The sequence below is a fragment of the Pteronotus mesoamericanus genome, unplaced genomic scaffold (genome assembly GCF_021234165.1).
Source record: "Pteronotus mesoamericanus isolate MK-2021 breed Mesoamerican mustached bat unplaced genomic scaffold, CSHL_Meso_final contig_182, whole genome shotgun sequence".
Classification (NCBI taxonomy): Eukaryota; Metazoa; Chordata; class Mammalia; order Chiroptera; family Mormoopidae; genus Pteronotus; species Pteronotus mesoamericanus.
This window is the reverse complement of record NW_026555078.1, coordinates 35501436-35720387: the sequence shown is the minus strand read 5'-3', so window position 1 is coordinate 35720387 and position 218952 is coordinate 35501436. Positions and strand designations below refer to the sequence as shown.

At 35.3% G+C, this 218952-nt stretch overlaps 3 protein-coding genes and 1 pseudogene across 4 annotated transcripts; 1 reads left to right on the top strand and 3 right to left on the bottom strand.

The window, feature by feature from the left end:
* Positions 1–5362: 5362 nt before the first annotated feature.
* On the bottom strand, positions 5363–6053 carry LOC129065786 (60S ribosomal protein L36-like; annotated as a pseudogene).
* Positions 6054–16526: 10473 nt separating this feature from the next.
* Positions 16527–126696, bottom strand: MAP4K5 (mitogen-activated protein kinase kinase kinase kinase 5). Of its 2 annotated transcripts, none has more exons than XM_054567585.1 (32): positions 126556–126696; positions 126069–126285; positions 106199–106256; positions 89357–89447; positions 88795–88859; positions 85832–85887; positions 79139–79186; positions 79011–79053; positions 78080–78152; positions 75563–75694; positions 73557–73619; positions 71608–71689; positions 70661–70777; positions 64902–64980; positions 54344–54402; positions 53150–53217; positions 51700–51742; positions 50949–51099; positions 49523–49620; positions 49319–49360; positions 48155–48239; positions 45487–45566; positions 45115–45175; positions 42201–42315; positions 35249–35307; positions 32699–32802; positions 32145–32322; positions 28390–28458; positions 25609–25701; positions 22495–22565; positions 20143–20198; positions 16527–18127 (listed from the first exon to the last, which is right to left on the bottom strand). In XM_054567585.1, exons 2-32 carry the CDS (start codon positions 126174–126176, stop codon positions 18040–18042), a joined length of 2535 nt encoding a protein of 844 aa, XP_054423560.1. In that variant the 5' UTR covers positions 126177–126285; positions 126556–126696; the 3' UTR covers positions 16527–18039. The 2 variants fall into 2 exon arrangements, with proteins under 2 accessions (XP_054423560.1, XP_054423561.1); XM_054567586.1 differs by having other exon boundaries at positions 126509–126632.
* Positions 126697–127329: 633 nt separating this feature from the next.
* ATL1 (atlastin GTPase 1) lies at positions 127330–185008 on the top strand. Its single transcript, XM_054567584.1, has 15 exons — positions 127330–127409; positions 138275–138445; positions 151812–152059; positions 154279–154413; positions 154870–154974; positions 156657–156707; positions 158768–158824; positions 170730–170822; positions 171929–172067; positions 177272–177399; positions 178413–178469; positions 179276–179347; positions 180830–181261; positions 182479–182493; positions 184525–185008. Exons 2-15 carry the CDS (start codon positions 138412–138414, stop codon positions 184633–184635), a joined length of 1677 nt encoding a protein of 558 aa, XP_054423559.1. The 5' UTR covers positions 127330–127409; positions 138275–138411; the 3' UTR covers positions 184636–185008.
* Positions 185009–185926: 918 nt separating this feature from the next.
* On the bottom strand, positions 185927–208892 carry SAV1 (salvador family WW domain containing protein 1). The gene is made up of 5 exons (XM_054567583.1): positions 208363–208892; positions 205582–206025; positions 197074–197344; positions 193660–193803; positions 185927–187355 (listed from the first exon to the last, which is right to left on the bottom strand). The coding sequence occupies exons 1-5, from the start codon at positions 208454–208456 to the stop codon at positions 187154–187156; spliced, it is 1155 nt and encodes a 384-aa protein (XP_054423558.1). The 5' UTR covers positions 208457–208892; the 3' UTR covers positions 185927–187153.
* Between the last annotated feature and the right edge of the window lie 10060 nt (positions 208893–218952).

Genomic DNA, 218952 nt, shown 5'->3' with positions numbered 1-218952 from the left:
GTAGTTTATTCCTTTTTTACCACTGAGTAATGTTCCATTGTATGGATGTACCATAGCTTGTTTATCCATTCCCAGTTGAAGACCATTTCAGTTGTTTCCAGTTTTGGTGACTGTAAGCCAAGCCACAATAAACATTCATGTGTGGTCTATTGTGTGAACATGTTTTCATTTCTCTTGGGAAAATAATACTTAGGAGGAGTACTGCTGGGTCATATAAGAAGTATATGGTATTGAACTAACTGCCAGAATGTTTCCCACAGAGACTGTAGCATTTTACCTTTCTGCCAGCAATGTTCTAATTACTCTGCATCTTTGTCAACACTTAATATGCTAGGTCTTTTGATTTTCAACCATTTTAATATGTAGGTAATGGTCTACTGTGGTTTAACTTGCATTTCCCTAACGACTAATGTTGAACAGTTTTTTATATGCTTATTTGCCATTCAGATGTTTTCTCACTTATAAGTTCTAGGAAGTTTTTGGAAATTCCTTGGGATGTTCTATGTAGACAATCATATCATCTGCAAATAGGGACAGTTTTAATTCTTCCTAACTGGTATGCTTTTTATTTCTTTTTCTTGCCTTATTGCACTTGGTAGGCCCTCCAGTGTGAACTCAAATAGGAGTGGTGACAGCAGATATACATACTACCGATTTTAGGAGGAAGGCATTCAGTCTCGCACCGCTAGGTATGATGCTAGCGAGATTCCTTTGTCAATGCTGTGGTTGATAGCCTCTAGATGGCCCTTGATAACCGCTGCTTCTTGGGTAGTCATGCCCTTGTGTGCTCCCCTTCCCTTCAGGGTAGGCTTGACCTAGTGACGTGCTTCTAAGGAATGGAATATGTCAAAAGTAATGTAATACCACTTCTGAGGGTAGGTTACAGAGACTGATTTCCACCTTGGGTGCTCACTTGTGCTCTCTCACTTTCTTGCTCCTGAGGGAATACAGATGCCACGTTGTGAGCTGCCCTATGACAAGGAACTGAGGCAGCCAACAGCCAGGAAGAACTTCAGCACTAGTCCAGTATTCTGTGAGGAAATGAATCCTGCCAACAACCATGTGAATGAGCTTGGAAGTAGACCTCCCCACTGCTCACAACACCCTTACAGTGAGCCTTCCAATGACATTGAGCCCCAGCTGACAAATATAAGTTAATCTTTCGAGAGGCCTTGATCCAGAGATACCTAGCTAAGTCATATCTGTGTTCATGACCTCCAGGAACTGTAAGATAATAAATGTTTGATATTTATGTTTTCAGGTTATTTGTTATGCAGCAAATAGAAGTAATACAGAGGTCCTTTATTTGACTGAAAAAGTTCTTTTTAATTCCAGTTTGCTGAGCGGTGTTATTTTATTTTATTTTATTTTTTATTTTATTTTATTTTATTTCTGTTATCTTTACCCAAGGACATATTTTTATTGCTTTTAGAGAGAGAGGAAAGGAAAGAGAGAAACATTGATGTGAGAGAGAAGCATCAATTGGTTGCCTCCCATTCACCCCCAGACTAGGGATTGTATGCACCAGGACTGAGGATCGAACCCACAACCTAGGTATGTTCTCTCACCCCCAGAAATCAAACCCACAACCTCTCGGTTACAGGACAATGCTCCAACCAACTGAACCACATGTGCTAGGGCAAGAGGTGTTTTTTGTAAATAATGAATTGATGTTGAATTTTGTCAAATGCTTTTCTACATCTTTTGAGATGATTGTATGATTTTTCTTTATCTTACAATTTTTCTTAGTCTGTTGATATAGTGAATTATATTGATTGATTTTTAAATGTTGAACTAGCTTTGTATTCCTGGGATAAAAACCAACTTGGTGATGACATTCTATCATTTTCATACATTACTGGAATTGATTAACAGTACTTTTTTGAGGATTTTTGCTACTGAGATATATTGATCTGTAGTTTTTTTGTAATATCTTTGTCTAGTTTTGGTATCAGGGTATTGCTGAACTCATAAAATGATTGGGAAATGTTTTCTTTTCTAATATTTCCTGGGGGTAGTTATATTAAATTGGTATTATTTATTCCTTATGTGTTTGGTAGAATTTGCCAGTGAAGGAAACTGAGCATGAAGTTTTCATAATTGAAATATTTTAAATTACAAATTCTATTTCTTTAATAAAACATAGGACTATTCAGTATATTTGTTTCTTCTTGAATGAGCTTTAGTAGTTTGTGTCTTTCAAGGAATTTGCCTATTTTATCTAGATATTTGAATTTCTGAACACAAAGTTGCTCATATATAACAATTATACATTATTATTTTTAATGCTATCCATTTGTAATAATGTTACATTATCTTTTTAATGTTTATAGGACATGTAATAGAGTTTCCTATGTCATTTTTGATGTTAGTAATTTTCCCCTTCTTTTTCCTGAGCAGTTTGACTAAGACTTATCAACTGTTTTGATCTTTTAAAGAAACAGCTTTTGATTTAATTTATGTCATCTGTGCTTTTTCTCTTTTTCAATTTTGTTGATTTCATCTCTTTATTATTTTCTTCCTTCTGCTTGCTTTGTTTTAGCTGCTTTTTCTAGTTTTTCAGTTGGAAGCTTACACCATTAATTTTAAATCTTTCTTCTTTTCTAATGTAAGCCTTCAATGCCACAAGTTTTCCACGAAGCACCATTTTAAATGCATCTCAAAATTCTTGATATGTTGTATTTTCATTTTCATTCAGCTCAAAACATTTTTTAAACATTAAATTAAGTGATTTTGATCCATTTTAATTTTTAATATGTATGTATTGATTCCAAACAGAGAGAGAGAGAGAAAAAAAAAAACATCATTGTGAGAGAAACATTGATTGGTTGCCTCCACCCTAACCAAGGATTGAACCTGCAACCCAGGTATGTACCCTGACTGGGAATTGAACCTGTTACCTTTCAGTGCACAGGACAATGCTCCAACCAACTGAGCCACACCAACTGGGCTCAAAATATTTTCTAATTTCCCTCGACACTTCCTGTTTGACCTGTGGGTTATTTTGAAGTGTGTTGTTTAATTTCCAACTATTTGGGGATTTTCCAGATATTTTTCTGTTACTGATTTCTCATTTAATTCCACTGTTTCCAGAGAAATCCCTTTGTATGATTTAAATTCTTTGAAATGTGTTGAGGTTTGCTTCATGGCCCAGAATATGGTGTATGTTGGTGAATGTTTCTTTCTGACAATTAAAAAAATTGTTTTAAAATGAGGTGGGAAAGTCAACGTGAATTCCCCAGATCCACCTTGTCTGAAGTTCACACCAGGCTAAAGTGAGCCTGGAAAATTAACTCTATGGTTCAGTACCCAAGGATCCTGGGGCTGTGCCAAGCCCAGTAGTAGTTAAGGGAGCGAGCAAGTACACCAGTTATTTACGCCTAAGTAGTCAGTGAACCAGAAAGCTAGGGTGTCTTGCAGCTGCACCAGTTGTTTTGTTTGGGGGAGGCTGGATTAAAATAAGAAAATACATTTGAAAAAGATGACGCTTTGGCCTCTATACCATCAAATCACAGCAGTCTTTTTAGTTAGCAGGACTGACATTGGTTTTGATGTCAAAGAATTGTAACTCCTGTGCAGCTTCTCCTTGGGAAGCTGAGGAATGTGGACTCTTTTTCGCAAACAAATGCAAAAGAACCATGAAACAGTATTACTTTTCACTTCCAGTGATCTTTTATTTTGTGCTCTGTGTAATCAGAGAGAATACTTCAGTGTCTTTGGATAACACATACAGTGCTGTGGTATTTTAATCATTTTAAAAAGAAATAAACAGTCAATAGAGTAACACATGGTACGAGAAAGAACCTGGGATTTGGAGTCAGAAGACCAGGATTTCTGCCTTCTCACTGGTATTTGATTTTGTGCAAGATAATGAGTATTGCCTACACAACCACCACCACAATAATTAAATATCCAATATTTCATTAGCGCTTACTTTGTAGAATACAGTAATTTACACATGAGCTTCTCCGCAACCCTGGGAAAGGGGAATCACTGTTAGCTCGAGGCTTCAGATGAGGAGAGTGAGTTGTATAGTACAATGGGTTAAGTAACTTACCTAAGGACACAAAGCTGGCCTTAGTATTAACACAACGGTAAGGTCCTAACCATTGTGTTAATACTACCAAACACAGAGGGGTGATCGTCAGGATTTTTGGGTTCATGTGTAGGGCATTGGGAGTTGGCCTCAAATACTGCTAATGCACAATGCAGTACCCTCCTCCTTTTTAAGCTGCCGGGAAGATGAATCTTGTCATTATGCTTCCTTCTCACAGTAGCTCTGCAACTTCATCTGTGGGTACCCCATCTGTGTTCTCCTGTGTGCAGGAGAACAAACTTCTGTGAAGTTGGGAGAAGAACAGAGGCCTCAAACGAGTGCTGAGCCCAGGGCACTGCTTGGAGCATTTTCCCCACCAATTATGTTTCCTATAAGGAAAAGGGAGGTGAGTCACTGTGATTTTTAAAATGACAGTATAAAGCTGCTTGAGGAAATACTTGAATTTCCTTTCCCTGCTTTAAGTGGATTTGGAAAGGAAAGGAAATAGTTTCCAGGGCACAGAGAGAACACAGTTAATAACTACCATTTAGGGGCCCTTATGTTTCAGGCTCATTAACCCCATTATCTCTAATCTTTATAACAATCCCACATGGTTGGATTTATTCACTGGTTGGGATTATTATGTGACCCATTTTATAAAAGAAGACGCTGTGACTCTGAGAGGCTGGTCAATGTAGACAAGACCAACGTGCTGTCCAGGGCAGAAGGCAGGTTTCAGACCCAAGTCCACCTACGTCCAAGCCCACGGCCTGCTGGTGGGGAATGGAGCTGTGACAACAAAGAACCCTTCTGCCTCAAGAGAGCTGACAGTGAGGCAGAACCACGGGCCCAACCCTGAGACACAGCAGCTTAAAGAGAAGCCAGGTGTCAGCCGAGTTCTTCCTGACCACTGCTAAACATTACAAAGTCACCCGTGTGAGTAACTTTCCCCTTATCTGGGGGTAGTAAAGCGTGGTGAGTCAATGTAAATGTTGGAAAATAAATTTTAAATAAAATAAGAGACTGTCATCCTTGACTTCATACGTGGGCCCAGCCAACATGAAATGTTTCCATCCCTAATTAATATAACCTTGGTTATTTTGTGTGTATTTTTCCTTTATTTAAAGGGAAAAAATGCATTTTATTTATATGTATGGCCAGCCATTCGTTTAAAGCACCTCTTCTTCTAAAAACTTTCCTTTCCTTTCTCAGTCTTCCTTTAACAACCTCAACACTTCTTTGCATTTTTCAGATTTATTTATTTGTTTATTTATTTATTTATTATTTATTTCCTGAACAGGTTTTATTACACAGAGGGGATGGGGCTCAGTCCTTGGCTGCTGCCTTCCTCATGGCTGCAAGGACATTGCTCAGCTCCTCTCTCTTCCTCTTGGCACGGATGTGTGTCCCCACCTTTTTCTCGATGAATTTCAAGGCCCTCCTGTCCTTAGAGACTCTGAGCAGTTCCATGACGCGCCGTTCATAGGGGGGCAAAGCCACACACCTCTCGGATCATGTCCCGCATGAACTTGGTGTGCTTGGTGAGGCGCCTGCCGTGGCGGCTATGCCTTGGCTTGCTCACGTTCTTTGTCACTTTGTGGCCTTTGTTGAGGCCCACGGCCGTGGGGTAGCGGAGGGCCATGGCTGCTGCTCCTCAATGGCTACCGCGGTGGAAGGGCTTCACATTTTAAAACAACCACCCAATACGTTCACCAATGAACCCAAATGCCATGATTCCTCAGCAATATTAACACTAATGCCCTGCAGGGTTTATTACCAGAGGGCGGTGATTCTTCTTTTTGAAATAAGTCTCAGAACCTCAAGGTGTACATCTCTACCACTTTGGACAGTTGATTGTTAACTATACTTACTCATAACACGATCTAAATACATTCCATGCTTTTATGATTTTTGAATCATGACATTCTAGTACAAAGGTAAATTTCTGAGACAATAAATAGCAAAGAACATTAATAACTTTCTGAGCCTTAATAACTTCCTTCAGCCTAAAGCTGTGACACCGAGAGAGCCGTTTGGAGAGCAGACTTTTACTGGGTGCTGACTGGTACCAGACACCATGCTGGGCACCGGAGACTGAGAAATGACTTTCCCAGGATCAGCACACAATGCACAGACCCAGTTCTCCTGCCTCCTCACCCAGGGGGCTTCCTCCAGGAGGGACACTGGATGGGAGAGCTTGGAGGGCTGCTGTTTAAATTGTACTTTTTGTTTTTCAAAATACTTCACAAGGGTCTGCAAAGGAGAGAGGCCACATCTGACATTTGAGGAAACAGACATAGAAAATTTAAACGACTGTTCAGAGTAAAAAAAAAAATTGTTCTAGGCACCAAACAGGTGTGAAACCAGGGTCTCAGTTCTGAGTTGCAGTCTTTCCACGTGCTGTACCACCCTGTGGTTTCAAGTTAGACAGCTCTAACTATGTGGTTAAAGAACACAAACCCACCTCAAGAAAACCTAATATCAAAATAGAAACATTTGTGTTGATGACAAGATGATGAAGGAAGGGAGGAGGGGACAGGAAGTATGATTTGCATTTTAAAAATACTCTTCATTTTAATTAGATTTTTTCATACACGCTGTTTTAGAAATGCATCCATTCCTTGTAGGTTCTTAATACATTTGGATACTAATCCTTTATCAGATGTATTGGCAAATATGTTCTCCCACTCTGTGGGCTGTCTTTTTATTTTGTTGATGTTTTCCTTTGCTGTGCAAAACTTTTTGGTTTGATGTAGTCCCATTTGTTTATTTTTTCTTTGTTTCCCTTGCCTGGAGAGAGATATCTGACAAAAAATTTCTATGGACAATATTCAAGATTTCGTTGCCTATGTTTTCTTCTAGGATTTTTGTGGTTTCTGATCTAACATTTAAGTCTTTAACTCCTTTTGAATTTGTTCTTGTATGTGGTGGAAGAAGATAGTCTAGTTTCATTTTTCTGCACATATCTGTCCAATTTTCCCAACACCATTTGTTGAATAAACTACCTTTAGCCCATTGAATGTACTTCCTTCCTCTGTTGAATATTAATTGACTATAAAGGTGTGGGCTTACTTATGGGCTCTCTATTCTGTTCCATCAATCTGCGTATTTGTTTTTATGCCAGTTGCATGCTGTTTTGATTACTATGGACTTGGAGTATAGTTTGATATTAGGTAGCGTGATTCCTCCAACTTTGTCCTCCTTTCTCAGGACCACTGTTTGCTATGGAGAGCCTTTTGTGATTCCATATAAATTTTTGAAATATTTCTTCTAGTTCTGTTAATACGACATGTGAATCTTGATAGGAATTGAGTTGAGATTGCTTTGGGTAGCGTGGGCATTTTAATGACGTTAATTCTTCCTATCCATGAACATGGTGTGTGCTTTCACTTATTTGTACCTTCTTTAATATTTTTTTCAGTGTCTTTTAATTTTCCAAAAACTCAACACCAAAAAAACAAACAATCCAATTAAAAAAAATAGGCAAAAGACCTGAATAAACACTTCTCCAAGAGGAGATACAGATGGCCAATAGACATATGAAAAGATGCTCAACATCATTAATCATCAAGGAAATGCAAATTAAAACCACAATGAGATACCACCTCACACTGTCAGAATGGCCATCATCCATAAATCAACAAACAACAAGTGCTGGCAAGGGTATGGAGAAAGGGGAACCCTTTTGTACTGTTGGGAATGCAGACTGGTGCAGCCATTGTGGAAAGCAGTATGGAGATACCTCAAAAAATTAAGAAGGGGTCTGACTTTTGACCCAGCTATCCCACTTCTGGGAATATATCTGAAGGAACCCAAGCCACTAATCTGAAAGAACATAAGCACCCTTATGTTCATTGCAGCGTTATTTACAATTGCCAAGATACGGAGGCAGCCCAAGTGTCCATTAGTGGATGAGTGGATAAAAAAACTATGGGACATTTACTACTCAGCTGTAAAAAAGAAGAAAATTTTGCCCTTTGCAACAGCATGGATGGACCTGGAGAACATTATGCTAAATAAGATGAGCCAGTCAGAGAAAGACAAATGCCATATGATTTCACTCATTTGTGGAATCTAATGAACAAACTGAACTAACAAGCAAAATAGAGACAGACCCATAAACAGAGAGCAGGATGACAGCTCTGGGTGGGAAGGTTAGAAGGTGGAGGGATTGAGCAAAAAGGAAAAAGAGCTCAAGGACATGGACAACAATGTGGTGATTGTAGTGGGGAGTGGGGTATGAAAGAGTTAAGTGGTAAAGGAAAAAAATACAATAAAAAGTAAAAAAAAAAGAGAGAAATGAATCCATTTCTTGGAGTTAATACTATAAGTCCTTTCAATTTTTACTTCCCTTATAGCAACTTTGTGATGCTTATTAATTGCTATCTAAATAACTCTTTGTACAAAGAGAAACCGCTGGCACCCTAAGTACAATTCCCATGTCAACCATTGAATTTTTGGGCATCTATTGATCTTAAAGATCTAAATAGTTTTATAAGCTCATAATTAAGCTGTATGCATGCCAAGGATTGAACAAAGATCATAGTTACAACCACATGCAGAAAACCTATTATTGTACAATAAATAGCTTTCACGGGAATGGCTCATTGTCAAATATTAGTAGTGAGATGTTACTGAGGCATCTAAAGCAAACTCATGTGTCGGTCCTTGTAAAGATACTCATTTAAACAACATTCCCCCCAAACAATAAGAAATCCATCACCTTAAACATCAACATAATTTATTTTTCTATTATATCATCTGACCTGATTTTCCGAGTAAAAGCATGAACTCTAGAGCTAGACTACCTAGGATCAAGTCTAGCTCTGCTATGAACTATCTGTGAGAACTAGGGCCAGTTACTGAAACCTCCTCATGCTTCATTTTTGCCATCTGCAACATAGAAATTAATTCTTAAAGCTGTTATGAGGATTCAATGAGTGCTCTATCCATGTTAGCTTTTGTTATCATCATGATAATAACAATTTTACTACACTCAATTTTTCTGTTCAATGGAAATTTCGTTCATTACTAAAATGTATTCCATACTTTACTGAAAACATATGTAAAGTTATAGATTCACTTAAGGTCTACCAGTCAAGGCTTACCATCTTTCTGGTTACTCGGTGTCCTAAGCAACACTCCAGGGTTCTATCCAGGAAGCCAGTGCTACCCACGGCCAGAGCAGCGCTCTTTCCACCACATCACGCTCTTGCTCATGGGACAATCTCTAAGACAGGAGGTAGCATGTGATATAGGGCGAATCAGACTTGGGTTCATATGGGTCCTACCCATTTTTTAGCCCTGTGAAACCAGAAAAATTACTTCCTGTATGGATTTGGATTTTTTTTAGTGTTTTTAAAATTAACCTTTTTATTTTGAGGTAATTGTAGATTCACATGCAGTTCTAAGAAACAACACAGACATACAGTCTTTACACACTTTCCCCCAATAACATCTTGCAAATCTATAGTACAATACCATAAGTGGCTTTTGACATTGACAGAGTCAAACTACAAAAACTGTTCTATCACCACAAGTATCCCTCATGTTGCCTTTCCCCCTGTCCCTGCCTCTGGTTGTGAATAAGTTTTCTATGGGCCTATGTGTTCCCTTCTCTTGGGGAAATGCCTAGAATTGAAATGGCTTGACTGGACAGTATACTTAACTTTCTAAGGTACTGCCGTATGGTTTTTCAAAATGGCCACACCAATTTGCATCCTCATCAGCAATATGTGTGCTGCCAGTTTTTTAATACACATAATGTACATGGCTGCTACAAGATGGGAGTCATAAGAAACTTTACAAAATGAATAGCAGATAAGATTTTGCAGATTGCTTAAGTATCTTGAAGTTCTCCCCTGATATGGGCAGGATAGACGTAGATCCTTACTGCTAACCAAAATGTTACTTCCTTTCTATATTCCATGCTTTGGTTTTACAATCTGATTTACTCATATCTTTAATCTACCATGAGTGCCACAGCTTCATTTTGCCTAAGTGTGACAGAAATAGTCTAAAAAAATACTGTTTGGTACATAGTAGGTACCTAATTAATATCTATTGAATGAAAATGCCAGTTCTGGCACTAGGAGAGGCCTTTAGTGCAATATCCGTTAGCTGGCATTCATTTCCCTAGGTCAGTCCAAAGAAGAATATTCAGAAATCATAAGGATAGGTGTTTTATACAATACCCATTGGGGCACTGGTCTCTCAAAAAACACCTACAAGTCAGGTATAAATTCACAGGAAAAAGATTCTTTGTACATTTGAACTCAATGACAACAAAAGAAATGGAAATTATTTATTGAGGAATGATCTTCTGTAACATACTGTAGATACCAAGTTAAATTAGCACAGTCCTTTCCTCAGGCATTAATTTCAGAAAGGAAGACAGAGACATAAATAATTAAAATACAGTGTGGCAATTCTTAATACAAGCAGGTACAAAATGTGGTATTATATCATTTTAAATTATTTGCACTTTGGAGAGCTATATATGGAAAAATCAGCAATTTAAAAATTTCTTCAAGTTTTCTGTAGTTTGGTCCCACCATTAGTCTCCTAATATCAAGTATAAACAGTTTGATAAAAGAGTTCATATGTGTAAATTAACATGAATGCAGACACGCACCCCCCCCCCACACACATTTCAAGTTGGGAAGACAAGATTTAGCTTTTAATATAATGCAAATCATATTTACTCAATAAATATTAAGAGTATTCAGATGACATTGGCAAGGCATTCTTAGGGAACAAAAGGGTAAACTTCAGGATTGCCAGAACTCGGGGGCTCAGGAAAGACCCACAATGTTCATGCTCTGGCCTCTGAGGAGGGGCTGCTGCCTGGCTGCTGCTGCCTGGCTGCTGCTGCTGTGTAGTAAGGTTGGTTCTGGAAGGGCTAAAAGCAGCTGGAGCCAGGGAGAACTTCCGCGGTTAAGGAACAGCAAGAAGCGGGAAGCTGACTGTTCTCCTTCACCTACTATCCGTTCTTCTCCTAGTGTCTCCAGCTGGTCCAGCCGAACCAGAATGGATTCTTGCTGAGTAGTATTACATAGCACGGATATGGCATTTTGTGACTCCATTTACCAGGTGGTGGGTGGTGGGGTTACTGCCACTCTTTGGCCGTTACAGATAATACTTCTATGGACATTTTCATACAAGTCTTTGTGTGGATATGTTTGTACCTAGGAGTAGAGTTGCTGGGTCACATGGTAAATCTATGGTTAACATTTTTAGGAAACTGCCAGTCTCCCAAAGTGTTGCACTATTTTACATTCCCACAAGCAATGTGCAAACACTGGTTTCTTCACCATCTCACACTCATTTATACTTTTCATTTTAGCCATTTTGGTGGGTGTGTGAAAGTACTGCATTGTTGAATTTGCTTTCCCCTGATAACAAGGAAGATTAAATCATATTTATCGGCTACTTGGATGATATCTTCTGTGGAGTGCCTGGTCAAAATCTTTTGGCCGTTTTTCTACTGGGCTGTTAGCCTTTTTCTTAAGTTTTTATCTTCTAGGTGGGTCTTTTGTGGATATACGCCATGCAAGTCTCTTTTCCCTTCTGTGGCTTAGCTTCTCATTCATGTGAAGGTGTCTTCAGATGAACAGAGTATATTAATTTTAATTAAGTCCTTATGACCTTTTTCTCTTATAGCCAAAGGCTTAATTTTCCATTTAGGAAATCATTGCTTACCCCAAATTCATGAGGATATTGTTTTCTTTTTTAAAGCTTTATAGCTTTGTATATTTTGGGTTTACAATCTACAGGGTATTTATATTTGTTTATTGTATGAAGTAGTTGCCAAGATTCATTTGACTTTCCCTTATCATTTTCCATAAAACGTACTGGAACGGCCATCTTTTCTTTCATTCCACTCAGGCGCCTCCGTCGCACACAAGGGGACTAAGTGGGTGTGTCTCAGGGCTCTTCACTGTATTTGTCTGTCTGTCTGTGCCAGCGTTACACTCTCTTAACTTTATCCCAACTCTTGAAATCTGGTAGCCGAAGTCTCCCAGGTTTGTTTTTCTTATTTAAAATTGCTTTGATGATTCCTGGTCCTGTGCATTTTCTATAATTTTAGAATCAACTTATCAATTTCCATAAAATACCTGCTGGGATCATACTGACTCTTTAAAAATCAACTGACATCTTTCCAATATCAAATCTTCAAACTCACAAACATGGCATAATGTCATTTATTTAGGACTTTAATTTCTTTCAGTGATGTTTTGCAGTTTAAATTTTGCTTCTCATTTTATTTCTTCTTAGATATTTGATAGTTTTCTGTATTGTAGATGGTATCCATTAAAGTTTTTTTTGTTTATTGCAGTTATATGTATAATTTTTATGTTGACAGTGCATCCAGCTGCTTTTCCAAATCTATTTATAATTTCTAATAGTTTATTTGCAAATAATGGCATCTTTATTCCTACGCAAATCTTCAATCTTTTATTTAATCTTTTCATTTTTCTTAGCTTTCTTGGTTAATGGAATTGACTAGGACCTCCGGTACAAAACCGGTGAGATTGAGAATGTTTGGCTCATTCTTGATGTCAATACAGATTTTTAACAAATGCTTCTTACTCTTTTTCTAAGTAAGATCCGTTAGAAACAGTTGAAAATTCTTAGTAAAATTAAAGTGATCTCTTCTGCTAGGGTTGGTATGGGAGTTCCTTGGACCTTTGACACAAGATACATTATTCTTCTAATGAAAAAGCATTTAAGGAACTTGAAAAAAGCAGAATTAAAAAACCCCAATGATAAGTCTGCCAAAGTGTAACATACTGAAAGAACAACTGAAAAATGAAAAGGTATTCATTATGCCCTTAACAAACTACTTGGTGAAAAAGAAAGGTGGCAACTTTATTTTTTCTTACAAGAAACTTCAATGCACTTCTCTCTTAATTCTCCTAACACCCATATGTAGTGACCATTATTTTCAAGACAGATAAGAAGATGTAGACCTAGACACGTCAAGTGAATTGTTTCAGGTAAGTGGTAAGTGCCAAGTGGCTTGGCTAAGTGTCAACTGAGTGTTACATTGAAATGTATCTACATGTGCTATAGAAATTCTGAGAAACAGAAAATAGTCTGGGTTAAGTAGTTAGAGCTGTCACGTAGAATTTACGGCTTGAACTGAGTGCTTTGAGTCAAGTAAATAATTTTAATTTTTGGTAAAAATAAATAAGAATTTTGGGGTGGGAGAGCCATCATGAGTCAAGCAATGAAGGTGGGGCGACCGCAGCCTCTCTGTGCCAGTGTCCCAGGGTGACTGGTGGGGTAGTGGCAGAGAAGGCTGGATGGAAGGCTTAGCCAAAACACGTGGTTTGATATAAATGCTTTCTCTCACAAACCCTTCTGGATTTACTTAACCAGTTCTTCCTCCACCCCAATTACTTTGTCTCCTTCCACATTATGCATACATTAACTATATCAATTAATAGTTATTCCCTGCTATGTGTAAGGCACAGTATGAGAGGCTGAACTAATATTTGTTCATGCTGATTGTAACAAACATGACATGCTTTAAAGTTTTTTTACATGCACAAAATCAAATGGAGGCAGGCACATAAATATGCAAAGTCCTGTGAATTTTGCCACCAAAAAAAAACCACCATACCCTTTCCCCATTTCTCACTTCCCAAAACACAACTTTCTTTTAGCTGGTTATTTTACTTCCTTGTCACTAAATAAGGTATTGATTTTTTTGAGCAATAAACACCTTTATTACATGAGCTCAGATAGGATGGGGGAGGATTGATCATATTGGCCTGGCCTCGGAGTGATGCACACATGAAGTTTGATGGCTAGAACTTTTCCTCTAGAAAACTGCTGATCGTGGCATTCTTTCTCATTTTATTTCTTCTGAATTTTCTTTGATCGTTTTTTAAAATCTCTTCCTTCTCAGGAGTCAGGTTGGCCCCCTTCTTGGAGCGCAGGGTCATTCCACTGTTGGTATGGTATGCTCTCAAAGAGCATGATGCAGTTCTTTACTCAGCGCTTGGTGTGGACAGTGTGTATTGGGTGCATTGAAGACACCACTAATGCTTGTTTTGCACGTACAACACTAGGAGCCCCTGGAGAGTTTGCCCAGGTCCAGCCTCCAGGAACGGTATTTCTAGTTGCCTCCCCACACACAGACTGTGTGTATGTGACGGGGGCCCATCTTCATGCTGGCAGCAGTGTGTCCCAGCTCCTATTTTCACCTCTCGGAGTGGGGCTTTCTCTTACCTTGGTCTTGCAGCGCTTGCGCCAGTTGTCCTGAGAGATGTCCATAGCTTGGAGCAAACTGGAAGAGCTACTTTTTGATTTTTAATTTTTAGGTATTATCCATTGACTTCCTACTGTGGAAGATGGAAGGTTTAGATAACATCTATCTCCCCTCCAAAACACCATGCCCTCTCCCAATATAATTATGTTGCAATTTTTATTAGATTAGTTACTGTTAGGTCATTCAACCACTGTTCAGTTTACTTTTTCTAATACATTTTGCCTTCCTGGAGTGAATGAATGCGTTTTTTGATTTCAATCTTAGATCTAAGTTTTTGCTTAGAAACATGTACCACCACCGATTGATCCCTTGAGGCTTGAAGAACATCCCCTCCAACTACCTGATTTTGGCCACAGGGGCAGTGAACAGTTTAATGTAAGCTCAGATTTCTCTCTTACTCTTTCAGCTTTCCCTACTTGGGAAACGCTCTGTGGAAGGTAAAGTTTTGGAGACCTTGCACAACTAAAAATGTTTTTATTTTACCCTTAGGTTTGTCTGATCATTTATTTTGCTCTAGAATTTTAGGTTAGAAATTTTGAAGGCACTGCTTATACTGAAATTTGAAGCTATTTTGATTCTTATTCTTTGGTATTTGACCTGTCCTTTTTCTTTGAAACAGATCTCTTTGACTCGTGTCCCTGAAATTTCATGTTTTGGTGTAGGGTTTTTCTTTTTCTCTTCATCCCGTGTTTTCATTTAGAATCTGAAGTTCTTCAGCACTGGCAAGATTTCTTGAAATACTCTGATTTATTGTTCCTTCTCTTTGGATCCCTGGGAGATAGATATTGGGCCCCCTGAGCTATTATAATTTTTCCCCCAACATTTTCTTTTTGTTTGACTTTCTGAGAAATTTCCACTTTGTATCTCAAACCTGTTGAATTATTTAGGTATGCTATCATATTTTCTTAGAGCTCTTTTTGTTTTATATTTTATTTTCTTGTAGTTCATTTTTTATTGCATTTTTTTCATTATCACTTATCCCAATTCCCTCTTCTACCTCCACCCGCGCCCCCCATCACCACACTGCTGTGTCCATTCTTTTTTGCTCCATTCCTCCACCCCCCAACCCAAGGTGTCAGCCTGCTCTCTATTTATGAGTCTGTCTTTATTTTGCTTGTTCAATTTGTTCATTAGATTCCACATGAGTGAAATCATATGGTATTTGTCTTTCTCTAACTGGCTTATTTCACTTAGCATAATGTTCTCCAGGTCCATCCATGCTGTTGCGAAAGGTAAAATTTTCTTTTTTATGGTCAACTAGTATTCCATTGTATGGACGGACCATAGCTGTTTTATCTACTCATCTACGGATGGACACTTGGGCTGCTTCCAAATCTTGGTTATTGTAAATAACACTGCAATGAACACAGGGGTGCATATATTCTTTTGAATTACTGTTTTGTATTTGTTTGGATAAATTCCCCAAAGTAGAATCACTGGGTTATAAGGTGATCCTTTTATAATTTTTTTCAGGAAGCTCCACACTGCTTTCCACAGTGGCTGCACAAACTGCATTCCCACCAACAGTGCAAAAGGGAGCCCCTTTCACCACATCCTCCCCAGCACTTGTCGTTTGTTGATTTGATGAGGACAGCCATTCTGACAGGTTGAGGTGAAATCTCATTGTGGTTTTGTGTTTCTCTGATGATTAGGGACGTTCAACATCTTTTCATGTGTCTTTTGGGCAAATCTCCATTTTTTTGTATTCTACTCTTGATGCATAGTTGTTAACATTTTTCTGAAGATATATTTTTCTTGATACTTTCATCCTGCAGAGTCTGTGTCCTCTAAGTGCTTCTCTTGCTCAATTGTTTTTTTTCCTCTTTAATATTAGAGGCTTTCGTCAGATGTTTTATAACTCCTAATTTTTAAATTATTTTTAATAGCACAGGACTAAAAGACTACCTGTAACCTCTGGATGCATGGGGTTGTAGGAGCTTATCAACTATGATTTTCACTGTAGAGTTATCTAGCTGGGCAGTTTAGTTAGGACACCTCTGATTCAGGATCTGTGTAGGTCTTTCCACTTGTACAGGCCTGACTGCACAGGAAAGACTCAGGACTCAGTGAGAAAAGGATGATAGTGGTCTTTGTGTCTACTATGTAAATACTTCCTGTTTTGAGTATAGTCCCCTGCCATCTATTATATCTAGTGTTCTTCAGTCCAAATGCTCCATTTAACATACCCCAAATAAAGAGCCACACACTCACTGAAATAATGTAATATTATTACATTTTTAAAGGACAATACTTTATTTGCATAACATTTTATTGTTTGCGTATTGCATAATGGAAAGAACAGAGTCACAAGACTCATGGTCTGGCTCAACCACTAAACTGCTGTGTGAATTGGGTCTCTTAACCTTGCTAACCTCTTATTTCCTCATCTGAAAATTGCTAAAGGCCAAATGAGAGTTACACTGTTTTTCTCTCAATTGCTCAAAATAAACCTAAAGTTTGTTATTGGCAACCCCTTTTCATTATCTCAATGCTAACTGTCAATGAATGCATTAAGACAATAGGTACCAATGTGATACTTTTAATTTTGAATACTAACAATAGCAAAAGAGAAACAAACTCAAAAATGGCCTTATTATTTCCTATTTTTAGAATACTGGTTTTTATAATACTTTTTTATACTATCCCATCAGGAATTCAATTTAAAATTTTTTTTCTTAAACCTACTCAAAATGAGTACCTACATATGTGAAAAACCCAAGATTACACATGTAGTTGCTTTACAGTGTCCCCTCTGATAATAATATATGTAAATTACATATCATGGGCAGTTAAATAGTTTCATACCCTACATTAGGGATGATAATATATATGAAGATTAATTTCTTATGCATTATCCCTAATGTAAAAAAAAAATCACAGGTATATTATACTGCTTGTCAAGAACACATACACATGGTAGTCACATCTACACATACATATCTCTTCTAACAATATTTCAACCATCATCAGTATCTTCTGGACAACCCCCTAAAGTTATTTGTAGTTGAAAACACAATACTCCCTTTAAGGCAATTCTGGATAATGTTTTATAAAATATTTGTGTTAAACAAAATTGCATGTATGTATCAAACCTCCAAACACACTGCCTTTAACCCCTCTTACTATTCTTAAAAGGTAAACAAAATTTTTATACATTATAAAAAAATTTAAGCTGCTCTGCAACCTTCCTTTACTAAAAGTTAGATACATTACACCACTCCAGCAAGAGATTAATAAATAAGGATTAAATATTCTATTTTACAAAATGATACAGAATGGCCAATGTAAAAGTGAAAGGCTTATTTGGTAATTTCTTTATAAAATTATGTTCATTAAGAAGAAATAAAACATGGTATAAAATGAGAAAATTGTCATTAAATTTACCTCTGAAGATAATCACATGAGTTATCTAGAAATATGGCACCCTTGTTACAAACATTATTTATTTTTTTTTAAAGACTGGGCTTCCTGGAACTATAGGACTATTTATCTCATAGCTTTTATTAAGCAAACTTGATATAACCACCACACAGTGGCAAGAGATAAAACAGCTGTTTCCAGCTACAGAAAATATTGAATTCTATCTTAAAGTACAGATCATTTGAGATGCAACCCATAACAGTCAAAGCAAATCATGGTGTAGTTGTGCTGAATTTCCTTAAGATATTTTTGCTTTCAATGGAATATACTCATTTTCCTGTTGTCTGAGATCAGTTTCTGTTGCTTAGTAACTATTTTCATGTCCAGCCAAAATGTAAAGATTGCTGTGTGCAGTAGGATTTTCTGTTGGCCTACTTTCCAAAACGACAACCCTGCAATTGAATCAAAACAAAAGGTATGTGGTAAGGGTAAAAACACCAATTGCAGACTTCAAATACTAACATCAAACCAGGAAAGAATATCACTGTTTACATTCTCATAGGATTACATAAATATCACAGTCGTACATCAAGTTCAGCTTTACATTTTATAAAAAGCTTAAAAACAAAATTGAGTAAGAATCGATTAACTTATGAATACAAAATATTAAAAACATTTCAGGACAGTCTCATTCTCTTATTCCAACTAAAAGCAAGTTGGCTTATTCATATGCCAATCAAAGCTATTAATAGCTTTAGAATATGACTTAAGGGTGTAGAAGAACTGAGTGAATAAAACAGGATTTCTAAGAGACACCCATTCAAACTGTTAAGATATTTGAAAAAAAAAGTTAAAATAAAAGTATGAAGTGGGGTCAAAATCCTTTGTCCACGGAACAAGGGAGGGACGGAGTTCAATCAAAGGAAGAAAAGTCAATAAAGTGCCATACTACAGGATTTACACTATAGTTGAGGGGTTTGAGAACAGAGTAAGAAATAATGTACGCATACAGAAAATAAAGTCTTGAAGGGGAAAATTCATAAACACTTCATATTTTTCTAGTGTATGAGTCTTCTACAACTAGCATATTATTACTTTCGTAATGAAAACAATAAAAAATAATATATACTTTATAGTATGTATTACATTAAAGAAAGCAAAATAAAATTATAATCCAACTGCCCAGTTAATTTAACTATTATTATTTTTGACATACTTAGACCTTTTTTTCTAGACACAAAAATCTATATTTAAAACTTTTAAAAAATAAGAGAAAACAAAAAGTTATACATCTTAAAATCAAAGAGATGCCTGGGTAAGATAATCAGAAAAGGCAACGGTCTGAAAAAAGAAAAGAAAAAAGGGTAGCTTTTTAGGGTGAATACATGACAGAATGGAGAAAGACAAAGGGAGCAGTTGCAGGAGTAAATTCTGGGGGGCGGGGGTGGAAGGCAACAAGCAACTAAGAGAAATGGCTTGTGAAGCCTGCCCCCTGTCAAGCAGAACTCTCTCCCACTATGTCTCACGGAAGGGCTATCTGCGCCGGGGTCACTGGCTAAGCCACGATTCTTCCGTCGGCCCTTCCTGGGGAGGGAAAGAGCCTCCCATTTTAGAGTCTTTAACAAGGTGGTCCTCAAATTCTCTCTTCTTTGTCTTTTGCAGGACTAACTGCTAAGCTGCCATGCTCTGTGGGCTTGCTTTCTCTACTCACTAGTTGCCATTTTTCAAAAGATGTTTTTTCCCTTTATGAAAGTCTTCTAAAAATTTTTATGGGATCATAACTCCGCCCCTCCTTTCCTTAACTGTCTAATATTTAAGCAATTATTTTGTGACTAGGCTGAATTTGAAGACCAAAAGTTCTCAATCCTCAACTTAGGACTAATGCATAGTATTACAATCGGTTTTGCTGCAGTAACAATTTTTGGTGAGAAAATAGAAAGGAATAGGTATTTTTATTAGTTGTAGAAGTAGGCAGCATAGACCTTGGGGAACAAAAACTACTAAATTTTTTCATAAGATGGCATAGTTCTGGAACTTGTCTTCAGTTTGACCATAGAGACCCACGTAATTGCTCTTAATTTAGACTGACCTCAGAAACTAAGTCGAATAGTGTCTGATATAAAAGCAAATGCCAGGGGGTGCATATTCTGTTGGGTTTATATAATAATAGTTAAGAGAAGGTAATATGCCAGGAAGAAATGATGAAATCAATGGAGCCTGAAATATGTCATAGTACTAGGGACATAAACTCCTGTATTGACACATTTGGTCTTGGCTGAGTTATATCTCTAGAATCAAGATCCTTACACTGACAAAATATTGCTTAATAAAGTAATTAAAATAGTATTCTCTCTTTCAATAAAGTTGCTGAGAAATCCTCTAAGAGTTTTTTTTTTTTGCCTGACAGTGTAAATAAGAACACAACCAACAAACTTGTTTGGTAGTTAAAAACAACCACACTATTTACCTGTCTGATCCTAATAAGCGGAAAACTCTTGTTTCATCTGAAATCTCCTGGGTAACCTATGAGAGAAAATACCTATTAATAACACCTTAGCCCCCATATTATTTAAATAATAGTTTAAAAATCAGCCAGATAGAGCAATTATTAAACAATAATAATTTCTGGTAAGACTCAATTCCTCAAATAAAATAAATTTCAGGAAGTATTTTTTTACTATTAGTAGAAATATAGGGAGGCAGAGACAAATGTATTTAAAAATAAAGAAAGAAAGAAAGAAAAAAAAGAAATATAACATTTATGAAAAATCTATTATGGGTCTGGCACTTTATAAGAACTCTTTGTATTATAATTCCCATATTAATGGTGGGAAAAAAAAACACCCCTGAAGACTCAGAGATGTTAAGTCACTTAAGATTATATAGCTGGTGGACCCTAGATTTGAACACATGTTTGCTGGACTGCACAGCCCCTGGTCTTTCCTATATGTCACAGTGCAGATTTCAGTAGAGCTGCGGTGGACACTCCCATGTGCCAGTGTCTTACACCAGCATATCTGTGGTCCTCTGCTCTGTCTTCTGCAAAGCTGTGTAAGGCACTCAGCCAGGCATAGGTACTATACCGAAATGTGGGGCGTTTACACTTCCAGGGGCAAGCCTTAATCAAGGGGGATAGCAGTGGGTTTCTAAATACACCAGATTTTCCACCTTCAAATGAGTCAATTCTAAGGTGTATGGTACACTGTTCCTCAGTGGTCGGTACAGGATTAAGCCCTGGTTGCCCGTACTGGGGACCAGTTTATTATTGTGCTCTTTATTGGCTTTTTGCCCCTCTCCGTCTTCTTACATTCCTCACTCCATCACTTGTGTTCTGAGATCTACTCCCAAATAAACTACCCACACTTGAGTCCTTGTCTTAAGGTCAGCTTTTGGAGGAACCCAAACTATGACAGTGTGGATATAGAACAAGTATAAATATAATCTGTTATCTATGAATTTGTAATCTAGCTGGGAAGATAGAATTAATAAACTTGAATCAGAAAATAAATTAGGTGCTATACTAGGTAGAGTAATTTTCAGAGTATTAAGTTCAGAAATGGTCCTATCATCATGGACTGGAATGGATGAATATTACTTTACTAACATTACAGTAAGGCCCAAACTGAAGTGTGAGAATATAAGGAGAAAGAAAGAAGTAAGCAAGGTGAGTTGAAAATAGGAAATAAAATTTGTACTTGATATGGTGACAACAAGTATCTTCTATAGATTTCTAACTAAAGGAGTGATACAGTGGAAGCAGCATCTAAGGAAAATTAATATTTTGACAGTAAATAGGTCTGTAGGTTTCATTAAATGCAGGGACCTGGTGACATTTAGTGACATGGGTCAATAACTAGATAAACTGACATACTCAAAGAGAGTGAATTTATGTCATTTTCTCTTTGGAAGCATTCTAATTCCTCAGTCATATAAGACATAAAAATACTCAATTATATATGAATAAGAGTGTGGATAAAACTACAGGTAATTCAAATAAGAGACTTTAAGCTTTAAAATAAGTGCACATATTTGTGAGGCCATGATACACAAGAATTATACAGGTACTCACACAAATGAGAAATAGCTTTGTTAGTATTGTCTTAACTATTAGGATTTATCTGTCAAGGTGGGAGCTCAAGTTCTCATCTCCTGCATGAAATGTATCCTGATTATCTCAGCAAAGTGATCTTTGGAGACCCTTCAAATCCAGGCAAGTTACTTAACCACTCTTCATAAAAATGGGAATATGAATAGCACCTAACCCCAGTGAATTATAAGCCTTAAATAGGTAATACTGGTGAAGTGCCAGGAACACAAATGTTAAAAGGGTCTGAAATTATTTATAATTATACTTCCCTATGCCTTACAGTGCTATAATAATAGTGTGTTGCATGTATTTGGTACTCAATACTTACTAATTTCTTAGATTTTCTTTAGTCCTGTGATTTAATACATACCAATTTAGAAATTTAAATATAATATTTTTAAAAATTCTAGATTATGGAAATACTATATTCTAGATTATGGAAAAGGCTTATTACATTTAGAAAAATTTTGCAAGTTTAGTAACCATATTTAAAAATCACCAATTAGAGGACTGAAATTGTGTCAACTCATGTTTGAAAATTTCTTGTGGTTACTGAGAATTCTATGATACAAGCATCTGAAGGAATAATGCTGGCAATTTTGCTCTACCAGTTCACAGCACTAAAGGCACTAAACATAGTAATGTGGATTCAAAAAGATAATTTACAAAATGAACATTTCAATATTTAATATCTTTAGTGGGAATCACTGGAAGTAATCTGAGAAAACTTACCTCATCTGATTTGAAGCTTTTACCCTGCATTCCATGTTTCCAGAAAGCCAACACACTGTCTTGAAGGCATACTAAAAAAAGATAAGGGAGAACAGAAACTAAAATACAGCACAAGTAATTCATTATACAGTTTCCTTAACTGTCTTAATAAATGATAATGTAAGGCTATCCAAGCGCTTGGTGCAAAATTCCACTGTCTAGACCATTACTTCCCAACATTTTTGTGGCTAAGCCATGCCTAAACTCAAATAATTTATTGAGTCAGGGTTATGTAAGTTTTCAAAGATATACATATAACAGGCATTCATTTAAACATGGGCTAATTTTAAATAAAAAATTTTATTTTTTCAAGTATGGTTGACATACAGTATATTAATTTCAGTTGTACAAAACAGTGATTAGACATTGATATAACTTATGAAGAAACATGGGCTAACTTCTGATGAGTTGATATCAGTATATTAATTTTTCTTAGGTGAATAAAATAATAAAAACATATATAATAGGCTATTTGAATAAAAAATCATTAATTACTGTCATACAAAATTTGAAGTAGTTATAAAGGAAGCATCTTTTATTTATGTTCACATTTTCCCTATTACAAAATTAACCCAAAATTTAACTACATACTTAATATTTATGTTCTTTGAGCCAATTCTTATTTGGAGGGGCTCTCAGTTACAACACTCCCTGCTACAGTCCCCAGTTCCAACCTCCCCACCTCTGCAGCATCCTGGGCCTTTGCTCTGGCCATTACAAGCCCCACCGCCCATACGTGCATTCACAGATTTGAGCCAAGCTTGTCCACTTTCCTGATGGCTTTAAATTCAGGAGTGACCGTGACCCCACAGTATGTCCACCATGTGGCATGCCATAGCCCTTCTGCCCCCCACCCATCTCCCCTGTTCCCCTGGAGTGGCCTAAAGGTATTGGAGGGAAACCTATTTTTGCTGTGCTTTGTCTAGCTCTGAGTCCTGCATGGTGCCAACCACAGATCTGGGCCCAATGAGGCACCCATTTGGGGTCACTTGCTGGTTCAAAAACAGAATGGGCAGGTCCCCCAACTGGAAGAGGCAACAGGGCCCTTCCTGGCTGGAGTCATTAAGGTACAGTGAAGAAGGTAGAAATAATGAGGGAGAGAACACATCTGTTTGTTTGAAAGTTAGCCATATGCCCTACACTAGTAATGGTGATGGGAGAAAGTGATGGAAACTTACTATATTTTTTACTAGAATACTGACTCTGTGAAAAGTTAATGTAAGAATGTCTTGGAAACATAATTTCGCTCAATAAAAAATATTTTACAGTAACAAATCACTCAGTTACTGGTTTATTTTTAAAAGGTGACTTAAAGGGACTCTTTTTCACCCAGGAGGATCCTTGTAATTATTCCAAGGCTCACTGGCAGGGAGAAATGCTAGTCTAGAAGGACACAAAAACTTTTGTGTAATAATTAAACCCTCCCCCCGCCCCAAAATTTGGCACATATGAAAAAGTTGGATGTAACAGTGTGTTTCAGTTAAAATAAAGAGGAACTAGAAAGATCTCCATGGCAGGAAATCTATTGAAAATATTAAATGTTAGAAACTGGCATGAAATATTCAGGACATAAAGATGTAGAGGAAGAAACTAGTTCCAAAATTTCTTTTGTCCTGACATCTACAGAAAGTTTAGGCTTTCTGCTTCAATAAATTAAATTTTTAGTCATAAGCAAATTATATTTATGTAAGATATCTGCAAAGAGGGATGAACACACTTTGTGACAGGGCAAAACTCCAGTTGAAAAACCATTACTATATTTTTTAAAAAGCCTTTCTAAATAATAAGAAATACCTATTTAAAAGTATACCGCCTTGGCTGATGTGGCTCAGTGGACTGAATGCCGGCCTGAGAACCAAAGGGTCACCAGTTCGATTCCCAATCAGGGCACCTGCCTCGGTTGCAGGCCAGGCTCCCAGTAGCGGGTGCTCGAGAGGCAACCATGCATTGATGTTTCTCTCCCTCTCTTTCTCCCTCCCTTCCCCTCTCTCTAAAAATAAATAAATAAAATCTTAAAAGAAAAAAAAGTAAATATACATTTGCCCTGGCTGGGTGGCTCAGTTGGCTGGAGCGTCATCCCATACACAAAAAAGGTGGCAGGTTTGATCCCCTGGTCAGGGTATGTATGGGAGGCAGTGGATCGATGTTTCTCACACTGATGTGTCTCCCTTTCTCTCTGTCCCTCTCCCACCCCACTTTCCTCCCTCTCTCTCGTCAATGAACATATCTATATGGGCAAGGATTAAAAAATAAATAAATAAAAATAAAAGTATATATCTACTTAATTATAAAATACATACTTTTTTTAAGGCCCAAATAAAAATCGCCGACTTTGTTTTTAACTATTTTTGACTTATGGTAGAATCATACCATAAATTGTTCAGAGTTTCCAGCCATGGTATTTTTTTCCTAAGTTCTGTCACCCCCGCGGAGAATACTTACTGACATTCAATGAGGAATTTTTATCATAAAACCAATGGGTATTACAGAGTAAAATACTCACTGACAGGGAAGGAAATTAAAATGGCATATTAGTTTCCAAGTCCTGTGGAAAAGCTATTAATACAGAAATAGATCTAAAAGCAATAACCAATAACACACACCAAGCAGAATCTTATGTTACAAAGAATTACAGCATATTTAATACCATTATTCAGATCGCACAAATATCTTCATGATTTACAAAGAATTGACAGAAGTATAATTTATGCAGAAAGGGGGACAATAAACAGAAATTTAAAAAATTATTTCAAGTTCAAATATTTAGGAAACAACAATACAAGATTTATTATTGTCTATATCCGCACCATCCCATACAATGACAACTAGCCATATGTAGCTATTAACATTAAAATTTAAATTAATTAAAATTTTAAAATTAAAACTAAAATGTAGCACTAGCCATGTTTCAAGTACTTAACAGGTGTGGTTAATGACTACTATATTTAAAAGCACAGAGAACATTTCTATATAAAAGAAACTTCTATAAGATAGTGATGGTCTAGACAGCCCTAGGTATAGAATGAACAAAAAAGTATTAATAGCATTATTGAAAAAGAAAAAAAAAAAACTTACCTACAGACTCAATGCGAAAATCAAAAGTTAGCTCTGAGGCCAGTTTCTTACTTGACTTTAGTTTTCCTTGTAGATTTACAATTTTTACAAATTCTTAAAAAAACAAAACAGTAAGTCAAGATTGGAAATCCAAATCTGTTAAAACAAATTTAACTTGATATGTGGATTTTACATGCATACAGAACAATGTTCTTAATGAAGTTCAACTATTTATCTTGATTCAAGTATACCAAGTGAGAAATTACCATTAATATGTTTTATAATATAGGAGTAACTCCACTGGTAAATGGCAATTCTGCTTTTTTTCTTTTTTATATTATATATATCAAACACTTACATTTTCATTTTTAAGAAAGTACAGTGTTTCCTTAACAGTAGCTACTTTGGAGCCTAAATATATGTAATAGTAAGAACTTTTTTTCTTCCAAACTATATAACATACGGTAAGTATATCTGTACTCATTCTTAACTTCAGTATCAAGTATTACTGTAACAAAAGGGCAGCAAGTAATACTACTTTGAATGGTCACAATTTCTTTATAAGTAAGCCCAGGGATGGGGACTATACCTAATTTTATTTCCCTTTCATCTATTTGTTTTTTAATTTTTACTTCTGACTTGGAAGACACCTTTCTCTGTACTGCTTTCTTATCTGCCTAATGTGATTTGTAATTTCAGGCCTATCTCTACTGGTGCTTACTAAAACTGATTCATACTGCACAGCTGATGCTTAAGTTTTGAAGTCTTACACTGCTCCTTAAAAAGAAAAAAAATCTCAAGAAAGTCAACTTTTCATTTACCATGAAGGCTTAGTTAATCAAAGATTTAAATTTTTTTAAAAATAAAATACATAAATCAACAAAATGAAACTAAGCACAATTTATTTTCCTTGGGTGTGTCAGAAAGTATTAGGGATTTAACATTAAAGGTCAACATTTATAAAATTAAATTTTGATTATCTGATTATTTGGTTAACCAGTATAGAACTTTCTATTTTGGGTCAAAAAAGAATTTACTAAATTGACTTAAGGATAATGGAATAGCATTCCAATCTTACAAGTGTTCAAAGAATCAAAAGTACTTAAAAAAGGAATGATGGGTGAATGAAATCACTTCCATTTTTGGGTTTCTTATCTCTAATATTAAATGATCTTTATTATTCTATAGGTAAATCTACTAAGGTACCCTTCAAAAAAGAAAAATTATGATAGAAACATAGGCAAATTCCATAGCATAACAATTTTTAGAATAACCCTGAATATCTATAGGCAGATTCAGTAATTTAAAAAATATTGGAATGGATCACACAGCAAATACTACCAAGTTTCAAATACAGCTCTAAGTCTATGTGAATTTCACTGCATAAAAATAAGGTGGGTTTGCAAAACTGAACTAATACCTGTTGTTAGGTTTTGTTTCTGTGATTTCAGTACAATAATATTTCTAACAATAACTCTTCCTACAGCAAAAGACTCATAATTAGTAGACAAAGGATGAAATCTATCTACATTAAAATCTCACTGACATGACTCCAAAAATCATGTTATATGACTTGAAGTGACCATAGTTTTGTGTTTCAGAATGACGATTTGGTCACCAATAAACCACTTATACAACGTGGTCCTTTAAGATTATAATGGAGCTGAAAAATTCCTATTCACTAGAGCTGCAGCCATCATAACATTGTAGTGTAACATGTTACATTTGTGGTGATTGTGTAAACAGACCTACTGTGCTGCCAGTCATATAAAGTATAAAACATACAATTATATACAACACATAATACTTGATAATTATAATAAATCATTATGTTACTGGTTTATGTATCTACTATACTATACTTTTTACTGTTACTTTAGTGTACTTTTTGTACCTATACAAAAACTGTTTTCTGTAGAACACCATGCTGTGCAATGCTGGCAGCAGCCAGGTACACCCAATGTTTACAGCCTCTCTTGATTGTATCATTTTTCTCTTGTGCTTGATTTATTTTTTAAAAATATTTATTTATTTTTAGAGCGAGGGGAAGGGAAGGAGAAAGAGGGAGAGAAACACCAATGTGTGGTTGCCTCTCACACACCCCGCTACCGGAGACCTGGCCCTCAACCCAGAAATGTGTCTGACTGGGAATGGAACCAGTGAACCTTTGGTTCACAGGCCAGCATTTGGTCTATTGAGCTATACCAGCCAGGGCCTCTTGTACTTGATTTAGTATCATGTTGTACAGTATGCTGTACAGGTTTGTAGCTTAGAAGCAAGAGGCTATGCTATATAACCTGGGTGTATAGTAGGCTATATACCATGTATGTTTGTACAAGTGCACTTTCATGATGTTCCCACAATGACAAAAACATCTAACACATTTCTTAAAACTGAGTATCCCCATTAAGTGGCACATGACTATATATCATCGATTTTTTCATTAATTATGAGGTATGAAAAAAACCTCTTGGAACAGTTTTACACAGAATTTTATATAGAATAGTTCATACAGAATTTAACCCCAAGGTTATGACAAAATGTTCTTATATAATATTTCCAAGTAGGCCAAAGAAAAAGTCACAGAGAATAGCAATGACAAACAGATCAATTAATTACTACTTACTATATCTGTAGTCAATTTAGGTTATTCATCAATAAAACAAGGCCACTTGAGATGAAAAAAGTGAAAATACTGAATTATAGTTTAATAAAATCACTTCCATGAAAAGATTTGTTGTATCAAGTAGTAAACTCAGAATAAACTTTAAAACTCAAAATAAACTTTAAAATAGTACTTACTATCTAAACACACTAAAACGGTATCTCTCTCCAGCTGTGTGACATGAATGGAATCTAACTGTTGGCTGCCTTGGTGGGGGGAAAAACAAGGTTACAGTTACACAACATGCTTTAAAAACTAGAACTTGGAAAAAACACAAATTCTGACCTTTTCTGTAATTTAAAACTAGTCTGCAAAATTTAACACAGAAACTATATTTTGTAATGATATATTGTTTTTTCAAAAAAATGTAGGTAGGTCAACTTAGGAGAACAAACAGTAAGTCCTAAGCATGGCTAATGAGCTGAGAAAAGCTCACTATTAGTCAATTAATAACTTTGCTAGTTCTAGAAGAGTGAGTTACAAAAATAAAATGAAGCAAAGGGTAAATACATAAAAGAAAGATATATGCTATAAAATGACTAGATTTTACTCTACACTTTACAGTAATCAATGGGAAGATGGAAACAAGATCAGTTTAGGTGAATCACAGCATTCTTGAGATAAAAACAAGCCAGTAGTTAAGAAAAAGCAAAAAAAATAAACTGTAATCAGAGAGAGATTTTTCTGGTGTTGGGGGTGGGGGTGGTGGAGGTGCGGCTGGGGGTGGGCGCGCACACGCGTGCATGCACGTAGGCGGGAGTTCCTTTTTGAAGAGGACACTGAGTAATATAATGAACAATTCTGTCAACAGTATCTTTGCAGGAAGCAACTTCCATCACTTTCCTGATATTTGCAGACCTGCTTCTTTTAATATGTGCATAGATGTGATGGCATTTTTGTATATATGTGTGATGACATCTTTGCAGAACATTTTTAGCAGAACAATTCATTTTAGGCACTCAGATGGCCTGAATGGTCTAGCTAAATCTAAGAAAAGATTTTAGATTAATTAGAGCAGTCATTCTTAACTCCATTTATTTGGGAAGCCCATGGATCCTCTCCCTTAAAAACTGCACATCTAAACATAAACACAAAGTTTTATATGTTATTTTGGGGTGTTTTGGACCTTCCAAAGTTCATATATAGATAAGAATTCAGATCAATAGAAGATATAAACTGTTGGGCCCTTGGGCAATACTGCAAAATAGTTTTTCTCAGTAAACTTATGTTCATGCTTTTATTCAACAAATATTTATGGAGTGCTGACAGGAGTTCATTTTAACCGTTACAACTGTTTCCCACTCAAGGCGGGACAGCGGCGCTCAACAATGAATGCAGCTGGGAGGTGGATCAACAATCACTTGTGGAAACGGAGAAACCTAATAAGGACGACCTCTGAGGGCAATCATCCTCAGTACTGGCTCTCCTTAGGAAGCAATTTTGGTTTTGCATTATTTGTAGCCTAGAAAATGTTCTAAGTGGATAGAATAATACAAGTATTAAAAAAACAAACAAGGAAACCCTCCCTTCAAAACCCCTTGCCCCAAATTTCATGAGGACTCTGACTGTCTAGCTTTGAGCAATGTAACCTAATATGAGGGGTCCCCCCCAAAACTAGAATTTATTTATAAAAGATTGTATATTTATTCCTACATGTTTAAACTCCAGTCACCTTCAAAGTACTCTCCATTTAGTGTAATACACCTATTGAGATGTAAACACTACTCAAAACAGTTTTTGAACTAACTCATCGATTTTGATGTCTTTTAGTGCTTCAGCCATTTTTTGTTTCACCTTTTCCACACTAGCAAAATATTTCCCTTTGAGGGCTTTTTTTCACTGGGGGAAACAAACAAAAAAAAACGTCGCTTGGGGCAAGATCAGGTGAATAGGGAGGGTGGAGCAAAAGGGTCATGCTGTTTTTGGTCAAAAACTGCTGAACACTCAGCATGGTGTGGGCAGGTGCGCTTGTAAATCGCCCATCATGTAATGGGCAAATGCACTGAGTCTTCAAAAAAAATCCACTGATACTAAACATAGCCTCTCACAACAATGCCAGCTGGTGCACTGTTACAGATGGGTACCTAAAACACTCACCTAGCGGGGGGAAGCCTGTGCTACAAGAGGTCTACCCTCCAGAAGATAACTGTGTTTTTGGGGGGACCCCCTCATACAGCATACAGGAGAAAGCTGCAGCCATACATTAGATAACTGTATGAAATGACTTGCTCTATACTATTATTACATACTAACCAGTAAAAAAGAGTTGGGACTGTCTGCCAAAAAGGATTTTGGTTTTTAAATAAACTGATTTATATATATAATCCTTCCTTTTTGGCAGTAACTACATAATAGGAATATATTTGAATGTGGGCTACTTACCTTTTTTTTGCTGTGTAATGTGTACTTTTTCTCCCAAATTTTTTAGGGAAAAATAAGGGTGCGCATTATATATGGCTATAGTGATTACATACCGTGGGCCTAATAATCCCGTGTACAATATGCACCAAAATGTGGGAGGGCATTATACACAGCAAAATAGAGTATGTATCATACTAAAACAATGTCATTTGTACCTTCTGTTAGCTATGCTAGGAGGATATGCACCTAACTCAACCAGAAGTATTAAGCAATAAATTAAAAAGAAATGTGGGGTATAAGTGAAGGTGGGAGGGTACAGAATACATTGGAATTTTATTGTACTAGAAATTATGACTTGGTCCATAAAGGGAGTGACATAGTCCAGTGCATGCTATAACTGGCTTATATTTGGTTCTTAAATTTTCAGGAACTTTGCGAGCCAGATGACATCATGTTGATAGTTTGAAACTGGCCATGGTGAGAGTATTTATACCAGAGAAATAGGCAACTGTTACAATCCAGGTTTTCCGCACCCCAAGAGCCTACTTTTAAATATTTACCAGGATACCACTAGTTCATACTGTTTCTTATTCTGAAAATGACATTAGAGGTTGTATGTTAATTTCAATAGCTGAACTGTATAAAGAGTTCTTGTAATTTAGCCTATAAATAATCAAAAGCTAAAGATATTTAATAAGAAACATCAAATTTATGATACTTGTAACAGACTTCTCCACAAGGTAAGCCAGTAATGGAATAGCTGTAAGTAAAACTTGCTTGACTTCTTGTGCAAAAATGTCTTACTAAACCTGGGGTTACAAATGATCAAAGAGTATACTATCTTTGTTTCAAATAACATATCCCCTTCATGTCACTTACTATATAGATTTAAAAAATAAATTGATTCAGTTGTTCCAATTATAAAGTTTGAAAATAAACTTCCCAACCATTTCTGAACTTTCATTAAGACACATCTGATAAAATCCTAAGCTAATGAACCATTCTCAGAAAGTATAAGAGATATAGCCCTGTATCTTTAAATGGTAAAGCTTGGATGCCGCACATGAAAAGCACTTGAGCTCAATGATTCTAAGAATTGTCGAGAGAAAAGCTGACAGGAAAAAAAAAAAAAAAAAAAGGCAAAGCTCTTCGCTTGAGAAGCTGATAAAATCTGAAAAGTACAGGGGTGGGCAAAGGTAGGTTTACAGTTGCTTGGATGAAAACAAACAAACAAATAAATAATACAAGAATTCATTCTGTTTCAAGTACTCACAACTGCAAACCTACTTTTCCCTACCCCTATATCTTAGGAAACTTAAATTATTAAAATTTTCCTTGGTAAAATGACCTGTATCAAATTGCCTTAAGCAAACAGAGATCATAAAGTACATATACGTGATCCTCTGGGCATACTTGGAAAGCTATGATCTGAGTGTTTATTTGACTAAGCCTACATTGGTTGAAACCATTCTGCTTCTTTCATTTGCAAAAGCATCAACATTTTATATAACATAAGGTAAAAAACACTTACCAGCACCAATTTCTGTAAACCATGAAGATGCAGAATTCAAATTGATTGTCTCAAACTGAACTACCTGATTTGATTCAGTGCCCTTGCTAATAGCTACACAGACCATGGGGTATTCCTGTTCAGGTATTACCAGCATTTCAAAAACATTCAAAGGACTTGGCAGAGGAAAATCAAAGTGCTGCAAAAAATAAACAAGAGAAATACAATTTAGAAGCCATCTCTATTCATATTGTTGCTGAATAAATAAAGTCAATGGAAAGGCTTTCATTTTCTTGATCAATCTAATTTAAAAATGATCATGATAAGGATCATAAAAATCTGTAAAATACGTTTTAGAGAAGTGGCCACATTCAGTTTTATGTCTGTGATGCTTCTGAAAGTTTATTAACATAAGTTAAAGAGGAAATCTTAAGAACAAAAAGACTGCTAAACCAAATTAAGATTTAGTTATAAATAACTGTGAATACGCCAACACTACACAGTAGCAGTGAAATCTTAAAATTTTAACTGTAACTTGCACACTAGTGTTTTCAAGGAAGTAAAATGTAATATACCTTTATCAACATGAATTTCTGCATTGGCTCATACCACTGAAGTAAAACAATTCCAGACTGTAAAGCTCCACAGAGGTACTTGTGTCCTGTGTAAGGGTTTCTGACTGGAAAGAAGCAAAACAGATACAGCTGAGTCACTGAATACCTTTGTATGAAAACATAATTGATTTACGTCTAACCACTATGTTGTATACCTGAATCTATACAAAATAATACTGAATGTAAACTGTAATGGAAAAAATAAATATATTTTTTAAAAGCCTAATTAGATAGCTAAAGGCTAGATTAATCTAAAAGCTAACTCGTCTTTCTTTATAAAGGCAATGCCAATAATACACATGGGGGGAAAAAACAAGGAAATGGGACCTTCCAGGGATGAAGGCAAAACTACCTGAAGCAATTATTTAGCTGATAAAGGAAAATTATTGTTTCTATTCACTAGGATGATAACAGTGAGCAGAATTTTTATTGGCTGTTACCCTTTCTCTTTCATTTTCTTATCTCATTTTAAAATTATATACATTTACTTCTAAACACTTTCAATACACTACATCCTTAAACATTATGAACTTTTTACAAGAACAGTACTTTCATCACTAGAACACCTCAACTAGTGTGTAACTTAATAGAACTGCTTCTTAAGTAAACTGACCAAAAGACAGAATTCAGATAAGAAGGTCTGTGAAGCAACTGAAACTGTGATTTTATTTTTAGTTTAGTTTACAACTACGTACTTAAAGTGAAAGTAACTATTTTACATCTTACTAAAGGTTTAACTTCCTTGATTCAGTTCTACAAAAACTTACTGGTCTTTCTTTATCCGCAATTTGACTTCCATCAAGAATGATTATAAAAGTAGTTATTTGCAATAAGCTCTATCTTAATATATTTATGAGTTTGTATCTTAGGTTTTAAGTTTCTAGACCTTTCTTGAGTCATGTATCTGATAACACATATGAACCTGATTCTGCCCTAGAAAATATGCTCACAAAACCTGCTTACACCTAGAGACTATGTTGTGGAACCATGCAGCATTAAGATTAAACAGGAAGCATAAGCAGGGAGTTAGGAGCTCAGGATCTGAAGTCATGGACAGGGTCTGATCCCAGGTTCTGTTACATACTAGTGACATGACAAGTATCACGGGGTGGTTTTAAAGTTGAGATAAGTATACACTACAGAATGTTACCATCCCCCGCGCCCCCCGAGAGGTCTGCATTTTGTTGTCACTGCTGCAAGTTAGCCTCTAAGCCTCAGGAATGTCATAACTGATAGGAGTATCTTTGTTTGCCTGGGACCTTGAGTCACTGGATAGTCTAACAAAATGATTTAAATTGGGGGTCTGGCAACACTGGGGGAAAATAAAATTATCTATAATCCAACTGCCCAGAGTTAACCACTATTAATATTTTGACATACTTAGGTCTTGCTTTCTAGACACAAAAATCTATATTTAAAGCCACTTTTAAAAAATAAGAGAAAACAAAAAGTTATACATCTTAAAATCAAAGAGATGCCTGGGTAAGATAATCAGAAAAGGCAACGGTCTGAAAAAAGAAAAGAAAAAAGGGTAGCTTTTTAGGGTGAATACATGACAGAATGGAGAAAGACAAAGGGAGCAGTTGCAGGAGTAAATTCTGGGGGGCGGGGGTGGAAGGCAACAAGCAACTAAGAGAAATGGCTTGTGAAGCCTGCCCCCTGTCAAGCAGAACTCTCTCCCACTATGTCTCACGGAAGGGCTATCTGCGCCGGGGTCACTGGCTAAGCCACGATTCTTCCGTCGGCCCTTCCTGGGGAGGGAAAGAGCCTCCCATTTTAGAGTCTTTAACAAGGTGGTCCTCAAATTCTCTCTTCTTTGTCTTTTGCAGGACTAACTGCTAAGCTGCCATGCTCTGTGGGCTTGCTTTCTCTACTCACTAGTTGCCATTTTTCAAAAGATGTTTTTTCCCTTTATGAAAGTCTTCTAAAAATTTTTATGGGGTCATAACTCCGCCCCTCCTTTCCTTAACTGTCTAATATTTAAGCAATTATTTTGTGACTAGGCTGAATTTGAAGACCAAAAGTTCTCAATCCTCAACTTAGGACTAATGATTACAACCATAGTCAATTCTGCTGCAATAACAATTTTTGGAGATTTTGGGAAGCTCTCAAATTTGTGATTGGAATCAGAAGTGAAAGTGTTTGTGTGTGGACTGATTTCTCTGACTTCATAGTTGGCTAAACTCCAGCAATAATAATGTTCATAAAGCACTAAGCAGTAACTGTTAAATAAATGAAAAGTAGAATTAGCAGAGATACATCCTCAGGGACTAGGGTTAAAAAACTTTAGGAACATTATGCTCTAAGAAAGCATTAGGACTATTACCTCCAAGCATCTTTATGCCATGTCCCACTATACATTCTTGTGCTTCAGTGGCCCCTTAATTCCTTATTAAAACAAATATAAAGCCTTCCTTCCTTCATATTTGATACTATAAGTCTCTTCAGATAACTTTAAAGATTAAAGATTAAAAATTCTAACCATCAGTTTGAGAAATAGCATTTACTCACCTATGCAACATTTGTGGCAGCCTTTTGTATCAGGAATCTTTGTAGTTAAAGCAAACTTTCTGAAAACATAAGACAATATAAATATACTCTACTGCAGTGGTTTCCAAATGGTGATCTGTTAATCAGTTGCATCAGAACCAGTTAAAGAGCTCTAAAAAACCTGCCTTGGATCCTGACTCCAAACTATAATTTTATAGGACTGGGGCAGGGTCCAGGAATCTATACGATGAGCGCCCCCCGCCCCCCAAAAAGCACAGTTCTCTTTTGGAGGGTGGGGCCCTTATAGTACAGGCTTCGCCCAGCTAGGTGAGTGTTCTAGGAACCCACCTGTACCAGTCAGTGTATCATCTGGTGTTGTGAAAGGCTGCATGCAGTTTCAGTGGATTTTTTTTTGAAGACTCAATGCATTTGCCCATTTCATGATTTATAAGCTCACCTGCCCACACCACACTGAGTATTCATCAGTTTTTGACCAAAAGTGGCATGACCCCCATGCCCCACCTTCCTCATTCACCCTAAGTGATTTTTTTTTTTTTTTTTTGGTCTTCTAGATGAAAAAAGTCCTCAAAGGGAAGTGTTTTGCTGATGTGGAAGAAGTGAAACAAAAAAACAGCAGAAATACTAAAAGGCATCAAAATCGACAAGCTCAAAAAACTGTTTTGAGCAGTGGAAAAAGACATCTCGATAGGTACATTGAGCATTAAATGGAGAGTACTTTGAAGATGACTGAGGTTTAAACATGTAAGAATAAATATACAATTTTTTATAAAGAAATTCATTTTGGGGGGTCCCCCTCATTTAAAACTTCAACAGAAACAGACTCATAGACACAAAGAGCAGACTGGTGGTGGCCAGAAGGGAAGGGGGCTACGGGACTGGGTATAGAGGTGAAAGGATTAAGAAGTACAGATTGGTAGTTACAAAATTGTTATGCAATAGACAATACTGCAATAACTATGTATGGTACCACATGGGTAGTAAATATCAAGGGCAAACAGGTTATAAAGTATATGATTTTCTAGCCACTATGCTGTACACCTGAAACCAATACAAAATAATATTGAAACTGTATTTTAAAAGTGAAAATAGGGAAAAAAAAGATGGCGGAGGAGTGAATGGGAGTCACGCTGACCTCCCCCCAAGACCAAACTGGAATTACAACTAAATAGTGGAGTAATCACCTGGAAAACAATGGAACGATAGTGGGAGAAGAGCCTTGGAGCTGCAGACAGACAGTGGATTCAACTCTCAACAACCTAACGGGTGAGAAGTGTGGTGGAGGCACAAGAGGGTGGGCTGGGTGTCCATGGGCACCAGCACCAGAGGGACATTGAAATGGCCAGTTAGCTCCCCCCAAGAAGAACGGGGTCTGAATCATAAACAGGGACCTCTAAACTACAGCAGCTAAAACCAGGAAAACACACAGACAAAATGCAATCCCGAAAAGCTGAGGGACGCTCTCTGCCAGAGACAGGTGGCTGGGGATGCAAAGAGACATTTAAAGGGCCAACGCAAAAACTGCAGTGGCAGCCACCCTCCTTGATCTCTGGGTAGAGGCGGCAGCAGAGTGGGCTGGTGCCTGGGAAAAGATTGGTGAGGAAAACTTTATGAAGAGAACTGAGACGGCAGCGGCCGGTGGAGGCCCGGTGATAACGCACCTCCCACTCTGCAGCTACCATCTCGCTCAAGCATAAGGGAATCAATTAACCTGCCTTTTGTGCGCTCCACACACAGCTTGTGCGTGTGTGAGCTGGGGGCTAAGTGCAGACTGGCTGGAAGAAATAAAGGATCCCTGACCAAAGGCTCACACAGCTGCATTGAGAGCCTTGAGGAGAGACTGGAGACGGAGGTGTTGAGGAAAGAACAGGAGGAGGAACCAGGGAGTCCCAACTCCCTCCCCATTCTGTAGTCTCCATTCTGGGCGGGCAGGGCACGCCCCCTCAAAGAGGGAGAAGTGGGGCGCGGACAAGCCAGACTGCCCGCGATCGCAACGCCGTCCGCACAAATAGTGGATCCTTGGCTGAAGGGGTCACAGAACTGCACAGAGACCCCTGAGGTGTTGGGGAAAGAACGGGAGGAGGAACCGGGGAGTCCCGACTCCTCCTTTCCCTAATCTCCATTGTGCAGGAAGAGGCCACACCCCCAAAGAGCCAAAAGCTGAAGAGCACACAATAGACAGCCCAAAACCACCCAGTGCAGGCGCACACACTTGTGCCGACTGGCCGGCGAGGGTTGGCAAGCGTGTGTGTGAACCAGTGCGGGCTGGCGAAGGCTTGCGTGGGCTGGCAAGGCCTCCCACAGGTTGGCACCGATGGGGCCTGCAAGGGAGTGCGCAGATTGGCGAGGACAGGTGTAAATCGATCTGCGCAGGCCCGTGAGTGCAGAGTGGTCTGCAGAAATAGTGGATCCCGGGCTGAAGGGGTCACAGAGAAACTATCAAGAAGACACAAGAGGATATGAAGAATACCATTTCTGAATTGAAGAACCCAGGAGAAGGAATCAAAAGCAGGCTGGATGAAGCCGAGGATCCAATCAGTGAGATGGAGGATAAGGTCGAAAAAAGCTCCCAGAAAAAACAAGAAATGGAAAAAAGACTCAAAAAGAATGAAGAGGCATTTAGGGAAATGCAAGACAATCTGAAACACAATAATACCCATATAATAGGGATACCAGAAGGAGAAGAGGAGCAAGGGATAGAGAACCTCCTCGAAAAAGTAATGATGGAAAATTTCCCCAATTTGAGGAGAGAAAGGGTCTCATGGATCCAGGAGGCACAGAGGACCACACTCAAGAGGGACTCAAGGAGGTCCACTCCAAGACACATCATCATTAAAATGGCAACTATCAAGACAAAGAGAGAATCCTCAAGGCAGCAAGGAGTAGGAGAAAGTAATATACAAGAGGGCCCCAATATGGCTAAAAGCTGACTTCTCAACAGAAACACTATAAGCCAGAAGGGAATGGCAACAAATATTCCAAGTAATGAAAAGCAAGGGCCTACAACCAAGGCTGCTCTACCCAGCAAGGCTCTCAATGAAAACAGAAGGGGAAATACGGAGTTTCCCAGACAAAAGAAGGCTAAAAGAATACATCTCTACCAAACCAGCACTCCAAGATCTGCTAAAGAGACTGGTTTAATGACATGAAGGAAAAGAGTGAGAAAGAGAAAAACACAGGTACAAAGAGAAAAAATGAGTAAGTTTCTATCAGTAATAACTCTCAATGTAAATGGACTAAATGCCCCAATCAAAAGACACAGGATAGCTGAATGGATAAGAAAACATGACCCACACATATGCTGCCTACAAGAGACTCACCTCAGAGCAAGAGACCTACACAGATTGAGTAAAGGGATAGAAAAAAATATTCCAAGCAAATGGGCAAGAGAAAAAGGCCGGGGTTGCCATACTTGTATCAGACAAAGTAGATTTCAAAACAAAGGCCATAAAAAGAGATCTAGAGGGGCACTTTATAATACTTAAATCAAAGGAAGAATCTATCAAGAAGATATAAACATTGTAAACTTATATGCTCCCAATATAGGAGCCCCCAAGTATATAAGGAAATTGTTGGACGACTTCAAAAAAGATATAGACAGCAACACACTGGTAGTAGGGGATTTCAACACCCCACCATCAAAAATGGACAGATCTTCCAAACAAAACATCAACAACGATATTGTGGAGCTGAATGACGCACTGAATCAAATAGACTTAACTGACATATATAGAACCTTACATCCCAAAGAAGAAAAATACACATTCTTTTCAAATGCTCATGGCAGTTTTTCAAAGATAGACCACATGATAGGACACAAAGCAAACCTCAGTAAATTCAGGAAAATTGAAATAATATCAAACTTTTTCTCGGACCACAAGGGCTTGAAACTGGAAATCAACCTTAAAGAGAAACTTCAAAAACTTGCAAACTCATGGAGACTGAACAGTAGACTATTAAACAATGAATGGGTCAATAATGAGATAAGAGAAGAAATAAAAAAATTTCTGGAAACAAATGAAAATGAACATACAACAACCAAAACCTATGGGACACAGCAAAGGCTGAAAGGGAAGTTCATAGCAATACAGGCTTACCTAAAAAAGATAGAAACATTTCAAATAAAAGACCTAACATTACAACTTTAAGAGTTGGAGAAACAACAACAAATAAATCCCAGAGCAAGGAGAAGGAAGGAAATAGTCAAGATTAGAGCAGAACTGAATGACATAGAGACGAAAAGAACAATTCAAAGGATCAACCAATCCAGAAGCTGGTTCTTTGAAAAGATAAATAAAATTGACAAGCCTTTAAGCAGATTCATCAAGAAAAAAAGGGAGAGGACCCAAATTAATATCAGAAATGAAAGAGGAGAAATAACAACTGATACCACAGAAATACAAAGGATTGTCAGAAACTACTATGAACAGTTATATGCCAAGAAATTTGAAAATCTTGATGAAATGGACAAATTTTTAGAAAAATATAATCTTCCAACACTGAAGGAGGAAGAAACAGAAAGCTTGAACAGACCGATAACAGCTGTAATTGAAGCAGTAATCAAGAAACTCCTGGCACACAAAAGCCCAGGGCAAAACAGCAGGATACAAAGTCAATATTCAGAAATCAAAGGCATTTTTGTACACCAGCAATGAAATAGAAGAAGAAATCAGAAAAAAAAATACCATTCGATATAGCAAGAAGAAAAATAAAGTACCTAGGAATAAATTTAACCAGAGGTAAAAGAGCTGCATGCAGAAAACTATACAACATTGAAGAAAGAAATTAAGGAAGACACAAATAAATGGAAGCACATACCGTGCTCATGGATTGGAAGAATTAATATCATCAAAATGTCCATATTACCCAAAGCAATTTATAGATACAACGCAATCCCTATTAAGATACCAATGACGTATTTCACAGAAATAGAACAGACATTTCAAAAACTTATATGGAACCATAAACAACCCCGAATAGCTGCAGCAGTTTTGAGAAAGAAAAACAAACTAGGAGGGATCACAATACCGGACATGAAACTATACTACAAAGCCACTATACTCAAAACAATCTGGTACTGGCACAAGAACAGATCCATAGACCAGTGGAACAGAATAGAAAGCCCAGAAATAAGCCCAGGTTTATATGGGCATCTAATATTTGACAACGGGGGCAGAAGCATAAAATGGAGCAATAATAGCCTCTTCAACAAGTGGTGTTGGGAGAGTTGGACGGCTACATGCAAAAAATTGAAACTGGACCATCAGCTGACACCATAAACAAAAATAAATTCAAGATGGATAAAAGACTTAAATATAAGTCACAACACCATCAAAGTCCTCGAGGAGAACATTGGCAGGAAACTCTCAGATATCCCACGCAGCAATTTTTTCACTTATATGTCTCCTAAAGCAAGGGACATAAAGGAAAGAATAAACAATTGGGACCTCATCAAAGTAAGAAGCTTCTGCATGGCTAAAGAAAACATCAGCAAAATGAAAAGGGAGCCAACCGTATGGGAAAATATATTCGCTAATGATACATCAGATAGAGGTTTGATCTCCAAGATACATAAAGAACTCACTCGACTCCACTCCAAGACGACAAACGACCCAATCAAAAAATGGGCAAAGGACCTGTGCAGGTGCTTTTCCAAGGAGATACAGAGGGCCCAGAGACATTTGAAAGGATGCTCAGCATCACTAACCATCAGAGAAATGCACATCAGAACCACCATGAGGTACCACCTCACACTGGTCAGAATGGCCCTCATAAACAGATCAACAAACAACAGGTGCTGGCGAGGCTGTGGAGGAAAGGGAACACTAGCACACTGTTGGTGGGAATGCAGACTGGTGCAGCCATTGTGGAAAGCAGTGTGGAATTTCCTCAAAAAGCTGAAAATGGAACTGCCTTTTGATCCAGTGATTCCCCTGCTGGGACTATACCCTAAGAATCCCAAAACGCCAATACAAAAGAACCTATGCATCCCAATGTGCTATAGCAGCACAATTTACAATAGCCAAGTGTTGGAAGCAACCTAAATGCCCATCAGTAGATGACTGGATCAAAAAATTATGGTTCATTTACACAATGGAATACTATGCAGCAGAAAGAAAAAAAGAACTACTAAACTTTGCAACAGCACGGATGGAACTCGAGAGCATTATGCTAAGTGAAATAAGCCAGGGGGTGAAAGACAAATACCGTATGATCTCACCTATAAATGGAACCTAACCAACAATACAAAGATGCAAGAAAAATAAGACCAGCAACACTGAAAGGAAAAGAAACCAACAGAGACAAGAGGAAAGGAGGGAGGCGGGGCAAGGGAAAAGGAAGGGAAGGGGAAAGTCAAGGAACATATATCAAGGACTCATGGACAAAACCAAAGGGGAAGAGGTGAGGGAGGGAGGGGGCAAGGGAAAGTGGTGGGGGGTAGGCAGAGACAAATGTATTTAAAAAAATAAATTAATTAATTTTTAAAAAAAGTGAAAATAATAAGCACTAAAAAAAACTTTTATGGGTAACTTCATAGAAATATTGACCTTTTCAATTTTAGATGACATGTGTTTCAGTGTAAACTATCTTTCAAAATTAAGACAAAGTTTTTTTTAATCCTGAGGACATTTTTCATTGCTTCTAAAGTGTGGGGGGAGAAAGAGCGAGGGAGGAAGGGTGAGGGAGGGAGAGGGAAGAAGACAGAAACATGAAAGAGAAACATGGATTGGTTGCCTACAATACATGCCCCAACGAGGGATCAAACCTGCAACCTAGGCATGTGCCCTGACTAGGGATTAAACCCACAACCTTTTGATTTAGAGGACAATGATCCAACCAGTTGAGCCATATGGAGCAGAGAAAGACAAAGTTTTTTAGTGGACAAAAAATAATGGCTATTTTAAAAATAAACACTAATTCCTCTTTCTCCTAGAATAATCAGAATATTTTGTACCTTGGTAGTATGCGGTCTGGAAATCTATGAGTTTGAATGTGAGCAGCTAATCCTGGTTTTTTGGCTTGTTCAAACAAAGCTATCAGATTATGAGAGTAGAGTTGAAAGGTTTTTCCTGTAAAAAAGAAACATGTTATTTTTATTAGAATCATTTACAGCAGAAAAAAAATAATTTTCAAGCGAAAGAAAACATAATTACCTTCTAAAATGAGGAGTCCAGAAATGTTCAAAAAGCCAAGCAATATAGAAAACACATACAAACAAAACAAAAAACCCAGTTAATACTATTTTGAAAGATAACAGATAACATGAATTTTGAGAAAGTAGACAATTGTGTTTCTTAATACACAAATTAGGTATATTCTGACTAACAGGTGATCTGGGTAGGATACACATAGATCTTAATAAAGCCAGCACAGAAACAGAAATTGTTAAATACTGCTGTACAATGGACTGAGTTACAATGATGGGCATGTGATTATTTTAGTATAACATGGAAAATTCTATTGTGTTATTTTTTGGAATAGACCTACTCATTAGCAATTTATCAAAATACCTTGGATTAAAACTGTGAGTGACATCTTTATTTTATGTATTTTAGTCCTCACCCAAGGATGTATTTATTGATTTTTAGAGTGAGAGAAGGTGGTGGGGGGGAGAGAGAGAAACAGAGAGAGAGAAATATCAATCGCCTCCCACACATGCCCTGACAGGGGATCAAACCCACAAACTTTTGGTGTATGGGACAATCCTCCAACCAACTGAGTTACCTGGCTGGGGTGTGAATGACATCTTTATAACAGATTGAAATACTAAGAGAAGTAAAGCAAACTAATATTATATGTCATAAAACAAATATAACAGCAATTATTATGTAGAAATAACAGGAAATATGATTTCCATATAATCAAAACCATAGCTGTCTTAAGTGTGTGGACATAAGGCAAAGATCTTCTCATTTCATGTTATACCTGGTATGGTACTATAACAACACAAAAAGAGAGAGAGAGAGAAGAGGAGGAGGAGAGAGAGAAGGGGGAGGAGAGAAAGCGAGTGAGAGTAGGAGCACAAGTACACAAGAAAGAGCCAGTCTTATCCTCAGCAAAATTCTCTATAGTTTTTCAGAATGCAAACATTCAGCCTAACATTATGCCACTCTTCCTCTCTCCATTGGCTCTATGCACAAGCTAGATACATGGCTAGCTAGGTAGCTAAACACAGAAGTACATGTATGTGTGCACATCCACACAAAGGCCGACCCTTAAGCAGAACAATATTTTCTCCTATTAAGCTCTGCTACCTACTTTTATTCAGTTTTATGAATCATTTTAACTATGATATGAGAACTAATTTATAGGATAACTTTTCCCTATTTTCCTTAGTTATTTTATAGACATACAAGATGTAATCTGTGTGTTTTTAAGCTTATTTCTAAAAACAGGTGTTAAGTAGAGACAAAAGCAGTAAATATTAGAGGAAAGTGTCTATGTATACAATTCAGAATTGTTAAGTGAAGCATAACTGAATTTAAGTTTATTTTCTTAATAATGATAATTTAATATTTTGTTAAACAAAAGTAAATAAAATTTGGAGGAAACATAATTTAAATCAAACAGATTAAATACTCTTTGAGGACCCCCACTTTTTAGAAGCCATTTATGCACAATCAAATAATATGTTCTTTGTAAACAATGTCATTAGCTCAAATACAAAGATTCCTTAAGAATCTCTAATTTGGTGCTGGTGACCAGAAGAGTTCAAGTTACACACACAGTTAAAATTATGAAAATAATATTTCTTAAATTAGGCCACAATTCATAATGATCTACTTATCAATGAGTGAGAATGTGTATTGGTACTGATGCTGTAAAGTGTAAGTAGCTGAAAGGTACACTTAATACAGAAAAGCCTGACAGTACAGTAAATAGTGCAGGAACATAACCCTCATGTAATCTGCTGAGACACAGAGCAGGAGAGAGTATCAAACCAAAGAAGTAAAAAAAAAAAAAAATAAAAAATACTAAAATTATTTAATCATTCAAAGTAGAGAAAGAGATGAATGCAATTTTAATAGTTAATAACATTAGGATTAAATCAATGAACAGAGAAATAATTTTCTTGTACTCTACTATCAGAATGAAAGCAAGCGGCAAATCTCTAGGTAGCCACTTAAGTCTAAAATGTAGAAAAATAAAAAATAGCATTCAGTAGGTAAGAATTTTTTTTAAAAAGCCTAAAATACCACCCATGAATCTACTGCCAAAAACAACCAAAAAAAGAAAAACACAAAAACAAAACTAGAATAGGTTGCTCTGGAACCTGCTTGTTTCTAAAACTTGAAAGCAGCGGTCCAGGATAATTAATATGTGGTCCAGATTAACATGAATTCTACCGGAAATATCTGCAGAAGGCTTCACAGTTCACTAAGCGCTCTGGATATCATCTCATTCCATCCTCAAAGCAACTTCCGGGGCTGTTATTGTTACCATCGTTCTTTTACAAGTGAGAAAACTGAGGCTGCCAGAGGGTGACTTGCTCAAGATAACAGAAAGCAAGCAGCAAGATCCTCTGATTCTTCCCCTTCAACTGTTAATTCTTAACAGAAGGCAGGAATGATAGTGACAGTGGGAGCAGGTGAGTGGAAGGGCATGGCCTCAGGTGACAATCACTGTGATATTCCCCGGGAGTTGAGATCCTGGGCAGATTTGAGAAGTGCTACCTTAACTGAAGATGGGGTCCCTTCTCAAAATTTCATCCCATTCTAAGTTGGTAAAAAAATACATGCAAATATAAAGTTACTATACTAGATTATAGTTACCCAAAAATAACAAATAACATTTTAAAATAATGCATATTAAAATTACGTTTCTCTGCTTATCTATTATTTTTCACATTATTTTCATCATATACATACCTGATAAAGACATTAAAGTATTATTGATAACATAGAGCCAAGTACATTTCCTTGGAAATAACTATAAAAAAAAAAAAGATAATTAAAACTCTCCAATTTTCATTTCCTTATCTCTTAACCTCCAAATTCCAACAGTCTAAAATAGTACAAAAAACAACTATTTTTTCAGTAAATTACCAAAACATAACTATTTTTCAGTAAATTATAGGAAAAAAGCTTTCAACATGAACATGCAAAATGTACAATCTCACTTCTTTAAATGTTTAAATCATACGATAATTAAAAATGAGGCCCATATAAATTGATTTAAAATTAAGATATTTCCTTTACTCAATTTACCCAAACTAATTTGAGTTAAAACTTCTGAATTACCTGTTCCATTGTTGCCTCATGTAGCTCATTGAGATTCAGTGTGTAAATACCATCTTCAGTTCCAAAAATTATGTACTGATCTAAAGTAGTTGAGATAAACCACCAGAATTTACTATCATTTTCTGAAATCATTCACAAAAATAATGGCTCTATTTTTTAATTGTATTAAGAGTTAGCCACCCACCCATTCAAAGAAAAATTATTTTCTAAAATCCATGTCACCTTCTTTACCTCCTTCCCCAATTCATTTCTTATTTTTAAAAGCAGATATATTCTGTTACTCATTCTGGCTTTACCTTACTGTACAATCCTTCCTTTCAACATAATAATTTTCGTATCTTAAGATTTTTTATGATAGCTATATTTTTTTACCAGACATCTCAAATACTCTTTGAATGAGGAAATTAAAAATTAAATAGAAAATATAAATTATGACATACCAGAAACCATGAGCATACCTAATATGTAGGCCCTGGCTTTTAAATATTATTTTCCACTTAAAAAAAAACAACAACAACAAAGAACAGGACTTCTTGGAGAGAGGACTGATTCTAATTCTGGGGCAAGGAAAGTATAGGATGATTCTAGAAATCTTGCTACCCCAGAAAGTAAGGAAGTGCTCAGAAAATAATGAGGACATATTAAACAAAAGAACATACAAGCTCCCATTGCTCAAAAATTTCAACAATTTAAGTGCTAAAATAAATATTAAGTGTGACAGATCATATCTCACAGGATAAAAAAAGGATTCATAAGTTCACCCTGTAAAAATACAAAAATGAATAAATGGAAAAGAAAGGAGATTGACAACAGACATCAACTGAACGTCTCTAATGGATGCTAAAATTAGTCAAAGTCTGAAGAGTAAAAGGATATTTATATAGTTTTAATGTATTTCTACACGTATTACTTAGCAATTATTTTGGGAAATTAATTAATTAAGTAATTACTTAAAACTTAGAAAGGGAAAAATAGGAACTTGACAGTGGAGAAAGGTAGTGAACACCCACCTGAAACAACTGGTCGATATTAATATCACTAGTATTTGGACAGGCTGTTATCATGTGCCTCCAGCTATGATGCACTAAGCTGAGCACAATGACACTTCTGTGCTATTCCTGCCAAAAATGCATATCCTGATCTAAACATCGAACAAACCCAGATTAAGGGATATTCTACAAAATAAGTAGCCTCAAAAATGTCAAGATCAAGAGAAAGATGGAAAGGTGGATAAACTGTCCCAGACTAAGACTAAAAAGACACAGTAGCTAAATGTAACATGTGATCTTGAATTTTGAACGGGGGGAAAAAATGAGGAAGGAAATGATAAAGGACATTATTGGAATAATTAATAAATTTAAGTGTGGACTGTAGATTGAAAAATAGTATTATACCACCGATAAATTTCCTGATCTTTATAACTGTATTGTGGCTATGTAAGAGATAACTCTTGTTACTAGGAAGTACAGATTGAAGTACAAGGAGAAGAGGAGCATGATGTGTTCAACCCATTCTCAAGTGATTCAGGAAAAAATGCATATATATAGTAAAACAAATGGGGCGAAATAAAAACAATCAATGATTCTGAGTTTCTTGAACAACTTTTCTAACTTTTCTGTAAGTTTAAAATTATATCAAAATGAAAATTTACAACACAAAGAAATCCCACTTCCCTACAGCTAAAAACATTTTCTTCTCTCATACTTTGTATTAGTGACATTTAAAGCAGATAACTATATGATATGACCTGTTTTTATGACCGTGAAGTAAAAACAAGCATTTCCTGAACACCCTCTATTGCTTAACTCCTGTTTGCTAATTTCCAGACACCCTGGTAGGGTCCTAACTTCCTTTGGACACGGTGAGTTGTATTAAGGTTTTCTGTTATAAAAGATCATCCCTACAGCAAAAGGTGTTAAGTATCTTCCCTAAGTCACAAAGTAATGACAGAGCAGAAATTCAAACCCAGATCTGTTTGATAAGAAACTTTTGCTTCTATCTATTATGCTTTCTCACTTTAAAAATAGTTTAAATTTTTTAAAAATAAATTTTATTTGCCAACATTTCACACTTGCAGAAAACCTGTGATAGTAGAAAGGATTTCTGAATGTCCTTCACACAATTCCCACATCTGTTAATATTTATCAGTTTGATTTTATCATTCTTTCTCTCTATATACACTTTTTTTTGTCTTCTCAACTTTGTTTTTTTTGTTTCAAGTAAGTTATAAGCACAATGCCCCATTACTCCCAAATGTGTACATTTCTTAAAGAAAAAAAAAAGGTCTTATATAACCACAGCATAGTTATCAAAATCAGGAAACGAACAGAGAAATGATACTATTATCTAGTCTATTGACTTGATTTACTGAGATTATTAACTGTCCCAGTACTGTCTTTTTGCGTAACAGAAAATCCCAAATTATGGTTGCAATCAGTTGTGATGTCTCATTGGTCTCCTTTAATCAGGACCAGTTTCTTTATACACTTAAATTCTAATGCTTTAAACCAAATCTCTTATTTACCTACTTAGGTTGTTGTGGGTACCTACACTATTTAGTATCTAAGTTATATTTATAACGTAAATAGCCTTGGTTCACTAATCATAAAGATCCTTTCCCATAACAAATATTTTATTGGAGATGTGTATAAAACTTCAGAAATTTTACCTTTTGTATCAGGATGTATCCAGGATGTTGCACAATTTATTTTCAAAGGGCAGCCATCAAAAACTTTGGAAAAGCATGCTCCCATCTTATTTATAAAGAAAAAAAAGTTGACTTATTTAAATAATTTATATATTCTTAGAAAATAGCTAAGATTATTATGAAATGTTAAATTGGCTCTATAAGTATGGTTTCATTACAAAACAAAATTCACATTTTGATATAAATTAATTCCTTCTCCCAATAGAAACTCATATTATTTCCTTCTGTAATCTATATTTTAGGGCAAAAATATCAAATTTATCAAACATCTACTTATGTCAATGATATTCTATAAATTTTAAGTCGCTGCTTATCTTTAGGACTAACATTTAATAATGTGAAACAATGGATTATTTTATTGAGTAACACTACTGTGGTTATAATTAAAGAGTTATAGTGAACTGCACTATAACTCTTTAATTACAATAATAGGGAAAGAAACTAATCTTTATGCTATATATTGGACTTGTACTGCATAAAAAGATACAATTTCTAAAGCATCCTATTCATATGACCCACCTTACAGATAGATTCTACTGACGGACTAGAGAACAAGTGTTGGCATAGCTTTCCTGTTCCTTTTTACTGTGTATAGTTCAATGTAAAAATGGCTTCAGATGTAGAAAAATATTTAACCCATATAATGAAGAGGATATAATACCATTAATATCATCACATCAATATTAATTTGGCCTCTGTAGGCTAATCTGAGAACCAAGATGCTTATATTTATGAAATGTGACTCTCCACCCTGGCCTGAGTGGCTCAGTTGGCTGGAGTGTTGTCCCATAAACCAAAAGGTAGTGGGTTTGGTTCTGGGTTATAGCACATGCCTATGCAGGTTCTGTTCCCAGTCAGGGCGTGTACATATGAGAGGCAACAGATAGATGTTTCTCTCTCACACTAATGTTTCTCTCCCTCCCTTCCCCTTTCTCTAAAAAATCAATAGGCATGTCCTCAAGTGAGGATAAAAAAAGGTACATGGTATATCCAAATGCATTTAATGTCTTTGTATTTTATAAATCTTTCCTGTCAATGATTCAAGGTAATTGACAACAAATAAACAACCTTCTCCTTCTAAACACATAAAAACTGGCAAGTGACTCATATAAAAATATTCCTTACCAGCACTTTTGGGGTTGGTGGGAGGCCATTGATGACTGGTTTCTATGAGAAAAATAATTATTCTGTAAGACCTCTTAAGCCTTAAAAAAATTTTATACATTTATAGAAATTCAGTTATTTAAATTCTACAATTAAATAGACTATGCTCCTTATATGAAAATACAGTGTTAGTTACCACTATCACAAAATGCCTGTTACACTTACAGGGAAATCTCGCTTGTCCTTTTTTCGTGGTAACTGTGGTGCTTGTGCGGATCCTTCTGTATTTTCACTAATCAGTTTTGAAATACCATCACCATTTCCTAAAGAGAGTCATAGTTAAAAGTTGAATAAACATTCAAATAAGTACTTTCGTTAAAAAAATAATTTCCCTTTCCTCCAATACTTGCTAAATTTTATTTTTCAGTTACATTTTATAGTCAATTATTGGTTACAGGTGTAAAGCATACAGCATAGTAATTAGACAATTATATACTTTACAAAGTGATCCCCCCAATATCTCAAGTACCCATCTGGCACCATACTTAGTTATTATATTATTGACTATATTCTCTGTGCTGTTATTTACATCCCCGTGACTATTTTGTAACTACCAATTTGTACTTCTTAATCCCCTCACCTTTTTCACCCAGCCTCCCAAACACTCTCGTCTCTGGCAATCATCAGCCTGTCCTTTTTATCTATGAGTTTATATCTGTGTTGTTTGTTCATTTGTTTTGTTCTTTAGATTCCACATATAAGTGAAATCACATGGTATTTGTCCTTCTCAAACTTACTTTATTTAGCACAATATTGGGTAATCCTTTATTGGAAATATTCTGTCCCATGAGTTAAAGTATCTTTCGTGCCTCTTTCTGGATTCTATAGAAGTAGCATAGCATCTTCAGCAGTGGTCTTAATGCATGAAAATAACAAATGTCTTTTCATATTGTGAGAAAAATGAAATCTGACCTATTGATGCTGATATTAAAGGCCTTTCATAATTGACCATCAATCTATCTTTTCAGTCCTATCTCCCAGTATACATCATTTAAAAGCTCACATTTCTACCATACTACTGTAGACTGTATTTCAAACACATTCAGATTTTTTTGCTCCACTGCATTTGTTCATTCTTACTTGTTCTACAAGAATGCCTATCAGCACTGGCTCCACCTAATGAAAGCTTACCACGCTGTTTTATACTCTGCAAGGCCTTGCCTACTCTCTCTTTCCTGTCCCTACTTCCCTCAGAAATCTCTCATCCTCTATTACATATAGTTAATTATTGTCGAAGACACTTATAATACAGACTGTCTTATCTAATGTTATATGCACATGGGTATAACTTTGGCTATAGACCCTATACTTCTGGAGGGCAGAACATTCATTCTTCTTTCTGGATCCTATACTATTTAGTAAGGAATCAAATTAGGGTTGAATTGGACTGAATCTATTTAGAACCCATCCATGTGAAATTTTAAAGATATTTCACAAAGATTTAAATACTACTAAAATTGACTAAAGAAAAATGACATTTTTTAAAATATGAACAAAATGGCTTTCTTTTCAGTTTTCACTTTCATGTATTTACCCGGATCACAGTATCTAGCTACATGCACTCCAGGGCTGCTGATAATGCTAGCCATACCAATAGAGGAAGTCTCAGCTACAGGAACACAACTTGGGCTACTCTGTCTTCTGAGAAGTTGGGGAGGTCTGTTCTCTGAATCAGGGCAACGTTTTATAGTTGATTTTTCTTCATCTAGGAGGTTATCTTCAGGATAACTGTTTATTCTTGGCTAGTGATAAGACACAAAAATAATAAATTTGAGTGTATTAAACAGTAACAGTACATTACCATTATGCATCAAAGACTTTGGGGGGAGGGGATATGCCTTTTTTCTTTCTTTTATGGAGTTCAATTCACTGGGCTAATAGACAAAGTAAGCAAAAGTGGAGTTGCTGTTCCAACACAGCTATGAATTTGCCATGTGATTTTTAATCAACTCTAACCTAAAACTGATACAATTTTTATAACCAGTGAAATTATGTAAATAATTTAAATAAAATATTTAGTACCTAGAAACAAGGAAGGAAATGACTCAGTGAAGTATGACTCTACTGAAATGTCAAATTGTATCAACAGGAATAAATCAGGATTGTAAATAATGAACTGTTTACCACTTCTCCATGCAGCCAAATATTTTCTCAAATGAGCAATAACCTATTTTTCCTCTAATAGTTATTTTACTATATCCTTTACATCTTTATAATCCTCTCTCAAAGAAAACTGTATCTAAAATAAAATTAAAAGAATTTTGAACAAATTCAATTACATTACTTTTAAAATTTAATTATTTAAACAAGTATTTATTGTTTAAACTCTATCAATAGCTCACCTTAGGAGGAAGGGGAGGTGGTATTGCCCGTTTTGAGGTTGATCTAATACAAAAGGAAAAACACAGTTTAGATGGTGATAAATTATCGTAACGTAGATATACTATTAAATGTGCATTAAAATCTGTTTATATTCAGGGGATAGAAAAGACAATTAGATCATGGTACACAGTATTTTAAGAATCTATAGGAAAACCTAAGATCTCATCTGTCAAATTGTATTAGTGTAACTACAGAGATTTTTATACACTAAATAAAAGGTTTTTTTACTTTATGGTTATGCTTTGCAACATTTAATATATAATAAAATGAAATTAAACTCAGTAGTAAAAAACAGAGTCAGAATTTAGAGTTGGAACCCACAGTGAATCACAGATTCAAACGGCTGTATTATCAAGTCCTTTGCTGCTCTAAGTAGGGTCCACAGATCAGCAGCATTGACATTACCTGGAAACTTTCATAAATGTACCTTCTAGACCCACCGAGTCAGAATCTGCATTTTAACAAGATCTCCAGGTGAGCATCCAGACACATCAAAGTTTGAGAATCACTGATCTAGCCCACTAGTTCCACACACTTATCCACAGTTACTGCAATCAATTTGGAAGCTTTCAGGATTCTCAGATTCTAGTCCCAAAGACTATATTATATAAGTTGACACACTTTTTCTGTAAAGGGCCAGCAAGTAAATACTATAGGATTTCCAAACCAAATAGTGGTCACAACTACTTAACTCTTTTGTTGTAGCATGAAAGCAGTCATAGATAATATATAAACTAATGAGCATGGTTATGTCCCAATAAATGTTCATCTATAGACACTGACATTTAAATTTTACATAATTTTCAAGAATAACAAAATATCACGGTTCTTTTGATTTTTTTCATTCATTAAAAAGTGTAAATACCATTCTAGTCTGTGGGCTGTACAAAAAACAGGAAGTGGATAAGATGTGGATTATTAAGTCAGTTTACCAAACCCTAGACCTATAGGCCTCATGTGGGGCCCCAAGACATGCATTTTCAAAAAGCTCTCTAGGTACTGCGGTACACAAACAGGTTTGGAACTACTTTTTTAGGCTATCCCTGTCAATTGCTGGGGGAAGACAGGTCAGGAATATGAAGTAACTACATTGCAGAGATGAAATTGGGGCTTTTTGGCTCCCCCTATAGTATTTGTTCCCATGATATCATGTGTCTAATTTTCAATATATTAGTATTACACACACTACATTCTAATTTAAAGAACAAAGCTAAAAACCTTAAGAATCAACACATGATGCATTTTGGTAATGAAAAAAAGTCAGAAACTTTACATTGACAAGAAGCATAGTAAAACTTTTTAAAGACTATAAAAGAAAACTTATTGGGATAAATAAATCACACCCCCTCCCCCAATACTGTTATTATGTAATCAAGTAAAATAAACTTTTTATGTTAGTAAACAACTTACTTTCCAGTATTTGCACCATCAACAAAAAGATTCCACTGTAATACAAAGTTTGGGTCTGATGATACTCCCTGTGAAGGTAAAAAACATAGAGTTTAAATTGTTACTTTAAAACAGATATTAACCATTTTACTGGAGTCAAACAAAAGTTCAGTCATGATTGTTAATCATCTTGGCTTTCAATCAAACTTCTTAATCTCCAGCTAGATTAGCTTTCATTTGACATATTTAGGTCAACGAGTCATCAGTTGACTAAAACTTAAGAAATTCCGTAACATACTATAATATAGTTTCAAGTAAAACAAGCCCTCTTTACCAATAAGCTAATATATTCCAAAGTAAAACAAAAAACCCCAACTTTTAATTATTTGCATCACTACTTCATTAGCATGGAGAACTAAACATCATATTATCATTAATTTATTGATGCTATTATTTTTTCCCTACTAGTACATACATTGAGAGTTTATTATACAGCAATACACAGGGATGGACAAAAGTAGGTTTACAGTTGTTCATATGGAAAATAATACAATAATTAACAAAAAATACAGGAATAAACTGTTTCATGTACTCACAACTGTAAGCCTACTTTTGCCCCATCCTATACACGGTAAGAAGAGCACTGTTTCCAAGGGTTAAGATGAAGAAATCCATTAACAGAAGACAATTAGTCTAGAAACCATACTTTTATTAATATAAAGTAGATTAAGATAATGTTTAGACTGACTCTGATAATATCTTGCTCTACTACTTCCTTCCTTTCACACAGGGAAACGGTTAACTAAACAGTAATGTCAGAATAAGAGCAATGGTTAAAAGCCTGTATTAACAAATAACTATTAAAAGCAGTAAGGCAATGCAACAATGTACTACAAGCCTAAAAGAATTAGTAAGAAAGAAGATCCTGAGAGCTTAAAGCTGAGCATCAGATTCCATATACAGTACTTAATAACTTCATGTAAGTTTTTCGAGTCTCAGAAGGGTCAAAACAAATGGTTAAAATAGTAAATTACACATTTTACCCTAGGAAAAAATATACCTAACTGAAAGCTTTTTCAAATTTTCATGTGTGAAATACATGATCAAAATTAATGCTTAAAAGAGTATATTGCTTTGTTCTTTAGTCAAAGTACACTTAACTGTAAGTTTTCTTAAATTTTAATGTATAAAATACTTTAAAGTCATAGCTCCTACCATTTCATCCCGTGCTTCTGTTTCTTTTCTCAGAGGTGGTTCAAACTGTAATTTGTCAACTGCAAAATATATGATATAAAATATATGATAAATATTCAAAACTCTATCTTACAGGGTTAATCTAAGAAATGTAATGAGAAGTATGTGAACTGGGGTAGGGGAAAGTAAGAGAGGAGACAAAAACACAAAATCTCTCTCTCTCTCTCTTTTTTTTAACTGTAAGAGTACCCCTTACTTTATGCTTACCAAAAGAAAGTAACAATGTGTTATCTTCCCAACAACTCTACTTAATTCTTGGTATAAGTCAGAAAATTTTTTATGAATAAGAGATTTTTAGAAGCTAAAGTAGATGACAAAGGATTTAAACACACTGATTTTCTCCAGACTGCAGACTCTGTTTTGAGACTAGTTTAAGCTACAATCTAATGGCAGGGATGAACCATATCACCATAATTTTTATAATTATCTAAAAAGAACAAATGCTATTTGTCAAATTAAGTGTTTCAATGCATTCAGGAATCTAATATTATATTTTACTAAATTTGTATTTTATCTGGCCTAGTCAGACTGATTTTAGAGTTATTACAAATACTCTAAGAATTCTTCTTCTATATGAAATATTCTAAAACAGAGATAAGGATGGTTTATCATTTACTCATAAAGGACACAGAATTTTAAAATTCTAAAATCTGCCTAAAAGGCTAAAAAAATTAAAACACTTTCATCATAGACATGCAAGATTCCTAAATAAATTAAACAAGTTCTTTCAAAAAGGACCCAGTTTTTATCTCTAAAACCCAAGATTTGTAAAGCAATATAAAGTACGTACGTAACTCATTAAACAAAAACGTTAAGTCGAAATTTACAATAAAAAACTGGAAGACATTCTATTAAATACTTTATTTTCAAAAATAACCTAACATTAAAAAAACCCTTGTTCATTAGTGGCTTATTTCTTAGCATAATTAAAAAACATCTTAATTCAAGAACCACTACAATAATTCACAAACACTTCATTTGAGATAAAAATAAGCTAAAGCTTTTTTGATCACACCTAGAAATAATACCAAGGAAGTCTAGAGTTGAATTATAAAAGGTATAAATATGGGAAAAAAGAAAGTATCATTTTTTTGACTTCTAGCCAAGATGGAGGCATAGGTAGGTACACTTTGTCTCTTCACACAACCAAAAGGAGGACAACAAATTTAGAAACAAAAAATAACCAGAACTGCCTGGAAATAGAACTGTATGGAAATCCGACAACCAAGGAGTTAAAGAAGAAATATTCATCTAGACAGGGAAGGTGCGGAGATGGGAAGCCAGGGCATAGAGGACACATGGCAAGGCAGTGGCTGGAAGACCGGGCGGTTCTACATTTGCGTGTGGATAAAGCGGAAGGAACAACTGGGGAGTGAGACAGATTACGCAATCCACAGTTCCAGTGTGGGGAAAAGAGAGCATCAAAACCCTTGGCTGTAAAAACCTGTGGGGGATGCTACAGCGGGACAAACTCCCAGACTCACAGGGGAGTTCATTGGAGAGACCCAGAGGGTCTTAGAATGTACACAAACCCACCCACCTGGGAATCAGCACCAGAAGGGCCCAATTTGCTTGTGGGTAGTGGGGGAAGTGACTGGAAGCCCACAGAGAGCTGAGCAAGCGGCATTATTCCCTCTCGGACGTCTTCCCCCCAGACAATGTTACAACACAGCCCTGGGATGCCCGGCCTTGCGGAATACCTAAGCCTCTGCCCCTTCCAACATGACAGGTGCGCTGAGACAAAGAAATACGGCCCAAATGAAAGAACACATCAGAGCTCCAAAAACAGCACTAAGTGATGAACAGATAGCCAGCCTATCAGATGCACAGTTCAAAACACTGGTTATCAGGATACTCACAGTTGGTTGAGCATGGTTGCAAAACAGAGGAAAAAGTGAAGGCTATGCAAAGTGGAAGAAAGAAAAACATACAGGGAACCAAGAGTGAAGGGAAGGAAACAGGGACTCAAATCAAGGACTGGGAGCAGAAGGAAAAGATAAACATTCAACCAGAACAGAATGAAGAAATAAGAATGCAAAAAAATGAGGAGAGGCTTAGGAATCTCTGGGACAACTTTAAACTATCCAACATCCAAATCACAGGGGTGCCAGAAGGAGAAGAGGAAGAGCAAGAAATTGAAAACTTATTTGAAAAAATAATGGAGAACTTCCCCAAGCTGGCCCATGAAATGGAATTCCAGGAGATCCAGGAAGCTCAGAGAGTCCCAAAGAAGTTAGACCCAAGGAAGACCACATCAAGGCACATCATAATTAAGTTACCCAAGATTAAAGGTAAGGAGAGAATCTCAAAAGCAGCAAGGGAAAGGAGATGGTTACCTATAAAGGAGTTCCCATAAGACTATCATCTGATTTCTCAAAAGAAACCTTGCAGGCAGGAAGGGGCTGGAAAGAAGCATTCAAAGTCATGAAAGGCAAGGACCTACAACCAAGATCACTCTATCCAGGAAAGCTAGCATTTAGAATGGAAGAGCAGATAAAGTGCTTCCCAGATAAGGTACAGTTCTAGGAGTTCATCATCACCAAACCCATATTATATGAAATGTTAAAGGGATTTATCTAAGAAAAAGATAAAAAACTATGAACAGTAAAATGACAACAAACTCACAAGTATCAGCAACTGAACCTAAAAAAAAAACAAAACCCAAAACAAAACTAAGCAAACAAGTAGAACAGGAACAGAATCACAGAAATGGAGATCAGAAGGTCGGCGGGGGGGGGGGAGATATAGGGAATAAGAGGCATAAATAGTAGGTACAAAATAGGCAGGGGGAGGTTAAGAATAGTATAGGTAATGGAGAAGCCAAAGAACTCGTATGTATGACCCATGGACATGAACTAAGGGAACGAGGAATGCTGCGGGGTCGGGAGGGGGGAGAGTGTTGCAGGGCAGAGGGGAATAAAGGGGAGGAAAAAACATGGGACAACTGTAATAGCATAATCAATAAAATACATATAAAAGAAGAAAATATCATATTTTAAAAAAGAAATTATTTTCTTTTATCTATAGCAAACTGCAAGACAAAAAGTTCCTAGAGTAAATGAATTTCATAAATTTGGATTAAAGACATAGTAAAATATCAACCACATCCCAGTATCAGTTTCAGTGATTGAAAATGAGAGATTTCATTTATAATAGCAAATACTTAAGATGTTTTATTTTATCATATAATAAAAGTATTACTTAAAAAAATCAAATTCTGACTAGCTTAATGTTACTGTAGCTATGACTTATGGCACAGAATGCCACCACAGTATCATTGTGTGGGATGAACCGCAGGTTGTCTTGTTTTCAAGAAAATCCTGAGAGTACCTTTGGGTGCATCTTTGGCCATGAAAATAAAAAGGCAAAAGGTTTTCTATTATACATTCCTATTTATCTTCAAAAGATCATGTAGGTTCCAGCCACAATAAAGTAACAGGAATTTGACTTACCCTTCTGCTATAAACTACATACATGTAACACAAATATGTGTGTGTATGTACAAAGTACATGAAGCAATAATGGATAATAGACACCACAAGGTTTGAAGGAAGGAAACTACATAGTGGCAAGATCCACATTCACCCTTGCTTTCTGCCCGAACAGAAGGCACTTTCCAAACTAGAGCACAAGACAGTGGAACCCAAAGAGAGAGAGTAACAATCTCACTGGGTGCAGGAAACAAAAGACTGGAGATTCAAGCTGCTTAGGCAGTGGTAATTTGATGGGCAGAGTACCTAAAATGAGAAAGCTGCATAAAGAAGCAGCTCTAGAAATATGCCAAGAAGTCTGTTAAGGCTTTAACTGAATACTAAATTGCCCACAAGCAAAGCAAATTATGCAAGTTATGTCAGAAAAGAGAACAATGCAGTGAGCTAAATGCAGATCCTGGTTATCAAACAAAGGGAAGACATCTGAGTTTCTACCCAAGGAAAGACCTTGTTAAATACTCTGATAAGTGTCTGCCCAGATCCTTTGCCCATTTTTTAATTGGATCGTTTGTCTTCTTGGAGTGGAGTCACATGAGTTCTTTATATGTTTTGGAGATCAAACCTCTATCTGATGTATCATTAGCAAATATATTTTCCCATATGGCTGGCTCCCTTTTCATTTTGCTGATGTTTTCTTTAGCCATGCAGAAGCTTTTTATTTTGATGAGGTCCCACTTGTTTACTTTTTCCTTTATGTGCCTTGCTTTAGGAGACATATCTGTGAAAATATTGCTGTGTGGGACATCTGAGAGTTTCCTGCCAATGTTCTCCTCTAGGACTTTTATGGTGTTGTGACTTACATTAAAGTCTTTTATCAATCTTGAGTTTATTTTTGTGTATGGTGTCAGCTGATGATCACTTTTCCAAAGAAGAGATACAGAGGGCCCAGAGACATTTGAAAGGATGCTCAGCATCACTAGCCATCAGAGAAATGCAGATTAAAACAACAATGAGATACATCACACCAGTTAGAATGGCCATAATAAACAGATCACAAACAACAGGTGCTAGCAAGGCTGTGGACAAAAGGGAACACTAGTACACTGTTGAGTGGGAATGCAGACCAGTGCAGCCATTGTGGGAAGGAGGGTGGAATTTCCTCAAAAAGCTAAAAATGGGAATTACTTCTGATCCAGTGATTCCTCTGCTGGGACTATACCCTAAGAACCCCAAAATGCCAATTCAAAAGAACCTACGCACCCCAATGTTCATAGCAGCACAATTTACAATAGCCGAATGTTGGAAGCAACCTTAATGCCCATCAGTAGATGATTGGATCAAAAAACTATGGTACATTTACACAATGGAATATTATACAGCAGAAAGAAAAAAAGAACTACTACACCGCAACAGCATGGGTGGAACTAGAGAGCATTATGCTAAGCGAAATAAGCCAGGAGGTGAAAGACAAATACCATATGATCCCACCTATAAGTGGAAAATAAAACAAAACAAAGACGTAACGAAAATATGACCAGAAACACTGACAGAAAAAAGAAACCAACAGAGTTGGTGGGGCGGGGAAAGAGAAGGCAAGGGTCAAGTCAAGGTATGTATATCAAGGACTCATGGACAAAGCCAAAGTGGGGAAGGACTGAAGGAGGGAGTTGGGGGAGGAGGGCAGGGGAAAGTGGTGGTGGGAAGGTAGAGACAAATGTATTTGAACAAATAAAAAATTAATTAAAATTAAAAAAATAATAAAAATAAATAAATTCTGCAAAATTGGTCACCCTTAAAAAAAAATACTCTGATAAAACTTGGCATAAGCCTCAAAAGGATCAGGCTGACCTACCAAAATTAATTAACTCTTAAATACTCTTTAAAAATAAAGAGGACAAAATCCAGACACTCAATGCTGTTATCACAACATCCAAGATACAGTAAGAAATGACTAGAGAAGAGAACCCATAACCAGTTGAAAAATAAATAGAAATAGATCCAGAGATGACACAGATGTTGAAATTAGTACACAAGAACTGTAAAACAGCCATTATATATTAAAGAACTGAAAAAATGGACACAGTAAGTGAGCAGATGGAAATTCTCAGGAGAAAATGGGAACTACATATAGCGTATGTTGCCATGTATAATGTGCGCCCACGTTTTTGGGCCAAACTTTCAGGAAAAAAACTTTTTGTTTTAATTTTTTAATTCAATTATTTATTTATATTTAATACTTGTTTTTTGTATTATAAAGGAATTTTTGCACTTATTCTTGAACATATTATGGTGCAAGATATTTTATGTAACAGATAATTATAAAACACAAGAACAGATACAAGGTATTTCAGATACTACCCATGTATAATGCGCATCCTTATTTTTCCTTCAAAAATTTGGGCAAAAATGTATGTATTATACATGGCAAAATATGGGGACATATGTATTATATGAGATCTGTCTGGAAAAAGTCCAGCCATTCTTCATATAACATGAATGGTTTGTGCAACATCGATGCAACCTGGCAGACAGGGATAGTGGACCAGAGTGCGCATATGTGAACAATGATAACTTCACTGTACTAGTCAGTGGGGAGAGCAGATGCCGTTGAGTGAGCATGTGTTACTGTGTGGCAGCTGCATTCAAAATGAGGGAGTAAGAGCAACAAATCTGCATCAAATTTTGCGTTAAGTTTGAATATTCCTCCACAGAAACCACTTGGATAACACAGAAGGCTGCAGCTATGGGCAACTGGTGATTGGCAGCTTCATCATGACAATGTGCCCACTCATGCATCACATCTAGTGCAGAGGTTTTTTTTGTGAAACATCATATCACCCAGGTGACTCAGCCAACATACAGCCCAGATTTGACTCCTTGTGACTTCTGGCTTTTTCCAAAACTAAAATCACCTTTGAAAGGGAAGAGACTTTAGACCATCGATGAGATTCAGGAAAATAAGATAGGGCAGGGTGGCGATTGGGAGAACTGTGTGAGATCCCAAGGTGCCTATTTCTAAGGGTCTGGGGCATCACTGTCCTACAGACAGTGTTTCTTATATCTTCTTCAATAAATGTCTCTATTTTTCATATTACATGGCTGGATACCTACTGGACAGACCTCGCATGTATACATATATCTATATATAAAAATGAAAATCTAGAGCTGAGAAGTTCAATACCTGAAATAAAATTCACCAATGGACTTAAAGAGGAGACTGAACACAACATAAAAAAAGGTCAAAGTACTTGACAGGGCAATAGAAACAAAACTCAAGTACAGAGAACCAAAAAGCACATGTAAGTACATGGAAGAGAACAGAGCCTCAGCAACCTGTGAAACATCAAATGGTAAACATTTAAATGAAGTTCCAAAAGGAGAAGGGAGAAGCTGAGACAGAAAATCTGAAGAAACAGTCACCCAAAATTTTCCAAATTTGATGAAAAAACCAATTCATGGATATACGAAGTATGATGAACCACAAATAAAACAAGGAAAACTTGCACCTAGGCACATCAGAGTCAAACTGCTAACAAAACAAAGTCTAACAAAAGTTTCACAGTACAGTACTTACTAAGGATCCAAGTGATGCACCTGAATATTTTCTATTTTGTGATTTAAAAAAAAATCTGGTGTGTCGAACGTGCGCAGTACTGGGGTGGGTAGAGGTGGAAGAGGGTATAAGGGGAATAAACGGTGATGGGACATATGGGTATGTCATACTTCAGATAATTTTTCATGAATAGTTTTTCTGTTAAGAAAAGCTTTATTTTTGGTTATAATATGTTTATTTCTAGGATGGATCAAAGTTTTGTTAAAAAGCCTTAACTTTAACAATGGCAAAGAAAAGCTGCTGTAGTTTTTTGTTTCCTACCTGGGAAACAGTTGCTATTCTAGTGATGTAAACCTTTCCTAGAACTGTTACTAAGGAGCTTCGTAAGACAACACATCTTACTCAAAATCTCCATTGCCTCTGTGTTCAGGTAAAATAGGAGGGACAAATGGCATTTTCAAACTCAAGTTGGGTGAACTTTCAGAAACTGTTGGAGTTCCTCAACCAAAAGTGTTTGTTTTGGCACAAATGAAGTGAGGTCAATTTCCTCAGGAGCTTATTAACTCTCTCCCAATGAACCAAAAACTGAGCATCTAACACATCTGGGAGTACTGCCCTCAACTCCTGTTTCTACATCATGAACTAACGTAGCTGAGGCTCGTAAAGTACACACAATTTTTAATTCAAACACGTCCAAGAAGCATTTCCTCTGAAATAACCTTTTCATGATTAAAACTTTACCTTCTGGAAAACTGCCCTCTAATCTATTAAATAGAATCCTGCCAGGTACTGTGGACAACTAACACAATACAGTAAAACAGGATTATGATCCTTGTAGTCCTGTCTCTCAATTATAGAGACAGACCAATCTTAAATCAATGCAAGTTCTCTCCATAGGACATCTCAAACTTGAGATGACAAGGAGTCTTCTAAAGCAGATGGATGCAAAAAGAAAAGTTCCCATACAAGTCTGCTGGATTAAGCTGAAGATGACATGAAATTCATTATCTGCCAAGATACATGGAACATGATGATGGGAGACACTGTCTGTCATACTTTAATGTGCATACTACAATTTTCTAACTTTTTCCTCTTTTCTCCCTATATTTTTTTCTTCTTTACAAGTTGGAAGACTTTAGTTTGTTGACAGCCACACTTGTTATCTTTTATATATGATACCTGTAGTGTCCCTATTCTTAATATTGCTCTTTGCAGCCAGGGTCAGTCCACTGTATAAGTTCAATACCTGGCTAAAACTTGTGAGTCAGCTAAAATCATACAATTAAACCAAATGTTGGGGCGTATTTTTTGTGGATCTCTCTCGTCTTCCTTTGGTTCCAATTCCTGATAATCACTTAGTTTCCTAAGTAATTAGACTCAACCACTAAGAAACTTTTCAGATGACAAAACAATTTAAAACAATAGGTAATTTACCTAATACACCCATATACAGATCAGACTGAGAAAGTAATCTGCCTCATCATTCATAAAGCTAGGATGACAGACACAAATCCAAACGCAAACTCAGTAAGAATCAATGTTTTTCCCAAGGGTGTGCTACACATGTAAAGTATCACATAATGATCCCCTCTCTGAATCACTACTGCTTTCTTACTGAGAGAAATACCATTCTCTGAAATCACAGATTGTCAGAAACTCTGCTGCAGGAAATCATACTCACTAGAATAACCGTCTGTTCTTGCCTGGGAGATCTAAGACACTGACAAGAGAGAAGCAACCTCAATATCCAACCTACATAGGGAGCTTCAAATAAAAGGGTTTCTGAATACAACATTACAAGTTTCCAAGGAAACAGTCCTCTGGGTCTGTTTTTATAGTACAGACTTATTGTTCACCCTTTCATATACCTCCCTACTGAGCAAAAAGGAAAAAGACTTATGGACATGGACAACAGTGTGGTGATCACTGGGGGTGGAGTGGTATAAGGGGACTAAATGGTAATAGAAAAAGAATACAATAAAGATTAAATTGAAAATAAAAAAATAAAATCTAAAATAAAAGTATGCTATTGGCACATGATTAGACATATAATGCAACAGAATTTCCACAAAGAGTCTTAAAATATATGTGGTAATTTAGTACATAATACAGGTGGCATATCAAATTGATTGGAGAAAATATTAAATTTTTAATATATAGCAATGAAACAAATGGGTAGTCATTTGGAAAGAAACTGAAGTTGAATCCATATTTTGTACCTTCTACTAAATAAATTAATATCTTTATCAAAGATTTAAGTATTAAAAAATGAAACTATAAAATATAAGAAGAAACAATAGGAAAATTCTTTTATAACCTTAACATCAGGAAGGCCCTGCTAAACATAACACAATACCCAAAAGTTATACAAGAAAAGGTGGATAAATTAGACTACATTAATTGAATACTATACAGCTGCATAAAATAGAACTTTATAATGGAATATCAACTTTACTACTTTTCCATCTGGCATTTGGAGCCCAGAGTTCACTTGGGATTATATAAAATAGCAACAGCATAGCAGTATCACCAATCTGGGACCAACACAGAGTTAAAATCTTGAATTACTGGTTTAACTATGAAGAGACATGATTGAAACAACTGATGTGGGAAGGACATTTTAACTCTCCACTGACTTAGATTTCCAATGCTGTATCCAGAAAGCAAGAAATATTTGGATTCAAGAAAACTCACAATTAAAGTGTTCATATGCAATAATTCTAATTAGCCTAGATACTTAATAAATTATCTTCCTCCATTATGGTTTGTAATTTTTATTTATATTTTATTGTAAACTAATACTTTAAATCTCTTTTGAAACAAGTATGCATGTAAGTCAATATATCCATACTTAAAACTTCTTTGTAAATCTATTCTTCTAAATTACTATGGCTAAAAGGACAAATATTGTTAATATAAAACTCTTATCTGTCAATGATTAATTTACTGAATAAAAATCTATTCCCCTTTTAAAAGATTTTAGAAAACACTCATCTTAGTGTTAAACTGACTAAAAAAACTAAAACCAATCCAACTGTCCAACAATAAGGAACTGTTTGACTATAGCATATTGACCAATATCAATCAATAAATAGGATGTAACCATCAAACATAATGGCTATAAAGACTAGGCTAATATGTGAAATATACATTTGAATATGTTAAGCAAAATTTTAGGTATATTATAAATTCAGTCACTAAAAATATACATGGAAAAGAATGAAAAAATTTCAGCAAAATATCTGCGGGTTAGCACTGGGTGATGTGATTATAGGCAGTACTAATTTTCTAGTTTTTCCCTCTTGCAAATTTTCTGCAATGAACATATATTACCTTTGTAATTAAAAAAATAAAAACTACTTTATTGTAAACCAAGGGAATTCCATCATAAACCAAGAAAACAACCTCTATTTTAGAGGTATTCTAAAGTGTTAAAGTATGTAGACTCAGAGACTTTATTTTTCAAAAAGAAACACATGAATAACCAGCTCAACCCTCCAAAACCACCAATTGAAAATGCATACCAAACACATACAATTTATTTCTGAAGCTGTTCGTTCAGCTCTGGCATTCCTGTTTGTAGATCTAATGGTATGACGAATGATTGCATGGGGCTGTGGATATAAACATGATATACAGTTAAATTTTAAAAATATTTTTCAGTTAGTTTACATTCAATATTATTTTGCATTAGTTTCTGGTGTACATCTTAGTGGTTAGACAATCATATATATACTTTACAAAATGGTCCCCTCAATATTTCAAGTACCCACCTGGCACTATACATAGTTGTTACAGTATGAAGGAGAACCAAAAAATCCCCCAGGAATTTACTTATAAAAAATTGTGTATTTATTCTTACATGTCTAAACTTCAGTCACCTTCAAAGTACTTTCCACTTAATGCAATACACCTATCAAGATTTTTTCCCACTGCTCGAAACAGTTTTTGAAGTTGTTGATTTTGATGCACTTTAGTGTTTCTGCCATTTTTTGATTCACCTCTTCCACACTGGCAAAACATTTCCCTTTGAGGATGTTTTTCATCCAGGGAAACAAAAAAACAGTCGCTCAGGGGTGAGGCCAGGTGAATAGGGAGGGTGTGGCACAGGGATCATGCCATTTTTGGTCAAAACCTGCTGAACATTCAGTGCAGTGTGGGAAGGTGCATTCATAAATCACCCATCATGAAATGGGCAAACATGCTGAAAGAGTCTTAAAAAAAAAAATTCACAGAAGCCAAACTCAGCCTCTCATAACATCACCAGCTGGTACAGTGATACTGATGAGTTCCTGGAACATTCACCCAGTGGGAGAAGCCTGTACTACAAGAGGTCTGCCCTCCATAAGATAAGTCTGTTTTTTCTGGGTCCTTCCTCATATACTGACTACACATATACTCCCTAAGCTGTACTTTACATCCCCAGGACAATTTTGTGACTACCAATTTGAAGTTCTTAATCCCTTCATCTTTAAAAAAAATTTCAATGATAAAGTTAAAAGGCTAAATTTTCTTTTTCAATTAAATGTTCACTTACTGACAAACATGACTACCTAATGATAAATTATAGGACAAAAAAAGAAAAGCACACTAAGGTACTTTAAAAGTTTATTCACTTACTCCATGTCTATACCATATAAAATATTAAAGAGATTAAAAAAAGAAAGAGATCTTCAAAGAACTTATAGTATGGGAAGAAAAGACACAAAATACTTAAAAGATTAGAAAATGGTAAGTGTCACTCATGTAGAAAATTACTGTTAATGCCCTGAGGAAGGAGAAATGACTTTCACCAGAAGGGGTATCTTTCACCAGAAGGGGTAGAGAAGTTCTTCATGAAAGACCTGTAATCTGATCTGGGGCTTTGATGGACAAGTAGGCACTGGTTGTGCAGCCATGTGGGAAATGCTTTCTAGCCAGCAGAAAGGATATGAACAAAGTGAGACAACAAGTAAAGGAAACTGAGTGTGGAGTGTTTGAGGAATTGGAGATGGTTTTTATTTGACTATAATGAAGATTAAGTGAAGATATGACAAAGCTGGCAAGAGATTGAGGAGCAGGGCTGTAAACACACTGAGTGTCAGGCTAGGGCTCTTGATTTTATCTTCTTGGCAAACATATTTTGTGGAGATTTCACAGAAAGGGAGTGGCATCACCAGAGTCATCTTTAAGAGTAATCTGGTAAGTATGTAAGGGGGCATGGAAAGGAGAAATACTGGATGCAGGGGGACTAAGTAAGAATATTATAATAAACCAAGTGAGAAGCATACTATTTCTACTCTCTTGTATATAAGTTCCTGATCCTTTTGAAACTATGTCTTGAGCTCAAGCCCTAATTACCAAATTTCTAGGCACTCCTCATTCACCAATGATTCAGACAGTGGCTCATGTTTTTTCTCTACTTCAAGATCCACCATCATGCCAACAGACTCCAAAAGCCCATTGTTCTAGACTTAGTTTTCTGACCTCTTCTCTAAAGACCTTCTGCCATATTTCTGTGCACTCTCTACTCCTTAGATCACATCCTGGACCCTGTCATCAGCTCTGATTATACGAATTCATATTATATCCAAACTTCTCATCCTTTAAGCTCACTCTCTTATTTACTCTCCTTAAACATTTTTAAACATTATATTAGAATCTCAAGTTCATCAATCCATTACTTTTTCACACTCCATTAGCATTTCTCCTATCTTCACTTTTCTTCCAATCCACTTTAGATCTGGTAGACCACAATTTCAAGCAATCCCATGCCAATATCTACATTCCCTTTGGATTACTGTCCTTCATTACACTAGCATGCCAAAATGACAACTCTGGATGAATTAAAGTGGCTACCTTTGTGCTTACATCTGGGGTACCAATGACTGCTGATGGAAAATTACACAGTACAGCACACTGCAAATTTATTTCATCTGAGGCTTCGGCTTTGCCTACAACAGTTCTCTAGTCATTAAACCCATAAATTCATCACAATACACCTTCTCCACACTCTTCAAACCCATCCACATTCCTTCCCGCTTTCAGGAGATAACCTTGCCACATACTTCAGAGAGAAAACAGACACATTAACTAGAGGACTACTAGCTACACTCTCAGCTATCCTCTCTAATGCCAAGTTAGTAGTGTTTTTTTTTTTTGTTTGTTTTGTTTTTTTATCTCAGATCAAGTCCCTCATCAAAATCTAGATCCTAGCCTCTTTTCTTCTCATGGACTTTGCCTATTCTTCTTGCTTCTTGTGATTCTTTTCTACCTACTAGATCCTTTTCATAAGCACTTAATCCTGTTCAAACTTTTGCCCCACATAAAATACAGTCAATAAATTCTCCACTTCCCTGGCTGGTGTGACTCACTGGACTGAGTGCCAGCCTGCGAACCCAAGGATAGCTGGTTCGATTCCCGGTCTAGGGCACATGCCTGGGTTGCAGGCCAGGTCCCCAGTAAGGGGCACACAAGAGGCAACCACACATTGATGTTTCTCTCCCTCTCTTTCTCCCTCCCTTCCCCTCTAAATAAAATAAAATAAATTCCCCACCAACTCATTTTTCTCCAGCTATCACTCTTGCCTACCCCTCATTTCCCAACTAAATTTTATAAATGAATTGCTGTATTTATCTTTCAAGTTACTCCAGTCTAGTTTCACCTCTACTGTGTGAAAATTATCCTTTTAAGGTAATCAAACACTACCAACTAAATCCAAAGATTTAACTCCTAGACAGTATTCTTGCTGAAACTTTCCTTTAATGTTCTTTATCAATCCTTTGCCATTCTCCTTGGCTTACTTCTTTAAAAAAATTTTTTTAATTTATTTTTTAGAGGGGGGGAGGGAGTGAGGGAGAGAAACATCAATGTAAGAAACACTGATTGGTTGCCTCTCGTACACACCCTGACTGGGGACCATATCTGCAAACTAGGCATGTGCCCTGACCGGGAATGGAACCAGTGACCTTTTGCTTTGCAGGACAACACCAAACCAACTGAGTCACACCAGTCAGAGATAGTTTATTTGATTCTTAAATTTTGGGAAAAATCTCAGGATGCTGTCCTAGGCCCTCTTCTTTTCTCATTCTACATGCTTCCTTTGGGTGATTATACCTACCCCTTAGGTATCAACTATATCTATATCTAATGCTTCTCAAATTTGTATCTCTACTCCAAACTTTTCTCCCCAAGCTACAACCACATAGCTCTCTCTCTTCATGAGATTTCTACATTTGGAAGCCATATGCAATATAACAATTACCATATATAAAACTAAACTTACCTTTCTTCCCAAATCGGGTTTTACTCTAGTGTTCCTATCTCAATAAAAGGCACTTTTGTATTCACCTAGCTGTTTAAGTCAAAATCTGGAATAATCCTTCGCTTACTCCTTAACCCTCGTATCTTCTTCCAATCACCAACTCTCTCATATAAATCTTGAATTAGTCCACTTTTCTCTATCTTTGCTCTACCATCCTAGTCTAAAACACCACTATTTCTTTCTGGATAACTGCAATAGCCTCTTAACAGGCTTTTTGGGATGGGATCACCATTCTGGAGTCATAAAGATCTTAAAATGCGTATCTGATTATGTCACTCCCTCACCCTTTTAACAGCTTCTACTGCCCTTGGACTAAAGCCTAAAATATTCAATATAGTTTGAAATTGGCTAGTGTCTAACTCTTTAACTTCATCTCCCACCACTTCCTTCCTTGTTTTCTGCTCTAACAAGACTAACTTATCTTTAGTTCCTCCATTTCACTGCCTTCTCTCTTATCACCAGGCTTTCAAACATACTATTATTACCTCTGCTCAAAACACTTTTACCTGCTTTCTTCTATTTCCAATTTATCCTTCAGGTTTTCAGCATACATATCACTTCTACAGTGAATTCTTTCTTGTCCCTATAATATTTCCCAGCCCATAACAGTTACCATACTTGTAGAGTGGATTAGGAAAGCCAAGCAAAATAGTATGAGAAATAAAAGAGAAGTTTTGTTATTTACATATCTAGTGAAAGACTAACTGGGGAGTCAAGTAATAGCCAATTACACATTCAAGGTAAAACAATTTTAATAATTTTTGAATTTTTAAGAGATTAAAGTATTATGAATTATTACAAGACTGCATATGATGTTTTAAGTAAAAAATATCTATGTATGGCTGATTTAGTTAATATTTTCAACTATTCATTTAACATTCAACAAAACATTCATAGGGTACCTACGATAAGACTATGCTATATACTAAGCAATGATTCATTTTCAATGATTAGTTTTTAAAGATTGTTTAATAACTATTTCTACTAAGTTCACACATAGAAATGATGGTATATTAACTGAGAGAATAGGCTCTAGAATTAGTGTGCCTAGATCAAAATCTTGGTTCCATTACTTATTAGCCATATGATCTTGGCCATATGACTTCTATTCTTTCTTCATTTCCTCATTTGTAAAATGGGAATAGTAATAATACCTATTGCAAAGCACTGCTCTGAGTATTAGATGAGTTAATATGGAAATTATTTGGCCTAATACTTGGCACACAATGACTACCCAACGAGTGTTAGGAGTTACCAGGATATTTAAATAGTATAATTTAAAACTGAAGAATACAAAGTAGGATATTTCACACAGTAAATAACAACACATAAAGTTTAGTTTTATAGTCTTGCCAAAGATGAAAACAGAGATATAAAAAGAAATAAAGGTACAAAGAGAAATGAAAGAGATTCCGAGAAACACAAAAATAAAAAGGAATCAAAGAAGAGGATAAGGTTGGTGAAAAACATATAGTTGTTATATACAGGTATAAAAAGGTACATGCCAGTAGGCAGGAAGTCCCTCATTCCTGATTTACAAGTTATGTTGTTAAATATGATATATTCAAAATAATCCAACAGTATTTTCACTGACAATATTTTCAGAGAAGGAAAGCATACTCTTAGTTATGAATAGTTCTACATGTAATTATATAAGAAATAATAGCTCTGAATAAGTACTGGGAAGTACAAAATTTCTATGGGAACCTCAACTTAATTTTTAAAAACTCTTTGTATTCTATTAATGATCTGTATAATAAAGAAACTACAAAAACATGGAAAGAACTAGGATTAAGAAATGATTAGGTTATATATATTATACCACAATTTTAAGAAGTATCAGCTGGTAATTATATTCAGGGTAAGTGTAATTTACATTGATAATTAATCTTTGTAGCTAAATCTGTTTTAATTAACTTAAAAGGGGAAATTAGAAAACAAACTGTAAGGCCATATTAAACATTTATTTTCAAGTATTAGACTGCAAATACCTCAAAGTCGTCATCGTCTCCTTCAGTGTCATGTGCATGGTTGTCTGGATTGTTCACTTTGTCCAAAAGTTCAACTGCTAGGGCCCTAGAGAGACCTGGCTGTCCTACAAAAGTATGCTAAGTAAAAACAAAACAAAACAAACCAACACCATGAGTATGCCTTTATACCTATGGCTTATAGAAATGTTATTTGTATTTTCCCATTCAGTAAATATTAGAGACAAACATATGGGAGCGTACTAATACAAATAAATTACAGAATATATTAGCAAAAATATTAATCAGAGAATCCATAATTACATATTATAAAACTAAAGAATCTTTGTGGAGTAATATATTAGGTTGTAAAATTAAAACCTCGGCTATAACAATGACAGTCATTACTTCTATCATTATACTGATAAAATTATGTTATGTACAAAGACATACAATGAAAATTAGACATTTAAATAAAGTTTCCTTAGACTGCTATAATCATTGCTTTTTTGTACTATAAAAGTATTTAGTCAACACATATACACACAGAGCTTTCTATAAATTTACAGAAGCAGCCAAGAAAAGCAATTAATGTTAGATGACAGCAACATTTTTAACAGTTTTCTCTAAGGCAGGGTTTAGCAAACTACATACAGCCCATAGGTAAATCTTGGTGCACTGCCTCTTTTAATAAATAAAATGTATTTGGGTAGTAAAGTCATATCCATTTGTATGTGTTGTCTATGGCTGCTTTTACGTTTAAAGGGCAAAGCTGAATAGTTGTAACACAGGCTATACAGCCCCCAAAATCTAAAATATTTACTACTGGGCTCTTTAGAGAAAGTTTGCTGACCCTTGCTGTAAGAGATCACTATCATTTTTATATTAAAAAACCTAAATGCTTTTATTCTAGTAATATGCCTAATTAAGGCATACCTATAGAAAATTCCCCTATAATTTCAATGACTTACAGTCAGAAGTCTTTCAGCAGTTGGTCTTTTTTTGGGGTTTTTGGTTAGTGCTATTTTGACAAAATTATGGAATGTTGATGACCTTCAAATAAAAAGAGACATGTATAAAAATATTTCACTAATATTAGTTTTTTGGTGTTTCTAAATAAAGTTAACTTACAAGTAGTTAGAAAGTCTGAAACACATGATTTTTTTTCCCCTTGAGGCCTCTTAGCTCTATATACACCAAAAACTAAATCCAAATCACAGTATATTCCTTGAAAAGATGTGTCAGTTTCACCTCTTCAGTAAAATGCAATTAGTTAACAGAGTAGTAATACATGAGCTCTAAAAAAATACACTAAAAAGTAGAAATGCACATCATTTACAGCATGCATAATCTTGTGTTTCAGGAATTAAAGTAATCAAAATGACTTTTTCTCAATGCCTAAAATTTATATGGTATGTAAATATTTTTCTGTACCCAAAGAGATGAATGGCATGGAGATAGGGTGGAAATGTAAAAGACTATTTAAAGCCCTTAAACGTCACTGAATTTGATAGAAACCAGAGCAATGAAAAAGGAGTGATTTTAGCAACCAGAAGAGTTTTCCTGACCTCTGCATTAATAAAGTAGGGAAAATAAAAAGACATAACTCAAAGGAATCATATTTGGATTATTAATTAAAAGCCAAAATTCCACTGAAGGAGGGACTGAGCAAGGACCAAAGAGAATAACCTTAGTTATTCTAAGGTTAGAATAACTAACACAACACAGAGCAGTTCTCTCCAGAGAAACCACATCACTGCATTACATTTGGTGACTTGTGGAGAAGACAACATGGAGTCATAAAGTGCCTGAGATTGGCAAAGGTACTCCAATGGTAATGACTGCTCTAGAATCTGATAGTGAATTCAGTGGTTACAGTCAACAGTCATTCATTCCTGAATGAATATTCAGTCATTCCTGCCATAAAGCCCTCTAGTATCAGCTGCTTAAAAACTTAGGGTAACAAATAGGAAGAAACTCATGTCAATACAAAAGAATACAGCTAGCAGAATATAAACTCCTTCATTTCCACAGTGTGATTTATTTGCCTTTCATGCCTAGCATCATCCCAGAATGGCCTGGCTCCTAAGTAATACTATGCACAGAAGGGGACTAAATAGTAATGGAAAACAAATACAACAAAAATTAAATTAAAAAAAAATTAAACAGTAGTTTAGAACCTGTTTTGGGAACAGGCCTCTTAGAATCTGAAATAAGATGAACTGTCTCATGAGAAAAATGAATATACCTATGTAAAGAATATTGGGGATCCATGGATACTCAAAGAGATCCATGTAATCTAGATGAAAAATTACTGAATTTAAGAACGTGGAAACTTATTTGCATAGTTTTTTTTAAATTAAATGTGTGGGAAGGGATTACCAGAAAAACAATTTTCAATTTTTATCATTCAATTGAAAACATCATTATGAACTGTAACAATATTCAAACTGGTTTACTTTGTATGAGAAAAGATTAGAATAAAAATAAGTAGTAACCTTTTTAAACATTAGGGAAGGAAGGTAGATTAATTTTAAGTGTCATGGTACTTGGGAAAACTTTTCATATCATCTTCCATAAAAGTCAACATGTAATTAATGAAAGTACAGGGTAAAAATATGAATCTCTAAAATCTTAATGTATTTATTTCAAATCCTTTCCTCACCACATCTTTTACCCACGCTGGCAGAACATAAGAATACAATCAGAGTTTTTAAGAGTAATACATTATAAAAGAACACTGACCAGAAAAACCTAGGTCCTTGACATAGCTCTGCAAGGTATCACATGTGTAACTTCAGGTAAAGCAGTTGCTTAAAGCCTCTGGGCTTCAAGTTTCATCTTGTATAAAATAAGAGAACTAAACCTGCATCTCTTTCCAACTGTAAAATTGTATAAATCTATATATTATTTAACTTACCATTTTGTTTTGTCCTTTAGTTTCGGGGGCTGAAAATTACTTTTTGACATTAAGAAGAGGGCCCTGAAATAAAAACTTCAGTTAAAGAGCAATACCAAAATACTTGTATTTACTATATCTAATGATCAGAATGAACATTCTGTAATAAATTTATATAAGATTACTACATATATAGGCACTGATGAAAACTGGTATGAAATATGGAAATTAAATTTTTTTTTAAATTTTGGAAAGCCTATGGAAAATGTCTCCTGGCTACAGAAAGGATCTTTAAATTTCAAACAAGCTCTAATTCACTCAGCAAACCTACCAAATGTTAGAGAAGGGTTTTGTTACTATACTGTTACATATGTAACTAGTATTATAGCTTAACTAAAAGTCTATATAGTTGCATATCATTCTGTATATAGGTTGTATGTTTAACTGAAGATTTGCCTCTACAATTATTTTGGGTGTACAGGAAAATCTTACTTCATAGTCTGTTTTCCTTTTTGGACAATAATTGCCCACATTCTCTCATTATGAATAATACAGAAGTCAACCTACAAGAGGACTTTCTTTCTCTATGATTCTATCTTTAATTCATTTTCTATGGACTATAGGGGCAGAAGATTGGAAGGTTGGAGAAGGAAGTTCTAAAATGCTCTATTTCACTATTTCCTACAAAGCCCCTTCCAGGTTTCTAAGCGAACTCTTTAGTCTTCTTCTTCTTTTTTTTTTTAATACCAAAGAAATTTTCTCCTTTTAAAAATTAAATGATTCATATGTAAAGGAAAATTCAAAAATAAATAAAGGTCTATATTCCTGTAACACTAAAACAGTATTCGAAATTTTCTGTTCCTTTTAGTCTTTATCTTAATAATAGCCAGTTACTGAATCACTATAGTAGGTAATATTATGTTCTGCCTTTTTTAAAACTAATAATCAATTTTCCATGTTGCTTTGGTTTATATATATGTACAAAAGTTGCCCTTAACTGCTAAATAATTTGCTTAACAATTCACCAACTATTGGACATTTAGATTTTTCCCTGTTATCCTGAAATGGTAATTCTTAATTTTTTTCTTAATTATTTCCTGAGTATAATTTTCCAAGTAGTATAAAACACTTAGATGGTCCATAATAAATAATGTCTAAATTATTTTCCTAAGAGCCTGTACTTATTGCCATTCTGCCTAAATGTGGTTACCTCTTAACTTGTATAAATTCAGTTACTTGTGAGGTCAAATGGGGTTCCATGTTCTTTTAGTATCTGATACTTGCTCATAAACAATCTATATTTTGCCTATAAAATCTCTGAATGAGTTCTTTATGCAATATGTATCATTCTATCATATTAGAAGAACAAGTTCCTTATTCTGTTGATTTTCTTTTTAGCTTTAACTATGTATATTAGAAGACCAAGCTCCCCATTCTGTTGATGTTCTAATTAACTGTAAATTTGAAAGTTTAAGTTTTAGCCCAATTTATCTCTTTCCTCAAAATATTAAAAACCCTTTAGAAGTGCCTCAATTTTTTTTCTAGGCAATTTACCCTAAGTGCAAAAGATAATTATACTAAGCACAACTACCTCTTTATCCCTAGAAAAAGGTTAAAAAAAACACAAAACACACACACACACACATACACACACACGCACACACACACACCCCACCCCACCCCCACCCCACCCCCGCCCTCCATGATGAAAGAATGGACAGTCTAATCTGTATTCTATTATTTGTTTATAATTCTACTTAAGACCAAAAAAAAGAAACAGGTTCAATTGATGGAAGAATCAATGTAAAGATTTAAAAATACTTCAGACAGTATGGACTATTCGCTCCCTACTGTTTTAGAATACCAATACAAGAGGGCAGGTTTTAGATGAGATTATCCTTAAGTCCCTAGTAATACTTTTATTATTTTAGAATACTTGATAATGAGCTTGGAATACCCTAGTTATCAGTATCTAACTCTCCAATAAGACTTATTAATAACGGTATAATTATAAATTGTGAGAACACCTCATTGGATGAAGATCAAACATAGGTGGCTGAAGTTCTCCAAGTTCAATTGCTGTTATTCCTACTGCCCAGATATCACAGAGTTGGTTGTAGCCACCATTCTTTTCTACTGCTGCAACTTCTGGGGCCATCCTAGAAGGAATCAGTGAATATATCATTTTTACTTTTTAAAAATGACATAAAATCTGCTACTTTTGTTATATTCACCAGACTTCTTAGAGGAAAAGCAGCTGACAGGCATTTGCTGAGAAAGAAGAAACTTTACTAGAAAAGACTTAAAAAAAAAAACAAACCCATACATACAGAGATGTATGCACTCTTTACATTTATTATTTTAAAATCTTAAATATTCTCCTCTAATACTAGTGCTCTGAGGAAAAACCATGCTGTCTTATTTAGTTTCTGTTATGAGAATCGTGTTATACAATATGTGAAAAGAATACCTAAATCCCCATGGAGGTCAGAGATGTGACCAATGAGTCTGCCACAGGTGAAGTAAGGCAGAGCATGTGCCACTCTTCAGACAGAATAGAACTTACGATAAACACAGAAGACACATATACTAGGGAGTTAATAACTAGTATCTGGAAGAGAGAGGGAACAAAAAAGTGATAATTTTGACTAAGAAGAGTGTTCACAGGGAAGAACAGTCACAGGAAAGAGACAGGAAAACAGGTACGTGATGAACAGAATTTTATAGGCAATGTAACTCACCTATGTTTTCTTCTAACTGTCTTTAAATGGTATTTATTGGTACTTTTTTCTGTTGTTAAAAGTAGTATGTGTTGCCCTGGCTGCTGTGGCTCAGTGGACTGAGCACTGGCCTGCAAACTGAAAGGTTCCTGGTTCAATTCCCAGTCAAGGGCACATGCTTAGTTTGCAGGTCAGGTCCCCAGTTGCAGATGTGCAAGAGGCAACCTATCGATATTTCTCTCCCTCTCTTTCTCCCTCCCTTCCCCTCTCTCTAAAAATAAATACAAAAATTTTTAAAGTGATATGTGTTGATTGAAGAGAATTTGGAATATATGAAAAAATATGAAAGAAAGCAAGTTAAAGATTATCCCACCCAAAGAGAACCACTGTTTCACGTTTTCACCCATAAAACTAAAACACACACGTCTTCCATAAAAATGTTATTAACACTGCATATGCTATTTTTAATCTTCCTTTTTTAATTATCATTGTATCATAAGCCTATCCACTGACCATTCATCTTTTACAACAGGATCTTTAAGACCAATAGTTTATCCCATTGATTTGAAAGAATGTACATAATTTCTTTAACTAACTTTGCATATGCATATACTTCATTTTTCATAAGTATTTGATAAAGCTCTTAATATATATATCTGTATCTATGAAAAATTAATACAAGCAGAATTGAGCCCAGAATATAAACATTACTTAAGGTTTTTGAAAAACATTACTGCCAAGTTATCTTTCAAAATTGTTCTACCAATTTCCCCTGTCATTGTCAAATAGTTACAGCAATAGTTATTATCCAGGATTCCAAATATTTTCCTATTTGATAGAAAAGAATGTCACTGTTTGTTTAATTTGCATTTTTGGTCATCATAGGGGGAAACACTTTTCATATTTTATGATATATGTATTATTTTAATAACTGTCTCTAAGGAAACACTCTTTTTATTAATTTATTAAGAACTTACATATTAAAGATATTAAAACCTAGACTGCCATATTTTAGCCATTACTTCCTGGTTTGTTACATGCCTTTCCCTTTTAAGCTGGTGGACATATAATAGCTTTAAATTTTTGTATAGTTAAATCTATCAAAGTTTCTGTTTAACATTTTATGCTTTTATTCCAAGAAAGGCTTATAACAACTTTTCAAGCAGATAGTCACTGATATTTCTTTTAGTTTTACTTTTATATTTAACTATTTCCATATACAATTTATTTTGATAATAGCATGAGGTACGAAGCTACTTAAATTTCTTCCCAAATAATAAATTAACTAAATAATAAGAAATCCAACCTTTTGTCAAATTTTAAATGGCACCATTTATAATATTCATTAAATGATTTTACATACTGAAATTTATTACTAGGTTTTCCATTATATCTCAATTATCTGTCTTCATTAATAAAAGCAGGGTTTTAGAAAGATTATTTTGTCAGTAATTGGTAGACTGCACTAGGAGGAGGGTGGCTGGTGAAGACGAACGGTAGAACAGGATGCATGAGTTTTAACAACGAGATAGCAAAGTCCTAGATTAAAGGAGACACAATACCAAAAGAAAGGGTAATAAAAAGATAAGAGACTGTAATTTGAGTCTTTCTTTTGAAAATCTCATACGTGTGAGTGCTCTAAATACAAGATCCCAGAGATGGTAGGAATTATTAGCACTTTAACACAGGAAATGCTGGACAGTAAAAATAAGTATCAAAGTTTCCTGACCCAATTAGAACTATGATAGTGTCAAGGAGCATGCAAGCCTTCACACTTTGTAAAGAAATGAAGATGCACAAAATTCAATCAAAATTATGTCTTACCAATAAGGGGTGCCAATGAAAGATTTTCTCTTTGCAATGGTAGCTGTTATTTTTGCAGCTACACCAAAGTCAGCTGGTGGGGAAAAAACAGAACAGAAAATTTTAGTTCTTTTCAATAAAAGCACTAATATCTAAGTTTCACCCTTAGGCATAATTTTACTAATAACTCAGACAGTAATGCTAGGGAAGTATATAAAAATTGAATACCTAAATCCCTTCTTGCTTGGTTTAAAACACACTTAATGAAAAAAGATAATTTATTAGCACTTTACTAAAGTGAAAATGTACTTTATTAAGAAAAAAGTTAATAAAAATATTTTTATTACAAGCACATTTAATTTGGGGAAAAAAAAAAAAGCAAAAACAAAGAAAAACCTCCACCCACCTGAATTCCTTTTATTCTAACACAACCAGGTTAGTATATACTTTGGTCCTACTATAAAAAAGTTGTGTTTTTGAGTGCATCTGGTGGGAAGGAGGGAACTGAGCTTCAGCTCAGCAAAAAGCTTCCTTTTTTCTATGTATAAACATTTTATTGCTGTTGCTAAATTTTGCTGTAGAAAAACTAAATACATGCATAGTTCATTCTGCCATTTAACAGGGGATTTTACTCTTACTCTTCTTAACTAGTAATTTTGATTACTGAATAATGTTCCTTAAGTGGCTTTATCACAACTTAACAATTTTTCTATTGCTAGAATTATATTCTCATTTTTTTATTACATATAGAAATGTTATGATAACTACATCTATAAATATGGGGTTTTTTAATCTTTGGGATTAATCTCCTCAAACTGAGTCTCAGGAATAAAATTACTGGGACAAAAAGTGAACATTATTGTGACTCTTGATATGACTATTAACTTGTATAATGTTAAATTTAAATTTTATTGAAATTTGGAAAAAATGTTAGAAACTTGAAATAACATACCTAATTTCACATCACCATGATCTGTCAATAAAATATTTGCACCCTAAAACAAAAATAGAAACACTGTTTAATTAGCATCATAAAATTCCTTCCAATATTATCAATTTAAACATATTACATAAACTTACTTTGATATCTCTATGCATTTTGCCTTTAGTATGCAAATACGCAAGACCCTAAAGTTAAAAAGGAAAAAAAAGGTAGCATTAACAAAACTGGACGCTTGATGACTAAATTTCCTATTAGAATTCTTTCTGAATAAGAAAAAGGAAAACGTCTCTGTTCTTGGAGCGGAACCCTAGATGGGTTTCTTTTTACTAGTCGATGTTTACTATATTTTAAGATTTCAAATTCATTTTCTGATAAAAATCAGAAATATTTTACTATAACACCATCACTGCAATGAAGAAACATATCCATTGCTCCCAGAAGTTCTTCCCACACATAAACACTAATCTACTCTCTTCCTTCTTTTTCATTAAAATATTTTTTATTACACAAAATTCACATATAAAAGCTGAGTAACAATACATCGAATCCCTACGTACCCATCACCTACCCTTAACAGCTACGAAATCATGGCCAATCTTGTTTCATCCCACTCACTCCCCCTCCACCACATTATTTTTAAGCCCCGTATTTCATATAATTTCATTCACTAAGTCGTGACTTTTTAAAAAACACATAACCACAATAATATTATTATGCCTCATAATTAACAATTCTTTAATATGGTCAAATATCCAGTGTTCACAATTGTTTAGGGATCTAACAAGGTTTGTACACCGCAATATGTTGACATGACTCCTACTTCTTTAATCTATAGGATCCTCTGCCATTTTATTACTTTTTCCCTGTAAGTTTTTGTTAAAGAAAGTGCTGTTATCCTGTGCAGTCTCCCAGTATTTGAATTTTGCCAGTTACATCCTACTGATGTTGTGTTACATGCTCCTCTGACCCTCTCTGTATTACCAGTAAGTGAGCAACTTATATCTAGGTTCTTGATGAAATTCAAGATTACATTCTTTTGGCAAAATTACTTCATGGGAGGTGCTAGGGCAGTCAGAGTCCAGTCGGGAGAGACTGAAAAACATTTTGAACTACAGAACTAAAAAGGAACAAAGAGAGCACTAAAGTATTACAGCGGCAGCAATAAAGAAAGCTGCTATCAAAACTCTAGGACCTAGGGGAGCAAGGGAGAGAAAAGGCTGGAATTATTAATACTTAGAAGCCTGGAAAAAAGAGTTCCATGGAACTGAAATTCAGACTTCTGAGAAGGATGCACTGCTCCATTGCTGCTGATGTCCATTAGAAATTATACAATGTCTGGCTATCTCTTAGTGATATTAACAGCCATTGATGCTGATTTACTTTCTGTCGCTATAGATTATTTCTGAATTTTTAACAGTTTTATGTGAAAGAAATCATACAGTGCACTTTGTCTGGATCTTTCACAATAATTAATGTGACAGTCCTTGTCAGTGTGTGTATCAATAGTTCATATTTCGTTAGTACTGAGTAATTGATTATATGGATATACCAAAATTTGTTGATCCATTCACCTGTTGATAGACATTTGGGTTGTTTCCAGTTTTGGGCTACTACAAATAAAGTTGCTATGAAGATTCATGTACAGTGATATGATTTTTCCCACTTGGGTAAATACCTAGCAGTGTAACAGCTGGATCATATAGTGTTACAAGTTAAACTTCTGGCAACTGCCAAACTTTTCCAAAACAGCTGTGCCGTTTTACATTGAAACCAGCAGTGTATGAGAATTCCTGTTATTCCTCACCAACCTTCCTAACGGCAGTCTTTTTAATTAGAACCATTCTAATTGGTGTGTAGTGGTATTGCACTTTGGTTTTAATACACACTTTTCTAATAACTAATGATGATGAGCATCTTTTCCATCCATATGACTATTTGATGAGTTATCTGGTTAAACCTTTTGTCCCTTCGCTTAATGGGTTGCTGTTTTCTTATTATAGAGTTTTGACAGTTATTTATATACTCTAGATACAAGCCCTTGATCAGATATATTACTTGCAGTTTTCTTCTTTTAGTGTGCAGCTTGTCTTTTTAGTCTCTTAATAGCCTCTTCTTGAAGGGGAGAGTTTTTAGTTTTGAAGTCTAATTTACCAAGTTTTTCTTTCATGGGTCATGCTTTTCATGTTATGTCTGAAAAGGCTTTGCTTAACTCAAGACTGCAAATTTTCACCTACGTATTTCTAGTTTTATGTTTAGGTTCACAAGATTTTTATATATGGTGTGAAGTATGGCTGAAAGTTCATTTGCTTGCACACAGATGTCCAATTATTCCAGTACCATCTACTGAAAACCCTATTCTTTGGCCACCTAATTATCTTTTACACATTTGTCAAAATCAGTAGTCCATACATGGACTTATTTCTTTCTATTCTATTCCACTTAACTACTTATCTACCCTTATGTCATATCACTATGATCTGATTAGTGTAGCTTTCTAAGTATTGAAATTGCTACTGTAGACTTCAAATTTTGTTGTTCTTTTTGTTTGACAATTCCAGGTCCTTTCTATTTCTGTAGGAATTTCAGAATCAGAATTGGCTGTGCCCATTTCTATAGAAAAGCTTCCTTGATTGAGATTGCATTAAATCTATAGGTCAGTATGGGGAGAGCTACCACCTTACTGTATTGAGTTTTTTGATCTATGAATAGGACATAGTTCTCCTTTTATTTTTTTTTTTTAGTTCTTTAATTTCTCTCAGCAGTTTTAGAGTTTTCAGTACACGGGTATTTATGCATCTTTTGTGATATGTGAATATCCCTAAGAATGTCGTATTTTTATTATTATAAGTGGCATTTTTTAAAATTTTAATTTCTGAATGCCTGTTGCTAGTATATAGATATCCAATCGATTCTGTATATTGATCTTGAATTCTGCAACCTTTCTAGCTATACTTATTAGCTCTAGCAGCTACTTTGTAGATTCTTTTCCATTTTCTACATAAACAGTTGTGTAGTCTGTGAACAGACTGTTTTACTTCTTACTTTTTAATATGGATGCATTTTATTTCATCATTTTTTTCTTTTTGCAATGGCCAAAATCTCTAGCACAGTGTTGAAAAGTGGTGAGAGCAGGCACCTTGCTTTGTCTGACAGACCTTGGTGGGAAAGTATCTAGTCTTTAAAATTAAGAATGGCTCAGCTACAGGTTTTTCATAGATGTGCTTTATCAAGTTGAATGAGTTCTGTTCTATTCCCAGTATGTTAAGAATTTTTATCACAAATAACTTGATTTTGCTGAATGCTTTTTTCTGTCTCTAGATGATCATGTGGTTTTTCTGTTTGCTAATGTGAACAGTTACTTGACATGATTTTGGAATGTTAAAACAATACTGCATCCTATGATAATACCCCCCGCCCAACTTGTTCATTAAGTATTATCTTTTTAATATGACATTGGATTGCCTTTGTTAACCATTTAATTTCCTTTTTATGTTTATGAAGGATATTAGCCTAGAATTTTGTTCTCTTGCAACGTCTGATTTTGGCTTCAGATCAATGCTGGCCCCTTAAATGATTTGGAGGTATTCTCTAGTCTTCAGTTTTCTGAAAGAGTTTGTGTAGAATTGGCATTATTTCTTTCTTAAATGTTTGACAGAATTTATCTGTAACATTACCTAGCTCAGAGATTTATTTGTGGGAATAAATACAGACTATTACTTCTAATTGAGTAAGCTTTGGCAATTTGTGTCTCTCAAGGAGATTGTCTATTTTATCTAAGTTGTAGGATTTAAAAAAAGGATTTCACTTATTTTTGCGGGGGTCGGGGGAGGAGGAGAAGGAAAGAAACATCGATGTGAGAGAGAAACATCGATCCATTGCCTCTAGCATACATCCCGACTTGGGGACCAAATGGTAACCCAGGCATGAGCCCTGACTGGGAATGGAACTGGCAACATTTCACTTTGCGGGACCATGCCCAGCCAACTGAGCCACACCGGTGAGGGCTAAGTTGTAGGCTTTATTGGCATAGCTGTTCTTAAAATCCTTGGGTACTAACTGTCCTTGTTATCCTTCTAATATTTGTAGATTACATTGTAATATTGTAATAATGAATGTCTTCATTTATTTTCCTTGATTGATCTGGCTAGGGGTTTATTAATTTTATTAATCTCAAAAAATCCTATTTTTGTTTCATTGATTTTCTCCTTTCTATTTAATTGATTTTCACTCATTATTTTCTCTGATACCTTAGGTTTAATTTGCTCATCTTTATCTAGTTTCTTGAGGTGGAAATTGAGGATATTGATACCAAACCTCTTTCTAAAAGAAGTTAAAAATCTCTTTAGTGTTTTAAACCTTCCTCTAAGTATTGCCTTAGTAGCATCCCAAATTTTGATGTGTTGTGTTTTCATTTCATTTGGTTCAAAATACTTTTTAGTTTCTCTTTTGATTTCTTCTTTGACCCATGGGTTACTTTTCAGTGCTTCAGTTTCCACATATTCGAAGGCTTTCCAGAAACATTTAATTTCGAATTTAATTGTATGTGATCAGAGAATATACATTACTTAAATCTTTTAAAATTTATTGAGACATATTTTATGGCCCCAAATATGGTCTATGTTGGTAAATGCTCTGTGGGCACTTGAAAAGCACATGTATCCCATTGTTGTTGAACTAAAATGTCAGAAATTGGTTGATTGTGTTGTTCAAGTCTTCTATATCCTTACTGATTTTCTGCCTATCTGTTCTGCAAAAGTATTGTGAGCATGGTATTGAACTCTGTATGAATCTATTTCTACTTGAAGTTCTACTGGTTTTTGCTCACTTACTTTGAACCTGTGTTTTATTAGGGGCATAAACATATAGGGTTGTTATGTATTTTGATGAAATGACCTTCTTTAGTAATAGTCTTTGCTCTGAGGTCAACTTTTTCTGATATTAATATGGTCACTCTGGCTTTGTCTTGAATAGTCAGTATGGTACATCTACTTCTTTTCTTTTACTTTCAACCTATTTGTCTTTATAAAAGTATTTTCTTGTAGACAGCATCTAGTTGTGTTTTACTTTTTTAAATTCTGACAGTCTCTGTCCTTTTTTCCTTTAAAAATTTATTTAACAAAATTGTATATATTTAAGGTGTACAACATGATTTGATATACATATACAATGAAAGGATTATTTAAATCAAAGTAGTTAACATATTATTTCCTTATACAGTTGCTATTTTTTTTGTAATGAGAGCACCTGAAATCTATTCTCTTAACATATTTTTAGTATTTAATACAGCATTATTAACTACTGTCATCATGCTATACATTAGTAATCAATCTACATGAGTACAGCTTCATACAATCTTTGACCAACATCACGCCATTTCTCTTCCCTGCCTTCACCCAGTCTCTGGTAACACCATTCTGCATCTGTGAGTTCATCTAGATTCTACAGAAAATGTAGTACCTGTCTTTCTGTGCCTGGCTCATTTCACTTAGCAGAATGTCCTCCAGATTTAACTGTCTTGTCACAAATGACAGGATTCCCTTTTTTATTGCTGAATAATATTCCATCACATGCGTGCATGCATGTGTGTGCATCACACTTTCTTTAACCATTCGTCTGTTGGCAGGCACCAGATGTGGAAGCTAGTGAGTCTTTGGAAAGGATTTTAAAACTGGAACTAATCTTGGAGGTCATCCTTTCCAAAGACTCATTTTATTCTTGGGGAACTAGAAATGTAGAACACATTATGGTCATAGACCAGGGCCAGACTAAAAACCCAAGTTTTTGTTTCCATTCTGTCCTCTGTCCATTATTTATACAAGCAATGAACTCTGGAAATTAAAATGTAAAAAAATTAATCTGTCAATAATTCTCTGCTAAGTGTATGATTGGCTTTGTATTTTATATGGATACAAAAAGATTTCTATGGTATGTGAATATTAAGAAATTATACATACACAAATATATATACTCGTGTGTGTGCACATATGTATATGAAACTTACTTTCATATAGCTAACAAGACTTAATACTGTATATCTTTTAAAGCATGTAGAAACCAATTCTTTTCAAAATGACTAAAGCTTTCTTGAAATCAGGTCAATCTCCCAGTTTCTAAAATATGGAAGAATATATAAAACATCAACTTCACTTCTGAACAAACTACACACCCTTGGAACCGTAGGGATAGAAACATCAATTAACAATTATCTGTGGTAAATTACCAAAGTTTAAAAAAGAAACAACGAAACACAAGCACTACAACGTAATCCCTCTTCCTAATTTAAATGCCTTTGAACAAAATCGTTATTGTATTGTATATGAACAAAATTGTTAATTACTCATTTTCTCAATGAGTAATTCTTTCAGGGCACGGAAAATATAAACAAATTGTGAGAAATGCTGCATACTCTATTCCTATGAAGATTCACAACCTACTCAACATACTAAAAGCTCTCAGAGATCTGAAATAAAGGAATAAAGAAATCCCCGCTTAATACAATGTTTACCAAACTCAAAAAAAAAAAAAGATTTTGCTTTCAAAGACGCTTATTAATATCACACAGAACTATGATTTCCAGATATCATTCTGTGTTATAACTATGCTAAGTTATTTTCTTTTGGGGAGAAATGGAAAAAGACCACTGCGTATACCAGCATCAGCTTAAATGAATTCCTGTGAATCATTCATGAAAGAAATAACTAGGCCTACAGAATTACAATATGGGAAGTTAACAGAAACATTTGGTTTACTCTTTTGGGCAGATCACTAGTTTATAGTTATTAATTGTGAAATCAGAACTGCTTTTTTAGCTGCGTAAGAAAATGTAGTACCTGTAAAGTTTCTCTGCATACATAGGCTATTTGCAATTCTGATAATGGTCCAGTAACTAGAAAGAAAAAAAAATGACCACACTGTAATACATTTGAATATAACAGATTAAAAACAGTCTACTTTTAAAATGACAAACTATTATAAAACAGCTTCTGTTTTATTGTTGGGTGACTTCTCATAATGAACATAAATTATCCTTGTAATCAGAAAACAACAGAAAGGAAAGATGAAAATTAGAAATGTACTTTAAAAGTAAAAAATTTCACTCCATAACAACTTTGGTCAGTGAAAATATTAAGCACCTCCAAAGTGCAAAGCACATTGCTAGGCATCACAGGCTGTTCTATAGAAAGCAACGAACATGATCTAAATCCTGAACAATTTTTCAAAAACAAAGCAAAGAGCCCTGGCCTGCTGGCTCAGTTGGTTTGAGCATCATCCCATACACTAAGAGGTTGCATTTGATCCCTGGTCAGGGTTCATACCTAGGTTGCGGGTTTGATCCCAAGTAGGAGTATGTATGGGGAGGCAAGCGATTGATGTTTCTCACACTGATGTTTCCCTCTCTTTCTCTTTTCCTCCCTCTTCAAAACCAATAAAACATACCCTCAGGTGAGGATTAAAAAAAATAAATAAAGCAAAGAAATGAGAAAAACATATAATTAAATACAGATTACAGAGAAGTCAAGGACCGTAAAGAGACTGGTTATTGAAACGTACTGAAAGAAATCATATACTTTTTAAAAGGTCGAGATATAGTGTATGTCTTTACTATAGCTATCAAAACCAAAGGCTTGATCCAGTACCTTATCTAAAAATTTAAAAAGAAGTAGATCACTTCTGGCAACCAGATCTTTCCCCATTATGAAATACAAAATCCTTCTGTAAGTACTTAACCAGAAGCTTTGGAAATATGTCCAATACCATGAGAGAATATTTGAAATTTGGGGTGGTGTTTGCTGACAGTGAAACTAAACAAGGTACTTACACGTAATTATTACTTAAGAGAAATATTTTATTGCATATTTTAATCACTGGCTTTCTATACCTATTCAGGAACATAAACTTTTGATTTGTAGTAACTTGATGGAATAGTAAAAAAAGAAAAGTCACTCTGTTAACAGTTTATTGTAAGTGTAGATGTTCTTGATTACTATGCTAATATATTATTTACAGAAATTGATACTTCTTAGATTCAATTTAATTAAACAAATATCAGGTTTTACTAAAGGAAAACAGAAATTTCCTGAAGAAATGAAATTAATGTATCAAAACAATTCTTTAAGTTTAACACAAGTAGTAGTAAAAAATGTCAACTATATATTTTTATTATCCATATTCTTCAGTTCTCATTCTGTAAAAGCACAAATGAATAAAAATTATAATTACTGTATAAACATTCTATAGAAAAGATAATTCTTCATAAAATCATGGAAAAGACTTAAAATCAAGAGGTATAGAGCTATTTTATACCAATAATTCTTTAAAAACACTAGGGTGAAATAAAAGAAAACAGTCAGCCTAGTGTAATACAATGCCTAAGAAAATAAAAGACTAATAAATAAGGAAATAAAATTATTTTTCTTTTTTAAAACAAGAGATTAGTTCTTCTTTTAAACACTTCATCCTTTTGCATATTTGTAATATTTATGTGGTATTAAATATTATTTTAAATAAAAAGAGGCCTGAGAGAGACCTCTGTTAACCTGAGAGAGTTTAGACAACACAGCCTTTTCTGTCATGGGTTATTTGTTGTGACAAAATTAGGTAACTATATATTTATTAATGTATAATTAAATATTATACCAATATATTTTCATTGTAATTCAATCTTTTACTTATGAGTGACTTTTTTCCTCCCTAGAGGTAATGACTTACCGATTTGATATATATTCTTTTATTTTAGTGTGCATTTATATGTATACTTTTAAAAAGTCTAAGTATGAGTGATTATATTATACAAATTTCTTCATGACTCATTTTTTCCATTTATAAAAAGTCCTTGGGGAGATATACCCAGGTCAATATAAGTGGAATTACTACTTCTTTTTAAGTGCTTCATGGTATTCCATATTCTAAATGCAGTGTATACTTAAACCACTGCTCTACTGATTCACAATTAAAAAATTCAACCTCTACCAGCTACAAATATTGTTTAATCTGGAGTAGCACTTTTTACATCTACTATAGCTGCACTTGTAAATCTGTAAAATACATGAAATTTCATAAAGCTTTTAATATAAAGATTTCAGCAGAGAAATGTTTAAAAATACATAAATTATACAATGCACAGTTCTAATAGTTTTACTATTCTATATCCAGTGAAATAAAGAAAAGTTATTTCATAAGGATTATGCATAGTTTCATCAACTCTAGAAATTCAAGAAACTGTCAACAACATAACAAACTGGAAGCTAAGCTGTAGAGCCAAAACAAAAATTATTTCTACATATTATTATGAAGCAAAATAAAATTCAACTCAAAAAACTGCCTAACAGAATGAGAAATAAAATACTCCATATTTTAAAAATTATAACTTTTAATACAAAAATATTATAGCAACAACTAAACTGCTTTCTTAAATAGCAAATTAAATTATTATTAAGATGGATATATAATTTCCTTTATGAGAGAGTTACCCTTTGCATTTCAATTCTTATTTACAAGTAAGTTTAGGCAGTATCATATGTAGATGAAATACTTTTCTAAAGGACTACATCTAAAAAGTAAAAGTCGGACTATTCAAGTACTCTAGAATTTCTCAGTTCAGGCTCCAGCAAATTTAACGGAATAACCAACAAAAAATTAAATTTAGATTTCTTTTTATGCAATACTCCAGGAACAGAACATAAGAATGTAAAACAGTAAACTACCTGTTAATATCCTTGGTTAACTAGACATGTCAAACAACAATCATTAAAGCCAAAGTCAGTCTTAAAATATAAAGGCAACTTAATAGTACCATGGTAAATATCCTGAAGTGATCCGCCACCACAGTATTCCATGCAAATCCACAGTTTTTCCCGACTAATATGAAAGAGAAAGAAAAGTACATTAGCTAGTAATTCTCAACCACTGACATATTTGGAAGGCTTTCACTCTTCATCGCACCAAGATTTACAACGGACTGCAGAGTGCAACAGGAAATTACCCTGGCAGTCTCTCTTTTTTCCTTTTTTATTGAATTTACTGGAGTATGTCAGTCTCTCCTCAAGCTACAAAAATACATACTGAATTTAGCTTTGTTCCCATCTTACACGGTTTAGAATATGACCCCTTTTATAAGCTGAAACACTACTTGTAATCATTCATAATAGTTTATTAAAGTTGCCAGATAAAGTTTAACTGTATAAATGGGGGTGTCACTATTAATACAATGTGAAACAGTAAGAAAACCTAAGAAATTTCAGAACTTTAGACACTATAATATTAAAAATGTATACATATAATAACACTAACAAGAAAGGGAGAATGGTAGCAAAGACATAATACACAAAGAGAGAACAGCTTTTTTTATGTTTTACCTGAGATAGCTTCCAAAGTAGGCAACAATGTTGCAATGTTTACATTCTTTAACCATATATATTTCTTGTTGAATCAAAGAAAAATCATCTCCTGAAAAACAAAATGATAATAACCCGGTCACTATGTTACATTTTGAGCCTTTTTAAAAAATATTTTAATTGTATTTTTTTCCATTACCATTTAACACCCTTCTACTCCCCTCCCCCCAGCACCCCACAATCACCACATTGTTGTCCATGTCCATTAGTCCTTCTTCCTTTTTGTTGGATCCCTCCACCCACGCATCCCCTCCCAACAGCTGTCGTCCTGCTCTCTATCTATGAGCCTGTGTGTATTTTGCTTATTAGTTCAGATGGTTTATTAGATTCCACATATAAGTGAAATCATATGGTATTTGTCTTTCTCTGAACTGGCTTATTTCACTTAGCATAATGTTCTCCAGGTCCATCCATGCTGTCACAAAGGGTAAAATTTTCTTTTATTACGGCCGAGTAGTATTCCATCATGTAAATGTCCCATAGTTGTTTTATCCGCTCATCTACTGATGGACACTTGTGCTGCTTCCTTGTCTTGATGATTGTAAATAATGCTGCAATGAATACAGGGGTGCGACATCGAACTAAAAAGTTTTTGCAAAGTAAAGGAGACCAACGAAATAAAAAGACAACCCATGGGATGGCAGAATGTATTCTCTAATACATCTGATAAGGGGTTAATATCCAAAACTTATAAAGAACTTAAAAAACTCAACGCCAATGAAATAAACAATCCAACTAAATAATAGGAAAAGGACCTGAATAGACACTTCTCCAAAGAGGACACACAGATGGCCAACAGACATATGAAAAGATGCTCAACGTCACTACAAACCAACAGTAACGAGAGGGGAGGAGGGTGGGAGTAACGGGGAAAAGAGGGGGAAGGGTTAAGTCAAGGAATATATATAAAGGACCCATGGACAAGGCCAAGGTGGTGGCAGGACGGTAGAGATAAATGTATTTAAACAATAAAAAAAATTTTTTTAATTAAAAAATTACTTTTTTAACAGTCTGTCAATGGAAGGGGTCAATGGAGATAATCCAAAATAGATTATTTTCAGAATAGCATACAGAATATATCTGAAGGAAACAGAAAAAAAAGTAGTTCCCTCTGAGAGCAGGAATAAGCACAGGTAGTTAAGAGAACTTACTTTCCACTTCAAATCACTCCATGTTGGTTTGATTAAAAAGAATAATAATTTTTTAAAAATGAGCATTACTTTAACAAAACATAGTAATCTACTCTGGTAATATTTTTCTTTCAATTAGGTTATTTAAATGTTTACTTTTCTATTAATTACTAAAATATCTGGATACTTAGCTACCTCTTATTTTGTGATTTCTATTGGTTCTACCTTTTCTATGCTACTTTGTCCTTTCTTACCTTCTTTTGCATTGAGTTTCTCGTTTGTTTCTCCACTACACTTGGTAATGATGCTCCCCATTTCTATTCTTTAGAAGTTACCCTAGAAAGTTTAATGTGTATACTTTCCTTAGTAAAACATACACATAAGTCTTATCTTCATTTTCCTCTCAAACAATACATTAACCTCAGAATGCTTTAATTCTAAAACCTCTTCCCAACTTGCATGCCAAAATGTTAGTTCTTTCCTAGAACCTCACAAAATACCATCTTCATTACCATTATTATTTCATATTGGGTTTTTTTTAAAGAGATGAACTCATATTTATCACTTTCTTTGCGCTTCCTTACTTTTTGCATCTCAGCTTTGCCATCTAGGATTGCATTCCTTCCACTTGATGTTTATCTTTTAAATTTCGTTTAGTGAGGGTCTACTGGTGCCAAATGCTATTAGTTTCTGTCTGAAAATGCCTTTATTTTGCGTTCATTATTGAAAGATATTTAAACATTGCTAGTCTTTTTCTTTAAGCTCTTTGAAAATATCTATCCACTGTCTTCTTTCTTTGTCGTTTTGATAAGTCCCTATTAGTCTTAACACATAGTCCTTCCTCTGCAGCTAATGTCTTCCTTCTCTAGTTGATTTAAATATCTTGTGTCTTACATATTCTGCAACTTCACCATTATATATGCACGTGTGCATTTTTTTATATATTCTGGTTGGAATTCTTAAATATCTGGTGTTTTCTCCAAGTTCTGAAAAAGTTTTCAACATAAATGCTTCAAATAATGCCTTTACCAAATTGTATCCCTACTCTGATTGGACTGAGCTACACTTTTTTTTTTAATGTAACTGAATTTTCAGGGTTTGTTTTTTGGTTTTTTTTGCATACCCAACAGAAAACTTATTTATTATGAACCTTTATTAAGTGGCTTACATTTCAGTATAAATCACACTAAAAAAATTTTTTAAAGCTATTTACACTACAGTGCTGACACATTTAAAATGGAAAATAAATTGGTATAAATAAGCTGTATGGAAAAGCTTTAAACTGTTGAAAAAGAATTCTGGCTCATATTACAAAATATATATATATGTTAATGTCAGCTCTATCTTAAAACCTACAACTCAAACAACTTTTTAAAGACTCCATTTCTTTAAACCTGCAATGTTTACAGTGCATTTGGCCCTAAGTGCTTTGATACTTCACAGTTATGGACAGGCATTGAGGAATGTTACAAAGCTACATAGACTATATTTTGTAACAGACTTGGGAGCAAGTCCTTGGCTTGCTTTCATAATTCATGAATCTTTATTACATTATTAAGTTTTTGTTTTTTTTTTTTAAAGAATTTTAAATGGTATGTACGTAATTAGCATCATCTTTTCTATATTGATTTGAATGTGTTGAACTATGTTGCCTTGTATCAACTAGACTTAAGCACAATTCCTCCTTTGAATCTTTGCTGCTATTTTCAAATTTGAAGTCCACGCCAATCTTAAATTCTGTAAATTGAACATGACCCAATTTTGCTTTAACATTCTTGCCATCCATATTATTCGGTGCTCTAGTCTTTTCAGAAACATAAACATTCACAGATTCTTCATTGATTCCTACAGATGCAACAGGTTCATGTTTAATCTGCTGTACTTCATATTTAGAATGAAATCTGTCTGAAAAAATAGACTCCAAAGAGGTTTTGCTTACAGCACAAATCATATTGTCAGTGTGAGATCCAGGAATTGATAATGAGGAATCTGGTGATGTGCCTGTTTCATGAGTAGCTGTATTCTGAGCAGTGTTTTCCTCTGAGTGATATAACTTGAGCCGAACATGCCATGCTAAACTGCGTACAGCTGAAACTGTCTTAAACTGATGAACAACATTCCTTGGAATAAAATAAATGTCATTATCATTCAGCCGAATCCTGGTATAGCGAATGCCTTCCCTCCTCAGTTGATTAAGTTTTGCATCATCAACCCACTGGACACACTGGGACAGTGGAGGTTCATGTAAATCTAACTGCATTCGTTGAACTACTTCTAAGAAATCTTCAGCATGAAAACAAATGACATCTTTGGTTATTCGGGGTTGATTAAGCCACTCTCCACAGTGCACAGACTTCAACACTCCAACACCAGCTATAGTCTGTCATTCAAAATCTTGTCCTATATGATCTGTATAAGCTCTTCTCCTGTCTTCAAAGAGCATCTCACAGGGTTCACTAGTTCAAGGTAGGTATTGCAGGTTTTTTATTTCATTGGTAGTTCTTTTCCTTTTGAAAGGTGACTTTGGCATATCAGCCACAGGGATCATTTGTTCTCCTGGATGTACCCACATGATGGGACCATTATCACTATCTTTTCGACTCTCTAATTTTAGACTAGATAGTGTCCCCCATGGCAGTGTACACTTTAAAAATGGTGAATCTTCCAACATGCCAAGGAACTCAGGGAAGTAATCTCCTACTTCTTCATCAACTGCTCCCACCAAGCTAATCTGTTTCATTGGGCCAGCTCTGTAAGTACCATGAGAATATGTTCTTTTTACCTGAGCATGAAAATTGGACATAGTCGTTGTCTCTATATCCTTCTTTCCCAAAATCTCCATTTTCACTGGTGAATTGGGAAAATTAAATGAAAAGTAGTCTAAAAAGTCAGGTAAATAAGCAGCTGCCCCATGAACAATACCCATTACATAGAAAGCTGCAGTGTTTTCATTTTCACTGAATACTAGACCCACAAACTCTTCTGCAAACCTCTCCATCTCCACAGGAGACAGATGGGTGAGTTCATTACTGAAGGCATGGATAACTGACACACTTCCATTAGGCCGATGCTCAATATGAATGAACTGTTTGAACTCCAAAGTGTCCAACCTTTTGAGGTTATTCTGAACCCGTGGCTCCTTTAATGAGACAAATGGAAACTCACTGTTCTCTGGAATTTTGAAATTATAGTTCTTGGTATCCAAATTCTTTCCACTGTGATCCTTTATGTTATCATTTAGGATGCCTTTGGGTTCTTGATCTTCAACATCAGATAGCAATCCTGAGCAGATGGTTTGAATAGATTTGCTATACATTTTTGGACGCTTCCATTTTTCATTCTCTTTGTGTTTTTCTTCTTTACCTTTTTAATTTGTAAGTCTTCTACATTTGTTTTTGGTTTCTCCTTCCCACTTTTCAGCAAAATCTTGACTTCTCCATTTTCTTTCTTGATCTCATTCATTGCTTTATGCTTCTTTTTCTCTCTCTTTTTTTCTTTACCTCTCTCTTTAATTTTGTCTTTGAATTTATCCAGATGGGTAGGAGGAGCGGAGACAAGCAGCCAGGGTGGAGAGGATCCACAGCAAGGAGGCAGCTGGAGAATGAGGCAGGCGAGGTGATGGCTGGTGGTCCACTTTTCATTATCTTACACTGATTTTATATTCTTTAATATTTTTCATCCTTTTGCTTCTCTGAGCTATATTTTGCATAGTTTATTTATTCCCTCTATATCTATCTTGTTAACATCTATTGAATTTTAAACATAAAATCACTTTTCATTTCTAGAATACCAATTGTTATTTTTCAAATCTGCCTTTCTCTTTTAATAATTTATTACTTTTTACTCATAGTTTCAAATCATTCTTTCATCTAATTATATTATATATAGAATATATAAGTCCAATTTCTGATGTCTTCATGGGTCTCTTCTATTGTTTCTGCTAGCTTTTGCTCAACGCGCCTTAATTCCTTGTGCCTTTTATCATTTTTGACTCTGCGCTCTTATTTCTTGGAACTTTATGTGTGGGAATTCTTCCAAGTTTGAGTTAAAGGTGAGAGACTACATTAGCTTCCGCTACATGGCTGGGTATGACACTCTAGGAGACATTTGCAACTAAAAAAGAAAAGAGGTTCTTAAAGTCACACATATAGTGTGATTCCAATTCAAGACAAGCAATATTTATTACCATTGTTTGCAGATGACATAGTACTATTATAAGGAACCCTAAAAATTCCACTAAAAAACTATTAGAACTAATAAATGAATTTGGTAAAGTGGCAGGATACAAAATTAATGAAGAAATCGACTGCATTTTTATACACCAATAATGAACAATCAGAATAAAAAATTAGGAATATAATTTCATTTACAATTGTATCAAAATTAATAAGTTACCTAGGAATAAGTTTAACCAAGGAGGTAAAAGACCTGTATTCAGAAAACTCTAAGACAGTGAAGAAGAAAACTGAAGACACAAATAAATGGAAGGATATACCCCAAAGAGACAAAACAATATTGAAAAAGACCAAAGTGGAGGTACCATGCTGCCTAATATTAAACTGTACTACAATGCTTAAAAAATGAACTCAATATAGATTAGAGATTTAAATTAAGACTTGAAACCATAAAACTCCTAGAAGAAAACATAGGCTATAAACTCTGACATTGGTCTTAGCAATTTTTTTGTTGGGGGGTAGGGGGGGTGGGATATGTCTCCTACAGCAAAGACAACAAAAGCAAAAATAAACAATGGGACTACATCAAACTAAAAGGCTTTTGTACTGCAAAGGAAGCTATCAACAAATCCAAAAAGGCAACCTACTGAATGGGAGAAGTTATTTGCAAGTGATATATTCAATAAGGGATTAATACATAAAGAACTCAAACAGCTCAACGTCAAAAAGGCAAACCATCCAGTTAAAAAGTGGGCAGAGGACATGAATAGGCATTTCTCCAATGAGGAAACAGAGATGGCAAACTGACATGTGAAAAGATGAGCAACATCATTAATCACCTCAGAAATGCAAATCAAAACTACAGGAAGGTATCACTTCACAGCTGTCAGGATGGTTATTATCAATAGAGCAACAAATAAATATTGGCAAGGATGTGGAGAAAAGGATGTTGATGGAATTGTAAAGTGATGCAACCACCTAAGAAAAAGAGTATGGAGGTTCCTCAAAAAATCAAAAATAGAACTACCATACAATCCAGTAATTCCACTTCTGGGTATTTATCTGAAGAAATCCAAAAACACGAATTCAAAAAGATACATGCACCCCTATGTTTACTGCATTATTTAAAACAGCCAAGATATGGAAGCAATCTACATGTCCATAAGTACACAAATGGATAAAGAAGATGTGGTATATACCTACAATGGAATATTAGCCATAAAAAATGAAATCTTGCCATTTGTGGTAACATGCATGGACCTAGAGGGTATTATGCTAAGTGAAATAAGTCAGAGAAACACAAATACCATATGATTTCACTTATATGTGGAATCTTAAAAACAAAATAAATGGACAAACAGAAAAGAAATAAACTTATAGATACAGAGAACAAACTGATGGGAGGAGTATTACTGGGGATGAGTAAAAATGGTGAAAGGGATTAAGAAGTACAAATTGTCAGTTATAAAAATAGTCAGGGGATATAAAGTACAGCATAAGGCATAAAGTCCATAATATTATAATATCTATGTATGGTGTCAGATGGTTAGACTTATTGGCGTGATCATTTCATATGTAATTTTCTAATCATTATGTTGTATACCTGAAGCTAATATATATCAACTGTAATTGAAAAATAAATTTAAAAGAAAAGACAAGCAATATTTTTTGTAGTCCTTGGGCAAGTTTATTTCTAGTTTACCCAGACAAAAAGCCTTTGGGAGATCCAGCTTTTTGCAGGGTGTTGCCTCTTCAGCTAGGATGGGTCTTGGACTTTATCACCTATCCCTTATGCCCATTGTGAAGAACATAAAAGGCGAATCAGTTTTTTTGTTTTAAAAGTTTCCTCAACATTTAAGCCAGCCTCATTGTTTTGCCTACTTCTCAAGGTTTTAGGATTTGATTATTCCTTACTTTCTTACATGATATTCAATCTTTCAGTATCCTCATCTACAAATGAGGATATAATAAAATTGTAGAGGATTATTCTGAGAATAAAGTTAGTATTTCTAAAATCGTATTAAGTACCACATGATTATGTTATTATTTCTAGTGCACTGGTGTGCAATAAGAAATAATTTAAATTATGTGAATATAGCCTCATTTATTTAACAATTTCATTAAGGTTGGATATTCAAGTTTTGAAAACTACTCTTTAATTAATTTTTTACTGTATTTTCTCCATTACCATTTAGTCCCCGTATACCCCACCCCTCACAATCTCCATGCTGTTGTCCATGCCAACTAGTCCATTTTCCTTTTTGCTCAATTCCTCCACCTCCTTTACTCTCCCCACCTTTGCTGTCATCCTGCTCTCTATCTATGAGTCTGTCTCTATTCTGCTTGTTAGTTCAGTTTGTTCATTAGATTCCATGTATGAGTACAATCATATGGTATTTGTCCTTCTCTGACTGGCTTACTTCATTTAGCATAATGTTCTCCAGTTCCATCCATGCTGTCGCAGAGGGTAAAACTTTCTTCTTTTTTTACGGCCAAGTAGTATTCCATCATGTAAATGTCCCATAGTTGTTTTCATCTACTGATGGACACTTGGGCTACTTCCACATTTTGGGAATTGAAAATAATGCTGCAATGAACACAGGGGTGCTTCTGTTCTTTCGAATTACTGTTTTTTATTCCTTTGGATATATTCCCAGAAGTGGGATCACGGGGTAAAAAGGCAGATGAATTTTTAATTCTTTGAGGTTACTCCATAATGTTTTCCACAGTGGCTGTACCAATCTGCAATCCCATCAATAGTGCACTAGGGTTTCTCTTTCTCTACACTCTCACCAGCACTTGTTGTTTGTTAATTTATTGATAGCCATTCTGACAGGTGTGAGGTGATAGCTCATTGTGGTTTTAATTTGCATTTCTCTTAGGATCAGTAACGTTGAGCATCTTTTCATATGTCTATTGGCCATCTATATGTCCTCTATGGAGAAGTGTCTGTTCAGGTCCTTTGCCCATTTTTTAATTGGATTGTTTGTAAAAACTACTCCTTTAAAAATAAAAATCCAGGAACCCCAAATCTTTGATATCATTTACAATATAAAAAGTACTTTTTAAAAAAATCACCAGAGGATATGTTTATTGGTTTTGAGAGAGAGAGAGAGGAAGGGGAGGGACAGAGACAGATTGGATGCCTCCTGCGTGTGGCCCAACTGGGGATCAAACAGCCTAAGTATGGACCCTGCCCGGGAATTTAACCCACAACCTTTTTGGTGTATGGGACAATGTTCAACCAACTGAGCCACTGGCCAGGGCTAGATCTTTTTTTTCTTTTTTCTTTTGGAGGGGTGTTGATCTATTAAATGAATATTTGCTACACTGAGCAATGGCAAAAGCCTTTTACACTAACTAGTAAGTACTAAATAAATTTCTGAACTTTATGAAACAAAATCAACAGTAAAAATAGAATCCAAAACAGAAAATCAGTTTTACTGTACAGCTAATAAGTTAATAGTATTTTCAGAGAACCAATTAGTCCAATGCTAACTATTCTCTCAGGTCATTTTCAAATGTCCATGAAAATATAGTGACACAATGGTGGCAATCTTGTCAATTTGTTTTGGCTGATAATATGGAAACATGAATTTTTTCAATTGAGCAAAATGAATGTAGGATGCAAATAAGTAGGGCAATCAATTCTAACAAGACATTTTCTTTGGGGTGCCTACCTTCGATTCTGAAAATTGACCTAAAGAGGAAAACCCTATCAGTTTTAAATTCACTAACTTAACACCTGGAATTGGAAGTCATCTTTTTATTACATAGTTACAAAAAATATTTACCATTTCAATTTTATCTTGTGTTCAAAAGCAAATTGGGATCTAACTGAAACATAGTACCCTAATATTATAAGTGATTTTTACTTATTAAATAGCAGAAAATACCTACTTAAGCTTATTAAGTTTTCTGTATCTATTATTTAAAACCAATAAAAGAACACATTTGGTGGGCATTTGTTAATTCACATTAACACTGTCCACCAATTCAGGTCTGAACTTCCAAAGAGAAAAGACAGGCTTCCAATACTTTACTTCACAGATAATTTTTAAAAATCAAAATTATTAGATTTAAAAATATATAAGCAAATACTGAAAAGCAAGAACACAGCACCTAACCAGAATAGCTGACATTTGTCCTATCTGGCAAAAGCTCCTACTTTGGAATTTCTTTTTAGAGCATTAAGAAGGCAAACTAATGGCCGTTCAAATCTTTACAGACTCTAAACTCTTTTAAAAATGTGCTCTTTTGTTCCATGCTTATACTTCCAGGGAACAAGAAAAACAATGAGAAAAGTTCTAAACATCTATCTATTCAAAGATATTTAAAGATTCTTAGTTTGAAAACTGTCTACACTAATGAAATACATTTAGCTTATTATTTTATTTAAACATACTGAACTATTTCATGAGTATTTCAATTTCGCGTTTTATTTTTTGCATGTTGAATTAAATTTATCTTTATTAATTGGAGGAAAGCCAAGAAAATGTCTACAGCCTATTACTATCTATAATAGCATAATCAATGTAGCATTTTAAAAAAGAAAGCAAACAAAGTACACTCATTAATCACCTTCGGTGATAATTTTATTAAACTGGACTCACAGTTTTCAACAAACTATAATTCTCATAACTTTAAAATATATAGTTTCACCATTAAAGAAGGATAGTGGGAAGAGAGAAAAGGAAGGAAGGGAAATCAGGGTTTTAATGATTAACTTTCCCAGGAATCTTGCTCCTGTTCTGGCTGCCTGCTGCCACTAGCTGCAGACTTGTTAGAGAAAAATGAACATCTGTAAAACAAGTTAGAGAGCAAGCTGAAATTGAGACATAGACAGGAAAATATGGTGACAAGCATCATTGTAATACCTGCCTGCTTTTCTAGGGCAGTTATGATGCCTGACCAAAGCAATGGAAAATTATTTGAATTTAATTTTTAAATAAAAATTAAAATGGTACTACTGATATTATTTTCAATACTAATCACTAGCATGTTAAACTTTATTTGAAAAATGGTGCCTATATCTAATAAGCATCTACTATTAAAATGAGATACAGAAATGGTTAAATAATTCTTAGAAATAATCATTTTTGTGTGTGTGAAAAGAGTAACAAAAATATAGGGACATAAGAAGGAATGCTGATTCATTATCTTTTTCAATTATTTCTGTGGATAATTAAAAAAACAATTCTCTGTGCTAATCTACTTTTATTGTTAACGCTAATGTTCACTTTAGAATTTTTATGAGTATCAGGAAAAGCCTCAAAAGCAATTTTTCAGGAAAATTTTAAATATAACATTATAAATTTAAATTGTCAGCAATAAGTCAGTAAATCTATAATAAAACACAGGACTTCAAAATTACTATAGACTTCAATAATTAATTTTTTAACTAGGGTGAAAAGCATTATTAAGTTTACAGCTGTGATTTCATTTACTTAAAAAAGTCTTGTTTATGTTTTATCAGACATAAGGCTTTTTCTAAGTCATCTTGGCAAATAATTATCTTTCCATGTCTAGAAACAATTCTAAACTAGCTCATCTGTTAAATCAATACAAGGAAGCACTTCTGTATTACATTGGCTTTAGTGCAATTTTTAAAGAGCTGAGTACAGTTAAGAATTCATTTCTGAAATACAGCTGTCTCCAGAATTATTTGACATATCTGAACTGAATATTGGGAAAATTAGCATACCATCAGATTTTGACCTAAACATTTCTTAAGTCTGTTCTTAAAAAAATGTGAAAAAGAGCATCTATTTTGGCTTTACTGAAAATGCTAAAACACTATGGTATACAAATCTACGGTCATATAGACAACATTTTTTTAAAGGCAAGAAATAAAAGAAAAACCTCACAAATAAAATGTAATGAAACAACCCAAATGAATAAAATCACCACAAACAGAAGATCAATTCCTCCAATTCTAAGCCACAGATGATGAAAATAAATGAAACTGTTTTCTAAAAAGAAAAGCATATATATTTAAAGTATATAAAAACCTATTTTATTTCTCAGGTGACTAATTTTATAGTTGTTATTACTAATTTTTAAAATTACAATTACTACTGTCCTGGCTAGGTGGCTCAGTTGGTTGGAGTGTCATCTCATAACCTGAAGGCTGTGGGCTTGATGCTCGTCAGAGGACATGCCAAGGTTGCGGGTTCCATGCCCGGTCCGGGTGCCTATGAACCTGGGTCCAGGCACATATAGGAGGCAACCAATCCATGCTTCTCTTCTTGCATCAATATTTCTCTCTCTCCTGTCCTCTCTCTCTCAAAGCAATGAGGAAAAAAATGTCCTCAGGTGAGTATAAAAAAATTAAATAAATTAGCTCTGGCTGGTATGGCTCAGTGGATTGAGCACTGGCCTGCAAACCAGAGAGTCACTGGTTGGATTCCCGGTCAGGGCACTTGCCTGGGTTGTGGGCCAGGCCCTCAGCAGGGAGTGCTCGAGAGGCAGCCACACTAATGTTTCCCTCTCCCTCTCTTCCTCCCTTCCTTCCCCTCTCTGAAAATAATATTAAAAAAAATTAAATTAAATTAAATTTTAAGAAAGACTGAGACTGGATTATAAAATAAAACTCAAATATGATTTGTTATAAGAGAAACACCTAAAAACCAGTAACTCAGAAAAGATTAAAGTAAAATGACAGGTCCAAGTACAGCAGCTCTATGCATTTGTTACATTACAATAGTAAACAAAAAAAGAGGGGATTGTCAGTATCACTGTTTGACAAAGTTATATTCAAGGCAAAAAAGGTCAAAGAAAACTGAAAATAACCTATCAGAAAAACTATGAAAAATTATCAAAAAAAATATGAATTCTGTAAAACTGCTAGAAAATAAATCCAATAAAATCAATGACTTACAAAAATATATACAGTAACCAACTAGAAAGTATAATAGAAAAATTCCATTCACAAAGCAAGAAATACCATAAATATGAAAATTTATGTGGCAAAAGATATAGTATTTTCCTGAAGATCTGAATAAGGAACAATTCTTAATACTGTCAAAATGCCAAGTCTTCTAAATTAACCTCACACCCTTTTTTCTTTAATAAACATGATCTTAAAGTTCTAGAAAATAACTACAAAAATAGAAATAACTGAAAAATAAAAGCAATAAAGATTATAAAATGCAATGAAAAGTTAGAGTAATAAAAAACAGGATAGTACTGAACTACAAATAGGAGTGGAAAAACATCACTGCAACAGAAAACGAAACCCATGTTTACATAGAAATTCAGCTTATGACAACTGAGGCATTTTGCACCTATGAATAAGACAGTTTGTAGTAAACAACTTTGGGAAACTGTCTAGCCATTTGAAAAGAACAGACCTAGAGCTCCCCTTCACCCCTTGGAAAAAAAATGTTCCTGATAATATAAGCAGAGTTCAAAGACAGAAGACAAACTAGGGAAACCTTTTAAAACATATGTAAAGTCACTATTCTCAAAGTGCATATAGCATCTAAAACTCAATAATATAGAAGACAAATAACCTAAACAAAGCATATGTATAGGAAAATACCAGTATAAAAGTGGTCAAACACTAAAATCACATCATCAAGTATTTACTTAACTTTTATGTTATTTTTTGGGAGGAAAGATTTTAAACACTTGTCCATCTTTCTGTATGAGTTGAACTCTGACATAAAGTCAGCAGCTTTTACAAAGCAAGGCAGGGAGAAACCAACCTTTCAAAGAGTCTTAATTTATGGTTCCAGCAATTATTCATTATGTGTTAAATAGTAATATTGTATTTTTCCTTTTTATGGCTTATTGAGAAGTCAGAATCGTAGGATTTAAAAAAATATTCTAATCAATTCATTATATGAACTAAAATCAAAAGTAAGACATATCCTAAGTCAATTAAGCGAAACCATGCTATCATAAGCCCAGTGTACTCACTGAAGGCCGAGAAGGGTTAACACAATCCATTCACTTCCAGGACTATAGCTGTTCCTTGAACATAACTTGACTAAATATTCAAGTGACTCCTCCTAGAGAGGCAAATGCTTGCTTAGTCTTATTATCTTCTACTGTGTTACTGACATATTGGAGATCATTCTAAGGGGGAAATGCAAATAAAAACTACAATGAGATACCACCCCCTCCCACCCATTTAGGATAGATAGTATAACAAAACTTGTTGGCAAGAATGTGGAGAAATTGGAACCCTTGAGCATCATTAGTAGGAGTTGTAAAGTTATTATGTGAAGCTTAGTAAGTGGATTCAAACAGAATATCATTACAATAATTTCTATTAGCCAGGGTAAAAGGATACTATGCCATACCTCAAAGCTTACTGCTACAGTGTATCTCTCTAATGAATTATACCCATAATGATCAAAATACTATATGTGAAATGCAAAACCATTTTAACTGCTAAAATTTAGAAGCTGTTTGGCATAATTATTAGCCACACAATTACTCCACATGTCTAAGTTTATGAAGCAGCAAATAAACAGATCAACTATTCACCTACCTGGTCACAAATTACTAGTCCTCATCCCAATGTCATTTTTTGCAGAACTAGAAAAACCCATCCTAAACTTTATATGGAATCTTAAGGGACCCCAAATAGCCAAAACAATCTTGAAAAAGAACAAAGCTGATTTCAAAACTTACTACAAAGCTACAGTATCAAAGCAGTGTGACAGTGGCATAAAGACAGACATACAGACCACAGAATAGAGCGCACAGAAATAATGGTTAAATATTTCTTGACAAGAGTGCTAAGACCATTCAAAGGGAGAAAGGACAGTCTTTGCACCAAATAGTTGAGAACTGGATAGCATAAGCAAGAGAAGGAAGTTGGACCCTTACCTAACACCACATACAAAAACAAACTCAAAATGGATCAAAGACTTAAATGTAGTACCTAAAACTATAAAACTCTTAGAAGAAAACATAAGGCAAAAGCTTCAGAATGACATTAAATTTAGCAGTAATTTCTTGGGTATGATACCAAAGGCATAAACAACAAAAGAATAAGTAAAAAACTGGACTTCATGAAAATTTTAAAATTGTATGCATCAAAAGACACTATCAACACAGTAAAAAGGCAACCCACAGAATGGGAGAAAGTATCTGCAAATCAGGTATCTGATAAAGAGATTAGTATCTAAAAAACATGTAGAACTCCTAAAACTTAACACCACCAAAAAACAAACAGAACTAAAAAATAGACAAAGGACTTGAATACATATTTCTCCAAAGCAGAGAAACAAATGTCTAATAAGCACCTGAAAAGATACCAACATTACTAATCAGTAGGGAAATGCAAATAAAAACTACAATGAGATACCACCTACTCACACTCATTAGGATGGCTACTATATACAACAAACCAACCAAAATAGAAAAATAAAAAGTATTGGCAAAGATGTAGAGAAACTGGAACCCTTGAGCACTGTTAGAAGGACTATAGAAGTGTACAGAAAACAGTATGGAAAACAGTGTGGCAGTCCCTCAAATAATTAAGAATAGAATTACCATATGATCTAGCAATCCCACTTCCGGGTATATGCCCAAAAGACTGAAAGCAGGGCCTCAAAGAAATACTTGTAGCTCATGCTCAGAGCAACATTATTCATAATAGCTGAAGTGTGGAAGCAACCCAAGTATTAAACAGATGAATAAGTAAGTAAAGTATGGCATATATACACAATGGAACATTATTCAGTCTTAAAAAGAAACCAACATGTGACAACATGGATGGATCTTGAGGAAATTATGCTAAGTGAAATAAACCAGTAACAGATATACAAGTACTGTATATTAAGTACCTAAAGTAGTCAAAATCAGAGACAGAAAATAGAAGGGTAGTTGACAAGGGTTGGGGGAAAGAAGGAAACTTGGTATAGAGTTTCAGGGTATACTGTTTACTGGGTACAGAGCTTCAGTTTTACAAAATGAAAAGAGTTCTGGCGTTAGACAGTGGTGATGGCAGCACATCATGAACATAATTTATACCACTAAACCTGTAATGTTAAAAATGGTTTAGATGGTAAACTTTTATGTAATGTGTGTTTTACCACAGTTAAAAAAAAAAAACCAACTTGGGGGGGAAAAAAAGCTACTACTGCTCTCATTAGAAACTTTTAATTGCAACAATATGGATGGACCTTGAGGATACTGTAAGTATAACAGATCTCACTTACATGTGGAATCTAAAGAAACCTGAAAACTCCAAGCTCACAGATATAGAGAACAGATCGGAGGTAAAGAGTTGGGGGTTGGGCAAAATGGGTGAAGGGATAAAAAGGTAGGAACTTCCAGCTATAAAATAAGTCAGTCATGGGATGTAATGTACAGCATAGTGACTATAGTTAATAATATTGTACTGCATATTTGAAAGTTGCTAAGAGGACATATCTTAAAAGTTCTCTTTGTAAGAAAAAAAAATCTATGTAACTATGTATTATGACAGATATTAACTAGACTTACTGTGATCTTTTCACAGTATATACAAAAATTGAATCATTATGTTGTACATCTGAAACTAATACAATGTCATATGCGATTTCAACCTCAATTTAAAAAAAGGATTATGTTGTACATCTGAAACTAATACAATGTCGTATGCGATTTCAACCTCAATTTAAAAAAAGGAAAAGATATTTACTGACCTAGAAAATGTCCTTTAGGTAATGTTGGTGGGGGACAGCATGTAGGATATGCTGTCTCTATAAAATGTTTACATGTATATATAGGAGAAAAATGAGAGGAAATATACAAAAAGGCAATAACAGTTCTCTCTGGGTGATAAAATAATGGATTATTTTTATTTTATTCTTTACACACTTCTGAATTTTCTATTTTTTGCATTGAACCTGGGCCCAACACCAAGTGTAATACTTCTTTTAAAGATCCCATTGCTAAGAGAAAAAAAAACCAACTTTGAGGATATCAAAATAATAAAAATTGTTTCAGGTGTTATATAGTACTTTTGTTTGCAAAGCAAATTACTCGGTATGTTTTAAAACAGCCTTCTGAAAAAAAAAAGTGTTAAAAAATAAGCATTAGGCTAAGACGAGAATTATTAAGCTTATATTAATCAGTCAGAAAGAGTTGACATATAAAATATCATTATGTTGAATATCACCATATATCTCCCCGAAATCAATGAACACTTTCCTAATTGAATTATCACATAAGTTAATATTAAAGTTCATTTATTTCACTATAACTTAAAAGAAAATTATTTTAACATTGTCAATGTGTCTTCCAATTTTTGAATGTGCACATCTGAAATTTTATTTAGCAACAAAACTATTACATCAACTTGTCTTAAACTAACAACCTCCAATGCAATTTAATCTAACTATATTTGAGACATCCTACTGCCCTAACAACATATAAAGATTTCTTTTGGAAGAAGGGAAACAAGGAAAAAAATATGGAAAATGCTTTTAAGTTCTATATTTATGAACTGCACAAGAAAAGTGTTCAAAAATTGCCTTGAGGGTTTTAACACATACCAGGCTCCAATTTGATAATTTTTACTGCAGCCAGCTCTCCCGTATGTATATTTCTGGCCTAAAATGAAAATGAAAATAAAATGCTTTAAAAGTCTGTTAACTATGTAAAAGTTATTTAGTATTATGTTAATTTGTTGCTTATCAATCATGCTTTTAAAAGAACCAAAAAACAAAATTTCAATAAAATTGAGTATATTCGTTTTCCCATTAAAGAAAAATATACAAAAGATACAGATTCAAAATATTACCTTTAGTTCCACCACTTAAAAACAGTTACTGTTTAAAATGTCAGTGTATTTCTTTCAAGTCTTTTCTTTATACTTAATATTTCTCTAAATTAAAAAATATTTATGAGGAAACTAAACTTCAGGTGCTGAGCATGCAACAGAGTATACAGATGTCAAATTATAATGTTGTACACCTGAAACTAACATATTATTATTAACAATGTGAGACAGCATAGGGATCTGGGCCCATGATCGCAAGGACACGAGACCAAAATACTCCACAGAGCTGGCATTACCCAACGACGCCTCACTGGGATCCAAAAGCTGCCTGATGGCCAGAAAAAAAACAGGCCCACAAGAAGAATGCAACCACTCCTCTGCTCCCTCGGGAAAGTATCTCACTTCTGATCTCTTGCTTCTTGTATCCTGACACAGAAATTCCCAAGCCCCCTCCCCGTTTTAAAAAGCCTGCCTTTTCATACAAGTCTGCTGTGTCCGCAAGCTTATAAAAATAGCTAAGCAGAACCAGTACCTGAGCAAGCTGAAAGAACCTTCCTTTCCTCTATGCTGCCTCTCTTATCCTTGAGTGTAAACTTTATAAAATCTGTCTGGAAACTTCTCTGGGGTTTTCTCTTGATTTCTATCTTGGGGAGCAAGAACCCCAATGACAGGAAAAAATGTTACTTCAATAAATTTAACTTAAAGAATACTCATGGTTGTTACATATTTGATAAATATAGTCATAGGTTATTGAAGGAAAATTTTAAAAAATACTCTGTATCTTAAGACCTGGAGGAAAAAAGTTTAAAAAGTTAACATTTAGTATATGTGTTGCAAAATACTCTGTATCTTAAGACCTGGAGGAAAAAAGTTTAAAAAGTTAACATTTAGTATATGTGTTGCTTTTTTCTGGCCCATGTGTGCATGCATGAGTGCATGTGTTCATGAGAGTGTGTATGTGTTGTAGAAGAGGATGATGCCATCACAATCTTCTACAACAGGGGTTCCCAGCGTCAGGGCCACAAGCCAATTTCCGTCTGTGGCCTGTTAGGAACCAGGCTGCACAGCAGGAGGTGAGCGTGAACATAATGCTCTTGAATCATCCTGAAACCATTCTCTCCCATGCCCTCGGTCTGTGGAAAAATTGTCTTCCACGAAACTGATCCCTGGTACCAAAAAGTTTGGGGACCACTGTTCTACACCATGCTTTGCAATGCTAATTTTCCATTGCTAGAACATGTTATTTGTTTAATTAATCTCTTATTGTGGATATTAGGATTTTAATATTATTTTTTAAGTATAGATAAATGTATCTTAAGTTTATATCTATCCACAGCTTTATTTCCTTTAAATTACTTAAAATCTATTTACCACTTAAAATATTATAGACAGACTTACTAGAATTAGTGCTGCAATAATTACCACTGTAAATATTTTAGGATATATGAGTTTATCAGTAAGGCAACCTACAAGAATAATGATTAGGTCAAAAAGGTACGTGGATTCAAAATGGATATATTGGGACTTCCAGCCAAGATGGAGGAATAGGTAGATACACTTTGCCTCCTCACACAACCAAAAGAAGGACAACAGCAAGTTTAAAATAAAAAAACAACTAGACTGCCAGAAAATTGAACTGTATGGAAGCAAACAACCAAGGAGTTAAAGAAGAAACATTCATCCAGACTGGTAGGAGGAGAGGAGATGGGCAGCCGGGGCAGAGAGGACACGCAGCAAGGCAGAGGCTGGAGGCCCTGGAGAACCAGGAGGGCAAGGTGGTGGCTGGCAGTCCCACATTTGCGTGCATATAAACTGGAGGAAGAGCTGGAGAGCAAGACAGACCACACAATCCAGGGTTCTTGTGAAGGAAAAGAAAGCCTCAAAACCTCTAGCTGTAAAATCCTGTGGGGGGTGCGGCAGTGGCAGAAATTCCCACCTTCACAGGAGAGTTCCGCTGGAGAGACCCAGAGGGCCCTAGAATGTATACAAATCCACCCACCTGGGAATCAGCACCAGGAGGGCCCAATTTGCTTGTGAGTAGTGGGGGAAGTGACTGGAAGTCCACGGAGAGCTGAGCAAGCGGCATTATTCCCTTTCGGACGTCTTCCCCCCAGACAATGTTACAACACAGCCCTGGGTTGCCCGGCCCTGGGGAATACCTAAGCCTCCGCCCCTTCCAACATGACAGGTGCGCCGAGACAAAGAAATACGGCCCAAATGAAAGAACACATCAGAGCTCCAAAAACAGCACTAAGTGATGAACAGATAGCCAGCCTATCGGATGCACAGTTCAAAACACTGGTAATCAGGATGTTCACAGAGTTGGTTGAGCATGGTTGCAAAATGGAGGAAAAAGCGAAGGCTATGCAAAGTGCGAAAAAGAAAAATATACAGGCAACCAAGAGTGAAGGGAAGGAAACAGGGACTCAAATCAAGGACTGGGAGCAGAAGGAAGAGATAAACATTCAACCAGAACAGAATGAAGAAATAAGAATTCAAAAAAATGAGGAGAGGCTTAGGAACCTCTGGGACAACTTTAAACTATCCAACATCCAAATCACAGGGGTGCCAGAAGGAGAAGGGGAAGAGCAAGAAATTGAAAACTTATTTGAAAAAATAATGAAGGAGAACTTACCCGAGCTGGCCCAGGAAATGGAATTCCAGGAGATCCAGGAAGCTCAGAGAGTCCCAGAGAGGCTGGACCCAAGGAAGACCACACCAAGGCACATTATAATTAAGTTACCCAAGATTAAAGATAAGGAGAGAATCTTAAAAGCAGCAAGAGAAAAGGAGACAGTTACCTACAAAGGAGTTCCCATAAGACTATCAGCAGATTTCTCAAAAGAAACCTTGAAGGCAAGAAGGGGATGGAAATAAGTATTCAAAGTTATGAAAGACAAGCACCTATATCAAAGATTACTCTATCCAGCAAAGTTATCATTTAGAATGGAAGGGCAGATAAAGTGCTTCCCAGATAAGGTAAAGTTTAAGGAGTTCATCATTACCAAGCTCGTATTATATGAAATGTTAAAGGGGTTTATCTAAGAAAAAGATAACGATCAGAAACTATGAACAGTAAAATAACAAACTCACAACTATCAACAACTAAACCTAAAAACAAAAACAAACTAAGCAAACAAGTAGAACATGAACAGGATCACAGAAATGGAGATCAGAGGGGAGGGGGTCGGGGGAGGAGGAAGAATGGGGGAAAAGGTACAGGGAATAAGGAATATAATTAGTAATACAAAACAGATACGGGGAGGTTAAGAATAGTATATGAAATAGAGAAGCCAAAGAACTTACATGTACAACTTATGGACTTGAAATAAGGGGGGGGGGGGGGCCTGGGGGAGGGGAGTGCAGGGCAGAGGGGAATAAAGGGGAGAAAAAAAAGGGACAACTGTAATAGAATAATCAATAAAATGTATATTAAAAATGCAAAAAAAATAAAATAAAATGGACATATTGCCATATTGTTCTAAAATAAATTATGTCAATTTATATTTTCACCAACTTTGGATATTAAATCTATATCTGTCAAGTTATACTGTACAAATTTTTGTTTTTGAAGTTATATATTTTCACCATGCTATACATAATTTAAATGGCTATATAATAGTCCATAAATCATTCTCCTTTACTACTATATATTAAGGATGTTACACAGTCATTTCAGTTTTTAAGATTATTTCTTTCAAATAGATTCTAAAGAATGGAATTACTAGGAGAGAGGGTATAAATATGAATATTTAAGACCATTAAGACATATTGCCTAAATATCTTAAAAGGGTTGTACCAGTATACTGTCATTGCTAATATCGGTGCTCATTTTCATTGCAACCATGGCACCCCATATGTGGAAATTCAATATAACAATTTATGACATCTTCCCCTTATTAAATTAGATTTTAATGTGAACTTTCATACTTAACATAAAAAATAAAGAATGCACAATAAAACAGGAAAGAATGATTACTAATTTGTTGGATTAAATAAACAAGTCATTTCACCTGAGCCAAAAGTTAAAGGAAAAGAGGAAAAAAATAGAAAGAATGACAAAGAATGTGGGGAAGACAGCCTTACAAGGCATACTTTTAGAAATGACATACAGAGGGTGAGGGAAAAATAGAATGGAGGAGAGAACCACAGAGGTACAGTCATACACAGGAAGAAGAAAAAAAGGACTGTTCTACAATAAGACTAAAAAATTCTGTGAGGAGAAATTTACATTTTCCTCATCTGTTGTGGTAAACAGGGTAAGGAGGGAACATGAAGAGAGAACAGGCATTTTAATAACGCTCACACAGAGTTACCCCCTACCCCCAATCACTAACACAAATAGAGAAACTGGACTGGTCACCCAAAATCTCACACCATTCTTACCATCTCCTTTCTGGCCTTCGGACCAAAAAAAAAAAAAAAGTCTGTTAGCTTTGGGTCTAAAATCTTTTAGCATTTCAATCTCTTTTGGGTTATAGAACGCTATGTACATACAGATTTAGGCTGTCCACTACTCAACACTTCACATGTCAGTGAGATTCAGGTACAGAAAACATGGCTAGAAGTAACATAGCAATAATTGACCTCCTGGGAATTTTGTTCAGTGGGCCATAAGATGTGAGTTCTGTAACAAAGATGGCAATTATATTTGTAAACCTTTATAGTTTGGGGGAACTTTCATATTCAGTACTTATTTATATTTATTTAAAAGCATAGAGATTTAGCTTAGTAAAGTGACATGACTTACCCAAGGCCATATGCTGACAGGGACAAGAGTCACAGTCAGAACCCAAGAACTGTATTCTGATATCGAGGTTTCACTGCTCTTTTCAATATATTGGATTCTCTTTTCCTTTTTTAATGCAATAAGCTCATGTAGATACGAGATAGTCGAGGACTTATTTAAGTTGCTATATGCAATCGGTCTGCAAATATTGTTATTCCATATCCTAAATATCTCTGGAATCCATCTCCTCTACTCCTCATTGCTAGTTTTAGTAAAGATTTTTTAAAAAATAAATAAATACAACAGGTACTAAAGGAAAGTATTAATTGAATAATATTTAACAATTCCCAGAGGTGACTTCTGTTGAATAATTTACCAAGTAATGTACCAATTATCTTTTACATTAAACCGTTATTTTCTATGATGATTTTCAATATAACAGAATGTGAGCAAGAGACATTTAAAGTCTTCAAGAAATAATTCTAAAGCTGATAATATCTACTTCTATCCCTAAATGTCAGTACATTTCCTGGTTCTCCCCTTTCCCCCATCCTCCTAAAAGTGATGATTTCAAAAATTTTCATTGGAATTCTAAAACAAACAAACAAAAATACAGAAAACATCTATGGATATAGAGTGGAAGTTTATATATTGTGTAGAAAGATTTAAGTATAAGAGACATGATGACACAAGAAAGTAACATATATATGTACACTCACAAATAACGCCACTTGAACTATTCAAAGTTCTAAAATTCAGGAAAGGAATGCAATGCTTAACTCATGTGACAGTGACAGTTGCTGACACATTTCCAACAACAAAGTATCTTCAGCTTATTCATTACTTCAGTTTTCCAAGCAAAACAGGCATTAGAGCAATACACTCTGACAGTCACTGGAAACCAAAAGAAAATATGAGTCTATGCTTTGCAAATACAGATTATCGAACAAGCGTCAACAACATGAAAAGATCTTATATGCTTCTCTGAGAGTTTGGAACAATTACTTCCAGTTTCAGTCAGATTAATCAGAAGCAAATGACCTGATCTCTAGTTTGGAAAAACTGTCCTCATTCTAGAATCCTCACCTCCCCCTGCCCTCCTTCCTTCCCCCTTAGCCCAGTTAATCCTGACTGTCCTTCAAAATGCAATTTAGGTATCACCTGCTCCAGGGAGTCTTGCCTAGTATCTCAAAGCTAGAACTGTGTTCTCTTCCTATCTCTGGGCATGATTCTTTGAAGGTTTGCAGGGCAGATCCTCTATGAATTTGCTGAATGAACAATTATGATTATAGAAAGGTTATTACTCTTTTTACTTACAAAATAAGAATAAAATATTAAAATCCTCTATAACTCAGAAATGCTATGAAATTGATAATATACTGTTTTAAGTGGCCTATTATTTTATATTGGTTGATTCATTTTCCTTTTTTATTACTAAGAATTATATAAAGCATTTTGGAGAAAAATTTATGTGTAAGAAATTATTACAAAACATTGTTTTTAAAAATTCAAGTAATATTAGTAAAAGATGACAGTACCCCCTTCCTTCTGCTCTCATCCCCCTAAGGTAACTCCAGTGAATAATTTAGAGGAGATCCATCCAGACTGAATTATATTGATTCTTGAGAACACATACTGGGGGATCAAATAGTCTTACTATATGATCCCCCACTAGGCATTTACCCAATTAAGTTAAAAACTCATGTCCACACAAAAACCTCCACAAGAATGTTTATTGAAGGCTTTATTCATAACCACCAAAACTGGAGCAATCAACATTTCCTTCAGTAGGTAAATGGATAAACTATACATCCATACAGTGAAATATTATTCAGTGGCAAAAAGAAATGAGCCATCAAGCCATGAAAAGATATGGAGGAACCCCAAATGCATACTGTTAAGTAAAAGAAGCCAGTGTGAAAAGGCTACATACTAAGATTTCAACTATATGACATTATGGAAAAGGCAAAACTATATAAAAAGAGTAAAAGAAGAATGGTTGCCAGGAGTTTTGGTGGAGAGTGAAGAATAGGTGAAGCATAAGGAATTTTTAGGGTTGTGAAACTATTCTGTATGAAACTGTAATGGTGGATACATGTCATTATGTATCTGTCAAATAGAGTAAACCTTAATGTGAACTACAGGCTGTAATAATAATGTATCAACATTGGTTCAATAATTGTAATAAATGTATCACTAATGGAAGATGTTAATAAAAGGGGAAACTGTGTGGGTGGGAGAGTGGGGTGGTGGATGAAACAACTCTGTACTATTGGCTCAATTATTCTGTAAATCTAATATTATATTAGAATTCTATCAATTATTTTTTAAAGAACACATAAAATTATTTTAAGTATATACTTTCAGATACATTTGAGTCCATTTTTATGATTAAAATCAACACAGATACATTGTTTCAATTAACAACCAAAAATACAAGGACCAAAGACACCTGATTTATTTTCAGAGATTCTGAGGGGTTCAGAAAGAAATAGATCACTGGATGATCTGAACAACAATCACAGAACCACATAAAATAAAGATGGTATTTTAAAATTCAGCTATACTACGCAGAGGTCTTCAAAATATTACGTAGTTAAGTAAAAAGCAGAAAATACTATAAGCTCTAACTCCCACTGATAGAATACCTCCATAAATGTCAGTCTCCATTTTGATACATATTTCTGTTCTCTCCAAATGAAGAACTAATGGGCAATGGTCTTATTCTGTAATTTTCCAGCTGGATTTTTAAAACAGAAAGCAGTACCAGGCTCTTTTATAATGAAAGGCAAAGAGGCTTTCAGAAAAAAAGATCTTCTAAACAGAGACTTTACAGATTCAATGTACTAAATAGATCTTTCAGATATTTAACTATACAATTTCACACTAAAGTCCAAAGCAGTCATATGTAATACTGATTTTTGAAACCCAACATTTCCCTACAACAAGTTAAATGTGATACTCTCAAGTGTTTCTGTTTTTAACTTTAACACATAAGAATTTAAAGATTGTGGATTATGTTTATAGAAGGAACTAACAGACAGCACTTCTACAAAAAGGATCTAAATATATTTCTGATTCCTATTTATTTAGTAGGTTACTGGTATACACTAATATTGGGCTTAAAAGCATACCAAATACTCAGAAATCTATTTTACTACAGTAAATCTTTTATTTAACTTCTATTAATCAGGAATTGGAATTACTGAGTGGAAAAAAAGATAAACTAATGGGATCAATGCCACCATAAAATCCATAAAACAGCCTTTCCAGTTAATTAAGTTTCTACTCTACTTGCAAATGCAGTTCTCTTTAATTTCTTAATATTTTCAAGTCAATTTACTACTGGAGAAGTATTTTTAACTCAGACTCTCCTATCTTGGATTTTTTAATTCAAAATAAAAAACTACCCCTAGATTTTCACTTGCACCAAAAAAAAAAAAAAAAAAAAAAAAATTAAAGAAGCTAATCTTTCTAACTAAGCCATTTATATTTCAACATTATCCAGTTGCCGTTTTACCAGCCATGAACTTTCCTACACGCTGTGAAATTTTTAATGTGACAAATAATTAAAGTTTTATGTCTAACATATTTTAACTTCAAGTTTTCAACAAGGACTAAGAAGATGTGGCCCCTGGCTGGTGTGGCTCATGGACTGAGCGCCGAGCTGCGAACTAAGGGTCACTGATTCAATTCCCAGTCACAGCACACGCCTGGGTTGCAGGCCAGGTCCCCAGTTCAGACCATGTGAGAGGTAACTCACACACTGATGTTTCTCTCCCTCTCTTTCTCCCTCCCTTACCCTCTCTAAAAATAAAGAAATAAAATTAATAAAAAAAAAAGAAGATATAACAATACATAGTACATCTCAGTAGCCGTAAAGTTAGAAGACTTTTTTTTTAATCTAGGGTAAAAATAATGAAACTGGCAAGCAATGATAGCCATCTAAAAGCTCTAGCAACCCAGATGGTCACCATGAAAATGAATGAGGTCAACTCTTGTATTCCACTTTACTGTTCTTTACATTAGGCCCCTCATCCTAACCTGTTAACTTCCTCCCAGCGTATTTTTAAGGTCATAAAACTTTTCCATGAAGCCAACTGGGGGCATCAATTTTAAATATGCCTCCTTCCACCAAAAATATTCTTTAACATAACAAGGGAAAACCCAGATGTCCCAATATTTAACAAGCAATCTCTACTGGCCAGTGACTACTCCTCAGAATTATGCTTCCCAGATTAAATAATATGGACTTAAATACAGAAGTGGCAACACAGCAGCTGTAAGGTTTGAAGGGATGCAAAGAAGCTGGCTTGTCCACAAAAAAAGTCAAGTCATTCAGGTCACACAGGCTATAAAACTTCTATATCTGATTTTTTAATGGAACGTTGTTTTTGACTGGTTCATTCATTCAACAAATATTTCTGAATACTTACTATGTGTCAGGCATTGTTGTTGATGTCATGACATAAAACAGTTCTTGTCTTCAGGGAGGTTTTATCAGTTGGAGAGAAAGAGAAGTGAACAGTAAATACAATATAGTGTGAGAAATGCTCCCAGGGTGTTAAACAACAACCTAGCAGCATTCTGAGCCCAGTTAAAATTGACTGGAGAAAGTTTACAGGAAGAAGTAAATCTAAGCTGAAACTGAATGAGACTTCCTGGGAGGAGTGGGGTGTAAGGGATTACAGCAGAACTCCAGGCAAAGGTATAAAGAAAGAAAATATGGGCATTTCAAATAAGTAAAATTGTCTCCTATTAGGGAACATAAGAGTATAAAGAGGGTGTGATGAGAGCTAAGGTTCCTCTGAAGCTCAGCAAAGACTGCACAGACTAGCACCTGCCATCCTCCTGTGGCTATTACCTACTAACTTTCTGGTCGTCGTTTCTTGTTCCTTTAGGACTTTATAGCCCCTGGCGCACAGTCTTCCTTCCCCTCTACCCGATTCTTATCACCATTCTGAGAAACCTCAACATCCAGGTCCCCTCTCTGACTTCTGATTTTTTGACCTCCTATCTGAATCTTGGTTTCAAACGTTATACTTTCTGATTATAACCTTCTATCCTTCCAGCTCACTTACTCTAGCCCTTTCATTCCAGTGGTTCCTCCAACTCATCAACCCAATGCACTCCCCACCTTCTCCCTTAACCTGTAAGGGTTCCGTGGCGCATCACTCTATTCAGAATTACTCTCTTGCAAAATCTTTAACTTCCTTATCCTTCTTTCTCTCTCTATATATAATAACCTGACAAAATCCTAATCTTATTAAATCCAATTACCCAGTAATTCCATATTGGTATCAAATAGCTAAATGTTAAGGAAAAAAATTAAAAAATTAGGCTAACTGGTCTTAATTTCCAATCCTAACACAAATCTCAAGCTATAGCATCTCCACTAGGTTTGGTTTTTCCACTCAACTCTTTGTAAGGACTATTTTACTCCTCTGTCTTCAAACCTTCAATAATACCTCAGCCTCTTTCTTACTCCTTCCTCTCTTACCTATCCTGACTGATGGAATTTCACCTTTTCTTTCTATAACATCCTCTTTTAACAACCATCTCCAGAACAAATCTCTTCCCTGAGCTCCAGATTCCTGAATCTATGGACACCTGACAGGCATCATAATCCTAACATGTCTAACAGAACACTCAGTGATACTTGCTCCACAAACCTATTCGTCCCCACACCTTCCCAATCTAAATAAAAGTTATGGTACCTATCTAGTTGCTTAAGTTCAAAACCCAAGGTCATTCTTCATTTGTTTTCTTCACAACCTTTGCATCTGATATGTGATCAGCAAATCTTGATGGCTTAAAAATATAAACAAAACCCATTCACTTCTCTTTACCTCCTCTGTCATGCTCTAATCCAAGCATGTCTCCATTAGAAATTGGTAAACTATTTAATGTGAAATGCAAAGCAATAGTAAGTCAAGGATAGTCCCTACTTTCTGGATTGCACAACTGAGTAGGCAGTGTGGTCCCATTCACTAAGGTGACAATCATAGGAAGATGGATACATTTAATGGGGGAGGGCAGTGAAGGGTCATAGATAATGGGTTCAGAGTTGGACATATTTAAATTTTAGATTCCTATGGAAAACTAACTGGTGGTATTCCATTAGCCACTTAATATACAGCTCCTGAAGCTCAAGAGCTAACCAGTAAATAGCTCTATTTAGCTCAAAATAGCACTAAATTGAATAAAGATTTGGGCATCATTAACATTATCGAATCTAGGTAGGTAGATGAGGTTACTTAGGAAGGGTATGTAGAGTTACAAGAAAAGAGTCAAGAACAAATTTCTAAAAATTACCCGCATTTAAGGGGTGGTGAAAATAGACAAAACTAAAACTACTCGAGATACTATTCTATTAGAATTTCAGTTTGGAGAAACTTTTAGAAGTTATCTAATTCAATTCCCTTTCTAAAAGGCAATTCTCTTCTACATAGTCTATGGAGGTCATTTGGTCAACCTAATACATTCACTTTCTGGATAACTTTTGCTGTATAAAGACTTTTTTATGATAAGCAAAATCTACTTTCCTATAATTTCTCATTAATCCCAGTTTTGGTTTGTGAGACAATACTGATTTAGTCCATTCCTCCCACTATGACAAATGAGTCTCAATGGCAGCCTGGGGACCTAGGTTCTAATTTTAACCATGCTCAGATCAAAATATAAAAGCCCCTTCTACCTATGGATGAAACATGCTAACTTGTTCAACATGCCCCATATAGATTCCAGACCCTTTCCACCACTCTGGTTACTATTTACTTTGACTATGTGCTCAAAGTTTGATGTCCAACAAAAATGATAGTATTTAAAATATTAGCTTCATGACATTAAAAGTGACTTTTCATTTTTCATAGTCTATAAAACTGATTATTTTTAAAATTTAAATATAAATATTGAGTGTTATATTGAAAACATAATGCAATAGTTGATCCTCTGACAGGAGCAAAGTAAAGTGCTTCATTTTACTTCTACTGTAAATCCTTTCGGGTAAAAGGAGATTACAGACACTACATATATTATATACTATATAAATTGTTATGTAAATTTCAAAGAAACCACTTCCAATAAGATTATCAAAGTTAGGATACAAAGTATAATAAAAGGGGACCAACTTATAGAATATCCTCCACATGAATAATTTAAAATAAAGACGAGTCATCGTATATCATTTTAACCTTTATTCATTGACTACCTCTAATGCATTAGATACTTTAAGTGTGAGAATATTGGGGTGACAGCAAAGATGTAATTGCCCTATTGCAATGGGACAAATTTTCAATGGGTCAGATTTTAGATCAATACAGGAAAGTTTTAAAAAGAAAATGACTGCTTCTAAACATAGCATGTCATTATTTAAGTAAGTTAAATGACCATTTCTCAAGGATAGGACATGTATGAGAGGTCCTCTGTGGAGCAAGTTATTTCCAAGCTGTCTTCCACACATAGTTATAGAAGCTGGCAGAGTGCTCCTTCTTCCATGGCAGGACGTATTGCAAGTTTCCCCTCACTACCAGGCAGACGTATTCCAAGCCTGAGGCCTGCCCATTAGGGTGATCCAAATCTGGCCACATGACTTATATCTCAGGTCACACTAAAGCCTTAGTTTGTTAGGATACTTGTCTCTGAAAAAAGAGTTTTTCTAATACTTTCCTAATACAGATTAATTTTTATTGAAAAATGAGACCCTTTCAGAAAATTACTTAAATTGAACTAATAATCTGGTAGTTTTAATGGTGAAGGAAAGGATTTAAGATTAAAAGACAGAAAAGATGTGGCCAAAACTTTAGGGGGGAATAATTGGTCAAAATTCACTAAAACTTTAAATAAATAATTAAGGATATGTGATATGAATTTGTTCAAAGGTTACTAATCATAGCATTACTTTTAATAGGGAAATACTGGAAATAATCTGCTTGTTCAACAATAATGGATTAAAAACTGTACAACAATATAAGAACATACACAAATATTAAATGTGTATATTTACTGACATGAAAAGTGGCTTGTGATGTTGTTAAACAAAAAAGTATATTATCAAATATATATACAAAATAAAAATTGTATATATGATGTATATGTTTATATGTAATTTTTGTATATGTCTTTAATATGAGTTTTTAGATGTCTAGAAAGATACATACAACGTTTAGATTATGGTGAAGGAGACAGGTAATCCTTCATTTATTCCCATTTGAAATTTTTCTAAAATGAACACATGTTATTTAGAAGGCTACCTATGCTGAGGCAAGGTAGAGAAAGGCAAAATAGGAAGGCAAGTGCTACCCATGGATCTATGCTATTGCAGAAAGAATAACAGAAAATTATTCCTGGGGGGGAAAACGGTAAGGGACTCAAGCCTCTCCACTCTCTATTACAATCAGGATAGAAGCTAAAACACTTAAAATATGAAAGTTGTTACTTATATATTGAAAGTTATGTCTGTTAAAATATTAAGTCATGCTCACATTGGCTCCCCCTGATATTGGTAAGAGGAATGGTTAAAAAAGAGGAGCAAGCAGGTACAGGACACCAAAAAAAAGGGTGCAAATGTGTAAGAAGTAACATACTGGTTCAACTTTTCTTCTTTCCATATCTTTAATCACCTTCTAACATATCATAGAACTTACTATGTTTACCGTTTCTCTCCTCTCAGATTCCTGATGGCAAGAATCTTTCTCCACTTTGTTTATTGATGTATCCCACAGAACTAGAACAGCATCTAGCACATAAGAGGCCCTCTATAAATACTGGTTAAATAAATGCTTAACACTCCTTTTTACCCTGTCACACACACCCCCCACCCCGCCCTGCCCAGCTCCCCATTCATCATTGCGTCTCAGCCTAACCATAGGGGAATAACTGGGGCTGGAAATCAATGGAGGCTCTACAACAGAGAGAAAATGAGGAAAAGAGGAAGGGAAGGAGAAAGAAAGGGAAGAGAGAAGACTTTCAGTTTATACCCTACCTTGGTTCCTAACAATCCCATCCTAAGTTTCTGTCTTTAGTCTCCTTTTTAAATTCCCAGTTCCTCCCAAATTCTTTGTCTGACTTCCTTCTGTCAACTGAGTAAATACCCCTGGTCACTTGGATGATAAAATAAACTTAAAGAATAATAACTGAGCCCTGGCTGGTGTGGCTCAGTTGGTTGGAGTGTCACTTTGTAAAGCAAAAGGTCATGGGATTTGATTCATGGTCAGATCAGGGTATATGCCTAGCTTGTGGGTTCAGTCCCAGTCCAGAGGCATACAAAAAGCAACTGATCGATAGTTCTCTCCCTCCCTTCCCCTCTCGAAGCATGTCCTCATGTGAGGATTAAAAAAAAAGAATAAATGAAAGCTGTAACCAGTTTCAATAGAGGGCAAAACCCAGAAACCGTCAAAGAAACATTTGTGTCTCATTTCTTTCTCCCTTCATAGCTAAGCTGCTTCAAGGAATCATCCACATTCCCTCTACTTCCTTATTTACCATTCACACTTCAACTCTTAATGAATCCTTGCTACTCCTTACTTACATGACCACTCTATGGCTCACTCCTTCAAAACATACTTATTGAACACATACAATGTGCTAAGCACTATGCTAAGCTAGCTGATTCAGCAGTAAACACAAGGTCCCCTGTTCTTATGTACTTTGAGTAGAGCAGGAAGACTGACAGCAATAATGGGGAGTGACAAATGATGAGTATTATGGTAAGAAATCATACAGCAGATAAATATTACCTGTATAAGGAACAGAAAAGGCCCCTCTGAAAATGCAGTGTTTAAAGGGCAAGCCAAACAGTAGAAGATAAACAGATGAACGAGAAGAAGAGAAGATGATGAACTTCTGAACTGAAAGAAGTTCAGAATGGCTAGCCTTTTGGTGTAGGGAGGGCCTCAAAAGACATATCATTCTAAGACTATTCTGTGGACAAGGAGAATAAAGGGGGAATGCCACAAAACCTAGATTTATATTTTTTTGAAAATCAATACATTTTCCTCACTGCAGTCATAGTGGAAGGCAACAAGAATGGATGCAGATGATAGAATGGGCTCTTGAAACTCTTGGATATCTATGAAAAGAACTTCCTTAAATCTCTTTGCGTCTTCTCAGACACCTTCATCTCTTCTGCTACTGTAACACTACAAGTCTTTCCTCAACTCTCCTACAAACTCTCCAGGGTGACTTCACCTATACCTCATAGGTACCACCCTCATAATGTGATGATGACTTCCAAACCTGTATCTCCAGTCTAGATCTCTGAAGGCCAGAGCTGTATTTCCTACCACTTAGATATAATCCACCTATGCAATGTCATATGTCCAAAACCAAACAAAATCCAGATCCCACAAATTTGGTATTTCCTAATTCTGTTGATGACACTGATGCAGTCACACAAGCCAGAAATTCTAAATGCCACTGATTATCTCTTTTTCCACCATCAATCACCAGGGAATTTTGATCATCTTTCAACATGATTCAAATCCATCCTTTCCTTTCATTTCCAGTACCAGTGCTTAAATTTGTACTTGCATAAATTTTCATCTGGTTTATTCAGTAACTGGTCCTTATACGTCCAGCAACTTTGTCTAATCCTCTACATAATGAAAGAGTCCCCCCTAAAGTGTTTCCTCAGTTTACAGGAAGAAGTCCAAATTCTTTTACATGACACGTAAGGTCCACTATGTGGTCCTTTTCTGCCTATGAAATCTTTGCCAGCTGAAGACCCCCAACTGAAGACCTTGCCCACAACCCAGGTTTGTGCCCTGACTGGGAATTGAAGAGGTGACCCTTTGATTCACAGGCCAGCATTCAATCCACTAAACCACACCAGCCACGGCTCAATAAATATTTCTTAAATAAATGAATGCTTACAGAAGTGTTATGATGTACAGAGCTTTGTCTTTATAGAATGTAATCTAGGAATATACTTCAAAGTGCCTTAAGCCATTCAAAAATTTTAAGTACTGTCTTGGGGGAGAGAAAGACGTATGTAAAAGAGGTACTCACTACAGTGGACCCAGTTTATCAAGCATCCAGAGTAAACCATGTGATGAGACTATATGAGAAAAATTTCTACACAAATTATAACATTATTTATAATTGCGAAAAAAATTTTTTTAATTGGAAATGACAAATATGAAACTTAGAATGACTAAATGAGGGTTTGTACAATGGATCTTTTTAAAATGATATTTTTTAATAGTAATAACCAATGAAAATGCTGTTGATTCTTATCAACTAGAAAAAAAAAGGAACTATATCATGATACCAACTTATAAAAGCCACTTTTAGAAACATATTGGTATAAAAACGTTTAGGAAGAAAGCCTAAAACAAACTATATTAAATTATTATCAGCATTTATCTCTGGGTAATTTTCTACAACTAATGTCATTCCACAAATACTTATTGAGCATCTACCTGTCTGCTATTGTACCGTGATAAGCAAGAGACATCTATTCCTGTCCTCCTGGAGCTAAACATATTATGTTTTTACAATCAATCAAAAAAACCAAACCAGTTAGGAAAAAAAACAGAAGGGACTGCCCACTCTACACTTGTATTCCATGTAAGGTAAAAACTTTACCATCCAGAACTTCTCTGGAATATAGGATGAGGACAATTTTGATACAAATATTCGGATAAAGACCACCCAAATGTTGTGTACTGTGATTGTAAACAATATTAAAATACAATAATTGTCTAGACCACTATGGAAAGAAAGTAATATAGACACTAAATCTCCAAACTTCCTTTTCCTGTTAGCAGATTTAAAAATTAACAGTAACTACAAATAAAATTCACATTTTTTATATCTGACCCTTTATCCATCTTCAACCACATTTCTTTTCTCTTTTGTTTCTTCCCCTCCACCATTTCTTGTTCTTGTCCTCAATGATATACTCCATCTATCTAAAAGAAACTTTATATTCTTCTTCTTTCAACCAGGGCACAGCCAGTTTAAGATTGAGCTTTCCCCTCTTGGGGATTCTCAGGAAAGATTAGAGCCTCAAAGGGGATCTGTGGTCTTGAAAAACATAAAAGTAATTCACAAAGAATCTCAAGCTGTAGTCTTTTTAAAGCTCTTGCTTTATAAGGTATCTCAGATGTAAGAAAAAAAGAGAGAAAAGTAGAGACAATATCTGATTAGAACAGTGACAAATTTACATTCATTATTCTTCACTGTAATTATGTTACTTCTAAACTTCCTAGGGTTTTCAGCTCATCAGAAACACAGTGATAAATAGCAAAATTAGTCAAAATACTCTGAGCTTAAAAACTTCAGCACAGCAGCTCAACGGTACATGTTTTTAGGCATATTAGAGAGTAAATATTAACTGACAAAATTCTGTAGGACTTAAGAGCACTAAAAATGGATATGCTATGATAGAGTTTTCCAGAAATATTTTTTCCTAGAGAACTCAAATATTTGAAATTTGTAATAAAAGTGCATACATAGGACATCACAATAGGCATTACAGGTACACAGATTATTAAATGCTTACTTAGTGTTGTTATGTCAAAATCATATTCCCACAGAACTAGGATATAATTACTGATATTTATCCTTTCATTTATCAAATTTTTAGGAAGCACTTACTCTGTTCCTAGTCAAAATTCTAGGTGTGTTAGACATAGAGCAGTGAACAAAACAGATAAAACTCCTGTCCTCATGGAGTATGTTAGTGGACTGCGACATAATAAACAAGAAAAAATTGGAAAACATTATGATAAATGGTGATAAAGGAAAAGAAAAAAATTAAGTAGGAAAAAAAATGTAGAGGGTGTAAAAGCAAGTGGGGAAGGCAGCAATGGCTTTCTGAAGACATTCTGAGCAAAAGGACTAGCAAGAACAAAGGCCCAAAGGTGGGAATATGATTATGTTTAAGGAAGAGCAAGCAGGCCTGAGTGGCCAGAGCAGACTGAAGGAATGGGGACAGTAGTAGAGGAGGTTGGAGCAAAGGGAGAGTGGAGCTTCCTGGAGGAGCATTTCAGCAAGGTTCTCATGGACAGGTAGGATAGCAACAGGTTTAAATGAGGGCAGGTGATTCCAGGTAATTAGAACACAGGAAAACAAAAGACAAGGAACCAGAGTTGAAGAGGTTTAGGAATCAGAGGCTCATCTAGTGTATGAGGATACCTGTAAAGATGAGGGAGCATGAATGTGAGGGAAGAGGATCATGGGAGAGCGAGAAGGGGGTGGTGGTGAAGGTGGTATTTGATAAATATTCAGTTTTTGATCCTCTCTTTAGAAACTACGGAAGAGAAACATAAGGTATCAGGGTGAAAGGGAAGTATTAGCTGCCCCTTTAATATAACCCTTTTATTCCCTGGCAAGAATAAAATCTGGCTTCAGAGAGCTGCTTTAAGTTGCTATATTTTTAAAGAAAAAAGGGAGAGGTCTTGGGATTTTTGTAGGGAAAATGCATATACATAGTGAATCATAAGACAAAGATGACTAAAAAGTAAGACTGAGAAGGCAAATAGGAATCTCAGTTTTTTTAAAGAGCATTCCAAAAAATGACTAATCCATGGATAAACAGCTGAGTTAATTATCTCTATTTCTACATAAGGAAAAAGAGGATTCTGTTATAATTATCCACTTTGAATTTGAAGGTATACAACATGAAATCTGGGAACTACCTCACAATTCAACAACCCATATCTAGAACAGTGCCTAGTACAGAAGACTCAAATGTCTACTTAAAGAATTGAAAGCCTATCCCTTACAGTCCATCCCTGTAGGATCAAACAGAGCTAGAGCTGTCATAACACCACCTTAAATTGTTAGTACGTATTAATAGAGAGCACACTGAACAAAAGCAGAATGTAGGAAGAAAGAATGTTTTCCTTCCATATTACCACCTGTGCAAAACAACATACCCCAGAGGAGTCTACTGGTTAATTACCCCTATGACATACAATATGACCATGACATATTGCATACCCCTTTGAGCTATATGCAGGAGTGTTGTTTGGAATAATGGGATATATATCATGATTAAATCCAATAAACAATGCTGTTGCAAAATTAAAGGAAATGTCCCTTAATAGCCCCGTATAAGTTGCATTAATGCTCCCTTTTTGAACAGAGAACAAAAAACATGAGGCCATCTGAAACAATCTCCTTCCTCTTGATCCTTGAAGAACTTAGTGGATTTAGGAAATTGGGGTTTCTTCTCCATGTTTTCTTAAATCCTAAATTAAGAGTAACTCACACTCCTCAATTTGTCTCAAATAATGCAAAAAGGCACAATTAAAAATACAGCAGCTCTTATGCACGCTTGGTAATGAGATGTTATGAATCCCAGAGACGGAACATTATAAATCCCAGAAAATGGGAGGAAAAATCATCGGCCACATACAAATGAGGACACTTCTGCCAGGAAAAGCATCTTTCTGCATAGGATAACGTTTGTGCTCACGTCATTTTGACCCAGTACTAGACTGTGTACTGTTAAAATTGAGAGGCAGGGTTTCATACTTTAAAATTAAGCTCATTTGCTTTAAAGTGTTTTTTAAATGCAAATATCCGAATGTCAATATTTTCTCCCGTCTGTTTTCCATGAAGCATTTTTCCATGCTACTACTAGAACACCCTCAAGTGCAACTCCGTAAGTAGATTCGACTCCCTTCAACACGATAACTATGCGTGAAAAATGCATTTATACCACAAAAAAGTACACCAGTGGTTTGCAAAGGTGTGGTTATTTCTGCTTCTTGGTAGCGATTTGAGCAAGCAATGAATATCGGGCGCTCTGAATGGAGTAAACGGCACCCCGACCGCTTCATCTCTAAGATACAACAATAAAAGCATCCTCCCCCTCATACTTCGCCAAAAAGCGGCCCTCTTCCCGGGAGCCCTTGACCGCAGGAAAAAAGCCTGGCTCGGGGCCGGGGCCGGCCTGTCTCACCTTATAGACGTCCCCGTAGGTGCCGCTGCCGACCCTCTGGACGAGCTCGTAGTCATGCTGCGGGTTCCGCCTTAGGATGTCCGCGACAGGCCGCAGCGGGGCCTCCATCTTCGCCCAGCGCCCGGCCCCCGCCGGCTCTGCCCGCGACGCCCCGATTCCCGCTAACAAGGACGAGCTACGCCGCTTCCCAACATGGAGCCTCTGCCTGCAGCTCAGCCTGCACGAGGGACACGCAAAGGCGGGTTGGCGCCACGGGCTACGACCCCGAGTGGCCCAGCCCCCTTCCCTTCCGCCCCGCTGGAGGCGACGGAGAAGCGGCCCAGGGAGGGTCCCCGGCGACCCGCAGCTTCGTTCCGACTGTGGCCCTTCCCTTCCTCGGCCGCTCGTGAACTGTCCAGCCCAGCCTCTCCGCCCGCCGGGGCCTGGGGACAACTCGGTACCTGAGAGGGGCGGCCCCGCTTTGTTGAGCGCCGCGCCCGAGACCTACTTCCTCGCCGGCGCCTGCGTCCTACGTCCCGGCGCCTGCGTCCTGCTTCCCAACGCCCGGCCGCCGGCCGCTCCAAGTTCTGCGCCGCCGTCTCCCGTTGCACCGCACGTCCTCTCGCAGGCGGCGGAGGCGCGTACGGTCGCCGCTGCCGTCGCAGCACGTTCCCACCCGGGGCTGCGTCACCGGGAGACACGTTCCCGGTCAGCGTGGGTCGGCGCCCAGCGGCCCGCCCGAGTGCGCTGGCCGTGAGACCAGAGTGCCTCCCTGAGGCCTGGTCGGGACACGACAGCCTCCCGGGCGCTCTCCTGGCCGGGAGCGTCTTTTCAGGGCCCAGGCTCTGCTACCCACTCGCAGAGATTAGGGTCGCCCCCGCGCATTCGTGGGCCGACGGGCCTCCGCTAAACAGCCCCCAGATTCGTCAGGTAAACTTAGTGACGGGTAGAGGGAGATGGGTGGTCACGAGGGCAATGGGAACGCAGCCCTCCCAGTTCACGGAAAAGGTACGTTGCGGGCACTGGGCCAGAAGGAACCTGGCAGTGGGGCGCTGGGAAGGAGGTGGGGGAGTGCCAGGTTAACTAAGTCGCGGCACACCCTACTGCACCTTCCTGTTTTGCGAACTATTCCCAGTGGTACCAGTTTAAGGCTGGACTGCACACCTGAACAACCTGTCTTCTACGGAGTTTTCCCGAGACACTTTGGAAAATTTGAATTCCTAGGAAGCCTCTGGCCCTTATTCCTGTTGGACACGAGCGCTGTCTCACCAGGGGTATTGCCCTTTGATTGAATCAGAAGTTCTGCAGAAGCTAAAACAAAGTCAAGGACCAAGACCTGGCTCTGGCTCTACCACTTCTTCAGTATGTAATCTGGGACAAGACGTTGTGTTTGGCAATATCTCACTATCCTTATCTGCAGCTTGAAAAGGATTAAGTTTTGCACCTGACATCTGAGAAAGTGTCGCAGGGGTGTCTAACCTTTTGGCGTCTCTGGGACACACTGGAAGAAGAAGAGTTGTCTTAGGCCACACATTAAGTACATAGACACTAACAAAAACAAAAAAACTCATAATGTGTAAACTTACGATTTTGTGTTGGGCTGCATTCATAGCTATCCTGGGCTGCATGTGGCCCTTGGGCCGTGGGTTGGACACCCCTGCTTTTTACAGGATTATAAAGAGGGTAATCAAATATAAAAGATTTAAAAATACTTCACAATGGACAGAATATCAAAGAGGAGTTCAGGGAAATAATTTGGCTGATATCTCACAAGCTATTTTACATTTTTAGTTCCATCTCATCATGAAGGTAGAAACAAATTTGCTGGATTTATACTGGCAGTTATTTCTAGAGCCCTGTAGAAGTTTTGAACAGAAAAGCCACATAACACTCAGCCAACACATTTAGTGACTGAAAAATCACAAAAGAGCAAGGTCCAGATTTTGGCTTGTGGCTTTGAACATTCAATTCAATTCTATTCCTGGGTGATATGCTCCTTCTTGATCATTGTAATCAATTGTGTAATATAGAAATTAAATTCACACCTTAACAGGACAGGGTATATGTATTTTCTTGTGCTCCATACACAAAAAGCACTTATTTATGAAACATAAGTCAGCTCAGACTTACATGCTCTATGGACAAAGCCTATGTGTTTGCTGTATTGAAAAAATTGTTGAAGAACAGTTCCTTCTTTCAGAGCGTGTTGGCACTTGTTTTGGTGGGCACATACTTTTGGCTTCAATGATTCAAAATCTTTTCAAATGTTCTGTTAGTATCCTAGTACTTGTTAACTTTCATAGATTCTTTTTTCTTTTTTTCTTCTGTGATCCTATAAGCATTGATCCTTTCTCTAGTCTGAAATTTATTCTTACTTGTACACACATTATTCCAGAGAATTTGAGGCATTATACAGAAAACACATGCAATAACACAAGACAAAAATACGTAAATGAAGCAATGAGTATAATGTTAAAGAGAGGGAAAATAGGATAGTGGAACAATGTAACAAATTAGCCAAAGCAGAGGATTTTATAGCGTTTCTGAGATCACAATCAAGAGAGGAGCATATTTTTCCCCCAATACTAAGACTTCAGAAAAACTTACCTCATAAGCCTTCATAAAGTGGAAACTTTGAATTCAGTTTGAAATAAGGATATTGTCCTCTGATAATCCTTCAAGCACGTTATTCTTGAAACAATATTTGATATGAATTAAGCAAAAGAAAATTTAAGATTATAGGTTTCAACAAGACCCTGGAGAGCGGATATTTTATGTTGCCAGTAATGGAAGATCCATATGTTTTGACTATCCACTTAGTGGTGGATAGCAAAAAAAAAGTTGAGATTCTACGTGGTAGTTAAAAAATGTGTCTGCTATCATCATTATTTTACTTGTACCACAATTGATGTAAAGAGGAAAGCATTTGCTTTATACTGACTCCAAAAGAATCTTAAGGATTTTAAAATACTGGTTGAGTTTATTTTAATAAGATCACTCAAGTCATAGCTGGTGGTTAAATGTTACATGGTTGGTAAATTCAAATTAAATTTCCATAAAATAAACTACAATGTGTAAATTTAATTCTCTATCCTAAATTAAGTACATACTTTCAAGGTCGACAGTTACATTACGATAAAAAAATTATAGCTAACAGGAGAGATTTTTTTACAAACTACCCAATTTTATAATGACAGTAAAGAATAAAAATAAATGTGGCTTAATAGGTCCTTCATCACAACCAAATTATCTTATTTTCTTAGTGTCTTCATAATATCTGATATGTAAATGTATTCCAGCTTTTACTCTCATCTATATAACAATCCATAATGGTTTGTTCTATGCTTTACAGTGTTTTTCCTTTCTTCCAAAGTTTTTTTAGTAAAATGCTTATTGTAATATGTGGCCTCTGGTTTCAACTTCAGCCTAGTTTGAACTTTTAAAAATTGGAGACATAAAAATTTTTAACTTCTATGTAGGTAAGGTTCACAATTTACTGTGCAAGACGGAATGGCTAATTAAAACCCTAAAATGTGGCAGAACATAAGGACAATATTTTAGTCTAAGGAACATTTAGGTTTAAACGATGTAATCTCCTGATGAATCTTCCAACATAAACTAGTTGCAAAGTGTAACTCAATGTGATTGAATTGGTTGTTCTATATGTTTGTTAAATATAAATCAATTAAATGTTGGAAGACATCTGCCATAATTATGATTTGGATTTTCAGATAACTCATGATTTCTCTTACTAATTAGGGTCAGTTTTCTGTGAGGCAAGACCCATGTTATCAAAGTACATATAGGAGAATTCTGTTTTGTTCTAGATGGCAGTAGAATGTACTCATTTAGAATCAGTATCAGATCATTAGGATGGGAGTTTAAAAAAAAAAATGATTGAGGAAGGCAGTGCACATCCCTTCTTTACCCAGCTTGAATTGCTCATCCAGTATGTTAAAATGCTGTTTCTATTACTCTGATCCCAATATGGTGGTTTTAAGGTTTATATGAGAATTGGTAGCATGGTCCCTGTATTCAACTCACAGATTGGTCCTGTCTACAAATATAATAACTAAGAAAAGATACATATTACAAATAACCTTATTTTGTTCCTTATCAGTTTCCTCACACCATGAGTATAATGTTGAGAAGGGGTGCTTAAACTTTGCTTACACCTCAAATAGACCAGTATTCGGAGAAACTAATGCAGAGGAGGCCATACTGCCTGGCTATGGCCCTATCCTACAGCTATACAACTCTTGCAGGCTTCTAATAAGCACTTTTTTTCCTTTTCCCCTTTAGGGCAAGAACGATAATGTCTCCCCACTGTTGCTAGTTTCAGGGTGCTTCACTATCCCTTGTTGGTTCCTTTAACCCTGTCCTCATTTTTATAAATAGTCCTTTCATTAGCTTCTCTTTCTGTGCTACCTCTTTCTTGCCAGAATCCTGATTGCTAGAGGAATTGGAAGTAACTGTAGGAAAGAAACCCTTGCTTTTTGGGATGGTATTACTCACATATCTGATGATTACCTGTATAAGCTATTTGTCATGGAAAATAGAACAATGATATTTCATAACATGGAGCGGCATCATAATTACTCAAATAATTATCACTAGTGGCATGTGATGTAATGCAGATGTAGAACATAGTATTGGAAGATCAACCACTAGCACTTAGCTGCTTTGACAGTGATATTTCATAAAACTGGTATCATTTGCTCTGACTGCTTCTTTGAGGATAGATGCGAAAAAAGACAGAAAGACTTGAATTCCAAACTTAAGGCATGAGTAGAATATCAGAAAGCTTCTTTGAGAGCTTGGAAGAAACCCGTATCTCTAATGGCTGTAGGCAGATATGGCTGAAGATTTAGCCCAGGGCCTAATCGTAAAGGCTGCAGAGTTGCAATGTCAGTTCAATGTGAGACCTAGATCTGTTATGCAATGATTAAAAGCACTGATAGAGAAGAACTGAGACCCTGCTGCATGAAATGGGGGTGTTTCGGCAAATATGAATGAGGCTGAGAACTTTGAATAAGAATTATACTTCGACATAGCCCTGATCTTGAAGGAGAAGGATAAGACCTGTTCTTGAAGAAAAGAGCTTATGCACTGAAAGAATCAGGAGATCTTGCCAAATACTTACCTGAAGTTGAGATTCAATTTGTTGACTTGAGCAACTGGTAATCCTAAATTGATTACGTGAAGCTAGTAGTACATATGCTGAGATGCCAGAACTCCCCTGTTACTGTGTAGAGGAAGAAATCTTAGATTCAGGGAGATGGAAATTTCCTCTTGCATGTGTATTCTGTTCACTTATGCTCTGTCTATATTATCCCGAGGAGGGCCCATAAAATCTACTTTTATCAATGCATTGGGTAAAGAGCCACATATATAACTGAAAAATTCTTTGGCATCTGTACTTAGTTGGTTGAAGATGATGATGGAGATGGCACAATGAAATTGGGATCCATGATTCAGTGGGAATACTGAGATCCTGGTTAAGGCCAGGTAGGGGATTCTTAACTGTCAAAGACATGTTCAATGCAATTGCCATCATAATGCTCAGGAAGAAGTAATGAAATCAGGATGTTTGACTACAAGGATCTTTGGTGGTGGTCTATGATTACCAAGTCTCTGGAATGAATGAAACCAGCAGCCTACTTAAGTGCTACTTGACATACTAAGCAGAACAGCTTTAGGTCTGTTGAGCAGAAACCTAACTGAAATCACTGTAATAGAGATTCAAGACATGTCACCTAATTCCCATACTAAAGCCAGTTTACAAACCAGAGTCCCTTATTTGAGAAAGAGAAGCCATGCTCCATTGAGGAAGGATCCTGCAGTGCAGCCAGGTATAAACAGTGAATCTCTTCTGAGACAATCCCAGAGGTACTTGCGACCTTTTACTGGGGTGATTGTGAACAGAGGAATGGGAAGTTTTCACACCTTCTAGAAATTAATCAATATTGGCCCTGAATATTAATCCCTGCTCTCTCAAAATACCAGCAAAATTCCAGTGATCAGAGTTGAGACTTAAGAAAGTCAAGTGTAGTCTTGATTCAGGACTGTTTCATAGTGGATACAGTGGGACTGAAGAAATATGTGGGGCTATCTTTCCAGTCCAGAATGTATGTGGGAATAGCTATATTGAGTAGCAGAATCCCTACCTTAAGTTTACATGGAGTAAGCACTATTATGATGGGCCATGTGAAACATCCCCAGCTAATTTACTCTCCCTTGTGCCAAAGTTGACAATCAAAATTAAACTTTACCGGTGGGAAATTACGGAAACGTGCCCATGGAATTAACTAATCTTGCCTCAAACCCATCACTTAGAAGCAGCTAATTTGAGTCCTGACCAGGTAGCTCAGTTGATTAGAGCATATCCTGATGTACCAAGGTTGTGGGTTCAATGCCCAGTCAGAGCACATATAAGAATCAACCAATAAGTACATAAATAAGTGGAAAACAAATCCATGTGTCTATTCTCTCTCCTCCCTTCCTCTGTCTCTTTAAAAATCAATTTTAAAAAGAAGCAGCTAATTTAATAGAATGGAGGAAAGGCCTGATGAGGGATCAGTTGTGGTGCTGGCTGAAAGATAACCCTGGTGAGGGTATGATATAGAACTTGACCCCGTAGCCAATATATATTGCCATCTACCCCATATTCAGAATACAGGGGTTGACAAAAGTTGGTTTACAGTTGTGATACAAATAAATAATACAAGAACAAATTGTGTTTTGCCCACTCACAACTTAAACCTACCTTTACCCATTCTGTTTATGGGCCTAAGACCAAGAGGTGGCTATGGCAGTGGTTCTTCTATTATTCCTAATAACTCACTTGAATAATTTTCGTCTCTACGACTTGTCTCTATAATTTTGTCTTTAACATTGGGCTTGGTGGATCTGAAGGCCCCAGTGCCCAAGGCACAGATACTATTTCCACATAACATGGTCATAGTTCCAGTAAATAAGTTGAAACTACCACTGGGCTGCTATGAGGTCTTAAGACTGGTGAGCCAACAGAGAGGGTGTCATTATATGGGTTGGGATGATTGGATCTACTTATCGAGGGTAAATTGGTTATTGCTCCACAAACAGAATAAGAAGGACTATGTCTGGAACCCCAGGTATGTGCTAGGGTAACTCTTGGTGTTTACATGACCGATAGTGCTGGACAGTGGGAAGTTGCAGCAACCCAGTAAAGGTAAGACCACTAAGAAGAACTTGGATCCTATGGGAATAAAGTTCAGGTCACCCCACCAGATGAGATACTAGGGGAGGGTAAGGAAAAAATGGAAGCTATGGTCATCACCCTGGGCATTGTGCTCAAAAACTACCCTCTCTCTTCTTTCCTTACTGTAAGAACCACAATTTGTTGACCTTTTCTGAGAGGCTATGTTAATGTGAGAAGACTGAGACACTCCCCAGTCCGGGGGGATAAATTTTGATTGGCCTAGCCTCATTCCCCTTATTAAAAGAATGATTTAGGCTTAGATAATTCTGGACAATGACACAAGGAAAAATTGGCTGGAGTGCTTCTGGGAAGGTTCCTCACTTTTATATAAGACACAGATACGCCTTTTCTTTATCTCTAAATATGACTTATCTGCCTCCAGTGACTGGAATGGCAGATGTCATTTTGGAGTCATGAGAACTCTCATTAGAAAATAAGCCAACGCACCAAGGATGGTAGAGTGCAACCTGGGTGCTTGTGGCAAAGTCTGCTGGTATCCTCCAATATCCATTTCCCTTCTTTAGTGTTAGACCCCTAAATTTTAGTTTGATACATGGTATATTTATCGGCTAGTTGGGATGTGTGCTGGTCGTTAGTATTCAAATAGAGGTGATATGTGTAACTTCTGTATTGTACTTTTAGAATGGATACAAGGGGGGGAGCAAAAAGCAGAAATTTATTTATAAAAACGTGTATTCTTATGTGTTTGAACTTAAGTCACCTTCAAAATACTCTCCATTTGTTGCAATACACGTATCAAGACTTTTTCTACTGCTCAAAAACAGTTTTGAACTCATCACTTTTGATGCCTTTTAGTGTTTCTTCTGGGTTTTTTTTTTTTCCACCTCTTCCGGATCAGCAAAACATTTCCCTTTGAGGACTTTTTTCATCCTGGGAAACAAACAAACAAAAAAGTTGCTCCAGCTGATATCAGGTGAATAGGGAGGGTGGGGCACAGGGGTCATGCTGTTTTTGGTCAAAAACTCAGCTTGTTATGGACAGGTGCACTCAGTGCACTCGTAAATTACACATCATGAAATGGGCAAACATGTTTAAAGAGTCTTCAAAAAAATTCAGAGGCCTTATGCAGCCTCTCACAACAACACCAGTTGGTACACTGATACAGATGGGTTCCTTAGAACACTCACCTAGCAGGGGAAGCCTGTACTACAAGGGGCCCACCCTCCAGAAGATAATTATGGGTTTGGGGGATATATTCATCTTTCTTCCCTTCTATATGACTGAAATGATGTGAATGCCCAAACAGCCATCTTAGATTATGCAATAGAAATCCCAAGTTAAGGATGAAAGAAAGTATAAACAGCTTGGGTTCCTTGGTATTTTGAAGCCACCATATTAGCCCTGGATGGCTTTATGCTTAAATTATTTCATGAGAGAGAAGTATCTGTTTTAAGCCACTAATTTTTTTACAGCAGCCAAATCTAAATTCTAAATAGTTGAGTCCATGATGATGATGTTGAGCTAATGAATTAGATACCATAGAACCAACCTATCTTCCAGAAAAAAAATATGTAAAAGTCCTTTTTGTTTAAGCTGTTTTGAGTTACTGCAAATAGCATTCTCATAGAATTCTTTTTTTCAAGATTGTTAGCTGTAGAGAAAAGAAGCACGTTGGAGCATCACCTAATGAAAAACTCTTGTTAGAGAAAGCCGCTTTCTTATGATGGGGGGGGGGGGGCGGGAATGAGCATGGTGAAGAAACCAATGGAAGAAAAAATAACTGAGGATACAGGAAGGAGGGAATAATATATAAAGTAACTTTCCAGAGGAGCCAGGAAGAGAGAGGATCTAGAGTACTAAAGTACAAATGGAGGAATAGCTTTCTTATTTTTCCTTTTTTTTTAATTTAAAATAAACGACTTTTTAAAAGCAGCCTTATTGAGATACAATTCACTTACCATGTAATTCATCAAATTAAATAGTATAATTTAGTACTTTTAGGATAGTCACAGAGTTGTACAGAATTGATTTCACAATTTTAAAACATCTTTTTCTAGCTCCTGATTTAGCAATTTCCTGTGTTTCTTTTGCACAGATGAATAGATACACATATTTTTCATATCCTTTCTTACAGAAAGGAAAAGTATTTGCCCTTTGGGGTTTTTTCCATTTAGCAATGTATTTTTTAAATCATTTTGATCATGCTTTTTAAAAAAGATTTTATTTATTCTTAGGGAAGGGAAGGGAAGGGAGGGAGAAAGAGGGGGAGAGAAACATCAATGTGTGGTTGCATCTCATGTGCCCACTACTGGGGACCTGGCCTGCAACCCAGGCATGTGCCCTGCACTCGAGATCCAACCGGTGACCCTTTGGTTCACAGGCCAATGCTCAATCCACTGAGCCACACCAGCTAGGGCTTCTTTAACAGTGTATTCTATATCAATCCATAACGTTCTTCTGTATCCTTTTTTACAGCTGTCCAGTATTCCATTGTGGGGATGTATTATAGTGTATCGCTCTCCTATATAAGGACATAGAGGTTATTGTCAGTATTTTGCAATTACAAGAAATGCTGCAATTAATAACTGTGTGTGTGTGTGTGTGTACATACTGTTGGAGGTATTTCTTCAGAGTAGATTAAATTTATTTATTTAAATTTATGGTTAAAAAAATAAATATGTTCCAATCATCTCTACTGTGAAAATGTAGAAACAGCAAAACTCCAGCCAGCAACCAAAGGAGTGGCCCACAAGTCATATTTTCTAGCTTTACAATAATAAAGATAGCACATTAAACTTAAAAAAAGAGGGGGCATAGCTAATTCTAATTCTGAGGCAGGGAAACTTAAAACATTTTATTGTGTGAGAAAACAAAATAGTGATCAAAGACAAATAGGATACAATAAAGGATAGAGGGTTGACTTGAAGAGGCTCCCATTGGCCAAATTTAGGGTAATTTGAATATCAGATAGAATAATGATGGTGATAACACAATCCAAAACTTTTTTTTTGTCCTAGTTTTCATGAATCCATAACAGTATTCAACAAACAAAGATGGGAGAGGGAATACCAGCTGCTAAATGTAAAATAAGTGATATAATTATTTCAAAATCACTGTGTTAAAATCACTAATATAAAATTGATTCAGGTAAGTATAATCAATGGGTTCTCGACATCATGGGATGAAAAGTTCTTGGCCAAGATAATTACATAGTTGCCCTGGCTGGGTGGCTCAGTTGGTTGGAGCATCGTCCCATATACCAAAAGGCTGTGGGTTTGATTCCCAGTCAGGGCTCATACCTAGGTTACAGGTTTCATCTTCTGTTGGGGCATGTAGCAGAAGCAACCAATTGATGTTTCTCACATGAATGTTTCTCCCTCTCTTCCTCCCTCCTTTCCTTCCCTCCCTCTTGCCCCCTTCCTCTTTTTCTAAAATCAATAGACATATCCTCTGGTAAGGATTAAAAAAAAAAAAAGATTCACACAGTCACCGAGCACTATCCCACAGATTACTTATTAATTACAATGGGGAAAGAGTTTTTTTAAATAATTTTTAAAATCAAGAACAGATATTAAATTATAGAACAATTGTTTTGGGGAATCTACTGTGCTCTTTCAATGGTATTCACCAGAAAGGGGTTATCAGTCTGGAATGTGACCTGGGAATTATAGCAAAGAAATACAAAAAAAGAACAGAACCCACTTTTTTTTGTACTATGAATTTGGTTTGTAGGTTCAGTGGCAAGATAATGTCTATCTTCCTATGTTGTTTTATTAGTGAGTAATGCAATTCTAATTAACACAGTTCCCTTTAAAACTATAATGTAAACTTGGTTTATAGTGTTCACAGTTCTGAGGTCAGGAGAACCATTAACTGAAATAAGGAATGCATAAAATTTGGCAGTAATAGGTAAGACAGTTTGTTTTTTGACATGTTGATTTGAAGTGTCAGTAGAAAAACAAAGTGAAGATGACTAAAGACAGCTAAAATTCAGCTCTGTTAATGTTGATTCTCTCTCAGGGGAGTTTAAGACAAGAAGTATAGGTTTGGGAATTATCTGAATGGAGGTCCTGTCTGAAGACACCATAGTAAATTATATTGAGAGAACATGGAAGAGGCTAGCAGCAGTCTCTCTCCTGGGCAGAACTGATCTGTAGAATGTGGGCAACAACCAACTGCAGGAGAAAACTGTGTTAAGAAGGTGTGGAATGGGATGATGGTATTTTGAGGGCCAGGTAGCATAAAGGACAGTGTTTCTAGGATGCTAAAAACTAAGTTTGTAGGCAGAGAGGAGAGAAATCAGGGAAAAGGGAGAGATTGAAAATACTTTTTATTGCCTTTTGCTTTCCCTTTAAAAGTGTCTGCAAGCTTTTGTGGCTGCCAAGGCTCACCCAGACTATGTAGCATGAATTTACTTCATGTATTTGCCAATATAAATTCAGACTTTGCCTCTACAAATCTAGTGGGAAATTTTGCCCACTAGACATTTAGTTACAGATTATGATAAATCTTCAGTTTTCATTTATTTGGATCTTCTTGATCTCATTTTTCTAGCCTAACTTTAAAAGGCGTGTTTGGTAGACAGGTACAAAATACACAATACCCTCTCTACTACATGACCTTGCTTTTAAAATGGGGGAAAATAGTGTCTGGTAAATAAATGCAGATTAATTTAACTTCTTTAGCTGTATAAATATTGCCAGCATGTTTGTACTAATATGTAACTGTTGTACGAAAACAGATATTTGAACATCCAGTATAATGCAGTGTATGGTTTTGTGTATTTCTGTGACTAGATAATGCTGTTAAATTCTTTGAGAGTATGTGTGAGGGGCTGCTGTTTATTTGTGTGTATGTGTTTCCCATTGAAAATATTGCAGTACATGTCTGTCACTGTCTTCATGCTCTGGGGGTGGGCTGAAGTAGGGAGGGTGTGACGCTGGTATTTGTGTGAACTCCAGCTTTTGAAGCTGAGCTTGGTTCATCTGTTTTCTCCTCCCTTCTCCTCCCCACTCCTTCCCCCCAGCGCCACAGCAACATCCTCAGAGTCTGAGCGAACTGCGCCCAGCACGGGCACAGAGCCTCCCATTGCCAGCAACCTGCGGCCCGGGAGAAGAGCGAGCGCGGTGACAGTTCCTCACGGCCACCAGTCCCTGGACCACCATGGCCAAGAACCGCAGGGACAGAAACAGTTGGGGTGAGTAGTATATGATGACTTCAGCAGTCTGAGCGGTACTGGCCCTCTACTTTCTGCTTCTGGAGATGAGGAGGGCCAAGGACTGCTGGGCGCCGGCATCCAGGGCTGGGAGACAGTCAGGGCCGAGCCGGAGGAACCATGGCAGAGCGGTACCCACGTAACCGAGTCGCGCTGTGGGCGAGGGCTGCGGCTTCACGCAGGCTTCCCCTGCTTCTCCCCGACTCCCCTAGTCCACCTCCTCCTAGCATTTGGACAGCACCCGCCGCTGGCCTCGGGGGACTGGCTGGTTCCGCTTTAGCTCTAGTTGGCAGGGAGGCGATGAGGGTGGGCAGCGGCCTGTTGTTACTTGGTGGGGAGGGGCACGGTGTTGGGGATCCTCAATCCCTCGCTTCCCGGGTTGCTGCGAGCTCTCCTGCCCCTCAGGCTCCGGTGGCGGGTGGTATTGGAACAATGAAGCAGAGTGAGCCGGGCCCAGTGACAGCGTTGCCCACCAGAGCAACCCAGGAGAAGGGACGCCTGCTTGGGAGTGCCCCAGTGCTGCAGTACTCGTTTTAATTTGGGGGTTGGTTGGAGAACTTGGGGTGAAGGGAAGAAAAGTGATTTCCAGCTTTCTGCCCCACCCCAACCTGGTACCCCATTCAGAGTGGCATTGTTCTTTGATTTTACCTTTTGGAGATATTGGGCTCATGATTCAGCACCAGGCGGAGGGGAGGGGGAAGGAGAGGCCAGGCCCAGTGGGTTCACGCTGTGAGTGGGTGGGCGGTGCTCACGCAGGCGGAGAAGAGAGAGCGCAGTGATGCAGAAGAAATTGCGGCCCCGCCCTCTGTGCTGCTCCAGACTTGGTTTAGGATACTTAGTGTGGGCCGGTTGGGCGTCTTTTTCTGCCTTGGGCTCCCGATTTTTTAGTCACAGTACTAAACTCGCTACCACATAAGGGACTTAATTAAGTCTTTTAGGGCATTTTATTATCTGAACCAGAGCAGATCTCTGGCTAGTGTGGCTTGGTGGGTTGTTCATTAGCTTTGAATTATTATTATTATTATTATTATTATTAGGAAAGTTTATGCCCACTAGGTGTTCAGATCACCTTGATTCTCTCACATGTCTCAGTGAGATCTATAACTATCCATCAGAATAAGAGGTATAAATTTTAATTTTAATTGATTATTTTGGTGTGCTTTTATCAAAAGTCCATATTTCTCCTTGCTCAGGTTGGTCACAGGATCAACTTAACTCCCAGTAAAAAAAGTTAGCATTTCAGAGATTATCCAAGGTTTGTGGTACATATGGGATGTAGTAGGGAGGCCTGTCTTTATCTGAATTTAGAAGAAAGTGATTCCATTTTATTGGGATCACCAAACCCCCATTTTAGTAGGTGTGACTATTGTGATAACACTGTTTTCTCTACTTCTTCTGAAATATGGGTAAGCTTTTTCATGGTGTCCCCTTTCCACCCCTTCTCTTGGCTTCTAGAATAAGAATTTCTTGAACACTCACAGTTAAGATGTGCATGTTCAATTCAGTTTTGGTATTAAACTTCATGCTCTGTTTGGAGACAGGCATGTGAAAATTCATGCTGACGGTTAAAAATTTTCTCCTTGATGAAGCTTTGGATCATTATTCTTCAGTATTTCATTTGGTTACAGATTTTTGTTTAGTGGAGGTTTTTCTCTCTCTTGGTAATGTGGTTCTCAAATGGGATTTGCATAAAAATCACATTGGGAACTTATTAGAAATGCAGATCCCATGTCTTCCAGCCAAAGCTTTTGAGTCAATAGGTCTGAAATGGGGTCTAGGACTTTTAATTAGCATCTTGGGTGATTGAGAAGCAGGTGGTCTTTGGATGTTACTTTCAGAAACATTATCATCAATTATTTATATTTGGTAGGAACTTAACTCAGACATTTTACCCAGAAGACACCAAGAGAGGTCCAACTCAAGTGATGAATTAGGAAAAAAAATACCAGAGTCACTATATGTTCCCTGAAATGTTCACAGAAAAGAAATAGTGGAATTGTGGAGTCTTACCTTGATGCTCTATGAAAATGCTTTACTATTTTTCTTTGGTGTGAAGTACATATGACATAAATGACTTAGAAAATGTAAAATATGGAGTAGGAGACGGGTTTTTGCCAAAGTGTTAGCAATGTCTGTCTTGATTCCATTATATTACCAGCACCTAGTAGAATCCCTAACACATAGTAGACATTTAATAATACCAATAATAGCTAATATCATTGAGGTAGGTACTATAATCTATATTTTACATATTAAAAGGTAAAATAATAGAGCCAAGATTCCAATTTTAGCAGTTAGACTTCAAATTCTTTTATCTTTACCAATATACTATACTGCCTGTTTGTTCAGTGGATAATATCTTCTCCATTAAATAGAACTACAGCTTTCAAGGCACATTCACGTGCATTACTGCATTTGATCTTTAGCCTCTTAAGTTGGCAGGACATGTTTCCTGTTGTGAAAATGAAAAAACTGAGTCTCCTATTGGTTAAATAACTTGGTAATAGTAACATATTTGGCAAGTTGGAGAACTAAGATTAGAATCTAGGGATGTCTTCTAATTTATTTTCTATAACATAATGCTGTGGAATGTTTTACAAGATAATGGGGCATAGTGTGAGGGGAATAGAGAGAACAAGCCCTTGGAGAAGCCAGAGGTCTCTGATGAGAAAAAACTCAGGTGATAGTTACAAAAGACTGACGTTATCATCTACCTAGATAAGTATTTCCCAGACAAGTTAGAAAGCCAACTATGGAGGACAAAGGTAGGCTATCCAGAATTGTAATATATAATGATTTCCGAGAAATGGCAAGAGAGATATTTGTAAAATCTGTACAGGACACTTAAGATTTAGATAAGGGCCCCCTATAGGACCATATAACAGGTATTACTATTACTTGAGTGGTCAGAGACCTAGTAGGTTTTACAAGGACCATGGAAGCTAAAAAACAGAAAAGCACCTCTGCTGACACCCAGAATTGGGGGTGATATTTGAGGATCATACCCAGAGGCACAGTTGGGAAGCAGATTTGTGAAGAGGACTCAGAGTCTTGTACTTAAATCTACATTGAACTAGAAGTTTCAATACATTGAAACTTCTAAAAATGAATTCTTCAAAGATAGGCATTATCCTCATTTTAATATACAGGGAATCAGAGCACATGAGTAACTTACCATAGATTCCATAATTTATATTATAGACCTAAGATAGAAATTTAGAGTTGTTCACTTCCCCAGTTCATGTGATGAGGACAAGGAGCTAAAACAGTATGCCAAAAGGTGCCACAGTAAGCCTATCCAGGCTTAAGCTGGTATAAGAAATCAAGGCTCTATAAATTTGATCACCTTGGACTAGAAAAGAAGGCAAAGAGTGTGCTAGTGTGAAAAGCAAAGGGAACAGATGAATATCAGGAGGCAGAAGCCCAGTAAGCTGTCTATTAATGTTGGGCTTAGAGCTTAAGTACTACTAGAAACAAAACAGAAGTTCACCCTTTTTTTTGTTTATTTGTTCTAGTTAATTACAGTTGCTTAAAAACTTGGGATACCACATAGGAATTTGAGTTTTCCACAATGTAACAGGAACTGTCAGTGCAATATTGCTTTAGAAAAATAATATTGCACTAAAATGTCAGCCCTTCCTGCCCTTAAAGAAAAACTATCTCAGTTTTACAGTAAGTCTATTTGTTGAAAATCAATTTTTAGGTTTTTGGTTTTTTGTGGAAAGATTGAGAACAATTTTTCCAGTTTTATTGAGAAATAATTTCCATCACTGTATAGGTTTAAGGTGTATAGTATGATGGTTTAATTTACATATATTGGGAAATGATTACCACATCAATCATCTTATATAGATACAATAAGAAGGATAAAAAATGTATCCTTATGTTTAGAACTCTGAGGATCTTACTCTCTTAACTTTGTTATGCATGCTTGTATATCATACAACAGTGTTAAATATAGTCACCATGTTGTACATACATCCCTAGTGCTTATTTATCTCATAAATATAAATTTGTACCTTTTGACTACCTTCCTCCAATACTCCCTCCCTCCAACCTCTCACCTCAGGTTACCACAAATCTGATCTCTTTCTCTATAAATATGGTGGTTTGGTTGCTTTGTTGGTTGGTAAGATTCTGTGCATAAGATCATGCAGTGTTTGTCTTTCTTTGTCTGGCATATTTCTCCTAACATAATGCCTTCAAGGTCTATCCTTATTGTCCCAAACAGTAGGATTTCCTTGTTTTCTATGGCTGAATAATATGTGTGTGTGTGTGTGTGTGTGTGTGTGTGTGTGTGTGTGTGTGTGTATCTATCTATCTATAGATAGATAGATAGATAGGGCCAGATTATATATATAATATATATATACACAAACACAACTTCTTTATCCATTTATCCATCAATGGATACTTAGGTTATTTTTGTGTCTTAGCTATTGTAAATAATGGTGCTATGAACATGGGGTTGCAGATATCTTCTCAAGTTAGTGTTTTCATGTGCTTTGGATATATTCCCAGAAGTAAAATTGCTGGATCACAATTTTAACTAGTTCTGTTTTTAATTATTTGAGGAACCTCTATATTTTTTTCCATAGTAGATGCATCAATGTACAATCCCACTTACAGTGTTCAGGGTTCCCTTTTCTCCACACCCTCAACAGCACTTATTATCTCTTTGATGATGACTTATTTTTTTGATGATGACTGATCTAATAGGTGTGAGGTGGTATCTCATTGTCATTTTAATTTGAATTTCCTTAATGACTAGTGATGTTGAGCATCATCTTTTTATGCACCTGTTTGTGTATCTTATTTGGAAAAATATAAAAACAATCTTGAATATAGTAGTTACCTTCTGATCTTTCTTTTCTCATTGGATGTATTACATTTTTCATGGGATGAGACTATTTGTTCCTTTTTACTTGCCTTATTTTCCATATATCTATACCTTCTGAAACAAAATATAACTTCTAATGGGTTATATATATACTTCCCTATAGACCCCCACTTCTCATTTTTATAATTTGACTTGCCTTCTCTACATCTTTTTTCAAACAGATTTTCATATATATGTATACTTTGTATCTGCTTACAACTCGTATTGATGTCTCCTAGGTAATAGCTCTGCTCTATTTCAAATTCTGTAGCTTTCATTATCTTTAGAACCAGTGACTAGGCTGTAAGTAGAATCGGTAGTTATCAGTAAAATGATCATCAGGAAAATGATCTACTGTGAGTTACTGTTAGTCATTTAAACAGTTGGGGCATTGTTAAATTTAGAGGCTCTTACATAAAAATCCTTATGAAAAATATCTAATATACAAAAGAACAAATAAAACATAGATGGTGAGTTTTTAAAAGGATAACAGTGAGCACCTATATCCTCCCTCCCTAGCTGAAGAAATATACTTTGTCAATATCTTGACACTGTTTGTGTGCTCCTCCTTAATGGCAACCTCTTCTTATTTCCTCTCCAAAGATAAACACTTATACATTTGGTGTTTCATTTTCTGATAATTTTTAAAAGGTTTTACTTATTTATCTTTAGAGAGAGAGGGGAAGGGAGGGAGAAAAAGAGGGAGAGAAACACCAACGTGTGGTTGCTTCTCACATGCCCCGCACTGGGGACCTGGCCACAACTCAGACATGTGCCCCAACTGGGAATCAAACCAGCCACCTTTTGGCTTGCAGGCCGGCACTCAGTCCACTGAGCCACACTAACTAGGGCTCATTTTCTGATAATTTTAACATATATATAATATGTATATGTTTAATGTTACATATTATTTAGTTTTACATTTTTAAGTACCTAATATAAATGGAACCTAGAGTATGACTTTTTCCATATTTTGTTTACTTCCTATCCTCACCTATACTTAGCATTATATCAGGTGCAAAATGATATCACATTATGGTTTGAATATGCATTTTATAGATTACCAATGAGGTATGAGCATATTTTAATATATTTATTAGTCATTCATATTTCCCACTCTGTGCCTGTTTACCCTTTGTCAATATTTTATTGAAATATCTTTTTCTTTTTGCGTTGTACAAGTTTTAAATATTTGGTATAAGTCTTTTGTTTGTTATTTATCTTACATCTATCTTTTGCCACTTTGTAATATAATTTTACTCTCTTGATAGTATATTTTAATAAACAGAAATTTTATATTTAAAAGTCCTCCATTTAATATTTTCCTTTATGATTTGTACTCTTTATATTTTAATAAATCTTCTCCTACCTCAAAGTTATAAAATATTCTCCCATAATATTTGGTTTTAAAGTTTTACATGTATCTTTTCATTTTTCATTGAGGTAAAATACACATAACATAAAATTTACCATCTTAACCATTTTTAAGTGTGAAGTTCAGTGATATTAAGTGCATTCATGTTATTGTGAATTCACCACCATCCATCTCCAGAACTCTTTCCATCTTACAAAACATCTATATTCATGAAACACTAAGTCCCTATTTCCTCCTCCTCCCAGACTCTGGCACCCTCCATTATACTTTTTGTCTCTGTGACATTGGTTCCTCTAAGAATCTCATATAAGTGGGATCATACAGTATTGTATTTGTCTCTTTATGACTGGCTTAATTCACTTACTATAATGCCCTGAAGGTTCATCTGTGTTGTAGCATATATCAGAATTTTCTTCCTTTTTAAGACTGAATAACATTCCATTGTTACATTACATTTTGCTGATCTATTTATGTCAATGGGTTGCTTCCATGTCTTATCAACTGTGAATAATGCTGTTATAAACATAGGTGCACAAATATTTCTTTTAGACCCTGCTTTAAATTCTCTGGATATGTACCTAGAAGTAGAATTGCTGAATCATGTGGTAATTCTATTTTTAATTTTTTGAGGAACTACCATGTAGTATTCTACTGTGATTGTACCATTTTCCATTCCCACTAATAGTGCAGTTTCTCTAAATTCTTCCCAATGCTACTTATTTTCTGGTTTTATTTTATTTTTTTATAGCAACCATTTTTATATGTGAGGTAGTATGTCATTGTGGGTTGTTTTTTTTTAAAGATTGTATTTATTTATTTTTAGAGAGGGGAACGGAGGGAGAAAGAGAGGGAGAGAAACATTAATTTGTGGTTGCATCTCTTGTGCCCCCTGCTGGGGACCTGGCCTGCAACTCAGGCATGTGCCCCCACACTGGGAATCGAACTGGTGACCCTTTGGTTAGGCCCACGCTCAATACACTGAGCCACACCAGTCAGGGTATCTCATTGTGGGTTTGATTTGCATTTTGTAGTTGGATCATGATTTTTTTTTAAAATCCATCCTGCTAGTCTCTGTCTTTTGATTAGAAAGCTTAATCCATTTATATTTAATATAATTATTGATAAGGGGGGATTTACTTCTGCCATTTTGCAGTTTGTTTTCTTTATGCTTTGTAACTATTTCATCCCTCATTTCTTACATTACTGTATCCTTATGTGTTTAGATAAACTTTTTTGTAGTGTAACATTTTTATTCCCTTATCATTTCCATTTCTGTGTGTTGTCCATGCTATGGTGTGAATGTTGGTGCCACCCTACAAATTCATCTGTTGAAATCCTAATGTCCAATGTAATGGTATTAGGGAATGGGGTCTTTGGAAGGTGCTTAGGTCATGCAGGTGGAGCCCTCATTAATGGGATTTATACTCTTACACAAGAGACCTCCACAGAGCTCCCTAGGTCCTTCTACCATTTGAGGATAGAAGGAATCTGTGACATGGAAGACGGTCCTCATGCAACCATGCTGGCACCCTGATCTTGGACTCCCAACCTCCAGAACTGTGAAAAATAAATGTCTGTTATTTATAAGCTACCCAGTCTGTGGTATTTTGTTATAGAAGGCCAAATTGACTGAGACAGTTGGTCATGTTCTTGCCATTATATCTAAGAATTTATTGCCTGATCCAAGGTCATAAAGATTTTATGTTTTGTTTTCTGTTTTCTTCCAAACATTATATAGTTTTAAGTTTTACTTTCAGAATTATGATCTATTTTGAGTTAATATTTTATATAGGGTAGGGTATGGTATATTGAGGTTGATATTTTTGCATGTAGATATCCAATTTTTCTAGCACCATTTGTTGCAAAGCTACTTTCTCTCCAATGAATTGCCTTAGCACCTTTGTCACAAATCAGTTGACTATTCAAGAGAAATGGAAATATATGTTCACACAAAAACTTGCAAATAAATGTTTATAACAGCATTATTTATTATAACCAAAAGAGGAAACACACAAAGCCCTGCCAACTGATGGATGGATAAACAAAATATGGCACAGTACTCCCCCCTTATCTGCAGGGGATACATTCCAAGATCCCCAGTGGATGCCTGAAACTGCGAATAGTAGCAAACCTTCTATATACTCTGTTTTCTCCTATACACACATACCTTTGATAAAGTTTAATTTAAAAGTTAGGCACAGTAAAAGATTAACAACAATAACTAACAATAAAATAGAAGAATTATAATAATATACTGCTATAAAGGTTATGTGAACATGGTCTGTCTCTCTCTCCCCCGCTCTCTTACAAATTATAAAAACTTTATTGAAGGGGATTAAAGACCAAATATAGATGGAGCAATATCTCATGTTTATGGATTTGAACACAATGCTACAACAGTATTGTTTCCTTTCAAAGTGATCTATAAATTTAATCTAACTTCAGGCTAACATTTTGATTCTGATATTGACATGGAAAGGGTCAAAATAGTCAATACTGATAATAATTAGAATAAGAGAGGCTGGCCATTTTATATATCATAACATTTTATAAAGTGATCTCAGTTAAGGTAGTGTACTATTGGTGCTAGTATAGACAAATTGGTGAATGGATCAGAATTGAGAGCTCAGAAACAAAATCACTATATATTTATGAAATACATATGTGTATGTGTATATATACATACATATATGTATGTGTGTGTGTAATTCTTATTTGTATCAAAAATCACAGGACAGACCACTTGAGGAAAGAAGGCGCTTTGATAAAGGTCTGAAAATTTTGTTACTAATATAGAATAAATCAAATTGGATCTCTCTGACATCTTATATAAATAACAATCCCTGATAGATTAAGAACTTAAATATCAAAAGCAAAACTTAAATATATATGAATGTCTTTCATATGTTATATAAGGAATAATTTCTTAAACATGACATGCAAAGGGCTAATCGTTAAATAATTTATTAATAAAATTTAATACATTAAAATTAATAACTGCTCTTCAATAATAGTTTAAGGAAAGTGAAAAGGCAAGCTCTAACTAAAAGGTTTTTGCCATACATATAACTAACAAATGACTAGCATTCAAGATATATGAAGAAACCCTATGAATCAGTAAGAAAAAGACAAACAACCCAATAGAAAAATGAGCAAACACACATGTACTCACCTGATTAGCCTTTAGAGAAATATATATCAAGACCACTGTGAGATACCATTTTTACCTATGTAATTGACAAAAATGAAAAAGTCAGACAAAACCAAGTATTAGAAAAGATATAGCTTAATAGGATGTCTAAGAAATTGCTGGGAGTGAAAAATTAATGCAACCACTTAAAAAAATTTGCATCACATTGTAAAGTTAAGTATTCAGAAAAAGTACAACCCAGAAATTTAATTCATGGTACATCTTGCATATATTTAGTTTGCTACAAATTTTAAAGAAATATGTCAGTCTATAAATAATTGTGATGTAGTTGTCAGCTGCAAAGATGTTTTTCTATCCAAAATACTATATCTGACCAGGGTACCTGATTCACATCAGTTGTGTACTCAGGTGATAACTATACCATAGGCTAGGAGTTTCATCAAAGAAAATGTATAGTTGCTATCCTAAAAAGGGACTTTTGTGCTGAGACTGAAGTTAGGCAGGCAGGTCATACTGGAATCAAATGAGTAGATAATAATAAATATTATTATTATTATTATTATTAATGGTTACCATTATTAAGCACATACTACTTGTCAGGCTCTTTGGCTTTCATTTAATGAGCATTCATTTAATAATCACAAAGCCTCTCTGATGTAGTTACCGTTCTTTTTCTATTTTTACCTTTGTTTTTTAATCCTCATCCAAGGACATGATCATTGATTTTAGAGACAAGGTAAGGCAGGGAGAGAGAGAGGGAGAGAAACATCCATCAATTGCCTCTCATAGGCTCCCCAGCCAGGGACCTCTCATACATGTCCCAACCAGACTGAACCTGCGACCCAGGCATGTGCCCTGTCAACCATGAGCTGAACTGGCGACCTTTTGGCCTATGGGACAATGCTCCAACCAAGTGAGCTACGCTGATCAGGGTTGTAGGTATCACTCTTAAATCTCATTTTCCAGATATAGCATAGTGAGCCATTGGGAGGTTAAACAATTTCCCCAACTTCATATATATGTAAGCTGTAAAGCTGGGATTTAAACAGACTCTCTGACTACTGCACCTATCATATGACAATTTATAAGCCACTATATTTTGGATATAACATCCATTTTTCTAAACTTTGCACAGAGATTTGTGGCTATAGCCAATGGTTCTGTTGTGTCCCGATGCTTTGCTTTGTACTGTTGTTCAGAAAGTATTGCTATATGTCTGTCTCCATTAATGAAAAACTAAATTGCATGTTAGATGTGCAGTATTTCAATACCACTATTTTTATTTTTATTTTTTTAATCCTCACCCAAGGATATGCTTATTGATTTTATAGAGAGAGGAAGGGAGGGAGAGAAACATCAATATGAGAGAGCAACATTGATCTGTTGCCTCTCGTTTGTGCTCCAACCCTACCCTGCAACCCAGGCATGTGCCATGACTGGGAATCGAACCTGTGACCTTTTGTTTTTTGGGACAATGCTCTAACCAACTGAGCCACACTGGCTGGGGCTCAACAGCACTATTTTGTAGATGAACAGTGATATATAGAGATATAAATATTATATATATATTTGTGTGTGTGTGTGTGTGTGTGTGTATCAATGTGACCTTATGACTTATTAAAATTATGCCAAAATCCAATTACTTTGTTTCTCTCTTATTATAGGATTTATCAAATAGACATAATGAAAAATGTTTATTTTAGTATATTTTTATAAATTTAGATGAAAGGTTATTTAAGAGTCCAATTTGTTTCAAAAATTAGTATTATTAAGGGTTGATTTGAGGTTAATATTTAAGGCCAGGTCATATATCTCATCTGAGGAATCAATTGGTGCATGTTTTGACTTTCTGTTCTTTTGATACAATACAAATGAGCCCATTTATGTGTTGTCCAAGAGTTATTTGATATCCACTAAAGAGGAAGAATATTATAGTAGAAAGGTCTGAGATAGAAGTTAAATACCTGAGATCTAATCCCAAATTGACAGTTATTTACTGTGTGAACTTGTATATATCACTTGCTAGTGGGTGTGATCTTGGGCAAGTTACTTAATCCAATTCTTCATTTTCTCAGTTGTCAAAAATACAGATAATAAATACCTTGCTAGGCTATTTAAAGGAATAAATAAATAACACAAAATGGCATGCATGTTATATTGCCTGATAGAGAAATTCTACTTCCTTTTCTTGTACAAGGTCAGTTACATCTTTGCCTTTTGTTTCTTGAATCTACAATAATACTAATAGCATTTACTATGTACCAGCCACTATTCTCAGTGTGTTACATGCATGTATTAACAACAACCTTATGAGGTAGACAAAGAGATGTTAAACAACTTGCCTACAGTTGCTTGGCTAAGAAATGGGGAAGCCTTGATTTGAATCTTAGCAGTCTGGTTTTTAACCAGTGTTTTGTTTGTTTGTTTGTTTTTGTTTTTGTTTCTTTACCAGAGGCTGTGTTTTTAGCCACTACACTCTACTGCCTTTCTAAGGGAAGGAGTTGTGGGCTGCATCAGTTGTTTATTGCCTGTTAAACTGCATGATAAACAATCACAACACCTCAGGGGCATAGAACAATAAGTATCTGTTGATCACACGGTAAAGTAGGTGTTAGGCAACTCTGTTGATCTTGGCTTGGCAGGTGGTCAGCTTGCTGCAGAGCTTGGTCCAAGTGTTTCTCCTCCCGCAGCAAGCAAACTAGTCAACAAATACTCTCATGGTGAATGGCAGAGGCATGTCTGCTACAGGAAGTCATGTGGATGATGGCAGAGTCAAAGCAGGGGGCCGTTATAAAGTTACAAAGGCAGTAGATATAAGAATGTGTCACTTGACACATTGAGGTTGTTTTGTAATATACCTCAAATTCCAGTCTGTAGGTTTCCAAAATTTTTGTATATTAAGAATGAATTGTAAAAGTTGACCTCTGTCAAAAAGTCACTTTTCTGACAATTTAATAGAAAACTCAGAAAACATGCAAGTACACACAGACATACATACACATGCACACACATACACAGATTTATAGGAAGTATGCAGAACTTCTTTAAGAATAGTTAATTCAGTCAGTAGTTACAAGGTAGTGGTGGTGATGATGATAGCTCTCCTTATGAGTTTACTAGTGACAGGCACTGTCCTTAGCACTTTACATATATAACTCCCTTAATCTTTACTACAACCCTATTAAATAGGTACTATTAGTAGTTTCCATTTTACAGGTGGAAAAACCGAGAGGTTTAGTAATATCTTACGTTCATGCCACTTTTTTGTAAGGTCTCCACATAAAGTAACTTTCAAAAGTTTCCTTTTTAATTGAATTATTTCCAGACCTCTTTGCTATGGATTTAAAGGCCTGTAATCTGGCCCTACCCAATTTAATTCTCATTAACTTCTATTGCTATGAGGTATAATTTTAGACAATTAGAAGAGTCTAGGATTTTGTAGGTGGGATGTATACCTTGGATGGAGCTGAACTAGATGCTTTAGAGATTTATTCCAGTTTCAAGAATATGTGATTCTAAGTCCCTATAGGTATTTCCTGCTATGTATATTCAGCTTTAAAGAATTTCTCAAGTCTCTTTCATGTGAATAACTAAGCCTATTTCTAGGAGATGAAGAAAGTGTCCACTAAAGCCATTTTATTCCTCTGTTCTAAAAGTAGATTCCATTGTTTTGATTTTCTTTCTCTGCAAACAGAGATCTGTATTGATGTAGAGCTGTTTCAAAAATAATATTGTTTGATTTGGTCACATAATCAAATATAAATCAGACCAGGTATAAATCTTTCTGAGATATGGTATGAATGATATTAATATATGTCATTTAAAATGAGCATTTCTAATTCTACTGTGTTCCTATTTCAGATGTTTGAGAGTTAAGAGGTACATATACATTTCTTGGTATTTTGTGCTGATTACCTGAATAAATTGCTGTTTTATTCAACAGGTGGGTTTTCAGAAAAGGCATATGAATGGAGCTCAGAAGAGGAAGAGCCAGTGAAAAAGGCAGGACCGGTCCAAGTCCTTATTGTTAAAGACGACCATTCTTTTGAGTTAGATGAAACTGCACTAAATCGAATCCTTCTCTCAGAGGCTGTCAGAGACAAGGAGGTTGTTGCTGTATCTGTTGCTGGAGCCTTTAGAAAAGGAAAATCATTCCTAATGGACTTCATGTTGAGATACATGTACAACCAGGTATGTAGAGGTACTTTAAAAAGTTTTCTGGTTCTGTGCTTCTGTCACCTGGTGTTTTTTATTTAGTAGTGTCTATTGTTTCCATTTCTATTCTTATGTATCCTATATATGAACTAGTTTTAAAATGCTATGGTGTAATCTTTTCAACTTTGGTGCTTTGGATACCAAACTACACAGGCCACTGTTATCTGAAACCACTTTGTCACTTTGCATATAGAATATAACTTATTTTTTTACTCTTTTAAAAATAGACATAGTGTAGTAATACGATTATAAATTTTATATGTTATAGGGTTTAAAATGTCAAATAACTTTTGTCATAACTTTTTTATTGCAAACTTCCCCCACCCAACCTTTATTACGACATTTTTCAAGCATTCAGAAAAGTTCAAAGAATTTTACACTGAATACCTGAGTACCTACTACTCAGTACTGAGTATTCGATCATTGACATTAACATTCTTGCTTTATCACATGTGTCTCCAACTATTATTTCCATCCATCATTTCATCTTATATTTTTGCTTCATTTCAAAGAAAAAAAGTAAGTTGCTGATATTAGTATACTTCCCCACCAATATTTAAATTATGATAGATTTTAGTAGTTATTTAGTTTTTGTTGTAAAATTTACATACAATTACATGCACAAATCTCAAGAGTGTATTTGCATATTTTTTAAAAAATGTGTATACATCTGTAACCCCAAGTCTTATCAAGTATATCTTACCTTTACCTCAGAAAGTTCTATCTTATCTTTTCACATTCATTTCTCACCCTTACCCCCTATCAGAGGCAACCAAGTGTCATAACATTTGTGACAACAGTATGGTACAGAAATGAGACTTTAAGGGACACAGGATAAACCAAAAGCAAGAGGTATGAATAGAATGTTAGAGAGTTGGGGAACACAGGGTTGGGAGTGGAGAGCATACCAGTATTTTTTCTACACTTTTACCCATAGCAGTTCTCGTACAAATATGAATTTTATGGCAGAATAGAAACACTACCCAAAGAAACTTTGTATTATGTATTTCTACAATAATTATTCATTTTGGACTGATCTTCTATAGTTGGGCTATTTTTGAATAATTTGGTAATGTTAACCTTAACAACTTGTATCTTTAATGTCCGTTCAAACAAATCAAGAACATAACTGCTAAAATACTCAGGCATTGAAAGCAAGCAAAACTCTTATCATTTTCTATTTATAGCATACCAGCATTAGTGTGCTACTTAGCAGAGATAGGAAAATTGAATGGACAAAATTAGTATACTTTACATTCTTTGGAATTATACAGTTTTAGGCATATTCATAGTTTTAATTGTTAAACATTTGGGTGAAATACTCAACACTTGTTACGCTGCTAATGTAAATAGCATTTACTCAGATTAAAGTGTAACAGATTTGTTTTGTTTTTGTTTTTCTGCACATACTACTAGGTGCCTCTCCTCCTGCTATTTACTCCCTCCTTCCCCAATACCAAAGCAGTATGTGATTGTTTATATCCTGATATAATATGTTCTCTCATGTCTTTATTTCTTTGTTTCTTAAGTGCCCTCCCCAAGTTTGCTCATCTGGAAAATTCCTAAACATCCTTCAAGTCTTAGCTCAAACATCACCTCCCCTTTGAAGGCTTAGTTGACCAAGAATTAGTTATTTCTTTTCTTATTCTTCCATTTATCCTTAGTATACACGCCCATTTTGGCATGCATATATTGCATTATCAGGGTTTGCTAGCATGTCTATCTCCCTGTTAGGCTATAGGCTATGAACTTCCTCTGGTCTGGGTATCTTTGTATCCCCAAGACCCAGAATAAAATGTGGCAGGCAATTGCTCCTCTGTAATTACTTTTTGGATGAATAAATAAAGTAATTGTATCAATACAATAGATGTGAATATGTTGTTTCCTTTTTTTTCAGATTTTATTTATTTATTCTTAGAGAGAGGGGAAGAGAGGGAGAGAAATATCAATGTGTATGTTGCCTCTTATGTGCTTCCAAATGAAGACCTGGCCTGCAACCCAGGCATGTGCCCTGACTGGGAATCGAACCCTGTGACCCTTTGGTTCGCAGGCCAGCAATCAGTCCACTGAGCCACACCAGCCAGGGCTGTTGTTTCTTTTGACTAGAGTTGGAGAGAGATATAATCCTGAATGGATGAATGGAAAATACTGTACCACATATCTAGTTCTGTATCATAGACTTTCTTAATTTATAGGAATCAGTTGATTGGGTTGGAGATTACAATGAACCCTTGACTGGTTTTTCATGGAGAGGTGGGTCTGAACGAGAGACTACAGGAATCCAGATATGGAGTGAAGTCTTCCTCGTCAATAAACCTGATGGTAAAAAGGTATGATGTGAACTTCTTGAAAAAAAAAAAAATTTTTCACTTGAACAAGTTACTACTTTTCAAGATCCTCAAAAACTTTCTTCTGAAAACTAATTTTTAGCCATTTGACATGATGTTTAGAAGGGAAGTGAATAGCATTCTGTTGCATGTTCCCCATTTCCCTTTCTAGTGATCAGGGTAGGCAAAATTGTAGAGACAATGGAATAGGAGATCAGTTAACATCTAAACTTTGTTTCAATGTTGTTTCTGTTATGTCAGATTACCTGTGAAAATTAATCATTATAGTATTCAGCAGCTAATTAATACTTTTATTTTTGGTGGCATTCATGGCACATGTAAAAAATACAGTATTCATTATTAATGGTTTACTTTAGATTTTATGGTGTTAATTTTGTGGTAACTCTAATGTTCTACATGTTCTGTAAAATATCAATAACATACTCTACTTGCCTATAGGTTGCAGTGCTATTGATGGATACTCAGGGTACCTTTGATAGTCAGTCAACTTTGAGAGATTCTGCCACAGTATTTGCCCTTAGCACAATGATCAGCTCAATACAGGTATGGAGTAAAATAAATTCATTTTTATGGATGTTTCTGTGCTAGGGAGACAAACAACAGAAATGGTAAATCATGTATATTATTTGGCTCAATTTGCATACCAGTTCTTATCATTCTACTCTATAAGAGTATAATTTTTTTAGTTATTGTCATCTAATTTCTGGTAAGTTTGCAAATTGCCTACTTGGTCAGAAAAGGTTATCTTATCTTATTGATAATTTTTTCTCTTTAAAGCATGTAATAAACTTAATATTAAATCTTACAATGTATGCAGATACATTGGGATAAACTATTATAAGTTATATTTTATGAAACAAGATTTATAAATGCAAATTTTTATTTTACATTGTTAGTAGAAACATTTGTAAATATAAAAAAATCTATGTGTCCACAGCTTTTTAAAACATTTTAATGTATATTTAGAAATATACAAGTCTTCTTGTAAAAATTTTATCTTCCTTTTCTTTCCTTTTTTCTTTCCCTTTTATTAAGTAGTATCTTTGAGGTTATTGTAGACTTTATAATTTGTCCTAAAAGTCCTTTGAGAATTTTCCTATAACCATAGCATAAAGGATTTTAAGACTATTTAAAATATTTTCTATTTACTGGAAAGAGCTAGAAAAGATAGTAAACAAGAAACAGGCTGTTAAAATAAAGGTAAGATAGTTTAAAAAGGTAGGAATGACAAAATGGTTAGGATGAGCAAGTCAAGGCTAAAATTGGAAGGGAGTAGAGAAAATGGAGTTAGTGAACTCGCAATAAAGGCATCATGGGTGGGTAGAACAACCATAAGAGGGTGGATAAAGGGAAGACTGAATATTTTAAATAAAGGGCCTTAAGGTAAAACCCATAATTATAACCTATGATTGATTAACATTTAAAAAATATACTTCTTAAATGAATGACCCTTTAAAATACTGACTTACCTAATTTCTTTATAACCAATAGTGTAAGCCATTTACACAAGTTGATTAAAGCCAGATTGACTTTGCCTTTTTAATATTTATGATTTACTATTTATATTTTACCTGAAGACATTGAATATTTTCACTGAAAAATCTAAGTCCTTTAAGTAATGACTATTGGTTATTGCTTGAGAAATGATCTATTTAAAAATTTGTAATAGTACCTAAAAATGTACACATCCTGAACTTTTCTTTGAAGTTACTGATATTTCCCCTTAAAATAATTTCATCTTAATAGTAATCTGTTCATGAAGCAATAATGTATATGTTTATGGGTGTGGGAACTATATTCAGAACCTAACTTTTATGTGATGAAATATTCTATAGACATAACTAAGATAATCAATTGTGAAGAAGTCAACAAACATTTTCAAGACAATTTTACATTTGGGTTATTCAGATTTAGATCACCATTATTTATAAGAAGAAGTGTTTTATTGACTATTGTTAATTCGGGTTCATAGAGTAATTTTTATATTCTGCCTTCAGAACAGGTGACTGTTGCATTTCTGGAACAATTTTATGATCATTGTAAATTATTCATTGTTTCTTAAGCTTCTTTTACTCCTTGATTAAGGTCTTATAAATATCATTATACAAGAATGTATGTAAGAGAGTTCAAGTTTGTGATAATTGATATTTAGAAAAATAAAGACAAAGTGAGTGCTGAGAATGATGCTAATTATTTTCTCATTTTAACTCTATTTCTTAATCAAGGTATATAATTTGTCCCAAAATGTCCAGGAGGATGATCTTCAGCACCTCCAGGTAACAGTATTTATACCCTTTTAAAAATATCTGGTAATATATTAAGCATGAGTAGTGAAACTTCAGGATTTGGTTGGGTCTTCTACTTTGAAAACAACAATTCAGAAAGCTTTGGAAACAACCAAATGGAGCTTGTCCTATTTCCAGAGTATTTTTTTCCAGCCTTATATGGTTATGTCCTTTCTAAATCAATTTTCAAATTCCTCTGTTTCCGTAAAGCTACTTGCTGTTGGCCCTGTATATGTGAAAATATGTGGCAAATTAGGATGGAAAGAGTTTTGGTTTTAAAAATGACCCAAAGTATGAAGCTGAAGTCTTAAGGTTGGGGATTTAATAATTGCTAGTATGATATCGGTTGCATGCCAGTTTTGTTTTCCCCCCTGTGGACCACTCTTTACCTAAGAATTTGATGATAACTGATAGAATTCAGTTTTAGATCTGAAAGAGGCTTCAGTGACACCTTATACTTCATATTTTATACATGAGGAAAATTTGGCTGAAATAAATAAGACTTGCCTAAATTCTTGTGGCTAATTAGTGGTGGAGTAGAAATAAAAACGTGGTCATCTGACTGGGCTCAGTGCTCCTTCTACTCTCCAAGCAGCACTTAAATCTCAAGTAAAAGATTAGATATTTCCTAAAGGTATTTCACATATCTGTAACACTCTGCTCTCTTTCAATTCATGTTACATTGGCTACATAGCAAAGCCTATTGCTTCTCTGGTAGTTGCCCTCTGCATGTTTTATAGAAAATTTTGCTTTCAATATATTATCTTGTCAATAAGAGTTGTGTACAAATTTAACAGAAAGCAAAGGATGATAAAGCAAGGTGATTTGATATCATTTGAGTTCACAACCAGCATTACTCCCAAATATATTTCTTATACATTTCAGTGACCATGTATGACAACTAGACAATATGCCAAATAATTGTTAGATGTTTCTTACAATAAGTTCAATTATTTCTTCAGGCATGTATTGTTCAATACAATTTTAGAGATTTCTAAACAAGGGGTGGTTTTGGACTTTGATATTAAGTAAATTATCTTTTTTGAGATCAATTTAAATTTTTTCCTGTAAATGACAACATCTCAGTCTTCCTCAAAAAAGACTGTGACTTCAGTTTATGTTAATGTATGATTCTAATAAGAGTGTCTCATTTCTGGACCAGCTGCCTTTTAGATATGATTAGCCAGACTTTCACTTAATAACTCTAATCAGACACCCAGTAATTACCCTTTGCTTTCTAGATTCATAGCCCTCACAGGAGAGACAATGTGGCACCATGGAGAGTATTCTAAAGGGAGAAGGGATGGGGATCCTCGGAGTCAGCATTCTTCCCCAGCTCTGAGAAGCCACTGTGGCTTGTTACTCTTGTGTATACAGTGGCATTTCCTGTGTACACATGGGGAAACCCACTCAGCCACTCTGGATGAAATTCTCACCAGGGGCCTAGTCACAGTCACCCCCTCAGGTCTCCAAAACCTTCCACTTCTGGCAACACAAAAACTACTATTTATGCCTCTTAATTGGGAGCAATAAAAAAGTATGAGACAGCAGTGTATTTGATTGTTCACTTTTTAAGCCAAATGCCTATATGCCTTTGTAATAATCCTGGCCATTGTGCCGTGAAGTGTCCTCAGGCAACAACTTTTATAAATATATCCTACATAGTTTATTGCTCTCTGGTCTAGTTACACAAGTTTTGCTTTGAAAGGTCATTTAACATGTTTTTTTCTTCTCATCTTCCCTACCCACCCCCCCCAAAAAAAAACACACAAAAAAACCTATTCTATATTCTAGATATAAAAGTGTTAGCTTTAAAGTAGAAACTTTATTTTAAAAATGTACTTTATATCTTTAATTTTAAAATATCTAATTACTATACTATTTTATCTGCTTAGTTCCTTAAAATGACTATTACAATCTTAATCATATAGTATTATCTTACAGCTTTGGGAAAAAATATAAATGGAAGAAAGCCAAGAAGTAAAACTTTGCAGATACTGAAGTTTTCTTTGTGCATGTGTGTTTGTATTTGTGTGTGATTTTCCTTCTAGCTTTTCACTGAGTATGGCAGACTGGCAATGGAGGAAACATTCCTGAAGCCATTTCAGGTGAGTTGGAGTTAAATGATGGTAAATTCTTTTTAAATTTTCTTGAAGACTATAAGCAAGTATTTTAATTAATTGAGAGGGTCTGCTCCTTTCTCTTTTTTAAAATTTCATCTAAGAAGCCTGTTTGAATACCTATGTAATGCAATTTGATGATTGGAGAAGATAGAAATAGGGAAATAAAAATTTAACTAATTGTGTTTTTTAAACAAGGAAAAATAAAAGAATGAATGAGATATGGTACCTGCAGTATCAGTTTTTCTCCCCTAAATCCAACCTTAGCAATGTCACACAAAAAAAGAAAATTTTCTCCCCTAAACCCAACTCTAGCAATGTCATACACACAAAAAATTTCTGTTAACTTTGTCAAACATAGAACCTAAAAACAAGTAAGGCGCCAGGCACAATAGAAGGTGGTTGCAGCAGTTTTTAGAGATGCCCTTTTCTTTCTCACACATTGACTTCTGGGAACCATTACCTCTCTGTTACACTGAATCATAGAAGAACAATAAACAGCTCAGCCTCTTCTGAGCAATATCAGAGCAATATCTGCGCTTGGATTGCATGGTATAAGCAGACACTCTAGCCCGCTACCTCTATAATTATATACCAAGAACCACGTGATTTTTAACTAACTCAAACAGCCCTTAAAAACAGTTACCTGGAGAAGGAAGAGATTTAAATACAAAAGATTGTCTACTTGAAGCATGATGGCTTCAGCCTAGGCTTATCAGAGGGGGTTCAAGCTAATTCCTAGAATTTAGCCTCTCCCTTCAGATATACATCACCAGCCAAAATGGATCATGCCCTGCAAGGAATGTGCACACACAAGGAAATTTAACAACTAATAAAGGGCTATGATTAATGGCTCAAATGGCTAAAATGAGCTATATTAGTTATCTGTTGATGCATAACAAATCGTCCTAAAATCATAAACATTTACTATCTCACAGTTTTTGAGGGTTAGGAATCTATCTGTAGTGGTTTAGGCTGGGTGATTTTGGCTCAGGGTCTCTCAAGAAGTCTTGCTCAAACTGTTGCTGGGAGACATTCTCTGAAGACTTGACTGTCCACTTCTAAGCTCACTCACATGGCTGTTGGCAGAAGGCTTCAATTCCTCACCCCATGGACTTTTCCATAGGGGCTGCTCACAGCAGGCATCCCCCACAGTAAATGGTTCCATTGCCAGAGAGAGCGACCAAGAGAGAAGCAGCAATCATTTATAATCTAATCTTGGAAATGAAGACATTATTAGTTCTGCCAAATTCTATTGGTCATGCAGGCCAACCCTAGCATAACATGGGAGGCGACTAAATAAAGGTGGGAATACCAGGAGTCAGGGATCTTAGGAGCCTTATTGGAGGCAGACTACCATAGGAGCATATTAAATATTCTTAAGAAATAAGGGATGAATGTATTATGCTTCCAGTAATAGAAGATTAGATAATTTGGATTAACCTTCTGACCACAATAAAAAAAAATCTCAACAGAAAATAAAAAATTTGTTTGAATGAAGGATTATTAACAAGATAGTAAAAAATGGTTGTGATCAGAGGGAAGGTAGAGTCCAATGAGTGGACAAGTATTATTGGACAACACCAATAGAAAGAAAGCTAATGTTGCTACATTAATATCAAATGAAGTAAACTTTGAGAGAAAAGCATTACTAGAAGTAAAAGGGTGTTTCTTAATAATACAAGAATGAGTTGTGAGTAAACAAATTGGTAAATATATAAGCAAATGTAAACAAATATATATGAAATAGTAAGTTCTAATTTATGGTAGTTAAAAAAAGACAGAACCAAAATACTGGACAAAATTTTAAGTTCTGGTCCTTGTATCAATCAGAAGTATTAAAAATTATACTAAAATTATCACAAGAATAACAGAACTAGAATATAGTACATCCAGGGCCATGGAGGATAGAAATGGCATTAGAAAATAACAAATAAAACAAGCAAATATTGTGGTGAATCTAAAGAGGACTAGAAAAAAGGGAAGCAAGGAAAAAGAGACAGAAGGAAACCACAAAGCAAGGTGGTAAAGTCCAAAGATATTCATGATTTCAATAAAAATATATTTAAACACCAATTAAAAGAAGTTACTAGTTTTTATAAAAATTAATAATCTATGTTATTTATAAGAAACGTACTAAAACATAAGAATAAGATATACCAAGTACATACTACATGAAAGAAAACTTGGGTAGCTATATTGATGTGAGACTTCAAGTCAGTAAGAATTATTTAGAATAAAGAAATTGATAATGACAAAAAGTTCACTTAACCAGGACAATGTAAGAATTTTAAATATGTATGTCAGAGTCTCAAGATATATAAAGTAAAAATTGATAGAATTGTAAGAGGAAATGTGTAAATTTATTCAAGCACAGCTTTTCTAACTATTGATTGGTCACAGAAATAGAAAATTGGTAAATAGAGAGAGATATGAAACAAAGGGTTAATAAACTTGCTTTATTGGGCATGTATAAAACACTATACGTAACACAGAAAATAAACATTGTTCTTAAGCGTACAGGGTGCATTTACAAAAATTTACCACACACTAAGCCACAGAGCATGTTTCCACAAATTTCAAAGGATTGAATTCATACTGACCTCATTCTGTGACCACAGAATAACTTAGTTAAAAGTTAATAAGAAAGTGTTCATTTAAAAAAGCATATTTTAGAAATTTACATACATATTTCAAAAATAACTCCTGAGTCAATTCAAACTCATAATAAAAATTTGAAAATACTGTGAGCTGAATGCTTTAAAAATTGTGCATGTTGGAAAAAAATACTGTAGTTAGAACAGTACTTGGAGGAAAAAACACAGCCGTAAAAGTTAATTTTAGAAAAGAAGAAAGGCAGAAAATTGGGAATTAAGAGAGAGAAAAACAAGAAACCTGAAGAAAATAGAAGAAAGACTCTAGTAAGAATTACATGCTTCAAGATAGATCAATCTTAAAAACATACTGTGGATTGAAAAAAGTTGCCTCCTAAAGACTATTTACAGTATGATGGTATTTTTAATATAGGATAGTGATTATCACTGTAGAGGAGAAATAGGAATATCAGGGAGGGACACACAGGAAGCTGCGATGTTATTGGTATGTTCAATGATTTCAGTGGGTTTGTAGATTCACAGGTATTATTTTATTCATGTGCTTAATAAAATACATAAAAGTTATTCTGTAGGTATATTATAAAAATATAAAATCTTAAAAAATCAATAGTATATCTCAAAACCAGCAATTACCAACTAGCAAAATATAAGGTTTTTAAAAAAGTATACCATTTACAATAGCAAATTGGTAATTTACTCCCAAAATATAAAGGCTTTCATGGAAAAAAACTCAAAGATACATTAATGATCATAAAGGGAAATTCGTATAAAACAAGGAGATATATTTCATATGGGATGATTTAATGGTGCAGAGGATTTAATTCTCCCCAAATTAATAAATTCAGTGCAATTCCAGTTAAAACCACCACAGGATTTCTAAAGAAACTCAACACATTTTTTCCTGTAACTTATATGGAAGAATTAAGTCCCATTTTTATTTGTCAGTTTTTTAAAAGAAAACAAATTGGAGGATTGAATACACAGTAAGAAACCATAAAAATGAAAATGTGTGGACCTGCAGGTGTGAGTCCTGTGGGTGTGGTCCTGCACAGATACAAGAAAAAAACCCAATGACACTAAACAAACTCCAAAAATATCCCCATATATATGGAAACCCTGTATTCAACAGGGATGGTGTCATAAACCAGTGGGAAATGGATGGACTAATAGCTGGAGTTGAGAAAAAATAATTTATTATTTGAAGAAAAAGTTGAATTTCTTCTTAACACCATAGCTCCATTGGATTAAAGAACTAAATATGAAAGTTAAAACTATACTAATAGAAGAAAATACTGGAAATATCCTGAACTGAGATGAAGAAACAATTTACTAAGACCCTCACAAAATAAACCATGTAGTTAAAAGTTGATGGGTATTATTACATTAAAATAGAGTATTTTCATTTATCAGAGGACTCTATAAGCAAAGTGAACAGGCTGTTAGAAAGTAATGATCATGTCAAAAGTCAACAAGGGCTTAGTCTATAGAATATGCAAGGAAGTTTTGCAAATAAGTAAGGAAGTTTTATCAATCAAAAAACAGGCAAAGGAACAACTACACACCTATTAGAATGGCCAAATTTCAGAGCATTGACAACCACATGCTCCACAAAAGAGGATGTGGAACAACAGATATTGTCACATCTAGTGGGAATGGAAAATGGTACAGCCACTTTGGAAGATAATTTGGCAGTTTCTTACAAAATTATAAACATACTCATAACATATGATTCAAGGAGTTATCATTCTCCTTGGTTATTTATCCAAGGGAGTTGAAGCTTATGTCCACACAAAAAACTGCAGACAGATATTTGTAGCTGCTTTATTCACAATTGCCAAAACTTGGAAGCAAACAATTTGTCCTTTAGTACATGAATGGATAAATAAACTGCATACATCCTGACAATGGAATATTACTCAGCACTAAAAAAGGAAATGAGTTATCAGTCTATGAAAAAGTATGGAAGAACATTAAATACATATTACTAAGTGAAATAAGCCAAATTGAAAAGGCTACATATTGTATAATTCCAACTATATGACATTCTGGAAGAGGCAAAACAATGGAGTCAAAGATCAGAGGATGGTGGGGGTGGTGAGGAGTGGAGAGATGAATAGGCAAAGGACAGAAAATTTTTAAGGCTGTGGACTCTCTATGTGATATTATAATGATCGGTATATGTCCTTATACCTTTGTCTAAACCCATAGAATGTACAACACTAAGAGTGAACCCTATGGATTTTGAGTGGTTATGATGTGTCGATGTAGGTTTATTCTTGGTTTAAAAAAATGTACCATTCTGGTGAGTAGTATTGATGAATGGGACGGCTATGCATATATAAGGATGGGTGGTATTGGCTAATACTTCATACCTTCCTCTCAATTAAAACTGTTCTAAAATAGCCTTTAAAAACCAAAACATTAATAAATGATAAACTGTACTTAATTTTTAAAAACAGGCAAAGGATATATAGGAAATCCACAGAAAGGAAACCTGAATGGTTAACACATTTTTGAAGAATGTCAAATTTCATTGATAATCAGATAAAAATTAAAATAATGACATACCACTTTGCACATGTTAAGTAGGCAAAAAGTAGAACATGGGGTTAATACCAAATGATAGATAGGATTTGGATAAATGGGAATCCCAGGACTGGAGCAGCCATTCTGTGGAGCAGGGAAAATGTATAAGGCTATCCATCGGAGCATTGATAGAGGAGTAGTAGTAGTAGTGCGAAGTTGGAGACAACTTAGGTGTCCATCATTAGACGAATGGATACATAAAATATGGTGTAGAGCATACTTTGGAATATTTTGCAACCTCCAAAGGTAGTGAACCAGCAGTATATAGAGTAGCATGAATAATAGAATGTTAAAGTTCATATGAATTGAGTAGAAAAAAGTTTGTGATCTGTAACATTACTTATGATTATTTAAAATACTCTACATACACTATATAGAGTATAGAGTAGAGTGAAGAGCAGACACTTCAGAAATGGGAGTGGGGATCTGGGAAAAACGAGAAAGTAAAGAAAATGGGACCTTAGCATGGAGAAATGATGGTATGCTGTGAGTGACAGAGTACGCAATCTCTCCCCTATGGTCTGGGGAAGGGGGTGGGAAGAGGAGGTGAGGTAGAATAAAACCATTTCCTGCTTACAATCTTCTATATGGTTTACAATACCTACTAGATTCCATTGTCTTTTTAAAAATGATTTGTCAGGCTGATAGTTGAAATGTTATATGGTCATTAGGCTACTTGCTTTGATTTTTCTCTTCTCTGAATTTGTTACTCTCAGGACCCATTGGCATAGCCTGGGGAACTGCATTGTAAATTCTGGAAAGGAATGTTAAGTCTTATCAGCAGGTATCATTGCTTCTTACACTTTGCCAGATATACTAAAACCAAATGAGACTAACCAATGCTCAGATAGATAGACAGATATATCAGTTGATAGAGTAACTACTTTTGGTTAAAAACATGAACTGTAAACAAACAATAGAAAAAACTTTAAGAGATCATCACTTGTTAGTAAACTTGGTATTATGAAATGTCAGTGAAAAGAAAAAGTTTTGACTAAATTGAGTCAGCTAACTCCTAAACAGATTTGGACTTAAAAATCTAAGTATCTAAAATTGAATTGAGAAACTCATTAAGTAGCAAAAGAGGCTTCCAAAGCTATTTAATAATATTTAAGATTAAAACAACAAAATTCAAACCAAAAAATACTAAATATTATAAAATGAAAAGAAAATGCAAATATATTTAAATCTCAGAACATTTAAGATAGCAGCAAAAAAATTCACATTTAAATCAGAAAAAGCACAGAGGAAAAAAATCCAAAATAAAATAACTTTAAATAAAAATTCAATTTATTCAGCAAGCTTTCTGAGCATTAACCACTTCTATCCTCTTCCTCACTCCAGAAAATTCAGTTTTTTCTATTGTGAGCCCATGTCATGTCTATAACCAACATAAAACATGTATTGATATATTTCACATATTTGTAATATGAATAGCCATGTAATGTATTGCCATATCAATATGTCATAATTTGTATAGCCATATCCCAAATGTTAAGCATTTGGATTTTTTTCACTATTGCTCATAGTAGTACAGTAACATTCATTCTGAATAATTTCCTGAAGGATATAGTCTCCAAAGGGAAGTTAACAAAGTGATAATGTTTTTTCATGATTTAAAAAATATATATGATCACTTATAGGAAATACACAGCATAGGTCCATCTTTTGCCCCAGTTGCCTAACTGGATTTAATTCATTTAAAAAAAGTATTTATGGCTTCAAATGATTTTATTTGAGAAAATTAGGATAATTTATAGTCACGATTTTTATCTCTACGTATATATATGAACAAATCAGATTCAGCAGTGTAGAAAACTGATGGCTTTTGAAATAAGGACTGTGATTCATAGGATTCCATACATGACAAATACAAAACATACAGATTATCATGGGAGGGGATGGGGCCAATGGGTGTTCTTATAAGCTGGCTTATATCAGTTCATCAGAGCTAATTAGTAAAATATTCAGGAATTATGTAAGCCAATTATTAAACAGTTAAGAGCTTGAAATCAGCCATGGTGTATATATTTACATCACAGAAATTGTCAAATACTGCAGATCAAGGAGTTTTGTTGTTGGAGAGCCAGTTTACCAGTACAGCATTGGATAGGGAGCATTAGGCAGGGAACATGGGAATTTGACACTATAGATAGAAAAACAGAATTTAGATTGTTGATTTGACAAAAATAAGACCTTATATTTGATGCTATTCTACACATGGTCCTCATTAGGTTGACTTTGGAAGGTGTCCCGTGAAAAAGACCAAGAAATGAGACTAAAATATCCCAAGAAAAATGCAAGATATAGCCAAATCCACATATTTGGTTTCATTTATCCTGGTTTGTGAACTTCTGTTTTGCAAAAGTTGCTTCCTAGCTAACCTTTATTTTCAAAATATATTTTAGGTATAAATGTTCTGAATATAAGTTGTTATATTTTATTTTGACAAAAATGTTGACAGAAAATGGCATCTATTTAAAGATGGTGGACATAGGTATTTTTAAATTCTTCTCTCCATAAGAATCTCTTCTCCACAAGAATCCACAAAACAAAACAAGGTTGGGGGGAGAGAGGGAGAGAGGGAGAGAGGAGGCTCCACCTTAGTAAGACAAGAAATACCTATATTGCAAACTGAGAAACATTCCTTTTTAAAGAAAGATGATGTGAACCAAAGATTTTACATCCAGCAAAATTGGCTTTCAATTATAAATGGCACAAACTGTTCTCAACATGTAAGCATGCAAAAAATATTGTTCCCATGAGCCCTTAATGAGAACTCAACTGAAAACTGAGCTTCACATAAGGAAAGATTATGTAACTTCATCAAAGGAAAGGTAATCATATGCTATGTGCCTCCTGATAAAAGGACACTCTACTTCACATAGCCTTGTGAAAGAAATAAAACCTGAGTCAGACCAAGCCTCTGTACCCAGCTGCCATTTGTGAAATCCAGAGGACAAAAGAACATGTCAAACTGTTCCATGAACATGCAACCTGCAAGGTCCAAATTATAGGAAACTCTACAGGACAAATTCCTAGGTTCTTCAACAGATGAACTATAAGGGAAAATAAGAGATGGAAGATACTTGTAGATTAAAAGAAAGTTAAAAGACATAATTTTAATGGGCAAGACTAAAAGATTCAGTTAGAAACTCAGAATATATAAACTTTTAGAAAGATCATTTAAAGGTAGCTAATTTTATAAAATATAATTTCTTTCTCAATTTCTTACTTTTTTTCAGAAACTAAAAATTGAAGTATCTCTTAAGCTAATTTATAAAAGTGTACTGTAATCAGCCCTCAAACTGTAAACTACATGTTTTATACTTAACTTTGAGGGGCAGTGCAGCAGAGATTTTGAAGTAAGGCACAAGTTTAAATGCTAACTCTTCCATTTCTGGGTGTGTGACTTTGAGAAAGTTACTTAATGTCAGGTGAGGGTGGAGGTGATTTTTATACATCTCTTCTGAAAAGAATAGTAAATTATAACCTATCTCTTGGGAATATATGAACTATCACTTGTACAATTCCTGGTATTGTGGTTGGCATATAAAAGGCACTCAAAAAATGCAAGCTAATATTACTTTGCTTTCAATGGGTCTGGGGTGGGGCCCAAAAATTTTGTAGTTTTAGGACTTCTGGCCAAGATAGAGGTATAAGTAGATACACTTTGCCTCCTTGCACAACCAAAAGAAGAAGAACAAATTTAAAAACAAAAAATAACCAGAACTGCCAGAAAATCAAACTGTATGGAAGTTTGACAACTGAGGAGTTAAAAAAGAAACATTCATCCAGACTGGTAGGAGGAGTGGAGGTGGGTAGCTGGGGCAGAGAGAATGCATGGCAAGGTGGCAGCTAGAGGACCAGGCAGGCAAGGTGGCAGCTGGCAGACCAGGGAGTCCCACATTTGTGTGCAGACAAACCAGGAGGAACATCAGGGGAGTGAGACAGACCATGCAATCCAGGGTTCCAGTGAGAGAAAAGAAAGTCTCAAAACCTCTGGCTATAAAAATCTGTGGGGGTTGCAGCACCAGGAAAAACTCCCGGTCTCACAGAAGAGTATGGGATCCTAGAATGTACACAAACCCACCCACCCAGGATTAGAACCAGAAGGGCGCAATTTGCTCAGGGGAGTGGGGGAAGTTACTGAAAGCAGACTGAGAGTTGAGCAGGAGGCATTATTCCCTCTCAGACCCCTCCCCTGCACAACACAGAGACTTGGGTAGCCGCACCCTGGTGAATACCTAAGGCTCTGCCCCTACCAATGTGACAGGCCTGCTGAGACAAAGAAATATGGCCCAAATGAAAGAACAGATCAAAGCTCCAAAAAACAGAACTAAGTGATGAACAGATAACCAACCTATCAGATGCACAGTTCAAAACACTGCTAATCAGGATGCTTACAGAATTGGTTGAATATGGTCGCAAAATGGAGGCAAAAGTGAAGGCTATGCAAAGGGAAACAAAGAAAAATTTACGTGGAACCAACAGTAAAGGGAAGGAAACAGGGACTCAAATCAAGGATTGGGAGCAGAAGAAAAAAAAAAAAAAAAAAAAAAAAAAAAAAAGAAAAAAAAAAAAAAAAAAAAAAAAAGGGGGGGTGGAGCCCCCCGAAAAAAAAAAAAAACCCAACAAAAAAAAAAGGGGGGTGAAAGAAGAAAAAAAAAGGGCCCAAAAAAATTTAAAAAAAGGAGAAAACCCCGAGCTGGCCCAGGAAATAGACTTCCAGGAGATCCAGGAAACTCAGAGAGTCCCAAAAAAGTTGGACCCAAGGAAGACCACACCAAGGCACATTATAATTAAGTTACCCAAGATTAAAGATAAGGAGAGAATCTTAAAAGCAGCAAGAGAAAAGGAGACAGTTACCTACAAAGGAGTTCCCACAAGACTATCAGCTGATGTCTCAAAAGAAACCTTGCAGGCAAGAAGGGGCAGGAAAGAAGTATTCAAAGTCATGAAAGGCACGGACCTACATCCAAGATTACTCTATCCAGCAAAGTTATCATTTAGAATGGAAGGGCAGATAGAGTGCTTCCCAGATAAGGTAAAGTTAAAGGAGTTCATTGTCACCATGCCCTTATTATATGAAATGTTATAGGGACTTATCTAAGAAAAAGAAGATCAAAAACTATGAACAGTAAAATGAAAACAAACTCAACAACAACTGAACCTTAAAAAAAAAAAATGAAAACAAACTAAGCGAACAACTAGAACAGGAACAGAATCATAGAATTGGAGATTAGAGGGGAGGGACAGGGGGAGAATGGAGGAAAAGGTACAGGGAATAAAAAGCATAAATAGTAGGTACAAAATAGGCAGGGGGAGGTTAAGAATAGTATAGGGAATGGAGAAGCAAAAAACTTATATGTACAACCCATGGATATGAACTAAGGGAAGGGGGAATGCTGGTGGGAGGGGGGTTGCAGAGCAGAGGGGAATAAAAGGGAGAAAATGGGACAACTGTAATAGCATAATCAATAAAATACATATTAAAAAAAGAATTTTGTAGTTTTGAAAGCCTCCCAAATGATACTAATGAGTATTGTAATTTGGGAAACACAGTCCTTGATAATATCCTTCTGGATGTAAACAAATATTTAACTTCAAAAATGATTTTCTTAGAGTAGTGAAAAATTGGAAACCATCTTGGAGAATGGCAAAATAAACTATGGTCTATCCCTGTGCTAAAATACTATTTGGCCATTAAAATCAAAATCAAATAGCTAACAGAGCACTAGCTATGTGTCAGGCTCTATTCTAAATGCCTTATATACTATCTCATTTAGTAGCCCTGTGAGGCGGGTTCTATTATATCCCTATTTGAGAGATGAGGAAGCTAGAAGTGTACATGACATTACAAATAAAAGTTGTGAAGCTGAAACGTTTCTAAACTATTAATAAAAATGTCGTAATCAAAAATTTGGCCTTGTTAGAAGACTGAATTAGTTTTGTAATAGAAAATATTTCAAAGTCATCATATGAAGAAGTGATCAAATCATTTGCAGCAAAAAACTGTAGGCAAAAATAATGTATTACAATGTTATGTTAGTTATTTTTTTCTGGAGTGTGTGTGGTGAGGGAGGAGTAGAGGGAGAGAGATTTGTTAGCTTTTTTAAATTAGTAATTTATTTTTCTCATTCTAAATACATACCCACTTTCAAGCCAGATTTTCTATTCTTTTTCTTATTGAATCTTCCCCCCACAGATTACATAAGCTTCAGTTCCCACAAAACCTGGATTCCCACCCCTTTTTATACGATTTATGCATAAAGAGAGCCCCTGTAGAAGAGAGTGGGGCACATGTAATAGAGGAAAAATATCTAAAGAAATAATAGAAGAAAATTTTCTTCAAATAAAATTGGAATCATCATAAAAAGTTGTTCGAAAACTGCCAAACTGAATGCACCCCACCAAGAAATGAGAGACAGAGATGTCCTCACATTAGCCGAATAAAACTATGTAACTATGATCTGTTTTCAAGCAGCTTTTGGTTTACGCTTAGTGGAAATAACAATCTAGAGGAGAAACTGCTCAGAAACTTTCACAAAGATTTTATGTTTGCTTTTAATTCCATAATGTGGTAAATAATACTATTCAAGTGACAATATCATTTAATTGGTTTCAATTAAAAAGCAGAAGGAGGCAACTTAGAGTACCCTTATCAATCTTTTCTTCTAATTATTTCTTAGAGTCTGATATTTCTTGTTCGAGACTGGAGTTTCCCATACGAGTTTTCATATGGATCTGATGGTGGCTCCAAATTCTTGGAAAAACGCCTCAAGGTTTGTTAGATATTTAAGTGCATGAAATTCACCAATAATAATCTATCAATTATTTCTGTTGAATGATTTCCTGAATAGATACTCAGTAGCCACAATCTCATTTGACCCTCATAGTATCTTTATGAACAAACTAAGATATTTAATACTTTCAGAATTATAATTTTAAAATATTGTCAATAATTATGATACAGATAAAGAGTTCTTTTGTACAATAGATTATCTATAAAACAATGATTTATTCCTAAAAACAAAACTTTTAATTTGAAGAATTAAATTAGTTCAAGACCAACAGTACAAATATCTGGATTCATGTTTTAGTAGAGGTTTAAAAGTCAATTTAACAGAAATACCTAATTTTGAAATCCCCAATCTTAGAACATTTTGCTAGTAGTTCACAGAAATTAAAATTAGAAGACTTTCCATTTTCTATATCATCATGGTTGAATATTGAAGGATTTACATTGTACAGATATCACAAAAAATACCTACTGAGACACCTGAAAAAAATAGAGATTTTAAAAAGTTCTTTTATAATCAGGATCTCTGGGGTTTTTTAGGTTTATAATTTCTTTTAAGGTAATCTGCATTATTAACTGTCAAATATATGTGAAAAAAGGTGCAATTCCCAACCATTCAGATGCCTTTCTAGAATTTAAATGTATACCTACCAGCTGACAAGAAGCTGCCTTGAGTATCTCCTGAAAGGAAGGGAGGAATATTTTATGATCTATTCATGTTTCCTATGAGTACTTTGAATTTAAGTTGGAATTTGTAGGACCTAGCTAGAGTAAAACTCCACTAATACGTACTGAAAAATGAGAAGGCCCATCTGAGTTAGCACACCGATGTACATTTGCTAATTGTAATAATAAGGTCATATTTTACTATCCTTAGGTAGTAAACCTAAGTACCAACAGTACAAATATCTGGATTCATGTGTGGCAAATTCACACAAGATTTTATTCTTTATTTAGTATCAGCCCTGTCATGTCATTTTTATAATATTGTGGGATTAGATAGACAGAAAATATAAGATGCCACAGAATTCTTTGGAGCTCAATTAATATTTAAAGTAGTTTAAACTTCAGGATGATTTACTACTGCAGGTCTCAGGGAACCAGCATGAAGAACTACAGAATGTTCGAAAACACATCCATTCCTGTTTCACCAAAATTTCCTGTTTTCTGCTACCTCATCCTGGCTTAAAAGTAGCTACCAATCCAAACTTTGATGGAAAACTGAAAGGTTTGTCTGTCTTTTAATGAATATGTCTTCATCACTTAGTCTGATTATAAAAATGTCATTTTATCCACTGGGCTTACAAATGCTTCTTTAGTTCATTTACTTACGTGAGGCTGATGATTAGAAATTGTCAGGAGAATTGGGATTCCTGGGCTGGTTCTAGAGCATCTCCTTGGTGAACTGTGGGATTCTGTGGGTGCTGAGTATGTACGCAAGATACAGGCTAAATCCCGTGTCTACTTGGGAGGCAATAACTGTCACCCTTTCACAGAGATTCCTGCTCACCCCTTAATGTCTTCCTGTTTCATTTTTCTATTTACATTAAAGGGGAAAAATAGATGTCTATATTATTGGGATGTTGCATTAAGTTATATAATTAGAGATTGAAATAGTGCATAGTACTGAATTCAAGCTCTTTAAAATAGCTAATAAAGAACTTAATTAAAAATTATGAAAAGCTTCCCTAAAAGTGAAATCCTCTCCTGGATCAGGACCAATATTTTAAAAACCAAAGACTACAGTGTTTTTCAAATAGTATTGGGTTGGCCAAAAAGTTCATTGGTCTTTTTTGTAAGATGGCTCGAGTAGTGCTTAGTTGTCTTTAACTTCATTTGAAACAATTGTGTTAGATTGTATTGTGACGGCTGTCATATCAATGTGCATTTAAAAAAACTTATCAAAATTGGTGAATTTTTGGGTAGCCATTTTAATATTGAAGGTGGAAGAAAATTAGCAACATCTTCAGCACATTATGCTTTATTTTTTTTAAGAAAGTTAAAAACACAGTTGAAATGCAAAAAAAGATTTGTTCAGTGTATGGAGAAGGTGCTGTGACTGATCGAACATGTCAAAAGTGGCTTGCGAAGCTTCATGCTGGAATTTTCAATGATCAGTTGAAGTTAACAGCGATCAAATTGAGACATTAATTGAGAACAATCAACATTATACCACATGATAGCTAACATATTCAAAATATCCAGATCAATAAAGTTATTGGTGAAAATGAAAAATGTGTCTTTAATTTTTATGGAAAAAATCATATGGGCTTTTTGGCCAGCCCAATATATACTAGTAGTATGTAATTTTCTCTTAAACAGAGGCAATCTAACATTTTAAGATTCCAAACCAACTCAACTTATTAAAAAAAAAAGAGGGGGTTGGATGTAGAGGTATGGGGAAACGGAAGTTAATCTTTCCTAACAGATAATCACCAGGTTCTTAGATATTTGCTTTGTAGTTAATACAAGGTACTACAAAGACATTTCTGACTTCTATTCTTGTAAGCCTAGCATTGAGTACACCACTGAGTTCAGGCATTTGCTTAATATACTGTGGCCTTTCTGCATTGTGCCAGGATGGTGAGACAATGGCATAAATTTTTCAGCACAATTGTTCTCAAAGAGCTTTACAGTTACTCTTTTTTTTTTTAAGAAAAAAAAGGACAACATAACTTACGTCCAGTTTTATGGAGCTGGCAAGTTTGAAAAGCAATGATCCATGGTGTTTACTTTCAGATACCTTATACTAGGCCTTTAACTATGGTTAATATCATAGTTAGAATCCCAAAATTTTCAATCATCAGCATTGCTTTTATACATTTTAAATTATCTTACCTTTATAAAACAGAAAAATAGCAGTAGGCTATTAGTGCACGGATTCCAGGATCCGACAATTTCACTGTCACTTATGAATTCCAATCCACGAGTGAGCACACAGGCTTGTTGATACTATGCAATTACCTAATGGCTTCCATGTGTTTTGAATAAATTACATAAAAAGAAGGCTCCCACAAGGCCTCTCTTTCTTCTCTGGAGTTGGGAAGCCGTAAACAGGCAAGAGGAGGGGCAGGCCTCCAACAACAGTTCTTTATTGGACAAAAAAGTACTCTTGTTCTATTTCTGTAGTATACATCTACAGTTTTAAAATTAAATGATATATTCACAATGAAAGATCTAGGGAGAGAGTTTAAGACAAATCATGCAAGTATAGAATCACACTTTTTAACAGATCTGTTCTCCATCAAATTTTATTCATGTCTAAACAAGTACTAATCTACCCAATTGGTTTACAGTTACCCGTAAGTTATGAGTTTGCCAAAGTAGCTAGGCCACAAGAGCAATGAAAGACAGTTGTAGTTTCCCATCAAAACTTCCATTTTGATGAGGTTTATAGGACTGCTGCATAATCTCTCTGTGTGCCAAAATGTTCTATTTTACCTGTTTCTCCTTGGCAGTTTTGATAGTCTGCTCTCTACATTGTTTTTCCATCCCATGCTGAGTGTTGTAATTTGGTGTGATTTCTATCCAGGACATCTTGTCTGCTGGCCACGCTCTTCTCCAGGGGGATGGCATCTGAATGTTGCCTCTGGAGAATAAATGTCTCTCAGTAAAAAACTGCAAAAATTCTGCTCTGATAATAGTTTCTCACATACTTTTCACAACTTATAGAAATAATTTTTCAAGTTATCAGTAGTAATAATTGTAGTTACTGTTGTTCATGGTCCCTCACATTGTTGAAATTACCTATTTCCAGTGTTATTTAAAGTGTAATACTGTGACCATGACTGGTGTTGTTCAGTCATGTTGACTGAACAGGGTTGGCTGTTGGCCCGCAAATCAAAGGTCATTTGTTCGATTCCATGCCAGGGCACATGCCTCGGTTGTGGGCCAGATCTATGGATGGGGCGTGCAAGAAGCAACCAATTGATGTTTCTCTCGCACATCAATATTTCCCTTTCTTCCTCCCTTCTCCTCTAAAAATAAGTAAAATCTTTTTTAAAAATTTATAATAACTATGATTAAATTTAATTACTATTGTTTTAATAGCTTCCTGAAATCAAAAGGACCAGAAGCACTGAATCAGTCATTCACGCTCCATTCAACCAGTTTTTACCAAATGCCTACGGAATACCTCCCCTCCCATAGCAAATCCAATCTTTTACTAAACAAAGAATTACCTTTTGTTGAGTTTGCTGTGTGTTATAGTGCCCCAAGTAGAACGACCAGGGAAACACACTAGAAATTGTAGAGCTCATCCTTAGCAGCTCCAGTTAAGACTTCAGAAAGCATAAGCAACACCATCGCAAGGGGATTGTTTTTTAAAACATGTTTCTAATGATTTGTCAGAGTCAGGTGATCCCAAGAAAGTATCTTCCTCGGTTACTTTACAGAGCAGCACTACACCTGCCCTGCAGAGAGCTTATAAAGCATGTATCATATCCTCAGTTACTGCAACAGATAACTACTTTGGCCTAACCCCTGAATTCCTAGCAAGGTTTTACTCCTGTGGCAAAAACTACTGAAGAAATGGTGAAAACAGAACATCATCCTGAATAATCATCTACAAGCACATATTTATTGAACATTTGTAGTGGGCCAAATCTGATTAGTATTTCTTCAATTTGATTTTAACTGGTCTGCAGATGTCATGTATTTACTGTGTTCAACTAATTTGTTAGCAAAAACTCACCACTTGTGTATGTTATGAATATATTGTTCATATTTTCTGACTCCAAAATTGAAATACCTGGCATTAGTCTCAGTGAGAACAAAGTTAGACCATGACTAATTCCATCTTCAGACACATTTCTAATCCAAATATGCTGATTATTTTAACAGTAATTACTACACTTGCTGGTACATTAGATACACAGGTGTATCTTACTGCTTTCCCATTTTATAAGGAAATGTGGGGCAAAGGGGTTTAAGTACGATTTAAAAGTGGTTTTATAAGGAGAAAGCTTTTTGTTTTATACAGAGATTAAGAAAAAATTCATACATTCTAAATATATAGTAATATTCTACAGAAGCTAAAAAAAGCATAAAATCATATAGCAAAAAAAAAAACCTATTAGTATCAGTGAATACAGATACATAGCAGGCAACAAAATACACAACACAGCAAAGTGGTAACATAATACAAATACCAGTATTGTATTTCAGTGAATACTGGTAACTAAATAGCAAACCACAATAATAAAGACATGTGAGTAGATCTTTATATAATACAAAGCAAAATTGTAAGTAAAATATGGTGCAATGCAAAGAGCAAAATAAATTTGAACAAACTCCTATACAGTCATAAAACTAAAATCTCAAATCTGTACAAAATGTGAAGCAAAATAAATCTGAAGGATTTCCAACATAATGTTCATGCATGTCATAAAAGCAGCAAGAAGAAGAAACAAATTCTTTAAATTGGTATTTCAATGTATATTGGGGCTATAAAAACAGGCAGGAAAAATGCAAATACAATCATAAGGTTTTCATCTTTACCCTTAAGACCTTGGAAATCACCAAACCCAAAGCCTGAAAACTCAGTGACTGCTGAAATTCAGATTCTTAAAAACTATACGCAGTTTACTGCATTTACTTAGATATCAAGTCTCTGGACATATCTTGCTTTTTACATATATTATGTGCATTTCTCTATATATTTTGAAATAATGATTTAATAAATTACCACTGTGTTCAAAAGACTTCTTTGATGATCTATTTTCTTTGTTACTTTGCTAAATCTATTATGTTAAGATTAACCTAACGCTATAACATAGGTTATGTGTAATCACTGTGCCAAACGTGAGAGGTAAATAACTCCAAATATGTTTCATCTGCTTGCTACTCTATTAGGCCTCCATATTTTCTTGCCATGTTATTTTGTGTTGCTATTTTTCACCACTAGAGGTAGCATCATCATCGCTATCTTTCTGAACTTCAGTTCCTAGTTACCACACCATAGCCAGTTCTATATACTTTTCCTAAGATAAATACACTAAACACTGAACAGTTTTGGATACACTTTCCTGAGGGAATACATCTTCTCACCTGGTAAATATCTGGCTTTCCCCCAATTTATGAACCTATATATAAAACCACAAATAAAACTTAAAGACAGAATACACAAAATGTTTATGTAAGTAGGGTGTAAAATATTTGTATAACGTTTAATATCAAGTAAGCTATTGTATAGGTGGAAGATGAGGTAAATGTGTAATAGAAGTGGAGATAAGAAAGAACAGCAATAGAAAGTTTGGGCAAAGAGGATCATTCACCCTAAGAAATGTGGGTTTCAGGAGTTGTTTAGATGGTAAGAAAGTCATAGCTTTATCACTGGGAAAGAAATAGAAGAAATCAAAGGATGTATTATTGTATGGCATGGAAGACTAGATAGGATTTTTCAAATAATGATGAATTTGCTTTTACTTATAGAGATAGATGATGAATTCATCAAAAACTTGAAAATACTCATTCCTTGGCTACTTAGTCCTGAGAGCCTAGATATTAAAGAGATCAATGGGAACAAAATCACCTGCCGAGGTCTGGTGGAGTACTTCAAGGTATTTCTCTCATTTCTAGCGCATTTGTGAGTACTTAAATTTGACATGTTCCTACCTAACAAACTACAACAACAAAAATTACAGCCTATCATATGGGGGTAAAGGTATGAGGAATCTATAAAAATGATGAAAAATTGTGAGAATCCCAAGAGGAACTTGCTTTCTGAAATTATTTTTTGAGAAAACTCCTTGAAACTTTTAGAGGGAAATATATTTTGAAATATGAATGTATCTAAGAATTGAAAAATCTTCTTTGGGGGGCTGCCTCTCTCAGGTTCTATACCACACAGTCCTCAGTTATGACCTATACTGAATTTTACCTTCATTCTGAAGATTTTCTCAAAGGGGCCACACCTTGTCTTCCTACTGAAGATAATGCTTCCATATTCCCCACTCTGCACCAAGGGCCAATTTGAGATTGCCTTTCTGCATTTACCTGTTTTAGTTACCAATCTCATTTGTGTACTGATGCTCCAAGGACTAAAATGTCAATTTTTAAAATTAACATTTTGTCATTTAAAATGCAGTCGTGTATCGCCTGTGTGATTATTTACCTTCATCATTCTCAGCAATAAATGACTTATTACATTTTTAAAATTTGAATCTTACTGTGCATAACACTGTGGAGGAACTCAAAATTTAGTAGGAGATTCAGGACCCTTACAGAAATCTGCTCCATGAAGCTTATGACATCAGCAGGTACAAATTCCTGTGGGTAACTGAAAAAGCAAGGTTATTCCTAGCAGAAGAACCTGAGAAAACTTTAGAGAAGGTGAAGTGAGTTTTAAGCCTTTAAGAACAACAGGATTGGCAAGTGCAGAAGTGTGAAAAGGGAACAAGAACTAAGTAAGAAGGAATTAAAATATGAGAAAAATATAATAGTTCCTGAAACTGCCAATACTTTATTTTTTGGGAGCTGTCAAGACTTTACACCTTAGAATACAATTTATCAGAATTAGAGAAATATAGAATAGAATTTCTTGAGCGTGAGTATTTTTTTTCTTTCTCTTTAGGCTTATATAAAGATTTATCAAGGTGAAGAATTACCACATCCCAAATCCATGTTACAGGTATTTATTAATTAGGAGGCATGACACTTTAAAGCATACTTGTCACTAAAGCTAAGCTTTCCTTAACTTTATGCTATGCTAAGGGAAAGGTATGTTCCAATCTGGTTGTCAGAAATTACCGAATTAAAATAGGCAGAATGATTTATTAGAAGATTATTTTTTCTAGTAACTGCCCATTGTGTGTTGAGCTAAACACTTTCACATAAACATATAGCAGCATTCTCTTTGTACTAAATTTGTTAGAAAATGGACTCATACTGTGGTTTAGATTCACCCATGTAACAAGTAGTAGAAAAAAGCAGGGCCAGGTTTTAAATAAATGGTTTCTACAAATAACATTTGAAAAAGGAGAAACTGGCCTTTTTCTTATTTAAAAATTTTTCTTTAAGTTAATAGTTACTTTTAGTTAACAGATATATTGTTCTATCAGTAGCAGCCCTTAAACTTGACATATTGTAAATATATATTAGTGAATATAAAATGTACCATATATTATTTCCCATGTGTTTGGATTTATAGATCCCCACTCCCCCAGTTTGGGGAGAGGCTTGAAAATATGTTTTGAGGAAAAATCCTTCCAAATGAAAATTCATTTTAGAACTGTTTATTAAGTAAACATCTATGTAGTATGCGTTTTGAAATTTTAGTTTTACTAAATTTTTAAAATGTAGTGGAAATATTTCAAGGATTTTGAATTATTTGATGACCTTGGGTTCTTGCACATGATGCTTTCACATGAGAACTGCCTATGGAAGTTTAATAAATATGAATTCCATTTCACATCATATTTTGTACTTTGTCTAAAGGCCACAGCAGAAGCTAACAATTTAGCAGCCGTGGCAACTGCCAAGGATACATACAACAAGAAAATGGAAGAGGTAAGAATTAAATTATATTTTAAATGTTTTAAATAAAGTCAGTATTTCTCCCCTAAGCTCATTCCTTTTTCTTCCAAGTTACACTGTATACATATGCAAAGAGATGACTTTTTCTCAGCCTTATGTATCACATTTCTATTTATTGTATACTTAAAATATTATTTATTTTTAGAAAGAGGGGAAGGCAGGGAGAAAGAGAGAAACATCAGTGTGTGGTTGCCTCTCACATGCCACCTACTGGGGCCCTGGCCTACAACCCCGGCATGTGCCCTTGACTGGGAATCAAACTGGTGACCATTTGGTTCTCAGGCCAGCACTCAATCCACTGAGACACACCAGCAGGACATAGTCCTAAAATATTTTAAAAGAAACCAAGAAAAGAACACTATGTAATGCACGATTTTCTATGTATTTTAAATGTTATTTCTATATTTAATAGATACTTTGTCAATCTTTCCACTACTTTATAAGATTTAGTAGCTAAAATAACATATGCTACCCTTTCCACTACACCTCCATTCATACCACAATTCCAGAATTTCTATCTTAAAAAAGAAATTAAGCCTCTAGGGCCAATATTTCCACATACCATATTTACTCTTTTTTGTTTATCATTCTCAATTAGGATGCACCTAATAATTACTGTGTATATCTAATGTGATGGGTGTTTTTTTCCCCTGAAAATGTTATAAAATCAAAATTACATTAAAAAGTGATGGAGTCTTAGAGTCAAGGGAAATATATTAGTATACAGAATGGTGTTTTTGACATAACTAAAGGGTAATTAGAATGAGAGTATCCTTTATATAGTTAAATCTCAAATAACTAAAGTGAATGGTATGAGGAACTGCAATTTCCTTTGTAACTTCTGGAAAAAAGTTGAAAATGTGGTCCAAGGACATTTGCTATGTTTCCATTTTAGTCTCTAAGAAACAGCTGAATGGGCTCCATTGAAACAAAAATCAATGAAACTGCCAAAGAAAATTTTTAATGATTTTACTTTAGAGCTTTATAGCATTGCTCATTGTTTTACATTAAACTTTATTAGTCAAAATTATTTCAGTGCAGTTAGAAAAAAATTTCCTAAAGGGACTGGGTTTCTTGAATTTGGATTCATTCTGTAAATGAACTCAGTCTGCAGTTCACTGTGTGTCATGCCTTTTCATCTTGAGGAACTTGGATTAAGTTATGGGTATTCTTTTCTTTTTTCATTTTTTAATTTTTTGTTCAAATACATTGATCTCCACCTTCCCACAATGGGGATTCTTTCCCATGTCAAAAAAGATAATAAAAATAAGAATGACTTTATATATGTCCCCTATAAAGCACCAGTCCCACTTGTAGTCACATCTGATAGATATGAACTGTGGAAAACTCTTTGATGATTAATGTGTTCTAACAAATTTAACTAAGTGAAAATTTTTGATACAGTTGCTACTTTTACTCTGCATTGCATAAACAATACTTCTGCATCTGATACAGATTTGTGGTGGTGACAAACCATTTCTGGCCCCTAATGACCTGCAGACCAAACATCTGGAGCTTAAGGAAGAGTCTGTGAAGCTATTCCGAGGGGTGAAGAAGATGGGTGGGGAGGAATTTAGCCGGCGTTACCTACAACAGTTGGAGAGTGAAATAGATGAACTTTATATCCAATATATCAAGCACAATGATAGCAAAAATATCTTCCATGCAGCTCGTACTCCAGCCACACTGTTTGTTGTCATCTTTATCACATATGTGATTGCTGGTGTGACTGGATTCATTGGTTTGGACATCATAGCTAGTCTATGCAATATGATAATGGGACTGACCCTTATCACTCTGTGCACCTGGGCATACATCCGGTACTCTGGAGAATACCGAGAGCTGGGAGCTGTAATAGACCAGGTGGCTGCAGCCTTGTGGGACCAGGTAGGAACACTTTTAATTCTCTTCAACTCAATACAACACACATTTGAATGCCATCTATGTACTGGACATTATGTTAGATGTTGGAAATACACAGATGGCCTTGACTTGGGCTCCAGTTTTCAAGAACTTTAGAATCTGTCAAATGGTTAGACACACAAAAAATTATGCAATACAGTATGTGAAGTCCCACATAACTGTTTTCCAGTTAAAATTTCAATATTTTTAAAAAATACATGGATTATTTTTATTTTTTCTTATCTGAAGTAAATGGCTAAAGAAGTATGCGAAGTTTGTTTTTATTTAGCTGATTGTGACTCAATTATACATTAGCCTTATATCATATTAAAACCTATCGTTTGACTAGCATTGGCTTTGTTAAGATCATACAAATCACTATCATTAAGTTGTTCTATCACTAAGTACCATCTCCTAAAAACTTTATCTGATTACTTCAGATTATCTTTGTTCGAACTAGACATTGGTACCAGGCCATAGCATGAGTCCAGGTCAACCTCCTGACCAGTTAGTTGTTCATGGGTCAGTTGTCCTTTATGGTCCAATTAACTATAACTCAGGTTTACTCTGGTCCACTGTTTAAATAATTGATTATGGATAGGGGAAATAATTATAAACACACCTGGAAAAATAATCAACTCACGATGTCATTCTGGAAGTGTTCTCAGTTACCTCATGAAAATTAAGGGAATTTAGTGAAGCTAAAGTTGAGATACTTCAGAAAATGTTGAAGACTTTTGAACATTTATGGTCTGAGGTAGCAAGTAATAATTCTCCCAGCATTTAGAGAATACTTACATGTACTCTTTAAAATAGAATTTTAACTAATGGATTTACTATGTGCCTTTGAAAAACCTAGTTGAGATAAACTAATGGCAGCACTATGGGAAAAGAATGAATTAAAAATTGGATCACCTGAGCCACTGTCTTAAAGAGCCCCTCAACCTCAAAAGATTGAAGAGGGGCTTTTTGAGGAAAATCCCAATGCCCTCCTAGAATATGATGCTGAAACTTATAAGGGATATAGAATTAGGTTCTTCAAAAGACTTATATAAAATGTGTAATATACACAAAAGATTTGCAGGGGTATTCTTAAATGCTCACAAATTAATACTGTAAACAAAGTTGAATGTTGTAATACTATTAATGAAACAGGATATATACTTCTTTTTTTTCTCCCTTTTAATCTGTCTTTGCCACAGGGAAGTACAAATGAGGTAAGTTAAATTTTTTTTAGATTAAGAGCTATATATTTGTAAATATGATATTCTTATTTTACAAACTGACTAGCCATTAAAGGATGTGTAAATGTAGATGAGAAAATATTTGGTGACTATTGCTCCTATGTTCTCTTTGTGTTTACAATTTTAATTGTGAATTTTAACATGGTTTTAAACAATATTTATTCCAGACATATGATCTGATGTACATATGAAGCACAAGAATAGGTTATCATGAATATCATGAATATTTTGCTTTGTTTCCTAATGTGCAAAAAATTTTCAAAATTCCTAAGCTTCAACATTGTGCATTTTGCTCTACTGAGGAATGAAACAAGTATAGCTAAGAATCTTGAGGAAATTTAACAACTGGAGAGCATTTAAATGAAGCTACAGTCTTTAGGAGTTGCTTTTAACTTTGGCTTTTGAATGACAGTTAGTTAACCTATACAACTTAAGCAGGTTCCAGGCCAGTATGCATCATAACCTTCTTGGCATATCTCATACGTGATTTATAAATTGGTCATTTCTCCTACCACCCTTCCATTTTATCACTCTCCACATGTGCAAACTCTGTATCTGAGGAAGGAATCTGAGCTTCCAAGAAGGAATAATTTGTTACATTAGAAAATGAGTCATTTAGGTTGTTGTGTTCAGGAAGCAAAACTCATCTTGAACAACTAAAGAGACAGCACATAATTCTTTCCTCCGTTTCTGTTACATGTAACTAGATGATGTTCTGTAATCAAATACCAATGATACACTTAATATTTACAAGTCAATAGGGAATTATTTTATGTAAAATTCAATAAAACAAATTCACTAAAGTAAAAACAAATTTCAACTTTGTAAACCAAACCTTAACAAAAAGATCTAAGCTTTTAAAAGAATAGGGGTTAAACTGTGTTGGAATCAGAATATAGTAGAAATAGAACACCATGTTGCATCAATACACATTCATAGAACTGATGATGGTACTATTCAGACATAAGAAATAGCCATATAGACAAAGAAAGACAAAAATTAATGGTATTTTTCTGGGAATCAATTACTATTTAAAGAATATCAAGCTTTTATCCAGCTTTTTAAAATACTCGGACTTATTATGGACTCCAGATTTACATAAAAGAAGTTGGTCTTAGCTGAATGTTCATTATGTGAAAGTCAGAAGGGAATGAATCTTAGACACTAGCTTGGCAGGTGGGGAGAACATAAAAATATTAGAACACATATATATAAAGCAGTACATAAAAATTCCTGATTCAAACACTGTTAAACAGACAGAAATAACAATCACACAGGTAGTTTTAATGACAATAGGCTTTCTACCATGATTTCACTCATATGTGTGATATAAAACTAAAACTCATGGACACAGACAGCAATGTGGTGGTTGCCAGAGGGAAGAGGTTGGGATGTGGAGGTTGGAGGGGGACCTAAGATAAGATAGTTTGACTTTAGGTGGTGGGCACACAGTTCAATATACAGATCCCATTATCATAGAAATATACACTTGAAACTTAAATGATCTTATTAACCAATGTCACCCCAATAAACTTAATTTTTTAAAAAAAGGCTGAGGTGATGTTTCTGAATAAAGTTTTTATAAAATATGAATTAATAAAACTAAGGCAAGAAGACATTTAAGTGAGGGATACCAGTGTGACAGAGGGGGCAACATATGTGCTTATTTTCATGACTATATCAGGAAATAATGGAGACTAAGAGTGGCCCCATTCTGATAAATCTATAAGGAAGCCCTGATAATAAGTGGTCAAGCTATGTACAATAAAGTAGCTATTGGCAGTGAAAAGTTCTGAGCTCCTAAAATTCCTCTAAAGAGTTGCAAATACTTTTGGGTTTTAAGATACTAGTTATTAACGTAATATCCTGTATGGATTAATAATATAGATTTCAAATTTAGCATGCTAAATTTTATGTAATACCATAAAGTAACTAATTACGCTAAAAAGGAAAAATTTTACATCTGTGTTTAGTATGTTTTATAATGTTTTCTTGTATTTTTAGGCTTTATACAAGCTTTACAGTGCAGCAGCAACCCACAGACACCTGTATCATCAAGCTTTCCCTGCACCAAAGTCAGAACCTACCGAACAATCAGAAAAGAAGAAAATCTAATCCAAATTTTAAAAAGCATACATGCATGACCAACTGTCATATTATTTCATGTCTCCATGTAAACATTCACAGTGCTTCCATCAGAACAGAGTAAAATACCAAACATCTCCGAAGACTGCAAAAATGGTTTAGTTCTTTTATTTCAGTGTTTAACAGCAGATGTATGTATGCATGGTTATTATCATTTTGGTAACATGTACAGTATCCTCATTTTGTCTTCAAATATGCTGTTATAATTTAAAGTTATTTGTCTATGATGACAATATATGTGTTCTGCCTGAATTTACTAAATTCTGGGTTATAATTAAACCATGTAGTAATATTGCTCCATGTTTGGATATGCTCATTTAATTTCTAGAGGAATTGTTAATTATTTCAGCCATTTGTTAAAGCACAGCATTAGAACTCAACAGGCTTGATACAATCTGTACCATCTTACATATACCATAAGCTTTTATTTTTAAAGACATTTAAGAGAGTTTTTCAGTTGCTTTATCAAAAACTATATATTGCTTCTTTTATATTATAATTTGATATAGAATATAAACCTCTTGTTCAAGAATGCACAAAAAATCACTTTGTATGTGAGTTTCTGCATTGTATACTTTTTCATTTGGTACACAAAGAAATGTATCCATCATAGGTTTATTCTTTTAAAATGTGAACTACTATTAAAGTTTACTTTGGTTCCTAAGATTAAAAACAAATGCTTACTGAATTTGGAAGTGTTTGAGATGTTGATAAATACTGGTGATCGTTTATCTCTTTTTTAAAAATTCAAAATGCACTTTTTTTAATGTTGACCCTATTATAAATTCAGCTTTCCATTGTAATAAGTGTATGTTAATCCCTTTAGGTACATTCCAGTTCTTTTGAACCAGTAATTCTGTACTGTATTTCTAATTACTAAAATCTCTAGTGGAACTTCACTGAGCACACCTTTTAGAGAAAAAGTGTGGTAATGAAAAAAGAAAAGTAATGCCTTTTATCTGGGAGCTCTAAAGCAATAATTTCTTTCTTAGAAATAGCTAAGCTGTAATTAAACTGTAATAAAGTTAGTAACAGGAAGAAATAATTCAGATAGAGTCTGTGACAGTTCATAAGATATGTAAACTTAAATCTTACAAAAGTTTGATCACATGCCCTGCAAAGTAACTTTTCCCACTGATAAAATTCCACTAGCTTATTTTTCAATACCCCATTCAATATATTGCTTCCTTTGCCTATGGGTCTTATGAATGGAAAAATCAAATATTTATAGCACTATGCATAAAACATGGACTCAAACACATTTAGTTTCCACAAAAATATATTTAATAAGCTTGTTGTATAAAATCAAACATTTAACATTTCCAACATTTTATCAACAATCCAAACTCATTGCTATCTAACGGGGAGTGCTTTGTATTTTGGAAGATCACCTAAACTAAAAATATATTCACATATTTACAACACATGTAATTATAACTGAAGAGCTACTTCAACTAATGTTGAAATTCACGGAATTCTAAACATTTATAGGCTAGAAGTGCCATTAATTTGTCTGCAATCAAATGTACTACACAAATTAAGAACAATGTCTTAGTAAGCATTAAATCAAAAGGAAAAAATGGGAGGAAATACTGGGTTTTGAAGTTCCATGACAAACTCTTTAAAAAAAAAGAGAGATTAAGTAAAATCAATTTATTGACCAAGATTTCTTAATAAATCCCTGATTGTCATTTTTGGCAGCTTAATCCACCTTGTTAGGATGGCAGCATGCTATGCTGTAGGGAACCCTCCACTGTCTGATCAGAGCCATGCTCCTAAATGCCATAAGAGCCCTGGCCAAAAGTAAAGAAGTGATATTAGCAACTTTGAGTGCTGTACATACCTTTCCCACACAGACTAAGGCTTTTTGCCTAAATTTATTCCTGAAAGATTACAAGCCCTTCACCCTTTCCTACCACAAAAATACTTTCTCATCACATTTAAAAGAGTTCTTTATATTGGGGGAGGGGGGAGGAAATCTCATAAATTAGATATAAAAATTTATCACAAAACAAGTCCCAAATCCCACTTTATGTTTTGAACTATACACAATAGTAACATTTAAAGCATTCAGTTCCAGACAATGTTCCACACTAAAGCAGTAAACATCTTTTTTTAAATACTGCATAGGTTATCTCTGTTTTTTAAAGAAGGTACTGCTACTGTAAGAGTTTACCAAGTGATCATTTCCTATTTAATATCTAATTATAATGACATTTCTTGCTTCATTTGTCTCCACTGAGAATATTCAAAGCAGTTTCTTAATATGCAGCACTTAGAAGTTTTCCGTGGTGGCTCTTAAAATGATAAACTCTTTTTCTATTTCTTGCTCAATAAGAGTACGTATTTTTAATAACAAAATACATGTAAAATTAGAATATTATAATTTCTAAAAAGCTTCATTTATTAATCAAAGTAATTGTTTGCAGGTTTTTATCTGTGAAAATAAGCCCTTATAAAACTTAAATTCTATTTTTTAAAAATTAACTTAAAAATTCTTGCCATGTTGCTGGGCATACCACTGCTGCCTCTGCTTGCGGTTTTCCAACTCTGTGAGAAGAGCCTGTCTGTAGGCCTCATACATTTTGACAATCTGTTCCAGTTCTTTCATGAAAAGCAACTTTAGCATTCCCTGGTATGTATCCAGGTCAGCTAGCTGGAAGAGTTCCCACTTCAGAATGTGGTCATATCTGTTTTAAAACACAATCATACATATAATCAGAATACATACATAAATATGTATTTACAGTAATCAACCAGTCTATTTTTATAAATATAAACTATAATTGAAAATAACTGAGTTATTAACTGCTATTTAAATATACTATTTTTTAGGGAAAGGAGGAAACTTATTCATTTCAATTTAAGTAATAGCCATTTTTTAAAAATCTTAAGTTATCAGTTATTCTAATATTAACACTAGACAACAACAAACACAGATTTTAAACCACTGTGGTTCTAGAGTATCTGAAAAACACATTCTATGCTATTCATAAGTTCATCCAAGGTTAACTCTCAGGAACTTAAGAATGCTTTAGACCACACTGTGCCTGCAAACAATACATGAAAATGTGCGAGGTCATTAGTGTTGATAGAGCTTTTTGAGGAATGTTCACTACAGCAAACAAAGAACTAAGCAGAAGAGGAATGAAGAACCATCTTGTGGGTTGAGTTTTCCTGAGGTTAAATATACAGTATTTAAAGAAGGAAAGCAAACAAACTCAAACAATAAAGAAGTCAAGCAGAAACGAAATAGGAAGTTCTTTTCAAAATGAGAGAATAAGCAGACAACAGAAGATGCCACAATGTGGGGAAGGACTCATGTAAGATTACACACACACACACACACACACACACACACACACACACACACGCGCGCGCGCCCTCCCCCCACCCTCAGAAGGCCTTCTTCAATAATAGATCACATATTAGATGGAAGTATGCCACAAACTATTAAAGCAGTAATTTACACTTTGAATTGAAAGACACCTAAAGACAACACTCTAATCCAATTTTCTCATTCTGCAGATGAAAAAAAAAACTGAAACCCAAAGAGGCTATACAGGTCTTGCAAAATTGTTTGGTGACTAAAAGATCAGACAGAAAAAACTATGGACCGAGACACTTCAGAGTAATAGTCTTGAATGTTAATAATACTAAGACTAGACAAAGAACTTCAACTAGAGCAAGGCATAATCCTATGATAATGAAGTTATACTTCTCAAATCATCCTACTGAACTGGCATAATAGGAAGTTTTGATTATAAATTCTAATAAATTTATTTTTAATGATCATTTATAATTCCAATGGGTCCTTTGTTTTGTACTTCATTTACCATCTTATTCTAGAAGGATCACCTGTCTAATGTAAATTTTAAAAGGCTTATTAAAAAGGAAAACAGGAAACAAATACTGAGCAGCCAGTATGAGCCAAATACTGTACTTGGCACACTGACATGTATTTCTGTGTAACTTGAGTATATGTACCAGGAATACCGGGAGTATGATATGCAAAACCACGAGGTAAGCATATTTTGTTGGATCCCAATTTTACTCATTTACTTACTTAATGAGTGCTGCAAATTACTAATAGATAAACTTGGTAGGAAGCTTTATATTCTCTTCAGTAGGAAACTCCAACTACTTGCCAACATAAACTTGGGAGACATTGCAAGAAATACTCACTGAGTCTCCATGTAGAAACAGTTGTAAAGTGTTTCCTAGAATATCTGCCTTTTATGTAGCTTAGGGTTTTACTTATTTGTTTTAAACAAATTCATAATTCCTAACAAAAAGTACTAATCTTCTAGAATATGAATTCCATAGCTAAGGGGCATTTCAGCAACGGCTACTGCTTCAAGATGCTTAAATTTATGCCAGGTGGTGAACTATAATGTAAGAACATTAAAACTCACTTGTCATCTGTGTACTTTCTAGCAAGGAAAAAAGAAGAGAGGAATAAATTGGTTAAAATGTACTTGTTTTAACAAAAATATTCTGTATAAGCATTCAAGTTTTTTTAAAAAATAAAAAAAGAAAACATTTCAGATAATTTTCTGACCTCCCATAGTATTAGCCATCAAGAATAGGATTATGGGTAGAAGCACAAAATCAAAATAATTAGAGAAAATCCTTTGGGGAAAAGAAAAAGCACTCTAAGGAAGAGTAGCAATGAGAAAAGTACACAACACACCAATTTCCATTCCAAATTCTTGCCCCTGCTGTTTCTACAGTTACTTCCCTTCTGCCTGTAACGCATCGCAGTATGTCTGATTATTTTTTGAAGTATCTAATTACTATTCTTTCCTTCTTAACTAGCCAAATAATCTACTTCCCTAAGTTTAACTTTTAGCCACTTATACTCTAAATATACAGGCAAATCATTTAGAAAATAGGCTGTAAAAACCACTCCAGTAGCCTGTGGTTACAGCATCTCTTTTGCTGTTTTTTTCTAGGACAGGATTCTATTCAAACATTACTAATAAATAACCATGTATAAAAACAGCTATTGCTATAATGCTACCCAAAAATGTGTTCATACTGCAGTGGATGCTGCTTTTAGAAGCAAAAAGTGCTGCCTTTCTCAGCCCCAGGTATGGTAACATTGCCTAAGTTCCCTGTACCTGCCCCCGTAACAGTGTGTGTGCGCCCACTCTTTTCTTTCTACCTATATATAAACCCAGAGCTGGGTCAGTGGTGACAGCGCAGGATCACCAAGCTACGGGAATAAAATAGAATCCATGCCACAATGCTATCAGGTACTAGTGCTGGGGTGGGGGAATGAGAAATATTAGAAAGCATGTTCCTGACTGTCTTTTTCCTGTTAAAGATTAAATCCTATAATTTTATCGGATGGTTTGGCTTAATTACAGTTACATGATACATTATAGACTTCTGTGAACAGACTCAGAAATGTAACTTTACTAAAATTAATAAATAATAATTTAGAACATAATCTTTTTCTAAATCAGGTTGTGATAGTACACACAAACATTATTTTGGTAAGTTACTGCTAGAGGTAGAATAAAAATTTCAGGAAGTTAGAAGATTCTCAATTGTTAAACAAGAGGAAGAAAGGCTAGTTGTTTTGGCTAACACCTCTTTTTGATAAATAATTGATTCTCCATCTCTAATTCATAGATAACAGCTTACCCTTTGCTGACAGAACAATATTAACCATTTCCACACTCTTCAGGGATAAAAATTTAGGAGCAACTAAAAAGCAACAGGTTTATAGACCTTTAAGTTTTTCAGCAAAGAAATATTTGCTCTCTTTTTCCAGTCTGACCCATTCTGGGAGAGTCTGAGCTAGCTAAAGGGAAAAAAAAGTTGCTAGTTTCCTTAAGTTTCATAATTAGCTCATAGAACCAGGTACAAAAGGAACATATAATCTTTGGAAGTCTTTCTTTTCATAAGAAGCAAGGATTTCCATTTAAGTACTATCATTTTTTCCCCCAAATAAAAGTTTGTTATGTTTTTTCCTAACAATGACTACAGAATAGAAATAACATCAAGTACAAAGAGTAACACTCTTCAATTTTATCAACTCCCCCAAAATAGGATCAGCGCCTATGTACAAAGGCTATATAAAGTAGTGGGTCAAGTTGTATTCAAGAGTGAAAGAAGAAGGGATTAAGTAAAAAAAACAAAACAAAACACAACAACAAAACCCAAAACAAAACACAACTCTTAGACACAGACAACAGCATGGTGACTACCAGAGGGGGAGAGGGCTGGGAGAGGTAGAGGTATAAGGGGGATAAATGGTAATGGAAGGTGACTTGACTTGGGGTGATGAACATATAATATAATATAGAGTTGATGTATTACAGAATTGTATACCTGAAACCTATATATTCTTATTAATCTATGTCACCCAAATAAAGTCAAATTAAAAAAGGGGGGTGAAAGAAGAGGGGAAAAGGGAAGAAAAGTCTACCTGCTATCACATTCCTGATCCCATTCCTATACTATACAGATATTATCAGATAAAGAAGCTTTTTTAGGTTAGCTAAGACACCCAACCAGGCTAACTTCTATGGATAAACGTGACCTCATTTCAAGTACTAAAACCAACATTACATACCCACTGTGTATTCTTTGCAGAATATCTATAATTAAAAACTCTTTAAAAATTACATTAAATTTGACTTTGGGGTAAAAAAAGAACTAATACTTTTAGACCACAATCTTCAAGGATCCTCTTGTCTCTCTGCAGCAGGCCACAGATCAGAAGATATTAATATATAGACTGAGAATAGAGGGAATGTAAGGGAATGTTTTATATTGGCCAAAAATTAATAATTAATAGCAAATGACCAAAAACTATGAGAATGTTAAACTGGCCTAAATGACCAGAATCATGGTCAAATAATGATGAGGCATATCCTTTAGGTAATATACCAACTATTCACATTAGAAGCCTGAAAAGAAGCTCGTAACAAAATGGCTCTAAGCAAGAAAAAAAAATTAAAGGCCTATTCATGCGTGTGTACATACACACAAACACAAAGGGCCAGTAAATACATAGCAGGATGGTAAAAATTTAAATCAGAGTTGGCTTAACCTCTTGGAAATTTTATTTCAATGATCATCCTTTATAACCACAGAAAAGAGTTACTATTACAAAAGTATATAGGAAAGGTTTTACACTCCTTTTATTTGAACATCAAAGATTTAATTATTTTATTCCAAATTCACTGTCCAATTATCTTGAACTCTCTAAAAACTCTTCTTTGGGCTACTTTATGCTGATAAATTTTGGTTTCAGAAATACAGACGGGAAATAAAGAGTAAGGCTACAAAAACTGGCAACTGAATGTTACCTTATTAGTTGTTAAAAGTACAAGTGCATGAAATAATTATTATGTGTAAAACGCCTAGCAAAGTACCAGGAATTTAATAGCTGCTAAGTAAATGACAATTATTATTAAATAAGAAACTACCAATGACAAAAGTTAATGGTCTTTGAAGTTACAGATAAAGGTTCGAAATCTACTACTTAATAGTTGTGATCTTGAGCTGAGATAAAGCCTGTTTTTTCACTTGCAAAATAGGTTTTGGGAAGGTTAAATGAAATAACATGCCTAAAAGTTTAGCACAATAAGGTACAAAGGAAGCACTGGATAACCAATAACTATTTACTTTCAAACATCCTCTTTTCTGAAATCATAGCACTCTGAATGTAACACTATTACTAATCTTTATCATGCTGGGTTATTGATCTAAGTACATAGTTCTGTTTTCCAGCAGAGAAAAGCTCTTTAAGGCTAAGATTTCATTAAATCATTCATGATCACATTTGAAGACTACATTCATGATTATATTACATTATATGGCACCCAGTGTTATATCCTCAATGAGCCTGGCAAACTCATAACCATCTTTAAAAACTAGAGCATGTTATTTTTCTCTTCAGTGCAGCTTTCCTTGCTCCACTCATAAGAACTTACACATGACAGCCACTGTACCTAGCATGTGCTTTAAAACACATGATCAACCCCGACTGGGTGGCTCAGTGGGTTGACACTGTCCTGCAATTCAAAAGGTGGATCGTTCGATTCCAGGTCAGGGTACATGCCTGAATTGTGGGCCAGGTCACCCGTTTCGGGCAGCTGGGGGCATGTGAGAGGCAAGAGATCAATGTTTCTCTAGTATATCGATGTTTCCTCCCTCCCTTCCCCTCTTGCTAAAAATAAATAAAATCTTAAAAAAAAAAATGCATGATCGTTTTTAAGTCTCACCACATCAAGAAAGGAAGGTAAGATTATTATCCCCCATGTTTCAATAGAGGAAAAACACTTAGATCTAAGTTCATTAACTTGCACAAGGTCGTTCAGTAAATGGGTGATGGAGCCAGAAATCAGTTTCCTTCCTGAGCGATTTTAACCACTATTCTACACTTCTCCCCCTAATAATAATAATAATAATAATAATTTATTATTATTTACTAAGTTCTGTCCAGTATACAAAGTACTGTGATATATATTTTAGATGCATCATTTTATTACATTCTTAATAACCTTAACACTAGGTACCATTACTATCCTCAATTTACAGAAGACAAAACTACGTTAAACACCCTACCCAGGGTTACACAACTAAAGTGTATCAGTGAACTTAGATCATTTTATTCCAGAACTTGCAGCCACTACCTGTACCTTTGTGTCCTGCTTGTTTCACCCATGTGCCTAGGACTTACCTGCATCCTTACTTTCATCATAAGATATTGTATCACTTATTTACAATTGAATTTCCCCTTATGAGAATGAAAGCTTCTTACTGTATCCCTAATATAGTTCAGGTCTGCAGAGAAAGTAAAGATTCAAAACAAGTTTGCAGAACATATTTCTAATTAACTTTATAAGCTGCAATATCCTTTTTTCAAATAAAATGTTATTTAGAAGTCCAATATTATGAAGAGAAAAAACATGCTGCTGGATGTGTTAAGCAGCCTCACCCCTCAACAAAAATTTGTGCTATAAGTTCACTTACTTCACAGGAGCTCGAGCATAAACCTGAAGCCAGTCAGGGATTTCTGCGGTATGATATGGATTTGCAGGTACCAGAAGAGACTGATTTCTTTCAGCTTGCTGTGGCTGGTACGTGACAGGAGGAGGTTGATCATACCGAGGTACACTAAGAAGAAAGAATTGACAGTCATTAGGATAAAGGCCCTAAGTCTAAACAAGAAACTATAAAAAACAAGTAATATTTGATTTTTTAATGAGCTTTCTGCCCAAACTGAGTACCTTCTACCACCTAAAAAAAGTCTAAAGTCTTCCTTGCTCTTTACATTATTACGTTACCAATATCACTGGTATGAGAGGAGTAATACAAGTATTTGCTATGGAAGAATTTTACTTTCCAGGTATTGATATTAAAATCAATACCCAATATGTTTTACTTTACTTTTAGGATTGTGTTATGATCCTCCAAGTGAAGAGAAGTGAACATGTAAACAGAATTAAAGTTTGAGTTAAAACCAAATTCTTTCATAATTAAGTTATTTTGGATAAATATTAACTTAGCCAGGTATCTATAGTTTTATTTATAATTTGGCTTTATTTAAAAACAGAAGAATATAAACAATAAATTTCCTCAAAAAAGTGATTTTTATTATTTTTTATATTCGTTGAGCATCAGATTTTAAAGAGAATAATCAACGACTTCTTTGTTCTACACAATTAAATATAATTGTTTTAATTACATTTTTCTTCTATTGACTCATAGCAAAGCTTTGAAACTTTTAAAATAGTTTTACATTTAATTTTAACCTACTTTTTCATTGTAGTCTATTGCTATTTTTCTTCAGATAGAATTGAAAATTAAATAAAAGAAATTCATAATGATAAAAAAAAAAGTCTAAAGTCTGGCTTTTAAAAAAATCATATTACAGAGAAATTAAAATCTACCCTGTCTCAGAAACTTGCAGGTCACTAGTGATGGATATAAACTAAGCTAAATCTTTACATGTTTTTTTTTAAGAAATTTCTTCTGGCTGGTATTTAGTCTTCTCAAGGATTACTTCAAAGCCTGTAAGAAAGTTGGAGCTAAGCTGTAACCTTTATATAGTCTTAAAACAAGAATCATAAATTCCCATAATTACTACTAATTAGTTGTAAATTTATGTTGGAAAGGTTGGTAAGTTTCTCTCAAAATGACAATGGATATTTTATTCCTGCTTCAGGCTGAAAGGGGGGTTTGGAATATGTAGTACAGTAGGAGTACTTGAAATATCCACATTAACTGTAATATTTCCTTTCTGCTGTAACCCATTTTAAATTAGACTAAAAAAAAAAAAAAAAAGCATGTTTTTAATTAATTCTAATGGCCTGTACATGTTGGGGGCAGGAAGAGAAGAGCAACACAAGGAAGAGACTGCTATATAGGAAAACACTAAGGAGAGCACTGAACTATCTGAAGGTTAAAGAGTAAATTCTGGGAGATCAAAACGGTTTATTCCAGGATGGGAGACAACTGTAAGTGGGACTGCCTCCCAACATTAAGATTTATGCGTATATCAGAAAACGTCATTGCAATACTAATCTGGGATTAAAAGAAGTGTTATATTTCTACTATGTTTAACAATGTAAAAATCAATATGCAAATGGCACTGAATTTTATCTTTAATTCTTCTTTCATACATAGGTGCAAAGTGAAATATTCACAATTGGGGAGGGAGAACTGAGGCTCTGAAGTCTAGAGGGGTTAGCCTTTTAGAAATTGTGTGAATGCAGGCAAAACTGCTTTACTTCTCTAAGCCTCAGCCTCCTTACTTAGAAAACGAAATAAATTCATACCAAAGATGACTGTCCTCAGGATTAAGTGACCTAAAATAAGTCAAGAGTTCTGTATAAAGATTGGTATAACATAGACAATCAAATAGTTACTAATACTACCTACCTTTGTAAGTTTAAGGAAAGTGTTTATTCTCTCCTTTTTAATGTCTACAGAGTTGCTGAGAAAAGCAGATTAACTAATTATGAAAATGCTTTGTAAACTATAAACATCTTAGGGTTAATGATGATGAATGGAAACATAAGCTCAATATACTTTCAGATCTGGTTATCTAGACCACAAAGTCCTCTGCTACCTCATGAAATTGTAACTGTATTTTTCTTTCCATCATTCAACAAATATCTGCTATACTCCCACTTTGTGCCTCTCTGTGTTGGGTGCTGGGGACACCACAGGAATAAGTGGAGCTCTCAAGTGTTACTCCCATGTCACAGGCTTGAAAATGGAGGCCAGGGAGGCAGAAGCTTATCTGAGATAGTACAGAGAGTGGACGAAGGGGCCATAGCCCAACAGAGACAGAGTGGTCAGTCTGGTTCTTCTAAAGGGATGAAAGCTTCAATTGTTCAACAGATAATGACTAAGTGCCACTAAATGGAATCACTAGAAAAAAACTGCTTTTCAAACTTGAATAAGTCCAAATATTTATAAAAATATGATTAAAACAGTACAATGATAAAGCTTAAAGTTTTCTAGGTGATATTAAAATGTATTTTCATAATGATTTTAATGATTCTAAAAAATGCAAATATATGCTATAACCAAAGATCTGTGTTATGCTAGATGATACTAAACAACATCTATTAACATGTTGATGATATTCTACACATTTTTAGTTCTATGGTCCAGTTATTGAGAGCTCAAATGGAGTTAATTAGGAATACCTGCAAATTCATTACTCAATCAATACTAGCTTTTTATATGCTTTGAAATCCAGTGTGTATTTTATACATTTACAACACACCTCAGTTTGGATTAATCACATTTCAAGTATTCAATCACATGTGACAACTAGATACAGTATTCAGAAGACTACAAGTCTGGCATAAGCAAGGCCTACTAATTAGCCTATCATCAATCAAAGTAGCCCAAGGATCACTTGCTACATTTACTAAACAGATCTGGGATGTTTTGTACAGTTCCAATTTTTGCTTTCTTGCCTGTTAATGGTAAAAAGCAGAACATAAAATGCCTGAAACTGAATAAAAACAGCAAGATGTTTCAATCTAAAAGTATATTTTGACACATTAAGAGAGAGATCTATATTACTTACAGGAATTTAAATGTAAAGAGGCAGAGGTTTTATTTTTATTTTTTTATCTCAATTTCTGGATATCTATGACAAAAACATTCTGGTACATTAAAGCAGAATCTAATCATAAGAATACTGAGCCTGTTTCTGAGATTCTTTAAAGAGAAAAGCTTTTTTATGAAAAAAATTATAAAGTCATTCATTACTAAAAAAGAAGTCTAGAGAAAGTTATCATAAACTTTGAAAAACAAACCTTTCAAATACCTATCTTCAGAATACCTTTCCCTTTGATGAACACATAATCTCAAAATCTAACATTAGACAATCTCAAAACAAAAAGTTGAAAAGAAAGTCAATACCTAGGAGCACATGGATGCCTATATTGAGCCTTCTTATTTGTGTGATCTACATAATAGGTTCCAAATTCTGATGACTCAACTCGCTCCCATCCTGGAGGAAGTCCTTCTCGCTCAAGAGGATGGCTCCAATGAGTTGTATTTGTGTTGTGATCTATGTAATATTTTCTCCCTCTCATTGTCCAGTCCACAGACCAGCCAGGAGGAAGGGGTAAATCTTCAGAACCATGGTTAGTTAAATTTCCTAAAGATGTAGCAGCAACTCTCCCAATACCTGAGAAAGAGAAAAAGAAAAAACAGAACAATTACTCAAAGATAAAAAGATGATATTTAAGCAACAGTTACAAAATTAACTATCGTGATTATACTTTTCTGTTAAAATTCATGATTTTATCATTATAAATAAAAATTTTCATATAATTAGCTAATACTGTCCTAGCCAAATAGCTCAGTTGGTTAGAAGATTATCCCGATACACCAAGGCTGTGAGTTCAATCTCCAGTCTGGACACATACAAGAATCAACCAATGAATCCATAACTAAGGGAACAATATATCGATGACACTCTCCCTCTCTGTCTTCCTTTCTCCTTTCCTCACTCTCTCTAAATCAGTAAGTAAAAAATTTTTTTAAAATAGCCACTTTATTATTATTTAATTACAAAAACAGGGAGGAAACAGTCTCCTTTGAAACTGGGTATTTTGGGTTGATGCCTCCATCACCAGGATATACAAATATTTAACCACTAGCAAAGCTAAAGTATGTATAGTGCTAAAGGAAAAGTGAGGAAAAGAAAATTTCACCTCATTCAAGAGTTTTGATTTGACATTTCATCTAAAACGGCAAAATGAACTTGTAAAACTATTCCCAGTTTATAATTTCTAAAAATAATTTGGCTGTGCCTCAAAACTACTAAGTAATGGAAAAAAATAGTGGGAGGACTCTTGCATACAAGATATTAAATTAAATATTTTAGTAGTCCTCCCTTATTTGTGGGGATTAAAAAAAAAACAAAACAAAAAACTACTAAGTAAATTTATTAAGGTAGCAGGGGATAAGGTCAACATACAAAACTCAAATCCGTATACCAAGAATAATTGGAAACATTTAACTACTTATATCATCATAACAGTTCCAAAAAATCAAGCATTTACATATAAACCTAACAAAACACTTATTAAAAAAATGAAAACAGTCCCCCCATGTTAATGGATTAAAAAACTCAAAATAATTAAGATGTCAATTTTTCTTGAAATAATCTTTAGGTTTAAGGTAATTCCAATCAAATTCCAGCAGGAGCTTTTGTAGATATAGACAGATATAGATAAGCAGACTCCAAAATGTACATGAAAAAGTGAAAGAACTAGAGAAACCAAAACAGTTTTTAAAAGGAATAAAGTTGGAGAACTCATAAAACCTGATTTTAAGTCTTACTATATGGTAACCATCAAGACAGTGTGATATTGTCAAAAGGACAAACAGATCAATGGAATACAGAATCCAGGAATACATCTACATACACATGGTCAATTAATTTTTGACAACAGTGAAAAGGTAATTCTATTGAGGAAAAATAGTTTTATCAACAAATGATGCTGGAACAACTAGACATCCATATGCAAAAAATTAATCGCAACCTATACCTACCAGCTTATATAAAAATGGACTCAAGGTGGATCATATAGCAAACATAAAACTATAAAACTTTTTTATTAAAAAGTAGGATAAATTTTTGTAAACTTTTGTCAGCCAAAGGGTTCTTAACCAAATAAAACTTAAGAGTTTAACTTAAAAAAAAAAAATCCCTAAGTTCATAAAGATTCTAAAATACCAACTCACTGGTTACCTTTACTGTTGTTTCATTATTCTGAAACAATAGTAAATAAAAGATCTAGCATTTATCCTGTCTTTTATGAACAGCAACCAAATAATTGATAAGGGAAAGTTTTTCTTTATAGAATTCCATCTAACAGAGAAGAAATGACAGAATTAGATTATCACCATTTGAACACCTAGTGAAATACTAGATCTAAGAATCATTAATAGCTGCCAAATAATTAGATAAAAGGCTGAAGCAGAACTTCATGATGGATGAATGGGACTGATCTAATCGCATGATCAATTTTAACATCACAGAGAAATCAGTCATTACATGTCTCTGGAACTGATGGAACAGAATGTATACAACATCACTTAAAAAGTATTGTGGCAAAAAGGAAAGTGCAAGAAAGAAAACAATCACTTCTGCTCAGTACCCTTTGGGAAGAAAGGGGTACACTTCTAAAGCAGATGGTGACTATAGAACAGAACAAAAGGCCTTTTGGTGAAACAGACCTTGGCTTCTGTCAAACTGCAACTGAAGGTTTATTTAATAAGCATAGTTTATGGAACTTCAGGACTTAGAGAAAATATTTAAAAAGAAAAGAAATAACCCAATGTACTAAAGATATACATGGAGCAAATAACTTTGAGATCACATTATATAAGCATACAATGGCTTTATACTTTCTCATACCTCCATTATAAAAAATGTACTACTGGCAACAACCTAGGATAACATTTTAAAAATATATTTACGTATACATACACACACATACATACATACAGGGTAGGACAAAAGTAGGTTTACAATTGTTCCTATGTAAAATACAATAATTAACAAATAATAATACAAGAATAAACTGTTCACATACAACCAGAAACCTACTTTTATCCCACTCAGCATATACACACAGTCAATTCAATGTATTTATCATAGAGTTATTTTTAAGAAACGTTTAACATTTGACCTGACAGAGGTCCCCCATGACATGTATTCATTTATAAATAAAGCCATTATTAAAAACAAAACCTGGACCTGGCCAGGTTGCTCAGTTGCTTAGAACATCGTCCCAATATACCAAGGCTACAGGATTGATCCCCAGCAAGGGTAAGTACAAGAAACAACCAATGAATACATAAATACCTGAAACAACAAATATCTCCCTCTCTCCCTTCCTTTCTACGTCTAAAAACATAATAATAAAAACAAAAACTATTATACGAGGTCTGCCCAGAAAAAGTCCAACCATTGTTAATAAGGACAGTTTGCACAACACTGATGTAACCTGGCACCCAAGGAGAGTGAACTGGAATGCATGTGTGAACAATGACAACTTCACTGTACTAGTCAGTAGGGCAGCAGATGTCCTGTATAGTGTTGAGTGAACATGTATACTGTGTGGTCGTCACATTCAAAATGACTGAAAGAGTAGAGCAATGAATCTGCATCAAATTTTGCATTCAGCTTGAACATTCCTCCATGGAAACTATTTGGATGATTCAGAAGGCCTCAGCTATGGGCAAGTGATGAGTGGCAGCTTCATCATAACATGACCACTCATGCATCACATCTCACACAGAGTTTTTTTGAGAAACATCAAATTACCCAGGTGACTCAGCCCAGATTTGGCACCTTGCAACTTTTGGCTTTTCCCAAAACTAAAATCACCTTTAAAAGGGAAGAGATTTCACATCACTGATGAGATTCAAGAAAATACGATGGTGCAGCTGATGGAGACTGGGAGAACTGGGTGAGGTCCCAAGGGGCCTACTCTGAAGGGGACTGAGGTGTCATTGTCCTATGTACAGTGTTTCTTGTGTCTTGTATCTTCTTCAATAAATGTCTCTTTATTTTTCATATTACATGGGTGGACAGAACTCATAATTTAAAACTGTACGGGTTCAGAGGGTATTAAGGTTTGTGACAATTTCATTCATTTTAGAAAATCCAAAGCTCCACATACTGAACTAGACTAAATCTAGAAACAAATGTACTTTGTCAGTTAAACATTATGTATCAAACACCAGATATACAAAGACCTCTCTGAAAAATCGCATTTCCAGGAACTAAACCTTGACAATTTGCCATATAGTCTCATCAAGCTTTACCAGTGTCACCTTAGGAATCATAATTTTTACCTTTATAGAAATCTCCACAAATAGCTTTTTTGGTTTTGTGACACACTCCACCTGTACATTTTTAAAGTGTCACATACACTAATTTTTTTTCAAACTATTATTTGGGATAAGTTTATAAAACCAACTAGAAATGGAAACCACTGACCTAAAATATAAAATATTACCACTAGTAAAATATGTTTAGTAGACAAAATTAAAAAAAGGCTGTATCAAACTTTAACACACCAGACCTCCACTAGAAGTTCAGCCAGAAAGTAGAAGCTTCAATAACAAACATGCCAAATCTGGGAAAAGGGAATGAACACTAAGAATTGTGAGAGTCTATTCTGTCCCTGGCTCTTTCCACATGCACTATTTCATACTCAAAACAACTCTAACAAAGAAGTAGCCACACAGATGGTATAAAATCAAATGATAATATTACTAACCATGTAATCTTAGCAACAAAAGATCATCTGTAACTCCTGAAAGAAAAATGACTGCCACTAAAGCAAGCTATCAATTTTGAACTCAGTGGAAAATGAGAACTTGTTTCTGAGCTACAAGGAAAAAATTAGTTTTTCATAATTTCAATTGGTCCCAGAGAAGGAGTGGCATTCATAATCCTCCAAATAAGTTCCATTTACAAGAACTAATCACACACCTTCCATTTATATAAAATAAAGCACTCATAAACTAAATACAGGGGTGGAAAAATACAGGTTATGATTATTACGATAGATACATTAACTGTTTTGCATACTCTCAACTGTAAACCTACCTTTGCCCACCCCATACATGATTTCCCAAAGACATGTAAAAAGAATTGTTTTGTCGACCAAGCTCACTTTAGGCATGTCTCCAAAGACCTTAATCTCATGTCATCAGGCAGATATCTATGAGATCTGCCCTTACAGACAAAGCTCAAAAATTCTAATTTCCTAATTTTGTAGCAGCTACAGAGAACAAAAAGGAATCTGGAATTCTAATGAAGGTCTACAAGCTCCAGGGTAATAAATGCTAAACATTATAGCCCATATCATTATCATGGTGTTGATAAAGAGATCGAAGTACTGAAGCAAGCCAACTGCCTCCTCTGCAAAATAATTACAAAATAAAGCAGTGTCCCAAAAGATTAATAACCCCTCCTCAAAAGATGACTATGGTTTACTAAATATTTACGCATATCCTGGAATAAACAGAAACTCCAGTGTTTTTTGTAAAGCCTAACACTTTTCACCTTTATTTTTATAACTTGACATTTGTCTTTAAAAATATATTTTAAAGTCTGTTACTTAAAACTATATAAAACTAAAATACTTAAGTGCAAAACAAAGGAAATTAATCTGCCTTTAGTATTCTAACTAAAGGCTTCCTGTTAACAGCAGGACTCCTTCCTTTGGCACATACAGTAAGTGCCTGACTGGTATGTTGGCCAAAATGTTAAAGGTCAAATTTTACAGCTAAACATAGAACTTGCTAGACCCTAAAACCCTTTAAGATACTACACAACTTGTTTTTATGCTTTGGCTAAATACAGTAAGATGAATTTAACCCTTGAGATAGGTGTTCCAGAAAGTCTAAATAGTACCTAAGTGGTAGGAATTACTACTCTCATCAACTCACTACAAAACTATTTCCTTCCATAAAATGCTTATTATTGGGTTGGCCAAAAAGTTTGGTTTTTTCCGTAAGATGACTCTAGTAGCACTTAGTTGTCTTTTACTTCATCAAAACAGTTTTGTTGGACTGTATTATGACAGCTGTCATATCAGCATGCATTTAAAGAAAAGCTTATCAAAACTGGTAAATTTGTGTCTCCATTTTTAATATTGAAGAAGGAAGAAAAAACGTAACATTTTTGGCATATTGTGCTTTATTATTTCCAGAGAGGTAAAAACACAACTGAAATGCAAAAAAAAAAGATTTGTGCAGTGTACAGAGAAGGTGCTGTGACTGATCAAACATATCAAAAGTGGTTTGCCAAGTTTCATGCTGGAGATTTCTTGCTGGATGAGGCTTTGTAACGGGTAGATCAGTTGAAGTTGATAGTGAACATATTGAGACATTAACTGAGAACAATCAACGTTATAACATGCAAAAGATAGCTGACATATTCAAAATATCCAAATCAAACAAATTATTGGTGAAAATGAAAAGTGTGTCCTTTATTTCACGAAGAAAAGCATACAGGCTTTTTGGCCAACCCAATACATTAGTAACGGCAATCAAAATTTAAAAGTCTATGAAAATAAATCTGTCTACATTACATCCTTACCCTCTGACAAACTTACTTTCTCCTTCCAAATTCATTCAAGTTCCTTGAACTCTCTCCAGCATAAATCTTGAAAATATAGTAAGTTTCAAATCTTTTCAAGATGAATTCAACAAACTTCCAGCTATTGTCTCATATGCACATTTTTTTCCCTCTGGAAAAGACAGTTAGGCTTTTTTGTTTGGTTAGTAATTGGTTATTAATCCTTCACTGCCACTTAAGAGACTTCCTCAAAGTACTGTTTTTTTCCCTAAAAAATGAAACATTTAATCTTATTGCCCTCATAAAAATTAATGTTAAGTTAAATTTTTCAAGCATGTACAACTTCTGCAATAAATGCAAATTAAAAAGAAAATGACATCTGTTGCCCTGGCAGGGTGGCTCCGTTGTTTGGAGCTTCGATCCATAGACCAAAAGGTTTCAATTCCTGGTCAGGGCACATACCTAGGTTGGAGGTTCAATCTCAGGTTGGGGAACATGCGAGAGGCAACTGAGCTATGTTTCTCTTTCACATCAATGTCTCTCTAATATCAATAAATATATCCTCCAGTGAGGATTTTTAAAAAATGACATCTGTCAATTTTACATAGTATCTAAGTTACATTTTATTTCTAAATTGCAATTAAAAAATTGTTTTAAAGATTGTCATTAGACTTAAAAAAACCTGTCAGACTGCTCCTAAGAGAGGACAGTAGAAATTTTTTATTTTTTTTAATCCTCACCCGAGGATATGTTTACTGATTTTAGGGAGAGAGAAAAAGGGGGAGAGGGGGAAAAGAAGGGAGACATGTGAGAGAAGCATTGATGGGTTGCCTCCTGACAATGCACCTGATCAGAGATCTAACCCACGACATAGGTGTGTGTGCCCTGACTGAGACCCAGCCAGGGATAACACCCACAAGCTAGGTACATGCCCTGACAAGGAATCAAACCCGCAACCTTTTGGTGCATGAGACAACATTCCAACCAACTGAGCCACCCTGCCAGGACAGAAATTTATTTCTTCAAGTATCTTCTCAATGATATTTGGCAAATAAGAATTTTAATACAAGATATAAATGTGGTATTATTAATTCTTCATACTTACACTTAAGCAGAAGAGTGTTATGCACTAGCAGTGATGTTTGCAATATAAATACACATGGGTAAGGTGAATATGAAGAACAACAATTTGTATTAATGATAAACAGATTGTTATAAGCTACTGTTCCTGCTACCCATTAGCTACCAGAACGGTCTTAAGATTCCAGACTTGAAATCTCTGGATTCATTCACTTACTCATAAACCATTTATTTTTGGAGCTCCTCCTAAACACAGCCAGGTGCTACACTAATCCTATATAACTGTTCTCTTTCCCTCATCCTTATATCCCCATTAGTGGCCAAGTTCCATCAATGCAGGTGTGTCCTACTTCCCCCCTTTCCAAATGTCTCCAGCCTAGGTCAGGTCTTCATTAACATTTAAAATATTAGTCACCAAACAAGCACCAAATGGAAGTTTAGAGAGTCACTGAAACTACTCATAAACAGTGTATTACATTAAAAAACTCATTCAAGTAAGAAACAGACAGAAAACTATATGGATTTTAATTATAACAATGTAAAAAAAGAATGTCATGGTGTAGTCCAGTATGTCAGGACTAAAATGAACTGTGCGTTTCTCCTATCTCTTCGGCTCCTTGTGTAAGAATACCCAAGCCGGCAAATATGGAAAGAAGATTTCAAAAATTTATGACTAATAATTTTGCTCATTTCAAAAAACTACAAAAAGACATGCTTAACAGACAATTAAGTATTTCACAAGGCTGTATGACCAATTTGGGAACTAATTACTGAACTACAAAAAGTTCTGTTAAGAAAGTGCAGGTTCTAGCTAAGTAATGATGCAGTTGCCCATGTAATTACCTGCAGTGCCCAGATCTTCCTATCTATCTTGCCTTTCTCCAGTTCAAGTCCAGTTTCTTTGAAACCGTAACCTTCCCTTTCTACCAAACTAAACCTAGATTCAATCTAACTGTAGACTTTAAATTATCTAGGTTTTCAAGGTTCATAGTGTTAACAGTCAAGATAACTTCAAATAAGTACAAAGTTTTTATAAAACGAATTAATAAAATAAATGAACGCAAAATCCTTTCCCTCAGTGTACGTTAATAATTACTTCCAAGTTGGTTTAGCAAGCCTGGCTAGATAAAATATTTCTCTAGTAACATCTCTTGGCTTCCCAAGAAAATCCAGAAAAGAGCATTTTTTAATTAAGTGTGAATAAATCTAATGTAGTAGTTCTAATTTTAAGTTACCTGAAGCATGCCTCCCCTGATTCTGTGGCATTCTTTGGAAGAGATCGTGGTTGTATTCATAGTATCTGTAATCTTCATGTGTACGATCTCTAAGTGGGCGCCTTCGCTGACCATCAAAATAATTATCTGAATAATAATATCGGGAACCAGAGTCTCCATTTTCAACAGCAAAATTAACTTCTGTTAAAAATGACTGAGAAGAGCCATATTCCCTAGGGACATCTGCTAGACTCCTTGCAAGATAAGAAGGTGCTGATAATCTGTTGCTTTCTCTTCTCATTATTTCATGAGGTGTTCTTTGAACTGGAGTTCTAAGGAAACTCTGGTTTCTTGAAACTATTCCATCTCCAGAAGCTGAAAAGGCATTAGGGCTTGAATCTGGAAGACAGATATCAGTTCGTCTTGGAATTGTTGGACCGTGCCGGATGAATGAAGGCATGAGATCTATAATGAAACAAATAATAAAATGACCACTTCAATCAGTATACTTTTTAAAAGTTGTTCACTTACATCTATCACCGCAAAATTTTAATGGACTGAAGAAAGCACAATTAAAAGTTTTTTATTTAAAATAGTACTTGGGTATTTTAAAATTTAAGCTGATTAATGTTCTTCCACTTGAATGAATTTATAATTTGTATAAATGTGTAGAATATATTTGGCATACTTCTACACATATTATGATGAAATATCAGTAAGCTTAATTATGAAGTACATATTAATGAAATACTCATGAATGTGTAAAAATAGAAAACAATCTAACGCAACTACCAACATAATTTAAAATTAGTTTTGTTGATTTCACCTCATATTCAAAATTCCAAAAAGTCCTTCAAGCAAACACAATTTCAAAAATAAAACAGAACATTAATGCTATTCCCAAACATATAAAGGTGGATTCCTTTGAAAAGATTTTTAAATTATTTACCTGGCCTTCCTTCTCCTGGAATTAAATACTAATAGCACAGTAACCAAAAGGGAAAGCCAAAAATTTAGCTATGAAAATTTAAAAAAAGATCTCATTTCATAGAAGTACATAATGTTGAATTAGTTCAAGAAACACAAAGCCTAAAATTACGGCTCCTTTAAAGCAAGCAGTTATAATTCAAAACAGAATTGTAGAACAATGGCTTTCAAGATATAGTATTTCAGAATACAGAATTTAAATAGCTTGGACATTCCTGATTAGAAAGTAAAATACTCTTGGACCTGGCAGGGAAGCTCAGTTGGTTGGAGTGTTCTCACGATATGCCAAGGTTTCAGGTAGGATCCCTGGTCAGGGCACATACAAGAATCAACCAATGAATGCATAAAGTGCAAGAACAAAAACTGATGTTTTTCTCTCCCTCAAATCAATTTAAAAAAAAAAAAGCAAAACCCTTAAAACATGAAAATTAGATGTGGAGACCATTCTATTAGATTATTAAGTAAACAGTATTAGAGAGCACTCATTAATAAGCTTCAGAAGCAAACTCTGGACAGAGATTAATATCCAAATAAATAAGGCTCAACACCTCATGGAACTAAAACTAAAACAAAATATTGTATCAAGTTATTTGCTTAAAAGTATGACAAAAACATTTCATGATTTCAAGTGAAGTTCAATAAACTTTATTGGCAGCAAACTGCAAGCTATCACAAACTTTTCCAAAAATGTAAGAGAACATGTAATTTAAAAATGAACCATTAAAAAAAGATTTAAAAGTCAAGTTTCTGGTTACTGGTGTACCCATTTAATCTATGTTGTGCTGTAAGAAAGTATATCAAATACAAGGTTAAATTTGTAAAGTTAATGTGATTATAATGGAAAAACATGCTCTCCACGCCTTTCTGCATGATCTTGGGCAAACACTAGGAATCTCTATGAACAGTTTTCCCAATTATAATATGAGGTAATGGTTAAGTCACAAGATTACTACAAGCTTCCAAGAAGGAAACTTACACAAAGGGCCAGCACTCAGTATGAGCACCAAAATTTTAGCTCCTTAGCTCTGAAATGTTCTGAACACACAGCAAATTTTAAAAATTTAAAAGATTTGGCTGGAAAACCAGAGTCAAATACTTAAACTGAAGAGAAAAAAGATGTGGGAAGTGGGGCGACAGAAATGCATCCTATTAAAGTTAAAAGGAAAAAAAAAAAACTTTTGGTAATTTCCTCTACAATACGACAGAAATCATCCTGAGTACTTCGGCTTTTAGGAGTCCTTGGGGATTTTTATTTGAAGAAATTCTCATGAACATAGCCAAATACACATGCTTGTGGTGAAATCTAAGACTGATGATGCTTTGGGTAGCGGCTACAATAGCGACGGTCAGCTTTCACCTTCTCGCGTTTGCACCCAGCAGCAGAGCTAAGGAATTCTGGCCAAGAGTTCGCACAACTTCCAGCATTGGGCGAGTGACACCCGCAATATTTGCAAACACAAGACAGATCTCGACGTATATAGAGGAGAAAACAGTGTTCCCGTCTAATCACTTTTACTCAGTAGTGTAAATTTTTCCTAAAGAACCTCTTCTTTCCAGTAAAACCAGTAACATTCGGCCATAAAGAGACAGGAAAGTTTGTTGTTATTTTGGGGGGGGGGGGGGGGGAGAGCACAAGGAGGAGGGGGAACTAATTTAAGTTTCTTAGTCTTTATCGGTTTCAAATAACAAACATGACGTCAGACATAATGAGATTAAAAAAACAAACAAACCAGTATTTCACAGAGATCAGTAGGAATGAAAGGGAGAGCCGCAGCCGCCCGGGACAGGTAGGGGCGCGCCCCGCCCGACACTCACTCCGCAGCAGAGGGGACGTCTCCTTCTTAACGTACTTCCCCTGCACCTCGGCAGGCTTGGACACTTCGTTCTTGGTTTTTTTTCGGGACAGCATCCTGGTCGACGAGGCCCCAGACCGCGCCTCCCTAGGGCTCCGAGCCTGGCGCCGGCCGTTCCCGCCGCCACCTCCACCGGCGCCTCCGCCTCCTTCCCTCCCGAGCCGCCGCCGCCGCCGCCGCCTCTCCGCAGCCCGGGGTCGCCCGCAGGGACTGCCGCATGTTCGGGGCGCTAAGCGCGCCGGCCGCCGCTCAGTCGCTTGTCAGTTCCTTCCCGGAAGTCTGCCCGCTCAGTGACGCAGCCCGAGGACTCCGTGAGGGGAGGCCAGGGACACCCGGCCAGGGCCATGATCCGCCGCGGGCCGCCGAATAACCGCTACAGCTACCGCCGCCGCCTACGTCCTGTAAACTTTCCCCGCGGCCGCTGGGAATTCTGGGATACTCGACGCAGCAAGATTGGCGCTGTCTCCCCTCCCCCACCGCAGCTGGGACGCGGCTCCAACAGAGAGGACGGGCGGCTCTCAGCTAACGGGTTGTCCCCTCAGCGGGCGACGAGGAACAGCGGCAGCCTGTAAGTCTCTTCAGCGACAAGCAGGTCCCGAGGATTGGCAAGGACAAGAGCGAAGGCGACCAGACCGAGCGTGGGCGGTCACGAGCTCACGCAGTGGAACCCCCTATTCCCGCAGACTTTTTCCCTCGGGACTTTGAGGGAGCTGGTGACGTCCCCAGAGTCGAGTTCCCCTCATCATCCTTAAGGAAAGACGCCCTCTTGGAGTTTGTTGGGGCTGATAAATACAGGTCCCTCATAACAGAGAATGCGAACAGAGTTGAAGGACCACAACCCTCAGACCAGTGCCGCACCTAAACAAAATCTAGGTATCTCTTTTTGTTGAAAACATTGATCTGCCCCATACAAGTTAAATATAAATCTATACTCTCCTGTGTATCGGGGAGTGAAAGCAGAAACTGAGGGGGATAATGGAGTTTCTACTGCATCTAACTTAAGATAAATTTGATGTTAGCAAATTTTGTTTAATCGCTACCATTACACTTAATAGTCACTTCCTTGGAGTGAAATGTTACAATCTTAAAATTTTGAGGATTTCGAGCATTAAAGGTGAGGATCTGGAATTTTAAATCTATAGTAGACCTTTCTTTCTAATTTAGAGCTCTCAAAATTACAGGATAACATTTGGAAGACATGATGGATTCCAGCTTCTAGCGACCAAATTGTCTGATAATGGAGAATGTTTTCCATGAGATCAAGAACATTGTACAAGAGACGTAAAACAATAGACAATGAATTTTTTTACTACACGCGGTTAAGATAATCGTCAAATCTTGTTTTGCCATGAACAAACGACATTTTTTCCTAGTGTGTCTCCATCTTTGCATGCTGTTATGTTCCCCTGGTACAGAACTCCCAGGTCGTTCCAGCAGCAACAAAAAAATCGAGCACCCGCTATGCTAGGCACTATTCTAATGTTTGGGGTATAGCAATAAACAAAACAGACAAAATTCCATACTCTTGTGGGGAAGAGAGACAATAAAGAAGGAAAATAAGAAAAACATACTGTGTTACATAGTAGTAATTGCTGAGGTGAAAACAAAACAAGAAAAAGAAGGCTTTGAATGTTAGTGTGATAGAATGACCAGAGGAGACATTGCAGTTAAGTGACAAAGTGAGGAAATTGGTAATGCAACTATCTGGTATTCCAGGCAGAAAGCAAGTGCAGTCACCACAAGTTGCCATGTTCCTAGTAGCTTGGAGGTAAAGGTCTGTGTAGCTGGGGCGGAGGAGAGTAGTGGGAAATGAGGTTAGATAGGGAGCAATGACTAGGGCACCTAGGGCCTTGTGGACCATTGTGGAGAATTTCTCTTTAAGTATGTTCTAACTTAATGTTTTGATAGGATCGCTTTGGATGCTGTGTTGAGAATGGGCTGAATAGGAACAAGGGTAAAACAGGAAGATCAGTCAGAACCTGTTGCTGGCTTGGACCAGGGTGGATAACAGCAGTGGAGATGATGAGAAGTGGTCAGATTTTGGATGTATTTTAAAGACAGACAACAGGATCTACTGACAGATTGAATACACACTGTGAAAGAGAGAACTCAAGGATTACTCCCATGGGGATATCAGTCTTAACAATAGAATAAAATGGAGCTCAATGGAATAGCAGATTGTACTCTGAAAGGAACATTAGAAAAACAGTTACTTCTTCCTGTGGGTCACATATGAGGACCAGTACTAAACTATTGGTAGTGTGGATGGAAAAGAAAAAGTAATAAAACATAAGTGAAGAGACAATGGGGTTTTGTTACAGATAGGATATGAAGGCGGGAGATGAAGGAGGGAAGGGGGTGCCAATGAAATGCCAGGTTTCTGCCCAGGGCTTACCTCAGAAGGATAAGAAAACAAAAGGATTTTAGGACATTGTTAAGCCAGCTCTTAACACCTGGGGTATTCCCACAGGCTGAAATACAGGATACCTTTCACATAGAATCATAGAATTTTATAATGGGAAAAGAATTCTGCGATCAGCTAGGCTAACCTCGTTTTATTAATGTGGAAACAAAACAAGAAAAATTAAATGTTTGCCTCAGGTTATATTCCTTGTTAGTGGGAGACTAGTCTCAGAACTGGAGTATTCTATTCGCATTTTGAGCCTTTTTCTGCTATGGCACATTAAGGACCCTTGTAATGTGGGTCCAGACTGTTTCTAGCACAGTTGTTTTGAAAAGGAACCATGTTCCTTACAAAGTACTTCCCCTTTTCAATGCTATTTCAATTATTTGAACTGCAGCGGAGAGAAAGCCTAAATTAGGTGCTCTTTTTAAGAGCTATAATTTGCCTGTTTATCAAGGAGAGTACATTCCAGAATCAACAATGTGCAGGCAGCATCAGCAGTAGCAATACATGGTAATATGTGAACTTCAAATCCAAATCCTTAAATATAAATGTGTTACATTTATATCTGTTTCCTAGAAATTCCTGGACTTCTGAGAGTTTTTTAGGAATCCAGATTTTGCAGCTATAATTCTTCAGATATTGCTCTCAATAAGGCTAATACCATATTACATAATAAAGATATTTTTCCTTTCGCAATTGTGTTCTCAGTGGAGAAAATCATTGATTAAGGAGTTATTCGTGTCTTATCAACAACCGTTTTTTAAAAATTTAACATTAAAAATGTTTTAAAGGAAGTAATAAGGCATTATTCTGACCTAACCTCACAGCTCTCTAGGTTTTAGTTTTCTCATCTGAATATGAAGAAATTGGAGTAATTGAATTCCAAGCTTTCTTTTAGATCTACAGTTTCATGACACATGTGCAGAAGGAAATACACAGAAATAAAAAACAGTTACCCAAGTAGGGGAATAGGTATATAGGTTATTTCCCTTCTTTAAAAATATTTATCTTTATTGCTATATGTTTTATTTAATTTAAAAACTCCTAAAGGAAGTGTCAGCATATTAGCATTACATAAAATCATTATTACCATAAAAAAAATTTCATGTGTGATTACTGCTTTCAAAGAGAGTCAAGGTTCTTATGCTATTTTTACTTTCTCTTGCTAGAATCATATAAAATTTAAAAGGGTGAATTATCTAACAAAGAGTTGTCCCAGAAAGAACCAAATGGAACAACTAAGTTGGTCCCCCCGCACTACCACCACCAAGTAATGTAGAGAATTAGTATCACAAGTCTAATCAAAAGGAATCAGGCTGAGAAATTTGGTGTCCCTAAGCTTAGCTCTTTTTCCTATACATTTTTATTACCTGGATTTGGAGGTCTTCTGAAACCTTGATAGCTAGCCAAAATGAGTCTTTTATTCTTGGCAATGCTCTCCTTTGACTTCAGGTGGCTGTTCTTACAAGCCTTTCTGTATCTTTGCCTCTCTAGCCCCAGAAACGTTTGTTACTCCTAAAACTGGGTCTTACCTTCCTATCACTTCTAAAGTGGGTCTTACCACTTGCAACTTTATGTTTAACTACTCTTTGCAAGTATCAGTTTTTACTTGGCTGATAGTAAGATTTTTTTTTTTTTTGAGAACTCAGTAAGAATTTACAGAGGGCTCTTATCATAAGGCATCTACCAATATATATCTAATATGGAAACACCTGCATCCCTTTCTACACCACATGGGAGTCCAGGGATCCTCAGAAACACTGTGTCTACTCCATCTGACTAAGTAAGCCAAGCATAAAAGGGAAATAAATTCATAAATATTATGGGAACAAAATATAGGCCATCAGTGGGCATGACATTAATGAATTTCAACTAGAGAGTGATGGGATTGAAGTGAGACTGAAAGGAAGTGAACAGATGAAACAGGACAGAAGTAACTGCTGCCTAAAATACCGAGGTACATGTGAACACACATACAGCCAATAGACCTGGGAAACAGTTGGGCCTCACAAATACCTGGTTATTATGGAGGGTAGGAAAGAAATGTGGAGTTGAAAACAGACATTATTTAAAAGTCAAAATTTCATCCTTTTCCCCCTACCGCTAGAATTTCAGGCAGCTAGGCCCCATCCCACAGAAAGGGGATATTTGGGTTCTTTTCTGGAGACATGAAATGGCCCTACAACAGAGGTGTTTGCATTCTAGCATTTGTAGGTCCTGCAACAAAACAGCCAACTCATCTCATAGGAAAGTCTGCCAGGCAATGGGCCCTGATCCTTCACACAGACTCCTAGTGATTTTTTTTTTTAATGTATCATTCTTACATATAAATGTGCAACTAACGATCACTAGAAATTTTAGGAAAAATTACAACATGAGAGACAACATATAAACAGGAAAAAAAAGACCCCAAAGAAAATAAGTAATTCAGAAGATGAATATTTGAAGCCCCAACAGAGATATTTGAGAGAAGATATTGCATCCACAAATCAACAAAAGGATGCTATGAAAAAGAAACAGCAATAAGGAGCTCCAGGAACTTCAAGACAGGGGTTGCCAAATAAAATATTCAGAAGAAAGGAAGGTAAAGTTGATCAAATCTCCCAGAAAACAGCACAGAAAGATAGAACTGGGAAATATAAGGGAAAATAAGAAATAGTCTCTATATAAGAGGCTCAATATCCTGAAAATGTGAGTTATAGAAAGAGATAATAGAGAAAATGGAGAGAACGTCATCACAAAATAATACAAGATTTTTTTTTCAAAAAGAAGGAAAAGGATTTCTCAATTGAAGGGGTATCCCAAGTGCCCCTCAAAAATAATGCAAAAAAGATTCATGTCTCAATATGATATTTTGAAATTTTAGAACATCAAGGATAAAGGGAAAATCCTGAAATCTTTTTAAGTGAAAGCAAAGCCCAGTTACAAAGAAATAAGGATCAGACTAGTGTCAGGTTTTTCATCATCAACAAGGACTGCTCTAAGACAATGGAAAAATGCCTTCAGATAAAATAAGGAAAACCAGTTTTATTTTACAATTCTATACCCATCCAAAATATCAATAAAAAGCAAGAGGAGAATAGGCACGTTTTTGGACATGAAGGAACTCAGAAAATATACTTTTCATATATCCTATCCTAGTAAATTATCACAAAAGTTCTAAAAAAATGAGAGAATAAACTCTCCTACACACAAAGAACAAGCAAAACAAAAGCAGGAAAATAGGGATTAAAGAAATAGTGAATCTAATGCAAGAAAGTAATGAATTTAAGTTTCAGTAGAAGGACTGTACATCTGGAACTCAGTCAATCTAGATTGGAATAGGATTAAGTACCTAGAAAGAAATACGTAGGAAAAGGTGGAATTTAAGAAATATCTACAACGTAGAACAAATTAAGAAGGTGATAAAGTTTGAAGATTCAGGGAAAAATGAGGGCCAGAGGGCCAGTAAAACACAAAAAACTTCGGGGAACACAGCATTGTGGGACTTTCTGAAAAGACCCACTTGAGAATGAAATCCAACAAACTCCACATTGGAGGAGCGGTTGAAAATGGACTGGTGATAATCATTAAATACATTTTAATACAGAAAAGCCTAAACAATTGTGGGAATGAAGATTTTAAAGAAATCAGACTTTGCCTTGTGTTTTCCCATGTCAAATACATCTTTTTTTTTGTACTTTAAAGAGTTTATTATCTACTTATGCTTTTATATGCTTATATGCTTTATGCTTATATGCTTTTAGTCAAAGCAGGTCTGAACAGGACATTAAATATTAAGATCCTTGTGTTTGGCTGGGGATGTTATTTATTTGATCAGGACTGAGGAACTAGAAATAACAACGTAGACAAAGAACAGATTCAGTGGTGTAAGGAAATGGGAGGGCATGAACAGGAGGTTGTGGTCAGAGAGGAATTTCAAGAGTTTTAAATGATAAATTACCAGGTGTGACCGCATTAGCCAGTAGTTGGAATAGGGGTGGAAGTGATGCAACTGAAAAAATTGAGTAATGTGAAAGCAGCATGTCAAAAGGCATGGAAGACGGTAAAAACAAACCATAAGCCATTGAAAAAGGATGAAGAGAATGTCCCAGAAATAAGTAGAAAGGGAAGAGGAAAGGAAAGTATAAATAAAAGACATATAAATAACAGATTTTCCCTTCATAATTCATGAGAAGTCTATGAATTCCTAGAATTTCTATTTTAAATCACTCGGTAATAGCATCCAAATACTCTACTTTACTGATGTGCTTCTCTGTTAAACTCACAGTGCTATTAGGCCTCTAAATAAATTGGTGTTCAGAATTTCCATTACAGTCTCCTCCAAATTTAAAACATGTACAGACTTGCAGGCCAGGGCCTGGTTATTTCATACAGAATTAGTTAATATAACTGGATTGATCATATCTCTCAATAGAATCAGTTTTCTTAGAGTATCATTGATCTTTCCAGTGACATCTTTGATGATATTTCTGATTTGGAATTACATTGACAAAATGTAGGAGGAAAAAAAATGAATTTCAATCTACTTTCTTTACTGTTTCCATTTCTCTCATATAAAAACTGCTCCCATCTAAATTCCAAACTTTACTGAATTCTAATGGTAATATTAATAACTAATATTTGAACTACTGACACTACTGAGTGTAATGTAATGATGCATGGCTAGAATGATCCAGATAAGGGAGAATCAGTGTAGCTTTTGTTATGGAGGTGGAGAAATTCCTTCTTCTTGGTCGGGGAACCCAGAAGGGGTGGATTGTAGGGTAAGTGGAGTTAGTCTGGCTTCCTCACGCAGGTGTCTGGGTAACTAAGGGAAGCAGTTTCTCACAACCTTGAAGGGGTCCGTTAAAGTAGTGTTCCCATAGCTTTGAGGCTGGGTCTCAACAGCCTTGAATCTGGATCTTATAAACAGTTCCCATAACATAAAGTTGGCTTGCATGTGCAGCTGACGCTATTTTACCTAACCATTTGGCCTGTAGCCAGCTTTTTTCCTCCCAGTACTTAAGAAGGTAGGGGCTTCTTGGTATGCGTGCAAACATAAACACGGGCTTGTGGCCTGCATGGTTCCCTCAAATGAAGATATGTCACGCATCCCCATGGCTCCATGCATTTTCTTCCATCTACCTGAGTCTCGAGTGGACCTGCCTGGCCTCGATAGGCTGCAACACACCAGGATTCAGTGATTGGTTCACTCAGATGGATATCTTCATAGTTGAATCCCTGAACACATTTACTTCAGATTGAAAGCTTAGAAGAATTTCTGGGTCAACTAGCAAGGTAGGCTAGATAATGGCACCCCAAAGATGCTCACGTCCTAGTTCCCAGAACCTATGAATATGTTAACATGGTAAAAGGGACATTGCAGATGTGATTAACTTAAAGATCTCAAGATGGGGAACTTATTGTGTGTTTTCCAGGTGGCCCAATGTAACCACAAATGTCCTTACAAAGGTAGAAATAGGCGATGTGATAATAGAAGTTGGAGTGATGTGAGGAAGAAGCCGTGAATTAAGGAACACAGGTTGTTTCCAGAAGCTAAAAGAGTCAAGAAAATTCTCCCCTCACAGCCTCCAGAAATAATAAATCCTGGTGGGACTTAAGTCTAGTGAGACTGATTTTGAGCTTCTAAGCTCCTGAAATGTAAGTAATAAATTCGTGTTATTTTATGTCACTAAATTTGTAGTAATTTGTTAAGAAGGAAACTAATGCAAGGAGTTTGCAAGGAGTTTCAAGGTTTTGATTACTAAATTTCCAATCAGCTATCTATTACTCTCTCTTAAATTTCTGCTTTATATTTACAGTTTTTTTCATATAAGTAGTCTATAAACTTTTCTAGGGTATAGATTATGTCCTCTTCTTCTCTATATATCTCTCACGCAAGTATTCTGAACCTGATGGATCCACAAAAGTATATATTAACAATGTTGATGAATTTTAGTCAAGGAAGAAGGCACTGAAGAAAAATTTTACCTGACATTTTTTTTTTTTAATGCATAAGTTCACTTTGAGCCCTCTGAGTTAGGTGAACTATCATATCAATGTATTCTGGGGTTAAAAAAAGCATCACATAGTAGGTGTGAAGATATCAGAAATTCCTTATATTTCATGCTAAAAGGGCAACTCACTAAGTGTATGTTATTTTGTGACTAAAATGAGAGTAGCGATAAGGAAAAATTATAGGAAAGAAATAGAAATATCATACTATACAGATTAATATGCAGACACCTGGACACAGATCATGATTAACATTCTTACTCTTGTTTTCATCTGCATTTTAAAGCAAATTTCTATCAGGTTACCCTCTAATTTTTTTAATGACCTCATTAAGGTATAATTGACATACAATAAAATGCATGTATTTAAAGCATGCAATTTGATAAGTTTTTGACATCTATAAAACCTGAGAAACCATCACCATGGTCAAGATAATTAACATAGCCATTACCGTAAAAGTTTCCTGTCCTCTTTTATATTCCCTTTTCTGCTTCTTCTCACAGCCTCCCACTTTATCTGTTTCATGTCACCATGGATTAGTTTTCAGGTGCTTAAAGCTTATATAAATTAAATTACATGATACGTACACTTTTGTTCTTGTTTCTTTTACTCAAAATAATTGTTTTCAGATTCATTGATGTTGCTTTGTGTACAGTAACTTATTCCTTATTACTGGAATAGGAATTAATTATGTGGACATGCCACAATTTGTTTATCCATTCATCTATTGATGGACATTTGGGTTGTTTTCAGGTTTTGGTCACTATTAAAGCTGCTATAAACATTCATGTTCATGCCTTTGTATGAACACATGGTTCCATTTCTCTTGGTTAAATACTTAGGAAAGTAATGACTGGGTAATAGTAAGTATATTTTTAACTTTTTAAGAATCTGCCAAACAGTCCTTCAAAGGAATGTATTTATACCATTTCATAGTCTCACCATTCTAACCCACACTTGTCTTGTTCAATTGTTTCTTTCACACATTCTAATAGGTATAATGCTCTTATTGTGGTTTTAATTAGCCTTTCCCTAGTAATTAATGGTATTGAAAAAAATTTTATGTGCTTATTTTGCCATTCTTATATCTTATTTGGTACTTGTTCAAATCTTTGCCAAATTTCATTGATTTATTTGTTATTCAGTTTTGAGAATTCATGGTATTTGCTAAAAGTCCTTTAAAAGAAAATGTATTTTATATGACCTGAATCCTTTTGTAAATATTCACTCGTTTCATTACCCAGAACAAGATCTATTTTGGTAAATGTTTTATTTGTATTTGAAAAGAATGTATATTCTGCTGCTGTTGAGTGGAAGGTTCTATAACGTCAATTCAAGTTTGTTGATAGTGTTCAAGTCTTCTACATCTGTGGTAGACAGACTAATAGCCCTTCAAAGATATCTATGTCCTAATCCTCAGAATTTGTGAATATGTCACTTTCCGTAGCAAAACAAACTTTGCTAACATAATTGGGTTAAGGGTATTGAGAGGGAGACAGTATCCTGGATTGTTCAGGTGGGCCCAGTTTAATCACATGAGTCTTTAATAGCAAACAACTTTTCCCAGCTGTAATCAGAGTAAGCTATGGCTATGGAAAAAGGGTCAGAAAATTTCAGCTTTGCTTGCTTTGAAGATAGGAGAAGAGGGCCATGACCTCTAGAAGCTGGAAAACATAAAGATACTGATGTTCTCCTAGAGACTCCAGAAAGGAATGCAGCTGTGCTTATATCTTGAAATTAACCCAGTGAGATCTGTGTTGGACTTCTGACTTACACAACTGTAAGATAAATTTATATTGTTAAAACCATTAAATTTGTGGCAATTAATTACAGTGGCAAAAAAAAAAATACATGTGCCCATATAGTTAGCATTTCCAGTGCTCTTCATTTTTTCTTTAGATCCAGATTTCTTTCCTTATTGGTATCATTTTCTATGTTATAAAAAAAGTTCTTTAACACTTCTTGTTGTGCAGGTTTACTGGTGATGTAATATTAAAGCTTGCTTATGTCTGGAGAAGTCCTTATTTTACTTTTTAAAAATATTTTGTTTTTATTCAATTGGGTAAAAAAAAATGGCTGGCCGTTTTATTTTCTTTCAGTATTTTATAGATGTTATTTAAGTATCTTCTTGATTGCATTCTTTCTAAT

Coding starts and splice junctions, on each gene's coding strand:
- ATL1 (XM_054567584.1), top strand. CDS start 138,412: ATGGCCAAGAACCGCAGGGACAGAAACAGTTGGG. Junction 178,470..179,275: donor ATCCCAAATCCATGTTACAG/GTATTTATTAAT, acceptor CTTTGTCTAAAG/GCCACAGCAGAAGCTAACAA. Junction 179,348..180,829: donor ACAACAAGAAAATGGAAGAG/GTAAGAATTAAA, acceptor CATCTGATACAG/ATTTGTGGTGGTGACAAACC.
- SAV1 (XM_054567583.1), bottom strand. CDS start 208,456: ATGCTGTCCCGAAAAAAAACCAAGAACGAAGTGTCCAAGCCTGCCGAG. Junction 193,804..197,073: donor AGGCATCCATGTGCTCCTAG/GTATTGACTTTC, acceptor CTTTCTTCTTAG/TGTACCTCGGTATGATCAAC. Junction 187,356..193,659: donor TATGCTCGAGCTCCTGTGAA/GTAAGTGAACTT, acceptor GTTTTAAAACAG/ATATGACCACATTCTGAAGT.
- MAP4K5 (XM_054567585.1), bottom strand. CDS start 126,176: ATGGAGGCCCCGCTGCGGCCTGTCGCGGACATCCTAAGGCGGAACCCG. Junction 79,054..79,138: donor AAATGCATAGAGATATCAAA/GTAAGTTTATGT, acceptor TTTTTGTTTTAG/GGTGCAAATATTTTATTGAC. Junction 71,690..73,556: donor CTAAAGGACAAAACAAAATG/GTAAGTTAAATA, acceptor TTTTATTTGAAG/GTCATCAACATTCCATAATT.